This window comes from Odocoileus virginianus, chromosome 15 (genome assembly GCF_023699985.2).
Source record: "Odocoileus virginianus isolate 20LAN1187 ecotype Illinois chromosome 15, Ovbor_1.2, whole genome shotgun sequence".
NCBI lineage: Eukaryota > Metazoa > Chordata > Mammalia > Artiodactyla > Cervidae > Odocoileus > Odocoileus virginianus.
This window is the reverse complement of record NC_069688.1, coordinates 57,888,810-58,107,963: the sequence shown is the minus strand read 5'-3', so window position 1 is coordinate 58,107,963 and position 219,154 is coordinate 57,888,810. Positions and strand designations below refer to the sequence as shown.

At 38.6% G+C, this 219,154-nt stretch overlaps 1 protein-coding gene and 1 pseudogene across 1 annotated transcript; both read left to right on the top strand.

Moving 5' to 3' along the window:
• Positions 1-24,063: 24,063 nt before the first annotated feature.
• Positions 24,064-159,212, top strand: SLC26A7 (solute carrier family 26 member 7). Its single transcript, XM_020870031.2, has 18 exons — positions 24,064-24,362; positions 45,964-46,074; positions 54,939-55,111; positions 65,559-65,723; positions 78,082-78,234; positions 84,271-84,353; positions 93,020-93,167; positions 95,444-95,557; positions 103,043-103,120; positions 104,090-104,185; positions 112,520-112,626; positions 115,710-115,776; positions 121,425-121,562; positions 127,708-127,753; positions 139,022-139,122; positions 156,756-156,810; positions 156,893-156,996; positions 158,432-159,212. Exons 1-18 carry the CDS (start codon positions 24,170-24,172, stop codon positions 158,465-158,467), a joined length of 1,968 nt encoding a protein of 655 aa, XP_020725690.2. The 5' UTR covers positions 24,064-24,169; the 3' UTR covers positions 158,468-159,212.
• Positions 118,277-119,234, top strand: LOC110122510 (serine/threonine-protein phosphatase PP1-gamma catalytic subunit pseudogene; annotated as a pseudogene).
• Positions 159,213-219,154: the final 59,942 nt, after the last annotated feature.

The window sequence follows — 219,154 nt, the reverse complement described above, 5'->3', positions numbered from 1 at the left end:
CATTATATTTAAGCTTCTGTGTACACTTCCAGAAGTTTAGTTTCCATTCACTGCCATATGGTTAATCCCTTTTATCCATTTTGCCCTCCCCCACCCCACTTCTCTTCTGGTAATCACTAATATGTTCTCGGTATCTGTGTGTATGTTTTGCTTGTTTATTTTGTTTTATATTCCATATATAAGTGAAATCATATAATATTTGTCTTTCTCATTTCATTTAGCATAATCCCCTCAAGGTCCATCCCTGTTGTAGCAAATGGCAATATTGCATCTTATTTTTTTATGACTGAGTAGTATTATATAATATCCCATATCTTCATCCATTCATCATTCATGAACACTTAGATTGTTCCCATATCTTTGCTCTTTGTAAATAATGCTGCAATGAACATAGGGGGCATATGTCTTTTCAAATCAGTGTTTTTATATTCTTCAGATAAATATATAGAAATAGAATAGCTGGATCATGTAATTGTTCTATTTTTAATTAAAAAAATTTTTTATTGAGGTATAATTGATTTATAATATTGTTAGTTTCAGTTCAGTTCAGTCGCTCAGTTGTGTCTGACTCTTTGTGACTCCATGGACTGCAGCACGCCAGGCCTCCATGTCCATCACCAGCTCCTGGAGTTTACTCAAACTCATGTCCATTGAGTCGCTGATGCCATCCAACCTTCTCATCCTCTGTCATCCCCTTCTCCTCCCGCCTTCAGTCTTTCACAGTATCAGGGTCTTTTCCAATGAATCAGCTCTTTGCATTGGGTGGCCGAAGTATTGGAGTTTCAGCATCAGCATCAGTCCTTCCAATGAATATTCAGGACCGATTTCCTTTAGGATAGACTGGTTGGATCTCCTTGCAGTCCAAGGGACTCTCAAGAGTGAGCATCTCCTGTGGAGGTATGGGTCGGTGGTGGACTGCCAACTGGGACAGGGACGGGGCTCTGATTGCAGCAGACTTGGCTATGGCATAAGCCCTTTTGGAGGAGGTCGCCATTAACCCCACCATAGAGCTGCCAGAACTTACGCAGGACTGGGAAATAGACTCTTGGAGGGCACAAACAGAACCTTGTGTGCACCAGGACCCAGGAGAAAGGAGCAGTGACTCCACAAGAGACTGACCCAGACTTGCCCATGAGTGTCCAGGAGTCTCTGGCGGAGGTGAGGGTTGGCATTGGCCTGCTGCAGGGTTGGGGGCACTGAGTGTAGCAGTGTGTGCATGGGATCCTTTGAAGGAGGTCATCATTACCTTCATTACCTCCACTGTAGTTTGGCCCTAAGTAAATAACAGGGAGGGAACACAGCTCCACCCCCCAACAGAAAATCCAGTTAAACATTTGCTGAGCATGGCCCCACTCATCAGAGCAAGACCCAGTTTCCACCACAGTCAGTCTGTCCCATCAGGAGGGTTCCATAAGCCTCTTATCCTTCTCCATCAGAGGGCAGACAGACTGAAAAACACAATCATGGAAAACTAACCAATCCGATCACATGGATCACAGCCTTGTCTAACTCAGTGAAACTATGAGGCATGCTGTGTGGGGCCACCCAAGATGGACAGGTTGTGGTGGAGAGGTCTGACAGAATGTGGTCCACTGGAGAAGCGAATGGCAGACCACTTCAGTATTCTTGCCTTGAGAACCCCATGAACTGTATGAAAAGACAAAAAGATAGGACACTGAAAGATGAACTCCCCAGGTGGGTAGGTGCCCAGTATGCTACTGGAGATCAGCGGAGAAATAACTCCAGAAAGAATGAAGGGACAGAGCCAAAGCAAAAACAACACCCAGCTGTGGATGTGACTGGTGATGGAAGTAAGGTCTGATGCTATAAAGAGCCATACTGCATAGGAACCTGGAATGTTAGGTCCATGAATCAAGGCAAATTGGAAGTGGTCACACAGGAGATGGCAAGAGTGAATGTCAACATTTTAGGAATCAGCGAACTAAAATAGGCAGGAATGGGTGAATTTAACTCAGGTGACCATTATGTCTACTACGTGGGCAAGAATCCCTTAGAAGAAATGGAGTAGCCATCATAGTCAACAGTCTGAAGATGCAGTCTCAAAAACGACAGAATGATCTCTGCTCATTTCCAAGGCAAGCCATTCAATATCAAAGTCTGTGCCCTGACCAATGATGCTGAAGAAGCTGAACGGTTCTATGAAGACCTACAAGACCTTCTAGAACTAGCACCTAAAAAAAGTCCTTTTCATTGTTAGTTTCAGCTGTACAGTAAAGTGAATCTATTATACAAATACATATATCCACCCTTTTTTAGATTCTTTCCCCCATAAGCCATTACAAGGTACTGGGTAGAACTCCTTGTGCCATACGGTAGGCCCTTATTCAGTTCCGTCCAGTTCAGTTGCTCAGTCGTGTTCCTTATTAGTTATCTATTTTGTATATATGCCATTTGCAGCAACATGAATGGACCTAGAGAGTCTCATACTGAGTGAAGTAAGTCCGTCAGAGAAAGATAAATATCACATGATGTCACTTACACGTGGAAACTGAAAAAAGGCTACACATGAACTTTTAAACACATATTCTTAAAAACTAAAATAGAGTTACAGATGTAGAAAATAAACTTATGGTTATGGGGTGTAAAGGGTGGGGGAAACAGATATATTGGAAGATTGGATCGACACATACATATTTTTAATTTTTTGAGGAACCTCCATACTATTTTCCAGAGAAGGAAATGGCAACCCACTCCAGTATTCTTGCCTGGAAAATCCCATGGACGGAGGGGCCTGGTGGGCTACAGTCCGTGGGGTCGCAAGGAGTCGGACACGACTGAGTGATTTCACGTCACTTCATGCTGTTTTCCACAGTGGCTGCACCAGTTTACTTTCCCACCAACAGTGCATGAGGGTTCCCTTTTCTCCACATCCTTGCCAGTGATTGTTGTGTTTGTATCCATTCTAATGGGTGGGAGGTGATATCTCATGGGTTTCGATTTCCCTAATAATTAGTGATGTCGAACATCTTTTCATATGCCTGTTGGTCTTCTGTATGTCTTCCTTGGAAAAGTGTCTGTTCAGATCCTCTGCCCATTTTTGAATCAGGCTTTTTGTTGTGGAGTTTTATGAGTTCTTTACATATTTTGGATGTTAATGCCTTATTTGATACTTGATTTGCAAATATCTTCTCCTGTTGGAGGTTGTCTTTTCTTGGTGTTGATGGTTTCCTTTGCTGTGCAAAATCAGTTTAGTTTGATGTGGTTTAGTTGCTAGGTCGTGTCCAACTTGTTTAACTTCATGGACTGTAGCCTGCCAGGCTCCTCTGTCCATGGGATTCTCCAGGCAAGAATACTGGAAATTTATTTTTGTTTTCGTTTCTTTTCCCCGAAGAGACATTTCTAGAAAGATACTGCTAAGACCAGTGTCAAAGAGTGTAATGTCTGTGTCTTTTCGAGGAGTTTTATGATTTCAGGTTTTACATGCAAGTCTTTAAAGCTGAGTTTTGTGTATGATGTAAGATAATGGTCTATTTTCGTTCTTTTGTATGTGGCTGTTCAGTTTTCCCAGTACCATTTATTGAAGAGACTATCCTTTCTCCATTGTATGTTCTTTGCTCCTTTGTTGTAAATTAACTGTCCATATATGGGTGGACTTATTTCTGAGCTCTCAATTCTGTTTCATTGATCTGTGTATGTTTTTCTGTCAATACCATGATATTTTGATTACTTTAGCTTTGAAGTACAGTATGAGATCAGGATTGTGATACCACCATCTTTTTCTTAAGGATACTAATGTCCTCTTGACCTAGATAAAACCTTCATTCCACTTAAAAATGAGTAGAAGCTGAAAACCCAGGCTTGGTTACTCCTAACATCACTTTTTTCTTGCTTTTAAAGCTTTTCAATTTTTTTTTCCTACAAGAAAACCATGGGAAGTAGTGCTGGGATGAGAATTTGACTCCTTTTCTCTGTGGGACAGCAGAAAAGTAGGGGGAAGTTATGAAAATGTGTAGTACAGTTTTCATAGATGAGTAGCTTTTGGAAGTGTTGTTCTGTCCAGCAGCATCCACATCACTTGAAAACTTGTTGGAAGTGCAAATTATCTGTTCCCACCCTGAGCCACTGAATCAGAAACCGGAAGAGTGTAGTACAACAGTCTGTGATTGAAAGCTCTTCCAGGTGATTTTGATGCACACACTTATATGAGGCCCCAGGGACAGACTAAGATAAATTTTCTGTGGGCTCAGAAAAGCAAGAAATTTAATTATAATTTATTTTTAAACCCCACTATTCATGTGACTAATTGGTGGTGGTTTTTATGGAAAGCTGAGTGATTTTTCATCTTACGTATGTTTTATTACCACGTTACCTTCCTAACTAGGCCTTTGTTTAGTTCACTTCAGGACATGGTCCTTCACGTAGCAGGGTTGCCTCTGGCATACCTGAGAAGCTGAATAAATGGAGCTTAACTGAGAGGCGCTCAGTTCTGAAGAATGCAAGAGTCAAGCCCCACTGACACAGAGTTGCGTTGAGGAAAGTTTCTAAAGGCTCCATTAACCAAGAATGCATTTTAAACAAACAAACAAAAAAAAAACAAGGTACAAATGAAAGTCATAGGAGCTCACTTAAACATGAGTTGCAGGAATAAACTGTGTATGTTTGCCGAGGGAAAACTACCGAGAAAATTGATTTTGATTAGGGAAATACCTTATGCAACCTGTGTTGTTGAAAAGCATATTTGTTTACCATTTTAATCTCATGACTTCTGCTATAATTTATGTGCCAGCCTTGGTTTTGGGGAGAAAATTGTATTCGCTCATTCATCTATGTGTTCACTTATTCAACAAGCATTTCAGTTATTCTTGAAGCTCAGGGGACATGGAGACTGCCGACTGTCCACCTTCACATTTTTACCCCCCGCCCCCCATATCTCAAGTTACTGAGACTTGGTTTCTGCCATATTATTCCAAAAATGGCCTTTCAGAGGTCATCAGGGGCTTCCTACCAATCCAGCTGCTCCTTATCTGGCTGTTCTGTAGGTTTGGTCCTGATTGGCCATCTTCTGCCTCTTGGAACTTTATGCCTTAGGATCATTATTTTTCTGATGGCCTCTTGCCCATAGCTTTAACTGAATTGTCTTCTATATCTTCACTCAAGAACAACGGCTCTATGAGGAGATTTCTCTTAGTATCATTTTATTGTCTCTTAGCACTGTTTCTTTACCTGAAGGAACTCACCTATTCCCACCAGTTTCATTTAGCTTCACTTATCACAGCTAGGGGAGTAGCTGCTAAATCTTTTTCTTTATTTTTAACCCAGGTTTCCAAGCTTCACTATCTAAAATAGAATTTATTCTATTCTTCACAAATTATTTATTCATGTATTAAGTAAATATTTATTGAGGGGCTCCTGTCTACCGGGCACTGTTTTCTGTTCTAGGAATATAGCAGTGAACAAAACTGGCCGGTCTCTGATTTTAGAAAGCTTATATTCTGATGGCATTGGGGAGGCAAACAATAAAAGCCAGACAAATAATATGGTGATATGTACTTTGAAGAGAAATAAAATAGGATTCAAGAGAGAGAGAAATGATGAGAATACTTTTTAAAAAACATGTTGGCTGCGCTGGGTGTTCACCGTGGTGTGTGGACACCTCCTTGCATCGCTTGGCCTTTCTTGGTGGCTGCACCTGGGCTTAGCTGCCGTGCCACATGTCGGGTCTTAGTTCCCCAACCAGGGATCAAACCTGCCTCCCCTGAGCTGGAGGGTGGATTCTTAATCACTGGGCCACCAGGAAAGTCCCCAAGGATACATTTTATAGAGAGTAGTCTGGGTCTGATAAAGTAATATTTGATCAAAATTCTGAAACGAGGGAATGAATTCTGTGGGTATAATGAATAGGAATCAGTTGAGTCTTTGAAAGGCAAAAAGTCCAGGAAGAATGCTAGAAAGCACCAAATAACTGGATGTGTGCTAAAGAGAGAGCATGACTCTGAGCTCAGGAGACTTAGTTTTGCTGGATGCATCATCATGCATGATCACAGGAAGGTTCCGGGGAATGATGCATCTGCTTCTGCCTTGTATTCAGAACCATTATTTAATTAAATGAGAAATTTAATCTTACTCCACATATATATGTGTGTCCATTGGCATATGCATGCAATGCGGGAGACATGGGTTCGATCCCTGGGTTGGGAAGATCCCCTGCAGAAGGGAAAGGCTACCCACTCCAGTATTCTGGCCTGGAGAATTCCATGGACTGTTTAGTCCCTTGGGGTCACAAAGAGTCAGACACAGCTGACTTTCACTTTCATTGGCATATGAGATTGTAGTCTCTTCTTGCCAATTTGTAATCCTTCTGAAATTCTAACATTATGCTAGAATCTGAAACACTGCAAAATATTTTCAAGCAATTACAACAAACTTTTATTTACTCAAATGAAGTTGAAGGAACTGAAGCATTAACTTTTTGTGAGTTAGTTGAATTTAGTATTTCTCTGTCTCTTTTGTGGGTCCTCTGTGGAATTTTTTGGTTCGCTCACACTTGCCTCAGGAAGACATAGCCGAGTAAAAGAGAGAGACTCAAGTCTCTTTTACTGTTGTAAATTTGTTATTGTCTGTGTTGTGGGAAGGTAGATTCAAACAGAAAGATGTATATTTTAGGATTGTTAATAAATTCTGTTTGTCACTGGTTACTAATTCCATGATACAGTGAGCAGAGAGGAATTCCTTTAAAATAAACCGGATCAGTGTCCCCACCTCAGGCTCCCTTTCGCTCATCCCCATCTGATGGCTCTTCTCTCAGATGTGCCTGCTTATTCCCCCGGCCTGTGGGAAGTGCCTCCCTGGCCACCGTGTTTCAGATTGTGAGTTTCACCCCAGCCTCTACTTCACCGCTTCCCTGCTGAGTGCTTTTCCCATCCCTTTTGTTTCACTCTAGAGTTCCTTCTGTTTCGATCTGTAATCTGCCTACTGATTTTATTTATTGCCTGTCTCCCGCTGCTCACGTGTCAACTCTGTGAGAGGAAACGAGGCTTTTTCCCCCCTAACATTTTATTATAAAAATTCTTAAACATATAGAAAATTTGGAAGAATTTTACAGGGAATACCTGTAAGTCCATCATCTAGATTCTACAGTTAACTTTTTACTCTATTTGCTTTATTATATCCCTCCAGTCAGCCATTGATCCAACTTATTTTTTAATTTACTTTTGAAGTTGCAAACATCAGTGGTTTCCCTTCTAATATTTCAGTGTGCATGTCGCTAATTAGAGTTCAATATTTGTTTCTCTCTTTCTTCTGAGGTAACTTTGATATTTACATGTTTTTTAAAAAATTAATTAATTTATTTTAATTGTAGGATAACTGCTTTACAATGGGCTTCCCTGGTGACTAGGCTGGTAAAGAATCCGCTTGCAATGTGGGAGACCTGGGTTCCATCCCTGGGTTGGGAAGACTCCCTGGAGAAGGGATAGGCTACCCACTCCAGTATTCTGGCCTAGAGAATTCCATGGACTGTATAGTCCATGGTGTTCCAGAGTCAGACACAACAGAGCGACTTTCACTTTACTTTACAATATTGTGATGGTTTTTGCTGTAAATCAACATGAATCGGCTATAGGTATACATGTGTCCCCTCCATCCCGAACCCCCTTCCCACCTCCTTCCCTACCCCATCCCTCTGGGTTGTCCACCACTCTTTGGGTGCCTTTCTTCCTGCATTGAACTTGCACTGGTCATCTATTTTACATATGGTAATACATATGTCAATGCTATTCTCTCAGATTATCCCACCATCACCTTCTCCCACTGAGTCCGAAAGTCTGTTCTTTACGCCTGTATCTCCTTTGCTGCTGTGCTTATAGGACCATTGGTACTGTCTTAATTCCGTATATATGCACTGATACACAGCATTTGTCTTTCTCTTTCTGACTTCCTTTACTCTGTGTAATAGGATCCAGGTTCATCCATCTCATTAAAACTGACTCAAATGTGTTCCTTCTTATAGCTTAGTAATATTCCATTGTCTATATGTCCCAAAACTTCCTTATTCATTCATCTGCTGATGGACATCTAAGTTGCTTCCATGTCCTAGCTATTGTAAATATTGCTGCAATGAACATTGGAGTACATATGTCTCTTTCACTTCTTGTGTCCTTGGGGTGTATTCCCAGCAATGAAATTGCTGGATTTACATGCACAAATTTATATGACTTCAGCAAATATACACTTATAAGCCCTCATTAAGATATGGAGCATTACCATTATTCCAGAAAATCTCATGTCCCTTCCCTGTAGTTTTGCTAGATTTTACAGAACACCCAGTTTAATTTGAATTTCAGTGAAGCAATGGATAAATATTTAATATAATAATGTCTCAAATGTTCCATAGGATATACTTATGCAAAAAAAAATCTTTGCAGTTTATCTGAAATTCAAACTAGAAATCCTGTATTCTATCTGGCAGCTCTACTTTCTAGTAAATTCTTGCCTCATCTCCCAGAGGAAGTTACTATGCTGATGTTTTTCCACCATAGATTTTGCCCATTTCAGAATTTCATATAAAAGGAATTGTACTATATATATTATTTTCTGTAAAGCTTTTTTCACTCAGCATAATGGTTTTGAGATTCATCCGTAGTGTTTATATGTATCATGAATTTGTTCCTTTTTATTATTGAATATTTTTCCATAATATAAATATACTACTATTTATTCATTCATTCTTCACCTTGGATTTTTTTTTCCAGTTTCCATCTATTGTGAATAAGCTGCTATGAGCCAACAATGGCTGCCAATTAAGTTCTTGACAAAGTCCCGTCTCATTAACGTGGCTCATTCTGTGATTTTCTTACCTCTCCCCTGATCTCACCTCTCTCCACTCTTTTCTTAAGCTCACCACTCTCCCATCATACTCCCTTCGGTGTCCTGAAGCTTCCATGCTGCTTCCACCTTTGGCCTTTGCATGCTGTTCCCTCCATCTCCATCATCGACTCAATGGCCGTGAGTTTGAGGAAACTCTGGGAGACAGTGAAGGACAGGGAAGCCTGTCTGCGAGTTTTGCATGGTAGAAGTGTACCTAAGCTATCTCCCTCTGGTATCAGGTGGAGAAGGAGCAGCTGGAGGAGAAGGAAAGAAATCTTACACGATAGAGTTTTGCTCTTGTTTGGGACTGATTATAGGGGCTCTAGCATGTGCTTTCTAATAAATTATCCACGTGGATATTTTCACTCATTCTTATCAGGAGAAAAAGAGAACATCATAATTCCCACCAGTTTAGGAACATTGTGAAACAATGTCCGTCATGAGCTATTTATGAAAACTTCAGAATGGAGGAGAGTCTGGGAAAGAAAGAACTGTGAAAGGTCTGGGAGTCACAGAAGTATTTTGATAACAGAGAATCATTGGGGATTTAAAATACATGTGTAAAAAAGTTTGGTTCTTTAAAAGGAATAATTCCTAGTGGATGTTTGAAATGTGTGTCTATGTATTTCTCAGAAACTCAGGATGTATTTCTAGCAGTCATTGATTAATAACTCATGAGTCATATCTGAGTCTATATATTACCAGTTTTAACGCCATTTTAACTTAATTTAACTATCTGTTGGCCACTAGGCCATGGAATTCTGGCTTGGGACGTCTATAATAGTCTCAAATAAGAAACAGATTAAGTAGAATCAGAGTAAAATCTCCCCCAAAGGCTATTTGGGATTCTTAATTTCTCTTGACATCTTTGGAAGTGAGCAAAAGCTGCATTTTTCACTACTTCTTAAAAATTTTACTCACATAAATAACCTTAAGAACTATAAATCTCTTATCTCAAGAGGCTCTCAGGACAGAAGCTATAAAATATAACTGGAGTAGACACTGGTCCAGCTAATTCGGAAACAAAATTTGTGATTGAATATTTATATCTCAATTTGAATTTCAGGAAAATAACATCTTTTCTATTCCAAAAGAAGATCATAGATCCTCTTGACTGCATGAGAATGAAAACAGAAACTTCTAACTTGAATAGAGGGAAAATAATTTGAAGCTGGTAATTGAATAAACCTCAAGATTCATATTTCCAGTTCTCCCCACACCCTCCTCCCCTTCTGCTGAGATCATCAGGGAATAGTAGAGTTAGGAGGAACTGTGAGAAGTTTGAAAACTATGAGTAATTTTATAATTAAAAGAGTTGGAATTTGTTTCTTTGACAGCATATGTTAGACCATCAGGTGAAAATAGGTAAAAGCAGCAGATAGCTGAGACCCTTTTGGGAGTATTATGTGCATCATTTTAATGCAAAGTGGGACTAATTCAATATGCTATATTGTGGAAAATATTATGTACCATCAAAAGTCATCACTGACATAATAAAGTCTATGTAGATACAAGCCCTGGCCACCTTTATCCAGGTGTTCTTAATTGTTACTGACTTGACAGAGGGCAGAGGATGAGCTGGTTGGATGGCATAACTGACTCAGTGGACATGAGTTAGAGTAAACTCTAGGAGACAGTGAAGGACAGGAAAGCCTGGTATGCTGCAAGTCATGGGGTCTCAAAGATTCAGACATGATTTAGCGACTGAACAACTGACCTGACAACCACTAGGTGGCACTGTTGCTTCACCAAGTTGGTGCAGGAGGCTCCAGTAACTGCTCCAAAGGAAGTGCTGTTGTTTATTTTAGCCTGAAATGGAGCTAATACTGATCATCAACATAATTACAAGTAGTTCTGACGGTGCTATCTATTATACGTTATGTACGCATGCTTATAGTAGAACAAAGTACTAAGTACTACTACTGCTGCGCTAGTCACCGCAAGACCGATGTCTAGTATATGTCGGTTCTGTATGACCTTTGTGCTTTGTAGTTTAACTTAGTCCTTCTGTTAATCATACTTGTGGGAGGTTATAAATCTAAGAAGTGGCAGAACCGGGTACCCTGGCCCCTTTATTGACAGATGTGGCCACAAGTCACATAGCAAGCTAATGGTAGGATGTGACATCTCCGATGGTGTGCGTTTCCAATCAAGTTGCCTGTATCAAAATAAGAGGGCCTATGGAAAAACAGTGAAGTGAGTTAACCTAGTTTCCTTTCCATTACTTTTTAAAAGATGTTCTTGGAAACTCACATTTGTAGAAAAATTTTATTTGATATATCTACTAATATTTTCATTCACAGCAGATAACCTCAATTTAGGATTGCTAGATAAAACGTGATTCCTATTTCAGATAAATATTAATAACTTCTTAGCATAAGTATGACCCATGCAAAAATCTGTATCTTTGGTAAACAATAAATATATTTATTTTTTATATAAGTATGTCCCAAATATTGAATGGGGAATATCTATATTAAATAAAAATTATTTCTTATTTGTATGAAATGCTAGTTTACCTAGGTCTCCTGTATTTTAATTTGCTAAATCTGTCAACATTACCTTACTTTCCTTTCAATTAATTTGGGACAGTTTAACAAAGCTCGGTCAATTTTCTCCCTCTTTATTTTGGACTCTCTCTCTTCTTTATCTACCCCTCTGTTCCTGAGGAATATATTTGTCCTTTTAAAGGAATATCCTGTGATCTGAATCTTAAATGCTTCTGCTTCTTGCCAGACGTGCTCTGAGAGAATGGAGGTTACATATGAAAGTGCCTATACATAAAGTGCTTCATCAGATTCAGAAACTGCTTTGTTGCATTCACTATACTCACTATTTTTGGCATTATCTGCTTAAGTTCCTGATTAGAGTGTGGGAAAGATCATACATACAATCTGCCTTATTCCTAATCTCAGAAATCAATTCCAGAAGGAAGTTTAGACCTTGAATTTTTAAATCTATTGTTATTAGTTTTACAATCCTAATTATGTTAAGTCTCCTAAAGTGTCATGCTTCCTCATTCATGGGACCTCCCTGTGAATGAGTAATCCATGAGATATATCAGAAAACATTCTGATCATCCATTGTAATTTTTAAAGCTGCCAATTAAAACAGTGGTTTCAAATAATAAGACTGTTCATTGGACTGGAGACTTTGGGAGTATAAATTTAATTTAATTCCATGAAGTTCTTCTTTTAAGTACAGGTTAATAGGCTGCCCCCCAAAAGTAATCCTTTCTGTACAGACAGGTAAAAAAGTTGAGAGGTATAAACACTATGTGCTACTAATAAGCATATTCATCACTTCTTACTTCACACTAGTTTTAAGATTTTATGTATTTTTTATAGATTAGAATGAGATCCCCAGCTTTTATAGATTAGAATGGTTTTATAGATTAGAATGAGACCCCCAGTAAATTTATTAAAAGCAATTTATAGATGAAAATATTTCTCCTGGCTGACATAAAGAATTACCTTAGATTAAAGACTACCAGAGCAATAATGGTAAATTTACATTCGCACCAAACCATGGTGATATTACTAAGAGATCTATGCAAACTTTCTTTTTGAGCATGAATGCACTGCTTCAGAATTCTTCTTAACTCCTCATTTCAATAATTCAATTGAATTAATTCATCTTTACTGACCCAGGGTATAGATGAACTTTTGGTTAATCATCTTCAGAATCTAAAGGATATAAATACCAGAAGATTAAAAAAAAAAAAAAGGTAAGAGTTTAAGCATTTAGAACCAACTTGAGGACATGGCAATGTTTAGAGTCTGAAAAGGAAACATGAAGTTGGCATTTTTGTTGCTGTTACTCAGTCGCTAAGTTGTCTCCAACTCTTTGCGACGCCATGGACTGTAGCATAGCGGCTCCTCTGTCCTCCTCTGTCTCCTGGAGTTTGCTCAAATTCATGTCCATTGAGTCAGTGATACCATCTAACCATCTCATTCTCTGCTGGTCTCTTCTCCTTTTGCCTTTCAGAGCATCAGGGTCTTTTCCAATAGTCAGCTCTTTGTATCAGGTGGCCAAAGTATTGGTGCTTCAGCTTCAGCATCAGTCCTAATGAATATTTAGGGTTGATTTCTTTTAGGATTGACTGGTTTGATCTCCTTGGAGTCCAAGGACTCTCAAGAATCTTCTCCAGCACCACCGTTCAAAGGCATCAATTCTTCGGTGCTCAACTTTCTTTTCTTTCTTTCTCACATCTGTGCATAAGTACTGGAAAAACCATAACTTTGACTATATGGACCTCTGTTGACAAAGTGAGTCTCTGCTTTTTAATACTCTGTTTAGATTTGTCATAGCTTTCTTCCAAGGAGCAAGCATCTCTAAATTTCGTGGTTGCAGTCACCATCTGCAGTGATTTTGGAGCCCAAGGAAGTGAAATCTGTCACTGCTTCCACTTTTCCCTCTTCTATTTGCCAGAGAGTTGTCATGCAGATCTTCAAACTAAGCAGAGATATATGACCATTTTCTCGAGGATAAATAATGTTGTAGTGCAGTTTAGAGTTCTGAGTTCAGGCAAGGCAGATGGAAGTACTGGGTTGGCCGAAAGGTTCTTTCATTTTTTTCCTATAAGATGGCTGTGGTGACACTTGGTTGTCTTCAGCTTCATTTGAGACACCTTTGTCAGGCTGTATTGTGACAGCTGTCATACCAGCATGTATTTTTTAAAAACTTAACAAAACTGGTGAATTTTTCCATAGCTATTTTAATATTGAAGATGGAAGAAAAAAGCAACACTTTTGGCATATTATGCTTATTATTTCAAGAAGGGTAAAAGTGCAATGGAAACTCATACACAAAAATTCTGTGCAGTGTATGGAGATGGTGTTGTGCTGATCAAACATGTCAAAAGAGGTTTGCGAAATTTTGTGCTGAAGATACCTTGCTGGATGATACTGCACAGTCAGGTAGGCTAGTTAGGTAGGTCAGCTTGACAGTGATCAAATGGAGACATTAATTGAGAACAATCAACATTATACCTTGCAAGATATGGTCAACATACTCAAAATACTCAAATTGAGTATTGAAAATCATTTGCACCAGCGTGGTTTTGTTAATCACTTTGATGTTTGGCTTCAACATAAATTAAGCAAAAATAAAAAACCTTCTCGACCATATTTCTGCATGAGATTCTCTACTTAAACATAATGAAAACATTCTTTTTTAAAAAATAAATTGTGACAGGTGATTTAAAAAGTAGATACTGTACAGTAATGTGAGATTGTGGTACAAGTGAAATAAGCCAACACCAGCCTCACCAAAGGCCAGTCTTCATCCAAAGATGGTATTGTGTATATGGTGGGATTGGAAAGGAGTCCCCTGTTATAAACTCCTTCTGGAAAGATGAATGATTAATTCCAACCCAATTAGGCCAACTGAAAGCAGTGCTTGATGAAAAGTGGCCAGAATCAGTCAACAGAAAACACATAATCCTCCATCAGGATAATGCAAGACTCTTTGTTTCTTTGATGACCAGGCAAAAACTGTTACAGCTTGTCTGGAAAGTTCTGATTCATCTGTTGTATTCACCAACCATTGTACCTTCAAATATCCATTTATTTTGGTCTTTACAAAATTCTCAATGGAAAAAATTTCAGTTCCCCAAAAGACTAGAGAAAGCACCTGAAACAGTTCTTTGTTCAAAAAGAAAAAGTTTTGGAATGATGGAATTATGAAGTTGCCTAAAGAAAATGGCAGAAGCTAGTGGAACAAATCAGTGAATATGGTGTCAATAAAGTTTTTGGTGAAAATAAAAAATGTGTCATTTATTTTTACTTTAAAAAAATGAAGGAACTTTTTGGCCAACCCGATAGATTTGGCTTGTTACTCAATTTGGATCTAAGTAGGCCGATTTGCAAAACATATAAACTGGATAAGATTGTCCATCCCAGGAAGAGAAAGCATTCCATTCTAATTGAGTAGTGATTGGAAGTAAGACACTATTGAAATATATTATTCAAGTCATCCTAGCAACTAATGAAAGAAATGTATAGGAACTAAACACTAACATTTATCAGTGCCTCTCCTATATGCAAGATATTGTCCTTGGTACTCTACTTATCAAAATCCTCCCTTGAAAGACCTTGAAAAGTTGGCATGAAATTTTAGCTTTGCTTGCCAACATGCTGGTTGATTATCTGGCTTCACAATACAGTGCTTCAAATATTTCTTTTTTTCATGTTCTCCTTTTGACATGAATAAAGAGTAATGTTCCCTGGGGCTTAATTTGTCTCCTCTAGTATACACACACACACACACACACACACACACACACACATATACATATATATATATACACACACATATATATGTAACTGCCAAATGTATGGTGATTATGTTATAAAATATCTTTGTAATCTATGTGCAACATAAATCTTAAAGCTTTTCACATAAATTTTAGTTATACCACTAGTTAATTGGGAGAATGAGAATTCCGGTACTATTCTCTATGTGCTACTTCTTGAAGTGAAAGAAATGCTTTATGAAAGGCCTAAAATGTACCTCAAAGTTTTGAATTTTCAATAACTAAAATTATTTCAATATCTGTCTCCAGTTCAGTTCAGTTCAGTCACTCAGTCTTGTCCGACTCTTTGGACCCCATGGACTGCAGCACGCCAGGCCTCCCTGTCCATCACCAACTCCTAGAGTTTGCCCAAACTCATGTCCATTGAGTCAGTGATGCCATCCAACCATCTCATCCTCTGTCGTCCCCTTCTCCTCCTTCCTTCAATCTTTCCCAGCATCAGGGTCTTTTCAAATGAGTCAGCTCTTCACATCAGGTGGCCAAAGTATTGGAGTTTCAGCTTTAACATTTGTCTACATCTTCCAATAAATGATAAATTTTTTTTATTTGTTTGACTTTGATATCTGAGTTATACTTAACTACCCAGTTTGACTTCCTAAGGACAAATAAGCTTGAGCATTGAGAATTTCTGAATGTTATTATGTACATTATGGTAATAAGACATTAGTTTTAGCAGCCGATATTTGAATTATAAATATTGAATGTAAACAAGTAAGAAAAAGAAAAACTGACTCAAAAGAAAAATATGTTTCATGGCTTCAGTGTCCCAGGATATTCTAAGTGTAAGCACTCTAAATTTCTTTTGGGAAGTCAATTCGTCCAGAAAAGTGAGCATCATTTAAGTACTGTGGAAGTCAACATGTTGAAGAACGTCTCAGTAAAACCCCTCAAAAGATCAGTTTCTTGTACATCTGGGATAGCATGAGATGGTAGCCCAAAAAAAGCCTCATTGAAGCACTATTAGTAAGATGTGTATCTCAGTGTTATCTTAAAAAAAAAATCCACAAAACTGGAAGAACCAAAGTATCTACTCCTAGGAAAATGATGTAAATCTTGGTATACATTTATGAGGGAATATTATACAGTCATTAAAAAATTGTGTTCTCTAAGAGTTTTTCATGATATAGCAAAGGGTTATAATGCTCAGTGAAATTTAAAGAAATATTTTGTATACAGCATTGTCTCAGTTATGTAAAGAAAAATGTTTCATAGGAAAAAATGGAACAAACTACAAGCAGAACTTTAATCAACAGTGTGATCATGAAACATCTTTTTTTTAACACCACCATCTATACTTTACAAAACTTTCTATTTTATAATAGGAATTTGATTTTGTAGTAATCAGAAAAATGAAATCTATTGAAAAAAATTAATGGCTTCTGAATTCTTATCAAAGTACAAGTGTTCTGCTTATACCCTATTGATCCTTGACACAAAGTATACAGAACAATGGAATTTGACCATGGAAAATAAAAGCAATGAAATAAGTAGAGACCTGAGTTTTAATTTTTGGTGTTTTAATACACATGTATTAAATACATATATATATATATATATATGTATATGTATGTATATATGAGAGCATTTAAAAAATTTTTCAGTTGTGTAAGTTTACTCATATTTCATGTACACAGTCATTATCTTGGATAAAAAACACTTCTTGTTGCACGTAAATGAGACCCTAAGGGTAATTATCAGTCCTGAATCTTCGACTAGCCCCCTATTTCATGCATAAAAACCTGTGACCGTTTCTCAGGAATGCTATAAAAATGATTTCCACACAATTTGAATCCTCTTCATTAGGAGTCACTCCTAGGTACAATTTCAACTTTAAGACTTAAGACTTAATGATGTAACACTAAAATATCCTCGCTAATATTGTATTTCCACTAAAAGTGATTGCATAAATCAAACACTGACAGTGTTGGGGAAGCTTGCTTTTTTGGATGATCTCTTTGCTGCAATATAGACTATATGGAGTATTTTAGACATTTTTCTTCTGAGTAACACAATTCCAGAGTCTATTTTTTTCTCTGTTATTATAAATGATACCTTCTAGATGAGTACTCTGTACCCAGAGTAATGAAGTTATTAGATAAGCTCTATCATCTCTTTTAATAGAGTTACCGGATTGAAAACCTACATGCCTACTGAAGACAGTATATTTGATTTCAGTAATAAGTTTGATACAAATTCTTAAGAGACTTGTGTGGACAAAATTTTAAAAAAAAGTCCTGTTTGACTGTTCTCAATTTCTACTAAAGAATAAATTTCAATCTGAAGGACAGAGTCTAGCCATTGTATCTGGGTTTTCTTATTTGCTGATTTGAATAAAGACTTATATGACATGCGTAATCAGATTTCGGGTAATACTATGGACCATGTCCTGCCCCCCGAATTCATATCTGAAAATACTAACCCCCAGTATGATGGCATTTGGAGACGGAGCCTTCAGGAGATAATTCGGTTTAGGTCACATCATGAGGTGCTGCTTCTTTCTCTCTGTCAGGTGAAGAAGAAAGTGAGATGGCGGCTCTTTGCAAGCCAGGAAGAAAGCCCTTATCAGGAACCAAGTTGGCGACTCCTTGATCTTAGACTTTCCAGTCCTCCAGAACTGTGAGAAATAAATTTCTGTGGCTTAACCTAACCAGTCTGTGGTATTTTATTATAGTAACATAAACGATTAATAATACAAGCGACAATGTTTGGTGTGTTTCAGGAAAGAGCTGACTCCATGTTGGATCAGTCTCTTTAACTGTTGCTTTCGTTCACTGAAAGGATATGTTTATACATAATGGCCCGCCTCTCGGAACCCTGCCCCTCTACCTGAATGTTAAACCAAAGTGCCTTTGTTCAGCACCCTGTCACCTGTGGATGGCTGCAGGAAGAAAGAAATGAACACAACGTTAATACAAAGGAAAGTGGAAGTATGCAGTTGTAAGGTCCTTATACTAAATGTGAAGTGCTATACTATCATTTGAAGATAAACTTTAATAGGTAAAGATGTACGCTATACACTCTAAGGGCTTCCCTGACAGCTCAGCGGTAAAGAATCTGCCTGCAATGTAGGAGACCTAGGATTGATCCCTGGGTTGGGAAGATACCCTGGAGAAGGGAATGGTAACCCACTCCAGTCCTTGCCTGGAGAATTCCATGGGCAGAAGAGCCTGGCAGGCTACAGTCCATAGGGTCGCAAAGAGTTGGACGTGAATAAATGACTAACACACTTACACACTCTAAAGCAATCATCAATATAAGAGTATAGTTAGTAAACCAACAAAGGAGTAAAATAGAATAATAAAAATGATCCAAAAGTTGGTAATAAAAGGAAAAAAATAAAAAGCTGATGAGATAATTATAAAATAAATTACAATGATAGTTTTAAACCCAACCATATCAATAACCATGTTACACATAAATGGTCTATATGCTCCAAATAAGGCAGAGATTGTCACACTGGATTACAAAAGCAAGACCCAACCCTATGCTGCCTACAAGAAATCCACATTAAATAAAAGGACATAAAATATTTACACGTATTTCCCTTAGTACAAAAAAATGTTATTATTCCTAGAAATAGGACATCTGAAGTAGCAGTTATAGATTCACAACCATGCACTTCTTAGGAAGTGAATTTCTATTGGATAATCCCCTCTTTTGGTATCATCAGATCTGTTCAAGTCCTGCTGTTTCCCCAGCTATAGTTTAATTTACTTACCATTTATCAATTGTTGGTCAGAAATGAGAAGGGGGTTTTTACTAATACTTAGTGAACTGTTACTGTTTTTTTTTTTTTCTCCTTTTTACTCCATTCTTGCTTCCCTTTCTCCCTTCCTTTTTTTCAGTTCAGTCTCCTATAAACAAAAACATCACAGACTGCATGGCTTAAACAACAAGCACTTATTTCTCACATTTCTGGAGATGCAGAAGCCCAAGATCAAGGCACCAAGAGATTTTGTATCCTCACATGGCTGAGACAGTAAGCTCTAGTCTCTCTCTTCTTGTAAAGATACTAATCCAACTGTGGTCTCCACCCTCAAGACTGTGTATAAAACTAATTATTTCACAAAAGCCCCAACTTCTAATACCATCTCATTGGCTGTTAGGGTTTCATCATAAGAATATTAGGGGGACGCAAACATGCAGTCCAAACACCTTCTGTCCTGCCTCCCTCTCTTTGCTCCCTGCCCATTCCCTCCTTTTTCTCTGAAAATGCCTTGGATCCTTGTAAATACACACTTGAAAGTACAAGTGATTTTTTTCACTTCACGAAAACTATCTCCTTTTGACCCCTATTATGAGTCAAAATAAGTCACAAAATAATGGCAGAAGGAAAAACACATTAAAGAAACAGACTGGAAAGTGTTATTTAATTCAAAGAAAACAAAGTAAGTTACATGAGCAATCAACACTGAAAGAATAGAATTTTGTTCCCCCTACTATACTGGTTGGCCTGTCATGAGTAAAACGTGAAATGCACTGTTTAGGACTGTAATTGACATATATGTGCAGCACATTTATATGTCTCAGTATTTCTAAAACGGCACCACCAAAAATCAGAGCTTTTTAGGGATAGCACTAAATGAATCAATCCCGAACTGTTGTGCATGTCACAGGGATTAGGATAAAGACTGAAGAGTGGACATTTTAAATGGCAGATATTGGCTCAGTAATTAGAAATAATGTTCTGAAAATTAGGGTGTCTGAAAATTGGAATGAGTTATTTTTCTAAACTTGTCAATTACAGTCATTGGAAGAATTAAAACATAGGTTGGATTCAGGGCTGTGTCAACCTATAAGATATTTTAGGTAAATTGGGAGAAAGGTACCGTATGTAGTGCATGACTTAATAAAATTTGCTCCCTCTGTATTGATGTATCCCCATGCCAGTTACATGACAGTGGACCATGGATTAGTTTCAGCTGCTACTTACCTACTCAGATGGGAACCTCTTGCAAGGTCCTCTTATTAGAAATGCTGTAGATCAACTTTCTAAAGTAGACTTGAATTTGGAGTTAATGCCCTCTGAGATTTATGAGTCTACATTTCTGAGTGTAACCTGAATATAAATCACTACTTTAGGTATCCTGCTCTCCACAAAGACCACATTCAAAGAAGCATAATGTTACAATCAAAAGTAATATGAGAAGAATTTCAGTTTAATAAGTGTCTCTCAAAAACTACGAAATACGATCCAGTTTATAGTGTACAATGTTTCTTGAAATGTTTTTCTTCAACATTTTTCTTCATTTGTACCTGGTTCAGTTCATAATTTTTATTATTTTATTTTATGTGTTTAAATTTTAATTAAAAAAATTTTTTTTATAATTACTCTGGAAAGATAGAATTTTCCTTATAATTGTGAAAGAATAGGGAAAATTTGAGCAAGTAAAGACAGAATCTCTCCTTGTTTTTCCCACTACTATCTCTGTCTTTCTGTCTCTACCTATTTTCTTGATTCTTTAACAGCACAACCTGGAAACTAGGTTGAGATAGAGTAAATGATTCTCTGGTAATTTCACGAGTAGGGATATGCATGTGTTAATAATTGCTGAGTGGATCCTATGTCTGCAGAACCTTCCATTAGATCTTGAGGAAAGAGGCAAAGCAAGTTATGTGAATAATATCTACACTCAAGTAACTTACAGTCTCATGAGCCAAACTGGATAAAACCACACACAGTAAATTTTAGGCAAGAAAGTCAATAGACAGTGAAAATGACTACAGCTGTACACCTATGGATAACCCAAAGGTTACCTAGATATTTGGTGTATAGGAAGAACGGAACTGTAGGGAAGCCAGGGAAATTTTCACGGAAAAGTTACGTACGGAGCAAGTGTTCAGACAGGGAAACAACTAGGAACGTGGAACTAGGGAAATCTGTATAAAACCGGAGTCAGTGTGCAGCAGATGTTGAGTGTACGAATCTGCTAGAATACAGGCTGGATGGGAAATGCTTGTTCTCGGTGGGAATGCAACTCTCCATCCTGAACTCCCGTAACACTTACTGTCTGACTTGACTGTTAATTTGTTATATTCTGCCTTTTTTCTATAACCTCCACTAAGTAATCCTTAGAAAATAGACAATATCTTCCCCGCCCCCATCCTTCTATTGCATTTCACGTGATCTAGCAAAATGTGATTGATCAATAAATACTTGCTAATTTAAATAGAGTCGATAAGTAGCTAGTAGAGAAGGGGTGGAGAAAGGATCACATGTTTACACTAAAGAGTTTGAGTGTAATATGAGAAATCACTGGAAGTTCAAACATGTCAGAGACACGATTAAAATATTTTAGGAAGGAGAATTTCTTTTTTGTTTGTTTTATGTGGAGATAATAAGTTCATGTTTTTATTTGTATAGCTGTTGCCTGAACATTTGGGAAGAGATGTCTCATATAGATGACATGTAGCACTGAATTTTAAGCTAATTTTAGCCATTGAAATTTTTGAATAAATATGTTTAGCTTTGAATTTTACAGGCTAGGTAAAGTGCTCTGAGAGTCTCATGGGTGTGCATAAATTTCTTCATAAAAGTTTTTTTTGAGTTGCTGATTATAATCAATTCTACACTTGATAGCGTGCTTTAGAGTGAGATTTTGGCATGTTTTAAATAATGTCAAAGCACATGGAGTTGGAAGAAAACCTGAAATTTAAAAAATATTTTTAGGAAAGATTTACCCTAACTTTTAGGAGTTTTTTTTTTTTTTTTTTTTTTTTTAATTGAGAGACTTCAGAACTATTTTATCAAACTAATTATTTTCGCCCCTGGTCTTGGAATGAAAGTGAAAGTGTTAGTCGTTCAGTCATGTCAGACTTTATGCAATCCCATGAACTGTCTCCTCTATCAGTGGAGTTCTTCAGGCAAGAATACAGGAGTGGTTGCCATTCCCTTCTCCAGGGATCTTCCCAACCTAGGGATCGAACCCAGATCTCCTGCGTTGCGGGCAGATTCTTGACGGAGTCACCATGGGAGCCTTCCTGGTCTTTGGATGTTTTAGAGCAATTGCTGGCACTACTGTGCTTAGATGTTTCTATATAGATTCATCTTCAATTCCAGAAATTCTGTTCATATGAATTCTTTGGTACTAGCATTTAACACAAAGATTTTTTTTAACAGATTGAAATTGCACAAATCATAGGTATTGAGTGATTATTTCAGTATTTAAGCTTTCAGTTACTTTTTTCATTTTCTTAACTTGGATTTGAATTTTCAACCTAAATATATTTTGAAAAAAGAATCATTAGTGTTAATTTTGATTTTAAAAGTAATAATACTCATTTTATACATAGCTTCTGAATTTCTTTGTTTATGTAATGGGTAAAGTATATAGAACAAAGTTAGATTGCTGTTTGTGAAGAAAAAGCAACATAACATCTCTATTAAAGGTGAATTTACTTATCTGATGAATCTACGTCTCACACTAAAAGGATAGGGTCAAAATATTATGAGTCTCTGGTGAGACTCTAAATCTCATGAAATGTTCATAAATGTAACATGTATAAACAACTGGAAAAATACAAAGTAAATTCTATTCTGCACATATGAATAAACTGTACATATATTGCTATATATTTAGGATTCATAGCATTTAAAAAGAAAAGTATTTTTGCACAGATAGAAAGCCAGTGATGTTATTTGTGGAGGACTGAGAGAGTAGTTCTTCACCTTAAGTTAAAAACAATGGGAAAAGTTACAGCCAGAGACACTGGAAGTAGCCGAGGTATCCAAGTAGCAATATTTTGTTATTTTAAAGACTTCCAGAAGACAGATCTCTACTCTGGAGTAATAGGCATTAAGAGGGCTGCAGCAAACTATGTACATGGCTATTCTTCTTGGCTTCACATCTTTTATTAATGTATTAGCTTTTTGGTTTAATTCAAATGGCACAGTCTCATAAATGCAGGCTGTTTCTTCTCGGGGCTGGGACTTAACAATCATAAAATCAAGGTCTTTGACAGCCTGACTATTCCATTATAAAATGTAACATCCTTTCTGAAATAGAGAAACCCCCCCCAAAAGTTTTATGAAAAGAGGGAAGAATCATAAAAAATGTTGGGAACTCTTCAAACAATATTATGAACCGTATGTTATTCCTTGGAAATTTAAGTTAGGATAGTGCTGAGTGTGAGAATTATATGACTTGGAAAAATAGAAAAAACTGAGTAAACATTTTAGAGACAAGGAAGAAATGTTGCCACAAATAATTGTTCATTGTAAGCTTATTTTCCTAGCCCATGAAATGAAATTTCTGTTTTATGAGAACTGGCTATTCTGTTGCCAGACTGGGCAGTGGCTGTCTGAATGTTTCTCGTGAATGAAAAGCTCGTCTCCCAGGGGGGAAAAAGATAAGAGCATTTAGCAAAGCCTCTTAGGTTTCTGAATATTTCAGAAATGGCAGTCATTTGATATACTGAAAATACCCACTTCCCAAAGTAAATCTAGATTCTCCGACTACATCTTGCATAACAAAACCTCTCTGGTTTTATGATTTTGCATGGTTTGTCGGGAGAATGCAGGGATAGCTGAATGCTTCCTGGTTTCTTTAGCATAACCCAGCCCACTTACAACACATGCCCAGAACTACCTCATTAGCCACTGGGATATAAGCCAAAACATCAGACTACAGTGAGTATAAGGGGAATTACTGGCAAGAGAGCTCTACATCAACTTAATACTGAATCCACTACTTTTCCAAGATCAGAAAATATTACACTAACAGGTACCATTTCTCCATCTCATTCAGATAGAAATTCATGGTTTTAATCTGCATCTTTTATCCAGAATAATTAGCCATACCATAATAAAACATGCAGCCTGGCTGCATATATATTTACATACATATATATATATATATATATATATATATATATATGCTTTTGTTAATCTCTCTCTTTTATTATTTCCTGGGTAGCTTTGACAATTGTAAACCACAGACAATTTGGAGTCTGGCATTGAAGGGAGGTGACCTTCAACAATTTTTTATCTTGTGTAAAGAAGTTTAATCTACAAGAGGTAATCTGAAAATGACAGGGGCAGAAAGGAAAAAGAAAAGCATACTCTGGAGTAAGATGCGTGTCCCCAATTGTGAAGACTTTAAACAGTGGTGTAGACGGCGGCTGCCTATTTTGGACTGGGCGACACATTACAGTCTGAAAGAAAACTTGCTTCCGGATACTGTTTCTGGGATAATGCTGGCCGTTCAACAGGTAGCACAAGGTAATGTACTGCATTTGATTTTCCTGTTTTATACAGAATAGATATCACTTTGCTTTCTTGGAAGAGTATTGTGACCTAAAGTCTACTAAAAAAATTGACTTTAATTAACTTTGGGAGGATAAACACATTGAATATCTGTATACAAAAGTTTTTCTACTTGTCTTTTTCTTTCTTTATGCTATTTTTGAGAGATAGTAAGCATCAAACCAATTTTTAATGGCATTATATATTTGTAATGTTAAAATTCATACTATATAAGTAAAAGATCAGTAATTGTGGGATCATGAGTTTTTATCGTTTGACCTTACTAATACAGCTTTCTACTTAGGTTGGCTCAAAGCTATAAAATATCACCTGGCTTGAATGTATCATTTGTAAACCTAATTAGCTGCATGCAATGACCTGTTGTAACCTTGAGGGTTGCTATAAGCAAGGAATAGAGCTGTCTGTACATAAAGGAGGCTCTTGGCCAAGATCATTATTTGCTAAGAGAATCCTCTGTCCTTAGAGCTTACATTTTACTGTACATGCCAATTTAATTCTGTATCACATTATGTACTATTTATTTCTCAATTATACATTTAAACTGATGATAAGTTTAACTTTCCCGAAGCTGTTTATAAATGATATTCTAGATTTGGATAGATGTTTCTCTGGGTAAAAACTATTAGGTAACTGGTGTGCATATGGTGTATGAGCATGTGTGGGTTGTGTGTGTGTGTGTGTTTTCCTTAAAGATATATTCACTGTATTTTTAAAAACTAATTCAGGTAATAACTTCCTACTTGTAGCAAGAAAAGAAACTGATTTTTCAGCCTTGAGAATTTGTAAAATGTTCCTTGGCACAGACTCTGTAGATTTATATTTTTTGCAATTTTACTACCTCCTGGCTTGAACTACTTTTCATACTGTTAAATTATATGCACTTTTCTAATTCTGTAGCTGGAACAAACTGGTTTGTGTGTTTGTGTTTTTAGTATGATTAGGAACATCTGCTCTGGTGGCCTTAAGATCTATAGTACTATCATACTTCCTGGGATTCCATTTCCCTGAATAGTCATATTTTTAATGACCATATTGCTAAAAATAAAACGTAGTAGTCTTTCATAAAAATACAAAGTAAATAACAGATTAGGCCATTTTTTAGGATTATTTTATTAGTTTTAAATTCAAAATGAGACACTACCATGGACTTTGAAACTAAGATGATGAATTTACAAAAGCTTTTTCCCAGATAGTTTTAGTATATTTTATTAATTTATTTTCTTTAATTTATTATAAAGTAAAAGAATAATATATTTTAAAAAATATTTTGTTTTATCATCTTTCTGAAATATCAGGTTAATTAGAAAATTTGGGGATATGATAATGTTACCTGTGATGTACCATTAGTATTATCATTTGTGTGTCTTTGGCAGTTGATTGTGTGACTTTGCTTTGGGTATAGAAATTGATGTGTTTTGTTTGATGAGTCATACATTTTATTGGTTATGAAGAAATATGTTGGCCAGCCCCCAGTTGATGAGAAGCACAAAGCTTACTCAACTCTTGTGTCTTGGAAATTATGGATCTGGCTCTTGATTCTCCTAGAAGACTCCCAGTGATTGGGCAAGGAAGGCTGCACTGCTAGAAAGAACTTAAAGGTTTTTGTTGGTGTATGGAAAGACGAATTCTTGGTGATGGATAGGGAGGCCTGGCATCCTGCAGTCTGTGGGATCGCTAAGAGACGGACATGACTGAGTGACTGAACTGAACTGAAATGAACTGAATTCTTCCAAAAGTCCTTATACTTTAAAAACAATTCTCAAACTTTCTCATGATTACTCACGATGGGTAAATATCATAAGCTACCTTTTGTTGTAAGGGGCCTTGTGCTGAATCCCTTATGTGCAATATCTTCCCCTGTCCCAACAAAATCCTATGGGACAGTGGTCCTCCATTTCCCGCTTGAGAAAGTGGAAGCTTAGACAAGTAAATAATTTTCTCTGGACCTCATACTTGATAAGTATGTGGTATATATAAGTGGTATATATAAGTGTGGTATATATAAGTGGTAGAGTCAGGACTTGATTCCAGTGGTAACACTCAACATTTTATGCTTTATACTCTACACTGCCAAAATAAGTAGACTTTTTCATAATACCAATCTTAGTAACAGAAGGCATTTCTTGGGAAAGGTGCAAATATCCTTCCCTGTAAACTACCTTTGTGTTTGGGCTTCCTAGGTGGCACTAGTGGTAAAGACCTAAGAGATGCAGTTTTGATCCCTGGGTTGGGAAGATCCCCTGGAGGAGGGCTCAACAACCCATTCCATTATTCTGGCCAAGAGAATCCCATGGATAGAGGAGCCTAGTTGTTTTTTAATTCTTTTAAATTTTTCTTTCTCAAGATATGCAATTAAAATTAAGGCTAATGGAAACTAAAACTTGAGTCTTTTCTATAAGTCAGCTATCAAGGAGCAATTTTAAATTACTTTATTAAAGATTTCCCAATTGTTAAATACAGATGCTTGTCAGTCACCATAATTACTGATCCCAATGTAGTGTTTTCTGTGTTGACTATACTCTCTCTAAAATCATTTCTTCTCTTGCGCTTTAGACATCGCTTTTCTGTTTACCTTCTACTGCCTCTCTGGCCTTCTGTTATGCTTCTGCAAATTTTGCCTCCTCTCTTACTGTTCAGTCGCTCAGTCATGTCTGGCCCTTAGGAAGGCTTCCCTGTCCTTCACTGTCTCCCGGAGTTTGCTCATCATGTCACTGTCAGTGATGCCGTCCAACCAGCTCACCTGTCGCCGCGTCTCCTCTTGCCCTCAGTCTTTCCCAGCATGGCCCCTACTCTCCCTACCCATTAAACACTAGCGTCCGGGAGATTCAAACTCTGGGCCTTCGCTGAATATGCCTCAGGCTATGTCCTCAGTGTAAGAGGCTCTAGCCTTCATCACTGTACTTTCTTCTCAACCAGAGATCCATATATTCAACTAGACAAACCTAGAATTGCCCGAAAGCATTACAATGCAACACTAGTCTTCTGGAAGAAACAAGCTGAATGAAACCAGCATCCTAACCAGAATTATAATAATAAATAATAATAGCTAATTTTTAGACACAAAAGAACACTTGACATATATACAAAACTGAGGCTCAGAGAGGATAAATAACTCGATTAAAGTTACACAGTAAGTGAGTTGGAAGTGATAGGGTTTTAACCCAAGTAGTCTGGCTCCAGGGACTATGTGCTCCCCTTTATACCACACTTTGTGTCGTCTGCATAAGATCATTAATAATCTGGGCCCCTTAATACAAAGGTCTACTCAAAGAGTTCTTTCCTCTGAGAATCCTGCCAATCTTCTGGAAGGATGTACCTCCTACTCCCTTTGTACTTTTTACACATCTCTATGATCGGCCTTGACCACCTGACCTGCCTCTTGAGAAACCTGTATGCAGGTCAGGAAGCAACAGTTAGAGCTGGACATGGAACAACAGACTGCTTCCAAATAGGAAAAGGAGTACGTCAAGGCTGTATATTGTCACCCTGCTTATTTAACTTATATGCAGAGTACATCATGGGAAATGCTGGGCTGAAGGAAGCACAAGCTGGAATCAAGATTGCCGGGAGAAATATCAATAACCTCAGATTTGCAGATGACACCACGCTTATGGCAGAAAGTGAAGAGGAACTAAAAAGCCTCTTGATGAAAGTGAAAGAGGAGAGTGAAAAAGTTGGCTTAAAGTTCAACATTCAGAAAACTAAGATCATGGCATCTGGTCCCATCACTTCATGGGAAATAGATGGGGAGACAGTGGAAACAGTGTCAGACTTTATTTTGGGGCGCTCCAAAATCACTGCAGATGGTGACAGCAGCCATGAAATTAAAAGATGCTTACTCCTTGGAAGGAAAGTTATGACCAACTTAGACAGCATATTAAAAAGCAGAGACATTACTTTGCCAACAAAGGTCCATCTAGTCAAGGCTATGGTTTTTCCAGTGGTCATGTATGGATGTGAGAGTTGGACTATAAAGAAAGCTGAGCTCTGAAGAATTGATGCTTTTGAACTGTGGTGTTGGAGAAGACTCTTGAGAGTCCCTTGGACTGCAAGGAGATCCAACCAGTCCATTCTAAAGGAGATCAGTCCTAGGTGTTCATTGGAAAGACTGATGCTGAAGCTGAAACTCCAATACTTTGGCCACCTGATGCAAAGAGCTGATTCATTTGAAAAGACCCTGATGCTGGGAGGGATTGGGGGCAGGAGGAGAAGGGGATGACAGAGGATGAGATGGCTGGATGGCATCACCGACTTGATGGACATGAGTTTGAGTAAACTCCAGGAGTTGGTGATGGACAGGGAGGCCTGGCGTGCTGTGGTTCATGAGGTTGCAAAGAGTCGGACACAACTGAGTGACTGAACTGAACTGAACTGATGATCAGCCTTAACAGATTGTATTGTGTTCTTTTGGTACAATTCTTTATGCACTGGTGGGTAAGCTTTGGAAAGAATGTTTTAATCTTTATACTCTCACCGGTTTATATATTACCTGGCACATAGACACAGGTTTTCAGTAAATGTTTCTTGGAATCATTAAGCAATTTGCCTCCTAGAGACTTTTATTATTTTATGGTATCTTGCTGCCACTCTCGGGAGGGAAATTTAAATTTATTTTTATATTTTAAAAATAAATGTAATAAAGATACTGATAGTAAAAGATACACTAAAATATGAATAATTAATTTCTTCCAATTCTCCTTACTTACCTGAATTTATAAACTTGTAGCCCTCCAGACAAATATGATAAAAGATTTGTCTGCATTCCCTTTGTCCCGGTGTTTAATTTTTTCTCAAGCCAACATTAACCCATCTGTATAGTTCATATGAAAATCTAGATGTCTGTCTTCTCTTGCAAAAGGGAAATAAATGGCCATAAGGGTCTTATGTTTCCATGTGGGAAAAATCTTTTGGCTCCCTCTGTAGACAGGGCAGGCATGTGCTTTATATTTTGCCACAGTCCCCATCATTCCCATATCTGCTGTCACCCTTTCTCCTAGTATCCCTCTAAGTGTGAGTTTGTCTCCTCTGACAAGGCACTTTCTAACATGTTTTGTTGAAATGCCTTGAACTCCCTCTTGAATGAAATCTTTGAGAAGGGACTTCCAAGGTGGCGATGTTGGTGACCGACAGGGAGGCCTGGCGTGCTGCAGTCCCGGGATCACAAAGAGTCAGACAGCTCAGCGACCGAACTGACTGACTCCAAATTGGCGCTAGCCATGAAGAACCCGCCTGCCAGTGCAGGAGGTGTAAGAGACACAGGTTCAATCCCTGCGTCGGGACGATCCCCTCGAGGGGGTCAGCCCACTCCAGTATTCATGCCTGGAAAATCCCATTCACAGAGGAGTCTGGCAGGCTACAGTTCATAGGGTCGCAAAGAGTCAGACATGGCTGAAGCAACGTAGCGCACACACACACACACAAAAGATTAGGTCCTTAAATCCACAGGAACTTCAGGTCTGTGAACCTGCATCAATATGTTCTAATAAACTTCATTTCTTTATAATTCTATAATTCTCTTTAATTCTATTTTCTTTTACTTATTTTAAAAAAGTATTCTGGGAAAGAGTTTATAGACTATAGAAGATTGCTAAAGGGGTCCTCAAAATATTTCCTCCCCAAGGTAAAAACATAAATGTAGATGTGTTCATTTTAATGAAAAAAAAGAAAAGGAACTTTAGGTCATTCTTTCACCATGTTCAAATATTTCTTAGAAATGATTTGTATGTTTGTTAATATTAAAAACATTTCGGAGCACTCATTACTAACATCAGGTGAAAACCATTATAGCTGGCATGTACCAAAATGTTCTTAATTGACATCTCACTGCAGAATGTAGTTTGAGGATCAACAAACGTTCTAGAGAATGTCATTAATTTAAACATGTCACCGACATGGTTGGCAAGTTAAGCAGTATAAAACTCCTAGAGTATAAATACTTTAGTTCACATTCTACCCTGGATGACCACTTGAGGAGAATTTTTTTTTTTTTTTTTTTCAATCTGAAAACTCAAGCATTGAGACAGGGTGGAGACCTAAAACGCATGACTGACCATATAAGTACCTAATACACTGAGGAGGAATATGAGAATGTTTTGACTTGCATTCCATGTGATCACCTAGAATTTTTGTTGCCAAATCATGAAAATTTTCTGCTGCCATAGGATTGCCTGATGTTCAAACCACAGTGTTCCGGGTCACAGGCAAATGATGGATGTTCCTTATAATAATGTAGAACTTGTGGCATTACTGGTACCAAAATATGTGGAAGCTGATCTTCTTTGTAATCCTGAGGGCAGCTTAGCGATGTGTGGAACAGTAAGTGGAATTCCTGGAAGCATTCACTGTGGAAATTAAAGGCTTGTCTGAGAATTTTCCCTGCGTGGTTTCAGTCTTGAGGATTAAGAGACGTAGCATTAGCTACATATCTCTAACCTAACCCTCTTAATCATTAATGTAGATTATAATGTAGAGAAATCATAGTGACTGGTTACATTTGTTGAATGGTAACTATTCTCTCCTCTAAGAACAATGGCAGCCAAACATTGCTAAATAAATCTAAAGCACACTTGCCCTGGGGCTTCCCAATGCGCCTGCAATGCGGGAAACCTGGGTTGGGAAGATCCCCTGGAGAAGGGAAAGGCTACCCACTCCGGCATTCTGGCCTGGAGAATTCTGTGGGCTGTATAGTCTATGGTGTCTCAAAGAATCGGACATGACTAAGCGACTTTCACTCACTCATACTTGCCCTGACCTCCATAAAAATGTACCCAGGAGCAAGGAACCCTCTGCTGACTTTTCATTCTTCATCTTCTCTCGTCCCATAATACATGCTCTCGTCCAAAGCTTTGGGCTTCATCCAGCATTTCTGATTTCCTTTCTTTCCTACATGTAAATTAATGGTGATTTGTGTGTTAAAAGGTTACTTTTATATTTCTGCAGTTAGAATAATTCTCCCTGTAATATTTAGGCCAGTTCACATGGAAGAACCAAGACTTTCCATTTTAGAGTGTTGAAAACTTGGGAAGGTTTGCAACAAAATAGATGGGCAGTGGTTGTGTAGATAAGCTATGTGGCCTACGTAACAGTACACTTGTGTTTTTGCCAGCTAGGATCCATCCCTGCTTTTAGTAATTTTTGTAATTAATTACTTTTAGTAATACTACAAGAATTGCTTTTAGTAATTCTTGGATTTGTTTTAAGGTACAACCCCCGCCCCACCCCCGCTTCTGTTTTTGGTATACGTGGTTTAAGTGAGGTTCTAATTTTGGCTCTAGGCTGATCAGTAAAATAAGTATCCCTCGACCAGGATTCTCAACTTTGGGGACCCATTGGAGCCATCTTGATGACTAAAAGAACATTGGTACCTGAGTCTAATCTCAAACAATTAAATCAGATTTCCAAGGAGTAGTTGCCAGACATGGAGGACATTGTGTTTCTTCTTTTTTCAACTGTCCCAGATTGTAATGTGCAACAGTTTTGACAGCTGCATCCAGACACTTATTAGACCAGGTGAAGACTTGTGGCTCATGTTGATAATTAGCACTGTTCCATCCACCAGGTCAGTTACTGGTTCCGTGCTGACGTTTTCTCCTCTAGACACAAGGAGGGTTGACTATACCACCAACCAGCCATTTCTTATTTTAAAATGGTGATGGCAATACACGTCACCTGAGAGTGGTCCAGTCAGTCTGGATCTTGGGACATGTGCAGAACCTCTGAGGAAAAAAAGGAAAAGGCATCTTCCTTCGTGCTGGGACTACTGACAGGAAGGATGACATTCCTCTACATCTTCCCTCGGCTTCGAAAGCCTGGAAATGAAGCCAGTACAGCAAAGGGAAGAGTGGAGAGAAACTGAGTCCTGATGGTCGCTAGAGCACGTCTGAGTTTTCACTTGCGTGTGCAAACACTTTTTTGTTGTTGCTAGTTAGGTTTAAGTTGGGTTACTTCCAGTCGCCTTAACTACACATTTGAGTGTATTCCAATTTAAATGTTACACAAATTGTCTCCAATTTTCTAAACCCATCAAGATAGATGTATATACTTTATGTTCATATTCATTTTCATGAGAAGAGGAGAGGTTCAGAACCGTGGGTATCTTGCCCTCAGTCCTGCTAAGAGAGACTGAAATATAAACCTGCTGGGCTCCACCCCGCATCCCTCGCTGTCTTCCGTTCTCCAGTTTGCCTTGAGTACAGCAGACGTAACCTGAGCGGGACTACAACCTGAGAAGCAGACTGCACGTCAGCCCCTCAGCCTGCCCCCTCCCGTGATGACATGTCAGCTTCCTTGATAAAATAAAACCCTGAGATTCTTGCTGAGAGGGGAGAGGACTGTGCCAGGGCAAAGAAGTACCTATACCAGAGCTCCTGCTCTTTCCCCTGAGAGCTGCTCATGCCCCCCGCTAGACTAGTTTCAGGTGAGGGACACAAGAGAGATGTGCTTTAATACTGGCCTGCGAATTCAACAAACAATAAATAGCTTTTACCACGTGGCAGAGGTGGCTCACCCCTTCACAGAGCACAGCCTTCTCGTAGCGAAGGGGCTTGCATAACTCAATGAAACCATGAGCCATGCCAGGCAGGGCCACGCCAAATTGGATGGGACACAGTGAAGAATTTTGAGAAAACATGGTTCGCTGGGGTGGAGAAGGAAATGGCAACCCACTCCAGTATTCTTGCCTGGAGACTCCCATGGACAGTATGAAAAGGCGAAAGGATATGACACTAGAAGATGAGCCCCCCACGTTGGAAGGTGTCCAGCATGCTGCTTGGGAAGAACAGAAGACAATTACGAAGACCCCTAGTAAGAATGAAGTGGCTGTCTCATTTTAAAATTGAGTTTTTATCCCTTTATTTATTTATTTTTTATCCTTTTATTTAAATCTAATTATTTAACAGCAAATATTCCTGAATGGAAACAACAGGCCAAAGTTGAGTGGTGCCTGCACCCTTTCTGTGGGCGTGGGCTTTGCAACTTGTCATATTCCCCCAAAACCCCTATCCTTTTATATTAATTCTGCTTCACTGCTGTTATTCATCCTCTTCAGGTCTAGAGTAGGAAGTTCTCAAACTCAGCTCAAAGACACCTTGATTGTCCAAACCCATCAAGGCATTCAGAAAAACAAGATATTTTATATGAAAAGAAAACTATAAATAGCAAACTTTTCTCTTTTTACACAGGCATGAACTTCTGAAAAGGTTTTTCAAGGCCCTTCAGTACCTGGATCTCACACCAATCGTTTTCATCCTATGTTCTGGCTGTGCTGAACTCATCTTAGTGTTCTAAAGGGTCATGCTTGTTTTGCCTCAGGACATTTGCATGTCCTGCTTCCTCCTAAATGGATAATCTCCCCTGACCCTCTTTATCTGAGTATATTTTAGCATACTTAAGCTGGGTTAGGCTCAGTAGTTCTCAACCTTGCCTGCATATTTTAATCTCTTTTGGCACTTGAAAAAATACCCATGCCCCAACGCTATGCCAGTTAAATAAAAATCTCTGAGAATTTAGGGCAAATCTTTTAATGTTTTGCACCTCAGCTTCCTCAACTGATGAAAAAATAAAGTAAAATGAGCAGCTAAGGTTGAGAACTATGGATTTTCAGAAAGAACTTGATAGATACCTCTGTTTTGTTTTCCCATGGTACCCTCACTCACCCACTTCACTAACACTATCACGTTTATTTTTTATTTATATTTGACTTTTCTTCTAAGCTGTTAGTTCTTTGAAGGTGTAGACTGTTTATAGTCTAGGCTGACCAACCATTCTGGTTTTAGTGGTAAATGTCCTGAGTCCTAAGAAATCCTTTCAGGTCCTATCAATGCATTTGGTACATAGTAGGTGCTGAAATGTTTCTTGATGGTAAAAAAATCATGATTCAAATGATGGGATAGGGCTTACCTGTGCCCACTCTTTTGGTGGATACTCTTCTCCATAGACACTTTTAATCTCTTACTGTTTCTAATATTTAAGCTCATAGATCTGTTGATCATGAAGCTTTTTGACCATGATAATTCTTTATTTTCACTCTTGTGAAATCTCATCTGCACAATATGTTACGGGATGAACCTATTGCCTTAACCTGTCTAGTGATTAGAGCCAATGATTTTTAACAGTACTTGTTTGTGAACCAAGAGAAATGTATGTCTACAGGAATTTTGTTTTCATACAGCTATATTTCTTGGATAGATGCAAATTTACCCTGGGATTCACTTTTAATATCACTTAATCCTGAGCCCATTGATGCAGTGAACCAGACAGCTGATCACATTGTGGTTTATTAATAACTGTGCTAAGACCACCATAAACAGTTGCCAGAGGGAAAGAACTTTTATAATTACCCACACAATTTGTGTTTGATGTTTTTATATGTATTCTTGGGAGAACCTACTACTACCTAATTATTTTGTTTTTAAGAATACTGATGTGTCTTCTAGGTTCTTTATTCATTTCTATTTTTAAAAAGTGCTTGAAAAAATACAATCTTTTGCTATGTTTTTGGAAAGAGAGAACAAAAAGGCAACAATCTAGCCCACAAGGGCCTTATTTTTCCCTGTCTCAAATTTGTACAGAAATTTATGTGAATATGATCTTGTTATTTCAACCTTGAAGATATTCTGGTGTGGGAATGCGAGGGTGGGAACGTTTTCTTAGTGAAAATTTGCAAAATATTGGTTTCAACCACTTTCTGAGTAGCTTGTATAAATCCAGGGAGCTGCCAAATAATACTGTGTTTTTATTTGGAAAAATGAAGAATGTATAATCCTATCCAATAAGAATGACATGAAATTAATATTTGGTGATAAAAATTGGGTGAACATAGAGAACAAAGTGACAGTCTTAAAAAAACTGGCAAGACTTGAATAGCTAAAGATACATGGTATTATAAGATGATAAGATATCACTTGAGCATTCTTGCCTTGAGAAGGCCATGAACTGTATGTAAAGACAAAAAGATATGACACTGAAAGATGAACACCACCCCGCCCCCACTGCCAACTCGGTAGATGCCGGTATACTACTGGAGAGGAGCACAGACATTGTTCCAGAAGTAATGAAGAGGCTGAGCCAAAGCAGAAATGACATCTAGTTGTGGATGTGTCTGGTGGTGAAAGCAAAGTCAGATGCTATAAAGAACAATATTGCCTAGGAAGTTGGAAACTTAGGTCTATGAACCAAGGTAAATTAGAAATGGTCAAACAGGAGATGGCAAGAGTGAACATCAACATTTTAGGAATCAGTGAGCTAAAATGAATGGGAATGGGTGAATTTAAATCACATGACCATCATATCTATTACTATGGGCATGAATCCCTTAGAAGAAATGGAGTAGCTTTCATATTCACAAAAGACTCTGAAATTGAGTACTTTGGTGCAATCTCTAAAACAACAGAATGATCTTGGTTCACTTCCAAGGCAAACTCCAATATCACAGTAGCCAAGTCTATACCGCAACCACTAATGCTGAAGAAACTGATATTGAGTGGTTTTATGATGACATATAAGACCTTCAGGAACTAACACCAAAAAAAAAAAGATGTCATTTTCATCATAGGGGACTGGAATACAAAAGTAGGAAGTCAAGAGATACCTGGAGTAACAGGCAAATTTAGCCTTGGAGTACAAAATGAGGCAGGGTGAAGAGCCAACAGAGTTTTGCCAAGAGAATGCACTGGTCATAGCAAATACTTTCTTCCAACAACACAAGAGATGACTCTACACATGGACATCACCAAATGGTCAATACCAAAATCAGATTGATTATATTCTTTGCAGCTGAAGATGGACATTCTATATAGTCAGAAAAAACAAGTCTGAGAGTGGACAACTGTGGCTCAGATCATGAACTCTGTATAGCAAAATTCAGACTTAAGTTGAAAAAAGTAGGGAGAACCACTAGGACATTTAGGCATGACCTAAACCAAATTCCTTATGATTATACAGTGAAGTGACAAATTGATTCAAGGGATTAGATCTGACAGAGTGCCTGAAGAACTATGGATTGAGGTTTGTACAGGAGGTGGTGATCAAAACCATCCGCAAGAAAAAGAAATGCAAAAGGGCAAAATGGTTGTCTGAGGAGGCCTGACAAACAGCTGAGAAAAAAAAAGTGAAAGGCAAAAGAGAAAATGAAAGATATACCCAACTGAATGCACAGTTCCAGAGAACAGCAAGGATAGATAAGAAAGCCTTCTTAAGTGAACAATGCAAAAAAATAGAGGAAAACAATAGAATGGGAAAGACTAGAGATCTCTTTAGGAAAATTAGAGATACCAAAGGAACATTTCATGAAAAGATGGGCACAATAAAGGAAAGAAGCGGTATGGACCTAACAGAAGCAGAAGATATTAAGAAGAGGTGGCAGGAATACACAGAAGAATTGAATGAAAAAAGGTCTTAAAGATCTGGATAACCACGATTGTGTGGTTGCTCACCTAGAACTGGACATCCTGGAGTGTGAAGTCAAGTAGACCTTAGGAAGCACTATTACAAATAAAGCTAGTGGAAGTGATAGAATTGCAGCTGAGCTATTTCAAATCCTAAAAAATGATGCTATTAAAGTGCTGAACTCAATATGCCAGCAAATTTGGAATACTCAATAATGGCCACGGTACTAAAAAAGGTCAGTTTTCATTCCAATCCCAAAGAAAGGCAATGCTAAAGAATGTTCAAACTACTGTACAAGTGCACTCATTTCATATGCCAACAAAGTAATGCTCAAAATCCTTCAAGCTAGGCTTTAGCACTATGTGAATCAAGAACCTCCAGATGTACAGGCTGGATTTAGAAAAGGCAGAAGCAAGAGCTCAAATTGCCAACATCTGTTGGATCATAGAGAAAGCAATGGAATTCCAGAAAAAGCATCTTTTCCTGCTTCATTGACTATGCTAAAGCCTTTGACTGTGTGGATCACAACAAACAGTGAATAATTCTTAAAGAGATGGGAATACCAGACTGCCTTACCTGTCTCCTGAGAAACCTGTTTGCAGGTCTAAAAGCAACAGTTAGAACAGGACATGGAAGAATGTGCTGGTTCAAAATTGTGAAAGGAGTAGGTCAAGGGTTATTTAACTTATGTCACCCTGTTTATTAAGCTTGTATGCAGAGTACATCATGAGATATGCTGGGCTGGATGAAGCACAAGCTGGAATCAATATTGCCAGGAGAAATATAAACAACCCAAGATATGCAAATGACACCACACCTATGGAAGAAAGTAAAGGGAAACTAAAGAGCCTATTGATGAAAGTAAATGAGAAGAGTGAAAAAGCTAGCTTAAAACTCAGCATGTAGAAAACTAAAGATCACAGTGTCCAGTCCCATTACCTCATGGCAAATAGATGGGGAAAATATGGAAACAGTGATAGAGTTTATTTGCTTGGCCTCCAAAATCACTGCAGATGGTGACTGCAGCCATGAAATTAAAAGACGCTTCCTCCTTGGAAGAAAAGCTATGACAGACAGCATATTAAAAAGCAGAGACTTTACTTTGCCAACTAAGATTGGTATAATCAAAGTTATGGTTTACCAGTAGTATGTATGGATGTGAGAGTTGGATTGTAAAGAAGGCTGAGCACTGAAGAATTGATGCTTTTGAACTGTGGTGTTGGAGAAGACTCTTGAGAGTCCCTCAGACTGCAAGGAGATCCAACCAGTCCATCCCGAAGGACATCAGTCCTGGATATTAATTGGAAGGACTGATGTTGAAGCTGAAGCTTCGATAATGTGGCCACCTGATGTGGAGGGCTGTCTCATTGGAAAAGACCCTGATATGGGGAAAGATTGAAGACAGTAGGAGAAAGGAGCAATTGAAGATGAGATGATTGGATGGCATCACTGACTCAATGGACATGAGTTTGAACAAACTCTGGGAGACAGTGAAGGACAGGGAAGTCTGGCCTTCCTCTGTGGCATCGCGAGGAGTCAGACACGTGAGTGGCTGAACAACAACATGGTATTATATGAAATGGAATTTTAAGAAATGAAGTCCTACCAACCACTGTTTCTCTGGAGGGGATCTCAAGGGAACTGTATGCACAGGTTACATTTAGGGAATATATCCCACTTTGTTAGCTGAATTATTGTTTAAAACATAGATCTAGTAAAGCTGGAGTGGAGCACAACAATTTAGGCCTGAGGTTGAAGAGCTATTAATATTTCTTTTTTTTCTCATAAAGCTGAGATTTGAATGTACTTGTGGAAAAAAAAGAGATATATCACCGTTAGTCTTGAGGCAGGTCCTGGTCTTTTATTATCATATTGGTAGCAAAATAGTTCAGTTCAGTTCAGTTGCTTAGTTGTGTCCGAGTCTTTATGACCCCATGGACTGCAGCACGCCAGGCTTCCCTGTCCATCACCAACTCCTGGAGTTTACTCAAACTCATGTCCATTGAGTCGGTGATGCCATCCAACCATCTCATCCTCTGTCATCCCCTTCTCCTCTCGCCTTCAATCTTTCCCAGCATCAGGACCTTTTGAAATGAGTCAACTCTTTGCATCAGGTGGCCAAAGTATTGGCGTTTCAATTTCAGCATCAGTCCTTCCAATGAATATCCAGGACTGATGTCCTTCGGGATGGACTGGTTGGATCTCCTTGCAGTCCAAGGGACTCTCAAGAGTCTTCTCCAACACAACAGTTCAAAAGCATCGGTTCTTCAGTGCTCAGCTTTCTTTACAGTCCAACTCTCACATCCATACATGACCACTGGAAAAACCATAGCCTTGACTAGATGGACCTTTGTTGGCAAAGTAAAGTCTCTGCTCTTTAATATGCTGTCTGGGTTGATCTCAGCTTTTCCCCCAAGGAGTAAAATAGTAGAAGAGCAAAAACATACGCACGGGTGGACATGGCCTTTCCCATCATGAATGCGTCTCCTTCAGGGTGTTCCACTTTGGCCCCTCCAATCAGCAGCCCTCCCATTGGATAGAGGAGGTGGGAGGTGCTGGAGAGGAGCCTGAGGACACGCTCTGCCACGTGATCTGAGGTTGTGGCACCGTCACTGTCCTAGGGAGGTGGATGGAATCCAGATATTTGAGAAGGTGGAATTGAGGTCAGGTCCAGGGAGGTTAGCGAAAGCATACAAACTCACAAAGCCTGTGAGTATGAAGTTTAGTACCTGGGTGTCAACCAGTGGGACCAGGGCCCAAAAGGTCAAACTGGAAGAAGTGTCAGTAGCTCAGTCAAAGTGTGAAAGCAACTTGGGATTAGTACCTGGCTCCAAGATTCTGGGTAAACAAGGTCTAGATCTCATAGTTTTTTTCTAATTTCCTACCAGTATATGAGCAGGCCTCAAATTTTGGTAGGTGGGACTGAACCCACAGAAGGCAGTGAGAAGGTGCACCCACCTACAAAGAGACATGAAAGGGAAGAAGACATTATCGGCAGTCAATGTAAAGTGGGGAGGAAAGTTCTTATCCTTTGCTGATTTCTGGCCTAGTGAGTGGTTTAGAGGGGTGTTATATAAACATGGTCCTCAAAAAACAAAAACAAAAACACACCACTAAAATATGCCTTGAATCCATTCCTGTTCAACTTTACTTGGATAGAGTATTCAAGGGGAAAGAGTATCAGGACCTCTGGGAAGCCTTGATGTCCCCAGTCATGTTCTGCCCTATGTGATCGGTACCTCCTAAAAAATTAGCATTCAACACCTTTGAGCTGGTACTGGGTTCGGCAATGAACTGCTTGCTAACTTCATTTCCTGACCTCTTTATGATCTTCTGAACCATTTAACCTTGCTTGTGCCTTCATTCACCTGATAATCAAGGCCTTTCTCCACTTTGTTCCTCTGTTTTTCTTCTCATAGTCTTCATAGCTTTGGATAAACGTGTCATTTGATTCCTGGGCCTGTTTCTGTGTTTATCACCGCTCCGTGAAAGAGATCCTAGTGCTTTGCTTGATGCACACTAGTTTACTTGTAAATGGAATTGATTCTTATTAGCTGCCTTAATAATATATCTCACAATATAATTGGAGAGCTGGACAAAAAAGCAGGCTTTTAGGATAATTTTGGTACGTTGTATGAATGAAGAATGTACGAGGTACAACAATAGCACTGACATTATCATCTCTTCCTAGAGTGGTGATGAGATTGGTAGTCAAGAGGAAATTAGGCTTTAACTGAATCTTGAAGGGTCATATGAGTTTTCCAGGTAGCTCACAGATGAAGGGCACTGTAGAAAGAAGAAAAACATGCAGTGATAAGAAGAATAAAAGAGTGAAGTTTATTTAAATACTTCCCAATAATCCCACTTGGTAGGAGTTGTAGCTGGAGAGGTTAGCAGAGTCCAGATTATAAAAGTCTTATTGAATAACATGGGAAAAGTGTTTGGGCTTATTTTCCATGGTAATGTAGCACTTTAGGGGATCTTGCATGATGGCAGGGGGTGACAAAGGTCTGTGTTATAAAGAAATTACTCTGGCATCAGTTTATATTATATACTTGACAGAGGCAAGAGACTAGTTAGGAAAGACTAGTTAGGAGAAATCTTGTTCTGTGGTTGGGACAGTGAAAGGCAGGAGTAGCTGCAGTGGAAGAGACAGAATCCACCAGTTTTAAATGGAATAGGTAAGGTGATTAGTGTACTCAGGGATGTGAGGGTGAAAAAGAAAAAGCATGTTTTTGATAACTTCTAGGTTTCTAAATTGGTGACTAGATGGGTGACAGTGTGATTTTCTGAGATAGGAGTTATGTAAACAGGGAATCAGCTGCGATTTTGTGTTTGTATTTAATGCATATCATTTTGTTGTTATGGTGGAACTTATGGTGGATGGGATCAAAATAAATAATTAATAAACAATTTACATTTTGGATTTGTTACATGAGTGCCTGTCAGATCTCTAGTTGACGTACCTCTGAATCAAGAGTTTAGGTGAATATTATTAAGATATTTGAATTAACTCTGATTATCCCATCCAATCCCACAACATCAGTCATGCATGGATGATCCTCTAGAATAAACAGAGGAATCAGAATGGAAGAAGCTTTAGGAAACACTAATATTTAAGTGGATGAGAAGCCAGCAAAGGGCAATGTGGTCCATGAATATCATGGGGCTCTGGGAGTCAATGGATAGGAGCTTTAAGAAAGGTATAGTTGACAGGGTAAGTTATATATATGGAACACAGAGCCTCCAGGACAAAAGCAATAATATTTAGAAACTAAAAAAAATGTGACATTCAACAAAAGAGCCCTAGAAAATACTCTTAATGAAAATATCAGTTGTATCAGAACAAAGTGCTTGACAGCTCTTTAGGAACATAGTCAGCTTGTGGAAAAATCTTATAAAAATTCTGTCCATGTTTTAACCCACACAAATTATAATCCTCCAGGAAAAGTTTCTATGACCACATCTCTCACAGTTTCTTTATCTTTAAAGTTTGACTACACTGATTGTTCTATAAACTGAACATAAATTGTTTAATATTGGATAATGTTTGTTTCAGGCAAGGACCTTACAGTTCATATTTCATGTGCCTTTAAATCTCTCATGGAATTTAATAAGTGGATTTGGTTTCATAGTAGAGCTTTATGAGGCTTCCCTAGTGTCTCAGGCGGGAAAGAATCTGTCTGCAATGCAGGGGACCTGGGTTCAGTCTCAGGTTTGGGAAGATCCCCTGGAGAAGGGAATGTCTACCCACTCCAATTTTCTTGCCTGGAGTATTCCATGGACAGAGGAGCCTGATGAGCTACAGTCCATGGGATCACGAAGAGTCAGATACGACTGAGGGACTAACAATTTCACTTTCCAGTATTCTTGCCTAGAAAATTCCATGGACAGAGGAGCTTGCCAGGCTGTAGTCCATGGGGTCACAAAGTGTAGGACATGACTGAGCGCACGCACACACACACACACACACACACAATTCGTGTATAAGACATATCAGACTTATTTTTACATGCTCAATATGTACCTTGTTTAGTACTGTGTCTCCATTTGCATGTGCCTCTTCCAAGACCAGTTGTCTTCATGTGATCATATATTTTTGTAAAATTTCCAAAGCTACTTTAACAGAAATTAAGACCACTGTCTTTTCCCAACTCACCTTCCCTTGAGTCATGGCTGCAGGTATGTATATTTTTAAATTATGAATGTATGATAACCCATTTATAGGATACTTGGAGAATATAGAACAAAGTTGCATATTGTTCATATATATATGAATCTGTCTGCAATGCCAGAGACCTGGGCTTGATCCCTGAGTCGGGAAGATCCCCTGGAGAAGGGAATGGCAACCCACCCCAGTATTCTTGCCTGGGAAATCCTATGGACAGAGGAGACTGGCGGGCTACATACAGTCCATTAGGTCAACATGACTGGGTGACTGACACTCACTTCACTATGTATTACAATTATTTTTCTAAGTAGATAAGATTTTTAGTTGGAGTTTAAATATCAAACTCTCAAAAATAGAATGAATACACAGAAAAGTAGAAGGATATAGTAGACCTGTAAAGCACGATGGACCAATTCAGCATAATTAAGATTTATACAATTTTCACAAAACAGCAGGATACAAATTCCATTCAAGTTCCCATACACTATAAACCAGGAGACACTGGAACATATCCAGGGATGTAAAAATGTAAAACAACATGCAAAAATTTCACGGCCTAAAGGTATTAAATCATACAGAGTCTGTTCTCTTATCACTGTGGAATTATGTTAGCAAACAATATCAAAAGATATTTGAAATAAGAGACATATTTTCAAGTGCCATGTGATACTTACCAAGAGAGATCTTTGACATACTTACTGAAAGCCTCAAAAAAGTTAAAAGATTGAAAAATACAGAGGGTGATTGCAGAGAAGAAAGCATTTAAATGAGAAATTAATATCAAAGTGAGAAATTAACATAGCACATACTTAAAATCCCCATATATTTGAAAATCAAGTGTCTGCTTTTAAATGATGGATGTATCTAATAAGCCATAACAAAGAAAATTAGAAAACATTCGTAATGGAATAAAAGTGAAAAGAGAATTTATTAGAATTTTTTGCATGCAGCTGAAGCTGCTCAATGCAACTAAATATAAGGTGGCATCTTGAATAAGGTATAAAAACAAATAAGGGCCACTAGCATAAAATTTTGTGAAATTTGAAAAAATCAGTACTTTAGTTAATAATATTGTATCACATGTTAATTTCATATTTTTTTTTACAACATGTTATTCCTTTATATTCTCAGAATTGGCTTAGAAGTTTCAAGACTCATAAAATTTTTTTTTTCAAAAATCGCTAAAATAATAAGGTTTTTAGACTTCTAGCAGTCATACTAGATGTCAAAATAAATGGAATTATATGAAAGTTTTGAGTGACTATAAATTATAAATCTAGCATTCTATTCATACTTAGTCAAACAAGTATAACCAAAATGTCATGTATTTTTTAGTTAAGCAAAAATTCATGTTTTCTAAAATATATATATTGTACATCTCTCTCTATATATATATGTATACAAAAGCTTTTCTACTACACATGATAAAGGTTTGAGAAAGAACAACAATAAGAAAAAGAGAAATTGGAAAACATAAACTGAATGAAATGAGAGCACTGAATATGAAACAGAAAAACTGAAACAAACTAGATAAAAGTAAATGATCATCATCTAGTCCAGTTGTTTTTGAACTTGGCTGCTCATTGGAATCATGTCAATGGCAGATATTTTTGTGGTCTGGTTAAGAGTAAGTTGCCACAAAAAAATGACTTGATGAAGATCAAATAAAGCTCATTGTACGACACTGTATAAAGGACATTGTCATGGAACTGGTTAATTCTCAAATAATATTTAAGGTTTTGCATACAAAAACTTGAAATGTCTTCCAATTTTATAGTTATCAGCAATTCTAATAGAGCTTTTCTCAGTTTTAAACTAGTTATAAACCTAAAATAAAACTTTCTAATCTATTAATAGAAAAATAAATTTAAATATACTTTAGTCTGACTCCTCAGAAATTAGAGCTTGAGACAGAGGGATTATGCACTCCTTTATCGTTAGGGAGTGCAGGCCCAGAGGGCAGACGTCAGGTACAAGGAGCAGAGAAGGCTTGTTACGTGTCTGGCTGCCCCTAAGTGGGTAGGGGTAGGTGGCTCTATGTTGGAGCATCCTCATTGTGACTGAGGTAACGTGCACAGTGTTTTTACAAAGTTGCTTGCCCTGTCAGTGCCAGGAGGTGTTTGTTATTGGGATGGGGAAATAACCTTACAGTGCTAACTTGGCTTCGAGATATGCACCTTTGCACCCCCTTCCTCAACAATAAGATTGCTGTGTCTCATCCTGCCGGTGTGAAATTCTAGAGAAGCGTCTGCCACTGACTCTTCTATAACCTCTTTTTATTTGTTTTCACGAGACTTTTAGGAATACATTGTTAGTAAACAAGCGATGCAAGTAGGTTTTTAAAAATAAAGAGAGGACTAGTAGTTGGTATATTTTTCATACATTTTAATCATAACTGAACTATCCTGTACTGCTTGGAGAAAAGTATTTGATGTAGAGCTAGAGTTTATTTTAAGGAAATTAACTTTAAATTAGTGAAAGTTAGGCAGTAAAAAGGTACTGATCTGGGAACCAGAGTACCAGGCTCCATAGTGTGAATAATTAACTGGCCTGACATTCAGGTAGTCTAGATTATAATGCTACCTCCTTCCTCAAATCTTTTTGTAGCTTGTCAAGTCCACTATGTCCAATCAAATGGCTATCATTAAACTGTACAAATTTGAATGGGTTATCAGAACCCAGCTGAACTAGCTGTTTAATGTCAAGGAACAGCCACAAACAAGATTACTTTAATCAGTTTGTACTCACACATACTTTGGTCACATTTAAATGGCTAGTGTTAATTTAAACATGTCTAGGAAAATTTTTTGTGTGCCTGTAACAATCAAACTAGGCAGGCAGTAGTATCTAAGGAGAATAAAAAGGAACAGTTTTGAATTACTCCTTACTTATTCTTTGAATACATAGAAGTTTAATTTTTTTTCATTCTAAGAAATTGTACCTGAGTATATAGGCTGGGGTCCAGTAATGAGACATGCATGGAGTCACACGCTGGTCGATACGCAGTCTCTGGCTAGTCAGCTGGTCAGTCAACCAGGCAGCTTTGAATGTGTGTGTCCCTTTTGACCCAGCATCAGTCACCTTTCATGTCAGGCTTCTTATCTGTCCGTGGTATTGCTACTACTTCTGTCCATCTCACAGATGCTATTGTGTGAATAGACGGAACATGTGAAAAGGATTCTCTAAGTGAGTGTGGAGATGTTTTGCTGTGATGCTATCACTTTTACCAGGAAGACACTCTGAGCTAACGTCTTCTTACAGACTTCCGGTAGTCAAGGTAAAATGTAGTAGGCCTAAAAGAATGGTTTTAGAATTGAAATGTAAACATGAGCTAATGAGTAAATTTTCTGATATTTGGGACAATGTTGCTAGTCTCTCACTGAACAAGTAGAATAAATAATTGTGGTTCCTTTAACCATTAATAAACCAACATCCCTTCTACTTTGTAATGGACTGTATGTTGAGGTTAAAAGGTGGTCCCGTTTACCTCTGTATTCACAGGGCTGGCCTTTGCTGTTCTGTCATCTGTGCATCCAGTGTTTGGCTTGTATGGGTCTCTGTTTCCCGCCATCATTTACGCCATATTTGGAATGGGGCGTCATGTTGCCACAGGTAATAATTTCTGTCTATTCTTATGCTTCTCATGCTGCTAATGAAAGGGACTCAGAAGTGATCATTTGTTAATAACATTTCCAATGCAATTCTTGCTTTACTATTGAAAATATTAGGGCAAATATTATCAGCAACTAATATCAGTAAATATTAGGACAAGATATTTAACTTTTTATGTCCAATACATACTGTGACTTATTTTTCTATTCCTGTGTAACCAAGGTTATTGTTAAAGATTCCGTTCATTTTTAAGTTGTCAGAGAAGGGCAATATTCTCAATTTACAATGAAATGAAAATAAGCACACCGAGGAAAAGAGAAGACTGTATAAAATTTAGTCACTCAAATGTTAAAAATTGTTTTCCACGCAATATTTGGGTTAGGACTTCCCTGGTGGCACGGTGGATAAGAATCCGCCTGCCAATGTAGAGGACACGGGTTCAATCCCTGTTCTTCGAAGATTCCACATGCACCGCAACCCTTGAGCCCGCGCTCTAGAGCCGTGAGCCCCAACTGCTGAAGTCCGCGAGCCTGCAGCCCGTGCTCCACGAGAGAGAAGGCACTGCAGGGAGAAGCCCGCGCACAGCAACGAGGAGTAGCCCCCACTTGCCACATCTAGAGAGCGCCTGCACAAAGCAATGAAGACCCAGTGCAGCAAAAAAAAAAAAAAAAAATTGGACTACACAATCTTTTAGATTTCTTCCAGCCTAGATTCTACAGACCCTCTCATTAATATACTTCTTATGTTGCCTAACATTGCATTATCAAATAAAAGGTGAATCACAAATAAGCTGATAATAGAGTAGACTTGGAAGTTAGATAGATGTGGGTGTGTGTCACATTTGTTGTTTCCTATCTGCATGATCTTGAGCAAAATTTTAAAGATCTATTTGCTGCTTTCTTGATAGTAAAATGTCAAAAAAAAAGTCATGACTGTAGTGAGCATTAGATGAGATAATTGATTTGCAAGTGTCTAATTTGTTACTTGCTACATAAAAATTAAGAAAAGATATAATCATTACAGAAAAGAAAGTGAAGTTGCTCAGTAGTGTCTGACTCTTTGCGACCCCATGGACAGTTGCCTACCAGGCTCCTTTGTCCATGGGATTTTCCAGGCAAGAATACTGGAGTTGGGTGCCATTTCCTTCTCCAGGAGATCTTCCAGAACCAGGGGTTGAACCCGGGTCTCCCACATTGTAGGCAGATACCTTACTGGCTGGGCCACCAGGGAAGTCCTTATACCAGACTTAAATCATTACAGCACTGATACCTTAATCTTAAATGTTAAGGTACTAATAATCAAAGTACTTAAGAGGAAATATCCATAGAGGCATTTTTATCCATTCTGTGTATGCAAGAGCTCAGTCTGCAAATAAGTAATACCATTTTGTGTCTATTTCTTCAGTGGTCAGTTTGTATTATGGAAGAAAACTATATTTCCTATAAGAACAATGTATTATTCTACAGTTTTGCAGATCAGAAGTTTGAAATTAAGCTTACAGGGCTAAAATTAAGATGTCAGTAGAGTTGCATTTCTTTCTCGAGTGTCTAGGGAACAATTCAGTTTTCTTAACTTTTTCAACTTCTAGAAGTCAAGGTATTTCCCTCATCTTCAAAGCCAGCAGGACAGCAACTTCAAATCTCTTTCTCACTCTGATCTTTTGCTTCTATCCTCCATTTTTAAACAACCCTTGTGATTACACTGGGCATACCTGGACAATCCAGGATAATCTTATTTGAAGGTCAGTTTATTAGCAACCTCAATCCCACCTGCAATGTTAATTACCCTTTGACATGTACCATGAGGTCTTTATAGGATGTGGATGCATTTGGAAGGCCATAATTCTGCCTATCACATTGATACATGCATTTTCTCATGTAGAAATTAACCTGTAAAATATTGTTTTATTTATGTAAATTCAGCTTCTTATATCAATGGACTCTGTCTTAGGATATAGGGTCAACAATTACCAGACATTTACAACATTGCTATCTAAAGTATGGTCCATGAACTAATAGGATCAGTGTTATGTGGGATCTTGCTAGAAATGCAAAATCTTGGTTGCCACACCAGATCTATAAAACCAGATTCACCGTTCCACACAGTCTCCAGTTTCTTTTAAATCTGTCTCTTGCTGACTAAAAAGAGGCACGACATGAGATTTTCAGTTTAAATTTGTTATTTGGGGCAAAATGAGGACGGCAGCCCACAAGACAACACCTCAGATAGCTCTGAGAAGCTGCTCCAAAGAAGTAATGGGGGATGAAGTGAAGTGAAGTGAAAGTCACTCAGTTGTGTCTGACTCTTTGCCACCCCATGGACTATATAGTCCATGGAATTCTCCAGGCCAGAATATTGGAGCAGGTAGCCTTCTCCTTCTCCAGGGGATCTTCTCTACCCAGGGATCGAACCCAGGTCTCCCACATTGCAGGTGGATTCTTTACCAGCTGAGCCACAAGGGGAGCCCAATGGGGGGTGGGGGAAAGTCAATATATAAGATCTTGGTGAAGAGGGAGTTCAGTGCAATCACACATTTATTTTACAAGAGATTTTCTGCTAGTCACGAGGAGCTGAGGTCATTATGAAGGGATTTAGTGCTCTTCTAGATGTGAGGAGATGCAAGGATTGATCAAATTGCCAACATCCATTGGATCATCGAAAAAGCAAGAGAGTTCCAGAAAAACATTTACTTCTGCTTTATTGACTATGCTAAAGTCTTTGACTGTGTGGATTGTAACAAACTGTGGAAAATTCTTAAAGACATGGGAATACCAGATCACCTGTCCTGCCTCTTGAGAAATCTGTATGCAAGTCAAGAAGCAACAGTTAGAACTGGACATGGAACAACAGACTGGTTCCAAATAGGAAAAGGAGTACGTCAAAGCTGTAGATTGTTACCCTGCTTATTTAACTTATATGTAGAGTACATCATGAGAAACGCTGGGCTGGAGGAAGCACGAGTTGGAATCAAGATTGCCGGGAGAAATATCAATAACCTCATATATGCAGATGACACCACCTTTATGGCAGAAAGTGAAGAAGAACTAAAGAGCCTCTTGATGAAAGTGGAAAAGGAGAGTGAAAAAGTTGGCTTAAAGCTCAACATTCAGAAAAGCAAGATCATGGCATCTGGTCCCATCACTTCATGGCAAATAGAAAGGGAAACAATGGAAATAGTGGCAGTCTTTATTTTGGGGGGCTCCAAAGGTGCTGCAGATAGTGACTGCAGCTATGAAATTAAAGGACACTTACTCCTTGAAAAAAAAGCTATGACCAACCTAGACAGCATATTAAAAAGCAGAGACATTACTTTGCCAACAAAGGTCCATCTAGTCAAAGCTATGGTTTTTCCAGTGGTCATGTATGGATGTGAGAGTTGGACTATAAAGAAAGCTGAGCACTGAAAAATTGATGCTTTTGAATTGTGGTGTTGGAGAAGACTCTTGAGAGTCCTTTGGACTGCAAGGAGATCAAACAAGTCCATCCTAAAGGAAATCAGTCCTGAATAGTCATTGGAAGGACTGATGCTGAAGCTGAAGCTCCAATACTTTGGCCACCCAATTCGAAGAACTGGCTCATTTGAAAAGACCCTGATGCTGGGAAAGATTGAAGGCAGGAGGAGAAGGGGGCGATTGAGGATGAGATGGCATCACCGACTCAACAGACATGAGTTTGAGTAAACTCGGAGTTGGTGATGAACAGGGAGGCCTGGTGTGCTGCAGTCCATGAGCTCACAAAGAGTTGGACACGACTGAACTGAACTGAACTGAAGGATTGGGATCACGAAATCAGTGCCTGAAAATATCTAACTGTCTAAAGTCCTGTTCCACCAGTTTCCCTGGAGCAGAGTGCCTCACTGTCCACCCTGAACTACTTCCAGGGCATGTCAAAGGTCAACAGCTGCAGCAGCACAGAGTTCAATCTCCATAGGGGCAGAGGGCAAATGCCCTTGGCAAGCACCAGTCTGCTGTTGACACTATCTATCTGTATATGTTTGTGTATATATATGTACTTAGATTTGAGAATCTCAGATATACTATTAGGTGCTTTATTAAGAACTTTACATATTTTATTTTAATAAAACCATTTAAAATAGACATTTTTATTTCGATATTTAGGTAAAAAAAAAAAAACCTACATTTCAGAAAGGTTTCTGTGAGAGCACAGATTAAGTTGTAGGTGCACGGATTACAAACAAGATGTGGCTAAATCTGAAGCCCAAGCTTTTCCTCTTTTCAACCAGCTGCTCAAGGATGCAGTTTCCTTTTGTGCTGATATAAAAGGAAGAAAGCACAATAGTGATTTAGAACTTATTGAAGCCCATTATATTCAAATTTTCCCGCTCTCTAATTTCCTAACAATTTATTTTCATTCTTCAAAACAGTTAACTATGTCACTAGCAAGAAAAAGTCTATTCTTGTAGAGCTGACCTTGAAGCATTTCCTCTGTTAAACAAAAGATAAATGAAAAAAGTAAAACAATTTCCCAATAGACCATAATTACTTTATAAAAAAAAGTCAAGAATATTTAACTTGATATACCTAAGTATGAGTTTACATAAACCACTTTATTTCCTAAGGAATCATTATTCCTAAGGTGGCATTGCTGTGAAACTGCCATTTATATAACATTTTGTATTTAACAGATATTGTTAACAGCTAACAGTTAACAAATATTATTAACAGGAATCCTGTAGTCTACTAGGTTAATAATATACATTTCAAAATACATATATAATTTACAGACTCTACTGTAGACACTGTGTAACACAATAAATGCTTAAGGCATTTTATTTCTGCATATGTATCAATACTTCTCCGAAAGACAGGGTCAGCTAGAGCTTCTCATTTCTCTATTTATCCTAACACATTTAGAATTCTTTAGAATAATATTAAAACATTAGCATTGTGTGTATATATTTATACTCAAGAAATATACTGATTATTTTTTGCTTTTCTATGGTCTTAAATTTAGGAACCAAGAGAATTTCACCTAAATTTCCTGAAAATATTTAGTATAGAGAACATATTTTTCTTTTAAATAATTTTGTTGTACTTTAGTTTGGCATATAGAAGTATGTGAAGCTTCTTACCTCCATTTTACTATTAAAGGACTGATGTTGCTTTCATAAAGAACAGTCACTTTATCTGGGACTTTAACTCCAATTCTGATAGTCAGAATGCAATAATGAATTAGGAAATGCAATAATAAATTATGTTTGAGGTATGTTTAAAATCAAATAACTTAAAAGCCAGACTATAAAGACACCAAATGTATTGTTTTTTAACAATGTGATTTTTTTCTTATTTAAATTTAAAATACATATATATTTTTTAAAGGACTAAATCACTGATTGCTTCTTGTGACTTGCAAAGAAAATGTCTTAGAATAAAGAGGAAAAGAACAGAAACTTGGGTATCAATCCAGTGGAAACAAAATTGTTAAAGATAACCCTTAAGTGACAATTTGTAAGATTTAATTATCTTCTAAAATTAGAGAAAAATATTTTTAAAGAGAATAATCTGTTCAGCAATTTAGAGAAAAGATTAGGGAGATCTTCAAGGATAGTCTTTAGAAGAAAAGTAAGCAAATATTTATTTACCAAATGGGGTAGGACTTGTGATAGATGATTTTTACATATGAAATCTCATTTAATCTCTACCCAAATTGTATAACTAGATATTTATCATCATTTTACCAATAAGGAACTGAGTGAGGTTAGATAAGTTGAATAGGAATTTGAACTTAGATCTGTCCAATCCTGAGGCCCTGCTATCCACAGTACTCTAAAGCTACTAGATGGGTTTAGTGGTGGTGGCTTGGATGGTAAAGATTCTGCCTGCAATGTGGGAGACCTGGGTTGAATCCCTGGTTTGGAAAGATCCCCTGGAGAAGGGGATGGCTACCCACTCCAGTATTCTTGCCTGGAGAGTCCCATGGACAGAGGAGCCTGGCAGGCTACAGTCCATGGGATCACGGAGAGTTGGACATGACTGAGTGAGTAATACTTTCACTTTCACTCAAAGTTACCACTGGTAGGCTTAAAGCCTAGATAGGGTGAAAAGTTGACAAAGTGAGGGAAGGGGCAGAGGAGACAAGGGGAGGAGATCAAGACGAAGCCATACCAATAAGAGAAAGAAGGTCAAATGTCATTCACAGCATCCTCATACGGTCACCACAGCCTCAACATCCTTGACTGTCATCAGCTGTCTCAGAAACAGCAAAGTAACAGCCTTTGAAAAGAGGCAGTGCCTCCATAACCAGTTGGCACAGTGGGTGACCCCCATACACTTTCTGGCAGTATCTCTCTCTAGAGTCACATCTTGGGATGTGACTCACTTGGAGGTGAGACTCACTTTTCTCCCCTCAATAAAACATTTGAGATGGCCTTTTCCTCTTACCATTCAGTTCCTTCTTATCATCTTACAAATCCTAGGAAAGATAGGCCTACACTTAAAAATTAACCCTAGATCATTTTTGTTCTCAGTTCTCTAGTCGTTTGTTCGTTGGCTTTTGTACAGATCATTTTACTCTATGTCCTAGACTTAAAGGTCAAAAGACACATTTCTTTATTCTCGGGAATATCAAACTTTGAGAAATTTTATTGTAACATTTGGAAAAAATGTCTTATCAAGAACAGATTCAATGGCAGACATTCTTTATTTGGTATTGCTTATCTTTGATGCCAGAATCTGTCTCTAATCATTAGATATATTTGTTCTTTGATGTGTTCTTAATTTAATAATTTATGATGAGAACAGTGATCATGAGAGCAGGTAGTTATTGATGATTTATTGAGAATGACAACTTCCTGAGAGAACACATTTTTATGTGCCATCAACTCAATGGAACAGTTAATATTGAATAACAGAGCATTTTGGTTTTAATCTCATTGTGAATTATCTTTTTTAGGTGCCATATGTTGTGATATGTGGCATATATATAAATGTGTGTGTGTGTGTGTGTGTGTGTGTGTGTGTGTATAATTTTTTAGTTCCTAAGTCATGTCCAACTCTTCTGACCTCATGGACTGTAGCCCACCAGGCTCCTCTGTCCATGGGATTTTTCAGGCAAGAATACTGGATTGGGCTGTCATTTCCTTCTCTAGGTGATTACATTATTTCTTTTAAGTCTCATCACAACCCCATTGGGTGAGGGATGCTTTCTATGTTTAGATAAAGAGATTGAGATGCAGTGTGCTGGGATTTAAGGTGAGGTTTATTGGAGGCTACCATCATCATACTATTCCGAATCACAGCACATACTGCCTTATCCTGTGAAACCAAGGGATTGCTTATGTTGGGTTTTTACTGAGACCTTGTCTCTGTTTGAATTGGCTCTCTTGATCTATGAGGCTGCATGCCATTTGTTGAGATGTCTACATCTTGTGACGTAGACCCTTTTTCACAAAGTGTCGCTTATGATCTGGGGCAAACTAAGGTCTTTAGGTAGTGAGTTGGAATGTTTGCACAATGCTGCAACTTGTTTCTTTAGTTCCAAATTGCTGCACCCTCTTTGTGGGAACTGGCCTGCCGGTGTGGCTGCATTCTCAGACATGCTGCGCCAAGATAAGAGCATCAGAACTCTTGGCAGAAAGAGGAACATGCTGAAAATGATCCTGCATTTCTGTAAGGCCAGGACAATTCTTGGGAAATACCTTTGAACCATATCTGGGTATAGTAGACAGAAATGGTATATTTAATCATTTTATGGGCCACAGCATGTTGTTGTTTCTGTGCCCTGAATAGAAAGATTAAACCTGGCCCGGAAGGTCTGGGATGGATCTATGTTGAATATGGGATTTGAGCCAAACAAGGAAAGACAATGGTAGATTGTCTGAGTAGATTGGAGGAGCAAGCATTTCAGCAGTGAGTCTCAGATTCAGCAAAGGGTCCCATTTTTCCATATGAACTTATTGAGGTGTTTATCATCTCTTTCATATTCTTCTCAAACTCTAGAATATAGGCATTATTACCCTCATTTTTTTTTTAAAGCAGAGACATTACTTTGCCAAAAAGGTCCATATAGTCAAAACTATGGCTTTTCCAGTAGTCATGTATGGTTGTGAGAGTTGGACTATAAAGAAAGATGAGCACCGAAGAATAGATGCTTTTGAACTGTGGTGTTGGAGGAGACTCTTGAGAGTCCCTTGGACTGCAAGGAGATCCAACCAGTCCATCCTAAAGGAAATCACCCTGAAGGACTGATGCTGAAGCTGAAGCTCCACTACTTTGGCCACCTGATGCAAAGAGCTGACTCATTAGAAAAGACCCTGATGCTGAGAAAGATTGAAGGCAGGAGGAGAAGGGGATGACAGAGGATGAGATGACTGGATAGCATCCCCTACTAAATGGACAGGAGTTTGAGCAAGCTCTGGGAGATGGTGAAGGACAGCAAAGCCTGGAGTGCTGTGGTCCATGGGGTCGCAAAGAGTTGGGCATGATTGAGTGACTGAACAAGGGCAACAGCAACAGCCTCATTTTAAAGATGAGGTGATTTAGACTCAGAGTAATGCACTTTATGCTGTGATAGTGATAAATGGAGGAGCTGGATTCAAGTCCAGACTAGGACCTTTATCCATGCCCTGCATTCTCTATATAGGTCTGCAGAGAGGTGGGAAAACATATGGCCTAGGAGGGAATAGCAAGTAGATGGTGTGGCTGTGCAAGAAATGCGCAAGTAATATGTGTGTATAAAGGTGAGTTCTGTTTATTCCAGAGTGAAGGGTGGAGTAGTGGGGTTGCAGAGGAGAGTGCTTCTAAAAGATCTGTTTTGGTTTTACAAGGTAGATTCACCTTTAATGGTGGAATACAATAATGTTTATTCAGTCTGATACTAACAGAAGACTCCCTTTCCCTTTTTAGGCACTTTTGCCTTGACGTCCTTAATATCAGCTAATGCAGTGGAACGACTTGTCCCTCTGAGCAGCCAGAACCTCACCACACACGGTAACACAAGTGTGCTGGGATTATCTGACTTTGAGATGCAAAGGATCAGTGTTGCTGCAGCTGTTTCCTTTCTGGGCGGTGTGATTCAGGTAAGTATACTGAAACTGGTGAATAAAGAAAGGGAGAGAGTGGCCAGGAAAAGGAAATTGGTGCTTTATTAAACTTTTCTCTTCAATTGAATTTTTCTTCCAGTTTTATTGAGATAATTGCCACAACACTGTATAAACTTAAGGTATACAGAAAAATTATTTGATATACATACATCATGAAATTTAAGTTTCATGAACATCCATCTCCCTGGTGGCTCAGCTGGTAAAGAATCCACTTGCAATGCAGGAGACTTGGGTTCGATCCCTGGGTTGGGAAGATCCCCTGGAGGAGGGAAATGCTACCCACTCCAGTATTCTGACCTGGAGAATTCCATGGACTGTATAGTCCATGGGGTCGCAAAGAGTCTGACATGACTGAATGACTTTCACTTTCAATTAGAGCAATGAAGTGTTAATTTCAAGGCAAGGTGGAACCATTCAAAATGCCCATATCAGTATTTTTGCTGGGGAATCAAGCACTCAATAAAAATTATGGCACTTTAAAACCAAAACTATTTTTTTCTTTTCTCTGTAGCTTTTATTATCCTCTATAATGAGCAGTTTGCCTTTTTTCCTTTTTCTGAGAACTTAGAGTGGTCTGGGATTATTTTTGGAAAATTTCCCAAGCTTTTTTTTCTGAAGCAACCACTGGACAAGATTTCTGCCCCAGAGGACACGGGGATATATAACTCTTTACACAAGCATGGAGTGACATAGCTGGAGGTATTTAGTGACAGAGCCTTTTACTATTGTACTGGTACATTCTGGAAACACACAGTCTTACATCTAAAGGACGGTAAGAACAACTGCAGACCCAATTAAGAGATTCTCCACTTACTTTTGATTTTGTACTAGACATTTTTTTGCATCTATTAAATAAAGGGATCATGAGTATAGAAAGGATTTAGGATGTTAACTAGTTTAACCTGCCTATTCAACGGATCATTCTTAACTCTTTCCAGAAAAATCAGTTTTATTCTATTGTAATGCTGGGGGAGGACAATCTAAAGTTCCTTTTGACGATGTTTCACTGTTTCACAACCATTATAGACAAGAAGCCATTACTGTTTAAATCTTTCCCGCTGTACACCCACCTAGTAGGGCAAAGATGCAATTCACTTAATAAAATTAGAATTAAAAGCCTTAAAATTATAAATTGAAAATTCCTCACATTAAAAATAGTAATTATATTCATTACCCTACTATGTGCTAAGCTCCATTCTAAGCATGTATTCATATATTCAACCTCTATCAGTACTGTATGAAATAAATATTCTTCTTCCCATTATACTGATGAAGATACTGAAAAGTAAAGCAACTTATTTAGAATCTCATAATTAGCAACTGGCAGGGTAGGAGTTGAATTAAAAAATAGAGCCTCTGAAGTGCTGTGCTGCACAGCTTTTAAAACTAACATTGCGAAAGGAAGCAAGGAAACTCAGTTCACCAGCTTTTCAAGCCAGACAGCATGCTAGAGTCTCCCACACTTTATCCCCTTGACAATAGCAGCAACCGTGCTTTAGGCGTGATTCGTCCGGTGGGGCGATGTCCTTGGTTATGTAACTGTGTGTCTGTCATTCTTGAGACCTTCCGGGTCTTTCTCACACCACTTATATGACATCGCTTGTACTTCTTTCAAGGCTCAGCTCAAATATAATCATCTCAGAGAAATATTCATTGACATCTCTGGACTTCCTCTAGAAGACTTTGGACCTGACTTACATGTTAGGACTTCTCAATCTACCAGAAAATATTTTCCAGGTATTTGCCTCTCTACCTGGAATTAGTCTCTAGAATTGTTGAACTCTATAATTCTAAGAGCTGGTACAGAATAAATGTGAGTTGAATCACTTGAATAAGAATAACATTAACTAGATTTTAGTAGCACTGTCGTGTCAAATAGGCAAAATTAAATTGAGATTTTATTTTTGTGTCTTCTAGTTTATCATTTTCTCTCTCCACCCCCCCACCAGAAGATAGGGAATGGGTGTATATCTGTTTAAATTGTAACACAATTCCTAATGAAAAAGGAGTAAAAAAAAAGTATATAATTTTTTACTTTGGTCATCGATTTTGTCAGATCCATCTAGCTAAAAGGTGAAGACTTTTTCAATGAAATCTCCCACCTCTTCTCACAATCATCCCCCAGCCAACGCCTGAAGAAAAATAAAAATACAACCATTCCTACAACTCCCCCACTCCTCCGTGTCTTTTAATAATATCATGCTCCAATCATCCCATTTTAAAACTTAGTTGTTTTCTTTAGCTCGGGCAGAATTCCTTTCCTATAGCGTGCACGCATAGTCACTAAGTTGTGTCCGACTCTTTGGACTGTAGCCTGCCAGGCTCTTCTGTCCATGGGATTTTTCAGGCAAGAATACTGGAATGGGTTGCCACTTCCTACTCCAGCGGCTATTCCCAATCCAGGGATGGAGCCTGCACCTCCTGCGTTGCAGGCAGATTCTTTAACCGCTGAACCATCGGGGAAGCCCAGTGGAAGGCTGAAAAGTCAAACTGTTGTCCATCCCTCGCAGTTCTGAGTCTCACTGCCTCTTACACTAGAAGCTATTTTCTTTTCTACAAAAGTCTGAGAACTGAAAAGATTTTGGTGCTGCCTTCAGCCATGCAATTCCAAATAAAACTAATTCCTAATTCCTAAGCAGTGAATTTCTACTCTATTCTGTAATAAAAAATAAAATGTGAATTGTGCTGGTTACCTGCTGAATGATCCACTGTTTGCCTCAGATCTGTTGCCCATTCCTGCTATGTTCAACGTAGGTGTTTTCATCTCTTTTACTCTTGCTGCTCCTCTTGGCAGGAGAAGGGGGTGACGGGGGATGAGATGGTTGGATGGCATCATCGACTCAGTGGATGTGAGTTTGAGTAAATGCCAGGAGATAGTGAAGGACAGGGAAGCCTGGCGTGCTGCAGTCCATGGGGTCTCAAAGAATCAGACAGGACTGAGTGACTGAACGACAACTGCTCTTATACTAACATTTTAAACAGCCAGTGGTTTCACATTCTATCATCAGACTCAAGCTACCAAAGTATAACCTGATTTTTGAGCCAGCGTGCAACAGTGATGTCATTGCTAAGTCCTTTCAATGAGTATTCAGGGATGGTTCCCCTCAGGAAAGTGTGCAGCATACTTGTTTGCAAAATTAGGTGTTCAATAAATGCAGGGAAGAGTGATGTCACTCACACTTGGAAAACTCTTATGTTCACTACATTTTGTTGTTATTGTTCACTCAGTCATGTCCGACTCTTTGCAACCCCATGAACTGCAGCACACCAGGCTTCCCTGTCCTTCATTGCCTACCAGAGTTTGCTCAAACTCATGTCCATTGGGTCGGCGATGCCATCCAACCATCTCATCCTCTGTTGCTCCCCTTCTCCTCATGCCTTCAGTCTTTCCCAGCATCAGGGAAAGCATCACTGCTTCTAAACTGCTTTATACTGTGACTTCAAAGTGGCTTGTTTTACTGTTGTTATTACCTTTTGGCTAGTTGTGCTTCAAAACTAACAATGCTGCGTCTTCTGTACATAGTCTGTGCTGTCCTACTTTATATGCGTATTCTTCCCTCTTTCTGGAATTCTTTTGAATAGCGTCTTTCTTCTTGGATTCCGTAAGCGTCAAGATACAGTTATATTCCTGTCTAGCAGTATTGCATTCTCCTTCTGGAAAACTAGTGGCACATTTTCTGTTCCTCTCTTTTATATGTGTGCAGGTTTGTCTTGGTGTGGTTATCTGCACAATCATGTCTCTGAAACCCAGCTGCTTAGAGCTTCTCCTAGAGTCCGTCTTTTCCCCTGTCCCTGTGTATGTGGAACTCGGGAACTCGTATTGAACAATGCATGCATGTTGGAGAAATACAGACTTACCTGAGGTTCCTGTGAGAGAGGTAGAGGAGGCTTTCTTCTCTTTTTAATTTTTTTTAACAAATTTCTTGATTTAGAATTTTTTTAAGTAAAGTTGCAAAGATAGTACACAGTTGCCACGTATCCTATGCACCCACAGTTTCCCCTATTATTGATATCTACATTAGTCACAACTAACGTATCAGTTTATATACACTGCATACATTGTAATCATACATTATAATCAGATTTCCTTAGATCTTACCTGATGTTTTCTGTTCCAGAATCCCATCTGGTGTACCACTTTACATTTAGTTGTCTTGTCTCCTGGTAGGGTCCTCTTACCGGTTAATATGTCTGAGACTTTTCTTGTTTGTGATGATCTTGACAGTTTTGAGGACTACTGGTCAATAGTCTCTAGAATGTCCCTTAACTGGAGCAATTTCTCTGATGTTTTTCTCATGATTAAACTGGGGTTGTGGGTTTTGGAAAGAAAGATGAGAGAGATAGAGTGATAGTCTCATCACATCTTATTAGGAGTACAGACTATCAACTCTCTTAATGTTAACCCGGATCACCAGGCTGGACTAGTGTTAATTTGTCAGGTTTCTTCAAATTACTCTATTTTCCACTTTTCCAAACTGCAGTTTTTGGAAAGAAGTCAATATGCACAGCCCACTCTTAAGATATGGGAGTTATGTTAAAGAAAAGTTAAGATAAAGAGTGGGGAGTAGCTACATAAATTACTGGAATTCTTCTGAACAGGAGTTTTCCAACTCTCATTTTAAAATGTAATCAATCATTTATATCAGTATGGACTCAGGGTTATTTATTTTATCCTTTGGGTTATAATTCAGTACAGCTTTATTTATGTTGTTCTTTACGTTGTGCTGGCTTTGAGCATTGGGGGCGTTTTTTCAGTTGGCTTTTATGTCCCTCCTTGATATGCTCTCATTTATTTGTTATTTTTGGAGCTCTTTTTTATTTTCTGGCACTACAAGATGATCTAGGCTCATGGTATATATTTCCTACCTTAGTCATGGAATCAGTCATATTTCTAAGGAGATCTGATTTCTTTTATTGGAGAATGCTATTAGAAATTAAGATTTATGTGCTGGGTGTGCTCTTTGCCACAGAGGTGTTGTTACTTCTAAGCTATTTCAGCTGACACAAGCAAGGAAATATATATATATGTGTGTGTATCAACTAAAAGGCTTCCCTGGTGGCCCAGATGGCAAAGAATCTACCTGTAATGCAGGAGACGTGGGTTCAGTCCCTGGGTCAGGAAGATCCCATGGAGAAGAGAATGGCTACCCACTTCTGTATTCTTGCCTGGACCCCATGGCCAGAGGAGGCTGGGGGACTATAGAGTCATAAGGAGTCGGACATGACTGAGTGATTAACACTTTCACTTCATGTCAACCTATGTATGTAAACACATCTCTCTAATTTCTAAATATTTCCATCTATATCTGTGTTAAAATAAACATGATTTCCTACTGATGTCTGCAATTCTTATCCCTTCCATACTGATCATTCTAACCTTCTCCCCTTGCTTGCAGTAGATTTCTTCAATAGTGAGAAATCTGGCTCCCACCATCTACTAACCATTTATTTCATTTTTCAGTCCCAGGGTATACTTCTAGTGGTTTCAGAATTATTAACTTCTAGACCCATGGGAATGAACTTTACCAACTAAAGGACAGCATCTTTATAACCTTTGGTTTGACATACTTCGGGCTTCTCTGTGGCTCAGCTGGTGAAGAATCTGCCCGCAATGTGGGAGACCTGGGTTCAATCCCTGGGTAGAGAAGAAGGGAACGGCTACCCACTCCAGTACTCTAGCTTGGAGAATTCCATGGATTATACAGTCCATGGGGTCGCAAAGAGTTGAACACAACTGAGCAACTTTCACTTTCACTTTACATACTTCACTCATTTCCAGAGTTATTCATGTGAGCACATTTTTGGCATCCCTTTCTGTGAGGTTTTTTCATACCTTTAACTAATGTGAAAAGTCTATATATTGTAGGAGTCCATTTAAATGCTACTTAGAAAAGGCAAACATATAAAGATAGTAAATGCAGCTTTGGTTGTCAGATTCTTTGTCACATTCTGCAATCCACCCTGGGACCTCCCAACCTCCAAATAATTTTCTAAAAATTAAGGTTCATGGGTTTTGATAAATGTGATATCATATATCCACCATTACAGTATTGTACAGAGTAGTTTCACCATTCTAAAAAATTCCCCGTGTTTCACCTATTATACATTTTCCAAGCCCCGGCAGCTACTGATCTGCTTACTTTTTCAGTTTTGCCTTTTCTAGAATGTTGTATAATGGAATCATGCAGTAAGTCATTGCATGACTTGATAGGCCATTCCTTTTTATTACTGAATAGTATGGAGGCAGGCTTTATCTTATGAATTCCGTAGCACATAACTTCACAGAACACAACTTCATAGGTATCCTTTTGACGTTTTTCCTCTATTCTCTGGTCACACAGAGTTTTTTTCCTGCCGTATCTCTGTGCAGCACTCAGCCGTTCCATTGTTGTTTAGTTGCTAAGTCATGGCGAACTCTTGCGGCTCATGAACTGTCACCCTCTAGTCTCCTTCTGCCCGTGGGATTTCCCAGGCGAGAATGCTGGAGTGGGTTGCCATTTCCTTCTCCAGGGGATCTTCCCCACCCAGGGGTTGAATCCATGTCTCCTGCAGTGGATTCAGGAAGGTTCTTTACCACTAAACCACAGGGAAAGCCAACCGATCTATTATCATGAGCAATTTAGCTCTCTTTCCCAAGTCTGCATGCAATACTCAGTAGAGAACAAAGGGCTTTCAGAGTTTTAGCTCCCACTCAACTTCTTAGTCTCTGCCTTCCTAGTAACAGCTACGTTGCAGTTCTTTACACTCCTGGTTAACGTTCCCTGCTCCCAACAACACTTTGCCTCACTTTATAAGGTTTTTCCAAAGGAACTGTGTCTTTATCTCTGTATTCTGTAGCAATATTGTGCCTTGCCCCTAGCAGGTATTCAATAAATATGCATTGAACAAACAAATAAATGATTTGGTATAATATAATTATACAGACTGTAAACTGATAAAACCTGAAATGCATGCAGTATTCCATCCACTTGGTCAGTGTAGTTGTTTGATATGCACTCTTTTCTTTTTTCACTACTTGAAGGCCTCTTGCAAAAAATGGCTTGAGATCTGAGATACATTCAATTTATACAGAACACATGGTGTTTATAAGAGCATTACCAAATAGTATCATGCTTGTGAACCTTGATAATGTGTGTCAGGGGTTTTCAGCATTAGCGCAGAATATCAACATTACTACAAACAGCTGAAATATATTGTATGAAATTAATTTTCTCAGGAAATGTTGCATGGGCAAATTTTGGGAGTTGGCTAGCCAGATTATAATTATTATCATCCCCATTATTAGTAAAAGGAACAGATGTGGCTGTTTATTAAGTCATTAACCTAACATTTTTTTAACATTGGCATAAAATTTAAGTATTAGGCCTCCAAGCAAAATATTATAGAAGGATCCTCATTTTACATACTTAAGTTCCATGATAATCTTGGAAACTGCAGTCCCATCTGTGGATACCTCTTACAAAGCCTGTGTGTTACAGGTACTTGCTGCCTTCAGCTTGTATACCTCAGCCTCTGTATACTAGAACCCTCATTGTGATGTGAACAAACTTGAAATGTAGGTGGTGAGGAAAGAGATGTTCGTAAATTTCTCCTTCTTGTCTTTCTCCTCCTATCCCTCTTTTTTCCGAAAATGTCTGCCCTTTGTCTTGGATTATGGAGAATGCTGTCATCAAGAAGAATGTAATTTATCTTTAGTTAAATCTCACATGTTTGCAACCATCCTTCACATACACAATATTTTGTATCAGAAGGAGGTCTTAAGGGGCTTGGCGAACTTTTAAGAGTCAAGAATTCTCCATTTTAGGAATTTGTCCGTTACTGGGAAGGTTTTTTGCTAAAGCATAAAAATGTGTACAAGAAGTATATTACAAAAATACAGGGGGTCTTTGGATAAGTTTTACAGATTACCCCAATCTTTTTGGTTTGTATTGTAAGGTAGGTACATGTATTTTCAAGATTTGAAATGGCTGAGCCCTTCATATTTTGAACTTTTCCTATATCCTTCTATTTGTAGCAATCTGGTTGTGGAAATGACACAGAAGTTTTTACTAGAAGATAGTGGTTAGCTGGGGGTGGCTGGCCTGTCACTTCAGGTTAGGCGACCTTTGTTTCTCAGGCATGAGAAGATACTAACCCCTCTTAGTAGGTGCCGGGTAGGAAACAAATAAAAACCAGAATGTAAAATGGGGACGATCTCTACACGTCCTCTCAAAGGAATTTGCTTCTCAAAACAAATGAAAATAAGATTTCTTGGCATACAAATAAGAACTTTCTGACACTCCACATATGCGTAAAGTTCCATATAGGGAAGCAGGCTTCCAATTTCACAGATTTGGATCACTTGTATGCTGCATTTCAGTGAATGAAAACTCAACTCTCTGGTGTTCATTTTGCCTCAATAATATGCTAGTTTCATCCTCATGGCCTGTAAGAATTAGTGCATAATTTGGAGTGAACTAATAGAAAGATACTTGGGAAAAATTGGTTCCACATTTTTCTTAACTAATTGTATTTTTAGGATGAAAATCAAAATCAAAAGACTATGAATTGGTGTGTTCCACTTGTACCTACACCATTGATTGATTGGGTATTTCCCTTGGGACATTTCTATTTGACAAACTGACACAGTTTCTGAACCAAAAAATGTTGGTAATAGAAGCTGCTGCTCTGGTTTCATTTTTTGGTGGAAGAATTGCCTGATTTCTGTGTTGGCAACCTGTATCGTTTTCTTTATTACATACTGAATAAAAAGGGAGGGGATAAATGCAATTTATAATAAATTATTTTATTAATAAATGCAAGAAATTCAAATGCATTTCTTTCTGCACTGATAAATTCTTTCATGCTCTCTAGAGTTGGAAAATATGGTGTGGCTCTTTCTACATTTTCAAATCTAGTGGCTAGTTTTCCATGCTATGTAAATATATATGGCATCTTATAACATTTCAGGTACAACACATATGTTGCATATTTTATGGGTTTCAAAACTCTTTCATATGTTATTTCACACTCTCAACAATTCTGAAAAATCAATAGAGCACACATCATTCTCATTTTTTATAGCTGATGAGGCCTGGAAAATTTTAACAGATATTCCATAGGCAGAAAATTAGGATACGGTAAGGTCAGAATCAGAACTCAAGTTTTCATATTTGAGCTCAGAAAACTCCATCCTAAATACAAGTTTAGAGTATTATTGTTTCTGGTCAAGAAGCACTGTGATGTGAAGGAAATGATATATTTTTCAGTGTGTTCTCTGGAGTATTTAGCACTTTATACTTCTCATTTTTATTACTGTGGCATCTTGATAGGAGGAGATTTCATTGCTATTCTTTCCCTTGATTTAATACTTAATCTTATTTTCCAACAAGAATTTTAAGACCTGGCCTAAATATTATAATTAACACATTAAGGAAGATATGTCAGCCTAACTCACTTTGTGTTCCCTTTTTCAGTGTGAATACTCATGAATATAATTTAATGTTACTTTCAAAACGGCAAATTTCTATGACAGTTGACATGGATATAGTGGATGTAGTCAGAGAGTGGGCCATCTCCTCAGAGTTCTTTCTCTTCACTGATCATTGCAGTGTTAACAGTGAGAAAAGAGATTTGATTTTTGCTGTCATCTTTGCCCAGCAGAACTCAATGCACAGCTTCTGCTCAGATGAGATGATTTTGTCTGGTCATGAAATAGTTTTGTAATGGAGCATAATGTTATGAGCAGAAAGGAAAAGTTTATAGAAAATGACTTTCCTATTACTGATTCCTGGGTTTCTTAAGGCATATTCCTTAAACCTATCTCTGTCTTTTCCTCTTCTCCATAAACACTGATGTCTTCTTATTAATATACGCCCTTTACAGCTACTTGACAGAGTATCTCGTCAAAACAGTATGTTTCCATTTCTTAAAACCTGGCTGAAACTCAGGAAATGGACTTTTCTCCTCGGTACTTTTGAATTTTAAGCCTATCAGGTATAAAGTCATGAATTATGTCCTTTGGACTTTTAAAAAAATTATAGATATGATAACGCAAGTTTTATTTTTACCCCACAGACTCCCATATATTAACTGATTTGAACATATTTCCTTTCTTGTAACGTGCATTATTAGGAAAAGAGAAAAAAAAATCAATGTTCAAAAAATAACTGTGCTAACTTTAAAAAAAAAAAAATAAAAGAAAACAATTAAAAAAAAATAACTGTGCTAACTTTAATTGAAAGACTTGTAATTGTACCCCAAAACATTTGGAAAGTCTTGGAACCTACTAATGTTCTAAAGAAACCTCAATCTGTCGAATGAATGAAATTTAAGGAGCACATTTCTCATCATTTCTCTGTGTCTGTGTGTTGAAAATGAAAATGTGTCAGACACGAAACCCTCTAGGGAGCCTGGGAAGTCTCACCTTTCTTCGTCCTCTCAGGCGGCCATGTTTGTGCTCCAGCTGGGCAGCGCCACATTCCTGATTACAGAGCCTGTGGTCAGTGCAATGACAACCGGGGCGGCCACTCATGTCGTGACTTCACAAGCCAAATATCTCTTGGGAATGAAAATGCCGTATATATCTGGACCACTTGGATTCTTTTATGTGAGTTTTCCCCTGTATCTTTGTTCATACATTTGGGGCATGTGTGTTTCACATAGTAAAATTTGGTTAATTACGATGCTGAGATTTTTTCAATTTTAAAGCAATTTGGGTTTAAATAAAATCTTTTAGGATATTTAAATGTGATTGAGGGTATGAGACTAGTTTAGGAGTGAAACCTACTAGTTAGGGAGCAATTCTTTGCAACACAATTAAACAGTATAATTTGGGAACATGGTCAAAAAAATATAGCTTGAATTTTTTTGTTACTAACTGCTAATGGAAGCCGCATCAGGCTTGTGACCCAGTGTGACAACAGTACACCCTACCACACTCTTTTAGTATAATGAACCCAGGTATAGATCATATCCATTCAGTTCAGTCACAAAGTCCTGTCCAACTCTTTGCAACCCCATGGACTGCAGCACGCAGGCTTCCCTGTCCATCACCAGTTCCAGGGGTTTACTCAAACTCATGTCCATCAAGTCAGGATGCCATCCAGCCATCTCATACCCTGGGGTCCCCTTCTCCTCCCACCTTCAATCTTTCCCAGCATCAGGGTCTTTTCTAATGAGTCAGTTCTTCGCATCAGGTAGCCAAAGTATTGGAGCTTCAGCTTCAGCATCAGTCCTTCCAATGAATAATCAGGACTGATTTCCTTTAGGATGGATTGGTTGGATCTCCTTACAGTCCAAGGAACTCTCAAGAATTTTTCTCAACACCACGGTTAAAAAGCATCAATTCTTTGTCGCTCAGCTTTCTTTATAGCCCAACTCTCACATCCATAAATGACTACTGGAAAAACCATAGCTTTGACTAGACGGACCTTTGTTGGCAAAGTAACGTCTCTGCTTTTCAATATGCTGTCTAGGTTGGTCATAGCTTTTTTTCCAAGAGCAGCATCTTTTAATTTCATGGCTGCAGTCACCATCTGCAGTGATTTTGGAGCCCCCCAAAATAAAGTCAGCCACTGTTTCCATTGTTTCCCCATCTATTTGCCAAGAAGTGATGGGACTGGTTACCATGATCTTAGTTTTTTGAGTGTTGAGTTTTAAGCCAACTTTTTCACTCTCCTCTTTCACTTTCATTAAGAGGCTCTTTAGTTCCTCTTCACTTTCTGCCATAAGGGTGGTGTCATCTGCTTATCTGAGGTTATTGATATTTCTCCCGGCAATGTTGATTCCAGCTTGTGTTCCATCTAGCCTGGCATTTTGCATGATGTACTCTGCATAGAAGTTAAATAAGCAGGGTGACAATATACAGCCTTGACATACTCCTTTTCCTATTTGGAACTAGTCTGTTGTTCCATGTTCTGTTCTAAATGTTGCTTCTTGACCTGCATACAGAATTTTCAGGAGGCAGGTAAAGTGGTCTGGTATTCCTATCTCTTTAAGAATTTTCCATGGCTTGTTGTGACTGACACAGGCAAAGGCTTTAGCATAGTCAATGAAGCAGAAGTAGATCTTTTTCTGGAATTCTCTTGCATTTTCTATGATCTAATGGATGTTGGCAATTTGATCTCTGGCTCTTCTGCCTTTTCTAAATCCAGCCTTGAACATCTGGAATTTCTCAGTTCACATACTGTTGAAGTCTCGCCTGGGCAAAAGAGTCTGAAATGCAGTACTTGGGTGCAATGTTAAAAATGATCTCTGTTTGTTTCCAAGGCAAACTATTCAGGAAGTAATCCAAGTAATCCAAGTATTCTGGCAGGAAGTAGCCAGAAGACAAACGTCGCCCCTTGTCCTATATCAACAAGGCCGGGATGAAAGGTCACGCTGACTGCCCCCGCCAAAAGGTCCCAGATAAGTACCAGGGACAGACATCCACCAATCAGCAGCCCGTTGCCAGGCAGACTGATGGACGCGAAGGTGCCAAGACTCCGGCCAATCAAGAAAAACCGACACGGGACAAAAGGCCAATCAGCACCCTAGAGCCTGACTCCAAGCATATTCGAAAAGGTCCCGCCGCTTCCGTATCCGCCAGGGTATATAGGTGCCGCCCCGCTTGCCGCAGGTTGCAGACTCCGTTTGTCTCTTCACTCACCTGCCCCCGGGAGTTCTGCCCGAGAGCGACCGCCCAATAAAGGCCTTCATCAACGGTCCTTAGAGGTGGCTCTTTCTTCCCGCGGCGTTTTCTAACAATGCTGGACTGGATGAAGCACAAGCTGGAATCAAGATTGCTGGGAAAAAAAAAAATAATCCAAAAAAAAAGACAGTAATCCAAGTCTATGCCCCAACCACTAATGCTGAAGAAGCTGAAGTTAAACGGTTCTATGAAGACCTACAAGACCTTCTAGAACTAACACCCAAACAGATTTATTCGCATGTGTACTACCCTAGTGTCTCAACGTTAAAGATGCCATCCGTCAATGCAGGAGATAAGGGTTGGATCCCTCGGTGGAGAAGATCCCCTGGAGAAGGAAATGGCAACCCACTCCAGTATTCTTGCCTGGAGAATCCCACGGACAGAGAAGCCTGGCGGGCTATGATCCATGGGGTCGCAAGAGTCAGAACTGACTTAGCAGCTAAACACACAGACACACACATTTCATACGCACACGGGAGAAACGCTGGGATTAGTCACTTGTATTGCTTCCCGTCCTGCTCACAGCGCCAAATGTCTCGCTGTTCACATTGTCCGCACTGTTCCTGAACCCAGGGTGGGCAAGGTGCACGCTAGGAAGCTGGCAGGAAACGCGAGGAGCCTCAGCAACTAAGGACGGGTTTATTCTCACAGCACCCGTGGAGGCAGACATAACACAAGATGACGCGCACAACCTCCCTCCTGGCTGACGCAGCGGCCTGGCAGCATTCGCGTGTATTCTCTCCTCTCAAGGCTGACGCGGCAGACATCGCCGTGAGGCAGCAGGAATCCCTGCCGCTTCCGGGTGGAGCTCCTGCATCCCTGCAGCAGGGCGGGAGCGCCGGTGACGCATGCGCAGTGCTGTAAATAGCTCAGCGGTTCAGTCACCACCAACCGTGGGTTGAGACATCCTGACCGCCATCTTGGCTAGTTTGCGTTTTCTGTACATAACTCAAAAGAAGTGGCTAGGATGTGGGCGTAAACGACGTAATTCCAAGCTCCAGATAAAACAAAAGCAGACCAAAGCAGCTGTACATTATCAGGTGACTGGGTAAGCTACAACTTTTGGTGACATCAGGTCTGCGTCAGCAGGAGCCAATCAGTACTAGATTCTGTCTTGACCTCCTGGCTGGGAAGAGCACGCTTATCTCGGCATGAACTACACGTAAAGAAATACATGCTGGTTACAAATTGGTCACTAAAGTCGTTTTCACATTACACAAATAATCATTCCTCTTTTCACTAGTTGTGTTGAAAGAATCTGGGTAGCCTGATATGAGAACATTTGACCTTTGTTTCTCTGATGGCAATGTACATAAAATGCTACACTGAAGTGTTTTGTGTATGATATATATATATATATATATATATATATATATATATTTTTTTGGGGGGGGGCTTCTTGGAAGGTAAACAGCAAGCTACATTTTCGTTACTTAGTAGATCAGACGTTGTAATGTGACTTTGGGGGTCTTTTGTAAGTTCTTATGCTGAAATGGAATCAGATTTAGAGACATTTTTAGATGGCTGACTAAATTCGCATCACTCAATTGGTAGAAGTTGCTAAGCTTTGTGCAGATAGAAAAGAAAGAAAAGTTGCTCTTACTTTTCAAAGTCACAGATCCTCATACTATTAAATATCTAGGTTGGAATGATGCTTGAGTTCTTTGCAAAGGTTTCAAAAATAATGTTGATATTGCAATGTCAAAAATTATTGCAATCTGAGCATTACCTTAAGAAATAAATTTTGTGTCATGTATAGGTTACATTTGGACATTTGGAAGGTGTGCTTTGGTGTAGTTAGACTGAAAAAGAATCTGATGGTTTTAATGTAACATTAATTTGCCATAGATCATTTAGGTGGGATGTGAAAGAGGAGAGCTGACTGAACTCAGCCCAGAGGTACAGAACAGAGGACAAAATAGATGCATGGATCATCAGGTAAGAGAACCTAGAGGAGAGTCATTTCACACATTTTTGGATTTTTCCTTCTAGGTTCTCATAACTGTTATATAATTTACTAAAATTACTCAGGCTGTTGAAGGATAAAGAATCTGCTAGTGATATTCCTTAGAACATAAATTAATATCTAGAATATTTGAGACTCATACAATAAGCCTGTCACCACTCCTTAGTCTTAGCTGGAACACTCAGATTTCCTGAAAGAATTCAGACTTGGCCAATCAAAATCTGCATTGATTAATTATAGGAAGAGCAGTGCTTCTGGGCAATCTTGAGAGAAAGCATAGCCTTTTGCATTTATTCTGTTCTCAGGTCACTGTGTGTTGGGTATCTTCCACCTGCCACTCCAGTGGCATCAGTAGTGTTTTCTTCCTGGTGGCTGCCTGATTATGTTCTACTGTGTGGGCTGTGTGCTGTGCTTACTGAGTCCTGTCTGGCTCTTTGTGACCCCACGGACTGTAGCCCACCAGGCTCCTCTGTTCATGAGATTCTCTGGGCAAGAGTACTGGAAAGGGTTGACGTGCCCTCCTCCAGGGGATCTTCCTGACTCAGGGATCAGATCTGTATCTCTTAGGTCTCCTGCATTGGCAGGCAGATTCTTTACCACTAGCACCACCTGGGAAGCCCATATGTTCTCGTAAGAGACTCTAATCCTCTAGTCTGAAAAGCGGAAATCTCTGTCTCTTTGGTTACCTGGGGCTGGTGGTAGTTCTTGTTTCCACGGAACATCCCTAAGGAGGAATCTGAATCATATATGTTAGTGTGATGTGCTCAGTTCTGCCCTCTCAGATTATCGGACGAGATTCTAATAATTTTTTGTTTTGAATTGTAGTTGATTCCTTTTCAGATTCTTTTCCGTTAAGGTTATACAAGGTATTGAGTATAATTCCCTGTGCTATACAGCTGGGCTTCCCAGGTGGCTCAGAAGTAAAGAATCTGCCTGCCAATGCGGGAGACATCTGAGATGGGAGTTCGATCCCTGGGCTGGGAAGGTGCCCTGGAGAAGGAAATGGCAACCTTCTCCGGTATTCTTGCCCGGGAAGTCCCAGGGACAGAGGAGCCTGGCAGGCCAGTCAATGGGGTTGCAAACGAATGGACACAACGGAGTGACTGAGCATGCTATACAGTAGGTCCTTCTTGTTTAGTTTGTGTCTGTTAATTCCAGATTCCTAATTTATCCCTCACCCTTACTCTCTTTCCATTTTGGAAGCCGCAAGTTTGTTTTCTATGTCAGTGAGTCTGTTTCTGTTTTGAAATAAGTTCATTTGTATTATTATTATATTTGTAGATTCCACATGTAAGTGATATCATATGACATTTGTCTTTTTCTTTTCGTCTTGAGGGTAGACATAGCCCGGTGTTTCACCCTTTGCTACATCTGAAATGCAGAGCACATGTCACCAACTCCAGTTAGGCTCAGGTGTTTAGGCAACTCTTTCTCTTCTAGCTGAAGACTGTTAACCAGCTTTCTCATGTGAGGGATTCTCCCAAAAGTGTTAAATCCTATGAACGTTTTCCACTGGTCATTTGAGTAGCTTTCCCAGCATTTCTGGGGTCTGCATATTCAAAGGGAGGTTCTGGAATATTGTCATGACCTTATTTCTTTAAAAAAGTGAATAGAATTAGGTCTAAATCATCATTTATTTTAATTCCTTTTACATATAATATTTTATTTTCCCTTTGTTCTTCAAATTTTATCTTTAATTTATGTACTTCTAATGAAACTTTCTTTTAATGTTATATCTGTTTCATAATGAATTTGAAATATCCCTCTTCAGTTGTATGTTGGGTAAAACTTAGTTTTTTTTCTCTAAGTGAACTTTTACATCTGATGATTTTATTAGGGCCCATGCAATCAGGTAGACATTAATTGACCTATCTTTTTTCCCTTAGAAAGAGGCAATAGAACTAGAGCTTTAGAATCAGAGAAGCCCTGAGTCAGAGCATGGCTCTTCTCTTGACTAAATGACCTTGTAACTTCGGCTTCCAGTTGTCTACTGTATAAGTTGGTGATAATAATACCAGTGGGGATTCATTCCCAAAATAAAATGCTTGGAACATGGTAGATATACATTTAATGGAAGTGATTATCTTTGTACTAGTAATGAACAGTCAGATATAACAAATTTAGAGTTTTAAAAAGTGCTATGTAAATAATAGCTACTAATCCTTTTCCTCTCTAGAAGACTGTTAATCAGATAAAACAAATATAAACAATATAACAAAATCATATATCCTTTTGCAATTTACAAATAAAGATGATTCCAAAATTTATAAAACTTATAAAAATACCTGCTATTAATGAGGGCTAGTCATCTGGAGTAAAGGAATGATACGTTTTTTAGTTTATTTTTATTTTAAAATATTTCCATCTATTCAGCTCAATTCCCCCAAGCAGTTATAAATCCCTTTAATAAATTATGAACAATTCTGCAGTATATTTGAAAATAATCAGAAGCAATATTATTGTAAGAGCCACTTCTGTCTTGGGACCCTGGCTCACCAGTTAAATCATTTTATTCCCGTGTTCTCAAAAATGTCTTCCTCTATTTTGTTATATTTGTAATTTTACTTTTTAGACCTCACATATATATGATATAATATATAATATAGTATTTGTCTTTCTTTGTATGACTTATGTCACTTAACATAATAACCTCCACATCCATCCATGTTGTTGCAAATAGCAAAATTTCATTCTTTTTTATGGCCGAATAGTATCCATATCTTGGGTATTGCAAACAATATTGCTATGAACATTCTGGTACATGTGACTTCTGGAATTAGCATTTTAATTTTTGAGGGATTAATACGCAGGAGTGAACTTACTGGGTCATATGGTAGTTCTATTTTTAATTTTTTTGAGAAGACATCATACTGTTTTCCATAGGAGCTGTACGAATTTACATTTCCACTAACAGTGTACTAGGGTTCCCTTTTGAGAGATTAAAAAATGAAACTTCGAAGTGTTATACTCATTAGAAGTCAAAATTCTCTAATTGGTAAAACCAAAATCTAAAGAAAAAGTCTAACTGTGTGACTTTTTGAAGCCTAAACACATCTGGAGAGGCAACAAGAGAGGAAGAAGATCGGTCAAAACCAAATAAAATTTTTTATCAAATTAAAAATTTCTGGCTGATAGTTGGTCCCACAAGAGGGAAAAGTTTAATGATTCTTTTCAATTAAGATTGATTTTTATTTTGAGAACTAATGTATCTTTTTATTAGAAGGTTGTTTTCCCCAAAAGGCCCAATAAAAATTAACAAAAATTCTTAGCTCGTATTAGCACTTGTGAATTTCTTTGAAGTGGTGCAAAGTGTCTCAGCCTGTAGCAGCCTATGATAAATTTAGCAAAGCTGTTTTCATTTGCATGACTTTGTATGAGTATCCTTCAGTATGATTATGTACAGTTCTGTTCACTAAACCCAAAGCACAAGTCAAACTTGGCAATGTATTCAATTAACTTTTGGGGAAATTTGTATTTCCTTTCTTAAAATGGGTTTTCAGAACCAGAAAGCAATTTCATTCCCATTCTCATCTATGAAGTGCAAGCAAAGCATTTTTCTAGTTTGGATATCCCTGAAGGCTATGAAGCAGGAACCAAGAATGTTAACAAAATGGGACAAAAACATTGGAAGGAAATCAGAACCAATGAAATATTTTCTTTTATAGACAATGAGATCACAATCAAATATGTACAAATAAGAGTTATATGTGGACTACAAATCTACTTTGAAGACACAGGCCTCCTGAGATTTCTTAATCAAGAACACACTTTGGTGGTTTATGGAAACCCACATTTTCTCCACAGTTATTGTGACATTTCTGTCGTGACTTGTGAGGACATTCATTACACCCTGAAAAATGGACAGATTAAACTGAAGAGGAGAGAAAAGGAATATTCATCTGTAGCTTGAATCAGTCAGTGACCCAGGGGATAGAAAATGTTGCAGGTTTAATTTGGATATGAGACAAGTATATGGAAATTAGTAACGAAGATTACCTTAAAATTCTAAATATTATAAGGCAGATATTTTAGCAACTCAATTATCTTGAACTAAGCTCTCCATCCTTCACTGAAAAAATACATCGCCATAAAATGTAGTTGTTTAACTGATTCAATTAAACTTAGTTTTCTAAACAAGGGATGGCTGGATGCCACTTGGACCTTGGCATGCTTGGTTGTGAGTTTGGGCCAAGTGAGTTTTGTGCTCCCATCTTGTCTCTAGTTGTTTAACATACCATACTTCCTCTCCATCATATTTTGGTTGGAGATTTACTGTATCCCTTACAACAATAGTTGCCTGGGATAAATTCCCAATGTGAGATGCAGTTATTGATCAGAAATTTGCATATAAAATGATGTAAAGAATAATAGAATGTTGTAATTTTTTCTTCCTTTTGGAGTTGTGTTTGTATTCATGAAAACACAGACTGGGGTTGAGATTTAAACTTAATATCAGTCTTATTTTCCTATTAGTGTGTGCTACTTTGGGAAGTAGAAGGGTTAGGGGAGCTTGATTTTAACAACAACTATTCTAAGTTGTTTAATGATATAATGATATATAGGCAAAGTTTATAGGTGACATTACATTCTTAAGAATAAAGAGAATTTGTACCCACATCAATTTTAGAATTATCATAGATGGCTTTAATGGTCCCTGAGTAGGAATCTAGATCTGTTTAGATGTAGATTTAAAGCATAATCAAGTTAAAAGCAAGTTGGGGCAGAGAGAGTGTATTCCTAGGAAACTGTGGCTCATGTTTAAAGACTCCAAGGATGTGAAAGCTACTTTAAAAAACAAAAGCCAAGGCTGGCAGCAGACTTGTCTCCTCACCTGCGAAGTGGAAGAATTGACTAAATATGAGGCTTCAAAACCAGAAATATTCAACAGAATAATCCACACATGGATGGGAGGAGATTAGTATGCATCTTTGATTTAAGAATTGCTATAATAGATTTATTCAACAGATGTTGGTTGACTACTTCATAGGCAATACAGATGCAGTTGAAAAATGACATCCCTTTCCCATGGAGTTTTATTGAAATGCTGAGGGGGAGGATGTGGAATAGGATCAGTTCAGTTCAGTTCAGTTGCTCAACCGTGTCCGACTCTTTGCGACCTCATGAACCACAGCATGCCAGGCCTCCCTGTCCATCAACAACTCCTGGAATTTACTCAAACTCATGTCCATCGAGTCGGTGATGCCATCCAACCATCTCCTGTCGTCCCCTTCTCCTCCTGCCCCCAGTCCCTCCCAGAATCAGGGTCTTTTCCAATGAGTCAACTCTTCGCATAAGGTGGCCAAAGTATTGGAGTTTCAGCTTCAGCATCAGTCCTTCCAGTGAACACCCAGGACTGATCTCCTTTAGGATGTAATGGTGGGATCTCCTTGCAGTCCAAGGGACTCTCAAGAGTCTTCTCCAACACCACAATTCAAAAGCATCAATTTTTTGGCACTCAGCTTTCTTCACAGTCTAACTCTCACATCCATACATGACCACTGGAAAAACCATAGCCTTGACCAGATGGACCTTTGTTCGCAAAGTAATGTCTCTGCTTTTTAATATGTTATTTAGGTTGGTCATAACTTTCCTTCCAAGGAGTAAGCATCTTTTAATTTCATGGCTGTAGCCACCATCTGCAGTGATTTTGGAGCCCCCCAAAATAAAGTCTGACACTATTTCCACTATTTCCCCATCTATTTCCCATGAAGTGATGGGACCAGATGTCATGATCTTAGTTTTCTGAATGTTGAGCTTTAAGCCAACTTTTTCACTCTCCTCTTTCACTTTCATCAAGAGGGTCTTTAGTTCTTCCTTCACTTTCTGCCATAAGGGTGGTGTCATCTGCATCTGAGGTTATTGATATTTCTCCCGGCAATCTTGATTCCAGCTTGTGCTCCATCCAGCCTGGCATTTAGCATGATGTACTCTGCCTATAAGTTAAATAAGCAGGGTGACAATATACAGCCTTGACATACTGCTTTTCCTATTTGGAACCAGTTTGTTGTTTCATGTGCAGTTCTAACTGTTGCTTCCTGACCTGCATATAGGTTTCTCAAGAGGCAGGTCAGGTGGTCTGGTATTCCCATCTCTTTCAGAATATTCCACAGTTTATTGTGATCCACACAGTCAAAGGGTTTGGCATAGTCAATAAAGCAGAAATATATGTTTTTCTGGCACTCTCTTGCTTTTTCAATGATCCAGCGGATGTTGGCAATTTGATCTCTGGTTCCTTTGCCTTTTCTAAAACCAGCTTGAACATCTGGAAGTTCATGGTTCACGTATTGCTGAAGCCTGGCTTGGAGAATTTTGAGCATTAAGTTATGACCAACCTAGATAGCATATTAAAATGCAGAGACATTACTTTTCCAACAAAGGTACGTCTGGTCAAGGCTATGGTTTTTCCAGTGGTCATGTATGGATGTGAGAGTTGGACTGTGAAGAAATCTGACTGCCGAAAAATTGATGCCTTTAAACTATGGTGTAGGAGAAGACTCTTGAGAGTCCCCTGTAGTGCAAGAAGATCCAACCAGTCCATCCTAAAGGAGATCAGTGTTGGGTGTTCACTGGAAGGACTGATGCTGAAGCTGAAACTCCAGTACTTTGACCACCTTATGCGAAGAGTTGACTCATTGGAAAAGACCCTGATGCTGGGAAAAATTGAAGGTGGGAGGAGACGGGGATGACAGAGGATGAGATGGTTGGATGGCATCACCGACTCGATGGACATGGGTTTGAGTAAGCTCCCGGAGTTGTTGATGGATAGGGAAGCCTGGTGTGCTGTGATTCATGGGGTCTTAAAGAGTCGGACACAACTGAGGGACTGAACTGAACTGAACTGAGATGAGTGCAATTGTGCAGTAGTTTGAGGATTCTTTGGGATTGCCTTTCTTTGGGATTAGAATGAAAACTGACCTTTTCCAGTCTTGTGGCCACTGATGAGTTTTCCAAATTTGCTGGCATATTGAGTGCAGCACCTTCACAGCATCATCTTTCAGGATTTGAAATAGCTCAACTGGAATTCCATCACCTCCACTAGCTTTGATTGTAGTGATGCTTTCTAAGGCCCACTTGACTTCACATTCCAGGATGTCTGACTCTAGGTGAGTGATCACACAATCATGATTATCTGGGTCATGAAGATCTTTTTTGTACAGTTCTTCTGTGTATTCTTGCCACCTCTTCTTAATATCTTCTGCTTCTGTTAGGTCCATACCATTTCTGTCCTTTATCGAACCCATCTTTGCATGGAATGTTCCTTTGGTATCTCTAATTTTCTTGAAGAGATCTCTAGTATTTCCCATTCTGTTGTTTTCCTCTATTTCTTTGCATTGATTGCTGAGGTAGTCTTTCTTATCTCTTCTTGCTATTCTTTGGAATTCTGCATTCAAATGGATATCAAATGGGATATCTGCATTCAAATGGGTATCTTTCCTTTACTCCTTTGCTTTTCGATTCTCTTCTTTTCACAGCTATCTGTAAGCCCTGCTCAGACAACCATTTTGCCCTTTTGCATTTCTTTTCCATGGGGGTGGTCTTGATCCCTGTCTGCTGTACAATGTCACAAACCTCCATCCATAGTTCATCAGGCACACTGTCTATCAGATCTACTCCCTTAAATCTATTTCTCACTTCCACTGTATAGTCATAAGGGATTTGATTTAGGTCATACCTGAATGGTCTAGTGGTTTTCCCTGCTTTCTTCAATTTAAGTCTGAATTTGGCAATAAGGAGTTCATGATCTGAGCCACAGTCAGCTCCCAGTCTTGTTTTTGCTGACTGTATAGACCTTCTCCATCTTTGGCTGCAAAGAATATAATCAGTCTGATTTCGGTGTTGACCATCTGGTGATGTCCATGTGTAGAGTCTTCTCTTGTGTTGTTGGAAGAGGGTGTTTGCTATGGCCAGTGCGTTCTCTTGGCAAAACTCTATTAGCCTTTGCCTTGCATGTTATTTGCTCTTGATAGTGAATCTGCATGTAGCTTATGAGTTTTACATCTCTGCCCATTGAAGTGACTGAGAAGGAGCTGGAAGTGTTGTACTGTCCTTATGTAGGAAGGAACAAACACTGAGTTTGTTGGAAGAATCAAGGGGAAAGCAGTTCTGTACATGCAAATGAATCATAGCCTTATCTGTGTCAGCACTAACTGATATGCTCTTCTACGCCCCACTGTTTCACTCTTCTCCCTTTCAGCTTTTTTTGTTGTTTTTTTTTGCAAGTCGTCACAGAGTTCATCTGGGGCCAGATTTTAATTTTGGTATGTTGTGGATGATTCTGAAATCTGTTTGTATTTTTGCTTCTTACTGTAGATCTATGCATATATCTTTAAGAACATCAAGTCTGTGCGACTGGAAGCACTGCTCTTATCCTTGCTAAGCATCGTGGTGCTTGTACTGGTTAAAGAGCTGAATGAGCAATTTAAGAGGAAAATTAAAATTGTCCTTCCTGTTGACTTAGTTTTGGTAAGTACAAAATGAATGTTTAACTTTCTTCCCTGCAACGCTTGCAACTTCTGTGGGTAACATGCAGAGGCTCACCTTATTGTCTATAGCAACCCACAATTAGTCCTGTCTCTCATTAAAGCAGGACTAATTTGGCTGTACATTCATGTATAGAGAGGAAATATTTTGAGTCAATAATTTAAAAAACGAGGCACACATGTTTCTAATTTTTGCAGAATTTCTCATATGCTTGTATGTTTTTGGATAAATAAGACAACATGTATCCTAAAATTTTAAATATGGAGACATTTCTGAGGATGAGACTCAAAAGATCTCTGGCATGATTCTCCATAAAGCAATAAAAAGTGATGACTCATCTTTTTGATATGGCATCTATATGCTGCATAGAAATATTATCAATCAACAAATGTCCACTAATGATTGATAGATTTATTATATTTACTGACCTAATTTTGCTTTATTGAAAGGATATTCTTAAAATTTTCAGTGGCCAAGGCTTATTCTCTAAGATATTTTTGTTGTTGTAGTTGGCAAAGCAACAAATTGTACTTTGCTCCTAAGCCTTATGAATTTCAAAAATATATTTTGAAATTTTAAGAGCCTCTAATGGGAACTCTTTTTTAAAAAATTATATTTATTTATTTGTACTTGATTGATGATTGCTGTACAATATGGGTTTGGTTTCTGCTGTAGATCAACATTAATCAGCCATAGGTATGCACATGTCCCTTCCTCTCTCTTAAAACTCCCTCCCACTTCCCACTCTTTCCCACCCCTCTAGGTTGTTACACAGCCCTGGTTTTAGTTTCTAATGGGAACTCTTAGCTAAACAAAGCATTAGATTGAAAATGAAATGTTAAGCAAACCAGTCTTCTAAATTACTTATTATTAATTGGCCTTAGGTTTTTTTAAAATTATTGGGATAAGTGGTGTCTAAATAATTTCACCTATTGAATTGTCACTTCATACAAATAAAATGATGTAGGTTTTCTGTATATGTATATAAGGCTAGCATATTGGCAACTGTCTCTGAGGCATATGACTTCTTTCTGCATAACTGGCATGTATTGCCTCTTTGAATAGTTCAGTTCAGTTGCTCAGTTGTGTCTGACTCTGTGACCTCATGGACTGCAGCATGTCAGGCCTCCCTGTCCATCACCAGTTCCCGGGGTTTACTCAAACTCATGTCCATCGAGTCAGTGATGCCATCCAACCATTTCATCCTCTTGTCCCCTTCTCCTCCTGCCTTCAATATTTCCCAGCATCAGGGACTTTTCAAACGAGTCAGTTCTTCCTATCAGGTGGCCAAAGTTTCAGAGCTTCAGCTTCAGCATCAGTCCTTCCAATGAACACCCAGGACTGATCTCCTTTAGGATGGACTGGTTGGATCTCCTTGCAGTCCAAGGGACTCTCAAGAGTCTTCTCCAACACCACAGTTCAAAAGCATCAATTCTTTGGTGCTCAGCTTTCCTTATAATCCAACTCTCTCATTGATACATGACTACTGGAAAAACCACAGCTTTGACTGGGCACGCCTTTGTCGGCAAAGTAATATCTCTGCTTTTCAATATGCTGTCTAGGTTGGTCATAGCTTTCCTTCCAAGAAGCAAGTGTCTTTTAATTTCATGGCTGCAGTCACCATCTGCAGTGATTTTGGAGCCCAAGAAAGTAAAGTCTGTCACTGTTTCCTTTGTTTCCCCATCTGTTTGACATGAGGTGATGGGACTTGATGTCACAATCTTAGTTTTCTGAATGTTGAGTTTTAAGCCAATTTTTTCACTCTCCTCTTTCGCTTTCATCAAGAGGCTCTTTAGTTCTTCTTCGCTTTCTGCCATAAGGGTGGTGTCATCTGCATATCTGAGGTTATTGATATTTCTCCTGGCAATGTTGATTCCAGCTTGTGCTCCATCCAACCTGGCATTTCGCATGATGTACTCTGCATATAAGTTAAATAAGCAGAGTGACAATATACAGCCTTTTCATGCTCCTTTCCTGATTTGGAACCAGTCTGTTGTTCCATGTCCAGTTCTAACTGTTGCTTCTTGACCTGCATACAGATTTCTTAGGTGGCAGGTCAGGTGGTCTGGTATTCCCGTCTCTTTAAGAATTTTCCACAGTTTGTTGTGACCCACACAGTCAGAGGCTTTGGTGCAGTCAACAAAGCAGAAGTAGAATGAGCTACTGAACTGAACTGAAGTGAGCTGTTTCTCCTGAACTCTCTTGCTTTTTTGATGATCCAGGTGATGTTGGCAATTTGGTCTCTGGTTCTTCTGCCTTTTGTAAATCCAGCTTGAACATCTGGAAGTTCACAGTTCATGTATTGTTGAAGCCTGGCTTGGGGTGTTTTGAGCATTACTTTGCTAGCGTGTGAGATGAGTGCAATTGTGAGGTAGTTTGAGCATTCTTTGGCATTGCCTTTCTTAGGGATTAGAATGAAAACTGACCTTTTCCAGTCCTATGGCCACTGATGAGTTTTCCAAATTTGCTGGCGAATTGAGTGCAGCACTTTCACAGCATCATCTTTTAGGATTTGAAATAGCTCAACTGGAATTCCATCACTTCCACTAGCTTTGTTTGTAGTGATGCTTCCTAAGGCCCACTTGACTTCACATTCCAGGATGTCTGGCTCTTGGTGAGTGATCACACCATCATGGTTATCTGGGTCATAAAGATCTTTTTTGCATAGTTCTTCTGTGTATTCTTGCCACATCTTCTTAATATCTTCTGTTTCTGTTAGGTCCATATCATTTCTGTGATATGATTTCTGTGATATCATTTCTTTATTGTGCCCATCTTTGCATGAAATATTCCCTTGGTATGTCTCATTTTCTTGAAGAGATCTTTAGTCTTTCCCATTCTATTATTTTCTTCTTATTTCTTTACATTGATCACTGAGGAAAGCTTTCTTATCTCTCCTTGCTATTCTTTGTAACTCTGCATTCAAATGGGTTTATCTTTCCTTTTCTCCTTTGCCTTCAGCTTCTCTTCTTTTCTCAGATATTTGTAAGGTCTTCTCAGACAATCATTTTGCCTTTTTGCATTTTGTTTTCTTGGGGATGGTCTGATCACTGCCTCTTGTACAACGTCATGAACCTCCATCCATAGTTCTTCAGGCACTTTGTCTATCAGATCTAATCCCTTGAATCTATTTGTCACTTCCACTGTATAATTGTAAGGGATTTGATTTAGGTCATAATTGAATGGTCTAGTGGTTTTCCCTACTTTCTTCATTTTAAGTCTGAATTTGGCAATAAAGAGTGCATGATCTGAGCCACAGTCTTTTTTGTGGCTTGAGCTCCTGGTCTTGTTTTTGCTGACTGTATAGAGCTTCTCCATCTTTGGCTGCAAAAAATATAATCAATCTGATTTTGGTATTGACCATGTGGTGATGTCCATGTGTAGAGTCTTCTGTTGTGTTGTTGGAAGAGGGTGTTTGCTAGTTAGACTTGATAATATGTGGAGATACATATAACTGACTTGATGGACATGAGTTTGAGTAAGCTCTGGGAGTTGGTGGTGGACTGGGAAGCCTGGCATGCTGCAGTCCATGGAGTCACAAAGAGTCGGACATGACTGAGTGACTGAACTCACTGACGTATAACATATGTGACCTATATAATATGTGTGTTTGTATGTATGTGTAATTAAGATAAGCCATACAAGTGGAGGATACTATGATTATTAATAGTTTTTTAAAAAACCAACTGTGAAACATATTTTATTCCAAAGTCCTATAGATATTAAGGAATCCTTATTATATATTGGGAATCTTGGTTATATGTTTCATGAGACCAGACATTGAAAGTTACCTTGGGGAAGTAGGCCCTTGAATTGGTTTTATTCAATATTGAATAAAATAGTTGCCTATTTTTTTTTTTTACAGAAATAGTAAAAATTATCCTTACAAAAGTACAGGGTGGAGAATCCCATGGACAGAGCAGCCTGGTGGGCTACAGTTCATGGGGTCGCAGGGAGTCGGACCCGACTGTGCGACTTCACTTCATTTCACGTCACTCCTTATGCAGTGTTGACCCTACTGTTGTAAGACCTAAAGCAAAAATAGTAATATAGGCCCAAATACTTGAGTTATAGATCAGAATGTAAATAAAACGGGTTCTATTTTCCTATCTTGACTAGAACACCTTGAAAGGCAGGTTAAAATAGAGAATTTTCCCAATTCTTTGGGCTCTGCCAGAATGTGGCAGTGTGGAGCAAGGAGAAAGCCAGCCCCTCAGCCTGCCTCTTCCTTCCTGTTCAGCTCTATCCCCTCCAATGGGACTCATGAGTATATACATGGATACTGCTGCCCCAGCATGCAAACTCCAAACACGTCTCCACTCTTCAGCCACCACAACTGTTTCTTAGCCTTCCCTTGGGCCATGCTGGAAGGCTAGACCTGGGGAAGGTATCTAGATGCAGACTTGCAGGAAATTATATATTTGGGCAGGAAATTATAAATTCCTGGGAATCCAGTGTGTGATCCATAAAGATGAGCCCAGGTTTGAGTTAGGTACCTCCTCTTGCCCCCACAAAACTCCCATTTTATGAGGAGAGTTACAGTTGGAAGATGGCAGATGAGAAACTTCTAAAGCATTGTCTGAAAGACAAAGTTAGTGACTTAAGTTACTTAATTTTAATATTGGCTATGTTCATTGAACACCATGCATTCTTCCATTTTCAATAAGGATTCAGCATCTTGTGGCTATAGTGTATTTTCTTTTACAACTCATAATATTTTCTGACTTGATATAAATATTTCATGAAATTTATTAGCAATTAAAATGTATTAACTGGCTTAGGAATTTCTGAATACATTAAAGCTTCTGATTCCAACCTAATAGCCTGAATTTTTTTTACTACTATTCTATTTAGAAAATACAATTATGTCATAATATTTATAAAATTTGAAACTATTACCTGTCAAGTTTTGTTGCCTTTTAAAAAATTCTCAAGGGTCCTTTGTTTTTTGTCTATTTAATGTTTTGAGAAATCTTATAAATTCAGTTAAATATCATCACGGAGAAGAGAAATATACAGTAAAAATCCCTACAAAATAATATTATTGGACATTGTTAGATATTCCTTATTTTGCTAGTGTAATTTTTTTTTACACATTTTTTCTGACCATGTATATGGTAAATTTATACTTTAGGTAATTAGTGTGTTTCTTTTTAACAAAAAAGCATAGTATAGAAATGGTTAAACAGATATCAAACTGATAGATAACCATGTGAAATTTCCAGTACCTATTAAATAGTCAAAAGAATGAAGAGAATGTGAAAATGGATGGAAAACATTAAGGTGGTATGACTGGTGAAAACAAATCCTGAACAGAATTCCGAACATACGTTTTAAAGGGGACTGTGGATGCTTGCAGAGAATGTATGGCTTTGCTTACTGTATGTCATACAATAGAGGGTCAGGCTCCTGAAACTCCAGGGAGGTAATTTAAAAAATATTGGTTTCAACACATTATTAACTAGCATATTTTTCTTCAAGAAATAGCAAAAGCTCAAAATTCAAGATTATTCAAGGAGACTGTAGATCATCAATTACTAACCTACATTACAAATATTGATAGAACATCTTAAACACTTTGGTGACTACTCCAATGAAAGGAAAATGTTCTGTGTTAAAACATTCTTTCTTATCATGAGAGACATGTATTTAGGTTGGATTGTGGTATCTGTGCATACATACACACACACATACACACACACAAACACACATTCCTATATTCTGTATTCTGCACCCCTTCAGAATCAGACATAATTGGGTTGATATAATTGGAAAGGATATGATAAAAGTTGTATTATTGTAATGGCATTTAATTTTTGAGACTGCAGATTAAGTGCTCTCAAATCTCAGAGAGATTTTATTTAAACATTTTCTTAGTTTTAAAAAATCTGTGCAACTACTATATTACTGTTGATAATCATGGAGCACGTGGATAATGTTTGCTTTTAAAAATAGTTTTAAGATGTTTGAGAGATAGGAATAATTTTCTTTTTCTCTTTTTCAAATGGAACCACACAGATTATTGCTGCATGTTTTACTTGTTATTGTACCAATATGGAAAACACGTACGGATTAGAAGTAGTTGGCCATATTCCAAAAGGGTAATGTAGTCTTTTTTCTTTCTCTCTTTCCTTTTGTTTGTTTGTTGATGGAGGAAGAAACTGGGTAGTAGGTGGGTATGAATTTTATTTCTCTCAAAGGTTATATGTGGTACAAAATTCTAGTTAATCTCTATTTTACAGTGTTAGAAACAGTTCACAATAAAGAAAAATAACTTTTAAAGTGTATATCTGTTATTCGAGAAGTTGATAACTAGCTTATACAGCATTGCTTCAAGTGAAAGATTTGGAAATTATTAACACAAATTATTTGAAAAAGAAAACAGATCATCAAATTTCCAAATTAGAGTCATGCTCTAGGATGTAGTCTTCACTATTCCACTCACACATTCCTATGACTATTTTTATTTCACTTAAAATATAGTAAAAGTACACAAGCATCGATATAGCAAACCTATAGACATGGGAGGCATGCATTGGTAAAAAAGAGGGTGGAAATAGAAAAGAGAGCATGTTTCCCACCTGTCTTAAAGCCTTCCTTTGGACACTAAGAGAAGATTAACAAAAAGAAGCAGTATTCACCCTAAAAGTACAAAATATTTTTCTAAATATAGCCTGAAAGAAAACAACATCATTTTAGGGGAGAAGGAGGATGTCTTATAAATTATTCTCTTTTAATGGGCTGTACTATACACTAATATTTATAGATTTGGGGCAAAATTAGAGTTGTTGGCTTCTCCATATTTTTATCTTCTAAACATAGGCCAATAGTGATTATTGGAATCAACTTGTGCTTTCTGAACAGTTCTCTACTTTACCTTCAAATTTAGTTTATTATTTTTTATTCCTATAGATTAACCTATCATTATTAATAATTAGGCAAGCTTTATTTTCATGAAACAAAATGTCTTGTAGTTTGAAACACTTTTAAGTATATGTCTCAGGGCTTGTAATGGTACAAATCAGTTTGACTTAGGGTTAAACTTGAGCAAGTGGGCAAAAAATACCATGCTTCTCCTTCATCTAGTCTAGTTATCCTTTATTTTGAGTGACTTTTACAAACTCATCTTCTTAAAGAATCATAGAAAAAGTATGGCATTGAAAAGATGGAGCTGAGCTTGAATCTCAGCTCTACCATCACTTTATGATTAAGATACATTTCTTAAAATGTTTTCTTCTCTATACATTACATTAGTGGTACTTGATCGGGGGATTGTGGGAAGAATTTAATAAAACTGCTACTATGAAAGTGCTGAGCATTCAATTTACATGCTCAGTATTACATTAACATTAATTATTTTCCCCCTTTCTTCTAACTGTTTCCCCAGAGGGATTTTTTTTTTTTTTTAAAGAGAGGAGTAAGTGTCACAAAGCATCATCAGGGATAAATAAACAATGATACTTTGGCTCAAGTGGTTTTCAGAAAAAAAAATAAGACAATGACTAGGTATTAGTTGTATTAGTTGGAAGAAATATTTTAAACAGTTGTTTAAAACTGAGAAACAGAAGCTTGCACAAGCCTCTTAGCCTCATCCACCAGAGGGCAGATAGAAGAAGCGGGAAAAACTACAATCCCACAACTTCAAGAACAAAAACCACAACCACAGAAAGTTAATCAAAATGAAAAGACAGAGGATTATATTCCAGGTGAAGGAACAAGATAAAATCAAACTAAAAGAACAACTAAATGAAGTGGAGATTGGCAAACTTCTAAAAAAGAATTCAGAATGATAGGGAAGATGATCCAGGATCCTGGGAAAGGAATGGAGAAGATGCAAGAAATGTTTACCAAAGACCTAGAAGAGCTAAAGGACAAAGAAATGTAGATGAACAATCTACTAGAAGGAATCAGTTGCAGAATAACAGGGAGAAGAATGGATAAGTGACCTGGAAGACAAAATGGTGGAATCATTGCAGCAAAGCAGAATATAGGAAAAAGAATGGAAAGAAATGAAGAGAGCATAAGAGACTTCTGAGACAACATTAAATGCACCAACATTCACATTATAGGGCTGCCAGAGGAGAAGAAAGAGAGAAAGCACCTGAGAAAATATTTGAAAACTTCCCCAATGTGGGAAAGGAAATAATCAACCAAATCCTTGAAATGCACAGAGTCCTAGGCAGGATAAACCTAAGGAGGAATACACTGAGACACATAGCAATCAAAGTGACAAAAATTCAGGACAAAGATAAAATGTTAAAAGCAACAAGGGAAAAATGACATATACCCTTGTGTGTTTTATATGTTATCAGCTGATTTCACAACCAAAATTCTACAAGTCAGAAGGTAATGGCAGGATATAGTTAAAGTGATGAAAGGGAAGAACTCACAAACAAGAATACTCTACCCAGCATGACTTTGTTCAGATTTGATGGAGAAATCAAAAGTTTTACAGACAAACAAAAATTAAGAGAATTCACTACCACCAAATCAGTTTTACAGCAAATGCTAAAGGAACTTCTCTAGGCACAAAACTTAAGAGAAGGAAAAGACCTGCAAATATAAACCCCAAACAATTAAGAAAATGGTAATAGGATCATGCATATTGATACTTGTCTTAAATGTAAATGAATTAGATGCACCAACCAAAGGCAATGGACTTGCTGGGTGGATTGAAAAAAAGACCTATATATATGCTGTCTACAGAAGACCCACTGCAGACCTAGGGACACTGATAGACTGAGAGTAAAGGAATGGGAGAATGTATTCTATGCAAGTGGAAATGATAATAAAACTGGAGCAGCAATACTCATGTCAGAAAAAATAGGCTTTAAAGCAAAGGCTGTTTTAAGAGACAAAGAGGACACTACATAATGATCAAGAATTCAATCCAAGAAAAAGATATAACAATTATAAATATATATGCACCCAACAGAGGAGCACCTCAAAACAGAACCCATTTGCAGGGCAGCAAGACTCTTGAGAGTCCCTTGGACTGGAAGGAGATCCAACCAGTCCATCCTAAAGGAGATCAGTCCTGGTTGTTCATTGGAAGGACTGACGCTGAAGCTGAAACTCCAATACTTTGGCCACCTCATGCGAAAAGTTGACTCATTGGAAAATACCCTGATGCTGGGAGGGATTTGGGGCAGGAGGAGAAGGGGACGACAGAGGATGAGATGGCTGGATGGCATCACCGACTTGATGGGCATGAGTTTGAGTAAACTCCGGGAGTTGGTGATGGACAAGGAGGCCTGGCGTGCTGCGATCATGGGGTCACAAAGAGTCGGACACGACTGAGCGACTGAACTGAACTGAACTGAATGGAGATGCGAACATAGAGAAAAGACTTGTGGACACAGTGGGGGAAGGAGAGGGTGGGACTAACTGACAGAATAGCATGGAAACGTATGCACTACCATATGTAAAATAGACAGCAAATGGGAATCTGCTATGTGACACAGGGAGCTCAACAAAGTGCTCTGTGATAGACCAGAGGGGTGGGATGGGGTGGAAGATGGGAAGGGGGTTCAGGAGGGAGGGAACATGTGTATACCTGTGGCTGATTCATGCTGATGTATGGCAGAAGCCAACACAATATTGTAAAGCAATTGTCCTACAATTAAAAAAAAAACCACTATAAAAAACACAAACATGTGGCAGCTAAACAACATGCTACTAAATAACCATTGGATTACTGAAGAAATCAAAGAGGAAATTAAAATCTGGAGACAATAAAAATGAAAGTCAAACCTTCCAAAACCTATGGGATGCAGCAAAAGCAGTTCTAAGAAAGAAGTTTACAGCAATACACTCCTACCACTCTTACCTCAAGAATCAAGAAAAAAAAGCCTAACTTTACACTTCAAACAACTAGAGAAAGAAGAACAATTAAACCTGAAGTTAAGTAGAAGGAAACAAATCATAAAGATCAGAGCAGAAATTAATGAAATAGAGAAAATAATTCAAAAATTGATGAAACTAAGAGATGGTTCTTTGAAAAGACAGATAAACCTTTAGCCAGACTCATCAAGAAAAAAAGGGAGAAGACTCAAATCAATAAAGTTAGTAGTGAAAAAAGTTGCAACTGACTCCACAGAAATACAAATTATCATAAAAGACTAATATGAGCAACTGTATGCCAATAGAATGGATAACCTTGAAGAAATGGACATATAAGAAATGGACCTTAGAAAGATATAGTCTCCCAAGACTGAATCAGGAAGAATGAGAAAATATGACAGAGCAATCACAAACACTGAAATTGCAACTGTGAATAAAAAACTCTCAACAAACAAAAGTCCAGGTCCTGGTGACTTCACAGTCAAATTCTATCAAACATTTAGAGAAGAGCTAATACCTATCCCTCTGAAACTGTTCCAAAAAATTGTAGAGGACGGAACTTTTCCAAACTCATTTTATGAGGCCACCATCACCCTGATACCAAAACCAGAAAAAGATACCATGAAAAAAGAAAATTACAGGCCAATATCACTGATGACCATAGATGCAAAAATCTTGAACAAAATACTGGCAATCTAAATCCCTCAATACATTAAAAAGATCATGCACCTTGATCAAATGGACTTCATACCAGGGATGCACGTATTTTTCAAGATCTACATATCAATGTGATAAACCACGTCAGTAAATGAAGAATAAAATCTGTATGATCATCTCAATTAATACAAAGAAGGTTTTGATAAAATTCCTACCCATTTTTGTTAAAAGATCTCCAGAAAGTGGGCATAGAGAGAACACACTTCAACATCATAATAGCCGTAAGACAAGCCTACGCTAACATCATGCTCAACGGTGAAAATCTGAAAGTATTTCCTCAAAGATCAAGAAGAAGACAAGAATTCCACTCTCATCACTTTTATTCAACATAGTTTGGAAGTCCAATCCATGGTAATCAGAGAAGAAAAAGAATAAAAGGAACCCAAATGGGGAAAGAAGAAGTAAAACAGTCATTGTTTGCAGATGACATGATGCTATACACAGAAGATCCTAAAGATGCTACCAGAGAGCTACTAGAAATCATCAATGAATTTGGTAGATTTGCAGGTTACAAAACTAACAGAGACATCACTTTGCAAACAAAGGTTTGTATAGTCAAAGTTATGGTTTTTCCAGTAGGTATATACAGATGTGAGAGTTGGACCATAGAGAAGGCTGAGCACTGAAGAGTTGATGCTTTTGAACTGTGGTGTTGGAAAAGACTCTTGAGAGTCCCTTGAACTGCAAGGAGATCCAACCAGTTCATCCTAAAAGAAATCAGTCCTGAATATTCATTGGAAGGACTGATGTTGAAGCTGAAACTCCAATACTTTGGCTACCTGATGAAAAGAACTGAATCATTTGAAAGACCCTGATGCTGAGAAAGATTGAAGGCGGGAGGAGAAGGGGATGACAGAGGATGAGATGGTTGGATGGTATCACCGACTCAATGGACATGAATTTGAGCAAGCTCTGGGGGATAGTGAGGGACAGGGAAGCCTGCTGCACTGCAGTCCGTGGGGTCATAAAGAGTCAAATATGACTGAGCAACTGAACAACAAAAACAAAGATTTGCAAGTTACAAAATTAATACAGAGAAATCACTTGAATTTCTATACATTAACAATGAAATATTAGTAAGAGAAATTCAAGAAACAATTCCATTTTCTATCACATCAAAAAAATAAAATACCTAGGAATAAGCTTATTTAAAGAGACAAAAGACCTATACTCTGAAAACTATAAGAGGCTGATGAAAGAAATCAAAGACACAAAGAGATAGAAAAATATACCATGTTTGTAGATTAGAAGAATCAATATTGGCAAAATTACCATACTACCCAAAGCAATCTACAGATTGAATGCAATCCCTATCAAATTTCCAGTGGCATTTTTCACAGAAGTACAACCAAAAATCTTAAAATCTGTATGGAAATGCAATAGACCCAGAATGGCCAAAGCAATCTTGAGAAAGAAAATCAGGGCTAGAAGAACCAGGTGCCCTGATTTCAGATTATACTACAAATCAAAACAGGATGGTACTAGAACAAAAATAGAAACATAGATTAATGGAACAGGATTGAAAGTGCAGAAATAAACTCACACCCTTCTGGTCAATTAATCTATGACAAAGGAGGCAAGACAACATAATATTGGAAAGTTAGTCTCTTCAACAAATGGTGCTGGGAAAATTGGACAGTGACATGTAAGAAATGAAATTTGTGTGCTATGCTTAGTCGCTCAGTCATGTCCAACCCTTTGCGGCCCCATGGACTGTAGCTCGTCAGGCTCCGCTGTCCATGGGGCTTCTCCAGGCAAGAATACTGGAGTGGGTTCACATGCCCTTTTCCAGAGTATCTTCCCAACCTAGAGATTTAACTCAGGTCTTCCACATTGCAGGCAGATTCGTTACCATCTGAGCCCCCAGGGAATCCCAAGAATGCTGGAGTGGGCAGCCTGTCCCTTCTCCAGGGCATCTTCCTGGCCCAGGAATTGAACCAGGGTCTCCTGCATTGCAGGTGGATTCTTTACTAACTGAGCTCCCAGGGAAGTCCTAGAGAGGGTTGCCATGCCCTCCTCCAGGGGATCTTCTCAACCCAGGGATTAAACCCAGGTCTCCCACATACCAGATGAATTCTTTACTGTCTGAGCCACCAGCAAAGCCCACATGTTAAAAAGTGAAATTATATCATTCTTCAATACCATATAGAAAAATAATCTCAAAACAGATTAAAGATCTGAATGTGACACTGGGCGCTATAACACGCCCAGAGGAAAACATAGGCAGAGTACTCTGACATAAATCACAGCAATATCTTTTTTAATCTGTCTCCCAGAATAATGGAAACAAAAGCAAAAATGTACAAATAAGATGTATTTCTGCATAGCAAAGGAAACAATAAAGAAAATGAAAAGAAAACACACATATCAGGAAAAAATATTTGCTAAGGATGTGACTGACAAGGGATTAGTTTCCAAAATTTACCCACAGTTCATGACACTTGATAGTATTAAAGCAAATAATATTGTTTAAAAACGGGCAGAAGACCTAAATAGACATTTCTCGAAAGAAGACATACTGATGACCAAGAAGCACATGAAAAGATGTTCAACATCACTAATTACTAGACAAAAGCAATTCAAAACTTCAGTGAGATATCATCTCACACCAGCCAGAATTTGTTGTTGTTCAGTCACTCCATCATGTCCGACTCGTTGTGACGCCATGGCCTGCAGCATGCCAGGCTTCCCCTGACCATTTTCCAGCCCGAATGGTCATCATCAAACTGCAGTGGTCATCCACAAACAGTAAGTGCTGGAGAGGCTGTGGGGAGAAGGGAACCCTCCCACACTGTTCGTGTGAATGTAAACTGGTACTGCCCCTGTGTCATACAGTATGGAGCTTCCTTAAAAATCTAAAAACAGAGCTACCATATGACCCTGCAATCCCATTCCTGGGGATATATCTGGAGCAAAATATAATCCGAAAGGGTACATGCACCCTGTGTTCATTGCAGCACTGTATATGCTAGCCAAGAAATGGAAGCAACCTAAATGTCTATCGACAGTAATGGATAAAGAGGAAGTGGTACCCATATACAATGAAATACTACTCAGCCATTAAAAGGAATGAAATAACGTCATGTGCAGCAGCATGGACGGACCTGGAGATTGTCATAGTGAATACAGTCAGTCAGATAGAGAAGGAGAACTATTGTATGATACTCCTTATATGTGGAATATAAAAAAAAAGTATACAAATACAGTTACAAAACAGAAAGAGACTCATGAACTTAAAGAACAAACTTATGGTTGTTGGGGGGAAGGATGGGGAAGGGATAGTTAGGGAGTTTGGGATGGACATGTACACACTGCTATATTTAAAATGGGTAACCAACAAAGACCTTCCATAGCACATGGAACTCTGCTCAATATTAGTGGCAGCCGGAATGGGAGGGGAGTTTGGGAAAGAATGGATACATATATTTGTATGACTGAGTCCTTTTGCTTCCCACCTGAAATTATCACAAGGTTGGTAGTCTGCTACACTACAATAAAAAATAAAAAAATAGCAAAAAGTAAAACTGAGAAACAGTGTTAGCTCTTATGCGGTCCCATGTTTTGCAACAGAGGGTAGGTGGAGCCTATATAGATATTTTTCTCCTGAAATAAGGTGAAACTTCACTTAGGTATTAATTCTTGATTTGCTTACATGGAGCTTAGCACAAATAACTCCACTGTGGGTCTGTTGTCTGCTTTTTAACAATCATTAAGTGCACCATTAGAGGGTCAAGTTAAAAACATAATTAACTCAATGGAAAACTTAAGGATTAGCTGAAAGAATCATAGCTCACAGTAAACTAATGTTTGCATACACTACTGTAGCATTCAAGGCAGGAGGTACAGTATCTAGTGCCAGCCACATAAGTGTTTCAAAAGATTCAGTGAAAGAATGTTCCTGATTTGCTTTTGTTCTGATGCAGGACATTCTTGTTGAGTCAAAGTTTCTGTGCTATTACTTAAATTTCCTGGGAGTAAATGCCAGTTAAATGTGTGGTGCTCTCCCTATGGTGTTCTTTGGATTTTGCTTTTCTCCAAAAAAATGTAGAAAATAAAAGGCTTCTAAGGGCAAGGCTGCTTGGTTTTCTCAGGGGTATTTCATGTATTTTGTGTCAACTTCAGAGTCTTTACCATAGTTGAATTCACTGCAAGTTGTTACAGAAATTACATGTGAGTTGATGAGTTCAGTATGGTTTTCCTTTCACAGAATTCCTCCCCCTCGAGCTCCCCCTATGAACATCCTCTCTGCAGTCATCACGGAAGCCTTCGGAGTGGCACTTGTAGGCTATGTGGCCTCACTGGCTCTTGCGCAAGGATCTGCCAAAAAATTCGGATATTCAGTTGATGACAATCAGGTGTAGTATGTCCCAGTCCCTCTCCACACCTCCCCATAGCTATTGTATCATTTTGATGTGTACTTCCAGATGCTGAAAATGTTGAATTTATGAAAAATACAGCTTTCCTAAGTGTATAACAAGAATAGGTAGAACAAACCGAAAAATCTGTAAATCACTGATAGAAAGGTGAAAATCTGATCTTCGTGGGTTGATTATAGTACACTTTTGTTTTGAAATAGAGGGATACCTTGTTCTTTTTGTTTTTAGCAGAAAATCTAAATATATTTATGATTACATGCCAACTTTTTAAAAAATTCAGATTTCAAAATACAAAGAACACTATTATCCTTCTATGTAAAAAACTAAAGGATGAATGGGTTTCTTAGCATACAAAGGATGAAGATTTTACTGAGAATGTTTTGGAATCTACTTTTACTAGTGTTTTGTCTCAGCCCCATGGCCCTGCATTCCTACAGAGGTCTGCAGACATAGCTGTGCAGTAGTGGTTAGAATCCCAAAGTACCTATGCCTAAAATCTCACTCTGAAATTGTTTCTATGCCCTAGTTTTGTCATTTGTAAAAAAGCAGGCTTATTCATTCAACAGATGGATATTGAACCCTATGTATAGCAGACACTGGTCTAGGAGCAAGGGATACGATGGTGCATAATACAGACCATGTCTTTCTTCATCTCAAAACCTCCCAGTGGCTGCCCGTAGTACTTAGATTAAAAGCCTATTGCCAAGGCTTACAAGGCCCTACCTGACCTTACTACCATCTCTTTTCCTCTATAATCTCGCATTTTTTTTGTAGCCTGTTCTAGCCTCACTTCCTGCCTTGGTTTTTTTTTTTTTTTTTTTTTTTTTGAGTTTACTAGCTATGTTGTTAGTTCAGGATGTCTGTACTTGCTGTTCCCTTTTCCAGGAATTCTATACCCTCAAGTAGCTGCATTCCTCCTTTATTTAAATATTTCCTTCTTAGAGAGGCCTTTCTTGGTAAGCCAAATCCTCATCTCCAAAGCTTTCCACTCTGTTTTACTTTCTGTGTTCATCTTGTTTATTGGTAGCATCCCTCCACTAGAACACCAGTCTGTGAGGGCAGGGATTTTTGTCTGTGTTTCTAGCAACAGCAGGAGCAGAAAAGTGTTAGGAAGCTTCTGTAGGAATCCAGGTGACATCTGATGACTTGGATGCAGCAATGAAGGAGATGAGAAGTGGACGGATTAAGAATTGGATGTGGGCACCATCTGGGCAAAGGGGAAGTCAAGACTCTCTCTAAAGCTTTTGGCCCAAATAGAGCTTGAGGTGGGGAAGGGTGTGGGAGGACCAGCGTGGGAGTATGTAGAGCAATAGCTGATTAATTAAGCTTGGGATACCTGTTAACAATTCAAATGAAGATGCTGAGGAATAGGTTGGCTATATCAGTCTGAAGTTCCAAAGAGTAGTCTAGGCTTGGAGATATAAATGTGACGGCTGTCAACATGTTTGGGTAGCTCAGAATAGAGAAAAGAGTGATCCAATGTGTGTGATTGTTTATGTGAGAAGGAGGCTGAGAAGCAGTGACTGGGGAGGTCGGAGGAAACCAGGGGGGTGAGAGGTTCCAGAAGGACCTGGAAGGAGGCTTTAAGGCGGAGAATGTGGGCAACTGTGTCAAATGCCACTTTTACTGCCAGGGGAGGTAGGAATTAACCATTGGATTTAGCACCCTGGAGGTCATTGGTGGAATGGTGGGAACAAAACCCTTTATTGTAGTAACTTGAAACCCGAGTAATTGGCAACAGATACAGTAAATACCTTGTGCTTCCCTATAAAGTTATTATTGTTAGAAGGATCAAATGAGTGAAGGGCTCAGAACAGTTTCTGGCTCATTGGAAGCACTCAGTAAATGTTAGCTATTTTTAGAATGATGGTTAAATTACAACCAGTGGAGAAAACAGAAGAATACAAAAGACGCTGCATTCCATGACAAGCTTTATCTGTGGTCTCTAAAATCTGGGCTTCCCAGGTGGTGCAGCAGTTAAGAATCCACTGTCAGTGCAGGAGATGCTAGAGAGGCAGGTTCGATCCCTGGGTCAGGAAGATCCCATGGAGTAGGAAATGGCAACCTACTCCAATATTCTTGCCTGTATAAACAGACTCCTCCATGGACAGAGGAGTCTGGCAGGCTGTAGTCCATGGTGTTGCAAAGAATTGGGCATGACTGAGCACATCGCACACACACACACTCAAACACACACACGCTAAAAGTGGATCGTGATTAGGAAATGATACATTGCCCTGTCATCATTCCTGCAGGAACTCCTGGCCCATGGCCTCAGCAATGTGATCGCTTCGTTCTTCTTCTGTATACCAAGTGCGGCTGCCATGGGAAGAACTGCTGGCCTGTATGGCACAGGAGCAAAGACACAGGTAACTTCATTCTTCAGCAGGCACAGAAGGACTGAGAGAGAGAGAGGAATGAGCATCTAAGTCCCCGAGAATAATGTTATTTCTTTAGTCTCTTAAACATCAAGGCAGTTTATCTGTTCTCCTGCTTAGAAATGATCCTTGAGAAGCTGAAGGATTCAATGAGCAGACAAAAAGAGAAAAGTCCTGTACTAGCGCAGGCTTCTTGTCGTCAATCGCTGAGCAAAAGCTCCCTCTCGTGGTGCCTCTGATTTTACTTTTTGCTAATCTAACCCGTCAGTTGGAAATTTTAAAATCTTCGTTCATTTCCTTTAAATAGAATGAAAACAGTTGTATGCAGCATCAGCCTTGATACTGACATTCCTGTCTATAGAGATGTACAAGTATGTGAGTGAACAATACAATGTCTGTACATTTTGGCTTAAAGAAACAATGGTGTGTTTTAGGAACTCAAATCAGTTTGACATTTTAGAGCCTGCTGTATAGTAGTGATTATGCTGGATACTAGTAAAATTATCAACAGTGGCAATTAAGATGATTCTGTGATGATAAGGATGGTGGTGGTGGTGGAAGCATATATTGAGTTATATGCCAGGCATTGCATGTCATACTTTTTTTTTGTAAATGAACTCATTTAATGTTTTAGGAAACTCTATGAAGGAGGCATAATTATTATTCTAGGTTTCCACATGAGAACATTGAGGAAAAGAGGGTTAAACTAACTTACTCAGGTCACAGAGCTAGGAAGTGGCAGAGCTGAGATTTGAACCCAGATAGATTTACTCCAAATCTTGCATTCTTAAGCACTGTTCTATACAAGGAAATTCATATGTGTGTTGATTTAATAAATTAACATGAACAGCTAGCCATTGTTAAAATAACTCATGCACATTTGATTTTCTTTTTCGGCTTTTTCTGTGTTATTAGTTGGCTGTGACGTGTCTTAGTTGCTGCACGCTGGCTTTCTCTGGTCGCCGTTGGTGGGCTGCCTTTGTTGCCCTGCGAGGGCTTCGCATGCAGCGCTCCTCATGTTGCGGGGCCTGGGCGCTGGGCGTGGGCTTTGGTCCCTGCAGCACGTGGGCTCAGGGGCTGGGGCACACGGCCTTGTTGCTCTGCGGCATGTAGCATCTTCCTGGACCAGGGATGCAACTGGTGTCTCTTGCATTGCAAGTGGAATCTTTGCCTGCTGAGTAACCTGGGAAACCCATTTTTTAGTAGCCTACCTTATATTAAGTCCTTTTGGAGGTGTTGTAGAAGAGTAAATTTGAAAAATATATAGTTCTTGGCCTTGGGGGAGAGTGGCAAGAGAAAGATGGGTAAATAAACATTAAAATATAGCATAAACTAATAAAATTATTGATGAATGTATCATGGAGCAGATGGGAAGCAGTAACAAATTCTGATTCTATAATAATATGACATAAGGATGTGTAATTCTCATTCAATGTTGTTTTACATGACATTTGATTTTTAGGTGGTTCATGATTTAAAGCATAAGTTCATAATGTGCATTGGCACAAGCATTTTTGCCAACTCTCAAATATTTGTAATCTAAATTTGAATGTTTAATACATAGTGTACTCAAATATCATTCCTTACTCTGAAGACTTAACATCTGTAAAATTCGAGGATTCTATAGTGATTTCCACCTGGTTTCTTAGAAGGATGAGTGTGTGAGATTTCCTTTCATCAGTTCTTCATGGTATTCTCTTCATTAGACTTCAGAAGAAAGAAAAGGCACCTAACAAAATGCTAATTCAGAGAAGCAAAGCTCAGTAGCACTGTATTTTTATGCTGGTTTGCTTGTTGAGATCATCCATGATCTGCTCAACTAGTCCCATTAAATTGCACAGGGAAGTAATCTGACTTAATGTGCATACCTCAATTGAGGATGTTTTCCCATGGTAGTCATTTTGGCATTACAACTATTAAGTTTACGTGGGGATAACAGACATGATTTGAAGAAGGCTTTGGGACAGACAAGTCTTAAAAGTTTTGTTCTAAATAGGCTATTTGTGAAACCAGCTTTCCATGTGACAAGACTTCACAAAGTAATCCCTTAAAATATCTCTCTTTTTCTCGTAGGTACTAGACTTATACCCAGTAAGTTACCCTAGAAGAATGAAAATCTTTCAACTTTCAGGCTAATAATAGCCAATCATTTCACCAATTGATTCTTTCTTATTCAGAAACACTACGAGTATCTCTGTAGAAAGATAGCTTTTAAAATGCAGATATGGCCTTGTTCCTTCCTCCCAGAGCCCATAAAGGTCTTAGCTTTCTGACCTTTCACCTACCCAAACTGTGTGCTTCCCCCTGCAGCCTCATCCTGGACTGTTCTCCGCCTCACTCTCAGCTCTCTAGTCCGGCGCCTCCTTCCTCCTGAGCTCTGGTGTCTTCCTTTTATCCGTTTTGTCTCTGTGGCTGCCTCCTCTTCCCTTCTAAGGTAACTCCTCCCATTCATCAGATTTCACTAAGACTTCTGGGCCGACTGTGTTCTTTCCTTCAGAGACCTTAGCTCTGTTGGACTTCACATGTTTATCAGTGTGATTACACGATTGTTGGACTTCACATGTTTATCAGTGTGATTACATGATTGGTGTCTGCCTTCTGCTCTTGACTGCAGCTCCTAGAAGTCCCTGTCTGCTTTTGTTCCCCATATCATCAGTGTCCAGCCCAAGACTTAGCACATGGCTAAGCACATAGCACTTAGCACAGTAAGTGTGGGAAGAGTGAATGAAAAATAAAAGTATTGGATGATTATAAAACTAGTCAATTTTGCTGGTTTAAGAAGGAACAGAATAAGTCAGGCAATAGCTTTTATTCTCACTTAATATAGTACATTTGAAATCAGGAAAATGCTTTAATTTGAAATCAGGCTTAGGATCAAGTTCAGTTGCTCAGTCATGTCTGACTCTTTGCAACCCCATGGACTGCAGCACGCCAGGCCTCCCTGTCCATCACCAACTCCCAGAGTTTACCCAAACTCATGTCCATTGAGTTGGTGATGCCATCCAACCATATCATCCCCTGATGTCCCCTTCTCCTCCTGCCCTCAATCTTTCCCAGCATCAGAGTCTTTTCCAGTGAGTCAACTCTTTGCATCAGGTGGCCAAAGTATTGGAATTTCAGCTTCAACATCAGTCCTTCCAGTGAACAACCAGGACTGATCTCCTTTAGGATGGACTGGTTGGATCTCCTTATAGTCCAAGGGACTCTCAGTGTTTAGCTGAGCAAAGTCTTCCTGGTCTCTAAACTGAGGATAACCAACCAGTCAGTATCCAGACTAATGCTTCCCAGTGTCTTTTATACTGGGGATAACCCACTTACTGCCTGACTTGAATAAAATCTTCCCAGTCCTTCAACCGAGGATGTCACTCAGTATCTAAACTGAGCAACCCAGGTACTTCTTCTTGAAACCAAGTTCCAAGGATAGCCTTGTTCCCCATCAACTAAAACTTAAAATCATCAATAGTGGGAGATCCTAGAACCACGAAAAACTCACTCAAATTCGTCTGGACTCCCTGAGGTGGTCGATGGGCATGCGGAGCCTCTGCTGGTACCAAGGCTTTAGACCCTCATGGGATTCGGGCAGAGGAGAGGGATCCTTCTTCATGGTTGCCATAACTGTCAACTTAAAAAAATATTCACAACCTAAAAGTTGAGAGTTATGCTTTAGTGAAAGTCGCTCAGTTGTGTCCGACTCTTTGCAACTCCATTGACTATATCCAGTCCCTGGAATTCTCCAGGCCAGAGTATTGGAGTGGGTAGCCTTTCCCTTCTCCAGGGGATCTTCCCAACCCAGGGACTGAACCCAGGTCTCCCACGTTGCAGGTGGATTCTTTACCAGCTGAGCCACAAGGGAAGCCCAGTTATGCTTTATTCAGTGGGAATTTTTAGGACTTCAAGCCTGAGGACAGCAACTCAAGGGACCCCGAGAAAACTGATCTGAGGAAGCCAGGGGCGGAGTAAAGTCATGGAGAAGTTTTGCAACAAGGAGCAAGTAGTGTGAAAATCAAAACATTATTATAAAAGGAAGCCAGATCTATTCAAGTTAAGGAACTTGGTGCTTTTCTAGGTAGGGGAAGATAGGAGAGTCTGGGCTCCCTGAAATCACTCCTTTCATACGTGTCTCCACCATCTGGGACCAGTGTTCTGTGTTTTTCACACCCTGAGCTTCTCTGAGGTGCACCACAGGGAGTGGCTGCCGGATCACAGGGATTCTTCTTCCCGGGTGCCCTTAGGAGCCCAGGAGCTCACACTGGAGGGCTGCAGTCCCTGATGGCAGTGACATCCTTGTTTACTGATACGGCAGGAAATACTCTATTTCTCAAGGTTCAGTTCAGTTCAGTTCAGCTGCTCAGTCGTGTCCGACTCTTTGTGACCCCATGGACTGCAGCACGCCAGGACTCCCTGTCCATCACCAACTCCCGGAGTTTACTCAAACTCATGTCCATTGAGCCAGTGATGCCATCCAGCCATCTCATCCTCCATCGTCCCTTTCTCCTCCCATCTTCAATCTTTCCCAGCATCAGGGTCTTTTCAAGAGTCAGTTCTTCGCATCAGGTGGCCAAAGTGTTGGAGCTTCAGCTTCAGCATCAGTCCTTCCAATGAATATTCAGGATGGTTTTCCCTTAGGAAAAGGTTAACACTGATGTTTGCATAGTCATCTTTGTAAGTAACCTGTAACACAGATAATATTTGTTTGAGAATGTAACAAGAAGAAAATATAGATTATTTCATTATCCTGTACCAGAGTTAGCATAAACCTGAATAGTTACAACTTTAGAATAAAAAGTTATCTGTGGATATATAATTACCATGAAATGAAATGAGTTAAAGAAAACTAAAATGCCTAGAAAAATGTTTGTCCTCTGGTTAAGTAAATGTGTGAACAGTTTTTTCCTACTAGTTGCAGTCTAAGCTAAGCTGGAACTTATTAATAAGGAGGCATTTAGCTTTGTTTGTTTTCTGAGTTTAATAAAGGAAACAAGTTTATCTCCCTTCTGGTTGTAATTTGCCTTTAAATTTTTTTCTAGGTAAGTCAGAGGTATATAAGAAAGTAGCACTTCATATACAAAGTTATGGATGTTCAGAATGTGGGTAATACTTGAAAACATAGTGTAACTGTGTTATTACAGAAGTCTAAAGTCAGAGAATTCTGTTATAGCATTGCAAATATCTCAACTTAGTTTAACCTCAGTGTATAGTGACTGAGTTGGTTATCTACAGAACAGTGGCTTGGACTGATTGCTTTTAAAGGGGTTTTCCAAATTCAAACTTTAGCACCTGGGTCTCTTATTTATGGAGACAAAGAGTGTCAGTATTATATATTATATTATTGATTTCTATGCCCGAGGAGTAGATACCCTGGGCATAACTGATAAGGATTTCTTACCTAATTAGATGCCCTTGTCTTTTGATCTAGGGCATCAACAAAGATGAAATGCATTAAAGAGCTGACATAAGCTATTTGATTACATAGTCTGTTTCATTATATGACTTACTATCTAAGGTAAACAAATAGTTTTTTTTCACCCATTGTCATCTTTTGAAAGTAAGATCCATTTACTCTTATTTTAACAATAAGACTGAAATTATAGTTCAGTGAGCACACTATTGTTAATGTATTTACAAAAAACTGTGTAAATAAAAGATAAGTAATCTTTAGAGAAAATCTTGAAGGTAGTTGAAGTTTACTGTTTTTAAAAAGAATTATTTAATTAGGTTGTAGCTTCTCTAACAGCTTTAGTGTATTTAAGGTATCTAGAAACTTGAAATATATTTGACTTTATGGATCTAATTCAGTTCATAATCCATATTCCTTCTAATTCTTAGCTTTGTGACCTTGGGAAAGTCACTTTGCCTCTATGTCCCTCATATCCTTCAAAGGAGTTTAGAGTCTAGCTGTCTCAAGTTCATAGCTGCAAATAAGATTAAGGTACCTTTGTAAGTGTTTGATAAAGGTCTCACAGCGACACTGCATGCCATTGTCTTTTGACATGAAGTGCAGTTTAACAGTTGGTGCCTTTTTCTTTCCACATGAACATGGATATACTGAATCACTTATGGGGATATCTGAATGAATTCTATAACCTGCCTTCTGACAACGAGCTTTTTTCAGTCTAGTGGAATGACAGGCATAATATTTTGTCATTTAAAAACTCATGTAAAATCACCAGTTACTCCTAAATGATCAGTTTAGTGGCAGTTTAGTGTATTAGAACTTCCCTAACAACCTCTAGTTCCCTAATGAGTTATTTCCCACAGAAGGATTTTTCCCTTTTACATGCTATATAATGCTGTAGGGGAGTTCCACTAAATATGGAAGGAACTTGTATCAGTTGCTTTCTCTTAGTTTTATGATTTTGAGTTTAATCTATGCTGTTACATTTGTGAATAGTCTATTCTTTTTATTATTGAGTAGTATTCTCTTGTAAGGATGTACCAAAATTTATCTATTCACCAATTGGTAAGCAATTTAATTATTTACAGTTTTGGTGTTTATGAATACAGCTGCTATAAATATTTACATGTATGTTGATAGGCATAAGTTTTCATTTCTCTTAGGTAGTTTTAGGTCAGACATTACTTCATGAGAAACTGCCAAACTTTTTTTGGAAGTGGCTGCACCATATCTTAAGTCCCAGTAGCAGTGTATGAGAACTCAAGTTGCTCTGAGACCTTACTATTGATTATTTGTCTATATATTTATTTTTAACCACTCCAGTTTCCTTTGATTCCTCCATTACGATATTTTAGGTATTTTTTTTGGTCCTGGGAAAGCCTCTTGGTAGGATGACAGTTTGGCTAAATGTTTCTATTAAGATGTGAACATTTGTTTACATGAAACTGGTTCTCCATCAAGTGGAGCTTAGTTAGAAGTGAGCTGTTTTGAATTGCCTTTTGTCAACATATTGAGTTGGTTAAAACACAGTACTAATGATTTTTTTAGGATTAATAAAATTGTTTGCTTCACTGCAGAGACTGCTTCCATATCCCATCTAACTGTTTCATACTAACGAAGGACTCCTAAGAAGAGAGCAAAGGCTTCTGTGGAAATTTGTCATCAGCCCAGAAAACCCCTAAAGCTGTGTGTATGCAGTTATTACCCACATAACTAAGAAATGAGAAGGGAGGTCAGGTGAACAACAGTGGGCTTAAGTACAATTGAAATGTCATTTTCACCATCAAACAAACAACAGAAAATTGTGATGTGTGATAATAGTTGACAGTGTCCTGTTTCTTTGTGTAGAATGGCTTTTCTCTTATTGCTGACTGAATTTCGTCACACTAGTTTGTCACCTGTCACATTTGGGCTCCTTCAACTATACAGTATAGATAATGACAATCTGTATAATTTAACAATCACGTGCCAACATTTTGTTTCTTCTTATCAAGAAGAACTAAGATTATCTTTCCCCCTATAACTTTGGAATCACAAAAAAATTCAAGGATTTCTTTTTTTGCCTGTCTTGTGTTTTATAGGTGGCTTGTCTAATATCCTGCGTTTTTGTCCTGATAGTCATCTATGCAATAGGGCCTTTGCTTTACTGGCTGCCCATGGTAAGCAATACTTTTTATTATTTAATTTTAAAATTTAACATTAAAGAGAATCATTCCATTTTAAGCATTTCTTTGAAGAACAACCTCAGTGATCCTAAATCTGAAAAGTTATGTGGCATAAGTAATGGTTGTATGGAGGAGAGATAGAAAGAGCCCACATTTGATGGGTAAGGTATGGGAGAGTACCATGGCTGTTTTCATTTAATTAGATTTATTTTGTATTCAGTTCGAAGGTAGAATTAAGCAATCTCTGTTATAAGAAATAGACTTTGGAAGAAGTTTATAAAATTTAGACTCTTAGAAAATGCATGCTGGGCAAGAGAGTAGGGAACAAAATATTTCTTGCCACCCTTGATACATCTTTATACAAAGTGACTCAGAACATTAGTGTGGGTATCTGCCTTGCTTTTCGCAGGCCTGGGACACTATAGCAAGATGCTGGTCTTCAGGGATCCAGAGACAGTTCTTGTTTTAATTCTTCCTTCATGTAATAAGAATAAATCATTTTCATGAGAGGATCTTCCAATAATCAAGTTTATTTCTCAAGAGACTTATAAATATATTCTGATGCAACCAGATAATTTATATTCAAGATGATTAAAGAAATACATGATACACTGAATTTTTGCAATAAATTGCAAACAAATGGCAATGAATAATTATAACGTTAACAGGACATTCAGTCTTATCACATTCACCCTTATAGTTCACTACTTTTCTTTTTATTTCCTCCTTTTTTTAAGAATGGAATAACATCTACCCTGTGACTTTTCTAGAACTGATATTATGTTCTTAAAGTACAATAATAGGTTAGTTCTAAACAAAATGAATATTACTTTAGTCTTCTAAATGATGATAACTATTCTCTAGTAGGTATTTAGAAAACAAAGACATAAAATACATTGATTCTTTTAAATTTAGATTAAAGTCTTTATCTTGCATCTTCATCAGCTTATTTTTTATTTGTAGTGTGTTCTTGCAAGTATTATTGTTGTGGGACTGAAGGGAATGCTAATACAGTTTCGAGATTTAAAAAAATACTGGAATGTGGATAAAATTGACTGGGTAAGTAGAAGTTTAACCTAAAATTGCTCTCTTGGCTTAAACACATGTTACAAAATAAGCTTTAATAGTTCCATTTGCAGAAGATAGTTTTAGCCATTTGAGACTTACATTTTACAAACAGTTTTTACTTATTTACAGACTATAATTTTTTTTCAAAGTCTTAAAACATGAAAATATAAAATGTTCTTATAAGAACAGAAATGGAATTGTATCAAGTTTTGACTGATGTGCTGTTTAAGACCTTTCTAAAAAATGTTATCACTTGAATGGTTTGTGAATTCCCAGTTTCCATTATGAATTGATTATAGAAGTTAAGATCATCAAGAAACAGCTAGTAGAAATATGACTATATATAACATATATGAAAAGCCAGCATTAATTTCTAAGAAACATATACTTCATTGACATAGGATAAACATATTAATAGTGACCATGTTCTCGGTCGCTCAGTCATGTCCAAGTCTTTACAGTCCCATGGATCGTAGCTCCCTAGGCTCTTCTGTTCATGGGATTTCCCAGGCAAGAATACTAGAGTGAGTTGCCATTTCCTTCTCCAAATGGTGACCATATTCATTCTAAATACAGAGTCTCATGAATTGCTTTTTTAAGTGAGTTACATTGAGAAGAATATTATGTTAATAGTATATTGCTAGGAACACATTCCTCTGGTGGCTCAGCTGGTAAAGAATCTGCCTGCAATGCGAGAGACCAGAGTTCGATCCCTGGATTGGGAAGACCCCCTGGTGAAGGGGATGGCAACCCACTCCAGGATTCTGACCTGGAGAATTCCATGGACAAAGAAGCTGGTGGGCTACAGTCCGTGGAGCTGCAAAGAGTCAGACACGACTGAGCGGCTAACAACATAGCATAAAGGAACAGATTAAATTATACTATAAAATATGGATTCTACTAACATCAGTTTTTAGTATGCTTGTTCTAGAGAAATGTGTCTGTGTGAGAACATTCAGTATTCTCTCCCTCCCATAGATGGGTGAGCTATTTCATTAGTAGACTCTGCTGAGTTCTATTATGGCATTTACCATATTGAAATGCAATTATCTATGTACTCCTTCAAATTCATTACTCTGAGAGACTTTGGAGGATTATTTATGCTGGAGCCTAATTTAATAATACTCCTCTTATATCTCAATATTACTGAGCTCCTACCAAGGTACAGTACTAGGTGTTACGTGAAAATGCAGAGATGAATAAAGAAGTACTTATCCTCTTCAGACACTGATATCTGTGCAGCCTGCAGACACAGACACATTAACTGTTACGTGAAGCATGATACAACATAACAGAAGCAAAAGTAAGAACTTGGCACTGGAGAAAAGTAGAAGCTGAAACATTTAGTTTGGACTGGGTTAATACAGAAGAGTTAGAGCAAAGCTGAAATGTAGACTGAGACTTGAAGGAATAGTATTTTTTAGGCAGTCCAAGAGACCAAAATTAACCAGGCTGATGAAGGAACAAGACTTTTTTAAGGTGATATATATGAAGTGGCACATGGAAATAGAAAAACTGAGAAGATGCAAAGTTATTTAACAAGCTATTGATAATCCCATGATAAAGGTATTGATAAGAAACTCATTAATCACATAAGGAGAAGGACATTATCATAATGGAAGGGGAGAGATCTCTAGGAAGTGTCAGGGGATGAGATGGCATCACTAACTCAAACTAACATTAGTTTGAGTAAACTCAGGAAGATAGTGAAGGACAGGGAAGCTTGGCGTGCTGCTATCCAAGGGGTTACAGAGTTGGACATGACTTAGCAAATGAAAAACTAGATATATGTATACATATATACATATTTATGCAATGAAATATCATTAAGCTATAAAAAGGAACAAAAATGGGTCATCTGTAGAGATATGGATTGACCTAGAGACTGTCATAAGGAGTGAAATATGCAGAAAGAGAAAACCAAATATCACAGAATAATGTATGTATGTGGAATGTAGAAAAATGGTGCAATCAACCTATCTTCAGGGCAGGAACAGAGATGCAGATGCAGAGACTGGACATGTGGACACAATGTGGCAGGCGGTGGGGTAAGATGGATTGTGAGACTGACATATATACCCTACTGTGTGTGAGGTAGAAGGCCAGTGGGAACCTGCTGTGTAGTGCAGGGTGCTCAGCTCAGGGCACTGTGGTGATCTAGATGGGTGGGATGGAGATCCAAGAGGGGGGGGATATATGTAAAATTTTAGTTCAGCTCAGTTCAGTCACTCAGTCCTGTCCGACTCTTTGCGACCCCATGGACTGCAGCAGGCCAGGCCTCCCTGTCCATCATCAACTCCCAGAGCTTACTCAAACTCATATCCATTGAGTCGGTGATGCCATCCAACCATCACATCCTCAGTCGCCCCCGTCTCCTTTCACCTACAATCTTTCCCAGCATCAGGGTCTTTTCCAATGAGTCAGTTCTTCCTATCAGGTGGCCAAAGCATTGGAGTTTCAGCTTCAGCATCAGTCCTTCCAATGAATATTCAGGACTGATCTCCTTTAGGATGGACTGGTTGGATCTCCTCGCAGTCCAAGGGACTCTCAAGAGTCTTGTCCAACACCACAGTTCAAAAGCATCAATGCTTCAGTGCTCAGCTTTCTTTATAGGCCAACTCTCACATCTATACATGACCACTGGAAAAACCATAGCCGTGACTAGACAGACCTTTGTTGGCAAAGTGATGTATACTTACAGGCTGATTCACATTGTGGTACAACAGAAACACAAAACATTGTAAACCAACTATACCCTAATAAGTGAAATAGAGAGCCTTATGCATCATTAGTAGTAAATTAGTAACCTTAATTCTTTTTATAGCAATCCTAGAAAAGAGAATGCTATTGAAAATGATCAAAACTATTCACAGTTTTATTTGTAATATTATTACATTGAATGAGAAAATAGTGGAAAATTATGGCATGCTTTTGAACCAAACACATAAACCAACAATTTACAGATTTTAAATAAAGTGTTTGTGAGGATTAAATTAGCAGTTGGCAACATCTCCATATAAAAGACTGAACTTTTTCACTTTGTTACTCCATTAACCTCTGCCACAGGGAGTCTGATGGAGTGTGGATTTGTTTCTTTATTTCTGGACTTTGTGTGTGTGTTTGTGTGAACATATATTTTTATTTCTCTCAGGTAATTACCCAGTAGTGAAACAGGTTGGTTATGTGGTATGTGTGTGTGTATATATATATATGCCTCCCTGTAGCTCAAATCGTAAAGAATCTGACTACAATGCAGGAGATCAGGGTTTGATCCCTGGGTCTGGAAGATCCGCTGGAGAAGGGAATGGCAAGCCACTCCAGTATTCTTGCCTGGAGAATCCCATGGACATAGAAGCCTGGTGGGCTACAGTCCACGGAGTCACAAAGAGTTGGACACAACTGAGTGACTAACACACACACACACACACACACACACACACACACACACACACACGCACATATACAATTTAATTTATAAAAATATATATAATTTATTTTTAATTGTAGGATAATTGCTTTAGAGTGCTGTGTTGCTTTCTGCCATACAACAATGTGAATCAGCTATAAGGATACATATGTCCCCTCTTTATTGAACCTTCTTCCCACTGTCCAACCCATCCCACCACCCCTGGTTGTCAGAGGGCACAAGTTTGAACTTCCTGTGTTATCCGGAAACTTCCCACTAGATACCTACCTTGCATATATTAATATATATCTGGGTCTTGTAGTATTCTTATTCCTGGTTTGTAAAGAAATCTTCATAATGTCTCCATAGGGGCCGTATCAATTTACTTTCCCATTAACAATGAAAAAAGTTTGCCTTTTTTCCACATCCTCTCCAACATTTATTTTTTGTAGATTTTTTAATGATGGCATTTCTGACTAGTGTAAGGTAATACCTCATTGTACTTTTGATTTGCATTTCTCTAATAATGAGTGATATTGAGCATTTTTTTCCCTGTGTTTTCTGGCCAGCTGTATGTCTTTTTCAGAGAAATGTCTGTTTAGGTCTTCTGCCCATTTTTAGATTGGATTGTTTGTTTTTCTGGTATTGAGCTTGCTACATGAGCTGCTTATATGTTTTGGAGATTAATCCTTTGTCAGCTATTTCATTTCCAACTATTTCCTCCCATTCTGAGGATTTTTTCATCTTGTTTATGATTTCCTTTGCTGTGCAAAGGCTTCTAAGTTAAATTAGTCCCAATTGTTTACGCTTATTTTTGTTTTCATTACTTAGGAAGTGGCTCAAAGAGGATCTTGCTATGATTTATGTAGAAGAGTGTTCTGCCTATGTTTTCCTCCAAGAGTTGTATAGACTTTTGGTCTTACATTTAGGTCTTTAATGCATTTTGAGTTTATTTTTGTGTACGGTATTAGGAAGTGTTCCAATTTCATTTTTTTACATGTACTTACACTTGTCCAGCATTCCCAGCATGACTTCTGGAAGAGGCTGTCATTTCTCCATCATTCTGTGTTTCTGTTTTTGTGTCAGGATCATGCTCTTTTGTTTATTCATTTTTTCTGACAATGCAAGGGACTTTATTAGGAAGGGATGCCTGAGTGGAGAGCAGTAGGGTAAAGGAATCCAGGGGAACTGCTCTGCCACGTGGCTCACAGTCTTAGGTTTTATGGTGATAGTATTACTTTCCAGGATGTCTTTGGTCAATCATTCTGACTCCTTCCTGGTGTTTCCTGGTGGCACACGCATTGTTCAGCCAAGATGTGTGCCAGAAGGAAGGACTCTGAGAGGCAGTTGGACCTGTGAGTACCATGTTGTCTTGATCACTGTAGCTGTAGTGTACAGTTTAATGTCAGGAAAATTGATTCCTCCAGCTCCATTGTTCTTCCTCAAGATTGCTTTGGCTATTTGGAGTCTTTTATGTTTCCATAGACATTGTAAATCTTATTGTTCTAGTGCTGTGAAAAATGTCAATGTTAATTTGATAGAGTTTGCATTGAATCTAAATTACTTTGGTTAGTATACTCATTTTCACAATATTTATTCTCCCTGTCTAAGAAGATGGTATATCTCTCCATCTGTTTATGTCATCTCTGATTTTTTTTCACCAGTGTCTTAATTTTCTGCATACAGGTCTTTTGTCTCCTTGGTATATTCCTTGGTCTTTTATTTCATTTTATGTGTTGCAATAGCGAATGGAATTAATTCCTTAATTTTTCTTTTGATTTATCATTGTTCGTATATAAGAATGCAAGGTATTTCTGTGTATTGATTTTTTTATCCTGTGACTTTATTAAATTCATTGATAGCCTCTAGTAATTTTCTGGTAGTGTCTTTAGGATTTACTATGTATAGTACCATGTCATCTGTAAACAGTGAGAATTTTACTTCTTTTTTCATCTAGATTCCTTTTATTTCTTTTTCTTCTCTGATTGCCATGGCTAGGACTTCCAAAGCTGTATTGAAAAATAATGGTGACAGTGCGCACTCTTGACTTGTTCCTGATCTCAGAGAAAATGCTTTCAGCTTTTCACCATTGAGAATAATATTTGCTGTGGGTTTCTCATATATGGCCTTTATTAGGTTGACATAGGTTCTGTCTATGCCTATTTTCTGAAGAATTGTTATCACAAATGGGTGCTGAATATTGTAAAAAGCTTCTTCTGCATCTATAGAAAATATCATATGATTTTTATCTTTCAATTTGTTAATATGGTATGTAACATTGATTGATTTGTATATATTGAAGTATCCGTAGGATTAAACCCTAATTAATCATGGTGCATGATGTTTTTAATGTGTCATTGGATTCTGTTTGCTGGAATTTTGTTTAGAAATTTTTCATCTATGTTCACCTTTGATACTGACCTGTAATTTTCCTTTTTTGTGATGTCTTTTCCAGTTTTGGCATCAGAGTAATGGTGGCCTTCTAGAATGAGTTCATTAGTGTTCCTTCCTCAGCAATTTTTTGGGAAGAATTTAAGGAGCAACAGCTTTAACTCTTCTCTAAACATTTGATAGAATTCACTTGTGAAGCCATGTAGCCCTGGATTTTGTTTTTGGGCGATTTCTTTTTTTATCACAATTGTGATTTACATGCTTGAGAGTGATCTGTTTGTATTTCTGTTTATTCCTTGTTCATTCTTAGAGGTTGTAATTTTCTAAGAATTTGTCCATTTTTTTTCTAGGTTGTCCATTTTATTGGCATATAGTTGCTCGTGGTAGTCTCTTATGATCTTTTGTATTTCTGCACTGTCTGTTGCAATCTCTAATTTTTCATTTCTAATTTTGTTCATTTGAGTCTTCCTTCTTTTTATCTTGATGAGTCTGTCTAATGGTTTATGAATTTTGTTTTTCTTCTCAAAGAACCAGTTTTTAGTTTTATTGATCTTTGGCATTTTTCTTTCATTTCTTTTTTATTTATTTCTTTTCTCATCTTATGATTTATTTACTTCTACTTACTTACTATGCTTTTGTTTGTTTTTTGTTCTGTTCCCAGTTGCATTACGTTGTCTATTTGATATTTTTTCCTATCTCTTGAGATAGGATTGCATTGCTGTATACTTCCCTCTTAGAACTTCCCAATAGGTTTTGGGTCATCGTGTTTTCAGTGTCATTTGTCTAAAGGTATTTAAGAAATCTTTTTAGTAACCTATTGGCTATTAAGAAGTGTATTGTTTAAATCTCCATGTGTTTGTGCTTTTTTACAGTTTCTTTCCTATTATTAATATCAACTGTTATAGCATTGTGGTCAGAGAAGATACCTGTTACAATTTCAATTTTCTTAGATTTAGTAAAGCTTGATTTGTGACCCAAGATGTGACCTATCCTGAGAATGTTCCATGTGCACTTGAGAAGAAAGTGTATTCCAGTGCATTGGCTGGAATGCTCTGAAGATATCCATTTGGTTCATCTGATCTAATGTGTAATTTGTAGCTTGTGTTTCCTTATTAATTTTCTGCCCGGAAGACCTGTCAATTGGTGGAAAAGTCCCCTACTATTATTGTGTTGCTCTTCATTTCCCTTTTATGCCTGTTAATGTTTGCCTTATGTGTTGAGGTGCTCCTATGTTGGATGCATGACTATTTACAATGTTCTGTTTTCTTCTTGGATTGATAGCTTGATTATTATGCATCATCCTTCTTTACCTCTTGTAATGTTTTTTATTTTAAGGTCTATTTGTCTGATATGCGAATTGCTTATAAGGTCTATTTGTCTGAAATGCAAATTGCTACTCTGGGTTTCTTTTGATTCCCATTTGCCTGAAATACATTTTCTATCCTCTCACTTTCAATATGTATGTGCCCCTAGGTCTGAAGTGGTTCTCTTTTAGAGAGCATGTATAAGGGTCTTATTTCTGTATCCATTCAGCTAGTCTATGTCTTTTGGTTGACGCATTTAACCCATTTACATTAAAAGTACTTATTGGTGTATATGTTTCTTTGGGCATTTCCTTAATTGTTCTGAGTTTATTTTTGTAGGTCTTTTCCTTCTCTTGGGTTTCCTGTTGTTAGAAATCCCTTTAGCATTTGTTGTATAGCTGATTTGGTGGTGCTGAATTGACTTTTGCTTGTCTGTAAAGCTTTAGGTTTTTGCCTCAAATCTGAATGTGATCCTTGCTGGGTAGAGTAATCTTGATTGTAAGTTTTTTCCTTTCATAATTTTAGATATATCTTGCCACTCCCTTCTGGCCTGCAGAGTTTCTGCTGAGAGATCAGCTATTAACCTTATATAGCTTCTCTTTATTTTACCTGTTGCTTTTCCCCTTCTTGCTTTTAGTATTGTTTTCTTTGGGTGTAATTTTTGTTAGCTTGATTAATAAGTGTCTCGATGTGTTTCTCCTTGAGTTTGTCTTATATGAAACTCTCTGTGCTTCTTAAACTTGTTTGGCCATTTCCTTTCCCATGTTAGAGAAGTTTTCAACTATAATTGCTACAGAATTTTTTCTCAGGCCCTTTCTTTCTCTCTTCTTCCTCTGTTGTTGTTCAGTCACTAAGTTGTATCCAACTCTTTGTGACTCCATGGACTTCTGCAGGCCAGGATTCCCTGTCCTCCCATTTTGTGTGGATCTACATTCCTTTCCAGAGGTCAGGGACTCCTGCCAGCACTCAGCTGGCGCTCTGTGGGATCTCCATCTGCAGATGTATTCCTGATGCATTGTGGACGGAGATGTACTCCACATCCACCAAGTCCTCTGCCATCTTGTCAGCTTCCCTGGGCTTGGTCTATTACTCCTTAAATGATGCATTCTCGCTGAGAGCTTTCATCACAGGGATGTTGTAGAGCAAGACTGTGAGAACTTAGCAATCAGGAGGACGATGAGCATATGAAAGGACCCATACACTCTGTCTCCTGTTCTCTTCCAGGGCATATGGGTCAGCACATACTTATTCACAGTATGTTTTGCTGCCAACATTGGGCTGCTGTTTGGTGTTGTGTGTACCGTAGCTATCGTGATCGGTCGCTTCCCAAGGTAAGATATTATTTAAATGCTGTTTATTCTGACACAGCAGCAAAATAAATGGTGTTGGCAGTTACTTTTATTTCTGTGGAATAGATGGTATTATAATCTCATGCTTTTAGATTTAAAGCTAGAAACAAAAGTTTTTATCTACATGTGATATATAACAATGTTAGTCTTAATGGAGAAGAAATGGCCTTAATGGAGGAGAAATATTTTGTTATAACTATAAAATAGAATATACAAAAACTATTAAAGTGAATTAATTAGCCTCATAGCCATATACTGCATTATAGAGTTACTTTTTTTTAATTAAGGGAATGAATATAGTCTCTAATGAGACCCAAACAATATAGCAGTGTAATCATTTGAAAAGTTAAATGGCTTCAATACATTTAATTTTTCTGAAGTTGTATTAATTAGCTACTTTTTCCAGATAACTTATTAAAAAGTACATTGTTTTTGTTTTTTACTAAACATCTGTAAAGCATTCCATATTTTGATTATTTTTTGTTTGCTCAGTGTTTAGCATCTGATAAAGCTTCCACTCATATCTTATCCTTCTTTTGAAATTCTTTGTGAAATAATGTACTCTTAAAAATTAAAGTTTTATCTCTATAGATTCAGTTGTTATAGAGTCTATCAGTGCAGTTCAGTTGCTGACTGATGTCTCATTCTTTGCAACCCTATGAACTGCAGCACGCCAGGCCTCCCTGTCCATCACCGTCTCCCAGAGCTTGCTCAAACTCATGTCCATCGAGTCGGTGATGCCATCCAACCATCTCATCCTCTGTCATCCCCTTCTTCTCTTCCTTCAGTCTTCCCCAGCATCAGGGTCTTTTCCAATGAGTCAGTTCTTTGCATCAGGTGGCCAAACTATTGGAGTTTCAGCTTCAGCATCAGTCCTTCCAATGAATATTCAGCATTGATTTCCTTTAGGATGAACTGGTTGGATCTCCTTGCAGTCCAAGGGACTCTCAAGAGTTTTTTCCAACATCATAGTTCAAAAGCATCAATTCTTCATTGCTCAGCTTTCTTTATGGTCCAACTCTCACATCTACACATGACTACTGGAAAAACCATAGCTTTGACTAGATGGACCTTTGTCAGCAAAGTAATGTCTCTGCTTTTTAATATGCTGTCTAGGTTGGTCATAGCTTTTCTTCCAAGGAGTAAGCATCTTTTAATTTCATGGCTGCAGTCACCATCTGCAGTGATTTTTGGAGCCCATGAAAAGAAAGTCTGTCATGGTTTCCATTGTTTCCCCATCTATTTGCTATGGAGTGATGGGACCATGATCTTAGTTTTTTGAATGTTGAGTTTTGTGTTTTTTTTTTTTTTGAATGTTGAGTTTTAAGCCAGTTTTTTTCACCCTCCTCTTTCACTTTCATCAAGAGGCTCTTTAGTTTTTCTTCACTTTCTGCTATAAGGGTGGTGTCATCTGCATATCTGAGGTTATTGATATTTCTTCCAGCAATATTGATTCCAGCTTTTGCTTCATCCAGCCGGGCATTTTGCATGACGTAGTCTGCATAAGTTAAAAAGGCAGGGTGACAATATGCAGCCTTGGTGTACTTCTTTCCCAGTTTGGAGCTAGTCCATTTTTCCATGTCCAGTTCTGACTGTTGCTTCTTGACCTGCATACTAGAGGGTCGGGTCATGGTGGAGAGCTCTGACAGAATATGGTCCACTGGAGAAGAGAATGGCAAACCACTTCCATATTCTGGCCTTGAGAACCCCATGAACAGTACAAAAAGCCAAAAAGATATGACAGTGAAAGATGAACTCTGCAGGTCAGTAGGTGCCCAATATGCTACTGGAGAAGAGTGGGGAAATAACGCCAAAAAGAATGAAGAGATGAAGCCAAAGTGAAAACAATGCCTAGTTGTGGATGTGACTGGTGATGGAAGCAAAGTCTGATGCTGTAAAGAGCAACATTGCATAGGAACCTGGAATGTTAGGTCCATGAATCACGGTAAAATGAAAGTGGTCAAACAGGAGATGGCAAGAGTGAACATTGAGATTTTAGGAATCAGTGAACTATAATGGACTGAAATGGGTGAATTTAATTCAGATGACCATTATTATATCTACTACTGTGGGCAAGAATCCCTTAGAAGAAATGGAGTAGCCCTCATAGTCAACAAAAAAAGTCTGAAATGCAGTACTTGCGTGCAGTCTCAAAAATTACAGAATGTTCTCTGTTTGTTTCCAAGGCAAACCATTCAGTATCATAGTAATCCAAGTCTATGCCCCAACCACCAATGCCAAAGAAGCTGAAGTTGAACAGTTCTGTGAAGACATACAAGTCCTAACACCAAAAAAGATGTCCTTTCATCATAGGGGACTAGAATGTAAAAGTAGGAAGTCAAGAGATACCTGGAGTAACAGGCAGGTTTGGCTTTGGAGTATGAAATGAAGCAGGGCAAAGGCTAACAGTTTTGCCAAGAGAACGCATTGGTCATAGCAAATACCCTCTTCTAACAACACAAGAGACAATTCTACACATGGATATCACTGGATGGGCAATGCCAAAATCAGATTGATTATATTCTTTGCAGCCGAAGATGGAGAATCTCTATACAGTCAGCAAAAACAAGAGTGGGAGCTGACTGTGGCTCAGAACATGAACTCCTTATAGAGTGTCTCTCTCTCTCTCTCTCTCTCTCTCTATATATATATATATATATATATATATCATTGTTATCTGATCCTATCTTGCTATTGATTTCCTCTTTACTTCCTGTATTTTACACAAGATTTCTGACAAACCATATATTTTCTAGCCTTTTCCCTCATTGCTCCCTCTTTTTTGTCAATTCACCTCCTACACCTTGAAGATATGATAGCTGGGAGTTCAGGTGAGATAAACTACATTTTAAAAATCTCAGTTTAGATGTCTGTGCTGTTACTTTATTTGTGAGGGTCCCAGAGAGATACACATTTACCAGTGTCTTATGAACAGTTGGGATGTAGTGTGGAAACCAGTCTAGATACTTTCTAATTGTTATAATGAAGTGACTCATCCTTTTTACTTCTTCATGGTTAATGTAGTAACTTGCAAATTATATATTTTATATATGCTTTCATTCTAGAGCAAAGACTCTGAGTACAAAAAATATGAAAGAAATGGAATTTAAAATGAAGACAGAAATGGATGATGTAAGTTTAGTTTCCTTTTCCTTTGTGTAATTAATAATTTTTGTAGGTCAGATAATTTCAAGATATAAGAAGCAGATAAATTACTAATTTTAAAATGATAATTCTATTTTTGATTAATTTGAACTTTTTTTAATTTTTATTTTTATTTATTTTTATTAGTTGGAGGCTAGTTACTTCACAACATTGCAGTGGGTTTTGTCATACATTAGACTTTTAATAGTATATGTGACCACTATATATATGGCAATCAACATGCAACAAATCAATAGAACAACAACAGAAATTTTGTATCAGCAGTCAAATAATAGAATAACATGGTACATAAAAATACAGTTCACAGCAGAATCGTGGTCCAGATTAGTTCAAGTATTTGGAAACCTCTTTTCCATCTGACATGTCTGTTAGTTTGTGTGTGTGTCACTTAGTTGTGTCTGACTCTTTGCGACCTCATGGGCTGTAGCCCACCAGACTCTTCTCCGTGGAATTCTCCGAGGATACTGGAGTGGTTTGAAATTTCCTTCTCCAGGTGATTTTCCTGACCCAAGGGTCTCCTGCATTGCAGGCAGATTCTTTACCATCTGAGCTATTAGTTTATATTGACATATAACAGTCAAACTAAACTAAGTCTATTCCAAATTAAATGATGGAGGAAGACAGGGAAGAGGGAAGGGAATAAAGAAAAGTAGGATCATGGTATTTGTTAACACAGTCAATGAATCTTATCAGTAGGGCGTAATTAACGACTCTAGGCTTGGTTTCTTGCACAGTGGACACCTTTTTAAGGAAATAACTTATTAAATTATCTCGCCCCCAGGTGGCGCTAGTGGTAAAGAACTCGCCTGCCCAGGCAGGAGACGTAAGAGACGCAGGTTCGATCCCTGGGTCTGAGATTCCCTGGAGGTGGGCATGGTAACCCACTCCAGTATTCTTCCCTGAGGAATCCCATGGACAGAGGAGCCTGGCCGGCTACAGTCCATAGGGTTGCACAGAGTCAGACACGACTGAAGAGGCTTAGCAGGCTCACACGCAATCCATGTTTAGGCAGGCCAATTGTGTTTGATTTCTAGCTTCTTGTTCTGAAGGACGATACAAGTTTAAGGTGAAGAAAGAAAATGTTGACTGAAATTCTTGTCAATTAAAAAAATTGGCCTTACTTTGAAACTGCTTTGTGATGCTTGACTAACCTTTTTTATCTTTATTTTTCATTTTTACTTGTTTTAATACCTAATGATTGTCCTCAGAACAGACAGAACTAACCTCCTAGAGAAGGATCAGTGTCAGGGTATTTCTGAGTAGACTGGAAGTAAAACGTAAGCAATAGGAGCCCTTCTCTGATACCCAGGGAAATGGCTTGTGTTTTTATTAGGTATGGAAAGATTTGCTTCACAGAAAGCTATCAGAGTTCAAAGACTTTGAAGGTGTCCCAGACTCAAGTTTTCCACCAATGTTACCTTTCTTTCTTTCCTGTCCCTTTCTTTTCTTCATTAAAATTTTTCAGGTGCCAAATCCCAGACTTAGGCCTCTGTGTATCCACCCCACACATGCAGCTGTGTGCCATAGTCTTGACATTCTTAGCTTTGAAGCAGAATTCAAATTTAACTATTTTTCAGTTTAAAGATCACTCATTATAAACGGTACCTAATCCATACCTTCTCCTCAGGCTAAATGTATGAGAAAATGAATAAGGGGCTTTGCAGGAAGATGAAAGTGCCACAGTCTCTCCATGTCTTGCCCTTGATTTGTTCCAGTCTAGTTACCTACCCGAATAATAACTGTGCCACAGGAAATCTTAATTTTATTAGAATATTGCACCTCACTGGTTTTTTAATGTTTTATATCAAAACTAAGAGGGAAAACACTAAGAGAAAGACTTGAATATGAACTCTTCGGTGGAGTTTTAAGCTAATGTCAAGTGTAGTGGTGATCTGTTCCTTCTCTCTCCCTCTCCTTCTTCATATGAAACAGTTTGGAAGGTCTCTTTCTATTCAGGGACTTCAACTCTATTGAGAATTTCTTTTCTGGCCCAACTCCATTCCTTAATAAAAGCTTATCTTTAAAAAGCACACTAACTTAAAACATACTGGCCCAATCATATGGTGAGATTAATGAGACAATCTAAGATGCGGGAGATTTGTCATAACTAAACACAACAGGCCAAATGTTTTATTTTGTCTTTTAAGAGATTGCCTCTTTATTAAAAGTTCCTTTGGTAACGTAAAGGTTTTTATTTTCTTGAATTGTTTAGCTGTGATAAATGTCCTCACTGTCTGGAGCTTGAGCAGTTGTGTGGCTTTAGAAACTTTTTGAGATTATCTGGTTTAAAATGTCCCTGCTTAACTCTCACTACTCCAGTAGGGGAAGGAGGAGGAGGCCACGAGCAGAGTCGCTGGGGGTGATGGGGGCGGCTGTGGTTTCTGCGGCTGCTGCAGCGCCGTCTCTGTGCTGCTGGGATGGGGAAGGACCTGAGGATCCCAGGGGGGCCAGCGGCCATGGGAAGGCGATGGCGGATCTAGATGAACAACACTGACAGCATCATCCCATGGCTGCTGCAAGGGAGAGGGTCCAAGCCTGGCAAGAATGTTCGGCTACAAGGGCATGAAATTGGAGGACTGTGGTTATTACAGTCCTGAGAGAGCTTTCTCAGTCAGCCTATCCTACTAGGACTGGAAGCACCATTCAAAATACACGGTGATATCCATGGGCAATCCTATATGATTTGCTGTGACTTTCTGAGCACAGTGGTTTCCCTCCAGAAGCAATTACCTGTTTCCTGGGGACTATGTGAACAAGGGAAAGCAGTCATTGGACACTCTGCGTCTTACTGGCTTACAAAACCAAGTATCTCTTGATTGTTTTGTTCTCAGAGGAAACCACGAATGTGACAGTATCAGTAGAATTTAGGGATTTTATCATGAATCAAAAGAAGATATATCGTTAAAGTATGGAAAACTTTCGCAGACTACTTTAACTGTTTATGGATAGCAGTCATCCTGGATGAGAAAATATTCTGCTGTCATGGAGGATTGTCGCCAGATCTCCAGTCTGTGGAGCGGATTTGGTGAATTATGCAGCCAATCGGTGACCCAGATCAAGATCGTCTTGGTGACCTTTTGTGGCCTGACCCTGATGAGGGTGTTTTTGGCTGGGATTTGAAAATGACAGAGAGTCGTGCTCTGCACTTGGTGCAGAAGTGGTTGCAGATCTCTCCGAAAGCATGATTTGGACCTTAGATGCAGAGCCCATCGGGTGTTTGAAGACGGATAGACGTTTTTGCAGAGAGACAGTTGGTCACTCTCTGCATCCGGTTATTGGGGAGAGCTTGGCAAGCAGGCGCCCTGATGAGTGCGGATGAGACACTGAGTGTTGTCTTCAGAGTTTACAGCCTGCAGAGAAAAGGCAGTGCAGTGTGACCTGAAGTGCCTCCAAGGGCTATGATCACAAAGCGAGCAAGGAAATAGATGTCATTTTGACACTGCCTACTTGGGACTTGTAACATATATAGCTTTTATTTTCAAAGCTGTAATGTGTATTGCTCAGCTTACTTAGATAATGTTTGTGGGCCCCCATTCCATTTTTTTTTACTTTATCAATAGTATTTGTTGATTTTAACAGCAAATAAAAGATTCCCCACTCTCAAGGAAAGATGTTTTATTTTGTTTAGTTCTCTGTTCCTTTTGCAAACAATTTTAATGATAGTGTAAAGCTGTACACCCCAGGACAGTTTATCCTGACTAAGGGGTGAGTGTACAATTGATCTTTCTTTACGTTTGGTACAGCCCATGAATAATGTAAATACCCATTTTTTTAGGATATAAAGAGAGATCTAGGGTGCTCAGTTTGTATGTTATTGTCATAACAGGCATACTGTTGGATACAAAACACCATGAACTTTTTGTTTGCTTGCTTCAAAGAAATTGCTCTTTTTCTTGTCATGTACAAACTAGTTTTTAGAGTTATCAAAATTAGGAATAGCTTTCAACCTTGCCAGCATCACTTGTATGTATATTTAATTAAAGTACACTTTCCCCTGTGATACACTTAAAATGACAATTAAAACCATTGTTTTAAATGTTTGTGATTCCTTGCTAAAACCAAAGTTTCTATTGAAATATAAATGGACACTCTCCTAAGTACAAGGTGACATGATTGTGTATGCCTGCTGCTTTCTTGGGGATTCAAAAATAGGTTTTTAAGTTTGAATAACAATTAATAACATAAGGCTGTTTACACTACTAATGATTAAAGTTAATAACATTTGTACTATTTTCAGTCTATTCATTAAATAATCTTTTTATAGTTACATCAGGACTGAACCTGTCCATTCAGAAAGCTTCAAATTATAAAAACAATACTGTTCTGTATGTGTGACTGATTATGCCTTCTTGGGCCTATGTTCTTTATTCTGTGATGAAGTTGAAGCTTGTAAGTCAAAACAAAGGAACTTAACTTACAGAACTCACAGTATCTATGACTTTTTAAAACTAATATCTGTTTAAAAAAAAAGAAAGCAGTTTCAACAGATGACCAGGTACAATACCATGTGGGAAAAATGAATTCAGACTTATTTAATGATGAACTTGTTAAAAAAATTACCTACTTTAAAAAACAAGGAAGCTAAGAGAGGTTAAATGAATTATCCAAATTCACAGTATCTATTATTTTCCAATCTTTCTATCTCCGTCTGTATGTGTCTGAAGGAGTACTGCTTTATTTAGTTGGTGAGGAATTAACATTTCATAGAGCTTACATTTCTCTCGGCTTCTAAGATAGGCCCCTGCTCCAAAGGTCATGGTGCTGTGGTCCGCTTAGTCACTCATCACGTCTTACTCTTTGTGACCCCATGGGCAGTAGTCCGCCAGGTTCCTCTGTCCATGGCGACTCTCCAGGCAAGAATACTGGCGTGGTGTGCCATGCCTGCCTTCAAGGGATCTTCGCAACCCAGGTCACCCACATTGCAAGTAGATTCTTTACCATCTGAGAAGAGGGTATTGCCAGGAAGACCTGGGCAAATGGCTGCAGTAGACAAATTTTGTATTGAAATTTCTCCTTCTCCATTTCTTCATGTCTTGCCTACATCCTGGCAATCCAATATAATCTAGGCCTGCCCAAAGTGAAAGTACCTTCCTGATAATACCTCTTGGTTTCTTTCTCCCAATTAGAACTATCAATCACTTGTAAGGTGACTTCCAGGCAAAGGAAGGCTACATCATTATCAGATAAATGATTGACAGTTGACCTTTCAGGCCATATTTTCATTTTAAAAAGTACCGGATGGCTAGGCAAAGGAATTTTAAATTTCTGGATTGAGTGGAAGAGGTACTTTTAGGAGGAGAAGTCTTTCTGATACTCTTTGGATAGTCTTTTGCCTCCCCAAAACTCAGTAGGAATAAGGGATATTTTCTGAAAGGCTACAGACTTATCTAATGATTGCTAAAGTTTCTTAGTAAAGAAGAAGTACATATTTTCCTTGAGAAGTATAGTAGTATATTAAGTCCTCCGACAATTTTTAATAATGAAAACATCAGCAAAGAAATTGTCAATTATGATTGAGTGACAGTTGGACTTACAGGGTTTCAATTCATTGTAGGATTTATTTCATTCAGAACTCTGAATCTGTTCATTTCTTTTTTTCTCTCTCTCTCTAAAAGGAAACCCTGCAGCAGGTGAAAATTATCTCAATAAACAACCCGCTTGTTTTTCTGAATGCAAAGAAATTTCATACTGATATAATGAACATAATCCAAAAAGAAAATACTGGAAACCAACCATTTGATGAAATCAGAAAGGTAAGGTCAACTCTTTTGATTATATTATGCTATAGGTAATCCTATATCTTGATACCCCAAAAAGGAATCATGTAAATATAATACATTGTAAAAATGTTTAGAGGCCTCTTCCCTCAGTAAAAGCTTATATTATGTTGTAGTTTTTATCTGGTTTGTAGTTAGCTTTTAGGTAATTGTTCTTGTTCATTTGTTTGTTCATTCACTCATTAACTCATCATGTATCTAAAGGACATGCGTGTTGTGCTGTTCTGTGCTTAGTCACTTAGTTGTGTCCAACTCTTTGCAACTCCAGGCTCCTCTGTCCATGGAATTCTCTAGGCAAGAATACTGGGTTGCCATGCCCTCCTCCGGGGGATCTTTCCAACCCAGGGATCGAAGCCACGTCTCCCACATTTCAGGCAGATTCTTTACCAGCTGAGCTATCAGGGAAGCCTATGTTCTAGGTGCTATAACCCTGGGAGGAATAAATAAGACAATTCACTTAAAGCATATTTTTACCCAGCGAAAGAAGAGTTAGGTCTGCCTCTAAAAGAGAATATAGTAGATGACTCAAAGAGGTATAAACTGTTGGCCTCATTGTGATAACATTGTCTTACATTGCCATCATTTTTTATCTCCACATATTATCTCAGTTAACAGAGATAGCAAATAAAATGTGCATGAGAAAGAGTTTATGCATAATCATTTGAATCCTTAAGCCCTCTGCAATATTAAGAGCATAGACTTTGGAGCTAAGCTGCCTGGGTAAGCCACTTAGAAGCTACTAGACCTTCAGTTCAGTTCAGTTCAGTTGCTCAGTCGTGTCCGACTCTTTGAGACCCCATGGACTGCAGCACGCCAGGCTTCCCTGTCCATCACCAACTCCCGGAGTTTATTCAAACTCATCCATTGAGTCGGTGATGCCATCCCACCATCTCATCTTCTGTCGTCCCCTTCTCCTCCTGCCTTCAATCTTTCCCAGCATCAGGGTCTTTTCAAATGAGTCAGCTCTTCGCATCAGGTCGCCAAAGTATCAGACCTTAACCAAATTATTTAATCTTTTTTATTTAAGTTTTCTAATCAGTACTACCAACAATTAAATATGTTAATATATGCAAAGAAGTTAGATAGTGCCTGGCCTACTTAATACTATAAATCTTAGCTAGTCTTACTGGTTTGATTGAGTACAAATAATACGCTCTGAATGAAGAGTTTTTTGACTATCGTAGGTCACGAAGTCCTCCTCTTTCTCTGATACCCTTGAGCATATGCTATCTTTCTGTCAGTCAGATGCATAGGAGACCACTCCTCTCATTTCTGGTGTCTCAGGGACTAATTCCACATCCCTGTCTGTGAAGCTTGACGTGTCTACCCCAGGCCTCATGTTCCACATCCCTGTCTGTGAAGCTTGACGTGTCTACCCCAGGCCTCATGTTCCACATCCCTGTCTCTGAAGCTTGACGTGTCTACCCCAGGCCTCATGCTGATCCACACTGCAGAGACCCTAGACATAAGATTGGATATGAAATTTGCTGGGCACAGTTCAAAATGAAAGTGTGAAGCTCTTTGTTCAGCACCTGTTAGGAATTTCAAAATGGTGACAGCACAGCATTAATCCAAATGAGAGACCCTTCTAAGCTTGAGGTCTTATGTGACTGCGCAGGACTCTGGCCCACAAAGATGGCTCTGCCTGTATATCTCCGGACCTTCTTTACCGCTCACTGAGCTCTTTTAGATGTCACTTTCATTGGAATATTAGGAGCCACCGCCTGTGATTTGGGGTTGAGAAGAACTTGCTCTTATGCTAAAGGGGGAGATATATACCGAATGATTCAAGTTGTATTACTATATTAGGCCTGTTTTTAATCACAAAGCCATTCTATACCTGTATATGAGACAGGTATGTTCTTGTAGCTGACTTTAAGCTCATAACCATGTATAACAGCATTATGGGAAAATCTGTCTAGAGCTTCATGTAATCTAGTTAACCTACAAGAAACTTGTGGTCTTATTTTTCCAAAATGTAAGCTTACTTCTTGAAATAATATACTAAATTGTGGGCTTTATCATTTCTAGTAGAGAACCTGACATGGGAATTCTTACAACTAATTATTTATCAATAGTTGATAGTGTTTTCCTTATTTTCCTGCAAGATTAAGATTGCTCCAACTTGTTTTCAGAAATTACAAAATGACATGTGTTTACCTTTAGTATATCTTAGAAACAAATCTCATTAACACAGTCTTCTGTGAGAAGTTTCCACATATATGATTTTACCTACTTGGGATTTCAGAAAATTGAGTCTAAAAATCAAACAGGGTTCATTGAATTTAGGTTATTAGTAGATGAAGTCACTCAAAAGGATTCTTCAACCCAGAACTTTATGATGGTGAGGAAGAATTTGTTGAAACTGAGTTCTACTATAATGATAATGATGCAAATATTGTATGTATATTTGTATGCTGTGAATTTTAAAGGAACTCCAAGGATTCAGATGGCAATTTTGAAGCTCTGCTCTCAGAGGAACCTGTGATAAACCTTTACTTGGAATGACTAAAAGGATAGTCTTGAGCTTGAGTGCTCTTTGGGGCATTTCGTATTATTCTTGTCAGACACTGTCACGGATGTCTACTTGTCTTGAGGACCGTGCACTTATTCCAAGTTCAGTTTTAGAGTAAGACGTCTGCATCAGTTGCTCTCTCCTGCAGCTCTGCCTCCCTTTATCAGCCTGCACAAAGCGGTTCACGGTTGTGCCCTGCACTGGAGTGCTCTGCCAGGGCCTCGATCTTCTCTTCTCTGACAGCTGCGTTTTCAACAGATGGTGGTGATGGAAGGACATTGAAAACACTCCAGAGCAGGAAGATTCACATCCCATTCAAAACAAGAATTGAAAAAGTGCCCTCTGTTAGGTTATATAATGATATGCTTTTATATTGCTATACTTACTGTATGCTCAGTCGTGTCCAACTCTTTGAGACCCCATGGACTGTAGCCCGCCACGCTCCTCTGTCCACAGGATTTCCCAGGCAAGAGTACTGGAGCAGGATGCCATTTCCTACTCCAGGGGTTCTTTCTGACCCAGGATTGAACCCGCGTGTCTTGTGACTCCTGTATTGGCAGGCGGATTCTTAACCACTGAGCCTGTGTATCACCATTAAATATCACCCTGAATGCAGAAGCTTAGAAGGATCTCAGGCTGCTAGTGTTTGATGGATTTGTGCTCGCTATTATATAGAGCTATAGGTATTCACTATTTGTTACCATTTTGTGCTCTCATTTTGCAAAAGAAGTTTCAATCTACCATTTATCTAAAGTTTTCTTTTGCTCAGACAAGATGTTTTTCAAAACTACACTTTGTTTTTGGAACAGTTTTTTAGATTTACAGAAAAATCGAGTAGTTAGTATACAGAGTTCCTGTATAGAGAGAGAGTTCCTATATGTACCCCACATGACACAGTTTCCTCTATTATTAACATCTTGCATTAGTGTGATATATTTATTAAATCAATCAACCAATATGGATACATTATCATTAAGTAAAGTCCATGCTTTATCTGGGCTTCTCAGGTGGTGCTAGTGGTAAAGAACCCATCTGCCAATGCAGGAGACTTAAGAGATGTGGGTTCAGTCTTTGGGTCAGGAAGATCCCCTGGAGGAGGGCATGACAATTCACTCCAGTATTCTGGCCTGGAGAATCTCATGGAGAGAGGAGCCTGGCGAACTATAGTGCATAGGGTGGCATAGAGTCGGACAGGACTGAAGCGATTTAGCACACATGCTTTATTTAGATTTACGTAGTTCTACCTGATATCCTTTCTCTGCTCTAGAATTCCTTCCAGTATATCATGTTACATTTAGTTGTCCTGTTTCCTTTTGACTGTGACAGTTTCTTAGGCTTTCCCTTTATTGAATGGTCTTGACACTTTTGAGTTGTACTGGTTAGATATTTTGAGGAATGCCCCTCTGTTGAAATTATCTCTTATTTTTCTTGTGATAGCACTGGGGATATGGGTTTTTTAAGGAGGAAACCATAGAGGTGAAGTGCCATTTTCATCACATTGTATCAAGGGTACATAATATCAACATTATTTCTCATTGTAGATATTAATCTTGATCTTCTGGATGAGGTAGTATTTATCAGGTTTCTCTCCTACAAAACTACTTTCTTTCGCCTTTTGCATGCTGAACTCTTTGAAAGCGAGTCACTGTGTGCAGCTTGTATTTAGGGAAAGTGGAATCATGCTCCACCTTCTTGAGGGTGGAGTATTTATATAAATAATTTGAAATTCTTCTGCAGAAGGGATTTCTGACAAAGTATTTTTAAGAGGAGGGAAAGGAAACTCACATTCCTTGACTGTCTTTCAGGGGCTCATCTCTTTACCTGGGCTATCTAACATACTTGTCGTCAGCCCCATGATGTAACTGACTTTACCTGAATGTTACAAAAAGAAAAAAAAAAGGATTGAGACTTAGAAATGTAAAATAACCTGGGGGAAATTATTTGGTAACTGTCAGAATCAGACTTAAAATACATAAGCTGGGCCAGTGGATGCAGTACCAGTGGCTTCCCAGGTAGCGCTGCTAGTAAAGAACACACCTGCCAGTGCAGGGGACTTAAGAGACGTGGGTTCGATCCCTGGATGGGGCTTGATCCCTGGGTTCTAGGATCCCTTGGAGAAGGGCATGGCAACCCACTCAAGTATTGTTGCCTGGAGAATCCCATGGACAGAGGAGCCTGGTGGGCGACAGTCCATAGGGTCGCAGAGTTGGACATGACTGAGCGGCTAACACACACACAGTGGGTATTAAAAAGGGAAATTGATATTCTATGATCACCCTCCAAGATGAAAACTGATTTCATGGGAAAGTAGTATAATGTAGCAGTCTGGAGCAAGAGGTACAGAGTTGAAAGACATGAACTTAGGTTTTAACTTAATTCTTGCTACCTTTGTGATTTTGGTCAAATTATTTAACCATTTCAATCATTAGAAGTCTTCCAAATTTAAAAATTTTCCAACTTTCAAATGGAAAATGATATCAGTAACTTCACAGGATTATTCTGATAATGAAATGATTAATGTAAAGTTCTTAGGATACAGTAAGTAGTAAGTACTCAAGAAATAACAATTGCTATCATCATGAACAGTAACAACAATAAGTTTTTGAGAAGTATATATCCTGTTATAATTTTAGAGGCATCAATTATTTTTAATTTCAAAAAGTTTAATTGTAGGATATAAAGTCATTTTTCATTCTCTAGCATTTCCATAAATCAGGAATCTCTTTTTCTTAGACATTTTCATGAAACTTCAGATGAACAGCTAATTTTTTAAAAAATTATTTGTTTTTATTGAAGTATAGTTGATTTACAATAATTCGTTAGTTTCAAGTGTACAGCATAGTGATTCAGTTACACATACGTATATATCATTTTTTTATGATTCTTTTCCCTTATAGGTTATTACAAAATATTGAGTATAGTTTCCTGTACTATACAGTATGTTTTGTTTATCTATTTTATATGCAGTAGTGTGTGTATGTTAATCCAAAACTCCCTCCCCAACCCTTTTCCCATTGGTAACTGTAAATTTGTTTTCTACGTCTGTGAGTCTGTTTTTGTTTTGTATGTAAGTTCCTTTGTATCATTTTTTTAATTGGATTCCCTGTGTATGTTATATTATATGATATTTATCTTTCTTTGTCTGGCTTACTTCATATTACTCAGCCATAAAAAATACAATACTGCCATTTATAGCAACATGCATGGACCTCATACTAAATGAATAGCTGACTTTTGTATAATATGAAATGCGTTTGGTGGCTCTCTCTTTGAGAGTGCTGTGTTAATGAGGTTAATTTCTGATTGGATACATATATGAAAGACACATGTAAATGTTCACTTCCTGATATAAAAATCAAAACAATCTTGTAAAAAATGTTCTAAAAAGGAGAGTCTGACTTGATAAATTATCAGCTAAGCTAACATAAACTTAGGACTTACTATTTCAGTTTGTTGTATTTATCATTCTGAAAAAAGGGCTAGGGAAAATAATTATTGGAGACCATTTTCTGTTGGTGTTATTATGGAGAAAAGAATGATGTTCTTTTTTAGGGCAGAAATGAATTTTTATAATGTTGTTCATCTTTTTATGTGTTTTTATTTCAGCATGAACAAAGCACATTGCTCACTTCTATGAGTGGCATTTGCAACGGTGAGTTAGCGGAAAGGAAATGTAAGTGCTCTGCCCTGACTTAGAGCAGACGGAATCTTTGCCTTCTTGCGGCTTCCGCTTCTGTTCCCTCCCCTCTCCCCCACCCCGTCTGCCTCCCCCTCCCCTCCCCCCGTCTGCCTCCCCCTCCCCTCTCCCCCCGTCTGCCTCCCCCTCCCCTCTCCCCCTCCTGCTCCCCTCCCCTCTCCCCCCGTCTGCCTCCCCCTCCCCTCTCCCCCCGTCTGCCTCTCCCTCCCCTCTCCCCCTCCTGCTCCCCTCCACTCCCCCCCGTCTGCCTCCCCCTCCCCTCCCCCCCGTCTGCCTCCCCCTCCCCTCCCCCCCGTCTGCCTCTCCCTCTCCTCTCCCCCGTCTGCCTCCCCCCTCCCCTCTCCCCCCGTCTGCCTCCCCCTCCCCTCTCCCCCTCCTGCTCCCCTCCCCTCTCCCCCCGTCTGCCTCCCCCTCCCCTCTCCCCCCGTCTGCCTCTCCCTCCCCTCTCCCCCTCCTGCTCCCCTCCTCTCCCCCCCGTCTGCCTCCCCCTCCCCTCCCCCCCGTCTGCCTCCCCCTCCCCTCCCCCCCGTCTGCCTCTCCCTCTCCTCTCCCCCGTCTGCCTCCCCCCTCCCCTCTCCCCCCGTCTGCCTCCCCCTCCCCCTCTCCCCCTCCTGCTCCCCCTACCCTCCCCCCCCGTCTGCCTCCCCCTCCCCTCTCCCCCCGTCTGCCTCCCCCTCCCCTCTCCCCCCGTCTGCCTCTCCCTCCCCTCTCCCCCTCCTGCTCCCCTCCTCTCCCCCCCGTCTGCCTCCCCCTCCTCTCCCCCCCGTCTGCCTCCCCCTCCCCTCTCCCCCTCCTGCTCCCCTCCTCTCCCCCCCGTCTGCCTCCCCCTCCCCTCCCCCCCGTCTGCCTCTCCCTCTCCTCTCCCCCGTCTGCCTCCCCCCTCCCCTCTCCCCCCGTCTGCCTCCCCCTCCCCTCTCCCCCTCCTGCTCCCCTCCCCTCTCCCCCCGTCTGCCTCTCCCTCCCCTCTCCCCCCCCGTCTGCCTCCCCCTCCCCTCTCCCCCCCCCGTCTGCCTCCCCCTCCTCTCCCCCCCGTCTGCCTCCCCCCTCCCCTCTCCCCCCGTCTGCCTCCCCCTCCCCTCTCCCCCTCCTGCTCCCCTCCCCTCTCCCCCCGTCTGCCTCTCCCTCCCCTCTCCCCCCCCGTCTGCCTCCCCCTCCCCTCTCCCCCCCCCCCGTCTGCCTCCCCCTCCTCTCCCCCCCGTCTGCCTCCCCCTCCCCTCTCCCCCCGTCTGCCTCCCCCTCCCCTCCCCCTCGTCTGCCTCCCCCCTCCCCTCTCCCCGCGTCTGCCTCCCCCTCCCCTCTCCCCCTCCTGCTCCCCCTCCCCCGCGTCTCCCCCTCCCCTCTCCCCCTCCCCTCCCCCTCCCCTCTCCCCCCTCCCCTCTCCCTCCCCTCTCCCCCGTCTGCCTCTCCCTCCCCTCTCCCCCCTCCCCTCTCCCTCCCCCTCCTCTCCCCCCCGTCTGCCTCCCCCTCCCCTCTCCCCCCGTCTGCCTCCCCCTCCCCTCCCCCTCGTCTGCCTCCCCCCTCCCCTCTCCCCTGGTCTGCCTCCCCCTCCCCTCTCCCCCTCCTGCTCCCCTCCCCTCTCCCCCCGTCTGCCTCCCCCTCCCCTCTCCCCCTCCTGCTCCCCTCCTCTCCCCCCCGTCTGCCTCCCCCTCCCCTCTCCCCCCGTCTGCCTCTCCCTCCCCTCTCCCCCTCCTGCTCCCCTCCCCTCCCCCCCCCCCGTCTGCCTCTCCCTCCCCTCTCCCCGCCTCTGCCTCTCCCTCCCCTCTCCCTGCCTCCCTCTCCCCTCTCCCCCTCCTGCTCTTCCTCTCCTCATTCTCCTGCTCTGTCCTCCCCTCCTCCTCCTTCTCTTCTTTGTCTTCTTCCTCCTGGTTTATTTTAGAGGTTAATTTCAGACATGTCAGCCTACAAAGAATGAAGGTATAAAAATTTATTATGAGACATTAGGAATACCTGAAACACTTAAACTAATGATATTCTTTAAAATGGAAGGAAATAGAATGTCCATCAATCAGAATACACAATGTTGAAAAGATGTCTATTGTCAAATTTCGTTATAGATGTAAATTGAATCACAATTAAAATTCTGATAGGACTTTTTAATGGCAGTTAATAAACTCATTCTAAATTTTGTACAAAACTCAAATGGCCAAGAACAACCATGACTATTGAACTATATGAACAAGAGAGAGAGCTTGTTTTCTTATGTATGTATAAATGTATTATAAAGTTCTAATAATCAGTGTAGTGTGCCACCACTTCAGAGATAAATGGACAGGTCAATAGGACAGAGCAGAGAGCACAAAAGTGAGGAAAAACTCACATATATTGGTGTTTTACTTGTGACAAACGTGGCACTGCAGAGCAGTGAGCCAAAGACTGTGATTAATGTACAATGATGAGACAATCACACCCCCATAATGAATGGAATTAGACCTTCATCCCATCCCATCCCATCCCCCAAATCAGTACCAGCTCAAAGTCTTAAGAGTGGTAGGCAAATTATAAATTTAAAAGAAAATATAGGAGAATATGTACAAGAAATGTTAAACATTATCATCAAACTTCACTAGATTATAAAGAGTTTTGTTTACCAAATGACATCATATGAAGCCTGAAAAGATAAGCTAGGGTAAAAGAAAATAGACGTAATTTATAAAATGGAGAAAGAATTGTACTCCCCAACATATGAAGGAGTAAAAATGGCAGATGACCCATTAGAAAAATGCGCAAGAGACATGAACAGGCATTCCACAAAAAGACATTTTCAAATTTACTAATAAGCATATGCAGATATGCTTACTTAGACTCACTGATGCTATTCATAATACTTGGGGAAATCTAGATTAACTTCACAATAAATAACACAATATATATGATTGATAGTTTTTAAAGTCTGACAATACCAAGTATTGGTGAGGATGCAGAGCAGCAAAAAGTCTCTTGCAATGCTAGTGGGAGTGTAAACTGTAACAACTACCTTGGAAAACAGTTTGGTAATATTATATAAAACTGAAGATACACAAGATACACAAACCAGCAATTCCACATCCAGTTTACATTCTAACAAGTTACATAAACAAGAATGTTCGAACAGTATTGTTTTTAACTATCCAAAGCTGGAAACAGTTCGTATTTAAAAAAAAAAAAAAATTAGCTGGTATGTATAAGTATGGAATATTTATACATTTGAATTTTTAGTTGATATATTTATTATATGGTATACATATACAATAATGAAAACTACATGTCTTATAAACGTAATTGGACCAAAGTGAAAAGGCAAAGGAAAACATAAATTCTATTATATAAACTTAAAAAAAAAAGGCAGGAAAAGCTGACATACTGATTTTAGCCCTTCTAAAGACAATAAAAAAGGGAGCCTCTTAATATCTGCACCTGGAAACATATACAAGGTTGTTCATAGTAACTCTGTTTATAATCCTCCCAAATGAAGGAAAACTAACACTTTTTTAGCAGTACAGTGGATAAAAGAACATGTGGAATGTTTATATATAAATATACATTATAATATCTATCATATTACTTTAAGGTACTCTAAATAAATATATAAAATATAGAATAGAGTAAAATAAATATCATATAAATATACAAATTAATTGCACGGCCCACATCAGCAGGGTAGCAGTTCAGATGTTAGCTTCTCTGGTCTTTTCTGATTTCTCCTGACAAATTTGGGCTCCCCTGGTGGCTCAGAGGGTAAAGCGTCTGCCTGAAATGTGGGAGACCTGGGTTTGATCCCCGGGTCAGGAAGATCCCCTGGAGAAGGAAATGGCAACCCACTCCAGTATTCTTGCCTGGAAAATTCTGTGGACTGAGGAGCCTAGTGGGCTACAGCCCACGGGGCACAAAGAGTCGGACACAACTGAGCAACTTCGCTTTCTTTTCATGACAAATTTGCTTTCTTCTACTTTGTGCTCTGAAAGGATGCTTATATAATACTGGTATTGTACTTTTTTTTTCCATTTACTTTTATTAGTTGGAGCTAATTACTTTACAATATTGTATGGTTTTTGCCATACATTGACATGAATCAGCCACGGATTTACATGTGCTCCCCATCCCGATCCCCGCTCCCGCCTCCCTCCCCATCCCATCCCTCTGGGTCTTCCCAGTGCACCAGCCCTGAGCACTTGTCTCATGCATCTCACCTGGGTATTGTACTTATTTAATGGTTGTTTCTTGCAAGTCTTTCTCTTCTGCTGGTCTGACAAGTTTACAAGGGCATTGTCACCTCTGCATCCCTAGATCAGGCCCATTTTGCAGAGAGCAGTAGCTGATCGACATGGGCACCCTTGCTATGTCCGTGGGAAACCTTTGGTGCCCAGTTACCCGTATATACAGTCAGGACTGGCTGCCCAGAGTGTTTTCCTGGCATCCTCCTCCCTTCTGGCACTCCAGAGTATCCTGAGTCCCCCCCCTCTCTCAGTCAGGAGCAGCATTCGGCTGTCCCTTCCCTGTGCTTTAAATGCTCAGGTTTCTTTACTGCTCATGTTTTTGACTTCCTCTCAAAGTTTAAATAGTAAAACCTGTAACTCTAGGTTTTGTTGTGTTTACATTTTCACTTCTGTTACTCTGATTCTGTCCTTAACCATATTCAGGTAATGAGTGATGACTGAAAGATGAATCAGTTTGACTTTCCTATTTTTTTTTTTCTGCTTTGAGACAGTCTTGGTCTTACTCCATGAATAGAGAACACCCAGTTTCCTGTGATTACAGAAGATAAAATTAATCGATCAAGGCACTTCATCCTGTGAGCCAAAGTAACCTGAGGCTCTTCTGAACAGGGAGCTCTAATAAGCTGTTACAAATGGCTAGTGTTGACTGGGAGTTGGTGATGGACGGGGAAGCCTGGCATGCTGCAGTCTATGGGGTCACAAAGAGCCTGATGTGGCTGAGCAACTGAAATGAACTGAACTGAACTGACACACACTGAGATGCAGTTGCCATCCTAGCTTTACTATGATGACACTTAATCTTAAATAATTTTTAAAAAAATGCCAAAGACTTCTTATGCATTAGAGATCCCTTCAGAAGATCAAGTGCGCAGTCCTCAGCTTGACACCTAAAACCCTTCCGTATCTTCTCAAACTGATTTCCCTTTTACTACACATTGCACAGGTTCTCTATGCCAGTCAGATGAATCAGTTTTCATGGCTCCTACATCCAATTTAATCATTCCTGGATCTAATTCTTTTTAAAAAAAATTTATTTCAATTGGAGGCTAATTACTTTACAATATTGTGGTGGTTTTTGCCATACATTGATGTGAATCAGCCACAGGTGTACATGTGTCCCCCATCCTGAAGTCCCCTCCCACCTCCCTCCCCATCCCATGCCTCTGGACTGTCCCGGTGCACCTGTATCTAATTCTTTATTCATATTCTCCCTTCTAGAACCATCTACTTGTTTGCCAATCCAAATATTATACTTTCCTCAAGGTTTAATAGAGAAGAAAAGTAAGTCAAAGGGACATATTCTTTGGCAAACTCATTAGGTAGAAAAAGAAGTCAACCAGATCCATAGAGGCAAAAACACAACAATGAAGTGCCACTTAGAATTCAGTTCCGAAGCAGTAAAATGGAAATTGTAGTAACTTGGAGAAATTACCACATGCCTCACTCAATCACATATCACTTTATATAGTTACAAAATTGTTTTATTCATGCACATTTTCCTCCTAATTAGATTTTTAAGGGAAGAGATGCATTTTAATGTTGATTGCATTATCCTTTGTTGTCCAATGAATACTTGGTCAGTGAATGAAAATTAACACTGCTAATATTTGTATAGCACTTCCAAGGTTTCAAAGCATATTCTTCTAAATAGATGAAATAGATAACTGGTAATTGTCGTTTTCAAATAGGTAATAGGATACTCTTAGTTTTATTGATGAAGTTGAGGCCCACTTTTGCCTTCTGAGGTGGTCTGTATGCTGCATATTGAATGTGTATCTCTCTAAATAAACTTACTTTCACTTAAAAAAAATTGAGGGCTTAAATAACTAACTTGCTTAGGATCATGCAGTTGGTTAGGGACAGAGGAGGACCTCAAGGCCCCTTTGAAGGCCAGTGTGTATAGCAAAGGGTGCTTAAAGCTGAGATTCGAGAGTTCGGAGCCAGATGCAGTCTGCAGAAACACAACCAAGAAGGGTGGGCTGGTGCTAATCCAGAGGAAAGGAGGTGACAGAGAGTGGCACTCTTCTCTGCTTTGATTGTAAGCTTGTGAAAATGGAGACGAATATGGACTTAAAAGAAATTTCAGTATGTAATTAACATAACTAGCACTGATTGGGCATTGAGGGAAGGAGGAGGGCAATACAAATGATGATTCAAAACTCTGAAACTCTCAAACTGGGATAATATGAAATCCAGGAGGGTAGCTAAAAGGAAAGGGAAGTTTATTTTAGAAGATGGTGAATTTATGATACTGGAAAACCTTCCAGGAGATATTTTTGGGTTTGGGGGACCATTGAATAAATCTGGAAGTAACTAAAGCAAAGGGAAATATTAGCTGGGTGAGGGAGTAGGAAAGAAGAAAGAGAATAAATAATACCCACTCCTGTAAACAATCTTTACAGAAGAGAAAGAATTGATTGAATAAACTAAATAAACTTACAAACCATGTAAATAATAAGATGAAAGTCATCATATTTTTCTGAATGAAAACAAAAATCACTCAAATGCAAAGAAATTTCCCATTACCATGTTCAGTAAATTGTGTTCCAAAGCGCTTCAGTCACATTGTGCCGTTACCAAGAGGCACTCTGTCAACATCTTTCTCAGCATCGTGATTTTTCAGGTTCACCTCCACCACCTTCTTACCTGCTTCCCTTCAAATTATCCTCCAAGTCTCAGCTTCCTTGTCCCATTCTTCCTTTCATTCCTGTGTTAATAAATGTCCTTGTTCACTTAGCAAATCTTTCTTGTATTTAGTGAGCATTTACTAAGTCCTAGGCACAGTGGTGGGTGCTATATGTTCAAGGATGAGAAAGCAGGCATGACTTCTGTCATCACAGGTCCTGAAGCCTAAATTAGTTCCCCTGCCACAACTGCCCCCATCCTCATCCTGTACTTTGGAGGCTACAGGGGAGAATCCTCTTACTTCCTTACCCTTTTCAGCTTCTAGAGGCCATCCACATCCCTCAGGTCATATCCTTTCCTCTATCTTCAAACCAGCAGTGTTGACATCTTCAAACTTCTCTCTGACCTCTTCTTGCATCACCACTTCTCCTTCTTTGCCTCTTCCCCTCCTGCTTTCCTGTGATAAGAACCCGAGTAACATTGGACTTCCCCCCACACAGGGTAATTCAGGATAACCTCATTCAGGATTCTTAATTTAATCAAGTCTGCACTATTCCTTTGACCATGTAAGGCAACATATCCCACAGGTTCTAGGATTAAGCTATGGACATCGCTGGGGGTCATTTTTCTGTCTACAATACCAGGTCTATCCTGTACCTCATGAGTGCTTTCTGCGTAACTTTCAGCCTTGGTAACACTTTAGATTACTAGTTCAACTGACTGGTTTCTCAGCTTACTTGTGAGTCTACTGAGAGTAGAGACCATTATCTCGCTTGTCCGTCATTCTACTTGTATTTCTTAGGACAGTGCTTAGAGTAAGCACACACCACATCTATATTAACCAATTGTTTGAATGAATGAATAAAACAGATAATTTACACAATCATGTGCATACATGTTTTCCAAAGATAGTGTTTTGGTTTGTCCTAAATATTTCTGATTCCTTATTTTCTTGAGATGTTAGAGATATAAATCTGTTTCTCAATAATTACTTGATATCAACAGAAAATGCCTTCTTTTAAAAAATTATGAGTGATTCACAAACTGCCAGAAACCCTTTGAAGTATAAAAAAGCACCCCTAAATTACGCATCTATGAATACTTTTTAATTAAACAAGTTAATGAATATTCCACAGGAGAGAACTGACTTGCACAGTCTGGAGTTAATCACCCACCCACACCTGATGGTTAATTTCTTTCTTTAGTTTTCTTTGATTTTTGTAGATAAAGCCCATCATTTACCACATCCCCCATGAGTATATATTAGTTATCTCCTTTGCACATGCTCCAAGCTTACCTCATTTTGCTTAACGCCTATTAGCTGTTCATTCAGTTTTCTACAACAATATGAATTTTATTGCACTGATTGATTTACTTAGAAGCTTAGACCATAAGTATATATTAATAGTCATAAAATCAGCACAATGACAGAACTGAGAGGATACTATATAAAAGAAAACTTCACTTATTTTTGGAAAAATTTCAGAAATGCCCATTGTATTTAAATTTTCATTTGAGGGAATTGGTAGCTTTGCCATTAACAATGTCTTTTTTATTTACAAAAAAAAAAAAAATGAACTGCTTCTCTTAAAAAAAAAGCTTACTTAAATTATTATCCACAACTACATGGCACAATTCTTTTGTTTTATTTCTTTTGGACAGTCTGAAAATGTGCATACATTTTGATTAAAAGAACACAAAAGAGGAACCTCAGATGTAAAAATGAAGGACAAAGCAAGCACATTCTGAAACAAAAGAAAAATTTTTGTTTCACTATTGATTAAACCCAAACATTTTTAGTTAGCAATCTGTCATCACTTAAATTATGAAATAATTACAAGAAAATATAAAGAATGGCAAGTATAATTTATAAGTGAAATTAAATAGGATAGAAAAGAAAAAAAACACCTTCTTTCTTAAATAATTTTCTGTATCCTTTTACCACCATTTCCTAGTCATTTAGATTAGTGATCAATCTCTCTAAAGAATATGCATAGTTTTTTCACTGGATTATTAAGTTCAGATTGACAAGTAAAATTGCTTATGAACTAGTAGTGACTTTCTGAAACACTGAATTGATAGAAATTCTAGGGTATTCTTTGAACTGACTGGGAAAAAGTACCATGATTGATTAGCCATGTTTGGCTTGTTAAAGAATACGGGATGATAGAATGCATGTCATAAATTTTGTTGCAGATAATAATTTATGTACCTCCTTCATGAAAAGCAATTATAAATAAAATAGTTGTTAATTTTTTCTGGATTATATTAAGTACATATATTGAATTATATTCAGTTTTACCATTGACAATTATGTTTTCTCATAAATGAAGAATAAGGCTTAAAGATTTCAAAGAATTCATAATTTAATTTGGGTGGATTAGATATTAATGATAACTTTTTCTACATAAATTTTTGAACTAAGAATTTTAGATTTAGCTTTTTTTGTATGTAGTTACTATAAAAGATTATAAGGAGATGGAAAAAATACTTCATTAATTTTGTTATCAAATTGTATCTTCACTGTCATTTTAAGATCTATTGCTAAATATGTCAGAGGTTTAAGTCATTTATTTAATCCAAGCTATTGAATTTTTTAAAAAATGACTGACTATTTTCCTTGTGTTTAGTAAGAGTAACTAGCTTTACGTAATGATATGTTGGTAAATCCAAAAAACTCCTGGAGTGGAGAGTATGGCCTAGGGTGGTGGAGAAGTGTGATTTGTTGCACTTGCCAATTTCCGTGGTGTAAATATTTTCAAGCTACCACCATGCTGTCATTCAATGTGGAGCTTGGAAAGATTTGTACACAGTTGACATGCTGAAAAGATGTCAAAATAGCTGGACTGAGTTGTCTTCTAAAAAATCATATACGTTTTATTTTCTAAAACAGATATATTCAGAAGTATTGCATAGAAACCCTTCAAATTTTGAACTCCATGGTACATTAACAAATGATCAGTCTTACTAAAACTTTTTATATCTAACTTTATAAGGATATATCTAATCCATTATATATATTTTATGCATGTATGCTATGTGGATTATTGAACTTTTGTAGGAAAGCTTATCGGATATTTAATTGTTAAAGATTCTTATACTCTGAAAATTCAACAAAATGTTTCCAAATTGGATAAAACATGTTTATGAATCATAAAAAATTTGCAAGGAAGTACATATCACAAACAAATAATGAGTCAAATGTCTCAGCAAATCTTTTAATATTTCTCTAGTAATTCTTCTTCTGTAACTCTAAATAAAATGGAATAAAAGTATCTCTAAACTAATTAGTGTAGTGCCAACCTGTGTATGTGTGTTTGTGTGTGTCTGTTTGTGAGACTAGGAGATAAAAGGAATAAATACCAATCAACAGCCCGCTGTTTGTCCTTGCCTAGGATTCATATTTTTATTTTTCCTGTGATCTTAAACCCACTCTCCAACCTCTGATAATAGCAATGACATATCATATCTGAGGCTAAAAATAAGAGCCCTTCTGTAGTGGGGCCGGGTTCTATCTTTAGGCAAATAGTGAATGATAGTGATTACTACTGAGTGGTCAGTGGATGAGCTAAGTTGTGGTCACTTTTCATTTTGCTTGAAGTTCTAATTTACCATGTGGAGCCAATGGTAGCATAGCCTGGATCTGTACTTGCCCTCAGAGCTCCCTCATGGGAGGAAAAGGGGAACAGAAGGCACTGCTAGAGTAGCTGGCATGCGGGAGGTCCCCAGTAAATTCTTAAAAATATATTTTTTAAATTTATTTGGCTGCACTGGGTCTTAGTTGCAGCACATGGGATCTTTAGTTGTGGCATGTGAACTTTTGGTTGCAGCATGTGAACCCTTAGTTGCAGCATGTGGGACTAGCTCCCTGGCCCGAGATCAAACCTGGGCCCCTGCATTGGGAGCATGGTTTCCTAGCCACTGGACCACCAGCATATTCCCCCCAGTAAATATTGATTGAGTGGGACAGGAAAATTTTGAGATCTCAAACTGGCATCAGTGTTTCATTGAAGTTGTTCATATGATTGGAAGGCTAACAACTCTGTATTGCTTCTACTTTTAGAATTAAATATGTCTTCAAGGCTACTTTTGCATGAAGCCTTCCCTGGTTTCTCCAGAGGGACATCTTATTGTAAATTTCCATTTCCTTTCATTTTTAATCATATGCTATTTACCAATATTATCCTTGGCGCTCAAGTTATGTAAAAATTACCTGAGATAATATTGGAATAATAAAAAATCAAAGTTCAAAAATAATTAGTAGCCAACTGAAAATGTAAAATTAAAAGTGTTTGGAATTGGTTTCGTTAAACATTAGGCCACTGTTGATCTTCCCAATGTTCAACAAAACCAGTAGTGAAAATGTCTAAGAATTTTCTCTGATTCAACTCTATTCTTCTTACAGAAGAAGCTACCCAGCCCTGCTTGAATCCAAAGTGTTCTTTAATCCTGGATTGCAGTGGATTGACTTTTTCTGACTATTCTGGAGTCTCCATGCTTGTTGAGGTATTTGTGAGCTTGTGTTTGGACTGATTCTTTCCCTTCTCTTTAGGAACAGTGTTTTCACGGACTCTTTCTCAGCTATGAGGTCGTGACCCTGCTTATCTCAGTACTCGTCTCACCCATTCTCCCCAAAGGACATAGACTTTATGCCTCCCACTACAGTAGATTTCTTTTCAGGAGATTTCATGAAGTCTCTAGCTGTGTGTGTATCAGGAGAGTGTAAGCAAAGTAGAGTAGGTATTCACGTGGCACATGAGTTTTTACAGTTTCAGTTAACTGCTAATTATTTTTGAACTCTGACTTTTGATTATCCCAATATTATCTCAGAATATGTATTTGAGATGTAGCGGGTGTAGTCCATGCTGGGAAGTCAACTCCCAGGCTTCTAGAAAGAAGGAGAAAAGCCCCCTCCATGAGCAAATGCCCTGAAGTTGGCAGGATATGGGCTTTCATATCATGGATGGGTCCAGTCTGACCTGAAACCATTCCTGGCCTGAATTATTGGGAAACTACCTCCCAGACAGGGACAGGTCGAGCTTTGGAAGCTCAGAGGAAAGCACAGCGACAGGTGTGTGCGAGGCAAACAGAGAGGGTTCAGCACAGAAATTGGCACCCACCGACGTTTCCCAGCCTGAGCCGCTCGACGGCACGGCCGCCCACCGTGGCTGGGGTCTGGGTGCTGAGGCGCAGGCTTCAGGGGTCTGAGCCCAGGACAGGACTGGGGCTGACTGCCGTGGAGACACTCTGAGGGGGCGCGTACGACACAGCTGAGGGAAAAGCCTGGGGCTGCCAGAGGGGTGACAGGCCGTTGCCTCCACCTCGGCATGCTTACAGATGCTAGGACACCGCCTTGGTGAGCGCCCGCGGTGGGGCTGGCCGCAGCTGCGGTCTGCAACCCCAGAGGGATTTGGGCTGGCTGCCACAAAGGCTAACGTGAGTGCCAGAGCCAGGACTAGTCACGGTCTGCAGCCTCAGAGGTGGACACATTGGCCCGCCACCGGAAAGGCTGGCTTGAATGCCGGAGGCAGAACTAGTCACGGCTCTGGTCTGCAGTCTCAGAGGCCAGCTGCCGTCCGGGCCAGTGGGGGTGCCGGAGGCAGGGATGAGTAGCGCCGCAGGCCCAACCCCAGGGGTCACAGGTGCAGGAAGCTGCGAGCAGGCCCAAGTCATGGCCCACAGCTTCCTGGAGCTTCTGCACCTTGGTGTTGCTGAGATTTCCCACGACTCAGGGCCAGTTCCTCTGGGAGAGTGCATGACCTGCCTCAGGCTGCAGCAGCATTCCGAAGGCCTTTACCGCCCCAGGCCCGCCCCACACATTCCGCTTGTGCCTGCCTTATCCCTCCCTCCTCGCAGCCCAGCTGAGTAAGTGAGGTCCCATACGCCTCTGCTTCTGCCCCACCTTGTCTGGGTGGGAAACAGACACCAGAGCGTAGCCTGCAGAGACAGGGCAAAACCAACGTGAGCCGCAGAGGCTGTGTGACCAAGAGGAGGAGAACTGCCTCCTGCAGCCGCAGGAGCAGCAGATTAAATCCCCACAGTTGGCTTGAAGGTGTGGAGCTTGGGGGCAGTTGTGGACTTTGGAAGCAAGTACAAGTTGGAGTGTGGACAGGTTTGAGTCTGAGCTGACCCCACAATGCCCACAGCAGGTCTGGAGACCTTCCTAGAAATATTGGAGGTCTTTTTGATGAGGCACATTAGCTGGAACTCACTGTGTGGCAGGAAAACTGAGAACTGAGGCCACAGGAAAATAGTCTTACCACCTCTCTCTCTCTTTTTTCATTTTGTTCTGTTGTTCTTTTTTTTATTATTACTTTAATACATATTTTTTACTTAATTTTTCCTTTTTTAAAGCTTTTATTTTTAAATAAGTTTATTTTATTTTTTCCTATTTCTACACTAGTATTTTGTTCTGTTGTACTTTTTTCACGCTTTTGGTTCTGAATTTTTCCAGACTAGTTTATTGTGTGTTTTCATTTATGAGTTTGCTTCTTGCTTTGGTTGCTCTCTTCCTTTGTGGTTCCATTTTTTAAATTTTATTTTAGTTTTTTGTCTTATTTTCTTTTTTTGAGTATGAGTGTGTGAGTCTCAGTGTATGTTCTTATCTGTTCAGTGTTACTTTTATCATTTGTCTTGGGGATTTGTCTGTTCATTTTTTGTTTGCATGTTTGTTTGTTTTCTATTTATTTCCTTTTCTCTCCTGTGCTGTGTGGCTTGTGGAGTCTTGTTGCTCCAGCCAGGGGTTGATTCTGAACCTCCAAGGTAGAAGGTCCAAGTTCAGGATGTTGGATCACCAGAGATCTCCTGACTCTGAAATATTAATTGGCAAGAGCTCTCCCAAAGGCCTCCATCTCAATGCTAACACCTGGCCCCACCTAAAGGCAGGCAAACTCCAGTACTGGATGCCTCATACCAAGCAATTAGCAAAATAGTAACACAAACCTACCCATTAGTAGGCAGGCTGCCCAAAGCCATACCAAGCTCATAAACACCCAAACACACCATTGGATGTGACAGTGCCTTTCAGAGGAACAAGATCCAGCTCCACTCACCAGAACACAGGCGTCTGTCCTCTTACCAGGAGACCCTCGCAAGGGGCTGGTCAAAACCCACCCACTGGGGCAGACTTCAAAATTAAGAGGAACTGTGGCCTTACAGCCGTCAGGAGAGAGGCCGCAAACACAATAAATGAAACGGAAAAGAAGTAAAACAAAACAGAGAAACATGCATCAGATGAAGGAACATGGTAAACACCCACAACACCAAACAAATGAAAATGAAATAGGGTGTCTACTAGAAAAAGAATTCAGAAGAATGATAGTAAAGATGAACCAACTTGGCAATAAAATGGAGGCATAGATAAATAGAATGGAGGCATGGATTGAGAAGATACATGAAGTGTTTAACAAGGACATGGGAGAAATAAAGAACAGACTATTCGCAATGAACAGTGCAATAAGAGAAATAAAAAATACACTAAAGGGAACCAATAGCATAATAACTGAGGCAGAAGAATGTTTAAATGAACTGGAAGATAGCATGGTAGACGCAGAGCAGAGCAAATAACTGAAGCAGAGCAGTATGAACGAAAAGAATGAAAAGAGAAGAGCCCAGTCTCAGAGATATTTGGGACAATATTAAGCACATCAGCATTCAGATTATAAGGATTCCAGAAAAACAAGAGAAAAAGAAAGTGTATGAGAAAATCCTGAAGGAGAGTATAGTCAAAACTTCCTCTAACATTAGAAAGGAGATAGTCACCCAAGTCCAGGAAATACAGAGCCCTACATAGGATAAACACAAAGAAACATGTCAAGACACATGTTAACCAAACTAGCAGAAATTAAACACAGAGAAAAAATACTACAAGAAGCAAGGGAAAAGTGACAAATAACATACATGGGAATCCCCTTAAGATTAACAGCTGACCTTTCAGCAGTAACTCTGCCGGCTGGAAGGGAGTGGCAGAATATATATGCAGTGATAAAAGGGAAAATATGAGACCAAGATTACTCTACACAGCAAAAAGCTCATTCATATTCAACAGAGAAATCAAAGGCTTTACAGACAACAAAAGGTAAGAGAACACAGCAACACCAAACCAGCTTTACTTACAACAAATGCTAAAGGAACTTCTCTAGACAGGAAACACAAAAGAAAAGGTCTACAAAAACAAACCCGAAACAAAAAATAAATGGCAATAGGATCATACATGTCAATAATTACCTTAAATGTAAATGGATTAAGTGCTCAAATCAAAAGACACAGACTAGCTGAATGGATACAAAAGCAAGACCCCCTACCTATGTTGTCTATTAGTGACCCACTTCCCACATAGGGACACAAACAGAATGAAAGTGAGAGGCTGGAAAAGATTTTCGATACAGATGGAAGTTTAAAAAAAAATAAAGACTTTAACAACAGACAATGAAGGATCTTGGATTGATCAAGGGATAAATCCAAGAAGATGATATAATAATTATAAATATATATGCACCCAACATAGGAGCACTCCAATGCATAAGGCAAATGCTAATGGACATAAAAGGGGAAATCAACAGTAACACAAAAATAGTGGGGGACTTTAACACATCACTCATGCCAATGGACAGATCACCCAGACAGAATATTGAATAAGGAAACACAAGCCTTACATGATACTTTGGACCAGAAGGACCTAACTGGTATCTAAAGGACATTCCATGCAAAAGTAGTAGAATTCACTTTTTTTCTCAAGTGCACAGGAAACATTCTCCAGGATAGATCAAATCTTGGGTCACAAATCAACCCTTCATAAATTTAAGAAAATTTAAATTACGTCAAGCATTTTTTTCTTACCACAATGATATAAGATTACATGTCAATTACAGGATAAGACTGAAAAACAAAAACCACTTGGAGGCTAAGCAATATGTCTCTAAATAACCAAGAGGTCACTGAAGAAATCCAAGAGGAAATCCAAAACAAACAACAAAATCACAACAACTCAAAACATATGGGAGGCAGTATGAGCAGTGTTAACGGGGAAATTTATGGAATACAAGCGTAAATCAGGAAATGAGAAAAATATCAAGTAAACAACCTAACCTTACACCTAAGGCAACTAGAAAAAGAAAGAAGAAGGAAAAAAAACCAAAGGTAGTAGAAGGAAAGAAATTATGAAGATCACTGTACCGTGTTTTAATCACTCGGTCATGTGATTGACTCTTTGTGAGTCAGCGTCCGACTCTTTGTGATGCCATGGACTATACCTCTCCAGACTCCTCTGTCCATGAAATTATCCAGGCAAGAATACCAAAGTGGGTTGCCATTCCCTTCTCTGGGGTATTTTCCCAAACCAGGGATTGAACCTGGGACTCCTGCACTGCAGGCAGATTCTTTACCGTCTTTTCATTTACTTCTGCTCAGATGAAGATCAGAGCAGAAGTAAATTTTATTTATTTATTTATTTTTTTCCATTTATTTTTATTAGTTGGAGGCTAATTACTTTACATCATTGCAGTAGTTTTTGTCATACATTGAAATGAATTAGCCACGGATTTACATGTATTCCCCATCCCGGTCCCCCCTCCCACCTCCCTCTCCACCCGATCCCTCTGGGTCTTCCCAGTGCACCAGGCCCGAGCACTTGTCTCATGCACCCAACCTGGGCTGGCGATCTGTTTCACCCTAGATAATATACATGTTTCAATGCTGTTCTCTTGAAACATCCCACCCTCGCCTTCTCCCAGAGTCCACAAGTCTGTTCTATACATCTGAGTCTCTTTTTTCTGTTTTGCATATAGGGTTATCATTACCATCTTTCTAAAGTCCATATATATGTGTTAGTATACTGTAATGGTCTTTATCTTTCTGGCTTACTTTGCTCTGTATAATGGGCTCCAGTTTCATCCATCTCATTAGAACTGATTCAAATGAATTCTTTTTAATGGCTGAGTAATATTCCATGGTGTATATGTACCACAGCTTCCTCATCCATTTGTCTGCTGATGGGCATCTAGGTTGCTTCCATGTCCTGGCTATTATAAACAGTGCTGCGATGAACATTGGGGTGCACGTGTCTCTTTTGGATCTGGTTTCCTCAGTGTGTATGCCCAGAAGTGGGATTGCTGGGTCATATGGCAGTTCTATTTCCAGCTTTTTAAGAAATCTCCACACTGTTTTCCATAGTGGCTGTACTAATTTGCATTCCCACCAACAGTGTAAGAGGGTTCCCTTTTCACCACACCCTCTCCAGCATTTATTGCTTGTAGACTTTTGGATAGCAGCCATCCTGACTGGTGTATAATGGTACCTCATTGTGGTTTTGATTTGCATTTCTCTGATAATGAGTGATGTTGAGCATCTTTTCATGTGTTTGTTAGCCATCTGTATGTCTTCCTTGGAGAAATGTCTGTTTAGTTCTTTGGTCCATATTTTGATTGGGTCGTTTATTTTTCTGGAGTTGAGCTGGAGGAGTTGCTTGTATATTTTTGAGATTAATCCTTTGTCTGTTGCTTCATTTGCTATTATTTTCTCCCAATCTGAGGGCTGTCTTTTCACCTTTCTTATAGTTTCCTTTGTTGTGCAAAAGCTTTTAAGTTTCATTAGGTCCCATTTGTTTATTTTTGCTTTTATTTCTAAAATTCTGGGATCTGGGTCACAGAGGATCCTGCTGTGATTTATGTCGGAGAGTGTTTTGCCTATGTTCTCCTCTAGGAGTTTTAGAGTTTCTGGTCTTAAATTTAGATCTTTAATCCATTTTGAGTTTATTATTGTGTATGGTGTTAGAAAGTGTTCTAGTTTCATTCTTTTACAGGTGGTTGACCAGTTTTCCCAGCACCACTTGTTAAAGAGGTTGTCTTTTTTCCATTGTATATCCTTGCCTCCTTTGTCGAAGATAAGGTGACCATAGGTTCATGGATTTATCTCTGGGCTTTCTATTCTGTTCCATTGATCTATATTTCTGTCTTTGTGCCAGTACCATACTGTCTTGATGACTGTGGCTTTGTAGTAGAGTCTGAAGTCAGGCAGATTGATTCCTCCAGTTCCATTCTTCTTTCTCAGGATTACTTTGGCTATTCGAGGTTTTTTGTATTTCCATACAAATTGTGAAATTATTTGTTCTAGTTCTGTGAAAAATACCGTTGGTAGTTTGATAGGGATTGCATTGAATCTATAGATTGCTTTGGGTAGTATAGCCATTTTGACAATATTGATTCTTCCAATCCATGAACACGGTATATTTCTCCATCTGTTTGTGTCCTCTTTGATTTCTTTCATCAGTATTTTATAGTTTTCTATGTATAGGTCTTTTGTTTCTTTAGGTAGATATACTCCTAAGTATTTTATTCTTTTTGTTGCAATGGTGAATGGTATTGTTTCCTTAATTTCTCTTTCTGTTTTCTCATTGTTAGTGTATAGGAATGCAAGAGATTTCTGTGTGTTAATTTTATATCCTGAAACTTTACTGTATTCATTGATTAGCTCTAGTAATTTTCTGGTAGAGTCTTTAGGATTTTCTATGTAGAGGATCATGTCATCTGCAAACAGAGAGAGTTTCACTTCTTCTTTTCCTATCTGGATTCCTTTTACTTCTTTTTCTGCCCTGATTGCTGTGGCCAAAACTTCCAAAACTATGTTGAATAGTAGTGGTGAGAGTGGGCACTCTTGTCTTGTTCCTGATTTCAGGGGAAATGCTTTCAATTTTTCACCATTGAGGGTGATGCTTGCTGAGGGTTTGTCATATATAGCTTTTATTATGTTGAGGTATGTTCCTTCTATTCCTGCTTTCTGGAGAATTTTAATCATAAATGGATGTTGAATTTTGTCAAAGGCTTTTTCTGCATCTATTGAGATAATCATATGGTTTTTATCTTTCAATTTGTTAATGTGGTGTATTACATTGATTAATTTGCGGATATTAAAGAATCCTTGCATTCCTGGGATAAAGCCCACTTGGTCATGATGTATGATTTTTTTAATATGTTGTTGGATTCTGTTTGCTAAAAATGAAGGAAACAATGCTGAATATTAATAAAAAACAGAAGCTGCTGCTTTGAGAAGATAAATGAACTTGACAAACCATTAGCCAGATTCATCAAGAAAAAAAGGGTTGAGAAAATTCAAAACAAGAAAATTAGAAATGAAGAAGTTATAACAGACAACACAAAAATAGAAAGGATCAAAAGAGAGTATTATGAGCAATTATATGTCAATAAAATGAACAACCTGGAAAAAATGGGCAAATTCTTAGAAAAGTGCAACCTTCTAAGACTGAAACAGGAAGAAAAAGAAAATAGGAACAGACCAATCACAAGCACTGAAATTGAAACTGTGATAAAAAAATCTTCCAGCAAACAACAGCCTAGGACCAAATGGCTTAAAAGGCAAAAAGTAGCAAACTTCTAGAGAAGAGCTAACACCTATCCTGCTCAAACTCTTTCAGAAAATTGCAGAGGGAGGAAACTTCCAAACTCATTCTGTGAGGCCACCATCACCCTGATACCAAAACCAGACAGATATCACACACAAAATAATTACAGGTGAATATCACTTATGAAAATATATGCAAAAATCCTCACAGTAATATTAGCAACAACACATGAAACATATAGTGTGATTAAGTGGGGTTTATCCCAAGGATGCAAAGATTCTTCAATTTATGTAAATAAATCAATGTGATACACCATAGTAACAAATTGAAAGATAAAAACCATATGACATCTCAGATACAAAGAAAGCTTTCAACAATATTCAACACCCATTTATAGTAAAAGTTCTTCAGAAAACTGGCATAGAAGGAACCTACTTCAACATAATAAAGGCCATATACAACAAACACACAGCAGACATTATTTTCAATTGTGAAAAAATGAGGGCATTTCCTTTATGATCAGAAAAAAGACAAAGGTGCCCACTCTTGCCATTATTATTTTATATAGTTTTGGAAGTGCTAGCCATGGCACTCAAAGAAGGAAAAGAAATAAAAAGAATCCAGACTGGAAAACAAGTAAAACTCTTACTGATTGCATGTGACATGGTGCTATACATAGAAAACGATAAAGATGTTACCCTAAAATTACTAGAGCTAATCAATGGATTTAGTAATTTCCTAGGATATAAAATTAAAACACAGAAATCTTTTGCATTTTTATACAATAATAATCAAAAATCTGAAAGAGAAATTAAGGAATCAACCCCACTCACCATTGCAGCAAAAAGAGTAAAATACCTAGGAATAAATGTACCTAAGGAGACAAAAGACCTGTATTTAGAAAACTATAAGATACTCATGAAATAAATCAAAGATGATAAAAACATGAAGAGATACACCATGTTCTAGGATTGGAAGAATCAATATTGTGAAAATTCCTATACTAGCCAAGGGAATCTACAGATTCAATGCAATCCCCATCACATTACCAAAGGCATGTTTCACAAAACTACAGAAAATGATTTTACAGTTTGTATGGAAACATAAAGACCCCAAACAGCCAGAGAAATCTTGAGAAAGAAAAACGGAGTTGGAGGAATCGGTCTTCCTGATGTTTGACTATACTCCAAAGTTACAAAGCTACGATAATGAAAACAGTATGGTACTGGTACAAAGGCAAAAATACAGATCAAAGGAACAAGATAGAAAGTCCTGAGATAAACCTACATACCTATGGACACCTTCTCTTTGACAAGGAGGCAAAAATGTACAATGGATAAATGATAGTCTAGCCAGTAAATGGTGCTGGGAAAACTGGACAGTTATATGCGAAAGAATGGAACTTGAACACTTCCACCTTCTCTTTGATAAGGAGGCAAACATGTACAACAGATAAATGATAGTCTTGCCAACAAATGGTGCTGGGAAAACTGGACAGTTACATGCAAAAGAATGGAACTTGAACACTTCCACCTTTTCTTTGACAAGGAGGCAAAAATGTACAAAAGATAAATGATAGTCTTGCCAGCAAATGGTGCTGGGAAAACTGGACAGTTACATGCAAAAGAATGGAACTTGAACACTTCCTAACACCATATATGAAAATAAACTCAAAATGGATTAAAGACCTAAATATAAGGCTAGAAACTATAAAACTCTTAGAGGAAAACAGAACACTCTGACATAAATTGCAGCAAGATCTTCTTTTACCCACCTCATAGAGTAATGGAAATAAAGATAAAAGTAAACAATTGGACCTAGTTAAACTTATAAGTTTTTGCACAGCAAAGAAAACTATAAATAAGATGAAAAGACAACCCTCAGAATTGGGAAAAACTAATAGCAAATGAAACAACTGGTCCCAAGCAACCTAGTCAAAAACAAAAACAAACAAACAAAAAAAACGGGCAGAAGACCTAGAGAGACCTCTCTCCAAGGAAGACATACAGATTGCCAACAAACACAGGAAGAGATGCTCAATATCATTTATTATTAGAGAAATGAAAATCAAAACTACATTGAGATATCACCTCACACTGGTCAGAATGACTATCATCAAAATCAACAAATGCTGGTGAGGATGTGGAGAAAAGGCAACACTCTTGCACTGTTGATGGAAATGTAAATTGACAGAACCACTCTAGAGAACAGTATGGAGATTCCTTAAAACAAAACAAAACAACAAAAAAACCCCTAGAAATAAAACTACCGTATGACCCAGCAATCCTACTACTGAGCATATACCCTGAGAAAATCATAATTCAAAAAATACATGTTTACCCCAATGTTCATTTCAGCACTATTTACAATAGCCAGGACATGGAAGCAACCTAGATGTCCATCAACAGATGAATGGATAAAGAAGTTGTGGTGCACATATTCAATGGAATATTACTCAGCCGCAAAAAGGAATGGGCTTCCCTTGAGGCTCTGCTGGTAAGAATCTGTCTGCCATGCGGGAGACGTGTGTTCAATCCGTGTTGGGAAGATCCCCTGGAGGAGGGCACAGCGACCCATTCTAGTATTCTTGCCTGGAGAATCCCATGGGCAGGGAGGGCCTGACGGGCTACCGTCCATGAGGTCGCAAAGAGTCAAACGCGGCTGAGCGACTAAGGACATACACACACAGACACTTCCGTAACTGTTCTCCCTTTTTTTTTTAATTCGAAGTCAACAAGGAATGCACTCCCTTTCTTATGTCTACGTTTTCTCTCCCCCAGTACCCCAAATAAGCGGGAGGATCTTGAGGATTAGGCCGTGTCTGTTTCTCAGTGGCCCTCAGTTGCCCATCAGCTTCTGCTGTGTGAAATCGGCTCTCCTCACCTTGGCTGTCTCCTCCCCAGTGGGTCTCTTACTCTGGCCTCAAACAATCTCCTGCTGAGTGAGACTTTCTGTTCTGTCAAAAACTTAATCATAGCCCTTAATAATTTCTGGGGCTCTTTTCCTACATACTTCCCTCCTTTCCATTGTTCTTGCTCCTAAATCCACCCACTTGATCCTTCCTGAATGCCAGTTCAGTCTTCTCAGCTCTGTGACGTGGCTGCATTTGGCACGGGTCCCCCTATCGTGTAGTGGGCCACAGATTGCTTTGCAGCAGAAAGCTGAGATGATCTGAGAGCTGGCCTCATTCGTTTTCTTTCTCTCAGAGAACTCAATCTTTTGCTGCTTGTTCCCATTGCTGGAAAGCACTTTGTATATTTTGTCCAGTTGTCTACTTACTTATGGAGAGTAGGATAGTCTTTATATTAGTTACTCAGCATGACCAGAAGTCAAAATTGAATATTGACTTTTTAAGAACTAAGACCAGGGCAGTCTTTAGAAGAACTTTTGTAGATTTTGGTCATTTCCTCATGGTGTTGCATAACTGTATCTCTGTTCATATTTTAAATTTGAAATGTCCAAACTTTGAAACTCAAAATAGTGCAAAGGTCAGCTTTAATCTGGTTTTCCTGTGAAGATAGACTGGGGTTATGTGAAGGGAAGCACCTTAAATATATGACAGTCAGAATATATTCTAAGATCTAGCACACTTACTGGGAGGTGTTAAGGAAATTGTCTAACTTGTCTGGATCTCAGTTTATTCATTTCGTAAAAATGAGGGAGTGACTTTGTTTCAGAACTAGTTAGATATTAAAAAAAGAAAATTATGCAAAAGAACTGGGTTTAAGTTTCCTAGGCCTTAAATCCAGTGGCTATTTTTTGGTAAGTCATCCTTTTTCTCATGTAAAGATGGGCACAATAAAGGACAGAAATTGTATGGATGTAACAGAAGCAGAAGATATTAAGAAAAGGTGGCAAGAATACACAGAACAGAAGAAGAACTATACAAAAAAGATCTTCATGACTCAGATAATCACGATGGTGTGATCACTTGTCTAGAGCCAGATATCCTGGAATATGAAGTCAAGTGGACCTTAGGAAGCATCACTATGAATAAAGCTAGTGGAGGTGATGGAATTCCAGTTGAGCTGTTTCAAATCCTAAAAGATGATGCTATGAAAGTGCTGCACTTAATATGCAGCAAATTTGGAAAACTCAGCAATGGCCACAGGACTGGAAAAGGTCAGTTTTCATTCCAATCCCAAAGAAAGGCAATGCCAAAGAATGCTCAAAATTCTCCAAGCCAGACTTCAGCAATACGTGAACTGAGAACTTCCAGATGTTCAAGCTGGTTTTAGAAAAGGCAGAGGAACCAGAGATCAAATTGCCAATATCCGCTGGATCATCAAAAAAGCAAGAGAGTTCCAGAAAAATATCTATTTCTGCTTTTTTGACTATGCCAAAGCCATTGACTATGTGGATCACAATAAACTGTGGAAAATTCTGAAAGAGATGGGAATACCAGACCCCCTGACCTGCCTCTTGAGAAACCTATATGCAGATCAGGAAGCAACAGTTAGAACTGCACATGGAACAACAGACTGGTTCCAAATAGGAAAAGGAGTATGTCAAAGCTGTATATTGTCACACTGCTTATTTAACTTATAGGCAGAGTACATCATGAGAAGCACTGGGCTGGAAGAAGCACAAGCTGGAATGAAGATTGCTGGAAGAAATATCAATAACCTCAGATATGCAGATGACACCACCCTTATGGAAAAAAGTGAAGAAGAACTAAAGAGCCTCTTGAAAGTGAAAGAGGAGAGTGAAAAGGTTTGCTTAAAGCTCAACATTCAGAAAACTAAGATCATGGCATCCAGTCCCATCACTTCATGGGAAATAGATGGGGAAACAGTGGAAACAGTGGCTGACTTAATTTTGGGGGGCTCCAAAATCACTTCAGGTGGTGATTGCAGCCATGAAATTAAAGATGCTTCCTCCTTGGAAGGAAAGTTATGGTCATCCTAGACAGCATATTGAAAAGCAGAGACATTGATTTGCCAACAAAGGTCCATCTAGTCAAGCTATGTTTTTCCAGTGGTCATGTATGGATGTGAGAGTTGGACTATAAGGAAAGCTGAGCACCGAAAAATTGATGCTTTTGAACTATGGTGTTGGAGAAGACTCTTGAGAGTCCCTTGGACTGCAAGGAGATCCAACCAGTCCATCCTAAAGGAAATAAGTCCTGAATATTCATTGGAAAGAATGATGCTGAAGCTGAAACTCCAATATTTTGGCCACCTGATGCGAAGAACTGGCTCATTTGAAAAGACCCTGATGCTGGGAAAGATTGAAGGCAGGAGGAGAAGGGGACAACAGAGGATGACATGGTTGGATTGCATCACCAACTCAGTGGACATTGGTTTGAGTAAACTCCAGGAGTTGGCTATCGACAGAGAGGCCTGGCTTGCTGAGGTTCATGGGGTCACAAAGAGTTGGACGTAAGTGAGCGACTGAACTGACTGACTGACTGATACTTTCATATTGTTGTTCACCACAAAAACTTCTCATAACTTGGCATAGGGTTCAACCTCAGTTCTTTTCTTGCATCTGAATCTAGACTGAAAACAGATAGTCCCTCATCACTGGAGGGCTTCTATGTTCCACACTTTTACTTACTGTGCTGCCAAGGTCTGGAAGAGCACTGTTAAACCAGTTTTTAGAAGGATCACGTTGGGAGCTTATTTAAGATGTAATCTTCTGATGGTAACCTATAGTGATCATTTTGAAAAGTATTTGTTGTTATTTTCCAGTTGCTCAGTCATGTCCAACTCTTTGCAACCCCATGGACTGCAGTAGACCAGGCTCCTCTGCCTTCCTCTATCGCCCAAAGTTTGCTCAAATTCATGTCATTTAGTTGGTGATACTATGAAACCATCCCATCCTCTGCCACCCCCTTCTCCTCTTGCCTTTAATCTTTTCCAGCATCAGAGTCTTTTCCAATGAGTCAGCTCTTCACATCAGGTGGCTAAAGTATGCTTCAGCAACAGTCTTTCCAATGACTATTCAACGTTGATTTCCTATAGGATTGACTGGTCTGATCACTTTGCTGTCCACGGGACTCCCAAGAGTCTTCCACAGCATCACGATTCGAGACCATCAATTCCTTGGCTCTCAGCCTTCTTTATGGTCCAACTCTCACATCTGTACCTGACAACTGGAAAAGCCATACCTTTGACTCTACAGACCTTTGCTGGCAGTGATGTCTTTGCTTTGAATACCTTGTCTAAGTTTGTCATAACTTTCCTTCCAAGGAGCTAGCTAGCATCTTTTAATTTCATGGCTGCAGTCACCGTCTGCAGTGATTTTGAAATCCAAGAAAATAAAATGTCATTGCTTCTACTTTTTCCCCTTCTATTTTCAATGAAGTGATCAGACCAGATGACATGATCTTAGTTTTCTAAATGCTGAATTTCAAGCTATGTATACCTGTACATGACTACTGGGAAGACCATAGCTTTGACTATATGGACCTCTAGTCTTTCCCATTCTATTGTTTTTCTCTCTTTTCATTGTTCATTGAGAAAAGCCTTCTTGTCTCTCCTTGCTATTCTCTGGAATTGCATTCAGTTGGGTATATCTTTCCCTTTCTCCCTTACTTTTCACTTCTCTTCTTTCCTCAGCTATTTGTAAAGCATCCTCAGACACCCACTTTGCCTTCCTTGCATTTCTTTTTCTTTGGGATGGTTTTGGTCAATTACATCCTATACAGTGTTATGGACCTCTGTCCATACTTCTTCAGGCGCTCTCTCAGATCTAATCCCTTGAATGTATTCATCACCTCCACTGTATAATCATAAGGGATTTTATTTAGGTCATTCCTGAATGGCCTATAGGTTTTCTTCACTTTCTTTAGTTTAAGCCTGAATTTTGCTATAAGAAGCTGATGATCTGAGCCACAGTCTTGTTTTTTCTGACTCTATAGTTTCTCCATCTTTGGCTTCAAAGAATGTAATCGATCTGATTTAGTATTGACCATTTGGTAATGTCCATGTGTAGAGTTATCTCTTGTGTTGTTGGAAAAGGATGTTTGCTATGACCAATATGTTCTGTTGGCAAAACTCTGTTAGCCTTTGCCCTGCTTCAGTTTGTACTCCAAGGCCAAACTTGCCAGTTAGTCCAGGTATCTCTTGACACCCTACTTTTGCATTCCAGTCCCCTATGATGAAAAGGACATCTTTTTTGTGTTAGTTCTAGAAGATCTTTTAGGTCTTCATAATACCAGTCAACTTCAACTTCTTCGGCATTGGTGGTTGGGGTATAGGCTTGATTTATTGTGATGTTGAATGGTTTGCTTTGGAAACAAACTGAGATCTTTCTGTCATTTTTGAGATTGCACCCAAATACTGAATTTTGAACTCTTTTATTATGAGGGCTACTTCACTTCTTATATGAGAATCTTGCCAACAGTAGTAGATATATTGATCATCTGAATTATTATTATTATTTTTTATTTTTTTCCCATTTATTTTTATTAGTTGGAGGCTAATTACTTTACATCATTACAGTAGTTTTTGTCATACATTGAAATGAATTAGCCATGGATTTACATGTATTCCCCATCCCGGTCCCCCCTCCCACCTCCCTCTCCACCCCATCCCTCTGGGTCTTCCCAGTGCATCAGGCCCGAGCACTTGTCTCATGCTCGGGCCTGATCATCTGAATTAAATTCAGCCATTCCTGTCCATTTTAGTTCACTGATTCCTAAGAGACTGATGTTCACTCTTGCCATTTCCTGCTTGACAATATCCAATTTACCTTGATCCATGGACCTAACATTCCAGTTTCCTATACAGTATTGTTCTTTATAGCATCTGGTTTTGCTTTCACTACCAGACACATACACAGCTGAGTGTTTCTGCTTATGTCCTTCTTGCATTCACTTTTCTTTGGGATTGTTTTGGTCATGCCTCCTGTACAATGTAATGAACTTCTATCGATAGTTCTTCAGGCATTCCATCTACCAGATCTTATCCCTTGAATCTACTAGTCACCTTCTCTATATAACAATAAGGAATTTGATTTAGGTCATTCCTGAATGGCCTAGTGATTTTCCCTACTTTCTTCAATTTAAGCCTGAATTTTGCAATAAGGAGCTCACGATCTGAGCCACAGTCACAACTGCAAGTCTTGTTTTTGCCTACTATACAGAGCTTCTCCAACTTTGACTGCAAAGAACATAATCAGTCTTATTTCAGTATTGACCATCTGGTGATGTCCATATGTAGAGTCTTTTCTTCAGTTTTTGGAAAAGGGTGTTTGCTGTGACCATAGTGTTCTCCTAATAAAACTCTGTTATTCTTTGCCCTGCTTCATTTTGTACTCCAAGGCCAAACTTGCCTGTTATTCTGAGTATATCTTGACTTCCTACTTTGCATTCCAATTCCAATTGGAATCCTCTTAAGAGAATAAATCCTGAGAGTTCTCATGACAAAGAAAAATATCTTTTTTCTATTTGTTTAATTTTGTGTCTATATGAAATGACCAATATTCACTAAACTTATCATGGTCATCATTTCAGGTTGTATGCAAGTCAAATCCTTATGCTGTACACCTTAAACTTATACAGTGCTTTATGCCAATTATAACTCAATAAAAATGGAAGGACAAAAAAATACAGATTTCTGAATCCTAGTCCTGGCCCAGGAATCTTCATTTTAAACAGCATAGATTGTTTATGGATGATAAACGACATAGGTTGTTTATTGTCCAAGGTTCGTGTTTTGAGAAACACTAGACTAGGATTGTACTTTTACTGGGGAAAGCCATTATGTATATTTGTTATCCAAATGTATTTAAACTTTGTTTTTGAATATACCCCAGTATTTATTAGCTACTTTCTCTAGATACTGCAAATCAAGATTTAGAGTTAGTAAATATGAGGAAGTGGTTAACTATTCCCACTGAGTTTAAGATCTAAGGTTGAAAGTTCAGAGGAATTCAAATAACCTAAATACTGGGAATGCTAAGAAAGAAAATTTAAAAATCTTGTCTTGTTTAAAAATGCTACACAATAGAATGAAGGAATAAATCAACTGATGCATAAATTTGAAGGAAATGACATTTGTGCTTCTCTATACATACAACCAGCTGTTTTATATTAGTTTGCCACTTTTAGTTTCCTTATCACTGTTTATTTCATTATGATTACAGTAAATTATGATATGTGTTAAGAACATAGACTTTAAAGATAGACAAATTCTGGGTCCACATCTTAGCTGGATAACTAGTTCTAGGATCTGGATTTTAAGTATTTGTTTGCTTAAGTTGCTACTACTTGAGAATTTCTAGGACTTAAAGAAGGCAGGACCCTGCAATATGCCAAGAAAATTAGTTAGGATCTCTCATCTTAATAGACCATAAAAATGGAAGGTGGGGATCAAACTTGACTTTGATTGTAGTGAGGTTTTCAATTTACCATCCATGGATGGAGTTTAGAGACACCGTGAATATATAAATAAATATCAAAACATTAAAGTAAGCAGATTTCATCATTTTCACAAATGGGTCCTTGACTTCCAATAAGGCAGTTGAAAACAATTTTATATTATTCTTAGGAGGAGGGAAAGGTGATGTGTTTATTTTTATTAAATAAAGCAGAGAATGTAAGCAGCAAAACTGAGTTACATGAAAGGTGAATGCCTTGCTGGCATTTAGCTTCCTTCGCTAAGACCATCTCTTTTAGAAGTGAGTCAGAGTATGCCTGATTGTGTTATGGTGCCACCCCCTGGTGATACAACATCATTTTTTTTTTTTAAACGAGAAGTTCTCCCTTCTGAGCTTCTTATTTTTTCCTGTCAGCTATCCTGAATTAATTATGAGTGTATTATTTTAATTCTTGCAGGTTTACATGGACTGTAAGAACAAGAATGTGGATGTGTCTTTGGTCCATTGCACAGGTAAGGGAGTACCCTTGACTAACACTGGACCTGATCCTTCTGCTGCTCCGTGAATCCTTATATCACTTGTGCTTTCTTATAGCTTCCTTGATAAAAGCAATGAAATACTGTGGAAACCTAGATTCAGAGAAACCAATTTTTTTTGAATCAGTGTCTGCTGCAATAAGTAACATGCATCTAAATAAGGTGAGTTGAACAAGTTGGTGTGCCAGAATCATAAGAAAATAGGAATGTAGAATCAAGGGTTTTGTGATTTTTATATTAGACTATTGTCCCATTTGCATCTGAAAGTCTATTAAAATGTGTCCCCTCCTCAGAGTCCTCTGCTACAAGCAAATAAATTTTTTCATTCCTTTTTTGGACAACGCATGAACATTGTTTAGAATTTGGAGTTTCCAGCAATATCACTGTTTAAAGGATCTGGTGATCACCTATAAAGTACAAACTGCTTGATTATAAAATAAATGCATCTTCCAGGATCCACTATCCTGGAAGTTGGAATCTACCTCTGTCAAATACAAAAACTCGAAATGTAACCAAATAGCTTTTAACTGCTCTGATACCCTTTAGTCTAAGCTCATATTGCCATTTTTGGAAATACTATTTACAGAACCGAGGACTCACAGGGTGTGAAGTGTCAAAGTTATCTTCTAATACTGGGCTGTATGGTTAATTTTAGAACTATTCCTAGAAATTTGATTTCCCACAATTTTTGTTTTTTTATCTTGAATTGTTTTGCCTTTCCTTATTCCTGTAACAGCATTTATTGTCTTCCTGGGTCATCCTCATTGCATGCAACCAGAACAGTATGCATTTACAAAGTAATAAAAATTTAAAAATTAAAGTAGAAATAATTATTATTTCTACTACTACTACTACTAAATATTATATCTTATGAATATTCATTGAGTGCTCATGTTCCAAAACTATGCTAAGAGCTTTACTTATATTTCTTCACTAAACTCACCACAAGCTTATAAAGTAGATACTATTATTTAACCTATTGTTAGAAATGAAGAAACTGAGGTTCGGGGAAGTTGTACCATTGGTAAGTGGTAGAGCCAGTTTGAGTCAACAGTCTTACCTGGCACTTGGAGCTATAAACTTCAATACTCTGATGCCTCGGAGAATATCCATTTTCTTAGTCTGACTAGACAGCTGGCTTCAGTTTCTAATATTCTTTTACCTGCGGTTATCAACTTTAAGTAGCAAGTGGGGCTTCCCAGGTGGCTCAGTGGTGAAGAACCCGCCTGCCAATGCAAGAGCCACAGGAGACGCAGGTTCAATCCCTGGGTCGGGGAGAGCCCCTGGAGGAGGAAAAGGCAACCCACTCCAGCATTCTTGCCTAAAAAATGCACGGACAGAGGAGCCTGGCAGGTTACAACCTGTGCCGTCGCAAAAAGTCAGACATGACTGAGTGCCTGAGCGCGCGTGCATGCACACACACACACACACACACCCCCCCCCAAACCCCAAACCCAGTATTCTTGCCTGGACAATTCCATAGACAGAGGAGCCTGGCCAGCTGCAGTCCATGGGGGTCACGAAAGAGTCAGACGGCACTTAGCAACTAAACAAGAAAACAAGTAGCAAGTGCTAATTTCTTCCTCTTCTATTTCAGAATTTGAGCATCCTCAGTGACCCCGGTGAAGTCTGAGACTCTTTTGCTGCAGTACGGGTCTTTTCTTTAGCAGCTTCCCTGAAAAGGTCATAGTCAAGCGTTTTGCACAAACTTTTTCATTGTGTGGAGCCTACAAATGGCTTTTCTGACATGTGTGTGACTTTGTAACTGCATAGCCCCTGCTCAAGGTTTGCCAACAATTTTATCTAATCTTTGTCAGTAAGTAAATTCACTTTGTAGGTTATTGTATACTTATTTTATAAAAATCAATATGCGTTTAGTTTTAGTGTACTGAAAGATAAACATGAATTTTTTTCCTTTTTTTAATACCACAATATTTTGTGTTAATTTAGTTTTGTTATAGGTTGATTTGTAAAGGTGAGAAGTATTTTCTCCTATCATAGGAGATTTAGAACATTTGCAAGTCATTTGTAAAAATGCAGGATCATATGTGTAATACAAAGAAACAACTTATCAAGTGTGCCATATTCCACTACCAAAAAAGCCATTAAATATCAATAAGCCATGAAATATTCATGTAATATGATATGAAATTCATAGAAAGTAAGTCAAACAAAACAAATGAAAAATTGGAAACCATTCTTCTTCATATCTTTCCATGCCTGGAAGTCTTCAGGAATGTTTTTACATCACTAGTATCCCAGTAAAATCAAGTTCTTGACTTTGGTTTTGTTGTGACTATTAAAAATGTTTAGGATCTTCAGGCCTTAGCCCTAGTTTGCACATCCCCACCCCATAAAAGTCTCTATTTTCATCTTAAGTTTTGGGAAGTTTGGAAGTTGCACATTTTATGTTTTTTTTTTTACAAATATGATTTATAGATGAGAAAGTATCAATAGCAGAATAACTTTGTGCTAGTCCAATGTAGGATTAGCTACAGTAGTTGGAGACTTTCCTATTTCAGAGAGATAGTCAATATAATATAATACATTTATCTGTCTAAGATAGATAGATCTCCAGGGAATGCTTTACTTTTTTCTTTTGTTAGAGAAGACTTAGATAAATGCTTATCTGTAAACCCACTAAATCAACAGAGTAATTGACAAGTAAAACCACAGGCTAGGCTGACTTATATAAGTTACTGTTTTCATGTTTATACATATATTTCAAATCACATAGTTTCATATGTTTATCTAGCAACTTGATTTACCTATAAAAATATCACTTTGAAAAATAGGTATAGATACATGCTTTAATCTTAAGGCATTTTAGCTGTTCTAGAAAGTACCAGTTAACAAAAAGCCAAGTACTTTGAAGTGTTTGAGAAAGAGTTTGCAAACAAAATGAAAAGGGTTTAATTTTAGGTCATTTAGGTGTTTTTCTGGTCATCTGTAAGAGAAAATTCTAATATCTGCCAAGTGATGTAATGGTCCCTAGCAAATGTATAACAAACATTCGTATGGCCCTTGTTTTTACCATTAAACTCTAAGCAGACAATGTAAAAGAGGAATACTAAATATTTCAAAATTTTATAACCTATTTAGCTATGTTAATTTTGATTGACATGAAATGCAAAGATAGTTTTTGTCCCACAGGAAGCCTCAATCCCTTCATCACTAATTTGGAATTGAAATGAGTGAAGCCAATTTTCCTTCCCATCAAATACTGTTCCAAGAAAAGGTGGAAGTAATAGTTGAAAGTAAACTTTCCTTAAAAAGAGGAATTTCACTCTGCTTTGCCTGGTTAAATTATTCCAGTTGTGGATGGTGGCAACAGTCACCGTCTCTAATCCATTGGTCACGGGCACACAAATTGATGTATTTCTATGCAACTTTGGCCTATGATTAAATTTATGCACTGTAGACATTTTCTAATTTGTTAGAGATTATGGACTGTAGATGGAATAAAAATCATTACAGTTAATTAATGGATAGTTTCTATTTTTTATTGAAGCTAGCATATAATTGCTTGAAAAGATGTACTTGAATGCACTTCAGTGTTTATAGTAGATATTTAATGGATAAAACTTAAAAGTCATAACTTTTATCAAATATTATTATTTTCAGAGTAAAAGAATATCAAAACAAAGGTACCATAAACCCTTTGTTCTAAGGCTTATTCTGCATGCTAGGTCACAGTGACTGTAGACCAGAAGGAACGCCCTGGAATTAAGTCTTGAAAGCCCAGTAACTCAATATAAGTTTCACATGCACAAGATCCTCCTAAAATATACATGTTTATTTCAAAACAGATATTGATAATAGAAGAACTACAGTAAGGTCCTGATGCTAGAATGTTTCTAATCATGTTGAACTATTTTTATGAGATTATTTATTTTTGTATATGATAAACTACTTATATATTACTTATTATGGTAAAATAAAATAGGGAAAAATTAAAACTGACCTATAAGAGTGTTAAGGACTTAACAGAGGGACATACAATATACAAATTAACCATAAAGCAAGTAACTAGGAAAAGACTGTTAATATTACATTTATACAGATTGAATGTCCTTAATTTACCATTTGTCTTTCATTTTAAAGATTATTTGCCCCCAATTGTATGATTCTAGTGTTAAAAGTCTAACTTGAATTACTTTGCAGTAATTTGACAGATCTCTACTGTGTAAATGGGTAATATAATGAGAAAAGCGATCTCTCTTTTTTAATGAAAATGTTAATGTATTAATACCCTGAATGGATGATGTTTGACAGTTAGTGTTTACCCAAATATGTTAATATGTTTTTGAATATACATATGACTGGAAATGCATGTTCTACATTCTGTGGGATGATCATCTACTTCAACATAGACTATCCTTTTTATGGTGATTTTGTTGCCAATTTTTCAATAGGGAGTTTAGTGAGGCTTGCACAATATAGAGATTTTTAGTTACAAATCATATCATCTAATATGCCACACTTATATTTTTATGTTTCAATACATTTAATTACTTTTTAAATAATCCTTTGCAATGACTCAGCATATAGCAATCGATTTACATGGAAAATAAACTGAAATATTACTGTGCTTAAATGGATTTCTATTATTTCAAAGTACTTATTGAAGAGCAAATAGTACATTTTGCTTGCTTAGACTGACCTACAGTGTATTATGAGTTGACAATTACTGGATTCAATATTCTTTGTAATTTATTCTTACAAAATTTCAGCCTAAAATTGTAAAGTGTTGTATGTCAATTTACAGAAGTTTAATAAAGCTACTTTTTGCTGCAACACTACTTTTACACAGTCCTTTACACCAAGTTTAAATCCTTTCTTGTTCTAATTTTAATTAATACGTAATTTAATTTGTTAATTTGTTTGGCTCTTCATTTATATACTGTTGTTTGTCTTTTCTGAGTTTCTAGGCTGAGTTCAATATTCTCCAGCATTTTAAAGGTTACTGCTCAAAGAACAAGAAGATAAGGCTCTTTTCCAGGTGTTGGAGATATGGCAGTGAATAAAGCAGAAAAAAAAAAAAAATCCCTGCCCTTATGGAGCTTGCATCCTTACTGGGGGAAGACAAAATAAATAGAATAAAATTTAAATACCTTTAAGTTAAATGAAAATATGTGCTGAGAATAAGAATAAATTAAGGAAAGAGGATAAAATGTATGGCAGAAGGTGGGTGTTGTGTCCCGAGATAGAGTGACAGGCATGGTGACTAATGAGAATGCTTTGTAAGCTCAGGCTACTGTAATCAAATAGCAGACCGGAGAACTAAACAATAAACATTTATCTCTCAAAATTCAGTAGGCTGGGAAGTCAAAGGTCAAAGTAGCACCTGACTCAGCTTCTGGTGAGAGCTTGTTTTGTGTCTTGTAGACGGCTGCCTTCTTGCTGTCCTCACATGCCCTCACATGTTGGAAAGAGAGTGCCCTCTGGTTTCTCTTCTGAAAGCTCCTATGATTCTGTAAGCTTAGGACTTCACCCTTATGACCTGATTTAACCTTTATTACGTCCCCATACGCTCAGCCTCCACATACAGTTACCTGGGGTTTAGGGAATCACAAGTCCATAGCAGGGAGTTATAATTTTCATCTATTTTAAAACATTCCTTTTTATATCTAAAAGTTAGGCTTGCTGGAATTTTATAAGTTAGGTTGCCTAAAACGTTCATTTGGGTTTTTCTGTAAGATGTTGCAAAACACCCATGTGAACTTTTTGACTGACCCAATGTTTAACATAATGCTTTTGCGTGAAAAACATGATAAATAATTGTGAACTGTCTGGCTAAAGTATTTTAATGCTAGAGACTGTAGATGAACATAGATATTACCAGCCATATCTGGCTACTGAGATGAGATTCTGGCTTTGAAACATAGTGAAGTGGTCAGGAATGGGTTTGCAATATACCAATGGCTATTCGAAAGCTGAGACATTATATTCTGGTGATGGTTTCTACGGATTAGCCATCCTGTTATAAAGATAGAATAATTAGTTAGCTTTCCTTTAACTATCATATTGTTTTAAAGAAAATAACAGCGGAGATGTGCTTAATTCTACCAGCAGTCACAGAGACAGACGCAGAACAGAGTCCTGATGCTAACTGCAGTGAGAGCTTTCCACATTTTTGTTTGTTTTTTGTTTACTAAGAAGAAAAGAATAGTAGGTTACTGCACAAATGAGCTAAGTGCTGTGAAATGATGGCTTTCAGGGTGCTCATTATGTAAAAATCCTCACTCATTTTCTACTGATTTCACGCTAGAAAGGTCGTTTTGGTCAAGCTTATTTCCTTTCTGTCCTTAATAATAAAGACCATTCTCTCCACTAAGTATAGGAAGCTTTTTAGTACTTTTTTCCCAATTTGGTACCATGTGTTTTTATGGCCACATTTAGAATTTGGCTAATAAATAAGTCTAGTGAGAATTTATACTTAACAAGAACAATTGTTGCATTAAAAAATAAAATGATTCAATTAAAAAAATCTGGGATTGTGTCTTTATCTCCTTTGCCACTAGAGCTGCCTTCTTCCCCTTCTTGGTTTTGAAGCCATTTATGGCCTTGTGAGGGCAGAAAAGTGAGAAGAGGCAGATTATTTTAGACTAGAGTATGTTTTCCTCAACTTCCATATTTAACACCCCCATTTCCACACTTCCTTTCACCTTGATTTATATCCTACAGAATTCTCAAGCTTACCTGCTTCCTGTTTTCTTAAATTTGTGTTAATAGTAAGAGATCTATTGCTTAAATAAAGGTGCCTTTCCTCAGGCTAATGAAGCTTGAGCCAGTGTGGGGAGGGGAGGGCAGTGAATGCAGTGCCTGGCCACTGGAAGGCTTTGGGGGAGGAGGAAAAACTGAGGGTAAAGGCAGGTAGTGAGTAGATGAGGATAAAGTTGGCTAGCATGACTAACCCTATGATTCTAGGAATTTCTAGCTGTCTTCTGAGTCCAAACATATACTCCATTATTCTTTTTTAAAATTAATTTATTTTAGTTGGAGGTTAATTATTTTGCAATATTATTCTTTTAAGAGGCCTGAGATTCTCAGCGTTAACCACTTTGCTGCTGTTCAGTCGCTCAGTCATGTCTGACTCTCTACAGCCCCATGGACTGCAACACTTATTCAGGGTGGAGTAAATACGACAAGAAAGGAAGAATGCATGGAAGCCCTGCAATGCATTGTGTTAGTCCTGGAAAGAGCTGATTCATTCGATAAGCTTATGACATTGTTGGGCTTCTCCGGTGGCTCAGATGGGAAAGAATCTGTCTGCCAGTGCAGGAGACCTGTGTTCAATCCCTGGGTCCAGAAGATCTCCTAGAGAAGGGAATGGCAACTCACTCCAGTCCATAGGGTCACAAAGAGAAGGACAGGACTGAGCGACTAACACACACACATGATATCGTCATCAAGGGCCAGAGAAAACAAAGCACAGAATAAACTTTGATGAAGATTGGTTGCTTCATCGTGTCTGACTCTGCGCGACACTATGGATTATGGCCTGCCAGGATTCTCTGTCCATGGGAATCTCCAGGCAAGAATACCAGAGTGGATTGACGTGCCTTCCTCCAGGGGATATTCCCAACCCAGGGATGGAACCTGCGTCTCTTACATCTCCTGCACTGGCAGGCAGGTTCTTGACCACTAGCACCACCTGGAAGATTGGTTAGATCTCTCTTTTGGAGTTCAGGGTGCTGCTGAGGGCAGGGATGAGAATGGTGATGTGATTTGGGGATACAGGCTGAGCAATGTGCCCTAAGCATGCGTGGATGTCCAGGGCCCTCCCCTCATCACCGCACTCCAAAGACGCAGACGTGGTGGAACTAACTGGTGTTCATGAAATCAAACACAGTTCTTCCCATGTATCATCTTTTCTTGGAGCTTGGACCCAGGCCTTTCGCTTTGGCTCTGGAATTACAATTTGACAGTAGCCGTGTAACTGCCAAAAACAGAATTGACATACAATTTTTATCTTGTATGAACCTAGTTCTTCAATCGCTCCTTTCCACTCTGCCAATGAAAAGATTGAAGTAGTGTGAGTCTCACCAGAGTAGAGGTTTATTCAATTAAAACCAAGAAAATGATGGTGCCAGGTCTCTCCTCAACCTTGGTTGAAATGTGATCCTTATAATGTCTGCACAAGAATCACTACAGGTATTTTCTACATACATAGATTTAAGCACTCTACCCCAAACCTAGAGGATCAGAATTTCTTTGGGGTTAACTTAGAATAAGAGTTTTTAAACAATCATTCACTTTCATTTTATATACTGCAGTTTGGAATCACAGTCACAAAGGCTTTCTTTAGTCTGGTATTTGAAAAAAGCCCTGTACGCTAAGACTTGGCACATATGTGTTCATTTGCTTTATTTGGGTGTGTGCAACGGTCAGAGTGTCGTGGGTGTATACAGTGTATACAGTGCTATTCTTCAGCAACCAGGACTGAGTGTAACATGGCAAAGCGCCGTGTCAAATTCACCGTAACTTTGGATCAACATGGGCTTGTCTGAGTCAGAAAAGATCTGAAACATACTATCACTATTCAGTTCCTCTTGGGTGAATTTCCTAAGATTGGAAATTTGTATTTAGTCTCTTTCATCATGGAAAACGTCAGTCTCCTCCTTCTTTCGCGAATTTATACTGTTTCTGAAAGATATTCATGTGGTCATAGAAGAAAACAGTCTCATCCTCCAAGTTGCTCCTCACACATTTCCTTTAGAAACACTTCATAAAGAGAGATTTCTCTTCAAGCCTAAGGCTCCTTGGGTAACTATTTTCTTTCAGCCCCTTCATTGAAATTTCCTGTGAAATGCTACCAGAGTGAACTGTAGTTAAAATCTCTCATTCTGCACATAAGGAGCTGGAATAAAGTAATGGTGGCAGTAATTATATTACTCAGCTATTTTTAGCTTGGGAATGGGGCTGATATAAACCATCATAACTACAGAGAAAATGATATTCAGTTATGAATCACTACCAGATGTGTGAATTTAAATCTTAAGGTTTAATTTTTCTATAATATTCCTACTGCAGTATATTCCTTATCCACTTTTTAAACTGATTTTTCTTTCTATGGGTAATGGATTTAATTGCATTAAATGTTCAGAAGATCCCAAAATTAATAAAATATGTATTTGTACTCACAAATTTCAAAATCCTTTTTAAATTTCTTTTTTCTTTAAAGAAATCATTCTTGTGTTCAAAAAGTATTTGAACATGTATTGCATTCCATGTACCATGCTGGTTGATATGAATACAAGAATGAGTAATTTCTTACCTTTAAGATATTAGAAGGGCTTGCCAGGTGGCGCTAAGTAAGTAAGTAAGTAAGTAAGTGAAGTCGCTCAGTCGTGTCCGACTCTTTGTGAACCCCATGGACTGTAGCCTACCAGGCTCCTCCGTCCATGGAATTTTCCAGGCAAGAGTACTGGAGTGGGTTGCATTTCCTTCTCCAGGGGATCTTCCCGACCCAGGGATCGAACCCGAGTCTCCCGCATTGCAGGAAGACGCCTCACCATCTGAGCCACCTAATAGAGAACAAATTGAGAGGATGCAGGCCAAACACTGCTGAGCTCCACTCAGTCAAATCAGACGAGTCTACTGCTTTCAAAGCTGCTTTCCTAACATGGGGCTTTCAGCAGCATATGAGATAAGAATTGCTGAGCACCATAGTAATCTTTCAAGACACTGATCAAAAACATGGTCCTATATTTTAAAAGCCCCAGAAGTGGTTTTAAGATGGCAGAAGCACCTCAGCCACTAAAAGAAGCAAGATTCTAAGTAAAATTACCCACACAACAAATCTTTTAACAGTTCAGCAACCAGTAAATGGAAAATGTTCCTTAAAATCTGCTATTTCCAAATACTCCAAAGAATCCTTCAACTGTAGTTAAGCTCTGTGGAAAATAATTTGTCATAGAGCTTCTGACCATGTGGTGTGTTTCTTAGGAAAGAACACTGGTCTGAGCCAAGCATGGTGACCTTGGACCAGGTACAGGGTAGGCGCTTCCAGTTCTGAGGCGGTAGGCTCCTCCTGAGTAGTGTCTGACAATTGGGTGAGTGTCCTAAGACTTTACAGCCTGACATAAAAGCGATGCTAACACTCAGCTCTCCTGAAATCAATCCAAGAAAGAGATGACTAGTGCTAAATACGTGCACCCCAATGTTCTTCACAGCACTGTTTATCATAGCCAGGACATGGAAGCAACCTAGATGCCCATCAGCAGACGAATGGATGAGGAAGCTGTGGTACATATACACCATGGAATATTACTCAGCCATTAAAAAGAATTCATTTGAATCAGTTCTAATGAGATGGATGAAACTGGAGCCCATTATACAGAGCAAAGTAAGCCAGAAAGATAAAGACCATTACAGTATACTAACACATATATATGGAATTTGGAAAGATGGTAATGATAATCCTATATGCAAAACAGAAAAAGAGACTCAGATGTATAGAACAGACTTGTGGACTCTGGGAGAAGGCGAGGGTGGGATGTTTCAAGAGAACAGCATCGAAACATGTATATTATCTAGGGTGAGACAGATCACCAGCCCAGGTTGGATGCATGAGACAAGTGCTCGGGCCTGGTGCACTGGGAAGACCCAGAGGGATCGGGTGGAGAGGGAGGTGGGAGGGGGGACCGGGATGGGGAATACATGTAAATCCATGGCTAATTCATTTCAATGTATGACAAAAACCACTGCAATGTTAGAATTAGCCTCCAACTAATAAAAATAAATGGAAAAAAAAAGAAAAAAAAAAAAAGAAAAAAAAAAGATGTACTACAAATACACAGGCCTAAAGCTTCAATAAATTAAAACAGCCCTTCCTTGCTAACATGTACTGAACACATCAGCAAATACTGTTATATTGAAGTGCATATAGTCAGACAAATATTATAGGTCACCACATTTAATATATTAGAAGGTCTTGCCAGGCACTAGTGGTAAAGAACCCCCCTGCCAATGCAGGAGGCATAAGAGACATGGGTTTGATTCTAGGTCAAGAAGATCCCCTGGGGAAGGGCATGGTAACCCACTTCAGTATTCTTGCCTGGAGAATCCCATGGACAGAAGAGCCTGGTGGGCTGCAGTCCGTGGGATCATGAAGAGTCTGACATGACTGAAGTGACATTGTGTGTGGGCATGTGCCCACACACACACACACACACACAAGAATTAGATATCTCTGGGTAAGACATAAACAGGTTAAAAAAAAGAATTATAATCCTACATGCTAAGTACACAGTTTAAAATGCCATTCAAATATCATCCAGGCTACCTTTTATGATCATCTGTTTGTGGTGACAAGATAACTACACTTACTGAAAATTTGGTTTGAGACTGATGGTGGGACATAGGCACCAAGACGTTTTGAAAATGTTTGTTGCTTACATAATCAGCTTTCTGTGGGTAGCAGGGCAAGCCTCCTACCCTGGTAAAAAAATGATTTGAGAGATCAAGGGAAGGAGGTGAGTTTGAGATTTTTATGGGATTTAGGGTGTATGGTCAGGGTGGCGCTATTGGTAAAGAACTTGCCTGCCAATGCAGGAGACAGAAGTGTGCAGGTTCCATCCCTGGGTTGGGAATATCCCTTGGAGAAGGAAATGGCAACCCAATCCAGTATTCTTGTCTGGAGAACTCCACGGACAGAAGAGCCTGGTGGGCCACAGTCCATGGGGTCGCAGAGTCAGACGTGACTGAGCAACTTTCGCTTTCACATTTTCAGGGAAAGTGTTCTTGAGCTATCCATAACAAAGGAGGAAACACTCAAGCCTGCTTAGAAGTTTGCCCAGATGTGGGGCAGAAGGGAAAATGAGAGGTGTTTGGCTTAAAAACTGTCAGCAGTAGTCACATAATGGAGTCTTAAGTCTTTTTTACAATTCACCCAGTTTACATTAGATGACTACTCATTCCTTCCTCTAAGGTTACACTGACAGTATTTTATTATAATTGTTCATTTATATGCTTTTAAGGTAAAGCATCAGCTGTATAGTAATCATTGTGTTCCTGGTTCAGTAACATGTTTAATACATGTTTGTTGAAGGAATGAATGAAGTGATAAGTCAATCAAAATTAACACTATATAAAGATATTACAAACCTAGGAATCAACTAAGAAAAAGAAGTCCCTTCAAGGGACTCAAAAGGCCCGTGTGTTTAGGAAAGAATAACAATGTCAGTGATTTGAAGTAATTCTGGGGAGATAAATAGAAATTTCTTCATGAAAAGGCTACTTTCTCATATTGAAAAATGTAAGCCTGCCAGTTTCCAGTGACAATTACACTGCAGGGTTCTAACCTTGACTCCAGAGAACTAATCTCTAGTTTCAGGTGGAGTAAGCAGGTATCTGTAAGATGCTGTCTGAGGGGGAATCAGAAGTTTCAATTCTTCAAATACTTTTCCAATTTGCGACAGTTCTCAAAATTTGTACCGATGAAACTCTTCTTTTCCAGTAAAGCACTAATTCCATATGTCATCAATAAAAATACTATAATATGAAAAGAGAAAATTAAGATATTAACTTACTATCACAATATACTATATTTTATTGCCTACCAAAACCTGGCACTGGGGTAAGTGGAACTTACAGGTGGGATATATTCGATCAATAGAAATATCTTTTTGGCAGTCAGTTGTACTATGTTAAATTATCCATTTCTTCCTAACAAAATAACCCCAAAACATAGTGATTCATCATTTCTGGTAGTTCTATCTGTCGGCTGGATCTGCTGGGCTCCCCTGGGCTCACTCATGTTGCCATGTTCAGTTGCTGAGTTAGCTGAGGGCTGGGCTTCTTCCCAAACCTGGAAGTCTTAAGATTCAAGACAACGAAGGCAGCAGTTTCAAGGTCTCTTAAGGCTCATGATAGGGAACTTAACAATGTCACTTCCACCACGTTTTTTCCACCACAAGTCCAGCTCAATTTTAAGAGACTGGAGAATGGAGAAACAGACTCCATCTCTGTATGGGAGGAGCAGAGCCACTTTGCGAAGGAATGGCCCAATGTTCATCGCAGCACTGTCTACAATAGCCAGGACGTGGAAGCAACCTAGATGCCCATCAGCAGACGAATGGGTAAGAGAGCTGTGGTACATATACACCATGGAATATTACTCAGCCATTAAAGAGAATGCATTGAATCAGTTCTAATGAGGTGGATGAAACTGGAGCCTATTACACAGAGTGAAGTAAGTCAGAAAGAAAAACACCAATACAGTATACTAACACATATATATGGAATTTAGAAAGATGGTAACGATGACCCTATACTGAGACAGCAAAAGAGACACAGATGTAAAGAACAGTCTTTTGGACTCTGTGGGAGAAGACGAGCGTGGGATGATTTGAGAGGGTAGCGTTGAAATGTGCATATTATCTGTGCTGCAACGGGTATGGGAGGATTTGAAGGGGTCAAAGCTAAAGTAGAGTCTGACCGTTAGGGAGAAACACATCTGTGCCCGCCGGGGCCTCAGGCCGCTAACTGCATCAGCAAAAGGCATTCTTCCAGCTTTCATACCAGATGAAGGCAGAGTAAGGGTTGAGGAAACATAGATCTCGGACACATTTCTTACGAGAAGGCTAAGGCTCAGTCATCTAGAAAGAAAGGGGTGGGGCCTGAGATGGAGCTGACAAAATGGAGACAGGTTAAGCCATATGAAAGAGTGTCTAAAATGTTTAGGGGTAAAATATAAATGATCAGTTTTGGTTTGCTTCTTTCAAAGTATTATAGTAATTTAAAGCCTAAAGAAACTCTGTGATATAGAAGGTTTTCCTCAAAGTTCTTCTTCTTAAACTCTGGTTAAGATAACCAAGGATTTGAACATTCTTCTTCGAAAATTCTGGGAATACCCACATTTTCTTCTCTGTATTTATCTTTATGTGTATCTATTCTAAGGGAAAATAGCTGAATTTATACACAATTTTGCTTTATTTTCTGCTTTCCCCCCTTCAGTGTAGTTAATGCTTGGGGATACTTTCTTAAAGTTAAAAAGTTACAGAGCTTAAAATCATTAGTTTTCAAACCACAGAGACATTCTGAGATAAAAGTTTTAGACAATCATAGAAGATATAATATGTTTAAGAATCTCTTCTCATTTTTCATATAGATATAAAATAAAGATGAGATTGTAAGAAAAATATGACATAATATTACAAAGCTTCCCTTGTAGATCAGTCGATAAAGAATCTGCCTGCAGTGCAGGAGACCAGGGTTCGATTCCTGGGTCAGGAAGACCCCCTGGAGAAGGGAATGACAACCCACTCCAGAATTCTTGCCTGGAGAATCTCATGGACAGAGGAGCCTGGCAGGCTACAGTCCATGGGATCACAAGAGTCAGATAAGACTTAGCGACTAAACCACCAACTACCAAAGGTTTTGTGAAAACTTTTAATATAATTTTTCCCTATCATATAAAACGCTCAGATCCAATAATATGGAAATACTATGTCACCAAATATGTAGACGCTGATATGCAAGTGGTCCCTATTTTACTAAATTTCCCCAACATTCCAAAGGTCAATGACTATTCAAGATCACTGCAGATGGTGACTGCAGCCATAAAATTAAAAGATGCTTGCTCCTTGGAAGAAAAGCTATGACAAACCTAGACAGCATATTAAAAAGCAGAGACATTACTTTGCCAACGAAGGTCCATATAGTCAAAGCTATGGTTTTTCCAGCAGGCATGTGAGTAGTGGATGTGAGAGATGGACCCTAAAGAAAGCTGAGCACCAAAGAATCGATGCTCTTGAACTGTGGTGTTGGTGAAGACTCTTGAGAGTCCCTTGGACTGCAAGGAGATCAAACCAGTCAATCCTAAAGGAAACCAGTTCTGAATATTCATTAGAAGGACTGATGCTGAAGCTCCAATACTTTGGCCACCTGATGTGAAGAACTGACTCATTGGAAAAGACCCTGATGCTGGGAAAGTTTGAAGGCAGGAGGAGAAGGGGATGGCAGAGGATGAGATGGTTGAATGGCATCACTGACTTAATGGACATGAGTTTGAGCAAGTTCCAGGAGTTGGTGATGGACAGGGAAGCCTGCTGTCCATGGGTTCATAAAGAGTTGGACATGGCTGAATGACTGAACTGGACTGAATGACTATAAGAAGACAGCAACATAAAGACATGACTTAAAATCACAAAGAGATGACGTATGAGAAGCGATAGTAGTATTCACACTATGTAGGGTTTTGCTTTTGGCAGAGGAAACTGTCCCAGTCAGCTTGGGCTACCATAAACAAAAGGCCACAGTAGGGGTAGCTTAAACAATAGGAATTTGTTTCTCAGAGTTGTGGAGACTGGAAGTTTGAAGTCAAAGTGACAGAGGATCAGTGTCTGGTGAGAGCTCTCTCCTGGATGTGTTAAAAAAAAAAAAGAAAAAAAAAGGCTCAATGTGAGAGTTGTGAGTAGTTTTATTTGGGGCAAAATCAGAGCTGTAGCCTGGGAAACAGCAACTCAAATAGCTCTGAGAGACTGCTCCAAGGAGGTGAAGAGAGGAGCTAGGACACAGAGGAATTTTATAACAAAGGGGAGGTAGTCAAGAATGTCATAAGATTATTGTTAGTTAAAGAAAACCAGATATCTCAAGCAATTTAGTGCTTTTCTACGTATGGGAAGATGCAAGAGTCTGGGCCCACTGAAATCATTTTTTTATATTCATCTCACCAATCTGGGGTCAATATCTTTATTATCACATCCTGAGTTTCCCCAGGATTCACAGTAGCGGGCAGCATCAAATATTCTTTTTCTCCCTGCCTTTCCGCAGAGTTCACCAGCTCATGTAGGAGGGCTGCAAACTTTGATGACTGTGGCATCCTTTGTTTACTGTTATGGCAGGAAATGTTCCATTTTTTCAGGTTTTTGGTATCTGCCTTCTTCCTGTGTCCTCACATTGCCTTTCCCTGGTACCTTCCATTGAACAGAGAGGGGAAGCAAGCCCTGTGATGTCTCTTTTTATAAAGGCACAAATTCCATCATGAGGGCTCCACTCTAATGGGGCTCCACATCTAAACTTAATTTGAGGGCAGGAGAAGAAGGGGGAGACATAGGATGAGATGGTTGGAAGGCATCATCAACTCAATGGACATGAGTTTGAGCGAAACTCCAGAAGATAGTGAAGGATAGAGAAGCCTGGCGTGCTGCAGTCCATAGGGTTGCAAAGAGTCAAACACAACTGAGGGACTGAACAATAACAACAACAAAGCCTAATTAACTCCTAAACGCCTTCCGGTTAAATATCTTCACGTTGGAAGTTAGAGCTTCAATATATGAATCAAAGGGTGGGGGGTGGGGTGGGCCCCAATTCAATCCATAACAGAACCTTCATCACTTTCTCTTTTAAAAACAACCCAGGTGTCCTTATTAGCTTAAGTTAGAAGCCTCAGTAAAATACAGCAAAGATTCCATTCAAATTCTAACCAAAGCTCCATCTAACAAAGTGCTATCGTTCATGCAGCTTTAACTCATACTGAGATGTTAAAAGAGAGCGAGAGTTTTATTCCCAGGGCTTGTATCTAGCAGGAGCTACACATACGGTGGAAGCATGTGTCTTGCCTTTTCCTTTCCTGATCTACTTTACTCCAAGTTGCTGAATAGGTACTAAGCTGAGTACGGATGATGAACACTTGGGAGAAGTAGCTCTAAAGAGACACTGAAAAGGGTCTTGTATTGGTCAAAATTGTGAAAGATCCTTTTAAAAAACACAAACAATTCTAAATATCTATGCCAAACTGATGCTGTGAATCTGTGAGTTTGTCAAATGGGCATATAATGGATAAGGTCCAGGTCTGAAGGCCTACAGAACTGGCTGGCTTTGGATCTTACCATAGGCATTTATTAGCTGTGTGACCAACAGCACGTTGTCCTCAGTCAGCTCACAGGAAGACCATTCATTAAATGGGAGAATTAATGCAAGGCATTCAGAACGTTTTTTCATCTAATGAATGGTTATTAAGCACACCAGTCATGGGCCAGGTTCCTTGTTATGTGTTGTGTATTGATTGGGGACTGAGAAGGAGCTGGAACCTGACCTTTACTTTATTATAGTAAAGAAGAGACAGAAATAAATAAACTGGAAAGTGCCTTGAGGAACTCAAGTTACCACCACGCTAGAGAAGAACACAGCTTGGAAGGAGGAGGAGAGAGGAGCAATTGACTGAGACAGTCACAAACCTAGCACTTCTCAGAGGAGATGATTCTAAGTGAAAATTTATGGAGAAGCAGGAGATACCCCCACCCCAACAACAAAAAAATAAGTCTAGGGTGGGTGAAGCTGACACAAGATGACTCTCCAACAGGAAAACTCAGCGGTAGGAAAGAGCACAAGTGTTAAATGCTGAAAGGACAGTAGCATGGCTTGAGGGTGACAGTGTGGGGGTGAGAACAGAACCTGGCATGAAGGAAGTATTTACAAATGCTTTTAGCTTTTATTCTTGACATTTTTATGAGAAAGAAACAAGATAACGCATGAAAACTATCTAGTATAGTGCTTGGAATATAATGGGTGCTCAATCAACAGAATTAATTGTAGCTGTTATTTTTAGCAGTCCTAGTAGGTTTGCTATTTTCTGAAAACAGTTTTTCTTGATTTGGGTCATATGCAGCAGTAAGCAGTGGCTAGAAGTAGGATCTTAGTTCCCAGACTGGAAGTCCTAACCACTGGCCCACAGAGACCAGCTGTGAGGGCCTGAGTCCCTCATTTATGCCTGCTTTGTCAAGAAAGAATTCAGGTGAGGAGGTCGAAGGTAAAGAGAAAAGTAAAATTTATTGGAAAAGAAAACTGCGTGTGGAAAGATGCACGGAACTCAGAGAGAAAGGCACCTTTGGGGAGTTTAAATCCTTTAAAAGTCTTAGGTAGTTGGAATAGGAAAAAGGAGGCCAGAATGGCAGTGGCTAAAAGACAAGGAAGGGAAAAACCCTCGAAAATAGAACAAAGGAAGGTCCGAGGACTGGAATGAGGACCTCAGGTAAAACAAACAGTACTCCTGGCTAGCCCAGTTTACACAGGGCAGACCCAGGGGGAGGAGGAAAAAACATATAAAAAGAGGAGCCAGAATTGCGTTAGGGGCCTTTCTTCTCTTTGTGTCTTTTGGGTGAGCATGCCCTTATGCCTCGAGGGTATATTTTCCTTTACTTTCTAAATAAAACTGAGCTCTAACACGGAGCTGTAACACTGGTCTGGCCGTCACTTCAAATTTTTGCCACGATGAGACAGAACCGAGGAAACTACACACTCCCCCGACAAAAAGGAGCAGTCTTCCGGGTCTTTGTCTTCTTTCTGACCAGTCATTTTGTTTTGACCCCTGTGGCTAATCTGCCTCTGGACCCTCCCCAGGGCGTGCTGCACCCCTCAGTTAAGATGAATCCCACTGTGGAGACTTACGGCAGAGGATGGCAAAATGTGTATGTCTGGCATCCCCTGCCTTTTTGACCCCATTTTGTGCATGCATAGTGTCCCCTTTGCACTAAAGATGGGGAGTGTGTGACTTCTTGATCTTTCAACAGGGTTTAGTTCCACTCTGTCCTTGCCATAAAAATGCCCAATGTCTGGTCACTTACCCCATTAGTATTGATGGTTTTTATATCAGAGTGGGCTTGCTTGGAGAATCTCCGTGGACAGAGGAGCCTGGCAGGCTACAGCCCATGAGGTCTCAAAGAACTGGACATGACTGAGCGACTAAGCACAGCACAGATCTCAAAACATAGGCAGGAGATCAGTCCTAAACACGACGTCCTGGAGTCCTTTGTCTTTTGCCTCCGGAAATGTAAACGGAGGGCTGGTGATAAATGTCCTGCCTGGAGCTCATCTTCTCACCCTAGGAGACGTGAACAGGAGGCCAGTTGTAAGTACCTAGCCTGGAGCCCGTCTCTCTCCTGCCTCAATCTCACTTTGAATGTCTCCTTTTGATAATCCTCTTGTCTGTCTGTCTGTCTGTCTGTCTGTCTGTCTGTCAGTCTCCACGACTCTCCCTCTTGCTTTTTGTGCTTACCTTCAGAGTATCTATCTTAAGCTATCATACCCTCTAGGATATTCTGCGCATAGTTGGTAGTCTCTTTGGAATATTTGTTTCTCAAAAACATTTACACTTTTACTTTAACCGAAGAGTTTTGCTTTATTTATTTATTAAAACCTATTTTTAAAGAGAAAAGACTAAATAAAAAATTTAAAATCGAGTTAGTTTGATCAGATACCCTATATTTGGTACTGAGAGGAATAATCATAACTCTGATTATCTGACAAAAATTAGGAGCCTTGGTCTTGTGAGTGGGATTTGGGAACGCCCCCTGATTTGTCCCTCTTCAAGCACAGGGATGCCTGCTCCTCTCTGCGAACTGTCGTAAATGATTGATTTGAGATTCTGGATTCTTCAGAGCTTCTTCCAATTGAACAATAGACAGTCATGCTTAGAGTCTTGATGGCATTTAGTCAGCCCTTTAATGTGATTCTAATGGTTTGTGTGTGTGTGTGAAAATTAACAGTAAATTCATTATGAAAACCCATTTACCACAGGGTTGACACCAGCAAAAGCCTGAGGCAGCTCAGCGAATTCTGGGACATGCCATCTGTTTCACTGAGCATAAGTCAGACCGTCCACATACAAGCTCACTCACTGGGGCTTAATAACTTCTTGCATAGCTCCTTCTCTCCTTGGGACATGCACATTCAGACACAGAAAACCATAAAGGCCAACTGTCTTCTTTAACCCTCCAAGGCTTAGTTAGATAAAGGGGAACTGTCAAGAGCCATAGCAACTAGCTATGTGAAAATAAAACAATAAGAAAAAGAAGAAAGAAAGAAAAGAAGTCAATCTGATGATTTAATTCAAGATCCTATATTTCCCTGTATTGATGCTTTTGCATCAAATTTTTATGTATATTTAAAATAGAAGGTATAATTCGATTATACCTACTCTGTTATTTTTTACTGTTAATATGTTTGTTGAAGTGTAAATGGCCTCATATACTAATTGGGTGTTCTTCCTGTGACATATGCAAACTGACTTAGAAACTAACATATGCTGTTATTACTCATAATACATCAGCTTTGTCTGAAATATTTGTGCCCAAAATTACCATTTGGCATGTCTCCAAATTCAAATCCACCTTCTGCCCTGAGATGAAATTCAAGGATTTGTTTTCTGTTTTATATATTTTGGAGAGGCTGCTTTCACTTCTATAATAAGGCGTGTTCAGTGTTTACATTATAATGACTATTTATGGAGGTTTAATATGTTGCTTGTTGCAAATCACATCCGACGGAAGCTTGGCAAAGCAGCGCAGAGATGTGGGACCACATTCAACTATATTTAACATCATATCATGCAGTTGATCTTTTGAAAATCTATGGTGTTAAATGATATTTATCATAATCTTACTCTTTCATCTTTTGCTTTGTAGAAGTTAAAAATGGTTCTGAGTCTTATGGTATCTTCGCCAACAATTTACTAAGGTGAAAAGACAATGAGAGGATCTAAAATCAATGGCTTGATTTTTTCCATTTTTTGTTGGAATGTAACTGCTTCACAATTATATAATGTAATTTGTTTCTGCTATACAATGGAGTGAATCAGCTATAGGTATACATATATTCCCCTCTTCTTGGACCTCCCTCCCACCCCCACCCCCATCCCACCCAGCTAGGTCATCACAGAGAACAGAGCTGAACTTTGTGTGTTTATAGCAGGTTACCATAGTTATTTGACACGTTGTAGTGTGTATATGTCAATCCAACTCTCCCAGGCTGTCCCACCCTCTCCTTTCCAATCCTAATCTAATTCGGCCTCCCCAGTTTGAGCCCATGTGTCCATACGCCTCTTCTCTAAATTTGCCTCTCTATTCCTGCCCTGGACATAGACTCATCTGTACCATTTTCTAGATCCCACATATATGGATTCATATATGATATTTGTTTTCCTCTTTCTGACTTACTTCACTTGATATGACAGACACTACGTCCACACATGTCTGCACAAATGACCCTAGTTGGTTCCTTTCAGCGACTAATTGCCCATTGTACATATGCACCACAGCTTCTTTATCTTCTCTGTCAGTGGACATTTGGGTCATTTCCTTGTCCTGGCTATTGTAAATATGCTTCAGTGAACACTGGGGTACTGTTAGGGAAATAAAAGAGAAGTAGTCTCGTTCAGGCTTCAGAGGCAAAGGAGCAGAGCGGGCCTCTGATTTTGCTTCTGACCTCCCTGGACACTGCCCTGACTACTGCTGTGTCTGTGTCAGCCACACCTGCTGTGAGTTTTGGAAGAGAAATACAATAGATAGATAGGAAGTGGATCTTGGAATTTGTTACGTCCCTGGAGGAGGTTTTCCCTTGTGCCTCAGCTGGTAAAGAATCCACCTGCAATGCGGGAGACCTGGGTTTGATCTCTGGGTTGGGAAAATCCCCTGGAGACAGGAAAGGCTACCCATTCCAGTATTCTGGCCTGGAGGATATAGTCCAAGGGGTCGCAAAGAGAAGGACACAACTGAACGACTTTCACTCACTGGAGGAGGTCTGGCCAACCACTCCCTGGACTTAGCAACATTCCAAGATCTGCAGAACAAAGCCAACAGCATTATAAAAAATTAACATGATACCAGAACTGCAGTTTTGCTCACAAACTAATAATGATACTGGTTTGCGGCCTGGGGATTATAAGTGGGGGCCCATGAGACAGCAGTCCGATCTCACCCATGGAATGGACGCAATGCCTGGGGCCTTCTCCCAATTGGAACTCTTCACGTGGGACTTCCCAGCATTGTTAAGTCTGGATGTTGGCAAATTCAATTTGGTGATGTATATACTATTGCTCTCTTCCGATGTTTCTATTTCTTGTTTTCTTTTAATGTACTACATTGAAAGTAGACTAGATAGTTCTCTAGTAAATATTTGTATTATTTATTGGCGTATAGCAAGTGGCTTAACTTGTTAACAAATCCTTTGAACCTGAGACGGAAGTAAACACTTTTGGCAAAACAAATATATGTATCCTTTTGAATTATTGCTTTCTCAGGCTATATATGAGATTGCTCAGTCGTGGTAATTATATTTTTAGCTTTCTAAGGAACTTCCATGCTCTTCTCCACAATGGCTGCCTCAGTTTGCATCCCCACCAACAGTACAAGAGGGTTCCCTTTTCTCCACACCCTCTCCAGCATTTGTTTGTAGACTTTTTGGCGATGGTCACTCTCACTGGGGAGAAGGCGATGGCACCCCACTCCAGCACTCTTGCCTGGAAAATCCCATGGACAGAGGAGCCTGGTGGGCTGCAGTCCATGCGGTCGCTAAGAGTCAGACACGGCTGAGCGACTTCACTTTCACTTTTCACTTTCCTGCACTGGAGAAGGAAACGGCAACCCATTCCAGTGTTCTTGCCTGGAGAATCCCAGGGATGGGGGAGCCTGGTGGGCTGCTGTCTATGGGGTCGCACAGAGTTGGACACAACTGAAGCGATTTAACAGCAGCAGCAGCGTTCTCACTGGTGTGAGGTAGTACCTCATTGTAGTTTTTATTTGTATTTCTCTAATAATTAGTGATGTTGAGCATCTTTTCATGTGTTTGTTGGCCACCTGTGTGTCTTATTTGGAGAGATGTCTTAGGTCTTCTGCCCTTTTTTCTTTGATTGGGTTGTTTGTTCATGTGACACTGAGCTGTATGAGTTGCTTATTTATTTTGGAGATTAACCCTTTGTCAGTTGCCTCATTTGCAATTATTTTCTCCCATTCTGAGGGTTCTCCTTTCATCTGGTTTATAGTTTTCTTTGCTGTGCAAAAGCTTTAAAATTTAATTAGGTCTCATTTGTGTACTTTTGTTTTTATTTTCATTACTCTAGGAGGTGGGTCAGAAAAGATTTTGCTGTGGTTTATGTCAAAGAATAACCTTCCTATGTTTTTCTTTAAGAGTTTTACTGTGTCAACTTACATATAGATCTTTAATATATTTTGAGTCTATTTTATGTATGATGTTAGGGAGTGTCCTAATTTCATTCTTTCACATATACCTGTACAGTTTTCCCAGTACCACTCATGAAGGGGCTCTATTTTCTCCTTTGTGTATCTTTGCCTGCTTTGTCATAGGTGCCCACAGGTGCCCGGGCTTATATTGGACTTCCTATCTTGTTCCATTGGTCTATATTTCTGTTTCTGTGCCAGTGCCATACAGTCTTAATTACAGTAGTTTGTAGTACTCTCTGGAGTCAGAGAGCCTGATTGCTCCAGCCCCGTATTTCTTTCTCAAGATTGCATCAGCTATTCGGGGCTGTTGTATTTTCATACAAATTGTAAAATTTTCTTGTTCTAATTCTGTGAAAAATGCCATTGGTAATTTGATAGCAATTGCATTGAATCTGTAGAATGATTTGGGTAGTACAGTCATTTTCACAATATTGAATCTTCCAATCCGAGAGTATGATATATCTTTCTGTTTGGTCATATTTGATTTCTTTCATCACTGTCTTATAGTTTAATGAGAACAGATCTTTTGCTTCCTTAGGTAGGTTTATCCTAGGTATTTTATTCATTTCGTTGCAATGGTAAATGTGATTATTTCCTTAATTTCTCTATCTGATATTTCCTTATTAATGTATAAGAATGCGAGAGATTTTTGTGCATTAATTTTGTTTTCTTCAGCTTTACCAGGCTTCCCTGGTGGCTCAGATGGTAAAGAATCCTCCTGCAATGCAGGAGACATGGGTTTCATTTCCTGGGTGAGGAAGATTCCCTGGATGAGGAAGATTCCCTGGACGAGGGCATGGCCACCCACTCCAGTATTCTTGCCTAGAGAATCCCCGTGGACAGAGCAGCCTGGTGGGCTACAGTCCATAGGGTTGCAAAGAGTCGGACACAACTGAGTAACTAACTTTCACTTCTTTTAATTTTCAACTTTACCAAATCCATTGATTATCTATAGAAGTTTTCTGATAGCATCTTTAGGATTTTCTATGTATGTCACCTGCAAAAAGTTTTGCTTCTTTTCCAATTTGGATTCCTTATTTTTTTTAATTAATTAATTTCTTTTAATTAGAGGATGATTACTTTATAATATTGTGATGGTTTTTTGCAGTGTATGAACATGAATCGACCGTAGGTATACACGTGTCTCCCCCATCTTGAACCCCCCTCCCACCTCCCTCTCCACCCCATCCCTCTGGGTGGTCCCAGAGCACCGGTTTTGGGCACCCTGCTTCATGCATCAAAACTGCACTGGTCATCTATTCTACATATGGTAATGCACATGTTTCAATGCTATTTTTTCAAATCATCCCATCCTCACCTTTTCCTACTGAGTCCAGAAGCCTGTTTTTTATCTCTGTGTCTCCTTTGCTGCCCTTAATGTAGGCATTTGGCACTGTCTTTCTAGATTCCATATATATGCATTAGTATACAGTGTTTGTCTTTCTCTTTCTGAGTTACTTCACTCTGTATTATAGGCTTCAGGTTTATCCACCTCATTAGAACTGACTCATGTGTTCTGTTTTAAAAATGGTGTAATATTCTATCGTGTATATGTACCACAACTCCCTTACCTATTCCTCTGCCAATGGACGGCTAGGTTGCTTCCATGTCCTAACTATTGTAAGCAGTGCTGAAATGAACTTTGGGGTACATCTGTCTCTCATTTCTGATTTCCTCAGGGTGTATGCCCAGCAGTGTGATTGCTGGGTCATAAACAGTTCTACTTCCAGGTTTTTAAGGATCTCCACACTGTTCTCCATAGTGGCTATACCAGTTTTCATTCCCACCAACAGATGTAAGAGGGCTCCCTTTTCTCCACACCCTCTCCAGCATTTATTGTTTGTAGACTTTTTGATGATGGCCATTCTGATCAGAGTGAGATGATACCTCATTGTGGTTTTGATTTGCATTTCTCTAGTAATGAGTGATGTTGAACATTTTTTCATGTGTTTATTAGCCATCTGTATGTCTTTGGAGAAATGTCTGTTTAGGTCTTTTGCCCACTTTTTGACTGGGTTGTTCATTTTTCTGCTAATGAGCACATAAGATGCTTATATATTTTGGAGATTGTCAGTTATCTCATTTGCTATTATTTTCTCTCATCCTGAAGGCTGTCTTTTTCACCTTGCTTATAGTTTCCTTAGTTGTGCAAAATCTTTTAGTTTAATTAGGTCATATTTGTTTATTTTTGTTTTTATTTCCACTTCTCTGGGAGGTGGGCCATATAGGATCTTCCTGTGAGGATGTCAGAGAGTGTTTTGCTTATGTTTTCCCCTAAGAGTTTTATAGTTTATGTCCTTATGTTTAGGTCTATAATCCATTTTGAATTTATTTTTGTGTATGCAAAAGGCAAAGGAGAAAAGGAAAGATATACCCATTTGAATGCAGAGTTCCAAAGAATAGCAAGGAAAGATAAGAAAGTCTTCTTAAGTAAATAGTGCAAAGAAATAAAGGAAAACAATATAATGGGAAAGACTAGAGATCTTCAAGAAAATTAGAGATGCCAAGGGAACATTTCATGCAAAATCAGTACAAAAGGACAGAAATTGTACACACTTAGCAGAAGCTGAAGATATTAAGAAGAGGTGGGAAGAATACATGGAAGAACTGTACAAAAAAGATCTTAATGGCCCAGAATAACTACGATGGTGTGGTCACTCATCTAAAGCCAGACATCCTGGAGTATGAAGCCAAGTGGGCCTTAGGAAGCATCACTACAAACAAAGCTAATGAGTGTGATAGAATTCCAGCTGAGTGATTTCAAATCCTAAGAGATGATACTGTTAAAGTGTTGCACTCAATATGCCAGCAAACATGGAAAATTCAGCAGTGGGCACAGCCTGGAGAAGGTCAGTTTTCATTCCAATCCCAAAGAAAGGCAATGCCAAAGAATGTTCAAACTACTGCACAATTACACTCATTAAACATGCTATCAAAACATGCTCAAAATTCTCCAAGCTAGGCTTCAACAGTATGTGAACTGAGAACTTCTGGATGGTCAAGCTGCATTTAGAAAAGACAGAGGACGCAGGGATCAAATTGCCAACATCCGTTGGATCATTGAAAAAGCAAGAGAATTCCAGAGAAACAACTACTTTTGCTTCATTGACTATGCTAAAGCCTTTGACTGTGTGGATCACAAAAAACTGTGGAAAACTCTTAAAGAGATGGAAATACCAGACCACCCTACCTTCCTTCTGAGAAACTTGTATGCAGGCCAAGAAACAACAGTTAGAACTGGATATGGAACAGCGGACTCTATCAAAATTGAGAAAGAATTATGTCAAGATTGTATATTGTCATCCTGCTTATTTAACTTGTATGCAGAGTACATCATGAGAAATGTCAGGCTGGATGAAGCACAAGCTGGAATCAAGATGGCTGGGAAAAATATCAATAACCTCAGATGTGCAGATGACACCACCCATATGGCAGAAAATGAAGAGGAACTGAAGAGACTCTTGATGAAGGTGAAAGAGAGTGAAAAAGCTGGCTTAAAACTCAGCATTCACCAAACTAAGTTCATGGCATTCAGTTCCATCACTTCATGGCAAATAGATGGGAAAACAATGGAAACAGTGACAGACTTTATTTTCTTGGGCTCAAATATCACTGCAGATTGTGAGTGCAGCCATGAAATTAAAAGACTCTTGCTTCTTAGAAGAAAAGCTAGGACAAACCCAAACAGCATATTAAAAAGCAGAGACATTACTTTGCCAACAAAGGTCCATCTAGTCAAAGCTATGGTTTTTCCAGTAGTCATGTATGCATGTGAGAATTGGACCATAAAGAAGGCTGAGCCGCCAAACAATTGATACTTTTGAACTGTGGTGTTGGAGAAGACTCTTGAGAGTCCCTTGGACTGCAAGGAGATCCAACCAGTCCATCCTAGAGGAGATCAGTCTTGGGTGTTCATTGGAAGGACTGATGCTGAACCTGAAGCTCCAATACTCTGGCCACCTGACTCGAACAGCCGACTCATTGGAAAAGACCCTGATCCTGGGAAAGATTGAAGCCAAGAGGAGAAGGGAATGACAGAGAATGAGATGGTGGGATGACAGAGAATGAGATGGTGGGATGGCATCACCAACTCAATGGACATGAGTTTGGAAGCCAGTCATGCTGCAGTCCATGGGATCACAAAAATTCAGACACCACTGAGTGACTAAAGAACAACAACATATGATGTTAGAAAGTGTTCTAGTTTCATTCTTTCCACATAATTGACCAGTTTTCCCAGCACCACTGTTGAATAGACTATCTTTTATCCATTGTATAGTTTTGCCTCTTTGTCAAAGGTAAGTTATCCATAGGTGCATGGATTTATCTCTGAACTTTCTATTTTGTTCTATGGATCTATATTTCTACCTTTTTTTGATTTCTTTCATCAGTGTTTTATAGTTTTCTCTATACAGGTCTTTTGTTTCTTGAGGTAAATTTGTTCTTAAGTATTTTATTCACAAGATGACTAGCATTAGAAGAGGGTGGCAGACAATGAGATGATTGTATAGCATTACTGATTCAACGGACGTGAACTTGGGCAAGCTTTGTGAGATAGTGAGAGACAGGAAGGTCTCACATGCTACAGTTCATGGGGTTGCAAAGAGTCAGACACAACTTAGTGACTGAATAACAACAACTCTGCCTATAAAGTAAATAAGCAGGTTGGCAATATACAGCCTTGATGTACTGCTTTCCAAATTTTGAACCAATCCATTGTCCCACGTCTGGTTCTGTTGCTTCTTGACCTGCATACAGGTTTTGCAGGAGGCAGGTAAGGTGGTCTGGTATTTCCATCTCTTTAAGAATTTTCCACAGTCTGTTGTGATCCACACAGTCAAAGACTTTAGTAGTTGTCAAAGAAGCAGAAGTAGATGTTTTTCTGAAATTCCCTTGCATTTTCTATGATCCAACGAATGTTGGAAATTTGATCTCTTGTTCCTCTGTCTTTTCTAAACCAAACTTGTACTTCAGGAATTTCTGTACCATGGAAGCCTAGCTTGAAGGATTTTGACCACTACTTTGCTAGCATGTGAAATGAGTGTAATCATGTGGTAGTGTGAACATTCTTTGGCATTGTCCTTCTTGGAACTGGAATGAAAACTGACCATTTCCAGTCCTGTGGCCACTGCTAGTTTTCCAAATTTGCTGGCATATTGAATGCAGCACTTTAACAGCATCTTCATTTAGGACTTGAACTCGCTCAGCTGGAAATTGATCACCTCCGCTAGCTTTGTCCTTGGTAATGCTTGACTTCACACTCCAGGCTGTCTGGCTCTAGGTTAATGACCACACCATGGTGGTTATCCGGGTCATTAATGTCTTTTTTGTATAATTCTTATGTGTATTCTTACCACCTCGTCTTAATCCCTTCTCCTTCTATTAGGTCCTTACCATTTCTGTCATTTATTTTCTCCATCTTTGCGTGAGTTATTCCCCTTTGCATGAACTATTCATCTTTGCATGATATCTCTAATTTGGTTTGCCATATACGGCCTTTATTATGTTGTGATAGTTTCCTCTCATGCTCACTCTGGAGAGTTTTTTTTTTTTTAATCATAAATGGGTGTTGAATTTTGTGAAAAGTTTTTTATGCATCTACTTAGATGATCATTTTTATTTTTTAATTTGTTAATACGCTGTATCATACTGATTGATTTGTGTTATACCGAAGAATCCTTGCATTCCTATGGTACATCTCACTTGATCGTGGTGTATGATCCTCTAAATGTGTTGTTGGATTCTGTTTGCTAGTATTTTGTTGAGATTTTTTATGCCTATTGTTCATCAGTTATATTGATGTGTAATTTGATTTCTTTGTAATAGTTTTGTCTGATTTTGGATTCTACTTTTTTTAAAACTGCTAATGCTTTGGTAAGAATACTCAGGGACACTCACGACTCCTGCCAGTTGCTTTCCCTGACAGTGTTATTTTCAAGAATCAACAATATTCCTTTGAGGTTAAACACTAGCTGAGTATGCTATTGTTTACATGATTTGATTCTGATTCAGTGATCTTAACTCTTTCAAAATCTAGAACATGTATCCTGTTTACACAAATTACAGCTTATGAGATGATGCAGAATCTACTTCTTTTTCTACGTGTCTAAAAGTTAAGATTTTACAATTTAGTGCAATATTTCACACTGGTATAGTATAATATAAACTGCTCTTGTACAAACCAACCACTTCATTTTGGCTATTGTGTTATTCTTTCCCAAATACACATCCCCCACCTGCCCCTTTAGTTTCTGCCTCCATCTTTTACTCAGCCACAGGGGGATGTGCTAACAGATAAGACAAAAACACACAAGTCCAATAACAATCCACAAAGCAAGTGTCCCTGAATACTCTTGCCCTGTGTATAAGCTGCAGTGTTTATCCACGTTCCGACCCTGAGCACTCTTCTTAGGTAGACACACGGGCCGCTAAGGCGGTCCAGATGACCCGTGGCCTCCTTCCCTCGTGGAAGGGAACTGCTGCTCGCTCAAGCATCGCTCTCCCTTGGCTGTAGGCCTCCATCTGGGCCCATGGGGTTGCCCACGGACTGGGGGCCCAGGACCCGGCACCACTGTGCTAATGTCCCTGCTGTGTGCTCTGCTGTGGGTGGTAAACTGTCTCATCTACATTTGATGTCTATGGAATGGTAGCACGTTGTTTGTTCCCTCCCTTTCTCCTAAAGATTGAGATTCCTCCCTGACAGATATATTTTGAAAGATCCTCCCTGCCTCCCAAATTTTGCGCCTAATTATGTAAGGATTGTACATTGGCAAACAAAGTATAATGAACAATGGAAGATATTTTGCAAAGAATATAGACATCACTCATTTTTAAAAAGCATTGTATAACATTTATTAGAGCAGAGTTAATGAATAAATAATAAATTTCCCATTTATTGGTGTCTCTGATGTACATTTTTCTCAATAACCTCATAAGATCACTATTATTATGCTGTTTTTACATACCAGTTTGTATTATTATTTTTTTTTTCCTGCTACAAATTTTGTGTGCTAAAACATTTATTTTCAGGGATTCAGTCTGTCACCTCCAGGTGTGGCTGTTGTACACTTTTCATTCTACTGCTCTGCCATTCTGAAATCATAAGCTATATTTTTGAGGTAAAATCAGGATTATAAATCATAATTTGAGCAAACATCACTGTCATAGGATCTGGACTGTTTTTAATAAATAAGGTAAGATGTTTCAGATAAACTTGATTGTTCGCATTAGTAAGTAACTAAATAGTCCCCTAAAGGTTGATGTTATTTTAAATAAACTGATTTATGGTGAATTCAATTCACCTCAAATTCTTATATAATAGAGTTTAGTTTTGCCAGACTCCTCAATGCAATAGATAAATGATAGAATCTGGGTTAAGTGAAGGGACCAGATGGTCTGAGGTGGATAGGATAGCATAGTCCCCTTAGGTATATTTGATATATCATGTTTAGGATTTTCCCAGTTCTAATGCTGCTGGCTGGATCTACTATAATAATGTAGTGACAATAAACAAAGCAAGCCAGTTGATTCTGCTGTCACTGTGATTAAATTTATAAAACATGACTGCTCTCATCTCGAGACGATTTGGGGTACACGGAGCATTGACTTGCTGTTAAATCTTCTAACTGCAGGCAAATAAATTAATACATGATTGAACATCTACTAGGGTTCTGTAGCATTTAGCAAAAAACTTTAAAAACAGATTCTAGAATGTACTGGGGGAAGTAGCAGTTGTGGACCCTTTTGTATCCTAACAAGGATACTTCTAAAATGTTGCTTTGGAAAATCACCATCTTCTGTGCTTAAAATGGGAACATTCTGAGCAGTTTCAATTCTCAGACTAATGCCTGAAGAAAGAAGAGGAAGTTCTATTTATATAAGATGGAGTCTGACTCTGCATACAGAAATAACCTAGGCTGGCCTGGTTGATTGAAATCTACTGCCCTTAGGCATTGTAAATAATAAGAAAGTAGGTCTAGGCTCTGTGGGAACTGGAGTTTAAACTATGGGAAGTGATCTCTCAAATCCAGAAAAAAAGATTATGACATTAGGTACAAAAATAAGTATTTATTCGTATTAGAAAAAAAATTAAACAGTTTAAAAATGTGATAAAACTGACAAATATTATAAACACTCACAAGCTTAGACAAATAACACTATTTTTAGTCAATTAAACCTCTGTATTTACTTCCACAATTTTTTTTTTTTTTTTGGCCATGTTTCATGGCCTATGGGATCTTAGTTTTCCTCAGCCAGGGACTGACTCTATGCCACCTGCATTGGAAACACAGTCTTAACCTCTGGACCACCAGGGAAATCCCACTTCCATAACTTTTTTATAACATTTTTTTTTCCTGTATACTCTACCATTTCAAAATGACAGCAATTATGTAAATTTCTAAACATTGAAAATTTATTATTTCTTTTAACATGGTTGAGTAGAATTTGTATTCTTTTGTTGGTAATTTTGAAAATACTTTAGATTTGTAATTTGGATTAATAATTTCATATAGGCATTTTGGATGCTTGTCAAAATTGTGAAAATCTCTATCAAAAAAATTTTTTTTCATGTATTAGCTATCTCATTTCAGATCATTTCAAGTTTTCTTGTGCAATGACTACTTTCAAGTGGTCTTTGAATTAACAACTGGCATTAACTGGTTTGTCATTGGTATTTTTGTTGTACTGTAGAATTTTGAGTATTTTATTATCTTTCTCCTTGTTCATCTTGATTAAACCAGAAGGTAATTTAAATATTTTCTTCAAATGTATTAATATGATTTACTTCTTTTCATTAATTGAATTCTTAAATAAACCAAGTGCCTATTCATTATTTCTATTTGGAAATGATCCCCTTATGTAAAGAGCTACTGACTTCAGTATTATGTGAGTTTTTGTTGTGCTGAAATTCGTTTCTTGTTATAGAAACATTGTCTTAATTTCCTTGTATGTATTTTTTATTCTGTTTCCTACTCCATTAATTTTTAATCTGAGCTTAAAAAGCATATTTAATAGGTAAATTTAAAACAGACAAAATATAAAGTCAAATCAATCATCTCTAATTTCCATGTATTTTACTGAAATCTTCTAAAACATCTTTCTCTATTTCATTCAATATGGCATACCCCCGGCTTACCTCTTCCTTAGCCAAATCCTAAAATATGGTCAGGGTATAGTCATAGCCATGCTAAAGCCATGGTCAAAGGTAAAATGTACGGAGGAGTCCTAGGAATGGAAAGAGACACCCGTCTTAATCAAGTCAGGTTAAAAGGTCTGACTTTTGAAAAATGTTATTAAAAAGCATCCCATCATGTAATACATTAATGAAACCTTTCTCAGGGACTTTGAAAGGACTCATGCACATGCAGGGTCTTGAAACTCTAAGCTTCAGCAGCTCATGGTAAATGGGCCTTGCTGCCCACCTGAGGAGGAGTCCAACCAGAAACCACCCCAGAGCATGGAGGCTCTGAAGTTGTAGGTGGCTCCGCTGGTAGCATAGCGACAACTTAGGCTCAGTTGAAGATTGTCGTCTCTTCTGTTCACTACTGAGAAGCAAATCAATAGGACAAAGTTAAAAATACGTGAGTTAGGGACATTTTCACCTATGCTCCTCTAGTTCCTTACCAAGACAGCTGAAAACAGTCTCAGAATTGAGTAACTCTTGAGGTCAGAGTGCTGGGAGCCTCTAACCTCTCCTAGGTTACACCAGGAAAGGGTCACTTTGACCTTCGCGTGTCTACGGCTACCTCAAGTTTACTGCAGGCCTGGCCGTCCTGCACCACAAAGACAAGAGGAGCCAGGATTAAGGTTTCTAACAGGCTAGGGGCCCACAGTACTGACTTTTCCAAGACTGAGGTGTTTCCTTGGAGAAAAGAGGCGCATCTCAGTTAAAACCAGGGTAGTCCCAGGGGAATCAGGGTGATGGGTCGTCTAAATCAGACAGGCTGATCCTTTAAATGGAACCCTATATCACAATATTTTCTAAAGGGCAGAATATAGATTTCGGAGTAAGCTACAGTGAATTTGAATCTAGTTTCTAGTAACAGAACTTGGGCAAGTGGATTAAAGTTTCTGGGCTTCATTCATAAACCAAAGATGACAATGTTCACATCATAGAATTTTTGTGATCATTAAATTACATACTAAATGCAAAGGTTTTAGTATAGTATCTGACACGTTGAAAGCTGGTGACCCCACATCACTCATATCATCATCATCTAAGAAGTTAGAATTAGTGGGTGAAGTCGGCCACAGTTTCCAGGTGATGAAGACATTTTCAGCTAGGTAAATTGCAGTATCAGGACTCATAGAGTCTGTCCAAATAAAGGTTACTAAATGTAAGGGTCTCTGAGGATGTCTTGGGGTACTGGTGAACAGGCTTCTGTCTTGGAGAAACGAACTGGCAAGAATCAGGCAAATGACACAGGTACCAGCTGAATGGACTGGTTTCAAGGAAGTACACCAACCCCGTTGGGGAATTAGTACCACACGCAGAAAGTTGAAGAAGTTGTAATTCTGGTTTTGTGTCCTTGGGTGACAAAAACTTCTCTGTACTTATCCTGTAGAAGAATTTGTTAGTGGAGATTGGTACTAATGAATGCTAAATTCCTGGGACTGAGTTTGAGTCCTGGTTGGCACCAAATAAGTGGAAAAGAAAGGCGATGCAGGTGACCCATCCTCAGCCAACTTGGCTTAGGAGTTGTGTACCACTTAGCCCATGACAAATGAGCCAGTTACCCAGGTGCCTGAGTGTCAGGCATGCAGGGGTGTCCCGTGGCTGATTCCACGTGGGTCCATCTATTCTGTATTGCCAATTGAGTGTTGGAGTGTCTGAGATCAGATCCGCTACCCAAACAGAACTTTGGGATAAAGTCCAAATTCTAGTGAGCAGTTGAGCTAGATACTCAAGAGGGAGTGCCAATCAGAGCCCTAGCAAGCTCTAGACCTAGATATTTGAGAGGGTGTAAAGTGATAATGGTAGGTAACAGTGACCGAGCTAATCTTTCTGTTTGTTATCTCAACAATGGCAGTTCCATTGCAGGAGGGAGATATTTGTTTGTTGGTATAGTTTCTGATGTAAGCTGGGGTGTTAGGAAAGTGTCTATTAGAAGCTGGGGAAGGGAGAGGATGTAACTTCTGTTGGACACTTTCTTGGCTTCATGGGATAACTGGGGACAGTGAGTACATAGGACTCCACAGATTTCTTTAGATTGAGGATTGTCTTTTTGTTAAATTGTGGGTTCTGTTCTGGGATCTGGAAGGGCAATTGGGTAAGCAATGTATCATTAGCGATAAGAGAGTCCAATACCAGAGAGCAGCAACTGTCCTTACATCTTTCTATTCTTGTGCTTACTGGTGTTGAGAATGCCAGAGAAGCATGCTTTGGGCAAAACTGAGGGAACCATTTGTGTTAGAGGGAGCTGAGACCTCCTAGGAAGAGCACCCTGAGGCCTTTGGGAAAAAATATGTTACCTAGTACAGTGACAAGCTTGAAGAAGGGTCCAATAAGCATTTTTTCAATGATTGAACAAAAAATGAACAAATAAGTACTCTGGTTTTCGAATACCTAGGTGATTTTAGGCACAGTTTCTCCATTCAGTGATTGGCTAAAAACCCAGAAAAATCAGAAAACTGAACAAAAACATAAAGTTGTAGAAAACAGAAGGGAATCACATTCCAGCATTTCTTAGTTGTTTAGTCGCTAAGTTGTGTCCAACTCTTTGTGACCCCATGGACTACAGCCCACCAGGTTCCTCTGTCCTTGGGATTTCCCAGGCAAGAATACTAGAGTGGGTTGCCATTTCCTTCTCCAGGGAATCCTTCTGACTCATGGATCAAGCCTGCATCTCCTGTATTGGCAAGAGGATCCTTTACCACCAGCCACAGGAAAGTCCATTTCTTAGTTGCCACACAATTATTTGACTGAGTGAAATAGGCTGTCTGAAGTTGTATAGATATTGGAACTGAAGAGTATTTTCACTTGAAATTATTTTGACTGATCTTATGAAGCCTTATAGCCACCACAGAATAAATCTCTGCTATTTTGCTGGGAGCAAGATTGGGTTTCTCAGGTAGTGCAGTGGTGTAGAGTCCACCTACTAATGCAGGACACTCTTTGATCCCTGGGTTGGAAAGATCCCCTGGAGTAGGAAATGACAGCCTCCTCCGGTATTCTTGCCTCAAGGAAAACTCCTTGAACAGAGGAGATTGGCAGGCTATACAGTCCATAGCATCTCTAAGAGTCAGACATGACTGGGCAACTGAGCACGCAAGAGAGCAAAATGGGTTTGTGGTATGTAGGGGCTGGGGTTAGCAGAAAATAAAAGTGCAAAACTTCACCCATTATTTTACAATTAAAAAAAAATGATTGCATTCTAAAACTTTTAAGAGTGAAGAACTTTACGTAATTTTCCCACTGCTGTCTTTTATAAGGGCTTATAAAGTAACATAATTTTCTCCATTAGAGAAAAAACACAAACTTTCTAAATTAATTTAAGCTCTCTGCTTTATTGTCCATCACCTTTGGCACATCATGTAGCAAACCTCATACTAAAAATCAGCACGTGGAGCATTGTCACAATTTATAAAATCCTCTGGAGCATAACATGCAAAAACCACTTTTCACTAATCGAAGAATCATTGTGGACTTGATCGATGATCCTCTGATAAATGACCTTCATTGTTGCTCAGAAAGTATATGCTTTGTAAATACAGTAACTTTCACATGATCTGAAACCCAGTATTGAGGGAAAAGGCTCTTTTTAGTCCAGCAAGAGAATGAAGGATGACTTTTCACTTAATTTCTATGCCTTGTAACATGCCTCTAGCAAAACTGTTGGACTTTCTGTGTTTACATTTGTAGAAGAGAAATCCTAACCTGATTAGTAAGAGTGCAAAAAGCATGAATTTTGCACTTGTGATTAATTCAGAAACTTTCCTTGCAGAAACTAATTAAACCATAGAAATTTAGATAGACTGACCTACAAATTTCATTTAATCCAAACTGACCAAGATTTCTAAATGTACACTAATTTGTTTCTGGAGTTGGGAAATCCATTCACAATTCTAGCTAATAATGGTTTTGTATTGAAGATTATGAATATGAAGTAGATTAAATCATCAATAAACCATTATTTCTATTATGAGTTTTAAAAGCTAAATAAGAAATTCTCTTGTCTTTGGTCATGATATCTAAAGAAATTTACTTAGTAAGTGGGTAATTTTATCTACTTAAAGACAGATATTACTGATATTACTTTGAAATATATTAAAGAACCAAGATAAGCACCTTGGAAGACATATATTGGACAAATAGTTGACAACCAATATTATTTGTGTAGGATAAAAATGGGAAAAAAATGGATTAAAAAATATAAATCATTCAACACCCACATGAAAACGTAGGGGAGCATCTACACCCAGGTGGACCTAACTTCTAAGTCCAAGACCCTACCAAACAACCCAGGGGAGGTCAGAGTTCACAGAACTCTGAGACAATGCCATCATACCCTAGAATAGCTAAAGCCATATTCTGAGTCAGTGTCCCCTTTCGAGAATAATGTATCAGGGCAACAGTATTATACAATTCTGAATAATTTTTCTGAGAATTGTATTCATCAAGAAAACAAAATGTTAATAAAGATGTTTCTAAGACACTAGAGATTAATAGTCATGTTGTTCTATTACATTCTTTTTGTTTCAAATGATTCATCTTTCAGAAAAAGAAAAACTCAAAATCCTCCAAATATGATCCATATTGCTGAGTTGGACTAGAGAACAATCATTTAAACATGCTGGCTTGCCATTTACTCTTTCAATTATGTAACAAATTATGACTGAGCAGTAACTAGGTCAGCTAAAAAGGAAGAAAGACACTCCCAAGGAGCTCACAATTTATAGTTAAGAGAGGGCTTCCTGGGAAATAAACTGATTAGGAAGCTATGGTTTTGCTCTTGGGTTTGCAAGTCCAGGAGTTTCATTTTCCAGTTTACCCATGGGGCTTCCTAGGTGGCCCAGCGGTAAAGAATCCATCTGTCAATGTAAGAGATACAAAATACATGGGTTCGATCTCTGGCTCTTGAAGGACCTCAGAGGAGGAAATGGCAACCCTCTCCAGTATTTTTGCCTGGGAAATATCATGGACAGAGGATCCTGGTGGGCTGTCATCCATAGGATTGCAAATTGTTGGACACAACTGAGCAGCAGGTGTGATACAGCATAGGTAAGTTGACTCAGGAGGATAAATATACGAGACGCACAAACAAAGATAAAGAATCTTGAAAGCATCATGATAAAAAAAAGTCTTGGTATATACAGAGGTTCTTTCATAAAATTATTAGAGGATTTTGCAGCAGAAACATTACAAGCCAGAGGGAGGAGGATGATACAGTCAAAGAGCTGAAAGAAAAAAAAAAAACAGCAACACTTGAGAACCAAGAATACTAAATAGAGGAAAACTGTCCTTCAAAATTGAAGGAAAAATAAGGAACTTCCCAGATAAAACCTGAGGGAGCTCATCACTGCTAGGCTTGCCTTAACAAGAGTTGCTAAAGGAAGTCTTTAAAGTTAAAATAAAAGACCCTAGGCAGGAACACAAAAGGATATGAAAATCTCCCTGGTAAGGGAAATATATAGATAAATACTGAATCCTTTAATGGTGGTACATAAATCATTTCCAATTCAGATATAGAGCTTAAATTATAAAAATATACTTATGAAATATGTTAATAGATTAAAAATATTTTTAAAAAGATCAATTTTTGACATTGATAACAAAGGAGTGGTGAAGACTTAAAGAAGTAGAGTTATTATGTCACTGTAGTTAATTTGTTATCAGTTTAAAATTGATTATTTTAGTTATAATATGTTTTATATAATCTGTATGGTAACTGTAAAGAAAATACCTGTAGAAAATGCACAAAAGAAAATGAGAAAGGACTCAAGGTCTTTCATTGCATAAAAATAAACCACAGAGAAAGGCAGTGAGAGGAAAAGAGGGACAACATAATTATACAACATACAGAAAACAATAAACAAAATGACAATGTAAGGTTCTTTCCTATCATCAATTACTTCAAATATAAATGATTTAAACTCTCCAGTCAAAGGACATAGAATGTATGAATGGATGAAAAACAAGGTCAAATTATATACTATTTAAAAAGAGCATATATGTTCTTTAGATATAAGGACATGACTAGGCTGAAAGTAAAAGAATGGAGAAATATATATGAAGCAAATGGGAACCAAATGAGAATAGGGATGGATATACTTATATCAGACAAAATAAATTTTAAGTAAAAACTGTTATAAGAAACAAAGAAAGACATCGTGTAATCATATATAATCAATTCACCAGGAAGACATAATGCTTGTAAATACTTATGTTCATAGTGGCAGACGATCCACCTACATGAACTAAACATCGACACAACTGAAGGGGGAAATGGTGAAAAGTAGCAGTAACTTGCCACACTCTACTTTTAGTAATGGATAGATCAATCCAACAGATCAGTAAGTGAACAGAGGACTTTAACAACGCTATAGACTGTTGAACCTAATAGACACATACAGAATATCTCAACCAACAAGAGCAGAATAGATATTCTCATGGACACAATGAACATTCTCCACATATTAGACAACAAAAACAAAATAGCTGTCCTTTCTGCCTCCTTATATCTAGGCATATAAGGCATCTAGATATATGCCTTATATCTAGAAAGGCAGTTCCTTTCTGCCTCCTTATGTCTAGAAAGAGAATCACTAGCCCACTTCAACTGGAAATGTACCAAAAAGATAATGGGGGAAATATAATTCAGTCAAATAGACAGTTTACAAAGTCAACAGTAATGCATTAAGTCTATAGAGTTCTGTGCAATATGCTTTTTATATTCTCATTTTCACAACTGCACATTCAACGAAACATAGACCAAAAATATATTTCAAAAAAATCAAGAAAGTTTCTGAAAGCAAAACTTGAATTTGCCCTGCACCAGGAACTATTTATTTTTATTTCAGAATTTACTATTTACTGCTTATTTCAAAATTTACCTTGTGTTTACAACCATTTGCATAGCATCTACATTGTATTAGGCATTATATTAATAAATAATCTAGAGATAAGTTTATGTATATGGGAGGATATGTGTAGGTTATGTGTAAATACCACATGATTTTGTATAATGAGTTTGAGCATCTGTATGGGGCCCTGGAATGAGTCCCCGAGAATTTCAAGGGACAATTGCATTTTGTTCTCTTCTTGTCTCGCCTTCCATATTCTCCTGGCCACCTCAGTCTTCTCTATAACTTTGACTACCATGTCTATATGAACATTCCCTAACCTTATATTCCCAGCTTGGATGACTACAGTCTTCTCTATAGTCTTAGATAACCAAGATGCTGACAGACATCACCTCGATATCTCACTTAATCTTCAATTTGTTCAGGCTGAATTTGTCTCTTTCCTCTTTGTCTCATTTTGGTTAACAGTACCATTATGTACCTAGCACTCAAACCAGAAATCTTCCAGTTATTCCGTATAGTTTTCCTTCTCACATACATATGACTAGTGAATACTAGTTCCTATTTACTCAATTTCTCCTAAATTGCTACTGCTATTATTCTGATTCAAACCATTATCATCTCACACAAAGATCAAGGCAACCATCTCGTGCCACCCTACCCTCTCCTTTTACCCCATCGTCCTTTGTGCTTTAAGAATAGAAATATATTACTCTTCTATTGAAAGCCCTTCACTGATCCCCTTTAGATAATGGGTGAAATCCAAATGTTGCATAGCTTAAACCAGTCTCAATAATCTGGTGACCTACCTTAATAATAATCTCAATGACCTACCTTATCTGTAATCATGTTTGTAGCTATTATATTTGTTTCCTTTTTTAAGACTCAGACTGGACCTGTTTTATTATTACTCCTTCCTTGGAGGTTCTCATTCTGCAGCTGGAAGAAAAAAATCTTTCTTCTCTCTTGATGGAGTCATCAGCATGTGGGACTCTAACTCCCTGTGTTTGTGTTCTTTACCTTGTAGACAGATCCCTGCAGAGTGAAAAAGAACAAACGACAAGATGCAAAACAAAGAAGAGATTAGAGACAAAGATGGAGAAACAGTACTAACAGAAGTTGTGTCTCTGGATCCCATTGCCCTAAAGATTACTGTTGACTTTCTGTAGTTCAGATTTTTCTTATATGTTTAAGTTCACTTGAGCTGTATTTCTCTTGCATCAGAGTAGTGATTTATATATATAATTGAAACTCATACATTCAATGTGTAACCATAAAGTACCACATGAACACACTCCCATTATATGTCACTGTGTCTGATACAGCATTTCTCTTCATTTTTTAAGTGAATAAGCTTGAAGAATAATTCTGCAAGATTCTATTTAAACATCAAATCTTACCAAGTTACTTCTTGATAACTTCAAATTAAGCTGACCATTATATTTTGAGAGCCTCTTCATAGATAACAGAATTTACCCTTTTATATTTATTCATATCCTTTATTAGGTGGTAAAATTTTTAAAAAAAGGGGCCCTTCCTTCTTCATTTTTGTCATTGATCACAGTGTCTGAGATAGAGAAAGTGCCAAATTAATATTTGTTAAATGATGGATGATTTTGCAATTTATGTTTACTATTTTAAATGGGGATTATTTTTGTGTTTGGGGATGTTTTATCAATTTGCTTTTGAACATACTTATAGGAACCTTCATATTATCACTTTATTTACACACTATGGGAACAAAGAAAGGAACAAATGCTATTGCTTCCACTTTATACAAAGTATAAATAAGTCAATTTATAGTATTTTGTCAACATGTAAGTTAGAAAAATAAATGGGCTTAAACCAAAAGGAAATCACCCTTAGAACATAGGTTCCTAAGCACTGTGAAGTGAGACTGATATTAACAAGAAGCAATCCAGTGGAGACTAAGCCAAGTGTTGAGGTAAAGCTTTTAGAATAGATACCCTTACGATTGGGCTTCCCTGGCAGCTCAGACCGTAAAGTGTCTGCCCGCAATGCGGGAGACCCGGGTTCGATCCCTGGGTCGGGAAGATACCTGGAGAAGGAAATGGCAACCCACTTCAGTATCCTTGGCTGGAGAATCCCATGGACGGAGGAGCCTGGTAGGCTACAGTCCACATGGTCGCAAAGAGTCGGACACGACTGAGGGACTTCACTTCACCCTTACAATTATCAATTTCTTTTTTTTTTTTCCATTTATTTTTATTAGTTGGAGGCTAATTACTTTACAATATTGTAGTGGTTTTTGCCATACATTGCCATAAATCAGCCGTGGATTTACATGTGTTCCCCATCCCGATCCCCCCTCCGGCCTCCCTCCCCATCCCATCCCTCTGGGTCATCCCAGTGCACCAGCCCCGAGCACATGTCTTATGCATCCAACCTGGACTGACGATCTGTTTCACACTTGATAATACACATGTTTCGATGCTGTTCTCTCAATTTCAAATCTGGTATGTGTAATCACCAGACTTAAGCCTCATATTCATTTTTCAAAGATTAACAACAATAAATTGATGTACCTATACACAATTGGGGCTTCCGTCATAGCTCAGTTGGTAAAGAATCCCGCTGCAATGCAGGAGATCCTGGTTTGATTCCTGGGTTGGGAAGATCCCCTGGAGAAGGAAAAGGCTACCCACTCCAGTATTCTGGCCTAGAGAATTCTGTAGACTGTATAGTCCATGGGGTCGCAAAGAGTTGGACGTGACTTTCACTTTCATACACAATTGTTCATAGAAAGCTCTGTAACTTCCCAATTTAAGTCTGTTTTGTAATATTCAAAATAAAACTCTAAGTCAGTTTGCATGAACTTGCATCAGACAGCCTCTGTATTTCATTTTCAAATTATGTTGTATTGTTCACTTCAACCTCTAAAAGCAATTTTAGTAATTTAATATTGTTTTATTTTACTTGAGATAAAGCAATCTCCAAATTAATAAATAGATGTACATAATTCTAGCCAACTAGATTGATAGCAAGTAATTGTAAAGAGTATTTTAATTCTAATAGAAATATATATACATGCTTAGTTGCTCGGTCACGTCCAACTCTTTGCGACTCCACAGGCTGTAGCCGACCAGGCTCCTCTGTCTGTGGAATCCTCCAAGCAAGAATACTGGAGTGAATTGCCATGCCCAGGGGATCTTCCCAACCCAGGGGTCAAACTCCGGCCTCCCGCATTACAGGGAAATTCTTTACTAACTGAGCCACCACCGAAGCCCAAGAATCCTGGAGTGGGTAGCTTATCCCTTCTTCAGGGGTAATTAGTCCAGTAATACAATGCAGTGCTGAGTTTGACGGAATCATAACATACAATTTTCTTCATTGGTTTTCAAAAAAAACTGTGAATCAAACCAGTTCTTTCACTCATCTGTACTCAACACCATTGTATCCTTTCCTTTCTTTTGAGGTTTTTAGCCAAAAAAGAAAAAAAGATCTAGGACCATCTGATTTTAACCCCATAGGCAGAGATGGCCATTTACATCAATGAACTCAGAGTCTTTCCTTTGGTTGCTGTTCTTCAGTCACTTAGTCATGTCTGACTCTTTGTGACCTCATGGATTGCAGCACTCCAGGCTCCCCTGTCCTTCACTACATCTTGGAGTTTGCTCAGAATCATGTCCATTGAGTGGGTGATGCTATTTAACCATCTCATCCTCTGCCGTCGCTTTTCCTTTTTCTATAGGAAAGCTGAAAAAAATCTTTGAAAAATCCATTTATAGAGCATAACATAACATTTCATTTTATTTAACCTGATAATTTGTTCCATTCCTTAGATATGTAGTTCTGATCAAACTGATAAATTCTTCCACCAACCCCATAAACTTCATTCTACTCAATGTGGTTCTGACTTGGCCTAAGATTTCATATCTCCTATAGCTCTGTGGGATAGTTTGGAGTTGTACATTCAAATAAGGTTGTTTGTTTTTTTTTTTTTGGTTTGAAGGTATCAAAAAAGTCTATAACCTATTTGAACTAAATAGTAACTACTGTCTCATGAAACTTAGAATTCTCGGAACAGAGCCAACTTCAGATAATAGCTGCATCCTGGAAATCAGAAATTGTCATTAGGGTTCTCCTGTACTATTTTGCTTGTCTCTAATTAATTTCAATCTGCAGGCAGGGGCTCTTCTTGTGAGAGTCAGAATGACTTCCTGGACTCCCTCTTAGCTCTTAGGAAACACTATGACTGTTCCAGTAAAATCATATGACCATATTGGAATAACCAGCCTTGGTCATACCCTGTATATCCTGTGCCTAAGGAAAGATATGATATGCTTTTCCAAAAGAAAAGAAAAAACAGGATGATATAAGCAAAGAGGAGGAAATGGAAGCCCGTTCCAGTGTTCTTGCCATCGACAGAGGAGCCTGGTAGGCTGCAGTCCATGGGGTTGCAAAGAATCAGACACGACTGTGCACACATGCATAAGCAAAAAAAGGGCATAGGATACACCCTGTGAAGGCAAAATCATAGCTTTTATAAGATTACTGTTCTAGAAAACATTCATCTTATCTGTGCAGCCCATATATCATGAACAAAATGGTACAAAGAGTAATGTTAAAAACAGCCAGTTGGAGGAAAGATTGCTTAGGAAAACTATACACTTTTTGATGTATAGTTATAAGTTATAAAACATTATAAGATGTTTTAATGTCTTATATAAGATTTTGAAAAAAAAAAAAAAGAAGCAAACTCATGGTCTCAGAGGTGCTCTTAAAATATACCTGATGAGAATTTATATTGGTATAACATTTCTGGAAAACATTTTTGCCAATTTGTAACCAAGATATTTAAAGATCTAATAGTACTTAACCTAGGTATTTATTTGCTTCTAGGTATATAGCCTAAGGATAAATTAGAAATAAAAACAAATATGTATCAGAATGTTAGTCATAGAACATCAGTCCTTAGAATTGATGAAACATTCCGTTCAGTTCAGTTCAGTTCAGTTGCTCAGTTGTGTCTGACTCTTTGCAACCCCATGGACTGCAGCACGCTAGGCCTCCCTGTCCTTCACCAACTCCCAGAGCTTGCTCAAACTCGTGTCCATTGAGTCAGTGATGCCATCCAACCATTTCATTCTCTGTCATCCCCTTCTCTTCCTGCCCCAATCCCTCCCAGCATCAGGGTCTTTTCCAATAAGTCAGTTCTTTGCATCAGGTGGCCAAAGTATTGGAGTTTCAGCTTTAACATCAATCTTCCCAATGAATATTCAGGATTGATTTCCTTTAGGATTGACTGGTTGGATCTCCTTGCAGTCCAAGGGACTCTCAAGAGTCTTCTCCAACACCACAGTTCAAAAGCATCAATTCTTTGGCACTCAGCTTTCTTTATGGTCCAACTCTCACATCCATACATGAATACACAACAATTCTCACATCAGTACATCAAAATCATAGCTTTGACTAGACAAACCTCTGTTGGTAAAGTAATGTCTCTATGCTGCCTAGGTTCATCATAGCTTTTCTTAGAAGCAAGCATCTTTTAATTTCATGGCTACAGTCACCATCTGCAGTGATTTTGGAGCCCAAGAAAATAGTCTGTCACTATTTCCATTGTTTCCCCATCTATTTGCCATAAAGTGATGGGAATGGATGCCATGATCTTAGTTTTCTGAATGTTGAGTTTTAAGTCTACTTTTTCACTCTCCTCTTTCACCTTAAGAAGATTAAATATACTACAGTAGAAGATGGTTTAAAAAAATCATAGCATATTTCAAATAGTGGAATATTATGTAACCATTATAACTTAAATGAAAAGAAAAATGCTCATATAAAAACCAGATTTGAAGCTATTTAATACAAATTTAATCTTTATTTGGTGTTTGTAAATAGTTGTATCTATAGAGTTACACAAAAATTTCAAGTTTTTTTTCCCTGGTGATCAAGATTACATGTGGTTTCACATTCATATTTTTTTTCTAAGTACATAATCTATTGTTACTATTGATTTTTTAAAGAAAAATCTTTCTTCCTGAAAGTTGTATCTTATTTAAAACTCAATATTCAAAAAAAGAAGATCATGGTATCTTGTCCATCATGGCAAATATATGGGGAAACAATGGAAACAGTGACAGACTTTATTTTCTTGGGTTGCAGATGGTGACTGCAGCCATGAAATTAAAAGATGCTCGCTTCTTGGAGGAAAAGCTATGACCAAACAAGACAGCATATTAAAAAGCAGAGACATTACTTTACCAACAAAGGTCATCTAGTCAAAGCAATGGTTTTTCCAGTAGTCATGTATGGATGTGAGAGTCGGACCATAAAGAAAGCTGAACAATGAAGAATTGATGCTTTTGAACTGTGGTGTTGGAGAAGATTCTTGAGAGTCCTTTGGACTTCAAGGAGATCCAACCAGTTAATCCTAAAGGAAATCAGTCCTGGATGTTCATTGGAAGGACTGATGCTGAAGCTGAAGCTCCATACTTTGGCCACCTGATGTGAAGAATGGACTCAGTGGAAAAGACCCCAGTGCTGTGAAATATTGAGGGTGGGAGGAGAAGGGGATGACTGAGGATAAGATGGTTGGATGGCATCACCGACTCAATGGACATGAGTTTGAGCAAGCTCCAGGAGTTGGTGATGGAGAGGGAAGCCTGATGTGCTGCAGTCCATGGGGTTGCAAAGAGTCAGACACGACTGAGCAACTGAACTGAACTGAACTGACTATTAGACACTATGAATTAAGAGTTTTAGGTGCCTTTTTAGTAGCTATGTTACAATGATAATATAACTAACTCCTTTCCATGGTGCAACAGAGAATATCTAAGAACTGCTCAGATAACATGAGATACTTAAGCGTATTGGTAAACCAGCAAGGAGAAAGCCACTTGGACTCCTAATGGTGCCAAAGGATGTCAGCTTCCTGAGGCAGGGGCAGGGTCCACTGTCCCCAGCACAGTGGCTGACACAGATGCAATACTCATGGAATTGCTCATCAAACACTTTTTCTCACTCATGCAAAATAACAACTCAACTAACTATAGCAGATAACTATGAATACAACTCACTGGCTACCTGTGTCTTTGAAATCTTTAAATGCTGGCACACATGAAGAGAGGCTTGTTAATTGGCATTTCTGGAGGAAAGGATGATACAGTATGAGACCTGGAGGTTCTCCTGGAGACTCCCACCCCTTCTGATGCTGTAAAGTGATTGTCATACAAATAGCACTGAAACAATAACTGCACCACACTAACATCAAACAAAAGCATTTTGGATTTTCTGACAAACCAGAAATAATTTCCCAGGTGTAGGCAATATACTCATGTTGGCATTTGTAAGTTCTTACATGTGGTAATAAATATTGGGAAGCAGCCATGCCAGTTGTCTTGGGGGTGGTGGAACCATAGTTATTGGATTTATGGTGTTCCAGGTCCAAGCAGAAACTACGTCCTTGCCTTAAGTTCATGCAGGGAATCTTGGTAATATGTGGGGTCAGAATGGAGCTTACACAAACCTGCTTTCCATTGACTTTTACTCTAGCATTTGGTTCTGCAAAGAAACTGAAAATGACTAAAGGCAATAAATAAAACTCGTGGCTAGATCACAGCTCTGCAGTTTGCCAAAGGTTAGGCACATTGAGTGAATAGCAAGAGGAAAACAACCTCGGAATCTACGGATTGACAAGATTTAAATGCACTTGTTTCAGCATGTACCCTCACAGGCCTTCTGTTAATAGTAGGATAGCTGGTGTGCAGGGTTGCATGTTATAGGGATATTTGGTATATATGACAATCGAGAGAAATGGCACCAAATCCTACTTGGAGTAAAGCCTGACACTCATTCTCTTTATTTAGCAGATTCTCAGCATGCACAGCAGAGTTGAGATGTCTCAACATCACTTGGGGGTTTGGAACAAAACTGAGAGTGGGATCGTTGGATTTCAACAGGGTGTAAGGGAAACAGAGCTGCCCAGCCCTCAGTGGCTTACTACTCATCTCTGGACCTGTATTTAAACCACATGCTGCTGGTCAGGTCACAGAGGGAATGCCTGGAGTAACCCTGAACAGGATAAGGAGGGGATATGTGAACAATATTAATGCATAATGTCTGAAGTCTACAAAGTTAATGTTCCCCCAAGGCTTATGGTCCTGAGATAGAGTGAAGGAAACAGAAGATAAAAGTGGAAGTTACTTTGGCAGGTAATGGGTCATGGGGAGAAAAGCCATCATACTTCTTCTATGGGAATGCTGCTTCCTGAAGGAAGTCCTAAGGATGTCTGATGGACACTGGGGTCCCTGTGGCTTTGGCCACACAGAGGATGCTAATGCAATGACAGCCAAGCAGACAGGGGAAAAAGTGCGAAAATGAGTCCACTCAGCCTCGAGTCCTCCTCGAGCTGTCCTTGCTTTGCTCAGAATCACTCTATCATCTCCTTTGAGAGGTTCCCATCTTGGAAAATCTCAGTGGTTCCTTTATAGCAGTGGTTCTCAAACTGGACTGCTTCAGAGCAATCTGGGTGACTTGTTAAAGCATCCATTTCTGGGCCCTTCCCTGAAGATTTGATTAAAAAGCTCTGTAGTGGGACTTGAAAATTTGCATTTCTAAGTTGCCAGTTTATAATGGTCTTGCTGGTCCTGGCAGCAAACTTTGAGACCCATTGCCTTACAGGACACTAGATCACGGCATCCAGTCCCATCACTTCATGGTAAATAGAAGGGGAAAAAATGGAAACCATGAAATTAAAATATACTTGCTCCTTGGAAGAAAAGCTATGAGAAAACTAGTGAAAATAAAATTCAGTCATGTCCGACTCTTTGCGACTCTATGGACTGTAGTCTGCCAGGCTCCTCTGTCCATGGAATTCTAAAGGAAAGAATACTGGAGTTGGTTGCCATTCCTTTTTCCAGGGATTGAATTCAGGGATTGAACCGGAGTCTCCTGTGTTGCATGCAGATTCTTTACTGCGTGAGCTACCAGGGAAACTCTAGACAGCATATTGAAAACAGAGGCATTGCTTTGCCAACTAAAGTCCATATAGTCAAAGCTATGGTTTTTCCAGTACTCATTTATGGATGTGAGCGTTTTGCCATAAAGAAAGCTAAGGTCTGAAGAACTGATGCTTTCCAATTGTGGCACTGGAGAAGATTCTTGAGATTCCCTTGGACAACAAGGAGATCAAATCAGTCAGTCCTAAAGAAATCAAGCCTGAATATTCATTGGAAGGACTGATGCTGAAGCTGAAACTCTAATGCTTTGGCCAACCGATGCAAAGAACTGACTCTTTGGAATAGCCTATGATGCTGGGCAAGATTGAAGGCAAAAAAAAGGGGGGGGGGTGCTGCAGAGAATGAGATGGTTACATAGCATCACCGACTCAGTGGACATGAATTTGAGCAAACTCTGAGAACTAGTGAAGGACAGGGGAGTCTGGTGTGCTGCAGTCTATGTGGTCACAAAGAGTTGGACACGACTTAGCAGCTGAACAACAACAAATTCTGCTGTCTCCCCTCTCTATCATGACAGTTTTTCTAGCTTCCCATCTCAAATGGCAGGACCAAATTACTGGAAGCTTGTTATATCAAACCTCCAATCTTCCCTGTAGCACTATTGCTATGCCACCAGAGCAGCAAAGAAAATTCAATGTGAATGACTGGCAAAGATTATGCATTTCTCAAGAGACTCTGATGCATTTTTTGCACAACCAGCTTAATTAAGAATCCTTGGCAGTATATTAACCACAAGCTTATGGATCTCAATATGCCAATCAAACATAATGAGATAAATGCAAATGTCAAAGTACAGACTCTTTGCCTAGGAAGTTCCAAAGGCTTAAAGCTGTGTCTTCAGTCAGTTGGCAGAAAGCAATGGGAATAGCTGGGCCTGGTGAGGCTGGGGTTTGCCCATTACAATTTAAATATATATGGCATGACCTCCAGGACTGAGCTATGCTGTATCCACGTGGGGTTTCAGGGTACGAGAATGAAGATAAAAGTCTTTGGCTTACAAACCAACATTAAGCTAACAACAGCAACAACAATAGTAACATACCCCAAGATACTTTTAGAGAATAGGCCTATAAGTCAGGAGCCAAAATCAAAACCTGCACCCGGGTTTGCCTCTATAAGATAACAGACAAGTCAAATGACAGCTCTGTGTCTGAATATCTAATAAAATAGAAATGATAGTAGCTGTCTGTATTTGTTTCATAATAATTCATATCAGAAAAAAGAGCAGTACATTTAATTATATTAATTTGTCTTTTCAATGACTCCACTAACAAATGGCTGCAGTATAGAACTGTTATCTACTTGGTATATCTGGTTCTTGGCTAGATTTGATGGTCTATTAACAGTTGAACAACTTGAAACTTAAAACAGGCTAACAGATGGTTGTTAACCTGGTGGTGTTTGCCATTCTTACTCAAGACCTGAATTGAAAGTACAGATAACATATTTATGTGTGATGCAAATTTGGAAGAAATGGGTAATATTTTCTATGAATAAATCAGGAGCCAAATATATTTTCTTTTTAATTTGGCTATAAGGTGAATTTAATCAATTGCACTTTAATAGAGTAAATATAAGGATATTCACGAAGATACAGAAAAAGAAATTCAAACAACAAATTCCACCCTATGGATAGGTGACTTAAGAATATTTTAGGTGGAAAAGACTTTACAATTTCACTATGAAACATTAATGTGTTTCAGATTCTAAGACAGTTAATGTGATCTTTGTTGTCTTTAATGGATTATAATGTACAGAATGAAAGAAGTGATGATGTTGCTGTAAATTCGCCAGACTCTCTCTGGAGTATCCTTCTTAGCTCTGGATACCATGCTGTTGAGTAAAGAGACAAGCAATCAGGTCAAGGAGACAATGGTTTCACATAACGTGCGATTGAATGAAAAGGGAGGTTGTAGCCCTTATACATACAAACTGAAGGAAGAAGGAGATATCTAGTTTAAAGTACTTGAAAGATAGTCAGGATGAAGAGAAACTATCAATACTTTTATATGTTGAGTCATGAGGAGGATAATTAGGACCAGAAGGTAGGCAGATAATAGGTCAGAATAAAAAAAAAAAGAAATTTTCTTTCAACTGCTTAATACTTAAAAAAAAGTTTATTAAAATAATTCATGCACACAGTTTACAGAGACAAATAACAGTGCAAAGCATGTAATTTAAAACAACAGCTATTTTCTTTCTCTTCATCCTAGTCCTTGCTTCCCAGAGCAAACTTTATGGACTGTTTTCACTTATTCTTCCAATATTTCCCTCTATTTTCTAAACATTATGCATATTCTCCTCTAAAAACATTAAATCTAAACACTTTTACTATAGAACATGGGAATTTGGGTATCTATCATCTCCCCTCCTTTTCTTTTCTCCCAGCAAGTTAAATAACTGTTTCTGGTTAAATCAATATTTAGAATGTTATTTTATATAAATAGCTCATGACTGAGTCACAGCAAGTATTGAGGATATTTTCTGTTTTACACAATGTTTTGTTTTTCTTAGAATTAATGATTATCCTATTTTTGCTGTTTCCCCTGGGTGCTTTTGTTAATTCATCCTCCAGATTCTCCATCAGAGCTGTAGGGCTTCAATCAATGCAGTAAACATGTTGGTCAATCTTTTAATGCCATTTTTTTTCTTAGGAAAATGCTCTTTGGAGCCTTGAGCTCACTGACTCCTTCCTATCTGGCAGCTATGGGTCTTTTCAACACTCCTTACTTCTTTCTGAAATATTACTTATCCTATGTCTTGTTCTATTTCCCTATTTCAAAGGAACATTTTTCCCAGTAAGCTTCCTCAGAAAGGATGTATGATAAATAAAACTTTTGAAACCTGACAATCTGTTTCTGTTCTTTTCTGAAGTTGATTAAGAGTGTTCCTGGGACTAGAATTCTGGATTGGAAATTACACTCTTTCAAATTTTAAAGACATGGTTTGCATTATTGTTTTCTAAATTTCAAGACTGTTGTTAAGAACCTGAGAATATCATTTGCATATGTGTTACATTCATTTTTTTATTCTCCTGGAAATTTTTCAGTAAATAGTCTTTATACTTTGTTATTGTTCAGTCTCTCAGTTGTGTCTGACTCTTTGTGACCCCATGACTGCAGCATTCCAGGCTCCCCCGTCCTTCACTTCCCCCAGAATCTGCTCAAACTGATGTCCACCGAGTCGATGATGCATTCCATTTTGCTCTCTGTCGTCCCCTTCTCCTCCTGCCTTCAAATCCTTCCCGGCATCAGGGTCTTTTCTAATGAGTCAGCTCTTCACATCAGGTGGCCAAAGTACTGGAGTTTCAGCTTCAGCATCAGTCCTTCCAAAGAATATTTGAGATTGATTTTCTTTAGGATACATGTTTGATCTCTTTGTTGTCCAAGGGACTTTCAAGAGTCTTCTCCAGCACCACAAAATTATCAATTCTTTGGCAATCAGCATTCTTTACGGTTTGACTCTCACATCAATACGTGACTACTAGAAAAACCATAGCTTTGACTATATAGACATTTGTCGACAAAGTAATGTTTCTGCTTTTTAATATGCTGTCTTGGTTGGTCATAGCTTTTCTCCCAAGGAGCAAGTTTCTTTTAATTTCATGGCTGCAGTCACCATTTTCAGTGATTTTGGAGCCCAAGAAAATAAAGTCTGTCACTGTTTCTACTGTTTCCCCTGTTTCCCCATCTATTTGCCATGAAGTGATGGGACTGGATGCTATGATCTTTGTTTTTTTGAATGTTGAGTTTTAAGCCAGTTTTTTCACTCTCCTTTTTCACCTTCATTAAGAGGCTCTTCAGTTCCTCTTCACTTTCTGCCATAAGGGTGGTGTTATCTTCATATCTGAGGTTATTGATATTTCTCCTGGCAATCTTGATTCCTGCTTGTGATTCATTCAGTCTGGCATTTTACATGACGTACTCTGCATATAAATTAAATAAGCAGGGTGACAATATATAGACTTGATGTACTCTTTTCCCAATTTTGAACCAGTCCATTTTTCCATGTCTGGTTCTCACTGTTGTTTCTTGACCTACATACAGATTTATCAGCAGGCCGGTCAAGTTGTCTGGTATTCCCTTCTCTTTAAGAATTTTCCAGTTTGTTGTGATCCACACAGTCAAAGGTTTTAGCATAGTCAGTGAAGCAGAAATAGATATTTTTCTGGAATTCTCTTGCTTTTTCTATAATCCAATGGATATTGGCAATTTGATCTCTGGTTCCTCTGCCTTTTCTAAGTCCAGCTTGAACATATAAAAGTTCTTGGTTCATTACTGTTGAAGAATTGCTTGGAGAATTTTGAGCATTACTTTGCCAGCAAGTGAGATATGGAGATGACACCACCCTTACATCAGAAATCAAAGAACTAAAGAGCCTCTTGTTGAAAGTGAAAGAGAAGAGTGAAAAAGTTGGCTTAAAACTCAACATTAAGAAAACTAAGATCATGGCATCTGGTCCCATCATTTCATGGCAAATAGCTGGGGAAACAATGGAAACAGTGACAGACTTTACTTTGGGGGGCTCCAAAATCACTGCAAATGGTGACTGCAGCCATGAAATGAAAAGACCCTGCCTCCTGAAGAAAAGTTATAACCAACCTAGACAGCATATTAAAAAGCAGAGACATTACTTTGCCAACAAATGTCTATCTAGTCAAGGCTATGGTTTTTCCAGTAGTCTTGTATGGATGTAAGAGTTGGACTCTAAAGAAAGCTGAGCACTAAAGAATTGATACTTTTGAACTGTGGTGTTGGAGAAGACTCTTGAGAGTCCCTTGGACTGCAAGGAGATCCAACTAGTCCATTTTAAAAGAAATCAGTCCTGAATATTCAATGGAAGGACTGATGCTGAAGCTGAAACTCCAATCCTTTGGCCACCCATTGCAAAGAGCTGACTCATTTGAAAAGGCCCTGATGCTGAGAAAGATTGAAGGCAGGAAGAGAAGGGGATGACAGAGGATGCAATGGTTGGATGGCATGACCGACTCAATGGACATGAGTTTTAGTAAACTCCGGAAGTTGGCAATGGACAGGGAGGCCTGGCGTGTTGCAGTCCATGGTTTTGTAAAGAGCTGGACATGACTGAGCGACTGAACTGAGCTGAACTGAGATGAGTGCAATTGTGTGGTAGTTTGAGCATTCTTTGGCACTGCCCATCTTTGGGATTGGAATGAAAACTGACCTTTTCCAGCTCTGTGGCCACTGCTGAGTTTTCCAAATTTGCTGGCATATTGAGTATAGCATTTTAAACAACATCATCTTTTAAGATTTGAAGTAGCTCAGCTGGAATCCCACCACCTCCAGTAGCCTTGTTCATTGTGATGCTTCCTAAGGCCCACTTGATTTCACACTCTAGGATGTTTGGCCCCAGGTTAGTGATCACACCATCGTGATTATATGGGTCATTAAGATATTTTTTGTATAGTTCTTCTGTGCATTCTTGCCACCTCTTCTTTACATCTTCTGCTTCTGCTAGGCCCATACCATTTCTGTCCTTAATTATGCCCATCTTTGCATGAAATGCTCCCTCGTGTCTCTGATTTTTTGAGTAGATCTCTAGGTTTTACCATTTTATTGTTTTCCTCTATTTCTTTCCATGGATCACTTAAGAAGACTTCTTATTACTTTTTTATTATATTGTATATATATAATATATTTTCTATAATATTTCTTATTATTTCTTATTCTTATTATTTTTTCTTTTTATTATTTCTCTCCTTGCTATTCTTTGGAACTCTGCATTCAAATGGGTATATCTTTCCTTTTCTCCTTTGGCTTCCCTTCTTTTCTCAGCTATTTGTAAGTCCTCCTCAGACAATCATTTTGCCTCTTTGCCTTTCTTTTTCTTGGGAATGGTCTGGATCCCTGCCTCCTGTACAATGTTACGAACCTCCATTCAGAGTTCTTCAGACTCTCTGTCTATCAGGTCTAATCCGTTGAATCTATTTGTCACTTCCACTGTATAATCGTAAGATATTTGATTTTGGTCATACCTGAATTGTCTAGAGGTTTTCCCTGCTTACTTCAATTGAAGTCAGAATTTGGCAATAAGGAGTTCATAATCTGAGTCACAGTCAGTTGCTGGTCTTGTTTTTGCTGACTATATAGAGCTTCTCCATCTTTGGCTGCAACGAATATAGTCCATCTGATTTCGGTGTTGACCATCTGGTGATGTCCATGTGTAGAATCTTTTATTGTGCTGTTGGAAGAGGGTGTTTGCTATGACGAGCGCATTCTCTTGCCAAAGCTCTGTTAGGCTTTGCCATGCTTCATTTTGTACTCAGAACAAACTTGCTTCTTACTCCAGGTATCTCTTGACTTCTTACTTTTGCATTCCAGTCTCCTATGATAAAAAGGACATCTGTTTTTGGTGTTAGTCTAGAAGGTCTTGTGCGTCTTCATAGAATCATTCAACTTTAGCTTCTTTGGCATTAGTGGTTGGGGCATACACTTGAATTACTGTGATATTGAATTGTTTGACTTGGAAATGAACAGAGACCATTCTGTCTTTTTTTGAGATTGCACCCAAGTACCGCATTTCAGACTATTTACTAGTCTGAAACTTCTCAGTGATTTGCATTAATGTGGAGCTTTTTTTGTTCATTGTGTGGGATACTTCAGAAACTCTTGGCCTGCAATTTTGAGACATTTTCTCATGTTCTCTATTAGTTTTTTTTTTTTTTAATTTTGTATTTTTAAAATTCCTTTTCTAGTAAAATGTGGTGCCTCCTGGATCTAATTTTCTCATGCTCTTTCTTAATCTCCATCTTTTCGTAATTTGCTTTATATTCTGAAGAGTTACACAACTTTATCTTTCAATCTACCAGAATTTTTATTTCTATTAATGTATTTTTAATTCTCAAGAGTTCTTCTTGGTTTTCTGAAAGCTCTGTCTTAAAGCATCTTGTTTTTCATTTTATGAATAAAATCTATCTCTTTGAGAAAAATTTAGCTTAATATTCTCTGCACTGTCTTTCTCCTCCAAGTTCCTTTTTGCATCCTCACTTTGAATTGATTTGGACTCATTCTTTCATGTTAGAGTCTTTCCTAAAAATAAGGCTGGGATGTCCTTTCAAATTCTAGAGTGAGTCTGTTAGATCAGGTTCCCTGGGAAATAGATCATATAGTAAGTTTACTTGGGATTTTCTTGCGATCAACACCTGAGAGGAGGAGAGACAAACTGGTAGAAATATTGTTTCAATCACGTACCGGGCAATAACAGGGAAAGCTCTGGTACTGGGATGACACCTCAGAGATATACTAAATTGAGGCAAGTGTGCTGGATTTGGGTTTTCCTCTGGGAAAGATTGTAATCATCTACAAATCACTGGATTGGGTTTGTCCTCTGGGCAAGGCAGCTGTCTTCATATGGGGTGATTTCCAGAAAGGAAATCAGCTGTGATCCATAAGCCACCAATACATCCAGCAACTGGGAGAATTGCCTCAGTCCTGAAGGGTGAATCCGGAATCCACGACAGCAAGGTAATTAAGTGCTGTGATGTGCATGAGCTCAGGTAAACAGTAGACCTCACCACAAGGTGATCATTTTGGGAGAGAGACCACTTAGGGAGATTCTTAATTGTCAGTATCAGAGAGATTTCCGCTGGGCTGTTACATTTCCACAGATGAAATGGGGGAGGGAGTTGGGTGGTGGCTACTGTTAGCAGGCCAGCTGAGGGTCTCAGTGTTCGGTATACAGATCTACACTTAACCCCTTGTTTCCAGAAGGTGCTTCACAGTCCTCTGTGCCTGGTGTCCAACTGACAATCTCTAGGGTTCAACATCTTCAGAACGTAAATCCATATGCCTGGGTGGGAGGGAGAAGAGTTCACTGGCTTTATGAGGTGAGAGAGAGAATCTGGGTGTCTGACTTTTTTAAAAGCAACCTTCCAATAAATTCTCACTTTCAGCCCTATATCACCCCTCAGATGTACCCGAGCCTTTCCATGGTTTGTCTCCCCCCTTGCAGATTTAAAACTCAGCTTCTCTGTTCTGCCAAATCAGCTTCCAAATTTCACTAACATCCCTGCCTCTTGCGGGATTTCTCAAAAGCAATTCTATGCTTGTTTTACTTGGGTTTTTGGCGATGAAAAAGGAGATAAACCGGTTGCTTAATATTTCATGTTTGACTTTAGTTACAGTAATTACTTTCTATAAGATGTCATGTGCTATCTGAAGAGATGATGTTTCTCAACCACCGGAGGTGTTTAAGCAGAGAATGGACAATCACTCAAGAGGGATGCTGACAGGATTCTTGCCTGATTGGAATTAGGAGATCATTTCACCCAATCCTGGGGCTTCCTTTGTGACTCAGCTGGTAAAGGATCTGCCTGCAATGTGGGAGACCTGGGTTCGATCCCTGGGTTGGGAAGATCCCCTGAAGAAGGGAAAGACCACTCACTCCAGTATTCTGGCCTGGAGAATTCCATGAACTGTATAGTCCATGGGGTCGCAAAGAGTCAGACAGGACTGAGTGCCTTTCACTTACTTACTAACCCAATCCTGAGCTTCTACAATTCCGCATAATATAGGAGAAACAACTTTATTACAGGAAATGGTACATGATAGTCAAAGAACAAGACTTTATGTATTAAACTTCTCCATTTGATAGATAGGCTTAATATTCAAGGCCCTTTTTGGTTTTTCTTCTATTTACCATCTGGGTCCAACTCACAATACTACTCAACACAGTTTATTCCCATCAATCAGACGTACCTAGTAATGTCTGAATTTCAGCAGTGAGGGTAATTAACCACCCCCCAAGGTGAGATCATATATACTTAAGAAGGGAAAAATGAATTACATATTTCAGTTGTGTGTATAGACTCATTAATGGATAAGTTAGTCAAAGTGGCCAGTGGCTATGGAACTCTCTTTTGGGCTATTTATACTCTAGGAAGTCTTCCCTGGTAGATCCGATGGTAAAGAAAGTGAAAGTGAAAGTCACTCAGTCATGTCCAACTCTTTGCGACCCTGTGGGCTATACAGTTCACGGAATTCTCCAGGCAGAATACTGGAGTGGGTAGCCGTTCCCATCTCCAGGAGATCTTCCCAACCCAGGGATCGAACCATGGTCTCCGGCATTGCAGGCAGATTCTTTACCAACTGAGCTATCAGGAAAGCCCCCAGATGGTAAAGAATCTGCCTGCAATGCGGGAGCCTGAAATGCAGGAGACCTGGGTTTGATCCTTGGGTCTGGACGATCCTCTAGAGGAGGGCATGGCACCCCACTCCAGTATCCTTGCCTGGAGAATTCCATGGACAGAGGAGCCTGGTGGGCTACAGTCCATAGGGTCATGAGTAAGCAATACACACACACACACACACACACACACACACACACTTTAGGAATCAAATTTAGATCAAGTTTTCCACTCACATCTCTTGAAATTATTTGGGAAAGTAGACCAAGTGTTCTGTTTGATTTCTGTGTTATTGCATTTTAGATAATTCAATACTAAGAGGTAATATTTATACAGCCCTTACCCTGCCAGACAGCGCTCTAAAGCTTTGCATGCATAAACACATTTAAACCTCACAATAAAGTCTCATAATAAATTCTCATAATAAAACTGTATGAGATAAGATAGAGTTTTATTCTCGTTTTATAAATGATGAAACTGGGTCACAGGAAAATTAAGTAACTTGCCCAACACCACACAGCGAGTGAAAGAGCCAAGATTTGAACCACATTCTGATTTTGCTCTAAACTCCAAGCTCTCAACTGCTGGGTTGCTCTGATCTTTGTAATCAAGGTCAGACACTTTCACACAATGAGAAATATGTGATACAACATACTGTGTCATACAATGTATTATACAACAGTGTGCAATTCCAACAAGTTCTGCAAGCACTGCTCCCAATTAGACCAGCCGAAAGCAGCTCTCAGTGAATAGTATCTGGCATTAGTCAACAGAAAACGTACAGTCTGCCCTCAGGATACTGGAAGACCACATATTTCTTTGATGACCAGACAAAAGCTATTACAGCTTGACAGGCAAGTTCTGATTCATCTGCCATATTCACCAGATATTGCACCTTCAAATTTCCATTTATTTTTGTTTTACCAAACTGTCTTAATGGAAAAATTTCAGTTCCGTGAAAGACTGCAAAGGGCATCTGAAATAGTTATTTGCTCAAACAGATAAAAAGTTTAGGGAAGATGAAATTATAAAGTTGCCAGAATGGCAGAAGGTAGTGGAACAAAACAGTGAATATATTGTTCAATCAGTTCTTAGTGAAAATGGAAAAAAAAAAAAAGGAGACTTTCCCTGGTGATCCAGTGGTTGAGATACGGTACATACACATTTTAATATTTGCACATTTATTATGGTCTAGATTAAGCCTTCATGAGCATTTTAAAAGCAAGTTTCACTTTTTTCCAGATTGACAAACCTCACAAATTTTTCTTGTGTATTACACATATGTAGCTATATTAAATATATAATGTGTGGATATATGATTAATACTAATATACAATATATGTCTGTATGTACATTGTATATAAAATCATACATAATTGATATATATGCGTCTATTATATCCACATATATTTATAGTTAATATAGTATATAGTTAAACATAATATAATATATATAATATGAAGTTAATATAGCACTATAACATATATTATATAATTAATGGGCTATACATAAAACATATAACATATAATTAATATATGCATATACATAGATATATATGAGTATGTTTACATATCTCTGTATTATCATATTGCTTGTGACTTTCAGATTGCATTGCTCAAATAGCTAGAATGAGAGAAGACACAAATCCTTGTAATCCATTTTGGGGCTTTTTTTTTTTTTTAAGATTTATTGCTCTGGACTGAAGAATCTCCAGTTCCGTTATAAAGGCACACTTTTTCTCTAGGGAAAGAATGTATATATTTCAAACACTTATTTTGAGGGAATAGATATGTTGATGACTGTCTGTTTGGATAAAACTATTCCACCAGATGTCACTGTTTCCCTTTCAGTGGAAATGATTTGCCATCAAATAGTTTCTAAGATATTTTAAATAAATTAAAATGAAGTAAAGAATTCCCTTGTATATGGGTGAGTCAGTCAGCACACATTTTGTCTACAAAGAAACGCATGTTGATATCCAACACAGTCCTGCATGTTAACTTTAATATCGGTGCATACAGCTTTCTAAGCAAAGAGCTTGATGTATATGATATTGCTACACTTTAAAGAGAGGGATTCCAGTATAATACAAGGATACCTTTAGCTCCTAAGAAAAATGTAGGTAAAAGTAATTTTCTTGTTAAAAAATAAGTATTTCAATTAGTCCATGAAGCCTCACTGCCACCTTATTGCTTTCTCCTTTATTCTGGGGGGTTGTTGACCCTTCCCAACCTTGCTGACCCAAATATAGATGATTTAGTTACAAAAATACCAGAAAAGAGAAATATGCAAATTTCCCAATCTTGTCCTTAAGAGCCCTAAATTTATTTGTATCATCTTTCTGTGGGATTATCTGCCATCCATTTCAATTAACCAGATCAGGTATGGAGGGCTTAACTTGATTGTGCATGGGATAAGTATGAGGGTCAATTTTATCTCAAGCTCTTTTCTTGTCATATTTTATTTTCCTGTCTAAAATGCCTTAGCCATGAGTCCTTGAGGGCAGATAAACAGAGTGGTGATAAAACACAAGAAAGAGCATTTCAAATTGTGTTTTTTTTTAGGAGTCAGTATTCTTTCTAACAGACATGTTGGAAGACACATAACTTGCTAAATCAACAAAAAAAGTAGTTTGATGATCTTGTGTGAATGGATGACATATATTAATTCTCTGAGCAAGTATTTGGTTAACTTTGCTACACTTCCAATATTTTGATAGGGAGTGAAGGTGACATGAAGACATGAAGATAAGCTCCCAATCCTCTGGGAGCTTCCAGTCTAACGGGGAAGAAGGACAGGACAGGGTGTGTAAGGTGCTGTTAAGGCAAGGGCAGGTGTATTCATGTATGTGACACTATAGGCTGACCGACTGGAGTGAGCGCTCTGAGCTCATACTCCAGGAGCCCTAGTTGCCCACTGAGGTTTGCTTATGACACTTCACTAACAATAGACCTTGAAGGAAACACCTAGTTCAGGATATTAATAAACAGGTAAAATAAAGTTTAAAACAGGTACATTATATAATTGGACTTCCAAGAGACTTATTTCACAATAGTGTTTTATTCCAGCAGAAATAAGTTTATCTTTAAAGATTTCCTAATATGCTCATAGATTTAACACCACCCCACCTGATTGAATTTAGAAACACACTCTGCTCCACAGTAAGGCATCCGTTTATTTTAATAACATAAATCTGAGTGTGGGTAAAGAGAGGATGTCAAGTCTTTTCCTCTGTGGATGCCTGATAGGTGTTAATATAAAATAGAGGATTATTGTGGAGAAGGAAATGGCAACCCAGTCCAGTATTCTTGCCTAGAGAATCCCGTGGACTGAGGAGCCTGGTGGGCGGCCGTCCACAGGGTCGCACAGAGTTGGACACGACTGAAGCGACTCAGCAGCAACAGCAGACGATTACTGGTCATTTTATTTAAGTTTTATAGCTAGACAACTACATAGATTTTAATCAAAAGAAATGACTGTTTTTCTTCCCATAGTAGTATTGTTTTATTTCTTGGCTAAGATGAGGAGAGTCTTTACTTTAGTTTTGCATTGTCTATGTATAACTATATATTTATATATACATATAAACAGTTATATTATATCAATATATAATATACAAATATATTATAATATTTTATATAATAATACACAATATTATAATATAATATATAATAAAGAGTAATAATATAATATTATATTATATAGTATATAGTATATAATAATATATGATATAATATAATATGTAAATAATATAATTATATCATAATATATAATATTACTATATTAATATATAATATTATATTATAATAATTATAATATACATTAGTACTATATATACAGTACTATATATAAAAATATATATATTGTAATAATATATTATAATTTATATATTATAATTACAATATAATATAATTATATAATACATATAAATATAATTATATATTTATATAAATATATTTATACAGGTATAATATATTATATTTTATAATATTTTTATAATGTTTATAATATTTTAAATATAATGTATTATATAATATTATAATACACAATATTATATATTAATATCAATATATAATATATATATAAACTATAATAGTATAACTGTTTACTCAGATCACAATTGCTTTCCATCATTTTTCCTGCTTTGTGCCTTTTTAATGTAAAATTGCATTTCTCCATTCACGTGTGTTTGCTCTCCTTTCTCATTTAAAAAAAATATTGGAACATCTAAATTCCCTATATTTAGACATGGACTCAGAAGTGTTTCATGTTGAATAGCTCAGGTTTGAAGGGTCCAATCCTCCAGGGATTTTCTGAACTGCTCTTCCTTTTTGGTGTGTTTTCCTCACATGAATTGAGATATTTCACAATGTAGTCGGATAGAAATGTTTATCAGAATGTGAGATGTCTCCTCACTTCTTGACCAAGCTATTCCCTCAGTCTGGAAGGTTTTGCCTACTGCCCACTTTGACTTAATTAACTCCCACCCCAAATTAAAACGTTGATTCCTTTGCTAAAGCTGTCTTTCCTCAACCCTTCTTCCCCAGTGTCCTCCCACAAGCACAGGCTCGGAAACTTGCAGAAAATATTACTCTAGATCTAGGCAATTTTGGCCGATTCTAATTGGGAATTTAGTTTTTTTTCTCCTCTAGTTGATAGGGTAAGGGTGAGGATGAAGATGAAGATGAGGGTAGGGAAGGAAAGCCCTTTAGTGTCTCCTCCTTCACTCTGCATCGCCCATAAGAAAGTCCCTTTGCAACCAACAAAAGGTGATTTAAAAAAAATTACTTTGGGAGTGGCCTAATTGGAAATATAAAATAAATTTCTACTATGATCATCTTAGAAGCACAAGATAATTTTCTCTCAACTGGTAATTACTTCTGCTTCAAAATAACTTTTTCCTTACTTCTGCCCATTCTTCCCTAAGTATATTCATTATCAAGCTATTAATTCCTCTTTCTGCAATATTCCTTCTCTCCCTTTCCCCAAGACAATGACTTAAAGTAATCCTCCTTTTCTCTCTCTCTTTACAAACATGCCATCGTTTCTTATATTTTAATGAGTAACCTTTTTCCTTACTGACTTTTCTCCAGTTCTGGCTCAGGACCCTCAGAGCCTAGGGCACAGAAATCTTTCTGGGAAGGCCTAGTAATGTTCTTTTGGGTTTTGGTTGTGGTTTCCTGAAACTTGTTTCTCTCAAAACTCTA

Coding starts and splice junctions, on each gene's coding strand:
- SLC26A7 (XM_020870031.2), top strand. CDS start 24,170: ATGACAGGGGCAGAAAGGAAAAAGAAAAGCATACTCTGGAGTAAGATG. Junction 84,354..93,019: donor GTTGGCCATATTCCAAAAGG/GTAATGTAGTCT, acceptor TTCCTTTCACAG/AATTCCTCCCCCTCGAGCTC. Junction 103,121..104,089: donor TGCTTTACTGGCTGCCCATG/GTAAGCAATACT, acceptor TTTTATTTGTAG/TGTGTTCTTGCAAGTATTAT.